We start from the raw sequence: 288,358 nt of genomic DNA, 5'->3' as shown, positions 1-288,358 counted from the left end.
TGAAAGGTATTACTAACGCAAAAAACTTGACATTTGTGCTACCAAAACTCGGGGAGATATTCCAGTTTAAAGTTTTAAGGGACCATACAAAAGATTAGATTGGTATTTATATTTTTCATTGCTATTCAAAAATAAATGCAAATGTTATGCCGTGATGCGCAAAAACACACGACAAAACCTCGAAAAATTTGAAAATCCACACTTTATGCACACGTATAATTTTAAACACATGTTAACTGCTATATTTTCCCCCAAAAGGCGTTCTTGACGGCGAGTGAAAAATGGTGTAAGTCACAAAACGCTGAGTTTCATATTTTGGTGAATATTGGTCATACTAATTTCAAACTTTCAATATCTTAACTCTGCATCTGATTTTGAACATTTTTGCAATTGGACGTATACATCTAGGACTAACGGTAGCGAAGATAAAGCTCTTGCAGGTTAAAACGGAACACCCTGTATATATATATATATATATATATATATATATATATATATATATATATATATATCTTTTTGCATTAATATAAAAAATGGTTTACAGAATTTAAATCAAATATTTGAGAAAAGTATGAGGAAAGAATCAATAAATCACTGCTCACTGAACTAAACTAACTGTTAATTAATTTTGAAGAGTCGAAATTGTTTTTCAAAAAATGTAATTAAAGAGATTATACAGTTGAACCCGCTTAATAGAATAGCCCTTTTTCCTCTAAAAAATGTTCTAATAGGCGGGGTATTCAATTAACCAGGATCAATATAGCACATTACATTGCTTTTGTACATTGAAAATGTATTATATTAAGCAGAATCTTCTTTTAACTGATTCAAAATGATGATCATTATGATTAATCGACATTGGCTGATTTTCTTTTGCCTATTAACCGGTAATCGACAAATTTGATTATTGATGCATAACTAGTTCTGAGAGAAGATAATTTTCGCTTTTATGCCACTTCACGGAAAAGTCAACCCTTTGTCCCGCGTTTGACGGTTCATATATTTCATGAAAAAGAAATGAATTTAAAAGTTAATGATTAATTTAAAGGTTTTTGCTTAAGAAATCATACATAAGTTTGATTTGTTAAGCAGAAAAAAATTGTTCGTTAGTATTTTTAAGTATTGTTTTATATCAAATATGTGAGGCGTCACGTACGGGACAAAGTGACCGTTTTCCGTGGAATAGTCCTTTTCAGCGTAATCTCATTACACCCATCTAAATACTTTGATTAATATGTCATATTTTAGATATTATGTTAAATTGGCCTACTGCTATTTAAGCTTAATATTAGGAGGTGTGTGGAAAAGGAATTACTAAAAAGTTGGATATTTTGTCGAATGTAATTTTTTGTCCTTTCAAGATACTATTAAAAATGTCGTTTTCATTTTGCATGCAGTTATTTAGGTTAATTTTGGATTGTCATTTAGTGTAATTTTATGCGACTTTTTTTTTAAGCGTACTTTACTTTCAAAAGTTCAAAAATCTACTGGCCCTATTACTTAATCTTACATTACCCCTCTCCTCTTTTAGATTAAAATGCTGGAAATTGAAAATATTTCAGCAGCTAACTTCATTATTCAATACTTCTGGAGCTACTACTTGAAAGCCATTTTTAAAATCTTCTTGCGTACAATATTGTAAATTATGGAAATTATATAATGTTGAGAAATTCAAATATGGAGTTTTTAAACATTCGGAAAATTGAATTTTTTTGCTTTGAAGTAGCATTACTTTTAGTAAAAAAAAAAAGAAAGAAAAACAAATGTTTTGCATCGCAACTCTGGCGTGACCCTAGATGACAGAATCGTATAAAACTAATCTTAAACGGATGTAAGAATTATTTTTATTAATTTGTGATTAGTATAAGAAAGTTAGGTGTTTTCTTTTCCTTTTATTCCTAACTAGTGGTACCTGCACGGTTTTGCACGTAATAGAAAATTAAAAGGTCTTTTGGTTCGCCTATATATTTAAAAATAATGTGTGGTGGATTTTCTCGCCAATTGGTTTGTGCCCATGTTACGGTTCCACGCAATGATGATTTCGTAATTTACTTGTCCATCTTATGATAATTTTGCTTTGGAAAATGCTTAAAAACTGGATTAAAAAAATAACCACATCGAGTTTTTGAAAAATCGCTTCGAGGTGCACATCACCAGGCTACAAACTAACTTTGTGACAAATATCATGAAAATCGACCGAACGGTCTAGGCGCTATGCGCATCACAGAGATCCTGACAGACAGACAGAAATCCTGACAGACAGAGAGATCCGGACAGAGAGATATCCAGAGAGACTTTCAACTTTATTATTAGTAAATAAAATACAGTAAAACTATTAAAATATTAGCAGGACAGTTTAAATTAGAAAAATTGGAGCTCAAAGAGTTACCTTAAATGACTAGTTCTGTTTTTAACATTCAACACGTGTTTTCGTTTTGAATAAGATGACAAGAGGGAAATTCTGGTTTTATACGTATCGTCATGAAATCGTTCTAAATAAAAATAAAATCACTAAATATTTCTGCTGCGCTCTTTACATGAAGGTGGGTAATTAACACATTCATCAGAAATCATCATTGCATGAGCTTTTGACCCTTCGTAAACATTAACATACAATGTGAAGTTTTATTTTCACGCTATGTTCAAGTGGTACAGTATTTAATGTTTCATTTATCATTGAAAGTTTAAGCAAAAATAAACGCAAGGATTGTTGCCAAGAATCCAATTTATAAGAAATACGTTTTCGTTTAAACCAAACATTTGATCATTTTGGTACAAGAATATTTTATTTTGCTTTATTACAACTTTGTTAAATGTATCGTTAAAGGGAAAGATCATTCGATACATTGAGTTGTTGACTTAAAAGTTGCGGACAAACTGAAAATAGTTTATGTTCCCTAAGAAGCTTTACTATCATCAAACCGATTTTTTTAAAATAAATTTATAACACAATGGTTTTTTCGATGTGGTGTTTTGCATAATTTTGCCATGTGTTTATGGTGTTCGATTTTTTTTTGTGACCTTAATTTCAATTTCTAGTAAAAAATGCTCTGAACTTTTCTTTCTTTCTTTTTTTTTTTTTTGGTGAATATTTTAAGGAGCTGCACGAAGCATGTTGTTTACAAATTATATTTTTCGCTTCAAGGGTACTTAGTACAAATGTACTTCTCAACAGCATTAGCTTATCTACATGCAAAGTTCTTACTAAAAGTTTTATTTCAAACTTTTTACTTACTGGAAAGAGTTATTTTTAAATACACGTGTGTCATATTTGACATTATTAAAAAAAAAGTTTAAAAAAAAATGAATTTTGACTTCTTGAATTCAAATTATGTTTTTCGCAATCACAAGTGTGTGTGTGTATGTAAGCGTGTGTGTTTATGTGTGGTGGGGGAGGGTATGTGTGTTTGTGTGTAGGGGAGCTTGTGTATGCGTGTAGGCACATGTGTTTGTGTCTGTGTGCAGGCATGAGTGTACGGGTAGTTGTGTGTAGGTGTGTGTTTGTGTAAGTGTCTGTACGTATGCGTGTGTGCGTATGTGTTTGAGTGTGTATGTGTTTGTGCATGTGTATGTGTGTGTATGTGTGTGTACGTGCGTGTATGTATGCGTGTAAGTGTAGGATATTGACGCAACCTGGAGCCGGTTTTCGCTAGAGGAGCAGCGTCGTGAGGCGGCCGGTCGACGGTGATGCTGCAGAGAGTGCTGGCGGGAAAATAAAATGATAGGACCTCAAAAACAGTCAAGTGAGAACAACAACAATAAAAAAAAAAAAAAAAAAAAAAAAAAAAATAATTTGAATTCTCAAAATTTTGAATTCAAATTATGTTTTTCGCAATCACGAACTGAGACAGGACCCTACTCATTGGAGTCATTGTTTCTAGAAACAGCTCCTGTCCCCCTCCCCCAAGCCTGCCTCTCCTCCTGAGCGGTTGCGTGTGCATAGTTGTGTGTGTAAGTGTGTAGGCTTGTGTGTGTGCGACCTGTGTGTATGCACGTAGGCGTGTGTATGTGTGTGAGCGTGTGTGTGTATTGGACATGGACGCCTCCGACCATGAGAAGCGGATAGCTCAGGACCGAAGCAGCCGCGCCGCGCCGCCTGCAGAGGCCGGTGGGCGGTGGCGCTGCAGAGGCTTCTGGTCCAAGCTGAAAAAGGAACCAGACGCCAAGGACGGTCAAATGAAAGCAATAAGCAATCGTGATTGCTCAAAAAAAAATAATTTGAATTTTGACATCTTGAATTCAAATTATATTTTTCGCAATCACGAGTGTGCGTGTGTATGTAGGCGGGTGTGTTTGTGTGTGGGGAGTATGTGTGTTTGTGTGTAGGGGTATGTGTATGTGTGTGTAGGCATGTGTGTTTGTGTCTGTGTGCAGGCATGAGTGTGGGTAGTTGTGTATATGAGTGTTTGTGTGCGTGGGGGCGGGGTATGTGTATGCATATGTGTTTGTGTCTGTGTGAATGCATGAATATGTGGGTAGTTGTGTGTATGCGTCTGTATGTATGCGTGTGTGTATGTGTTTGTGTGTGTATGTGTTTGTGTGTGTATCTTTGCGCGTGTGTGTAGGATATGAACGCAATCTGGAGACGGTTTTCGCTATAGGAGCAGCATCGTGAGATGCTGGTGCGGTGATGGTGCGGAGGGTGCTGGTGGGAAAATAAAATGATAGGACGTCAAAAACAGTCAAGTGAGAACAATAAGCAATCGTGATTGCTCAAAAAAAAAAATAAATAAATAAATAAATAAATAAATAAATAAAATAATTTGAATTTTTGGCATTTTGAATTCAAATTATGTTTTTCGCAATCACGAGCATGTGTGTGTATGAATGCGCGTGTGTGTTTGTGTAGGCGCATGTGTATGGGTGCATGTGTGTGCGTGTTGTGTATGCAGTGCTGTGTGTGTACGCGCGTGTGTGTTTAGGCGTTCGTGTGTGTGTATGTAGGCATATGTTTTTGTATCTGTGTGCAGGCATGAGTGTGTGTATGTGTGTGTAGGCGTGTGTGTGTAGGATATGGACGCAACCTGGAGACAGTTTTCGCAAAAGGAGCAGCATCGTGAGGCCGGTCGACGCGACGGTGGTGCTGGCAGAGTTGCTGGTGGGAAAATAAAATGATATTAATTCAAAACTGTCAAGTGAGAACAATAAGCAATCGGGATTGCTCAAAAAAAAGAAAAGAAAATCAGCCCCTCTTGGAGCGATTGGCGCCAAAATTGAACCAACGCCTTTTTACATATAGGTTCACATTTATTCCAAATTTCATCCAGAACGTAGCATTACCTCTGGAGATATAGCACTAGCAGTGAAAAAGAAAGAACCGCTCGATTGTACCCCCACCCCTCTTTTCAGATATTAACGTCAAAATAAAAACAGCTTTTGTACCTTTTAAGGGCTATCTGCCGATAAATTTTTGTTTGATTCCGTTCATTATTTATTGAGATATAGCAGTCACAAAAAACGTTCTATTGATCAGCACCTGTACATGTTAAGGGCAACATATCGACCAAATTTTCTTTCCTTCCGCCTGTTACTTCTTGGTGAATAGCAGGTACGCATAACTCAAAAAACATTCCATTGATCCACCCCCTTGAAGGAATTCGTGCCAAAAACTAATGGGCTCGTTCACATAGGGGCACATTTGTGTACCAAATTTCGTTCGATTTCGTACGTAGTACACAAAAAACAGGTCACACATATACGGACACGCGGACACACACACTCACGGTTACACACACACACAGACAGACAGACATTTTCCAAAAAATGATCGAAATGGACTCGGCACACCTCAAAACGTTCGAATCCGTCAAAATTCGAAAATCCAAAATTCTGCACGAATCTAATACTTTTTTTCTATATATTAGATATAGAAGAAAGTAAAATGGTATTATACTCGTAGGACATAAAAAGCGAAAAAGTAAATCTCCAAATTTCAATCCTTTTAAACAGAGTATGTTTACATAGATTGTAAGCTTAGCTCCTTCCCTGTTAACAGAACCTGTATCAGTTTTTGAGTTAATAGTCTCATTCGAACTTTCTTTTTTTTTTCCAAAAAATCTCAGCAAGATCACCCCCATTTCTTTGTTTGACTTTTTGATTTGAACATTTTTTTCAGTAAACTTTGAACAGTTCAAAAATTTTTAACATTTGCACCTAAGGGGCTAATTTAAAGGAGCAAATATAGATCTTGAACTTCGTTGTATTTTTTTCAAACAAAGTTTGTGGGAAAAGCTTTTGATGAAGAACATGCTCAAAAACGAGCGTATAAAATGAACGGTTCAAACATTAACATTAACGGATTATATACTATGTGTGTTCCTTCAGTAGTTCTGAGAAGCTTTAAACGCTTTTCAATTTCGTATGAGGTACTAGGGCAGCCTGAACTTCGATTCTATGGGATGATGGTTTGGTCATAACAGTTATTAAAGCGGTTATTTATTCATATTCATACTATTATTACTACTATTGGAAATTAATAGCTAAAACCAAAGGTTCTGAAACGTTGACCCTCAAAATCTCTTTGATGCATCCCGAGGAGTTCCGTGTTTGGGTGACCCGCTTACCGGAAAAACTGCTCTTGCACCTCAGAGCCCTTTGTCAGGAAAACTGAGATAGGCACAGCAGGCCTTGGCCCCCATTGGCTAGTGCGCCAGTTTGGTGGTGCGGTTTCTTTAGTGGGGATGAGGCGGGAGGGAGATTACAGTCAAAGTTTTAAAAAAATAATTAAGACTCAATCTTGAATTTTTTTTTCTTTGCACTATATTTTCTTTGTTAGTGCAAGATTTTAAAAACCATGTATTTTTTTTTTCGATAGCCTTTTTAGTTTTTAAAATTACATTTAGTTCAGATGTCAACTGAGACCCTGAATTTTTGAAGGTTAAAACAATTTTAAAATGGTGTATTTCATACATTGCTTCTTTTTCTGAAGCTTATTCTTATTCAGAAATTCGCAATATCAATTTTGTAAAAATGTTCTAAAAGTTTGGCTTTCAAATAATATTTGAACATCGATTTTGAAAACATTTGAATTATATGTTCAAATCTCTAGAGCGTGGCTTAAAGAGTGTGTTTCTATTGTCAAAACTTTAATTTCAGAAGTTAACATTTATTTATTAAATCAATCAAGATGATAAGCATTAATAATTTTAAAATGTTTTAAAATAAGATTCAGTTTATAGTTTTATCCATAATAAATGCATAGAAATTATTGGACCGATTCCAAATAAAAACTAAACATAGCTTGAGAAACTAACTATTATTTCTTACTCTTAAGTAAAAAATAATTCTTACAAAAGACGAGACTTTCGGGATCTTTTAATTTCTTAGAATTTATTTTGAGAGAAAATAAGTACATTATTGTTAATTTCTTTAAACTCATAATGTAACCCGCATTAAAGTTCATTGGAGTAAAACCAAATAAACAATTAGAATAATAGCATCGAGCTATTTGTCCATTTTCAAATGTAATTTATAAAAGTGTTAGGAGATAGGTTCAATTCTAGTTAAAGAATTTTGCACGGAAATGTAAATGCTATGATTGCGTGTTTCAAAGTTTAGAATACTGCCAATTAACGTATTCAGTGGAGCATCAATAGATCAGTACTAAATCAAGGATGCCCGCTCGCAGTTTACGGAACAGACAATACTAATAAAATATTAAGGGATTTAAGCTTTTGTGCCTTTTGAGTGTGTAGTTTGGGAGCCTTATTCTAAAAGGTGTTCTGTTGAATTTTAAGGGTACTCGTTTTTGAGGGAGTATAGAATCTCCTAATTATGTAGGGGAATGCCGGGAAAAGCGAAATAATTAAAATAACTAACTTTTCAAAATGAGCAAAAAATTTTTTTCTTCTGAATTTCAGTCAATGAAAAATGTATTTCACATTAAAACTCTTAACTAATTTTCGGCCAAAGGTGCGTATGCGCACCATTTCAGTAAAGAGTTTTTAATTAACGCTGTTTCGTATATTTTTTACAAATTTAACTTTTATGCTACTTTAAAAGGTTTTGAAGGCATCTATAAAATAATGGTAATTCATTTGGAGCAAGCACTTTCTTTAGAGAAATTTGAAAATATGCTTGTTTTTTTACCTTGAAACGTCGACTGTCAAATTCGACTTTTTGAAATTGTATAATTAATCCCCACTTGAGATTAATCACACATTCTTATAATGGGTTAAAGTTGTAAATTCTATAGATAAAATAAAAATAATGTCATAAAAAATCTTATAAATCGATATTCAAATTTAATGGTGCGTAAACGCACCATTGGCCGAATGCATGGACAATAAGCAAAAATTGAAAGCCTAGTTTTTATGCAAGGAATCGTACGGTTTTTTTTTTCAAATTGTTGTTATTTCATTTAAATTTGTCTAATAGATGTGTCCTAATAGATTTCTCCATTTTTTTCAAAAAAATATGCTAATGACAATAATAGTCACGATTTCCAATTTTCCGCAACCGACTCGAAAATATTTTTAGGCATACTAATTCTTTCTGGATACCATTCTCTTCCCCAAATAGATATGTACTGGTCTTTAGATGAGGATTAAATACTGTCAATAATTCGGAAAAGCACGAGTCGAATCAGATTTAAAAACATAAAACAAAATATCCTATTACCCGATAACTTTTGCCTTGATAAAACAGACAAGTTTACTAAATTACGCCCATTTTTCCTGCAATATATAAAGAAAAGTATCTACAATTTGGAATCTTTTCTCAAAATTTGTCAATTGACGAAGAGATGAAACCTTATTTTGAAATTCATTCATCAAAAATGTTCATAAAGGGAAAACCAGTAAGGTTTGGATTTAAACTTTGGTATTTGTGCTTATCAGACGGATCATTTGGTGAAAATACGGTACAAATAACACATCCAAACAAGGGTCGTCCATCATCCACAGCTCTACGGAAAGAAATACGGACTTATAAAATCGCATATACCATAAATGAACACGAAAAAAAAGCCCGCAGACGATGTAAAGTGCGCAAAAACCACACGATTTATTTGTGCCTCAAATGCACAGTCCATTTACATCCAAAATGCTTCGAAAATTTTCATTTAAAAATGTAAAAACTCGACTAAGAATAATATTGTTCCACTGAAGTATTTGTTCATTGATTTGGTCAATGGTGCGTTTACGCACAATTTTATTTTTTTAATTAAATATTTTTTATGCAAGAAACTTTTTTTTGTATCTTAATGGATGCATTTTAAATCCAATTTTAAGAAAATATTACCATATTTTATAAAAATTTCCATGCTCGGCCTGAAATGGGTTAAAGCTGTTTTACATTTTGACATAAATTTGTACCTTTCTATGAAAGTAGATAATTATTAGTTTGCTCTATATACTGGGAAAAATATGCGTAAAATATTCTTTTCTATTTTAGTTCTTATATACAGCTTCTGTTTGATGATTAAAAATACATTTCTCCACATGAATAAATAAAATGAAAAATAAATGAATGAATAAATATATAAATGAATTAATACATTCGTGAAAGCGCAGGAAAATAAGTAAATGAATGGATATATCAGTAAATGAATGAGTGAATGCAAATAAATTACACTGTTAAACAAAAATTTACCTACATTGTTTTTTTCTTAAGTGAAAAGCATTTATTTGGGTTAGATACACTTATTGGTACATGAAAATGATAAAAAAGTGTTTTCTTGGTTTTTCTTACCTTTTTTTCGAACTTAGAATATGCATTTATGGATAACTAGTAATACCCGCACTGCTTTGCCCGTAGTTGAACATTAAGAGGTCATTTGGTTCGCCTGTATATTTACAAATAATGGACGACAAATTGCTCGCCAATTTTCTATATTTATTTTCTCGCCAATGTTACGGTTTCACATTATGATAATTTCGTAATTTACCTCTTCCACTTTGTGATAATTTGTTTGGTAAGGTTTTCTTAGAATTAGAATTAAAAAAGAGCAAAATCGAATTTTCTAAAAATCGCTTTGAGGTGCACACCCCCATGCTACCAACTAACTTTGTGCCAAATTCCATAAAAATCGGCCGAACGGTCTAGGCGCTGTGCACATCACAGAAATACAGACAGACAGAGATAAAGACAGACTTTCAGCTTTATTAGTAGTAAAGATAAAGATTACAGTATCAGATCTAGTGATTATACAGTCACATCTTTAATTTACCTGCAGTGTACTGGGATGCATTTTACCTAACCGAACACATTATAAGTGTATTAAATCAAAGAACATTAGTAGGGGAATGTTGTGCAAAGTGAAATGGTGAAAGATTTAAATTGTTTTTAGCTTAACCTACCTGGTAATATTTTAAATATGTTGCAAACCCATGTAAGCTACTCCAATCGGGAAAAAATTATCACTAATGATCAAAACATATGATAGTGAAAAAGAATTTTTTAAAAACTGCTACTCATATTTTAATATTTTGTTCTATAAGTCAAAAATATTTTGTTTTAATAAAATTATTAAGTTTTTAATTTTAACATTTCTAGTATTAATTGACACCTACTATTACTTAGTAAAGCATTTATTTAATAAATATTAAGCTTATTTTATGCTAAAGGTTTCGTTCAATTAGTCAAGAGCATTCGGAACAAAGTGAAATAGTAATTTCGTTTACTTATTCAATTATAACATTAAAGCACTTATGTGTTCATCTACAAATTTATTCATTGGCATTCCTTCATTAAAAAAAATATTTATTAAAGCATTTATTCACCTATTTTTTTATTCATTCACTATTTTATTCATTCATTAATTAGTTATTTATGTTTTTATGTAGCTATCAGTTACGTTACTTTTTTATTTGTTTATTGTTTAATTATCTATTTCTATGCCTCATGAAAAAAAGAAGTGAAAAATTCTGACATTCTGACTTTTTTTTTTTTTTTTGAATGACAAATTGATTGGCAAAAAAAAAAGTCTCAATGCAGGTTTTATAATAAAACCCATTGCTCTTTCTTTATGTAAAGCAGTTTTTAAAACGAATTTCCAATTTGTTTATTTTGAAAAAGTTAAGTTATCCTAACTATTTCACTCTGCCCTCCCTTCTTTTACCTGTTTTTATTCATATATTTGTTCTTTCTTGATAAACCAATAATTGTCGTCAATCACTGCACCCCAGAAGAATAGAAATCACCTTTCATTTTCGTCAGCACAAGTTTTTCCTTTTTAGATCGATATTCTTCAGTGCAAGTAATAGCTATTTCAACGTATCTGACTTTCAGAAGTTAATTCTAATCCAGCGCGAATGCCGAAGGGCACCAATCGACCACATATAGCCTTAAACTGCACTTGGGGGACTTTGTTTCTCAATTTGAGACCTAAAACAATGTTTATAGACAAATTTAATTAACGACTTCATTTCTTCTGTGAGTGCGCACGAATTAGTCTTAAATGTACATTTTAAGCACATATTTTTTTGTTTTTTTCAGGTTATGAAAGCCTAGGCTAGGAAAGTAATTATTTGTTTTAAGTTCATGATGAAACGTACTTTGCAACGTGTGTCAGACAAGGACGGATCCAGAAATGTTTCAAGGAGGGGGCGGTTGGTTGTTTAGCTTGATTTTGACTAAGTATCTGATTACACTTGCCTGGGGGAGGGGGGGGGGTGCCAACAGCATTTTTACCTAAAACAACTAATATGTAGAGATTTAGCAAAGGAGGACCCCAAATCTATTCATTTCCTTTTCCGTGAGGGAAAAATGTATTCTAAATGTGCGTTTTAGAACTTAAATTTCGTAATAATTCTGGGGGAATGTTAAGAAATTCTCTCCCCCTAACATCATCGAATATCGTTTAAAATTGCGCTTTTTGAAACTTTTGTTTCGAAAAATTACGGGAGGAAACTCATTGAAAACACCCCCCCCCCCCCCAACACTCACTTTCTATGTCTACAATTGCGTCTGTATGACTTAAATTTTGCGAAACACCCGGGAGAAGGCCTCCAAACGCCTCCTCCTATCATCGTCAAAAATCATCTAAAATTGCCTCTTTGATACTTCGATTCCGAAAAAATTCTAGGAGGGAGATTCGAACCCCATTCCGTTCTTTAACGTCATCAAAAATGGTCTGCACTTGCGTTTTAGTTTCTTGTTTCCAACTGGTAGAACTACCACAATGGTGAATGGTGAAGGTGATCAACAACGTTTTGAGGCACAATATTAGGAGATTACTGCATACACCTGTTTCGATGTTTCTGGGTACCTCTTTTCAAAGTAAATAGTGAGCTTTTGGATGAAAAGACATCCAGTTAAGTTTGTCAGATACTAAGTTTGTTAAAAATTTCCTGTTTATCAGTGATATTAAATATTTGGCTAAATGAGTGAAAAACTATAAAAAATATTTCATCACTTCCTTTTGCTTTGCTGTTGTACTTTGGCTGAATAATCCAGCCCATACTTTTAAAAATATTGGTGCTTGACAATTTTACTAAAATGATTACTGCTCTGTATGTGCCAATAGGTCTAACAATGATTTTGGTTTAATGTATAGTATTACGATTTTTTAAAACTAAAACGTGTATTTTTGTAATTCTGCGCAACTTTCGCGATTAGAAATCGGGTATAGCTTTCATAGCCGTAGTTGGGTACAGCTTTCATAGCCATAGTTGGGTATAGCTTTAATTCAGTTTTACTTTTAATTTGGTCTTATTTTCTAAATCTATAACCTAAAATTTTGAAGGTACTTAGTTTCAAAACCCCTTTCGTTCACATTTTCCAGCATTTTTTTTTTTGAAACCTTTCAAAGCACATATAAAAAGAATAAAAGATTTGTTGACGAAATACTATTTTAATTCTCCATGCTCAAGATTTCAATTAACACCATAGCTCGCTTTTTTGTCATCGAAAAAAGACTGAAACTTAAACTTAAATAAAAGTTATGAGAAAATGTAGGAATCGTTTTCGAGGAGAGAAAACAAACTACATGAAAAGTAGAATAGCTTCGCTCAACTTCATTTTTTTCAGTAAACATTGGTCTCAGAAAACAGTTTTTGATTTATTTTTCTCTGTAAGATTTTTTCATGGAGCTTAAAAATAAATAGAAGAAATACATGAGTTACTTTCAAAATTTTTCATATAGTTTTACAATTAAATAAATATAGATATGAACTTAAAATAAACAAACTTAAGAAATACTTTAAAGGGGTAAACACGTGAAAAACTAATACGTATTGTCAAGCTCTGAGAAGTTGAGTTTGGACTCTGACAATGTTTACCTCTCCTTCGGTAAATAGGGAGGGGTAATAAGTTGAGTTGAGAAGCTTTCTTAGTAGTTTTTCTAAAATGTTCTAACTAAAATCCGAGCCAATAACGCGTCTATTTTTTACTCCCCTAAAACAGGTAAACAAAGTCAAGGTCACAACTCAACTAATCAGAGCGGCACTAAACGTGTCAAATATATTACGTGCCAAATATATTATAATGTGCACATTTTAAAAGGTTTTAATGAGTAAGACAAATACTTTATTTAAATCGTCTGGATTATCATTTTGCTTGCTGATTAGTTTAATGAGAATTGCTAACAAACGAAAATTTATTTTTCCATTAGATTGGTTATTTCACTTCTTTTGTCTAATAGCTGTTCCTCAGAGCCAGACTGACGCAAAATTAAAAAATTGCGATTCTATGCTTATTAGTGCCTTGTATATAAAATTCTAGTTCGCCTCGACCAATATGAACGTAATTCTAAAAAAAAGAACTTTGTTACTATTTACCAGCGTTAAAAGAGCGCACGTCCCATATTTTGCACGCGACAGGCAACCGTTTTTCTTCTCTCCTGTAAAGTCGCGTTTATGTGACTTCCGTTGTTCGTTGTTCTGACTCTGAGGTACAGATTATGTTAGAAAGTCTACAAATCCCTTAGAAAGAATTTCTTGTGCATTCATTCCCCTGAACACGTTTTTTATATTTACATGGTTTGATTGGAACTGTGTCTTAAAACAACTTTGTTACTCAAAGAAACATGAATAATAACCATGGTGATTTTTTAAAGGAATACTTAAAAGAAACATAATTGTAATTGTTGACTATATTTTAATTATTATTCATTCATTTTAAAAGTATAACTCGAAATATCCAATACTGTTAAACAGTTTTTATATTTTTCATTAAAAAAACTCCCGTAATTTTTAGCCATTAAAATTGCCAGTTTAAACTAAAATTTTAACTAAAATTATGGTGGTCTTTGTTTTTAGAAATACGGCGGGGCTTATTTTGACCCTCTGAGAAGAAATCTGCATAATTCTCCACAAAATGTTAAAAAAATATAGTTCAAAATGAAGATATTTAAAAAAAATACAGTTTTTTTTAAAGGATTCTGATATTTAAGGATATTTAATTAAGTAGTTTAAAAAATGGGTAAACTACAAGTAAAACAACCAGGTCTATTTCAACTGGATTTAAGAAACCAGCGGCTAATGCCTCTTTCCATGTTCAAAATTTATATAAATGCATAAAGTTCTTGCAATAATATGTTCTGAGAGGTCTTTTTGAGTTTCTGCTCTGTTTCAGCATCAACAAATGTTGTTTGCATTTCTTTTTTGCTGAGAAAAGTCAAAATAACACCTGCAGACATTTTAGGTATAATCCTTTAATTTGGGTTGAAAAAAAAGCATTTTTTTGGAATTTTAATATTATGGCACAGCACGATGATTTAGGAAAAGTCTAGAAAGGAATAAGCTTCCTTTGAAAATACCATGAAGTTGTTAGCAAAAAAAAAACCCCTCTGCTTTTGATCAAAATGATCCCTAATGTAATTCTACTATTAAAACAATAAAATTTTAAATTGAAATATCATTTCATTTTTGCAATTTCTTAAATTCATATCAAAATAAGGAGTTCGTTATAATTTCTTTAAACGAGCTGATGTGTGCATCACATGACTTCCTTTTTCTCTTATTTAATGTCATTTCTCCATTACTGGCAATTTTAATGCGATTCAATAGTTTACTCTCTAAATAACACCAACCGTGGCCAAATTGAAACAGATTAAAAAAAAATCAAAAACCGCCATATTTGTCGCCAAGTTGGAGACAAAACTTGACGAATAAAAGACTGGCGATATATCGCCAAGTGTCCACCAAATTATAACACTACTTGAGTTTACATCGAAATTAACAATGACTTCCCCCCAAAAAGGGACAAAAGAGTCCTTTAGATACACCAGAATGCAGCGAAAAGGAGCACAACTTGATCCCACTAGGAGTCTACGTACCACATTTCAACTTTCTAGGACTTACCGTTCTTGATTTATGCGACATACATACGCAGATACGCACATCCGCACATACATACGTACATACAGACGTGACGAAAAAATTCGTTGTAATTAATTCGGGAATCATCATTATGGATATTTCGCTTGTCTATACGTTCTTAGGCACTTATCCACGCGTGGTCGAGTCGAAAAAAACTCAATATTCATTCAGGGGTGAGTAAAATGGAAATTAAGGTCGATTTTGAGTGAAATTTTTTTCGCGAATACAATACTTCCTTTTTTGTAAAAGGAAGTAAAAAAAGAAATCAATTTCCATGCAAAAAGCCATGCTTTCTCTTTAATGTACATTTCAATAGTAATAATATAATACTGAATTGATTCTACTTTGCATCTCAAGTATGGGATACTAAATGACCCCTTTTACTTCAAAAAACAAAATCTCAGACTAGATAAATGAAGTTTAAACGTGCTCAGACGAGATAAGCGGAGCACTTTAATTGTGCATTAGATCATGTCTGAATAAAGACACCTCTGGAAGATTCGCTTCACAGGGTTTGGAGTCTGATATCAGGGAAACACTCCGTACGTGAAAAATGGGTGTAAAGGAGGTAACTTTTGTCCTTTGTCTGGAAGAGACTCTAGGTTATTGCTTATGAATGAGGAAGGAAAAAAAAATCAGCATTTGTTTTCCCTTAGCGGTATTTATGTAAGATTAAGAAATTTTGAGTCATAAGAGAAAATCTTTCAACGTGATTTTCTAGGTAGATGTTTGTAGGGTGAAAAATTACCACTAAGCGTTTTACTTTTTTTTTTTTTTTTGAGAATGTTTCATTACTGCAACTTTTAAATCTGAGAAACATTGATTATGCTTCTAGCATGAAAATCTAAGAATTAGCTAAATAATAGTATGAAAGGTCGTGAAACGAATGTGCTGAGTCCACACATTAGAATATGTTAGTACAGATAAGGACAATAACGCAAATGTTATCATTTAACTAAAAAATAAAAGTTAACTTTAATGAGATTTTTTTTGAATGACAGTAATTTAAAAAGCTGTTATTTTTGGTACGTAGGGGAAATAGTTCACATGTTAAAACCATTTTAATTAATTTATTTTTCAAAAAATATTATCCATTTCTCAGAGAAAACATTTCCCACAAATTGAATGAGTTTTTTTGTGGTTTGAATTATTCTGAAAAGTATGTAAAAAAAATATTTCTGTAGTTTATGGTATTAGAAAAAAATATCTTAAATTTTTCAAATGTGCCCTTAAGGGGAGGCACATGTGAACAAGGCTGAGACACACATGAGCACGATTAAAAAATACAGGACAAACCTCGTATTTCAACGGAAAACTCTTTAATATAAAACATATACATATGTTCCAATTATATTGAAGGGTTCGACACATATTTATATTGTGTGTGTTTAGTTTGTACAGATTGTGGCATTAGGAAATTATTTTTTTTTTTTTCAAAATATATAACCCTTGCTCACTGTCAAATTTTAAAGCTTCGTAACAAGTTCCGATCATTAGATTGATAAAGAAAAGAAAAAAAAAACCTTCTACAATATTTACTTCTCTACATATTTACAGTTAAAAACATATTAACGGGGAACCCTATACGATTTTTAACCATTTGAAAAAAAAAAAAAAATCTGTGACCCACGTCTTCCAATCAACTCTAATTTGAATTCTGAAACTTTGAATTCAAATTATGTGTTTCGCAATCACGAGCTGCGACAAGACACTACTCATTAAAGTTATTGTTTCTATAAACGGCTCTCCTCCCTCCCCCCAGCATATCCCTCCTCCTGAGTGGTTACGTGTGGCGAGCGCGAGTGTGTATGTGTATGAGCATGCGTGTGTAGGACATGGACGCCGCCGCTCAGCAGAAATGGATTCTGGGGGGGCAGTGCTCAGGACCAGAGGAGCCGCGCCGGTGGGCGGTGATGCTGCAGAGGCTCCTAGTCCAAGCTGAAAAAGGAATCACAACGACAAGGACGGTCAAGTGAGAACAATAAGCAATCGTGATTGCTCAAAAAAAAAAAAAAAAAAAAAACCTTATAAGACTACATAATACACAAAATATTTCATTATGTAAAGAATTTTCTTGTTGTATAGGGTAAGGTCACCAGTAACAGGCAAGGAACCAGTAACAGACAGTCGTAAGTTTTGATTTAGGCGGGTAAAACTGATGATGATGTGGCCAGGGCTGAACCGTCCCTATATGCAAGGTCGTGCGACTCACGATTCGCCAGAGCCAAAAAGGCTCTGGCGACCAAAAATGCTGTAAATGAAGGGAAGAAAAACTCAAACCAAAAAAGTAAAATTGAATTCTTCTTTATATCTATTGGCGGTGGTGAAGTTATACTGCTTGTGGAAACAATCCGTCTCACTGAGAATCTATGAGGAAAAATTGACATTTTTGTGTCTAAACATGCTATTCACAAGCGCAAACTTTTACACTAAAAACAAGCATGGGCGTCCATATGCAAAATTTTAAGGGGGAAGGGGCTCAGATATTTTCTCCTTGGTTTAGTAGGATATTTTCCTTCTAGAAACCGATTTCAGTACAGATTAGAGTTATTAAAATTCGACATTTTTAATAAATTATTCATTATTGGCTGGAGAAGAAATGTTTTTACATTTTTGCAAAGAAAAAAGTACTAAAAGGAAGGAAGTTCCAATTTCTAAGGAGGGCTTGAGCCCCCACTTGCCCACCTATATGGGCGTCCTTGAAAACAAGCGATTTTAATTGACGCATGCATTAGAATTTTCCTTCTTAATCTGGAGCCGTGAATTCTATTTCGTATGTCTATAGTACTCACGGTTAAGCATACAAGGCGCAAGAAATTTGCTATTCCCCATTTTGGTTCTTGCGGTGAATATCTTGTAATAGAATTTGTGCAATTACAGTCTTTTTGTGATTTTTAATTCGTATTAATTCTATTGCTTCGTTTTATCATACATAAAAATATACGATAAGCACATTTGCATATTATTTAGATGTGCGTAACATTTAGAAATCATAGACAATAATTTAGGTTAACTTTTTAGTTCCGAAAAGTAACGACTTGTCCATACCTGATACTCCTCCCAACCCTTTTTTATTTCTTTAACTATTTGTGTATTAAATTTTTTAGAAAAAACTTTGGAGAGCGTATTTTTATGCCTTTTGTAAAGGTTTTGTACTTTAGAATTTTTGATTTTACTGGAAATGATTTCAGCTTCAGATTTTAAGTTAGAATTTCCTGTACTTCAATTTAGAAATCTATTCAGTACTCTTTTGTCATGTTTTGACAGGTGTGAAACTTTAAATAATTATTTATCAATTACAGTTTAGAGAGATATTTAGAGCGGCGTTTTTTTTCCAAAAACGCATTATCATATCAAAGGCAGGGATTGTCAAATCCGGCCCAGCACGAAAAAAACCCGCTCAGTTTTTTTTCGGAAGTATTCATACTCGAAAAAAACCCCGCAATCTCGGTAAAGTGAATTTTTCACTCTTTTCTACATTGTGAAAGATTTTCTTTGGAAACAAACTAAATACTGATTAATACGAATTTCAGAAATATATACAGCTTGCTTCTGGACAAATATAAAAAATTATATGGATATCAAAAATTAGAAATTTACGCTGTATAATTGTCATTTCCCATTTTTTTAAGTTCGGGAACGTAGGGCAATGTGAAAAAGCGGGGCAAAGTGAAATGGTGAAATATTTACTCCGCTTTTCGCGCCACCTATCTGATAATATTTTAACTATGTCGTAACACATGTAGCACACTATTCCAGTCAAGAAAAAGTTACCTCTGAAATTCAATATGATAAGAAAAGCAATTTTAAGAAATGGAGATTCTACTCATATTTGTTGTAAGTCAAAAATTATTTTTGTTATTATTAAACGATGAATTCATTGTTTTTAACTTTTTAAATATTAATTCCGATCTACTAATGTTCGGTGCATTGTTTATTTGCTTAATATAAAGCTTATTTGTGCTTTAAACAATTTGTACACTTAGTCAAGTGCTTGCGGAGCAAAGTCAAATAGCTCATTTCGTTTTAAACGAAATGAATGTAAACGGATTACATATTCAATCCTTTATCAAATCACATGAGTATTTGTTTATTAATTATTTCACTTGCAATGCTTCATTTAATAATTCCCTACTTTATTCATTCATTCACTTATTTTCTTATTCATTCATAATTTATTTACTTATTTATTTTTTCTCTATATTAATTTGTTTAATTTATTTTTTCCTTTTCTTTTTAATTCATCATTCATTCTTACATTTACTCATTCATTTTATCAAAAATATCTTTAATAATTAAATAAAAAATATTTCATTCGAAAAAAAAAATCTTTTTTCTGCCATATGAAAAAAAAAGCGAAAAATTTTCATCTTATTTGGGAGGTATAAAGTTACTGCCAAAAGTAAAAAATGTTTCAGTGAATGTTTTATTATGAAATATATTGTTCTTTCTTTATAAACCGTAAGTTTTAAACAAAATTTCAATATTTCAAATTGAAAAACATAAGTGATCTTAACCATTTTACTTTGCCCCACATTCCCCTAATTATTTGACTAAAATAAGCAATAATTATTTTCATCAAATTCCAAGATTTTTTTTTCTAATGTTGGGGTAAAATGCTTTGATTCACTGAAACTGGCTATCTCTTTTTTAACAGCAGCTCAATGCAAGGTTTCCAAGCGAAAAAGTTAGATTTCAAAAGTCAATTTCAATCGTCCCTCCCTTACATCTGCCCTTACTAGAAATAACTCCACGATATGAAGTAAAACCGTACACTGTTCCAAAAATTTAAAATTTACAGTTTGTTTTTCTTTTGATAAATTAAATGTCAAACGTATTTTTTTCCATTGATAGAATAAGAAAAAAAAACACATCGATCCAGAAAATACTTTTATTTTCCAAAGAGTTATTTTTTAATTAATTTTTTAAAGTGTCCGATTTTTCAAACAAGGCATGGTCTTGATGACGTCACAAATGGTGCACTTTGCCGCATCTTTCTACCGCGATTCCACGTTATGATAATCAAGAAGCGAATTAAATTTGCACTCTACGCTTGCTATCAACCATATCGTTGCCAATACACCTGAGTAAAGATGCGAATTAAATATTTTGTTCTGTGAACGGCAACACAGAATGGCATTTCATCGTTTGTGATGTTATCGGACAGAAGCATAAACATTAAAAACACGCCGATTTAAGTTATTTTTTAAAAATATTAAACTTAAATTATTTAAAAAATGGTCAGATCCTATGTTTTTAAACATGCTCTTTCAGAAAAAAATACTTTTAAAATTTTGGAAACGACCCCATTCGTAGTTACAAGACAGAAGTAGAACTTTAGAGCAATCATACGAGGTTCGCTGCTGTTTCATGTTCATTTGAATTTAATGAGGCTTTAGTTCTAAAAAATAATAATAATAATAATAAACTATTGAGCATTTTGAAGCGAAAAGGGGAATTCTGTTCATTACTTATCCTTTCCTCATTCTATCTGTTGCTGGGTATCATCAGATATTTTGGTGTCTGCTACTGGGGGGTCGGATCTTTTTTCGAAATTGAGCAAATAAAAGTAAAATAAACTAATTCCGAGGATCCAGAAGCAGCCAAACGTTAAATGAGATGTTGTTGCAAGCGAGAAAAATAGTTCAAATAGTCTAAATACATTAAAAGGCAAAAAATTGAGCAAACCTGAGAGAGATGTCTTACGCATGTCCGTGACTGGTGCCGCTACCCTATTGCTTTCAAGCTTCATACAGACTATGATAACGTATTTTAAAATGGTTTGAAATTTCAGTTTTCAAATAAATGAAAATACTTTGTGTCTTTTTTATCTGTAAGTATTATGCATCATTAAATTGTTGATCAACTAATTAGTAACATTTTTTTATAAATAAGAATAAAAATAAATAAATAAATAATAATAATTATTGTTAGTGAAAATAATAAATGTATAAACTGATTGTAGAAAACTAATAATCATAAATATTTAAACATTCTTTTAAACACTTATGATACTCTACATTTATATTAATACTGCGGAGAGGATATGGAAATTGTTCACATGTGCCTCATTATCTACATTAGGAATAACTTGTAAAAACAAAGAATTATAAATTTAGTAAAATAATAGTAATAATAATAATAATGAACATTTTCGTAACATTAAATTCTCTTGAATGTTCATATAATCGTTTAGCTTATTAATTAGATAAAAATGTTTTCACATGAAAAAGACTGACAGAGTTACATGAAATAGCTGCTAAAGCAAAGATGTCCAAGTTTGGCCAAGAGGTAGAACTGGTACTGCCAGTGCTTGAGAAATGTTTCATATTTTTGGCTTGAATTTATCTTAGTAAAACAAATCACGTTAACATGTGCCCCGTGTTCATAAGTACCCCTACTACTAACTGCATACAGAGTAGTACATATTTAAAAAAAAAGAAGAAGTTTTCAATCAGTACACTACATTTTAGATTGGTTGTATTCAATAACTCTAACTTTAAAATTAATATATATTTAATAAAACTTATATCCAGCAAACATCTGCCTTATTATTTAGGATTAAGTGATTTTTGGATGTTTAGCCTAATCCTATGACCACTTTACCCCTTATTACTTGTTCTGGAATATTATGTAAAAGGAGTTCAGATTAGCTGTTTACGAAAAATGTTCTTACGACCTGTGGGAAGTGATAGTTCTAAAGTGATTCTAATTGAATTCATGAAAACTCTAATTAAAAATAAAATCACAGAGAACTTAAAAGATGTGATCAGATTTTAAAGTGTTTCATCAGCAAACTAAATGACTGATTTAACTAAAAAAATACTTCCTGACATAATATATTGAGTTTATAATATAACTCTTAATTATTAAAATCTAAAATAAAAATTTTATGCTCATTCCTATGTCAGTTTCACAGCGATAGTTTTTTGTTTTACATACGACCACTTAACTCCATTACCCCAACAGTTGATATAATTTAAAAAAAATTTAACTCATTTTCAGCGAGACAAATATTAATTAAAAAAAAAAACATTTCATCAAAAGTTAAATAAACAATAATTCAATCTTGACGGTAAATAGTATCTCAAAATTTTTTTAAAGAAAAAAACAAAGTAATGAAATCATATTTTAATCATATAGTGAGCAGTTGTGTTGCCTTTCACTTCTATCTTACACAAATGTGATTAAAGAACTTTTCTTGACACATATACACAAACAATAATAGCTTGTATTTCAAACCATGGTATTTTCATACAACTCAGAAATATTATACACGCATCAGGGCATCCTAATTAAAGCGGTAGATTTGGTGGTGTTGACTATAAACAACGCACTCAAAAATGAATGTCAAAACCAGCTTTTATTGTAATTACATTCGAGACAACTTATTTATCGTTGCTGGTTGATTCGAGAGCTCGGAAGCGTAAAAAATTCAACTCAAATCTGTATCGAAGTTTTACTTCAACATCAACGCAATGTGTACATGAATGCCTACCAAACATCTATTTTGAGCAATATAATTTTTCTTTTTTAAGAAAACATCAGTTTTTAATATTTACAAAAATAGACTGAAAGGCATAAATTTCAAAAATTTTACATTTTTGTATTCTTTGTTGCTATTATTGAGCAATATGGAGCTCCAACGCAACAAAACGTAAATAAAGAAAAAATTTAAAATGCTTCGTCGAATGTTAACAATAAGAAACGGCAAGAACGCGTCTTTGTTGAACAGACAACATCTTGACTTTGGCAACAAACTTTGACACCTACTATCAGTTCAAGAACTTGCGAACTGACAAGCAGGCTATGTGATTGGAATTTCTAAGTATAAAGTAAATGGCTGCTATGTAGCACGTAAATATTGACTTACTAACAATTTTAACTATATCAAGGGAAATAGTTTTTATTCAATGCTGCACTTTTAGTATTTTTTGTCCTCATGCTATTAAATAGAAAAATCTAAAGTTTTAACACTTTCATTGAAAAAAAAAGAAGGAAAGGAAAACTACTCATTTGCTTTTAACAGTAAATACATCAACAAAACGGTTCCCTTCTTGAAAAACAAATGTATTAAAAAAGGCAACTATGGGGAGATCGTGTACATTTTTTTCTTAGGTGGGATTATTTCAAAATTATTGAGAATGTAGAATGATGTTAAATAAATTGAACGTGGCAAATAAAAACAATTTGTTCGAATATATCGAAGGGTACTTATTCAAGATTAAATCCAACGTAAATAAGCATTCCCTCCTCACCCCCAAATGCATACAAAGTGTTAGCAGCTCAAAGAAATAGTTTCATTGTTTTTTGCTTTACAGTTAACATTTAAAAAATATAGTCGAGGCACAGAAAAATATTTAAAATTCATAAAACGTTATTTTTTTAGTCATCACACTAGAACGTGTTACATGAAATGAAAAAAAAAACGTGTGTGTGTCGGGGGAGCTAAAAAAAGACGGGAGAAAAATTAATATGAATAATAGAGACGTTTTTATAGAAACGAAATGTGTTTCTTTTTTAACGAATATTGAAAGGAAATTCAAACATTTCATTAGCTATTATTTTAAGCAAAAAAGATATTCATTAGTTTCAATTTCAAAAATGGGTATAAATACTTTTCTCTTTTGCATATTTTAAACTTTAAGTGGAATATTCTCATTTATTCCTCGCATGTGTGCAAAGATGACTTTTGTCGTAAAATTCCGTAGGTAAAAAAAAAATTACAAAACAAAAATGTTTACCTAGCTGTATGCCGTAAGTTAGCAAGCTTGGGTAATGCAGAACCAGAAGCATATACAGTAGGGGTATGTGGAGCAACGTAAAATAGTTAAGCTAGCTTCCTTTTTCTTTTTTAATGAACAAGCTGGGAATTTGTTCTGAAAATTATGTTACATAATGAAAGAATAATATATTTTATAATAAAGCTTGCATTGAAACTTATTTTCATTTTTGGAAAAAATGAAATGTTTAAGATTTTAACTCTTTTTTTTCATGGGGTAAAGTGAAAAGTAAAATATTTTTCTAATGAAATATTTTCTGTTCGATTATTAAAGACATTTTTGGTCAAATAAATGAGTAAATAAAAGAATGCATAAAGGAAAGTTATATGAAATCATAAACGATTAATATGTAAGTCAAAGAGAAAAAATAAATCAGTTAATAAAATAGTAAATGTATGATAAAATAAGTGAATGAAAGAATTAATAAGAGAATTATTATTATAAAGGAATGAAAATGAAGAAATTAATAAATGAATACATAAGTGATTTGATAGAAGATTGAATAAGTAAATGGAATGAACTATTTTACTTTGCCCTGCATGCTTTTGACTAACTGAACAAAGCATAAAAATACAAATATGCTTAATATTAAAGAAATAAATATTGCACTGAAATGAATGAACTGTATGGGTGTTTTTCACGCGTTTTCGAATAGCTCCAAATTCTACTGATCGGATAATATTTTCGGGTGTAGAGAGCCATTTAATGCCATTTGTGGGTCCTAAAATTAAAATTCGAACGGTTTGGTTCTTTTTTGGCGTTCGAAACCCCCCCCCCCCCCCCCTACGTTCCTTATCGGGTGCCCAAATACCTCCCTGCCAAATTTGGTCCAAATCCGACGTAAACTGTGGATTTGTATAGGGAGCATATTATATATATATATATGTTACGGCCAAAGCCCGAAATTGGCCAGTTCGCGAATTGGCCAGCCAATTCGCGAACTGGCCAGCATGGCTGAAAACTTACCGGCCAAAGCCCGAAATTTTCTTGATTTCGGGCTTTGGCCGGCCAATTCGCGAAGTGGCTAGGGACGATCGGCCAAAGTAGGAAGAAAGAAATGAAGAGCAGATTGTTTTCGTAAACTTTTAAAAATGAAGTATTTTGAAATGAGTTCTTCGGTGCACAATTTTTTCTTAAGTACACTTGGTCCAGAAACAAGTTCAAATATAAGTGATACCTTTGTGTGAAAAATAAGCTTGTAATGCATTAAAATATGTTCTCGTCTTATTCTATTCTCATATTTAAGCCATAATATATATTATTCAGTGAACGTATGATATGTGATATACAACGTGATTATTATAATTATGTGATACACAACGTGATTATAATAAAGGGCGTTAATATAATCCTCAGGCTATTATTATACCGTGAGGATTAGATTAACATTTCTATTATCAAAACATGAAGTACTCAAAAATGAGTAGATTTTACTGATTTTTAAGTATTCTGCTTTAATAGCTCATTTTACTAATTTCAAATGAGAAAAACAATTACGTAGTGTAATGCCTATCACTTATTACTACAAGTTGTGAACTTCCACATTATAAAAAATAATTGTGTAACCAACCTTACTCCTTAAATTTGGTGGAAGCATACCTGCATCTACTGCTCTGGAGTAACTTAACTGATATAACTGGTGCAAAGTTCCACATCGCTTGCACCATGGTAATATAACTATAGCGTAGCGTCTCACTCATTTCTACATAAGGTTAGACCATAATATTCTATATGCTTACAGATAAATTATTTGAAAGGTTACACATAGCAAAATTTAAGCTTTCATTTGACTTTCTTGAACTGGTTCTCATTTTCAATTGTAAGTGGACTTATACTTCAAGTTAACTATTTGATGGTTTAAATTAACCAGGTAGGTACATTAAATGATCAATTAATATTTTTTTCTACACGTTTTAAATTGAAAGTACAAAAGTAAATTAGTAGGTGAAAATACTTGAAATTTCGTTATAACAGTATTTTTAAAAAATCATGCTAGAAACCCCTTGTTTTTTGTCTTCTTTACAACTTTTGCTTTCAATCATTCGTTTATTCAATATTTATCAAGTTCATTTTTTTCCACAATCAATATACACCAATTACAAACAAGACGTTTTTATTGCACTGTTACAGGAATACCCAGGACACCTTGTGGGGTCTGAACTCACAACGGGAGTCTTACAGACATGTCGCAAAGCAAGAGAACTGCTCGGCCACAAAGATCCGTTTTCATTTCGCTCATAAGATTTTACCAGCTCTGTGCAGATATTGATCTTTACACATACACTTTGAATTCTACTGACTGCAGGTGGAACTTACACGAAACATAGTGCAAGGTTCCTCCAACAATTTGAGTTTTTTAAACAGAGATACTACACACTCCAGAATTCGTGTAACGTTACACCCATTTATAATGGCAATCTTACACAATTTTTTTTCCAGTGCATGACACTTCGAATTGCATAAACATTTATCAATCCTCAAGGACGGATACAAGGGAGGGGTGATCGCCCGTTCTTTGAGCGAGATACAGGACCTTCTTCAGGTATATATTTTCAATATTTAAGTTCTAAAAACAGCAAAATTACATAATCTTCATTGGTGTTGGGAGTTTTCATGCTTTAAAATAAATATTAGTCACTCCACATCTCCCACCTAAACCCAGAAGGTCTTGCAACCATTCGGGGGAGAAGTAGAGGAGTCTCTGTCTCTCTCACTTGCAGCGCTGTCATACCGGAAGTGACACATGTGCCGTCTACCAGTCAATCTACGATCTGCCATTATCATTTCGGGCTTTGGCCAAGGATTCCCGGCCAGTTCGCGAAATGGCCAGCCAAAGTAGAAAATACAATAGTAATTGCAAGTATTTCGGGCTTTGGCCAAACCTCTTGGCCAATACGCGAAATGGCTGGCCAATTCGCGAACTGGCCGAACTTCGGGCTTTGGCCGTAACATATATATATATATATATATATATATATATATATATATATATATATATATATATATATATATATATATAGATAGATAGATAGATAGATAGATAGAGATATAGATAGATAGATAATTTTTTATAATTTCTTTATCGGACACTAGCCTCAAAAAGTTAAGGTACAACCGGTTTTTTGCGTCTAATTTGAATGAATAAATGTAGAAACAAACAATTTGGAGGATGTGGGTATTAAATAGTTTTTTATTGAAGACGTCATAGACATTTGTAAAAGTGTATTGCAAAAACGATTTACAACAAAAAAAGCAATCTTTGCGGAAAAGTCCATTATTGAAGAAAAAAGAACATCACAGTGTTATGTAGTAAAATGGCATAGAAACAACACAAAAATGGGTTCGAATAAGGAAATGTGTCCCCCCTAACTTAAATGCTTTGGCGGCACTGATTTTCCATGCCATTTATTTAGTTTTCGGACGCTAGAATAGGAAGCGAAGACCAGACACAGAGTAAGCGTTGTTCCAGCTCATGTAATCACCTTGGAGGAGGATTTAAAGCAGCAACCTGTTTGCCAAGATAGTCCCGAAGATGTTCTATCGAATTCAGGTTCTGAGATCGATCTGGCCATTCCATTCGCCCCAAATCGTGATTGGCCCAGTATATCCTACTCAGGCTCTTGCGCCAATAAACTCAATAGAACCAACCAAACCGTGATCCTCAAGATACTCCTGAACAATCCGAGCTCGGTTGAGGTCGTGCATTATAATCCATCAGAATTAAGTCATTGCCAATAGCACCAGCATATGGGCGGACAAATGGATTAAGGATCTCATCTCGATATCTCAGACCAGTCAGAGTTCCTGCAAGGAACACATGCAGGTCATGTGAACACGGAGCGAGATACCTGCCCAAACCATGATTTTACCACCTCTATAACTGTGGTCTTTCAACAGGGTTGAATTGATGGTATCTAGTGCGCTGTTCCCTCCAGATCAGCAGATGCCCTGAATCATTCTCCAATGTAAATATGGACTCGTCTGTGAATAGCACAGAAGCTCTTGCTGCTGGGTCCAGGAAACATGTTCTCTTGCCCAGCATAAGCGGAGACCTGCATTGTGAAGACGATTTCGCACCGTAGGAGCAGAGATTCTTCTTCTCGATGTTACAAAGTGGTCTGCAACGAGCTGCGGCCCAGTCGTAGTGGTTCTTCTCCTTCGGATCGAATAAACTAGAAAACGGTCTTCTACAGGTGTTGCAGCTCGTGGTGGACCTCGAGCAGTTCTTTTGGACACAGAATCTTTGGATTGGTATTGATCCCAAAGTCGCTGAAAAACATTACGAGACACATTGAGACGTCTAGCAGCATCAGCCTGCGACAATCCCATTTACATCCATCCAACTGCCCGCCATCTTAACGAATCGGGTAAGCGACGTCTCTGAGTCATTTTCTAAACTCTATTTACTGTCGTTACCGAAACTGCCAACAGTTGAAAATCAACACAACGTACACACAAAAGTACGAATGTTTGATATTTGCATATTTTTGTCTCACTCAAAAAGATATGAGGCAGTGAGAAGCAAAGGAATGTCAGTAGAAATTTTAAGTTTTGAGTAAAACGACTCAAGATAACGTCCTAGGTAGGCTTTCATTGATTTTTTTTCTAAATCATGCTGTACAGCAGCGTCTACCAGCGCTACTAGTATTATCTCCTGCCCCAAGACAGAGGAGAGGTTCACCTACCATTTTCATAGGTTATCTCCAAATTTTTAATTGTCACTTACATCGCTTTTTTCTCACCGCCTCATATGTTCTTTTCTATACACTAAAAGTGGTAGCTATCGTTTTTTCGTAAATGAGTTTAAAGTTTGTTATTATCATTCACGTGCAAACTATGCATTTTATTGTTACTGCCATTTTTTTTAATGGCGAAAATCATGACCGAAGCAACAGTTCTTCCCCGCCTACTTGACGAGGGTGCCTTCTCAAAGCGCGAGGCAATATATGGAACCTGATTGGTCAAGAGTTGGTAATTTTGTGGTCAGTGAATCTTTTTCGAGGGTAGCCGGGATGCTTTGTGTGAAAACCTAGCCTCGCTGTTTTTTTTGCAGTCTGTACTTCACTTGAGTCTTAGGAGCTGCAGGGTTTGGACGGATAATCCGGCCCAAGTAAGTTTCTGATGGCAGTGGAGCGGATATTACCCTAATAGCTAAGATATTCTTTCTTTTAATTTCTAATTTAATTTTCTCGGAGCAATTGTTTTCTCATGTGGTATAACCTTTTTTTTTCGTTTATCCTTTTTGGGTGGATCACTTAGGGATAACTAATGGATTCGCATCTTTCTGTGATATTCAAGCGAGTTGCTAAACGTATACTGTTTTTCTGATCTAACATGTGATATCTCTTGTGATTTGTAGTACTAGGTTAATAGCCTATTAATTGTTAAATCTTTGCTGAACTGTTTTAATTTTGATTTGTGTACAATAAGATATTAGTCAAGTTTTAAACATCTGTTGTTTTCCTTTCCGTCTTTGTGGTCCAATGCTCTTTTCAGTACGATCTTTTCGGCTAGCTTCCTTTTTGGTCATCTGCAGAAGTGTTTTCGGTTGTTATTTTTCTTGTGTTCTAATGTACGCCTATTTATAGTATTAAAACTATGTTTGCGCACCTCGAAACCTCGCGACCGCATTTAAGTGGATTTCGGGATCCCGGAGCAAGTGTGATTTATGCATCTCCCCTTTCATCTTCAACCGATGAGGTAACCTTGGCCGTAAGGTAAGTGACCTTGTCTGTACCTGTCGAGTTTTGCGACTCATGTCATACATATTGTAGTTTCACCCCTTTTTTCTAAATTCTGCCGCCGCACAGTGGGGCGAAAACGCCAAAAAGCGCTTAAAAGTGTTTTTAAACCTCTCTCGCTTGTTTGTTTACTCAGGCATGTTATAATGGATTTTTCTCGATTTGTTTGGGCTCTAAGTCCAAAGTTCGCAGGTTTACGCAGCTAATTCCTTTTCAGGGTATTTCTACAGACCATTGGTGACTAATTGATATTAATTTCTAAGAGGACATAAGAGGACATTTTTTTGTACAGCGTTTTGAAAAAAATAACTTTGAATTCCCCAGTTTTCGGTACTGATCAAAACCAATTAACTGTTTGAATATTCGATTATTCTTTCTTTTTGTTCTTTTACTATCGTCGGACACGAGAGAAATTAAATATACCCGCCATTAATAAGAAAAAAAATACATAGATTGCTTCAAAGCAATTTGTTTAAATCCCCTTCGTTCATGGTTCTTCACCTTCTAAAGGCTATCTTTAGCTTTGTAGTGGACGAAGGGCTCTAAAATTCCAGTTCTGATTGCCTAAGATATAGGCCTGTGCAAATATATTTATCCGCAATTGGTTGAGTATAGAAAAAAAATTACCCTTTTAAGCGGTTTTTGTCGTTTTCGTCCCACTGTGCGCCGGCTTGAAACGGGTGTGCTCGTTCCACGGTTTGATTCCACCGTTAACGAAGTTTCTCTTTAACATGAAATGATTTGTTTTGATAAATGTTATTGGCTACAAATGTATTGATTTGTGTCGCACGGCTCAGGCCACTGTTTACCTTGTCTGTGTTTTCTACCGCAGGCCTGGATCATCTCGCGCGATTGGCAATTCCCCCCCCCCTTTTTTTTACTTTTAGGGGTGTAGCATGGACCTTTGGCACAACTGCTTTGTACTAATTCAAACACTAGATCGCCGCCACACACTCGGTGTTGTCATTTTGACTACGACATAGCCCACTACACCACACCGTGGATGATTGAGAGTTTACTGTACTTTCATTGAGGCATAATGGACTCTTGTAAGTTGAACTATCTCCTTAAAAATATTCACATCTTTTGGGATGAGTTCAATGAAAGAAAGGATGCGTTATTGGCGCTGATTTGAATTGGAATACTTTGCAAAAGAATGATACGAAAGTAACCTAATTCGATTCAGCGCCAATTACTTTTCACAAGTTTCCTAAAAAAAGTAAATATTTTCAAAGTAATAGCTCAATTTATCAGAGCCACATTACATGTAACAAACGGCCATCCTTTTTTTCTCATAAAGCAGTCAAACATCCTGAGGCATCCAGAACCTTAATGCTCAGGAGACCTAAATGTTAATTCACCGAACAAGACTCCAAATTTCACAGAATGAGACAAAAGAAAAAATGCATGCACGGACACTTAAATCTAATGAAAAGTTACAATTGGCATCATTAAAAAAAATAAATAAATACTGCATCATTGCAATACTATTCTCATAGGTTTCGAATCGTCATTTAAAGTTGCTGATTTTTTTTTTTTTTTAAATTGGAAGATCACTTTCACCAACGGTGACCTTCCATTGGGACGCCTCTGCTCACATCCGGAGAAGAAATTCTGCTCTCAGCAAATAATTTCATTATTAGATGCATGAATTAAAACATTATGAGGAAGATAAGACTTCTCATACGGAGTTTTCATCTAACTCCTTGCAAGCTTTGAAAAAAATGACAAGACAATAACTATCTTCACTAGTCCTATTTTTACTAGTGCTATCTGTTGCTCCAAGACAAATGAGAGGTTCACCTACCATTTGTACTAGCTAGCTACAAATTTTTTATTTTACAACTTACATCCTTTTGCTTCTCACTGCCTCAAATGTGGCGGTGAGAAGCAAAAGGATATTAGTGGACTTTTCGCGTTTTCAGTTTCGACTGAAACGCGTTTAAAGTTCAGATTCTGGGTAGGTTTTCATTATTATTATTTTTTTTTTAGGAGAGGTCTCCTATGCCGGGAGGTCTCCTATGCAGTCCTCGGCTGGAATTGATTGAGCTGGCGGTGTATTTCATGGATTATCTCTATTATTTAAATTTTGAAACTTGCATCTTTTTGCTTCTCACTGTCTCAAGCATAAATGGATATTTGTCTTTTAAATGTTCTATATTTTGTACTTTTAATCACAGGACCATTCCATTTGGTGAAACGAGACAGTTTTTATGTATAATTTGTTTTATATGTACAAATAGAACATCTAGAGATTTTATTTTTGATAGCAACAGTATGGATTTGTCATAAGAATTCCGTAGAACTTTAAACTTATCTTTTTCAAATAAAATATCGAGGAATACGCAATAGAATGCCCATGACGGAATGGGACTCGTTTGGGACCCGTTCCGTCATGGGCATTTTATTGCATGTCGTTCAATTATTTTCTTCAAACAGACTAACTTTTGGTATTCTACATTGTTCTTATGACAAATCTTTACTGTTGCTATCAAAAATAAAATTTCCAACTTGTATTACTTTTATTTATGAAACAAAATCTTGTGATAAAACTACTTAAATGTCCTGTTCCGTCACTTGGAAAAGCCCCACATTATGTCATTATGTTTCCTAAATAGTAACGTGTTTGATGGTAATATGTGGAAATAAAGTAAATGAGAAAAAGTAAACGATTTCTAATTTTAATATTTCTTTGATTCTGCTAATTTGATGAGAAAAACGGATGAAATCTGTTTTTTCTACTTCTGCATTCATGAATGTTACGATATGCTAAAAGAAATAAATTGCTGAGTTCAATTTAAAATCAACAACAACGAAAAATAATGACACATGTTAACTTTGACGCATTCTGCATTTTTTGAATGTCTAGGAAAAATTGTGAGATGCTGTTATTATGCATGGAAAAATTCTGTCTGATCTGAAACTTGTAGCTGAAAATGATCTTTTTTTGTGTGTGTGAGAGAGCGATAAAGTTCTGTTTCGCTTTTCGATGCTTCGGTATTCATGATGGCGTGCATACTGAGTGACTTTTGAATATTATTAGCATCCTTTTTTTAAAATCAAGTATTATACCTGTTCTTACTACAATTTTAATAGAAGAAAACCAATATTTGAATAAATACAGTGGGGGTAGCTAAGTTTGCCATGAAAATGGAATGCGCGAGTTTAGGAAATTTGCACAAGAATGGATCTTCGATAGAAAATACTTTTGGTTTGCGGAATTTCTTGTACTTCCAAAAAGGATTCTTTGTATCAGCAAAACGCATAGAAGAAATCTGCGTTTAACTTAAATTTATTTAAATGTGCAGTTTTTTTGCAGTGCAGACTTTTGAATTTTGAATGTGTCATCTCCTCTAACGTCCGGTTATTCTTGAAAATATTGTACGAGAAAAAATTTAATACTTACTTTCACGTTAACGCGGAGTTTAGCTTTTGCAGGCACTATACATTTAAAAAACCAAACCCTGAGGCACGACAGTCCGTCAGGGTTAAAGCCTACTATGTCCAACTTAGTTTTCCTGATTAGGGGCTATGGGGTGCAAGGCAGATGTTCCGGTTCGGTGGTCAGCCGAACGCGGAACCCCCAGTGTTTGATTTTCAAGTACGCTTGGTACTCATTTTATTGACCCATTGAAGGGATGAACGTCTAAGTCAACCATGCCCAATCCGGGGATAGAACCCGGGGCGTAGCGTGGAAGCTCGAAGCGCTACCACTGCACCACTGGGCTTCACGCTTTATCAACGAGGAAAAAAAAATCAGTTGAGTAGAAAATGAATTAGGTAATAGGGCTCGACCGATGGCATTTTTTGGCCGATGGGCCGATGTCGATTGTTGGCCGATTGTTCAAAGATGACCGATGGCCGATGGCCGATAGTTTTCCTCCAAATGGCCGATTGCCGATGGCCGATGGCCGATGCCGTTGGCCGATGGCAAAAAAACAAATAAAAAGATTAATATGAATTCTGATACTTTTAATTCAAATTATGTTTTTCGCAATCACGAGTTGCGACAGGACACTACTTATTGGAGTTATTGTTTCCAGAAACTGCTCCTGACCCCCTAAACCTGCCCTCCTCCTGGGCGGTTACGTGTGTATAGTTGTGTGTGTGTGTGTGTGTGTGTGTGTGTGTGTGTGTAGGCGTGCATGCATATGTAGGCTTGTGTGTGCGTAGACCTGTGCACACACGTAGGCGTGTATGTCTCTCTGTGTGTAGGTGCTTGTGCATGTGCAGGCTCGTGTGCGCATAGACTTGTGTATGCACATAGGCGTGTGTGTGTGTGTGTGTGTGAGCTGTGTAGGACATGGACGCCACTGACCAGGAGAAGCGGATTTCGGGGGGCATTGCTCAAGACCGGAGGAGCCGCGCCTGCAGAGGACGGTGGGCGGGAGTGCGGCAGAGGGAAGCGGGGGGGGGGGGGAATAAAATCAGCCTAACGTCAAGGACAGTCAAATGAGAACAATAAGCAATCGTGATTGCTCAAAAAAATCTAACAGAAATAAATTGTTAAGATTGTCAGGGATTTGAAGGATCATTGAAGCAAGTATAAGAAATACGCAAAATGACATTTCTTAGCCAAAATAAATAAATCGCTAAATATTTAAGAAATGCTTGAAACGACGAGGGTGGGTTTGGGGGGACACCCTCCGATTTTGGAGTAACTCACAATATTAAACTTCGACCCCAACTGCAGTCTCATTTTTTTAGTACAGAACCGCTACCACCAACGCCTCGGAAGAGTTTCTGAATCTACTTCAGCACTTCTGAAGAAAAAATTCAAAAGTGCCTTTGATTTCCGAATTTATGTCACCATTCAAAACGTCTTTAATCAATTTCTTACATTAACCCCTTCAGACTTTTAAACAGCTGCTAATCATTTAATAATTGATTTAATTAGTTGATTTTTTTTGTAGTTGACACTTTGCATTCTACTTATTATAATTTGAAGTAATTTTTCGTTTTGGGGTTGACAACACTGACATATAAGGATTGAGAGATAGAGAGTGGCTAATTTTTCCAACAATGGATTTTCATTTGAAAAGCGAGGTTTTTTCCTGATTTTTTTAAAAATATACAATCTTTAATTAATAGTTTCAAACACTTATATTATGTTTTATAATTGTTTGTAGAACATTTTATAATGAAGTTTGTTCGGTATTTTATCGTTTTTGTACATGAAATATTGATTTCAAAAATATAAGTCAGGAATATTGGACGTGCCATAACTCTCTTAATTTTTCTCCTACAAACTCAAAATTTTGTCAATAAGATACCCTTTACCATAGTACACTGTGTACCAAATATCAAAATTTTTGGTCCAATATTTCATAATTCCGACTGAAAAAAAAAATCTCTAATTTTAAGAATGGTGTTTGTTTTAAACAACTAAGAAGTACAGCCTAGAGTTTAATTTCAGAAATTGAGGGAGTGGGAGGAGGGGCACGCAAGTGTTCTTGGAAATACAAAAAATAGTCATAAAAATACAGTTCAAAACAATCATAAACATTAAGCAGAAAAACCCTTTTAAAACTTGCACCCGAGTTTGTTTTGACGTGCAGTGGCGGATTTAAAAAATAGCAAATGTTGCAATTGCGCGAGAGGCCCATAACCATAGGGGCACCGTAGGAGTTACAAAAATGCTTATGATAAATGTTTTACAACTTCTGTGATAGAGAAATAGGGCCCCAAAATGTATTTCGACGGGCCCCAAACTTGTAGCTCCGCCGAAGCGATACAGAAAAGACTATTACTGTGATTCATATTAAAAATATCGAAAAATTAAAAATTACCGTCGGTTTAACGGGCGTCTAACAAAATGAAACTAAACCGGTTTCGCCATCTCATATTTTTTCCATAACTTCCAATTCGGCAATACATCACCAAATGATCGTCAGTCTGAGACGCTATATTAATTTTCCATTGAAATAAGTAATAAATAGCCACAAAAAATGAGTAAATAGGCTTTTTAGAACACCCGATCAAAAACAAAAAGGGAAGTGCACAGCTGGAACGTACGCACATCCCATATGCGAAAATTTAGCCTTCTGCAGCTTACCATTTTTGAGTTATGACTTATGAGAGATACATACGTACATCCAGCCTCAAGAAACAACGCAATAACTAACTTGTTTGGTACCTGAATGCAGTATTAAAAACTCTTTCAGGGGTGATTAAAATAGAAATTCATACTGAAATTTAAGTAAACAATTTTATATGAAAACAATAACTCCCTTTACTTTGTATTAAAAAGTAAAACAACAAAGGTCCTTTTTTTTTCAAAAACATCGGCCAATTCCATCGGCTTTTCAATGTTTTTTAAGGCCGATGGGCCGATGTTTCCTGCAAGTTAGCATCGGCCGCCGATGCCGATGGCTAAAATGTTGAACCATCGGCGCCGATGCATCGGCCAGGCCGATTCATCGGTCGAGTCCTATTAGGTAACTTGTTCAATTGTAACGAATTCCATCGACTCGAATACAATTAATTGTGTCCACCAAAAGCGCAGTCAGAAATTTGTTTTTCTCCATTCAGTTGGAAATTTCTCGCAACGCTACTAGTAGATAGTCTCTGAAGTCTCATTTGTCGGGGTTAACGAAGACTTTGGTAATCCCCGACTAAAATTGCATAGGAACAATGTAAGAATTTGTGAGATCGGTATAAAGGAATTTCGTTACAGCGAAATAATTTCGCTGGTTTAATGGTGGACTTAAATCGGGACTTGTCAGTGAATTTTTCCCAGAATTTTCCCAGAATCTCTGTGTTAGTTTAAAATAGAATTCGTCCAAAAAAAAAAAAAAAACACACAATATCATTGGTAGTTAAAAGATACTATCAAAACTTTGACATAATTTACTCAATACCATTTACTTAAAAAAAGGGTTTCATTGCTGAAAAAAGAACCGCCCCCTTAAAACGCCAAAACAGTTACTATTACGCTAAATATCATTAGTTACTACCACTCAGTGCTGTTTTTTATGCCAATTTCCTTCACAGACAATTAAAGCATTAATAGGTTTAGCGATAGAATGAGTTTCCGCAAATCCACTAATGATGATAATTAAAGATTGCATATTCATATTTTACTTAATTTCATTTACGATTTCAATACAAAGGATTTACTGAAAATAAATTGCGCAAAAAACTATTTCGTTAATGAGATTTGTTTCAAAAAACATTTGAAATCAAAGCGCTTCTAATGATCAGCTCATTTTTTCATTGAAATCCTCTTTATATGTTTAACTGGTTTAACGATCCTTAATGTCTTGAAATTAATCAAGTGATATAGCACTGTAAAAGAAGAACAGCGGAAAAAATATAAATTATGTTAATACAAATTATAAAACATCAAAATAAATTTAAGATTTAAAAAAATTAAAAAGTACTTTGTTTTAACTCAATTATATGTATCTGGAAATCAGACACTTAGCCATTTCAATGTGATACCTATTGAAGTTGTGAGAATTGATTAGAATAAATCAATAAATAAATAAATAAATAAGGCAGTCAGAAAAAAATTCAAGTATTTTAGTTTTAATTGATTTTTATGCCCCCTAAATTGAATTACTAATTTAAACGTGATACAAGTGCAGAAAAAATTGTGTTTTTTCCCTCCATATTTATTAAGATAAAAGTAATGTCAAACATCTGAAATTGCTTGAAAAGGAAAGTAAAAAATAACCTAAACGTATTCAAAATGTAATTACTGAAAATAATATTGCTTCGTTAAAACAATTAAGAGATTCACCAGCTTTTAACATTTAAATGCATAGCGTTGAAAATACGTTGTTCAACATATGCTGTGAGTGTTCAATTTTGGAAAAATAAAGGCTCTTAAAAATTGACCTTAAAAATCAAGGCAAAAATAAGATTGTGTATAGATTCATAATGAACATTTTAAGAAACGTCTTTTCAGAATTTCACAAATCGGATCTGATGCATCTCTAAAATGAAAAACTCTCTGTGTGTATGTCTGTAACCCTATCTCCTGCGGAATGTCAGGTACCGTTGGTATTAATACTAATATCCTTGGATGTAGAACATCTAGTGGAAGTCATTCCTTTCTGTCACACCCCTTTACACCTTAATGGGCCGAACATTCATTCCTGAGGTTAAACTCACTCCTTGGATATTTTGAGGATATCCTGGGTAAAAGTATTAAATTGTCAATTCTCACCCTCCGCAGGAAGCATTGACCTAACCTAGGTGGTAAACGGGAGTTGGAGAGCAATACAAGCAGTTTGTGGAACCCCTAGTTTTTATAATTATTATTTTAACACTCCAATATAAAAAAATGAAACTTACCAACAAGTTTCGAAAGTTTAATAGCTGTGCAGTATACTAGACCCCAACTCAACTACTGCACATAATCCACATTAGAGTTACTGGTTTATACAAAAACAGATATGATAATGTAGAAAGTTCATCCGAAAACAAATGGCGCGAAATATAATGTGCATGTTGGTATGTATTAAGATTGACACTCATCTGCTATGGCACCATGTCCATTAAATAAGAAATGTAAACATGCCATTCAACTTATCAGAAGAAAAAATAAGCTGCTGTTAGTCTTCCTTATTCAAGGAGTTCCCAATCTGAGGGTAGTGACTTCATAAGAGTTCACGAAGCTCATTCAAATAATGAAACCATAGACGGTATTCAGTCTCTACTGTACTGAAGTTTCCAATTTAAGGGCGAGAGCATGTCTTTGTCTCTTCTAGAGTCCAAACATCAGCTTATCGAAATTAACTAGAAAGTTTTTCAAAGCTACAGTGCGTCGTATTTCAGTTTTGATCTGTTCTTGATTAAACTTGTTTTAGTAACAAAGGCTGTTTTTTGTAATTAAAGTTTTATATTTGTCTTACATTGGTGTATTTCGACTCTTTCAAGAATGAATGAACTGAAATTCAACACAGTATTTTATTTTAGGGGATATTTTAGTTTGAAACTGTTTGACAACATGTTTTTTTTAATACATTTTTTGTCTGTCGTTGTGTTGGCAAAGGATTATTGAATTTCATATTCGTTATTTACAATTTAATTATATTACTTAGTTAAATGATAATATTGTCGGAATTGTTTGTTCTATTTTAAACTTGAGCTATAAACTTGAAACTATAATGATTCCCAACTAATTCAGAAAAAAGGCAGTCACAGCTTAATGCACATAGCACCAAATGGTATATATTTATCTTATAGTTATTGTTACTTTGTGTAATGTGTCTCCAATTGTGAGTTTGGTATTTCTTGCATTTATCTGTCTGCTGTGTATAGGTAACTTTACATGTGCATATTTCAAAGATTTTTATATTTATTTCGTCATTATGCTTGTTTACGTAGTAAAAACAAAATATAATTCGTGTCAAAACTCAACAAGAATAAAGTTTACACACAACATATAAAAGTGCGATAGAATAAATAAATCTTATCTTCTCAAACTTTCAGAATAAATGAATAAAATTAAAACTATTTTCCATTTGAATAGTTTAGGTTTAAAGAAATGAGGTTGATCCATTTTTTTAGAGTGGCAGGGTTTGACAAAGTAGATTGTTAATGCAAAGAATACGAATAAACTTTTTTTTTTTTTTTTTGAAAAGCCTTGAACCTAAAGCTTATAAGCCAACTTCTATTTGCATATTTAATAACATTTCAAGCTTTATAAAAAGGTTACGATGAAATACAATAAAATTAATTGAAAAACCTATGAAAGTACAAAATTCTTTTACAGATAGTTTATTTTACGAATCCTTTGAGAAAAACCAGGTAACATTTTCAAACCATCATTTTCTTTTCAGCTTTTACTCATACATACAAGTCTAAAACACAATGAAGCATTCATCAACATTTAATGCTTTTAATTTTGAATAAATTATAAGTGTGATTGAAGATCTCTTACTTAGCAAGCTTTTTTTCTGTTTAAAACTTTACAACAAATATGTTGAAAAAGAACTAATAGTACAGCAACGTCTATAATAGGTTTATAACTTTTGTTCATTATAAAATAAACGACTTTTGCTCAAAATTTTAATTACATACTCTTTAACTCGTTTCAACATTCCATTGCGAATACAAAGTTATTTCACCAATTTAATTCAAAATTTTTAAAAACAAAATCCCTTTTTACAGTCAAAGATAAAGAATCGAATATAAATGACGCATTATTCTAACATTTGCTTTCTGAAACAAATTTCTAGAAAGAAGGAAAATACAACTAGTCATTAAAAATTTACGATTCATCTTTTAGGAGCGAAAAGGTACGCAACTGTTTTAACTACTTCGCCAGATATTTAATGATATTTTTTACTTGTTCAATGTTTCCGAAAAACTGCATTATTTATTAGATTGTGTATACAATGTTTATTTGGTTTTCGTAATTCGTTCAGAATATTTTTCCCGTTAATATTTAACTATTTAACTGCAAGTTCAGACTCAGATGCACTAAATGCATTAATTATTTACCTGAAATTCAAAAAATTAAAAGAAAAATCTCAGAATTTTAATTATTTATTTGTCAATCAAAACAATAACTACACATCTTGGAAAGAAACTTTGAAAAAGTCGCGGTTCTACGTAATACTTAAGAAAAGAATCCCTCAATTTCTTAACTTTATTTTCAAATGCTACAATACAAGCAGAAAATTTATGATGTTATGTCTACTGGTTGGAATTTTAGACAAAATTAATAGTGCATAGTTGTTAAAATTGGAAAAAATTTCTGCTACAATGTGAAATTTTTAGGATTTGCCACTATTGATAAACAAACTTTGCGGCAGAATTTTGAAGTTTATTTGCTTTATGGGGAGTGAACTACTAAAGCTTGGCCACAGAGAGATGGCGGATGACCTTGAAGCGGATACATCATTTGTAATACTAGGTGGGGTAAACCAGAAAGTGCCGAGTAGTAAGAGGCGCGTTCTCGCCGATCCTATCTATTGCAAAATAATAACAACCTATTACAAATAAGGCAGTGAGAAGCAAAGGGATTGTGAGTGACAAACATAAAAATTTGGAGATAACCAGTACAAACAGTTGGTGAACCTCTCCTCTGTCTTGAAGCAAAATAAAGTACTAGTAGCTCTGATAGCTGCTGCTATACAGCATGATTTAGAAAAACTTTTCAATGAAAGCTGGGACCACAACTGTGAGAAGGTCCGGGACACAAAAATTGTTGCAATATTTTTTAATCATTTCTAAAATTTCTCGGTTTTTCATGCTTAAAAGGATGTTAGAATCTTGTTTCTATCTTAATCAGAACGAAATATATCATTATTTTTGTATGCATTTAACTATATGCATTTAACTAATATTATATTTAACTTTAAAACTTAAAACGCGTTTTTCTCCATGAGGTAATTTTTCCCGATTTTTTGCGTTCAAACTCTTTTATTTTAAGAACTGATGAAGATAAAGAAATTAAATTTGGAGCATATCTTTTTCAAACAGTTGACTTTAACTTTTATTCGGCAATTTAAAAAAAAAGTTTACATAAAAAATATGATTTTTTTAAAAAAAGTATCTTTGAATTTTTCGAAATTTTTCTTCATATATTTTCTATTTTTATTAAATTAATATTTTTTAAATCTCCGAATAAAATTAAAACTTTGATATTCGTGCATAAGTTTTAAAAAAAAATATATAGAAAATTGAACGAGAATATTTTGAGTTTTAGCGATTTAAAGCAACACCATTTAAAAAAAGAAATTAACTAAATTTACATATGTTACTTTCAATATTTATGCTATGATTTTGCTTATTAAATAGATGGTGAATCAGTGAAAAAAATGTCAAAACTCTAAACTGTTAAATAATTTTTTTTTCGAAATGTGTTCCGGATCCCCTTATACGAGTATACTCAAAACTCAAAAATGTCCAAATACCCACCACTTTGTTTCTCACTGTCTCAAATAATGTTTCTGCTTCAAGGTCATTCCTCTTCGTGGTCAAGCTTTAGCTATACTGCGTTTGACTAAGTTTAGCTTGGGGGATGTCCGTTAGTGATGCCACACATTTTTTCTAATATTTTTGACTCTCTCGTCCCTTTCTCACAGAGTAACACAATTAACCATTCCCCCCACCCCCTCCCTTGATATGTATCCCTCTATTTTTCAATAACCTCCTCATTTATGCTCAATTAATAAGAAGGTCATTGAGCAATTAAAAAAAATGCTTAATGCTACACTATTGTAAATTCTCTCATTACCTCCCGGTAGCGAAATTTTTCCCAGTAGTCGGCGACGCAGATTGAAAACCCAAAAAATAGTCTGTTAGGTAAACCAGCATTAGATTAGTCGCAACAGTAATTATAAAACATCACCAAAGAATGCTTGAACATAAAATGCTAAATTTATAAGTTACTAGCAAAACGTAAGTTATAGAAAGCTTCAAAATAAATAGAGAACTGAAGTACAGATAATTGCCGGAGCAAGTGTGCTTTGGGGGATCCACCAGGGGCTCCAACATAGATTTAGGTGCTTTATTTTGTTTTCACTTTTGTTTTTATGTTTCAATATGAACTGTGTTTTTTCACTTTAAATTCGACAGATTTGTGTAAAAAGGGGACTTTGTGTAAAAGCTTAACAATTCAGAAATAGTCTGCAAACTTGTTCAAAAATCTGCGATGGTGGCAATGTCGAGCTGTTTCTGCTACAGGGCCCTAGTCCTTGCAACAAACTCACAATTTTAGAACCTCCTGGTGTGAGTGTATGTTCCTCATGCAAACCCACAGATTAAATCGGATCATTGCCAAATTTGGCACAGAGGACCTCTAATGTTCAGAAATTTACGTAGAAGGGGAAGCTGGGGGAGGACGGAAAATCTGTGAAACGGAATGTTTACGCCTCTTAGTAACAATGACTACGTTTTTGGAATTTTAAAAAAATCAAAGAGGTCTAGATTCAAATTTTGTGTTATAAACCTAATCTTTTCTTCACGTTGACGGGGGATTTTGTGCTATTTTTTTTTTCATTAATTTAAGCCTGGTTGTTAACCATGCGTCACTTGACACAAATTGTTTTGAGAAAACCGTGCATTGTCGGGCAGCTTACCTAGTTTTAAATTTAAATAATAAACATCAACACCAATTTTAAAAACGTATTTTGCGAACCCAGAAACTACTGAAAAGTGAAGCCGTCCTTTTCTTACATCGAGTTCTCTAAGTCTTCGTTTTTGCAATAACTGTACATTTTTCGATGTTTAAGATTAATCTGTCACTTTTGTAACAGTTTAACTAATTTTCTGATAAATTTAAATGCCTATTTTTTCCCAGAGTTTTTCGGAAGTTTTTGCTCCCAATTTTTGTAATCGGTCTTTTTGGATAATTTCAATATATTTGGGCACAACCTGCAGAGCTGGAACTGTGTTTTTTTCTGGAGCGGAATAAATCTTGAAACTACCACCCCTACCCATTTTTTTCAAGCTTTTATGTCACTGTTCATTAAGGAAAATGCAGAATTATGATGAATTTACCTCCCTTCCCCTCAGTAGCTGCTGCCCGGGGCAAGGACCCGAGCTTGCCCTCCCTTCCTTAGGTCCGGCAATGACAACCTGTTTTTTTTATTTCGCACAGCTCATTTTTCGTGCATCTTGTCTGTCTCGTTTGTCAAATAATTTTTGATACGTACAGAATGTGCACTGCCATTCGCACAAGGCTTACTTTTAAAAACTCATAAAACAATTTACACTATTTGAATTAAAAGCTTAAAGCATGTAGTACTAAAAAAAAAAAAGAAATCAATTACGCTACAAGTGTTTTTATGTGATTCATCATTCTGAATGTTCAACATACAGTCGAGCTCGCTTCATGGAAGAACTAATCTGCCACGAAAATTTATTCTAATAAGAGGAATATTCCATTATCCGGATAAATAATTTTAACGTTTGGTGCATTGAACCTTCATTAGATTAAGCGGGATATTCCTTTAACCGATATTCTAATGAGCGGGCTCAACTGTATTTCAACCAGCTCTAAGCTGGTATCAAGAAATCTAATAACTTATTCATTACATTATTAACTGAGATAATAACTGAAAATAGTAACTGCATTTTCATCAATGAACTTTAAACGCATCGTTTGAGAGAGCATTTGTCCACAACATTGCGAGAATCTACTCTTGAACAAGTTTCAATTATTTCGTAATTACTTTCTGAAATGGCTATTTGATATGATCCTAAGAGCGAAGTTTTTTACCGATGACTTCAAATACGGCATCTTTTGAACATTTAATAAGACGTACTGCTGTGTACATTAGAATCTGATAAATCTGAGATCTGCAAGGTTTCAGACAAACGCCCACTAATAACTGGCTGCGAAAACTTCGTCAATTTAACACCGTCAAGTTTGAGTTTCGTGTTTGACTTCGAAATAAAGTCCGGCAAACCCAACTTTACTTCAAAAAGTTTCCATTAAGCGGCAACCTCATCTCATCTGAACTGTTTTGACTAACATCTAATTCATTAAAATGCGAATTTTCTTCTTCGTCTTCGCTTGTTTCAAAACCATGGTTAAACAATCCCAGTAATTTTGCTGAAAATGTTTCGCACAGAAAATTAATCAGATTTGATTGTTGAATTAAAAAATAAAATTATTACTACTTTTTTGTCTCTATACTTGTTTGCCCTTAGAAGTTACTCTTATGTTTAAGTGTTGTTTTCGCAGACATTTTTTGTGGGTTAAAGAGTTAAAATTCACTTACCGGTTTGTTCTTGAAGCTTGAACTGAATCATGAAACGTTCTCGTTGAACATTTGCGAAACGTTTATGGTTAATGTAAATCACAAGCTGTACATGATAAACTATAATCCAAGTCATGACAATATCTTTACTTTAACTATTACCGAAACAAATGAAATTGCGTACGTCTACCTTGCTTCGTTTGTTTGTAAGTTTGTATGATGGTTTTGGAAATTTAAGCTTGATCTTGCAAGGTATCGTATATCCCGGCAGTAAGAGAGCAACAGGTTTTTCAAACCTTTGCAAGCGTTCTCGGGCAAGCAAGATTAAAGCAAAAAAAAAAAAAAACTCACATTTTTTTTGCATTACAACTGCGACATCCATCGGGAGAACGACTTGTGTAGACATGTCTAATTTCAGAACGTAGTTTAAATGTTTTCATATTGCTGTCGTTTGATGTACTTTTTAACACAAAATTTGGGGCCGTGGTAGCCTGATCGGTAGGGCATTGGACTCGGGGCCGGAGGGGCTCGGGTTCGATCCCCGCTGGTCGAAGACCCACCGTCGTCATTAAAGGGGACTGGGCGACATTAAATATGCTCGTGGTCTCAATGTCCTCCAAGTGAAACGATACCTCTGGGGGTGCTAGTACCAGGTAGCTATTAGCTCTTGGACTAGTTCTAAATTCTCATTAACTGTTCGATCCGGTGATGGTGCTGCCATCTATCGGTATATAAAATAATGGAGGCAAGGCACTAGTATGCAGACCTCGACATAAATACAGTTGAAGTCAGTTGTGACTCTTGAATAGAATAGAATAGAACACAAAATTTATTTATCGAATTTAACGCTTGATTATGGAGAGAAGTGGAATGATACTATCGTGATGTTCCTTTCTGATCATTCATTTTTGCTGTTACATTAAATTAAAACCTATCTATAATTATTCCGAATAGCTTCTAAGAAGGCCTCCAAGGCCGAGCGGTAGAAAGTGCTCTCACCGACAGCTGCCTGTGCGTAGTAAATGATTTAGTGGATTCAATTCGCACGGATTTTCCTGAAGTTTATTTCATTCTTTTTAAGATTTTAATCCCGCGAAAGAGTTGCGTAGTTGTTAGACGCTGGTCTCTTAATCCCAAAGGCGCAAGTTCAATCCTGGCTCCAGTCGGTGGATTTTCAAGGAGCAGAAAGCAGATAGCGTCCATGACCGACGATTATGCGTCCTTTAAAATATTCCTCGAGCACTCATTTGGCTTAGAATGCTCTTGGCAAAATAAAATTCCCAATGCAGTTTTGTATCGAATATAGTCCAGGTGCCTCCATCCGGTGGGGAAACTGGGGGGTCAAAATATTTGTGGTAATGGCATCCGTTGTTAGTGGTGTGTTTGTGTTCTTTATTGATATAGTTTTTGTACAGACACAATCTTTTTCTCATATTTTTTCAATATTTTTGATAAAATAGAAATAGTTACATTTCAGCTTTACTTCCTTTTTTTTTTCATTTTTAAATACCAGCCGGGTTTTAGTGTTTTTTGACAAGAAAAAAATACTTTCATACGACTGTCAGTCAAAAAGTTAGTTGCATTGCTCTAAAATAAAAACAGGATAGAAATTTTACAATAACTTTATTGGTATTTTAAAGTTCCATTCAAAATCTACTTTTCAACGTGACCACCTCCAATATTTAAGATAACTATTGTTAGGTTGCAGCTTTCACTTCGTCATTCGAAGGCTGTCGTCGCTTTGAAAGTTCTTGTTTCATGGAACCAAAAACATGAAAGTCAGGTGTTGAAAGGACTTGGCTATAAGGAGGGTGATCAAATACTTTCTACCTAAATTTGGTCTTTTCTCGCATTTAGCGTCGTCAATACCTGCAAGTCTATTCTCAAACATGTTGCATCGTTTCGCGATAGCTTGACGTGACATAGCATTTTCACCATTTACTTCATGTATAACTGTGCCCCATTAGTTTCTCTGTCTCTCTCTCTCAGTGCAGTTGCATCTTTTTGTCGACAAAAAAAGAATCACTTCACGCATTTCCGATTTGGACGCTACTTGCAGGTGTCGAACATGTTTGCGATCGTAGAGTCAAGAATGTTTGCGAATGATTATCTGAAAAAGTAAACTAGGAGAGCCGCTAACGTCTCTCAATAAAGGTACATGTCTGAAGTGTTGCCACACAGTGTTATCAAAATAGTCTTATATGGAGCATATTTACGAAGCAGTGCAACTAACTTTCTGACTGACCTAGTACGTAGTTTTTAAAAAAATTTCGAAATTATTGTTGCCGAACTTTTTGTTATTCGCAACTCCAGCGCTCGAATACGCTACCTTGCGGTGATTTACAAAACTGCCGGAAAAACTAAAACATTGCCACATTGCGTTCCACGTATGTCTGTTGACTTAAACATAGGCAGTTTGTTCTGAGTATTTATTAACGCAATCGATGTGTCTTGGATTGCTTTCAGCAACAGAAAGTGTTCGAGCGCCTCAAAATAATGTTAGTTTTCATTATTTCCCTCTAAAAAGTGATTTGATGGAGAAATGGTGAAAGCACGTTAACACCGGAAAACTCTGGATTAACAAACTTGGATAACGTTATACCAGGTAAAAATTTTATTGTTTTGTGTGAATTTGTAAGAATATGGGTTTTTTTTTTTAAATCTTAAATTAATTTAACAAACCATATTTTACAGCAGCATTTAGTTGAAATAGACAGTATGCAAAATTTGTCGAAACGAAGAACGAAATGAAAAATGTTTAACCGAGAAAGAATTTATTTTGTTGCTTTTATTCTCAGCTGAAAGGTTTCGCCAAATTTGTTTAGGGTTATAGTTTTAGTATTGTGCGAGCTAAGTATCCTTGGCGAGATTTCGCGTTTTTAGTTAAACCATTTTTAATTTTTATCATGAGTGGAATAAAATGATAGTAAGATTACAGAATTCGATAAGTAAAAAGAAATAATGGTCAATCAACTGAAAAGAAAACTACCACCATATATCCGTGAGAATTTTGTTGATGATTCGCATAACATGACACAATTAAATCGTAGCTCAGAAATTAGAAAAATCGAAACAGAAAATTTTTAAATTAACCGATTCGGGAATTCGAGAGAAATAACTCAGCTACAAATTCAAAACAATAAGCGCTAGCCAAGCAAGGCAAAAAAGTATCATCTTCCTTCGATAATAATTTGTAATGTCATATTGAATTTTCTAGCATTAATTGTTATTCATGTCAGGCCACAATTATTATTTCGTTTTATCAAGAATTGATAAATATCGAATTCAACATAGTGGAAATAGCTGCTTAGAACTACGAACTACGTAGTTTGCATTAATCTTTGACGTTTAGTAATGCTTCTTGAATTCTCATTTCTTTCTACGTGGGCCAGAATATCCACAAGACTTTGAAAATTAATTTAAAAAGAATAAAGCGAAAAAATCATACATACGAACAAAATTTACTAGACTTATTACCATTTTCTTCGTTACCACATGCGTTTGTTTTAGTTTTTTCGTTCGCCATTAGTCAGTGACTGCAATGCCCCCTATAGTTCGTTGGAGTTGCGAATTAACATACATAACAAAATTTACCACTGGTAAATTGAGAAGTTTATTCAACTGATTGACATTACCTAGAGCTGCTATATAAATAGGCTGACGAAACAGTTTAAGTTTAGCAATTTTGGATCGGATTTTCCATTTTCGCGCAGTAAGTTTACTGCAGCAAAGTTACGGGTTTTGCCGAATTGGCGGAAAATAACATTTTATTAAAACAATTCACGTTCTGCAAATACTTACTTGCAGTGATAAATCACCAATCGCGATAATTTGCCAAAAAAGACGCGCTTGAATTTTGCGCTCCGAAAATGGCTGATCTTAGCTAATGCGCCGGCTCTTATATAGGGGCCTTAAAATTACTTATTTTTAATTGTGTCATGAACAGCTTTGTTATGAAAGACAAACTTATATTAGGGGACCAGTCATTAATTATGTAAGGGGGTTTGAAAAATCTCTACATTCCCTTACTTGGGGGGGGGGGAGGTGGTCGTCAATCCTTTTCTTACATAACATTTTCCAAGTCAATATTTTATATTAGCAATCGCGCGGTCAAGTGGTTTGGCAGAAATCATATTTCATTTGCGTCTGGAAGGTAAACGAGCTGATGTGTGCCTCACATGACTTCCTTTTACTCCATTTTAATGTCATTTTCCCATTATTGGCAATTTTAATGTGATTCAATAGTTTAATCTCTAAATATTAAAAACGATGGCCAAATTAAAACCAGATAAAAAAAATCGCCAAATTTTCCGCCAAGTTGGCGACAAAACTTGGCGACCAAAAGACTGGCGATATATCGCCAAGTGTCCGCCAAATTGTAACACCACTTAAGTTTGCATTGATATTAACAATGATTTCCCCCCAAAAAGGTGCAAAAGACCCCCTTAGGAACATCCGAAAGCAACCAAAAGGGGAGGTGCACAACTAGACCCCACTACGAGTCTATGTACCAAATTTCAACTTTCTAGGACATACCATTTTTGAGTTATGCGAGATACATACGCACATACGCACATACGCACATACACACATACGCACATACATACAGACGTCACGAGAAAAGTCGTTGTAATTACCTCGGTGATGGTCAAAATGGATATTTCGCGTGTCTATACATTCTTAGGCACTTTTCCGCATGTGGTCGAATCGAAAAAAAAACTCAACATTCATTTGGGGGTGAGCAAAATGGAAATTAAGGGCGATTTTTGAGTGAAAATTTTTTCGCGAATACAATACTTCCTTTTTTGTAAAAGGAAGTAAAAACGTATTCGAATGAGCCGTTTTTAACCTGTTTTACAAAGAATGAATGGTGCAGAGCATAATAAAAGATTTGCACTATGTATGGTATATTTTATTTTTAATAAGTATAGTACCCTATAATATGTTTGAAATATAAATTTCTTTGATTTACGTCAAACTGGGAGTTTTATTGTAACTAATCCTTTCTTAACAACATTTTATTACTTTGAAAAACAATATGGGATCGTATATAAGAATAGGAGTGGGAGGAGGGGTTTGAAAAATCTTACATACTCTGATATGGGGTAGGGGGGGGGGTCAAAAATTGCCAAAATCATCCTTAGGTAAATAACGAATGGTCCCTAAATACTTTTTTAAGGTATTTTAGCGCTTTGTTATTTAAAGACATAATCATATTTTTATACGTTTTAAATTACAGATATTAAAATCTTGAAAGTGAACTTCTATACTTCTGTGGTAAAGTAAAGGGCAATAATTGCAATTTTTTCTTTTTTTCATTTTTGTCATCTGTTGTACGTTAGCTTTATTGTACAAGCTTGTTGATTTGGTTTCTCTGGAAAAAAAAAAAAAAAAAAACGTTTAACTCGAACTTTTCCCCTTTTTTAGTAGGGGAGACCGGGGCAAGATGACTATGTTAACAATTTTCGTTGTTTATTAGTTTATTTTTAAGAATAGTAAAATTAATTTTGCATGAGCTGTTACAATAGTCCTTTGTAGCATTAAATTATATACACCATTTATTTTTTAAGATAAAAATAATGAGGGATATTTTTAGTTTTTCATAACCTTAACAAATCGTCATCTTGCCCCAGTACTGGGGCAAGATGACTTTGACGTTGGGGCAAGATGACAACATTGAAAAAGGTTGGACATAGTTTATGATTTGAATATGTTATTTAGTTTAACAAATGATACCTGTGTTTTTACATCTTACCAAGTATCAAATTAAGCATAATACATTGCAGCGTAATGTTGAAGTATTAAGTTGTGCAACTAACAATAAGCACAAATAAAAATGCCATTTTCATAATTAGAACATTCCTCATGCCACCACTCTTTTCTTTTACAGCACTGGATCCATTTATCTGTTGGATGGTCCCAATATTCCTCTGGACAACCAGGGCATATTATAACACCATCCTTTGAAGTTGATGCAACTGGATTGCTTGGCACGAATTGTATAGACTTGGATCTACAGGAACTTAGTTCGAGTTGTTTTTACTTATTTCTTAGCTTCACGGGATTATCTTCCCATATTTTTTTTTAAATAATCTATTTTTTCCTTCCATTTTGCTCCTTGTTCTGACATTTCTCTGATGGGTGTTCTTGTAAGGATGTTTGAGCTCAGTTTTCTGCCCTTTCTTTTTTTTCTCTTATTGAAATGTTTTAGGCAATGCATTGAAATCAGAAACACTAACAGGCTTCTTTGGTGAATCGGAATCAGCAATTGCCGTAAGTTCTGCTTGGTCTGGAGGGTTTATATGTTGGTTTTCTACTATCAAAGACTGAGTATTAGCATTATTATTCTCAGTTTCATCACCAACGAGCTCGTCATCTTGCCCCGCGTTTCGGCCCGTCATCGTGCCCCGGACTGCCTGTTTGAACGGATTCGTCTCTATTGCCATAAAGGATGGCGATTTATTGACTTTTATTCATGGTAATATGTAGTATTTAAACTGAGTTATTCATAAATACTAAAGAAACACGAGAAATCTTATCTGTATCTATAGCAGAGCTTATTTACATATGCGCAAAAGTTATATCGTAGCAACTATAAACAATCAGAGCTTCAGAACTAACACAAATATGGCGATTTCAGCGTCTATATACTATTTCTGAGCGAACAGCGGATAGGAGAGCCAGTGTTATCCAGTTGATGCTGTTACCTTCTGGAAAACGGAAAAATTAAGGTATTCGTCATCTTGCCCGGCTCGTCATCTTGCCCCGGTCTCCCCTACTGATTCCAAAACACGTTTCTTCAAATATCTCGAAAATTCTTTTCTGCAGGTACTACCATTTACCTTCTCATCTCAGTTTAAATCCCTCAAATATTTGCTCTTCATGTTTATTACTTCCTTTGAAAGAAAAACATATCAATCAATAAAAATTAAAATTTGAAAAATCAAAGAAAAAAAAATAAATAATTGGGGTCTCATGAGGAAGACTTCCCTCTCCTCTTGAATAGGGATAACCAAATGAGGTTTTCGTGAATGCTGCTGGCTGTCAACCTAGAAATGCAATGTTCATCCCCGACATCACATATATGCACAAAGGCATAAATCATGTAAAATAACACAAACACGAGCAAAGTAAAAAAAAAAAAAAACATAAATAATTGAAATGGCGTTCTTATCAGCAAAATGTGATTTCTTATGCGTGGGCGCAGGTGCGATTAATTCGTTAGGCATGTTTAGCTTGTTCTCTCTCAAGTATTTTGTTTGTTTTTTGTTAAAATGGAAAAACTTGACTATCATGCTGTTGTAAAATTCTTTATTTTGAATGAATTAACCCCTAAGGAAATATATCCAAAGTTGATAGCCGTTTATGGGAGTTCTACTCCTTCCATGTCAACCGTTAAAAAATGGGCAGCTGAATTTTAGCGTGGTCGCTCGTCTCTCGGAGATGACTCTCTGAAAGGAGGGCCAAAAAGCACTACAGCACCGGAAATCATGACTGGAGCAGCCCTATCCTTTCAATCACTTGGGGGACAGCCAGAAAGATCAAGGGTCACTCTCTGAGAGTAAGGTGCCTATTTAAGTACACAAGTCTGGTTTTTCCCGAAACGGGTCAAAATTAAGAACGAGAAATGGGTTGAGAAATCGTCACCGAAAGCCGACTGCCCATTTGGAATGGTTTTTTCCTGGCTAACACCTAGCATTTGTAAAAATTTGAGGCAGTAGCACAGCTTAAATCGCCCGTCATTTTTCTTGAAACTTAAAAATATAACGGGAGCTCTACATAATAGCTCAGTCAAACTATGCTTGCCGGCTACTGAAGCTATTGCCAGACGAGAAAAAAATATTCATACAAAAGTTCATTGACAGCTTATGCAAGCGCGCTTGATTCATATCCATTAGGTTGAAAAACAAAAGGTTTCTGAGAAACAAAAAAGAAGAATGTTAGAACTCCATCATGAACGTACAAAAGTGTTGGGGAAGCGAATGAACGATATCAATAGAGCAAGAGCCAGTGAGCGCCAGACCTACATCATAGTATACAGGCTCAAAATTCTTCAGCGTAAGCACGTCACAGCAGGTAGGAAAGGATTGATATTATTTAAGCTGAGTCGCACTGACTTTGGCAGGAAATAGGTATAAAAAGTTGCGCTTCAAAAGCTGAGTCCTTCCAAGTCGAGTGACCTCGTCGTCTCCACCCGACGATCTCCGATTGGAACGAAATTTTATAGAGGTGCAGACATGCCTTGGAAGTTCACCTATACTAATTTTCAGCTTCCAAGACCCAAATCCTGATTATCTACGATCGATAGAAAAAAAAAGCTCCAAAATGACGGATCAGCTTTGTGAAAACAAATTCCAATGTTTAACATGGTTCTCCCACTGGAGGCCATCTTATAGCCCACTTTTTTTTTTCCTTTTTTAGGTACCCTATACCCTCAAAATTTATGACCTGGAAGCTGCAAACTTGCATAGGTTAGTTTCAAAGGCACCTCTCTAGAACGTCCTCCAAATCGGAGATAGTTGGATGAGAACCACCAGGTCACGAGACATGGAATGAATTTATGATGTTCAACTTTTACAGCAATTATGCTCACCTTTGCTACTGGTTCCCTGCCAAAGTCAAGATCGGCTCAGCTTAAATAATAGCGAACTTTTTTTACCTGCTGTAATGTCCTTACGCAGAAGGAGGCCTTTATATTATGGCGTAGATCTGGCACTAATGGACTCCAGAACTACAAGAATTGAGCAATCATATTTTTTTTAGTGAAAAACACAGCAAGGACTCGAAATGCCGACCAAGCGTTTCGTTGAACAGATGCGAACGGCGATGGTTTGCCGTTTTTGAAGAAGAACATTTCTCTGATTATCTTTCCCCGGTACCAAGAGCAAATAGCTCAGTGTCTCAGAGTACAAATTCACATGCGGTAAATTCCTGATAGCCGTTGAATATATGCTATGCAGGCAGGTACGAATGAAGTCATAGGCGATTACTTGCATTGCTCCGTCTCACCTGATCCGTTTCAACTTTCTTATTTTGTGTGTCTTTGAATGTAATGCAACCATCCGTTTCAATGTATTTTTTTTTTTTTTTGGCATTTGGATAGGTACTATAAAATATTACCTGTATATACTGTATAGTATATAAGTAGGGGAATGTGGGGCAAGGTGAAATAGCGGGGCAAAGTAAAATAGTGGGCCAAAGTGAAATGATGAAATATTTACTCCGCTTTTAGAGCCACTTACCTAATAATATTTAAACTATGTAAAAACACATATAGTCTACTCCAGTCAAGAAAATATTACCTCTGAAAATCAAAGCATAGGGTAATACAAGCAGTTTTCAAAAATGGATACTCAAATCGTAATATTTTATTGTAGGTCAAAAATTATTTTGGTATTATCAAATGATCAAGTTCCTGTTATTCGCATTTTAAGTATTAATTAGGGCCTTCAAACATTCGGTGCAGTATTTATTAAGTTAAAATTTAGCTTATTTGTATTTTTAATACTTTTTGCAATTAGTCAAGTGCATGCGGGGCAAAATGAAATAGTTCATTTCGTTTGCTCATCCAATCGTTTACTAAATCACTTACGTATTCATTTCTTAAGTAATTTATTTACGTTCCTTCATATAATAATTCACTTATTAATTCATTCTTTCACTAATTTTCTTCTTCATTCACTATTTTATTCACTCATTTATTTTTCTCCTTATCAATTAATAAATTAATTACTTTATTAGTTTATTGTTTCAGTATCTTTTCCATTTTTAGTTGCTCATTATTTTGTTCAAAAATATTTTCTACGATCGAGTAGAAAATATTTCATTCGAAAATTATTTCATTTTTCACTTTGCCACATAAAGGAAAAAAAATGACAATTTTCCACTTTTTTTTGAAAGCATTTTACTGCCAAAAATAAAAATAACGTTTTAATGCAAGTTTTATTATAAAATAGAATTTTATTTCTTTGTATACTGTAATTTTCAAAACGTATGTTCAACCACAAATTTTTTTATAAGCTACCAATGAAGGGTGAGGTGGCTGAAGTTTACTTTGTGTAATTGAAAAAAAAATGTTTCTACAGAACTTTAGCTTCCTTTTTTAATTTTCTTATGAATTAAATATTCATATTACTGAAACTCTCTAAATTGAACTAATAATTTTTAATTTATTACTTATTCAGTGCACTATACAACTAAGGTTTATCATTAACATGGCTGTAAATATTTTAACTCCGACTTTTTTTAAGACTGTTAAGTCAATAATATTATCAACTAAAACATTTCATAGCATAGGCTTAAAAAGAAGAGTTTTGTAAACTACAGTAGACCCTCGTTTTACGCAGGGGTTACGTTCGGCAGAAGTGCCGCGTAAATCGAAACCGCGTTAATTGAGACCTAATACTAGTGTTAAAAAAGGGGTTTGGTTCCGTAGATAACAAAATATTTCATTTTAGTGATGACTTATTGTATAATAAGTTTAATGTGTACTTATATCGACTTTTATGCACAACATGCATAAAAACAAAAAAACAAATTCATTTCGTGTTCTGTTTATGAAGAGGAGCTGGCTGTGATAGTCTTTTGACAGTCATTAAGAATTTCTCTCTGTAATTCTTTGCAGAGCATTAACGCATTCATGCTCACTTGCGTCATTTTCATGATAGAATCTCCCTTCACAGACAAATCAGAAAGATCATTTCTATTGTCTAGGAATGGCTCACAATTTTTAATGTGAACGTTTTTGGTTGTGCGTCACCGCCGTCGGTATCCTCGTTGGTTTTGTCCTCCTTTGTCACTCCTAAAAGCTATTCTTCGAGTGAGTTCTGAACTGTGTGAGTTTAGTGACTTTACTTCTGAAAAGAGCTCTGGAACAAATTGCTTGAAATGTCTCCAGTGACCGAAGCTCGATTATTAGCACACCAAAATGCAGTTTATTATGTCATTACGTGTAATCTGCAATCTTTAGGAGTTTGGATTTTGAAAGAGGGGGGGGGGAATCTTATCTGATTGCATTGCCGCATCCGCGTAAAACCGAAACTCATCCGCGTAAAATAAAATAAAGGTGTCAAATCTTAAACCGCGTATAACCGAAACCGCGTAAAATAAACCCGCGTAAAACGAGGGTCTACTGTAATTTTTTATAAAAACTTAAAAAGAACATTTTGCTAATGTGTTTTCTACATCACTGATCTTTCCAAATCCATTTATAATTGATGAATACTTTTCTAGCGCAGAAGAATTTTAATCCTTCGATTTAGTTTCCCATTTTTTTCTTCTATTTTCTAACAAATATGAAGTTCGTACACATAAGGAAAGGTTTTGATTGGTTGGTTTAAAATGTAATCCCGAAATAAATTACTCTTTGGGGTATTGTTAGAGACTCTTTAAATTTTAAAAGTGACACGCAAAAAATAGTTTGAAAAATATATGTGTATTTTAATTTTATACTTTAATTTTATACTTTAATTTTATACTATTAATTGCTTTTTAAGGGACAATTTTGAAACTCTGAATGTGCCGAAGTTTCGAGATCCTGCTGAAAATCGCCTCTAGATAAAATAAGAAGGAAGGAATTAATAACTTTTTCAGCGCTACTGAATAAAATGCCAAGTATAATAGCACATTTTTACCATGTTGTATATATTCTTTTGGATAAGATGCTGAACTGCTGTATAAAAATTGCTATAATTATTCACATAACTAAATGTGTACACACACAAAAAAAAAGACTAAAAAAAAATAAACATATTTCCTTATTTCAAGGTGTTTCAAATTGAAACGACCACAAGAACTGTATTTTAAGATTGAATACGATTTTAATCCCGAATTTGAAAAAACTCCAAGTTAACATGGCTAAACAAAGGGGTAGGTAGCAAAACTATTTTTTCCAATTTCAATGCTGGGTAGTGCGGAAACATTGCCACTCCAATAGATGCGCATAAAAGTTTTGGAAATTTTTTGGAGAATTTCTCAATCTGTTGCAATTACGTTGAAATTTCGAGCAAATGCTGTTTTTTAAGGATTTTAGAAAAATTAGTAAAAAGAAAGTATTTTTCTATTTTCGATTATGGATAGCGGGAAAAAAGTGACATTGTAGGCAGTAAATTCCTATAAAAAATTTGATTTGTATGGTATAGTTCTTTCTTTAGCCGCAAATGCGTAGACGATTTGGCAATTTTCTGTTTTCGAACATTTTAAATAAATTTTGTCGAATAGTAAAGACATTTTTTTCGCCATATCGTCGCCTCAAAGCAACAGTAAGATATCTTAGTGTTATTTCTGGAATTATACGTCTTACTATTGCTCTGAAGCGACGATATTCATCTAAAGTTATTATATAGTTTATGACTTGTGAATAATTCTCATATGTTTGGTGTATTACAAATTAACTACTTAATTGCTTATAAACTTGAAATATGCAATCAGAAAACTTTGCGCAGCTGCGTTCAAAATCAAGTGTAAACAGCACAAAACTCAACAAAGAACTAAAGAAGGGGTGGAAGTACAGAAAATTTCTGTTTTCCACTCTCAACAGAGTTTTATCTACACTGTTTTAGGCAATAAACGTTTTTTTCGAGTTGAATTTCTACATTTCAGCGATTTCGCTTCTATTCCAATTTTGCTACAATGAAAGTATCCCTTTCTTCATGGTTAATTGCTGCTTCCGTAAATTGTTGTGTTTATAGTACATGCGGACAGCTGTGTTGATGCGAAATGTGAGTCTAAACGAACAAAGGAACTTCTATACTGTGTCAACAGTTAAACTGAAAAACATTTGACAAGAAAAAAAAATCATTATTCATTAATTTATTTGTAAAATAATGGAAAGTTTATCAAATTTTTCATAAAAAGGCACTGTTCCATTTGTAAGGAGTAGTGTAAAGATCTTCTTGAAACAAGTTCTCTGAAAAATAAATATAGGAATAATAAGCAAACTTCACATAAAATTTAAAAAAGAATATGTAAAACATAATAATCATTCGAATGTAAAATTTTAATGATCTTCTTTTGTACTAATTTTCGCAAAGTCTGACTAAAATTAAATGTCTTTTTCCCTAAAAAAACGATTTTTTTCTGAATACTTACACAAATGCCTGTCGGTTTTTAATCAAACAGAATACTTATGTTAATTAGTGGTATTTTCGTTACTACCAATTTGATCTGTCAAACATCGCATGTATCTTTTATCCGAGTTGCATGAGCACCATCGTTTTATTACATAATTTTCTTTATTAACTAAGCCTTCAGTATTTTAGTGTGCTGCTAATGAAGCACGTTAATTAAAATTTTTAAGATTAATTAGGATTTTATTTTAAAATTATTGACCTTTTTAATTTAGGTTTTGAAGTCGGAAAGTTTTTTTCATGTTTATGATGATTTCTCATATTATCGTCTTCAGTTGTCGGTTTGCAATAACTTTTAACTTAACTGTTTCAACTCAAAATTACTTTTTTGTAATTAATTGCACTTAAAGAAAATGCTTTTTCATTGTTTGTACTGAAATTTAAGAAAAACTGTCTCGAATTTCTAAAGATGTATAGAAAAAAAATAAATCTTTTCGATTTTTTCCTTTTATAAATTAATGAGCACTTAACTTTTACTTGTGAATTCTATGATAAATGACACAAAAGTGACCTGTAATTAGCACAGGTTGAAACTCGTTCTGTGCAAAAGCAAAAGCAATTAAAATTCTTTCATTTCCAGACTTTCTTCCCGTTGAAAACATTCTTAAAACGTTTCTTTCTTTTTATTAAATTTTTGCTTTGCATGCAGAGCAAGGTAAAAAATGAATTATGCAGATACTCGTAGCTGAAACCGAGTTAAGTTTCCAATTTCTGAATTTGCTTTCATGTCATTAAATCTCAATAAATAGAAACTTAATACAAGAACAAATTTCCTTTTCAAGTTTTTATGCGTTAAATAATTTGTGTTATTTTTAAACGTGACGTAATTTATTTCAAAAGGTTAACAAGAAATAATTTGCCTCTTTTGCTTCGCTTTTCACGGAAGAATAAAGCTACAAACTTTGTTCCAATTTTCCACTATTTTATAAAACATGATGGGTCGCACTATCAATGCTGTAGTTAAACAGCGCGAATTTATAACCAACATTCTCAATAATTTACAGAAATTTTGCAAAATTTAGTATCCGCATTATCTTACTTCATGTTTAAATAGTCCACTAAAAGCGATGCCCGTATTTGAATGTTGCAGCTATTTGTTTTTGCTTAGATATGTCAAAAAGCATTCAGTATCGTAAAAGTTCAGCACAAACGCATTCATTGAATTTATAAGAGAATGAAATAAAATAAGTTTAAAAATCGTAAGAATGTTAACAGTTTTATGTTGCAATCAATCAACAGTGACTGTTTTTTTTAATTCTTTGTTTTATAAAATTTGGTTTATGAAAACGTTTGGCTCTATATATAGGAATATTTCATTACGGGTAAATTATTAGTCTTACATCGTTTAAATAGCTGCTGAACTGTCGGAAAGACTTGAGGTAGGCGAACACACTAATTTTCGAAAAAATAAATTTTTTTTGACATTTTGAAAAATTTAGAGAGCCGTAGTGTTCTTCTTTCTAAATCCGCAATTGTTTTTCAAATCAACGAGTTATTGAGAAATCTAGAAGAAATTTACTAAACTAAATGCACTGCTTATAACTGAAATTTTCTTTTTCTTTCTTGATTGCCTCTTAACTACGTTTTCAAGTTTTTATTTACGCCAACAGCTGTAACGAAAAAAAAAAAAAACTTTTAAGATTTGAAGCTTTACAAACATGATAATTGAACAACTTATTATGATATAAAACTCGAAAAGTAAATGTACATGCAATATATGGTTTTGGAATAATGATCATCTAAACTTAGGGGGCAGAAAGCACGTTTTTCGGGGGCCATTTTCAAAATTTTACCCATAAAACCTGTTTTTAGTTAATTATTTTTAAATAGGAGGGTCATATCACTTTCTAGCATGTCACAAAGAGATAGACTTAAAAAGTTTTTAAAATTATGAAAAAAAGAAGGCCTTGGAAGGGTTAAGGAAATGGTTGCTTTTTGCAAAAAATACGGCCTTTAAAAAAAAAAAAAGAACCTATCGAATTTTTTTCAACAAATAAACATTCAAAATGTGTTATTTATGCCATGTCCAATAATCGTATAAAGTTTCAGAAAGGTGCAATGAATATTGAAGAGGAAAAAAATTAGGGTGTTCGCCTGCCTTAAAAAAGGGATTTGAAAGCCTATTTTTTCGCCTTATAGGTCGTATGATTGATCTTTGAAAACTTCTGATTGTGAAACCATCTATGTTGCAGGGCACGCATCATCCACGCATCACTTTAGACATTTCGTTAAACAATCAAAAATGAGCTAAGCAATCGATTTGATTCTCTGTTCAAGAAAACACACGCTTATTAAAAAAAAATAAAAAATTTCAAAAATAAGAGAACACACAAAATAAAGTGAGAAAAGTACTTAAAGGTACGTAAATCAACAAAAAATAAAAAATCACTAAAAAAAATAAAAACCGCGACATTACTACTTTTTTGGATGAAAACTTTTTTTTTGTTTTTAAAAGGAGAATTTGAGAGAAATAAAGCAGCATAAAAAAGTTGCATTTTTTCCTCTGTAAAATGTGACAACTCTCATTCTTCAGATGCAAAAAAGAGAATTTGAGCGCTTTAAAGACATATTGAAAGAAATTTCTCATAAAATCCACCAGAGATTTAAGATCACATGCTATCAATCACATTTGACTCCCTTGAAGAAATCTTCATAAAGTTTCTGTAAGAAATCAGCAAACTTGTCAGTTCTTTTATTCTAACCGACATGGAAAAAAAGAAGCAGAGTTTTTAGCAGAAATTGAACTCGAAAGCATCCATATCTGCCTCTCTTTCTTTGCTTTCCGCCCATAGGCACGTTGGACTGGTGCTTCAAAGAAAATGAAGATGTAAGGAAGTGCAGATAAAGACGCTAGAAATTTTAAGTCGGTAATTCCAATCCGTGAGGATTGAAACCAAATGGAATTCTTTTCTAGTGGCAGTCGTTCTAACTATAACTGTACCAGTGAGAAGATTATATTTTAACAGTAGTACAGAAAACTAGCAGGAAAGCGGAGCTTTAAATAAAAATTACTTGACATAAGGAATATGAAAATCAATAGTTTTACAAACTGAAAAAGGAGTTTCATTTACAAAAAAAAAAAAAAAGATAGAATTAAAAAAAAAAAGGAGAGAATATTAAGCGTTTTTTGTTTTAAAGCAGGGTTTTTCAATAGATAACGCTTGATGCAATAATATTTTCTGTTTTTCATCCTAATATTATTATAATATTTTATACAAATTTTAATAGAATAAGGCATGTTTTTACCGGAACTGCTTGGCTTTTTGGATTTCCTTATGATTCCATAGCTTTGGCTTATTTTAAAAAATTTTATGTGTTATGAAAGAGCTTCAACATGCCTTTAGTGTAAAAAAATGATACTGTAAATGATACTTTTAACTTGAGAAGCAGATTCATTTACGCAATGATTCTTTTGATTTGCCTTTTTGACATACCAACACCACAAACGTTTCTCTTGTCGACGTAACTCGACAGCATCTATGTAGTATATAATATATTGGAACAAGGTGTTTGGAAAATTTTCAAACTGAGAATATAGGTTTTTATTAAAATTGATTAACACAGTAAGAAAAGACTAAGAACGTTTCCGTTATAAAAAAAATAGAGTCAAAATAAATAATTTTCACACTAATTCTTTTTTTTAAAAAAACATTTTTTTAAGGCAATCAAATGCCAAAGCTTCTAAATTCTGGGTAGTTAAACAGAAAAAGGAAGTTTTTTTTTGCACTGATTGGTTTTTCAGAAACAGCATTAAAAAAAAAAATAGACGCTAATTTAGTTCTCAAAAAAAGGGTAAAAATTTCAAAAAAATAAATAAAGGTTATAAATGATTGAAAAAGTACAAAATTTTAATTAAAGATTCAACTATCCCTTCAGATTTCGTCACGGAACCGTGCTAAACCAGCATTCGAACACTGTAGTATCATTTCACTATTGTGAATTTTTTAGATCTAAATCGAGTGACTCAAAATAAAGCTTCAGATGTAGCTGACATGCCGTAGCTGGATAATAAGCTATTAGTGGTTCAGCGACGTATTTTCCATTTAGCAGTGTCAAGGAAATAAAAAAAACATGTGATAAGCTTATAAAGATTTTTTAAATAGTCATGTAAAAGAGGAAACGAAATATTTATATCAGAAAAAAGCATTAGTAGATTAACACACTTCGATAAATACTACTTAAAAATATGCTCAAAAGTATGTATTGTATGTTTGCATAAAATCAGCATATAAAAGAACTAAAAGAGCTGTTTTTTAAAGTAATTTTTCTGGAATTTCGTCACCAACAATAGGGGTGGAATCTTTAGGAAAATATTTCTTGTGGTGGATGAGGATAAAATCTTTTGTAGGAAAAATTTCAAGGAGTACTTACGGTGTTTATCAAAGACAGGTGTTGTCGTCCCCATAGCGAGTCTTCTTTGAAGTCACTGGAGAAATAATATTCGTCAAAATAAAAATATTATACAAAACTATGAAAAAACATAAAATATAACTATCAAAATCTAGTGTTGACTTAAAGATTACCTCCCTTTAAGTAGCTTGAACGCAGCACACAAAACAGAGTTCATAAATGACATGGAAAAAAAGCAAAAATGTAAAATACTGTAAGTACAGGAAAGGCGCCAAAACTGACATAAGTACGGTAAACCGACAAACCAGTGTTTTTAAATGTGAATTTTGAAATATAAAAGTAAGTATTGATGAACCATTTTGTGGAATTATGAACTTATAAAGGAGTGGTTTCTGAGTCTGGGTGAATATTTAGAAACTTTTGTTGGCATGTTGGTTTTGGGGTTATAACTCTTACAGCGTAAATTTAAAAATATCTAAACAAATTGAACTTTTCCAAATGTTTTCAACACTTCTCACAAAATAAACATATATTTGAGCAGAAAGTAGATTCTGCATTATATTTTTGCTCAAATTTATTGATTTTGGACTTCTAGTATAGGTTTAGAGCCCAAAACGAAAGTGGTATTTCGGTTTTGGTACTCTTCCTCTACTTAATATTTAAAAATAATGTATTGTCAACAGTTATGACAGAAACTACTGAAAATAAAAAATAACTGAACGAGAAACTTCATACCAAATATTTTTTGGGAAGGAAACAAATCTGTGGTAGTTTCCTTGCAAGCTTATCATGTGCATTATTCTTTCTTTCTTTTTATTTAATAAAAAATCCTTTTTTATTTATTTTTGTTTATTATTATTTTCCTTATAAAAATTACGTTTGAAATGAACGTTTTCTTCAAGTATTTTACGTATGTTATAAATTTTACTCCATTTAGCACGTAATTGAAACAAAAATGCATGCTTTCTTAGCTAAGTAATTCTGGGTTCTAATAAACGTGAAATATATTTAAATAGCTTAAATTTCGAATATTCCCCATTTTGCCACAGAATATAAAATGAAAAAAAAAAGATGAATACATTTTAGAGTATATGATATTTGTAAGCTTAACGATTTCTTTTCACTTGAGTTTTTATTGCGAAAATACACATTGCATTAAGAGAAAAAAAAACGCCAGACAATTTTTTTTAAAACATTTGAGTAAAAAAATTTTACGTCCTGAATAATTTTCGAAAATCGCAACAAACAAGCCCAGTTAAAGTTGATTGAATTAGATGTTCATCAGAATTATATTACAAAAAAAATCAAATAGGAAGATTAAAATTTACAATGAATTTTTCAAAACTGCAATGTATTGACTTTTTTTCGTCTTTTCGCAAATAGCTTAAAATGCTTCAACTCCTGACTGAACAAGATATCCCTGGTGTTACTGATGCTTAAAAGATATTTGAAAATTGGGGGTGTGCTATCACAAATCGATAATTTTCAATGAAAGGAAATTAGGTCAGTTACAGTTAACACCATATTTTAACCTCAAAAAAGCAACCTGAAAAGCTTGAAAGTCAACTACGAGCAATTCCAGTCTCATCTACAAATCCTCCATCATGAACTGAGCACAAAGCTAAGTAAGTCCATAACTTTCTAATAATAAATACAAAAAGTTAGCTGGATATTACTGTTTATGTTTATGCAGATCCTTCAAAAAGGTACTGGATCTGGGAGATATATTTTTAATTAAATTTTGTCAAAAAAATTTAGCTTAAATGAAGGAATCATACGTGATACCAGCAGTACATGATCAATAATATTTTTTTAAAGATTTCTAAATTTCCAAAGAGAAATAAAAATGCGAAAGATGCGGAAAAACACGGATATCTATACATTCAAAAGCTCACTATTTTAAATTGAAAAAGGGGATCTTGAAAACCCAAAAACTCGTGTCTGCAGCAATAAGTAATTTTGTGCTACAAAAAGTTGGTTATTTCATTTTACTTCACAGCGCAAAGGTATTTATTTATTTCTTATGAATTCAGTGCACTCTTTTGCGCTTTTAAAGGGTAAAAGTATTGGTAAAAATGAGATCATTAAAAAAAATGTTTGAGGAAAAGAAATTCTTGGTTTTAAAACTACGTTACATCGTGACTTACAAGATTACACCGCATTTTAAATTTATGCTTAAATGTTCTAACATCATAACCTGCGTTAGGCTAGCGAAAAAGTTTTTTTTTTTTAATAGGGTTATCTTGTCAAATTAGTAATAAGTCGACGGTGTGAGAAAAAAACATCTCGAATTTAGTTCACGGATATCAATGTACGTTTTGCATGACGAGAAGACCATTTCCTAAATTTCTCTAAAAAATGAACTCTGGGAAATATATACGTTAAAACTATGTTCTTTTGGCATGCGAAAAGTAGCGCATCTTTTTTGAATTAATCTATGACAAACATAAACCTGAAGACAAAAAGTATTGCGAGAAAAAAAAGTGGTGAATTCTTTAAAGTAAAAGAATAAATAAGATAATAAAAAAATGAAGAAAGACTTTTTTGAAAACACTTCGAAAACCGTTCATTGTGCCGGAGAAACGCAATTTTATTTGATTACAACACGATTTTTAAAAATCAAATATCAGTTTTTGCGAAAGAAATTATATTTTCAAAAGTTCCTAGCCTATCAATCAAATGAAAAAAAAACTTGTTGCCAAACTAAGATAAATAGTGTGAACAGAAAAAAAAGGAAAGGCACTAGAATGAATTCGCGTGCTCTATTAAGTAGTAATAAGCGCAACAATAAAAAAAGTTAAAAAAAAAAAAAGTTAAAAAAAAAAAAAAAAAAAACAGAAACGTACCTAGTTAGAAGTTAAAATTTATCTAACACCTATTCATAAAAAAGTTAGATATTTTCCTTTTTATTAATTATTCACGTGCATGTTTTACTACGATTTTTGAAACTCAAGCGACTATTACACAGGGTTAGCACAAAAGAATATCCCAGTTTAAAAATTTATATCCTATAAACTGTTATACTTACCACTATAAATAATACACAAAAATAAAGATATACTGTGAAAGTTTTTTTTTGAACTTACGCAACAACTTAAACGTGCACGTTCCGCACTAGTGTAGCCGGAAATTTCTTCCGGAGGAAGTTTTTTAGTCACAAGAGTCCTTACACGTACATTAACTACTCTATTAGGATAGGAAACGAGGTTTCAAACAAGATTCAGTTTGTGCATTGTTGTAGGCAGTGGTGGTGTTTACCCACTGTCTTTGACGAAAACTGAGTAAAGAAAAAAAATAACGTGGGGTTAAGTTTGGGGATCTGGGTGGCCAAAACATAAAATCATCATAACCTGCACGGCCAATCCAGCGTTACGGAACGACAGTGGCGCAGCGAAGTGGGAAGGAAGGAGGGGGGGGGGGAACATCCCCCTCAGAGTTCTTGCTTTTAACATTGTTGCCAATCCTAATACGCGTGTAAGGACTGTTGTGACCAAAATATCCCCCCAGAAGGAATTTCTGGCTGCGCTATTGCAGAACGTGTTCGTTTCAGTTGTTACGTACGTTCAAAAAAACTTTCACTGATTATATTTATTTTTATGTATCACTTACAGTTGTAAGTGTAATAGTTTATGAGATATAAATTTTTAAAACCGGGATATTCTTTTACGCTAACCCTGTATTATTAAAATAGATGTTTCTTTTGCGAAATCGCAATCCAGAAGTTTTGATCACTGCTAAATATGAAAATCAATTTTTAAAAGCAATCCCTGATTCTTGTAGTATTACCATACTGTATATGAAGCCTTCATTCAAAGCTTTTTTTACCTACCATAAGGTAAAAGTTTTTATTAAACATAAAAACAAGCAAAATCATAAAAAAAGAGCCAATATCTCGTTAAGATATAGAAAAAAAAATTAACAAAAAATAAAAGAAATGATTTACCGGAGCAACAATATTTATGGTTATCTCGCATGAGCATTCGATTTTTTTTCCATTTTTCTATTTTTGGTACTGCAGAAGTTTGGACACTTGTTTGCTTTCCAAATTTGCTAAAACAGAGATACATCGTTTACGTCTAGTCATGTTTACTGCTCATGCTCCATTCTTTTAATGAAACTTTTGTTGGTCATTAATGACATAATATATTTACCAGATAGATATTTTGCATTTTAGTAGATAATTAATGCTGTTTTGTTTAGATGGTGCATTATTTTAATGGAACTTTTCGTGTTATTTAATGGCTTGATTATTTATCTTGTAGATCGGTTTTATTTCTCAACTTAAATTTCTTTGGTTGATTATGTTTTTAATTTTAATAGAACTTTCAGTATTTTCTTACATTAAGTTCAGTTAAAAAGAACTTTGCAGGACAAAATAGTGTACAGTATTGCCATAGAACTAGTTTTTTACGCAGCTTGAAGCTGCAACAAACGTGGCGGCAGTAAAATAAAAAATAATTGCCAAGATTTAAATTGCATCAAGTGCGTTATCTACAGAGAAAAAGTAAGTTTTTCAAATACGAAATAAGTATAAAATAAATACGCGTAGAAAATACTTTTAAAATAAAATACTTACGTTTTTGTATGTAATACACACTGCACTGCTATAAAACCGTGTGCATATACGTAATACCAAATGAATCTTTCGATGTTGTGCTAAGATGCGGAGAATGTTGAACGGTTTCACTCAGTTCTTCAGTTAGAAAAACTGGAAAAAATATAAATACATCAAAGGATCAATACATTTGTATTTATTTTTTAAAACAATTACTATTTTTAATATTATAATTTAAAAAAAACCTGTTAACGTTTTTTCATACATCGTCGCCCAAGAGCAACAGTTAGATATTTAATCCCAGAAATAATACTAAGATTTCTTACTGTTGCTGTGAAGCGATGATATCTTTTTAACAGCCACCAGATTAATTTTCATGTTCAAGTGAGCTTAAGAAAGATCAATGCGTTTGGTTCCTTTTTAATACTAACGTACATTTTCAAGTAAGTACAGGCTGGACTTGACAATTGTTTTCTATTTCAAAAATCTTCCCTGCATTTAAATTAAGTAAATTGAATTAAAGAGTTGCTACAATAGCACAAATTTTACGTATGTGTCTCATAATTGTGTGTGTGGAATGGCAGCAAAGTAACTCTATATCTTTCATTTGATAAAAACTGCCACGAAAGAGGATTAATAGGGATAAAATTCCGGTGAAAGATTTTAATTAGATAGTGAAAAGTTTAGGAGATATTTAAATCAGCATAATGTGTCATTAGGACATGCATTTATTTCAAAATGTGATACAACAGTACTTTTCAACAATGTATTGGTTGGCAAGAGATGAACGGAATAAAGTCCCTTAGAATGGTTTAAGTTTCGAAATTTTGAAGTAATGATGTTAAAATTCTCGTTTAACTGATGAATATTGCATGCTTTGTATTTTTTGCGAATAAGCCGATATTGTTTTCAGCTTGGGGGGGGGGGGATACTTCAAATTGAATGTGTTTTCGTTTTCATACATAACTTCAATAAAGTAAGGGAATGTGGAGCAAAGTGAAGTAGTGGAGAAAAGTGAAATGGTTGAATATTTACAATGTTTTTAGTGCCACACTTATCCAGAAATATTTTAACCATGTACTACATGTTGTAATACATAATAATCAGGAAAAATTAACTTCTGAATATTAAAGCGTATTGTAAAATAAGCCATTTTCAGAAATCGATACTCATTTTGCAATATTTTGCAGTAAGTAAAAAATTATTTTTATCACTATAAAGTTATAAAGTTCTCGTAATTAACATTTTTACTTCTTCAAATATTCATTAAATCACTTACGTATTCATTTATTTACATATTTATTTATACATTCCTTTATTTAATAAATTTTTTATTTTCTCATTCATTCACTATTATTTTCACTCAATCATTTTTTTTCCATATCATAAATATTTCTTTCCTTTACTCGTTCCACTGTCTATTAATTTCTCCATTTATTATTTTATTAACTCATCCATTTGACCAAAACATATTTTTTATGATAAATGGAAAAAAAATTTAGAATTTTTTTTTTCACTTTGCCGCATGAAAAAAAGTGGAAAATTTCTTTGAAGGTACAAATTTAGTGTCACCGTAGTATCTAGTGCGTACCGTAATTTTCAAAGAAAATTTCCAATGTGTTCATTTTTTTTTTTTTTTTCATTTTAAAAGTAAGTTTTCTCCACTATTTCACTCCGCCTCACATTCCCCTACGTTTTGTTAGGTTTTTACTATATACAAAACTCTTAATGTATTTTACACTTGGAGAATTTCTTTCTGTAAGCAGCATTGGTTGACTCGATTTTTTAAAATTAGTAAATGCTACTGTTCTGATTTTTTTAGTGAATTTTCTAAGTTGAAAGTGTCTAAGTAATTTGAATTTTTTTCTAAATAGAGATTCTCTGTATAAAAAAGAACAAATGTCTATCCACATTTGGGGATCAACAACATTTCTTCTCGTTTAAAACTATATTGAAAAATTTGAGGATAAAAGGAGAAAATGGCAGCATAAGAGAACTTTGGTATTACTGTTCTTGTTTGATTGAAACACAAGGATGTAATATGAAAAACAAAAAATAGTATGTAAAACCTGCATTCTCCAAGATTCAATAAAATAATATCGTATAACAGTTAATATTTTTTCTTATGATGCCTGTTGCCTAACTGATTTTTCCTATGACGTTTGACCTTAATTTCACGAAAGTTACATTAATAGAAAACTCGTACTCTCAGATTCAGCTGCTGTAGGAATGATATCAGGTCCTTTCTCGCTAGTATCTTGACTTTCTTCTACTTCTTTCTTTTCAGTTTCACACCTTTTAAAAAGAAAAAACAGTTGAGAATTTCGTTCTAAAACTCAATTATGTAAGAGAGAAAATACTATTTTGCATTTTAGCTAAAATCTCAGTTTAAAGCAAAATTAAAAACACATCATTGCCTAAAAAGTTTGTCGTGGTCTTCGTTTCATAAATTTGTTAGAATTTGTAATAGTGAAATTAACATTTTGAAAACGATCAAAATTTATTGCTTTCTTTTTGTAAAAAAATAATTGCCATAAAATATACTCATTATCTCATTGTTTAATCGTGTTATCTACAAGAAAAATTAATATATTTACGCAAGTTTTCTATTCCAAAAGTATACAAAGTGAAAAAGTGGCCGTTTTCAATAATTTATCTTTTTCTGTAATATTTCAAAAGTTTCAGTTCACCTTTTTTTATTAAAATATAAAGTGGAAGACAGGGGCAAAAGTCCATTAAATGGCAAGACGTATCACAGAAAAAGAACTCTTTTCTGAAACGTTACAATCCTGCTCAAAGCAATGCTTATAGCTTATTAGGGATGCGTTTTCAAATAAGTAGAAAGACTTAGAAGTACCTTAGAATTTAAAAAAAAAAATCAGTTCTCCAATAAAGGCCAAAGATAACTTTTATTTATTTTGTAGAAGGCGTATGAAAATTTTAAAAATACAAACCACTAAAAATATACTAATTCTTTCTGAAATATAAAACTACTACAGCGTTAAAAAAATCCTTTTCGATCAGAAAATGCATATATGCTTTCTTCTACTTCTCCACTCCATTTATAGGATCGGGTATAGCATGTATGAGTAAACTGAAATGTCTTTTTCAAAGAAAAACACTTTTAAGATAAAGATTTTTCCTCTATTACTGCTTTCAAAAAAAAAAAAAAAAAAAAAATGACCTCAAAGTAAATTGTATACCTTGAAAACAATTTCATCTTTAAAAGTTTTTGATGTACTTCAAGTTTGCAAATATTACTTGGCTGGAAAGTTTTAGTACATAAGTTTTAGTGCACAAACTTTAATTTTCTTTCAAAATTTATTGCAATACATCTTTAGCATTTTCTAATTTATGATTCTTCTATTCTATTGTATGTTCCAAAAATTTCTCTAAATGTTGATCTTGACTTGATTTTCCCCCAATATGTAACTTACTTCAAACTCCCCAAAACTGGTTTGTCACTCGACGCTCATTGAAAAATAAAGATCAATACAGCAAGTCTGAATCATTCAAATATTTATAAAAATAAGTATATGTATATTGTGCATTAAGAGATAACTTTTAAAACCTTTGGCAAGGATCTATGGCTAAATAAAAGTGTAGTTGCATTTGCTGCGAGCGTTACTCAGTCAATTGAATTTCAATTTCGTTGTTTTATAAACTAAACTAATATGTTAACAACATTTGCTAACAAGAGGCCTTTCATTCTTAGCTATAGGCGACGGATGATCATTTTTGAATTTATAACATTAAAATTTGGCTTAGAAAATGAACGTCATTTTGAAGCTCAAGAGATTTAGATTTCACAAATATTGCTTAGATAAAATCATTTTTAAATGTTGTACCTATCGAAGCTTGTATATAAAATTGATGTTTATTGTCTGCTTTAAGTTAAAACAAATTTGATTGTTTGCTAAAAACATTTTTGATTGTTGAGTGTTGAGCTGTTTTTCAAGCTCACTCGTAATTATGAAATAGTTTCGCATGTTTTTTTTTTTGGTATACCGAAGATTTCTATGGGGAAGAATATCGAAAAAGCAACTTTTCAAGTTTGTAGGTAAAAAGTCAAAAAAATTTTGAAACGCCCGGTATACCGGATATATATTTTGAATTAAATTTTTCAGCTGAAAATACTATGGAACATCACAAAAAATTCGTTGAAAACGTTCACCTAACGATAATAAAACTTAATGTACGATACTTTAAATATTATTAAAAATAAGTCTGGAAATAGAAATTATCTTTGAGATGAAAATTCATGAGTGGGAAAACGTGCCAATCCCGATATGTCTACTCTTAGTTGGGAACATTGCCAATCTTAAAACGAGAAATTCTCGCATCGATATTAAAAAACTCAAAAGTAAAGAGTCAATTACAAAAAAAAAAAAAAACTACCGTTTTAATAAAACAAATTGTAATTAAATGATAAGGAGCTGTTAAAAGTCCATGTTAGAGTGGAGCATATACTTATGCTATACTTACACACAAAAAATAAAGCTTCTCTGCAGTCCCTCCCGAAAATGCTGATTAATAGCTTTGCACAACAATGAGTTTTTTTTTTACTTCCTTTTACAAAAAAGGAAGTATTGTATTCGCGAAAAAATTTTCACTCAAAAATCGCCCTTAATTTCCATTTTGCTCACCCCCAAATGAATGTTGAGTTTTTTTTTCGATTCGACCACATGCGGAAAAGTGCCTAAGAATGTATAGACACGCGAAATATCCATTTTGACCATCACCGAGGTAATTACAACGACTTTTCTCGTGACGTCTGTATGTATGTGCGTATGTGTGTATGTGCGTATGTGCGTATGTGCGTATGTGCGTATGTATCTCGCATAACTCAAAAATGGTATGTCCTAGAAAGTTGAAATTTCGTACATAGACTCGTAGTGGGGTCTAGTTGTGCACCTCCCCTTTTGGTTGCTTTCGGATGTTCCTAAGGGGGTCTTTTGCACCTTTTTGGGGGGAAATCATTGTTAATATCAATGCAAACTTAAGTGGTGTTATAATTTGGTAAACACTTGGTGACGTATCGCCAAGCTTTTGGTCGCCAAGTTTTTTTCGCCAACTTGGCGACGATTTTTTTTTTAAATCTGGTTTTAATTTGGCTATTGTTGGTGATATTAGACAGTAAACTATTGAATTACATTAAAATTGCCAATAATGGGAAAATGACATTAAATTGGAGTAAAAGGAAGTCATGTGAGGCACACATCAGCTCGTTTTTTTTCATAATTACAAAAGGGTATAAACATTGCTCAGTAAGTTACCGCCCTATTGCCAGGGCTAAGGCAGAAATACATGAAGTACACCACCAGTTCAGTCGATTCCAGCCGAGGACTAATGTTAATTAGCACGAAACTGTAGTCTTCGGCTGGAATTGACTGAGCTGACTGTGTATTTCATACACAGCCAGCATTAAGTGTAACATTTTTTTTGTTTTTTTGCACAATAATAAGAAATAGACACAGAATAAGTATGTCCTAGAAAGTTGAAATTTGGTACATAGACTCGTAGTGGGGTCTAGTTGTGCACCTCCCCTTTTGGTTGCTTTCGGATGTTCCTAAGGGGGTCTTTTGCACCTTTTTGGGGGGAAATCATTGTTAATATCAATGCAAACTTAAGTGGTGTTACAATTTGGCGGACACTTGGCGATATATCGCCAGTCTTTTGGTCGCCAAGTTTTGTCGCCAACTTGGCGGAAAATTTGGCGATTTTTTTTTATCTGGTTTTAATTTGGCCATCGTTTTTAATATTTAGAGATTAAACTATTGAATCACATTAAAATTGCCAATAATGGGAAAATGACATTAAAATGGAGTAAAAGGAAGTCATGTGAGGCACACATCAGCTCGTTGATTTTCAAAGTAACTGATTAAAATTTAAAAAACAAAAGCAGTGTAAGTTTTATGGAACTCTTGTGCGATCTTCTTGGAACCCTGGGATTCTGCGGATCACATTTTAAGAAACGCTCCTTTAGAAACATAAATGTCTGAAAATGAGTCTTTTAAAGATGTCGAAGATCGTCATAAAATGTAGAAGAATGTGGAAGACTAAAATGTTCCTTTTTTATTTTTTCCAAATAATTTTAGGAATCAGCATTTGAATCCAATAATACATTGCCAACCAAAAACATTGGCAAGAAAGTATTTGTCTTGCTAGTGTTTTTACGGCAGAACGGGAAAACTACAAAACTAGTTGCACCAAAAAAATGAGGATTCATTTTCAATTTAAAAACCAAAAAAAGAAAATTTCCGATATCTGAGCAAATTAACGATGCAACACTTAAGCGCTCCAGCATCATGTGTTAAAAGTGAAAGATTATTTCACGAAGTAAGGAAAATAGATGAACTAGCAAGAGAAACAGGTTACGTGGAGGAATACAGTTTTGAACTACTAAAATTTTTGCATCGTAATTTAAAAACGTTGGGGTTTAACTATTCATTAACTAATCGTATAATGCCAGCCGTGAGGATTTAAAAAAAAATAATTTGATTCAGATTTTCACTGTTATTATCTGTTTCGTTTGCAGTCAGCATGCGAGTACATGATGTATTTACGGTGCTCAATAAATTGCTTATTTATTGTTCATAATTTTATCCAACTTAGTTGCTTGCTCAGAGTAGTTATTATGCTCTACAAGGCACATAAATATATATTTTTAAAAATATCTTTTCCAACGATTTGTGGGCAATTTTCGGCTAATTTTGAATAATCGGCAAAGTGATCAATTATGTGCAATTACGATTACTACGAATTTATCAGTGCATCCCTACAATCCACCCAAAATATGATTTTGTTTTTTAAAGATTCGACTTCACTGAAATTAGATTTTTCTTTAGAAAACACAACCATTTATGATCAGGAGATTCAAATTGCTATCGACGACGCTTACATAATCTACTGATGATAAAATTAAATGTGCATAAATTCCTTTTTTGTCACTGAAATATATCAGTATTTTACGAATTCTATTATTGTACATTAATTCCTCACCGTCTTTTTAAAAGTGAAGTAACACAAAAGCAACTTTGAAGTGACTTTAATATAGTTCGAAAAGCAAGGGACAGTAAAACGTCGTTTAAAACGCACAAATAGCGATATGGCATTTTATTGCTATTTGTACCTATTAAACGCTTATTTAATGTCTAATGGTGAACATTTTAACTATCTCGGAAATGTATTGAACCCACCAAGATCTGCGCTTTATGCCTTAGACAGTAATATCGAGTTAGGAATTGTTTTTAAATTGTTTTCTATTATTAAGTCTTTGTGTTCCTAAGTTGTATATTTAAGACCATTTTTGAACAATAATAAACATAGTCTCATTTATAAGAAACTTAAAACTTAATTTAGAACATAAAACTGTATTTAATGTAATTTTTAGTTCATTTTTTTAAACGATTAATAACTTATTTTTTAGAACTTTTCAAACCGTAATTAATTTTTTGAAGCATTATCTGAGCTTGTTTGTTTTTACTTTCATTTTCTTTTTTCAAAAGATTAATTTTCAGACGTAAAGACGAATTTTCTCACTCTCTGGAATATTATTGCAATCAAAGGAAAAAAAAGGTTTAGAAAAGTTTGAAAGAGGATTTGTATATACATGCACACTATAAGAGCCCGGAATGAATGTATTTTAAAAGCATCCATGCATGCCAACATCCACTAAAAATTCCTAAAATGTACATTAATTTTTTTTTATTTACGCAAATTTTACTTTTCACTTCTGCATAAAAACACGAATGTACTTTCTCTTCTTGTATTTTAAATATTTTCAATGACAATAAGCTCGCAGTTTTGTAAAAATTTATTTTAAGGAAAAAAAAATCTGAAAGTGAGTGAAAAGCGCAGTAATATGCAGGTCGCCCATCGTCCTCCCGAAAAATGTATTTTTTTTATGCAATTTCAGACATTAACGTCAAAAGAAGCGAAAAATATGCAATTGCATATGCACATATGCATTTTCATAAAATCCCTGCTCTACATATTATGTAATTCATATTTTAAAAACTTTTACTCACTCAGCTTCAGGATTCCGAGCTGCGTGTAATAAAAATAACAATAATAATAATAATAATAATAATAATAATAAAGTAATAATAAAATAACAATAGCACTAATAATAATAATAACAATAAAACAACAAAAGTACTAATAATTAGGGATGCATCGATTAACCGGCAGTACCAATTTATCGGCCACTTATTTTTCAAAGTATTTGTTTTTAAGCATACCTTCAAAAAGAAATTATGAGTACTTTTATGAACAATTTCTGAGAGAAATCGTCTCTCAGAAATCAACTGTTAACTATTTCTAAAGTTAGAAAAAAAAAAGAAGAAGGATTTGGTAGTATTAAAAATGATCATTATGATCATTAATCGGCCTATTATCAACAGCCGATTAATCTGTTATCGGCCAATTTGCTTATCGGTGCATCCTTCCTACTACTTCCACTACTACTATTAATAATAAAAATAGCGCTAATTATAACAAGAAGAAAAGTAATAATTATACTTTTTATGATAATAAAAAAACCGTTTTATGCAAAATGGGGACAACTATTCAATGATACCAATCATATATGTATAATCTATCATAAACAATGAATTATGTTTTTCATTAGATGGAGACAACTGCTTAAATACAACCATAATAATATAAATACACCGACGCCCGTATACTGAGTGTATAAATCATTATTCAATCGTTTTTTTTTTTTGTTTTTTTTTCATACATGTGGAGTTTTCTTTAGCTGTTTGCAACATTATGACATAGCTTTAAGTAAAAAAAAATCAAAATCCTATTTCCGGCAGTCAGCAATTAAATTTATGTAGATATTTTTCTATCTTATAAATTAATGAAATAAAATGTTTCAGATTTCATTAAATAACTGAATTATATTTATAAGTGTTAAAATAAAAAAACGGAGTTTCATGTTTGTTTATAATGTTTTATTATATTCTTTTAATGCACATATCGCAACTAAGAGGATAAAGGTGAAGAAAATAACAGCGCAAAGAAAGTTCCTGCTGCTGTACTAGTTGTACTAGGTGTACTGCTGTGCTAGCTGTACCCTGCTCTAGCTGAGCAGGGATTCTCAACCTTTCAGGCTCTGCGCCCTCCTTTGAACACTGATGAAAGGTCAGGCTTCCTCCCCAACCACACTGAGCAATCGCAACTTGGAACCGATGTTGGTTAGGACGACGCCCCCTAACACTAAACGCTTGCGCTGTCTCGCTTTTAGCGTAGAGAAAAAACGAAATCGAGACAGTTCAGAGGTTCCTGCTATCTATCAGAGATATTAAAAATTACTAGAGGAGATATCAACAATTTCTAAATTTAAATTAAGAAATTCACCAATTAACAATTTAGTTTGAATTATTATCATAGCAACGCTTTCAATGGATGGCAGCAGGCTAGCGCAGTTTTCCAAATTATTATCATAAACGGACAATTCACATTTTGAAGCAAATGTATTAGGCATTTAGTATTAAGAGGCGTTGAGCTGAAACTAGTTATTAAATAAAAATATAAATGGTAGTTTTGTATACAAAAAACAGTATTACATCACAAAACTATATTTTGAACATATTTCTATTGGAACACATGAAATCAAATAATCAAGGAGCTAAAAACAAAATAATATCAGTCCCTACTTGAGGTTGGCATGTAGTACCAATAAATTTCAGAACATTGTCCTTGACAAATTTTCGAATATTAGGTTGTGACTACGACAAAACGAACCTCAAGTCATTTTCAGTGTTCAGTTTTGTTCGACTTTATGTGTGTTATATTTTGACTTTATGTGTGCTAGGGCAGAAAATCCGGATTCACAAAGGAAAGTGAATAAAGCCTACACTAAAAAAAAAAAAAATGATAGAGTAGACCAGGGCACGCTTACGGGGATTTTTTTAATTTTTATGTTTGAATCTAGGAAATTTTTAGAGAGTGGTTTTATAAAGCAGTTAATGAAGTCAAAATTTGTATATTCAGTTGTTGCTCAGCTTGTGTTTTTAACCGTAAAAAAATGTTTTTTAGTCCAAGTCGCGTAAACGTCTTCCAAACAAGGAGCAAGTTTACGCATCGAGTGGGGCACGTTTATCTTTACTGTTAATAAAGCTCATAGTCTCTCTGTCTGGAGGATGTCTGAAGGATGCCTCTGTGACGCGCATAGTGCTTAGACCGTTCGGCTCATTTTCATGAAACTTGGCACAAAGTTAGTTTGTAGCATAGGGGTGTGCACCTCGAAGCGATTTTTCCAAAACTCTATTTTATTCTTTTTCTATTTCAATTTTAAGAACATTTTCCGGATCAAAATTATCATAAGATGGGCGAGTAAATTACGAAATTATCATGACGTGGAATGGGAGAGCGAATGAACATAGTAAATTGGCGGGAAATTCGTCTTTCATTATTTGTATATATACAGATGTACCGAATGACCTTTTAATTTTTAACTACGGGAATACCGTGCGGGTACCGCTAGTGCATAGTAAAAATGATGCCAAATAGTAAGTGAAATAGATATTTAACCAAATTTAATTATTTTATTTATCTTAAAACACTTTAAAAATTAGAAAATCACAAATCATTAATTGAAGATCATTGTAGAGGCTAAACTGTAATCATAGGACTTATTGATAGTTAAAAACAGAAACTATTTAGTCATTTTCTTCATCACTGTTAGATTTTACTAACAAAAATAAAGTATTTCTTTTCGTATACTTGTCATGCGGCTGTGTTTTGACATCTAAGACGTTGAACAGTGTCTTGTCCTTTTTTCGATTGGTTGTGTGCTTTCAAACAATAGATGCAAGCACAATTTTTTACTCTGTAAACAGAATCATTCATTAATTTTCTTTTCACAGAGTGTACTAACTTTTTCCCTGACGCAGGTTTTGGTTTCATACTTTTTTCTTTGATGTCTTCTATTTCTTCTTCAATAAAAACTTGTAAATTTTAAAGTAATTTTTCCTTTTTTTGTTCTGCCCATTTTGTTTTTTTCTTTCTAACTTTTAACTGCCATTGTTTGAGGGCTTCTTTTATCGGACTATCAATTAAGGGAAAAAAAAGAGGATGCTCAGTATCCTTTCCTGGTTCCTAAGCTTTGGTCCTATTTTTTCAAATGGTCTCAGTTGGAGTAGTCCATATATGACGATGTGGAGGGCCTAATGGGAGAAATACTTGGACTACCCATTGGCTTTTTCACTATTTTGACATCTAACGTGGTTCTGTTAGTGTTTGAACGTAATGTCTTACCATCTTCAAAAGAAAGAAAAATGTGTTACAGGATGAATAGTGTATAAAGTTGAAGCTGAACAGGCATGAAGACAACACTATATGAATATACGCTATGAGATACGAATCTGTTACTTAATTAAAAATGAATGATTTTCAAAACATAATAACCTGAAAAAATTAAAAGTTTGAGACAGTACAGAGCGAAAAAAGCTCCCGGGGCCCGTTTAGAAGTAAGACAGAGTAGTAAGAAACAGTAAGAACATGTGTAAATGTGCCCGTATGAAAATGCGTAAACATGCCCCGTCGTCAAGTTTGGATTTATTTTTAAAGTGCAACAAACTTGAATAACCTTTCTGTCCATGTAAATATAATTCTCAAAAAAAAAGGATAAAATTCTGCCACTATTTATCTATTTATCAGCTTTTAACGAAAAAATATTTATTCACAATAAACTTCAAAAAGTTCAACACAACATTTACTCGACTCGGTAGAAAACAGAGTTTTCTATCCACATGTGAAACCGAAGAACGACTGATGCTCAAAAACTTGTGAAAATATTTGCTAGGGAGTATCATCAATCTGGTATGACTGTTGTCTCTCCATTTATAACTCGTTTTGAAAAAAGAGCATTGAGTAAACGTGCCCCGGTCTACCCTAATAAATAAAATTAAAAAAAAAAATGTGATACTGTCGAAAATATTTACACGTGACCACAAAATTGAGGAGGGTAAAACCGAGTTATGTTTTTTAATTTTTTTTACACACATACACGCCTCCTTGGACTTATTTTACGCCTCCCCAGAAGGGATTCCCTTTAGGTTGAAAACTTCTGTAGCAGATCATTAAAAATAAACTTTCATGCACAGCCATCGGGTTTAGTATATACTTTGTTAAAGCATAAAATCTAATTTATGAGAAAAAAAAAATAATAAAACTTTGCTTCTTCTGAAGAATGCTTAATGATTGAAAAACTAAAATAAAAACCGATTATTTTAATTAATACTGTATGTTACTAAAAAATAAATAAATAAATAAAAAAATGGCTACACAACTGTTAAAACTCACAACCATGATGGTTGCTATCTCAATAAGGAACACACTTCGTGGAATAACGAATAAATACCTTTGTGCTGAAAAATAAAATAATCACTTAACCCACGTTTTGAAGCACAAAAATTGCAAATTGCTGCAGACACGTGTTTTGGTGTTACAATGAACACCTTTTTTTCAATGCAAATAAGTGTGAGCTTCTGGATCAAAAGTCATCCGAGAAACAGGAGATAGTAAAAATACCAAAAAAAAAAAAAAAAAAAAATTAACAAAATAAAAAAAGACGAAATGACACCTGGAGCCGAAATTTATTATGATATTCCATCAGGAAAAAACCGTTAAGTAATAAATTTCCAAGGAAATCCATAAACAATGAAACTTTTCCAAAACTGAAACCACTCTCAATAAATTAGCAATAAATATACCGCCGAGAAAATCTATCTGTGGAAGCAATGTAACAAATTGAGAAATGCAGAAGAAAACAGAGTGAAGGATAAACAAATTGGAATTATATGATCACAAAACGAATTAAGAAAGCAAAACATGAAAAATTAAAAGTAAGAATGTGCAGAGAATTCTATAAAAATAATAGAAAAAGTAGACCAATTTTAAAAATGGAGTCTACACAGAAGAAAAATACGAAATTGCAGTAAAATCGTTAACTAAATTAGACTGGTTCCTCAGGATATGGGAAGATTCCCAAAAATCAAGATCCAATGAATTGGGGCATTTTTGGATAATTTGATAAGAGGGTGAATAGAATCTTCAGCAGAAGAGAACGAAAGTTTTTTAATGGAACAAAATACCACTTGGAATTGGAATCGCTCAGAATCTTACAACCTGAAAACTAATGCAAGGGAAGAAAGGCAGAACAACCAAATTCTTAGTGTTAAAAGTTCTATTAAGAATGATATTTTGAGATTTTTTGCAAAGTTTTTTATAAATAGAATCAACTAAGGTGGACAGATAGTCTCTATCAACAGCTCTTAAATAGTTAAGTTCCTCATTAAGAAGCTCAGGTGAAGATCAAATATTCATTGCACGATAAATAAATGTGTTGAAAGCTGAATATTTTTCATTAGGAGGGCGAGAGTTCATTTCGTGTGCCTTACTATGTCGATTAACTTCAAAACTGCTTCAATAACTTACAATTCCATAACCACAACAAATTGACAAATGCAGTTTAATAAACGTAACTGGTTTAGAGTAAAACATCAAACATGCAAGTTAAAGAAACATTCCATGCATATACAAGCTATAAAAACTAAGCTGTGTAACAAATAATTTTGTAGCAGCAAATAACAATTTATGAAATTGAAAGGCAAAATGCTAAGTTAATTTAATGTTAATGCCTATTCTTTTAATAAAACACTAATAGAGTACATTCATTATAATTCGTATACTACCTACTTTTACAATGATGATCATGATGATTAAACCTCAGAATCAGTACGGCTGTACTTCCAAAAATAAGAAGAAAAGCGAAGACAGTTACAGCTACTACAAGAAGAGAAAACAGAGCGGCAGGCACTTGATCTAAAAATATAAATATTGTGTGCCTATCATTAGAGAATTCACTCGACATATTTTAACCTGATAAATAATTCTGTTACAGTTCAAGTTAGTAGTTATGTTGAAAAAATAAATAAATAAAGAGAAACCTTTGTGCAAGAGATAAAACAAAATATGACAACGTTAAATCACACAAACTTACAAAGAACTGCATACACGTTCTTCGGATTACAAGGAACCCATTCTTTTTCAATTCAAAAAAGGTGAGCTAATGGGTGAAAATATATCCAACAGCATCAAAAGGCCACCCACAGCAGTAGAAGTACACTCCTTTCTCTTGGTTTTTAACTAGGTTATAATTTTGTTATTGGTTGATTAGTTAATCTGTTTTTTTTTTTTTACTTTTAAACTTATTTGTCACTCTGAGTCGTTGCTTCTGTCAGATATCTTTTCACCTATTTTCTCGCCTCTTTTACGTCAAAAAAGAAGTTGTTTGTAACGCTAAAACACGCGTCAGCAGTTCTCAGCAAATTAGTGAAATTTAATATTGTTATATTTTCTTTTTCATTTTCCTTAAGCAAATAATTTATTTGCACTTGAGACAGTGCTATGTTTTCTGGGCAACAATTATTGATTCTGAAGAAAAGTTTCAGTTGAACGATTAAATATGGTTTCACTTCTTGAACAAACAGAAAGTAGTGAACGTACAAAGAAATAAACGTAACATCGTATTTCTGTCGACATTTTGTATCACAGTCAATCTGCAACACTTATGAAATAATAATTTAATTATGTATTGAATAAAAAATAATATTGCTCATAATTTTTTTTAATATCAAAATTCTACTTATTAAAATTACACTGCAGTTAATGCAGAATGAATATGAAACTGTAATTAGTGAACTTTAAGATTTACATTTTAATGTAATGTTTTTAGAGTGGAGTGAAAAAAACGAAATTGAGAATTATTTAAAGCCTATATGCGGAAAAGTTGCCTCTCACCAAGCCTATTTATCATACAAAATTTCAGCTAAATCAAATAATATAGCTGCCCATTTGACTTTGAATTTTAAGTAATTAGCCTGATTTTTCACCAAACTGGCAAAAACGGAAATGATACAATATGGTACAATAACATAACGATACAATACCTCTCATTTGAAACTTTGAATGTTTGAAATGAAACTCTTGATAAATAAATACTTAATATACAGTTAGTTAAATAACCTAGGCGATTGCGAAATTGCATTCAAACGGGCATTAAGCGCGCAAATCGCACATGCTCTGTCAGCTCCTTTCTTTGCGTAGTGCTATGAATTGCGTTCTTTGTTCCAATTGGATGTCTTTGTTTTTAAGTATTCTATTTAGTTCGAATGATTTCAAACTATTGAGTTGTAACTTCAAATGTAAATAGATGGCTGTTTTTGCATATAAAAAACGTTAAAGGAAAAAAAGAAAAAAACACATTTAGAAGTCAAGGTGTTTCTTTAGCTTCGTAAATGAGATAAGCGTCAGTTTTTATAAGCGCAACTGAATTCCAGTCAATTAAAGCAAATAATTGTCTGCATTGAAATTTATTGTATGAAACTGAATTCTTAAAAATAGTTATCGAGTTTACTAATTTTTCCCCTTTAAAGTTGCTGAGGGCCCAGCTCTCTCGCACGTTTACTATTGTTGGTCAGCATTGACAATAGAATGTATTTTTGGAATGACTATATTTTTTTTATTATACTGTAAGTTGTAAAAGTATTCACTTCCAATCCGAAGCGATAATTTAGAATTAATATTTGAGTACGCGTTAACAACATTTCCTGTTGAAACTTTCACGTTCTCTGATGAGCATTTTCCCAAAATATATAACCGAAAAGTTCTATCTGTAGTCATTAACCTTCTACAATGACTGTATTCTTTCTCAACAAGCAGAATGAAACATTTTTATTTGAACTTCCATTTCACATTTTGTAGACGTACCATTGCTCCTACTACATCAGGGGCAACCTCTGCCAATGATACATCTTCCTTTTAAAAGTTTACTACAGCCATATTTTCACAAGACATTAGTTTTTTCCTAGTTTCTAAACAATATCCTTTTCCCCTAGCTGTTGTTTCCATTCAAATGTTAGAGTAGATAGCGTGATTGTAATTAATTTGTATGAAATTCATGAATTACAACACTCATTACAGAGAACGTCCAATAGAAATCTCAATTTTCCTTATGACTCCACACTTTTAAAACCTGTATTAGTCGCTTTTTGCACTTAACCTACAGCATGTTACTTAGCAATATCAACATTTTTCTTTCAATAAGTCAATATGCTTTGTTTAATGTTTTAAGAGCTGCCAGACATAGGAGTGGCAACGATATCATACTTTAAGTTAAGAGAGTAAAACAACTTGATCTTCTGTTGTGTTTCTAGTTTTGTTTTTTCATTCCTTAATTTGAATCAAAATACTGCCCCTTCGACCGTCGAAGTATAGCATATTCTTATGAAAGGTGTCATTCCTTATTTTTCTTTTCAAGTCAATAGGTATTTTACTTCTTTTTCTTCTGATTTTGCAACGATCGACTTCTTTGGAGGAATCTTCTTTATCAATTATTCAAATACAAATACAAATGTGACGGCCAGCAACAGGCTCTGGACTCAGCTAGGCTGGTCGTAGGTCAGTTTATGAGTCCACAATGAAGACCTCAATCGCCCTCTTAAAGCTATCTACCCCCTTACACGTTACATTCACTTCCGGTAACTGTTCTATGTGCCTACAATTCTGCTAAAGTAATAATTTTTCCTAATTTCCCTAATTCAAACTTTACATTTCTTTCGGTTAAAATTATGTTGTCTTGACATTAATTTCACCCATTTTCCTTCAAATCCTTATTCTCTTATACCCTTTGGAAATAGTTTCGATTATGTCTGCTCAGTCAGAAAAAACGAGGTGCATCATGGCCGGATAATTGGACAGTTCGGACAATAAGAGTTCGGATAACTGGAATCCTAATTTGATGTAACCCTAATTAAATTTAGAAACCAGTAATTATGTAATGAGAAGGGAAAATTCACGTCAGATAATTCACAAATTAAAAATATCGATTTTTTTTTAAAATAACAACTTTTTGTGAAGTTATTTCGGTAATTAGACGTTTAATGGAGCTTTAAACGGTAAAAAATATAATTTAGGGGAGACGCCAGGGGGACTTTGGGGGAGGGGGGGTTCGCATGCCTCCCCTTCCTAAAATATTTGTATATACAATGTCTACACACATGCCAAGTTTCAAAATTTAACCACAAAATGCAGTTTCTTTCCTTGTAGCCCCCTGACTATTAGACATATTCACTATAAGTTACATTAGCTTTTATAAATTTAACAATTGCACAATTGTGCATCTAGAAAATTGTGATCGTATGCACGTTACCAAGGGGCTACCCTCAGAAAAAAAAAACATGTTAGCTCATGTTGTAAGATTATTTTTGGTGCTCCATAAAATAATAATAATAAAAAAAAAATAAAAATAAAAAAGTAAAAAAAATTAAAAAAAATCCTATTACAATTTTTGCCATCACACCGCAAGAACAAAAAACTTTTTATTCCACTTTTTTTTTTTTTTTTTGAAATTTTTTGCATTTTTTTTTAATTTGAACATTGTACTCGTACTAATATTCTAGAAGTAAAATTATCTTGCTGATTTTTTTGGCTACATTTTAAAAGTAATTTAAACACTCGGGTCATCTTTAGAACACTATGTTCTAGAGGTGATCTAGACTTACAAAAAAAAAAAAAAAAACATTTGACATGTGTTGCAAATAAGTTTAAAATTCAACATACAAAATCACAAAATCAGCCAAATACAATTTACTTGAAAATTATGAAAAAATCATCAAATCTCAAATATGGACACTTTTGGTTCACTTACCTTTTGTAACTTTATTTCATTTTTCGTTCTTCCAAACTGCGTGTGTCTTTATTTTGATTGTATTACTTTTTTTTTAGCAAGAAGTTACATATTTACTTGAGATCGTTTATTTACTACGTCACTGGTATTCAATATGATATAAAATATTTCATAGTCCTGGATATAAACAAACTGAGAGACATATTGATATACGTTTATTCGATATTTTACTGAGCGTTTTACTAGGATCAATATTGAGAAAAATTTCATTGGATGACAAAACGTATCCATTCAAAAATCAATACGAGGGCAAAGTGTAACAATATTAAACTGCTTTCATTTCTGTCACTTCAAACGCACAATTTAACAAAATGTGTTTTTCGCGCAAAATATGTTTCAAAATTTTGCATAATATTGCATTGCCGTTTAGTAATATTTTGACAATGCAAATTTTTGATAGATTTCTTAAAAGACATGAGTTAAGAAAAGCAAGAACATATTTATATCAAAATATCAATAGTAAAGTAATCAAGGCTTACACCATATCAATCAGTTGCATGATTTGAATTTCTAAATTATTGAAATTTTGGTTATATACACTTCAAATCGTCAGGAACACGTTTTGAACACAGACACGCGTCCTATTTATTTGAACACTTTTAGAAAAGTTTTAAACTTATTTAGTTCTTTCTGAAGTAAGCGTTGTCAATATGCAGTAAATTCTGGAAAGAAAGAAAGAAAAAAAAACAACCTACTTTACCGAGATAGTGGGTTTTTTCAAGTGATCCCAACCGAAAAAAAAAAAAAAAATCCAGACGGAACCCTTATGCGGTCTCGGCTTTAAAATACGTTCTCAAGTTTATGTGTAACAAAAATTCCAAATGGGAAACATTCGGAACGAATTTCTAGCACATTTCATTACATTTTATTTTTAACTGATCCGGAGCACATTTTTGTGCACATTAAGGCAACTGGTACAGTTTTCTGATTTGAAGTGTTCCTAACACGTTTCTTTTGTGCACTGAGAATTTGCAGTGTATGCATCACCAGTTTTGCATAACCGAGCTCAGAGAAATTGTTTTAAATGTGTGATATTGCTTTTATTCACAAAAAAAAATGTAGCGAGGGTGGCCCAAAGCAAACAGGCCTTCGAATGCTCCCGCATGGTTAGTAAGCGGCGATGCATATGTTTACATGTGTCGTGTTTACCGGAACAGTCCCTAGTTTTAATCAGTCCCAGCGAAGCAACAGTGAAACGGCATGGCGCAATCAGGCTTAAAATTTAAAAGAAAAATGAAGTTTTGTGACTTGTGATTAGTCGAAAACCACCTTATTTTTTTAACTGTCAATAATATTACGTTATTCTGACACCATCCACCTTTAAACTACGATGGTCATTCCGTGTTTTTTTTTAATTATTAATTTAAGGTTATAATTATTGAAACAAAAAACCTGCTTTTGATCAAAGCGGGTCTGCCCGCTTTCTTTATTTTTTTTTTTTTTTTTGGCAGTTGGACTCACTTAGATTTTCTATTTAAATATAATAAACTATTTAAATATAAGTACAACTTAAAAAAGTTATTTTTATGATGGAAATTAGCTAGTCTATTGATTTAATCAATTATTACTTTGTTTTATAATCGGGTGTGCTGATTTAGATTTTCAATTTAAATTAGATGAGTATGACTTTTTCCTTTTTTTTCTAATGGTATTTAGCTAATCAATTGATTTAATCATTTATTACTTCATATTTTACTGATAAATGCAACAAATCACAATGTACAGTTGATTTTTTGCAATCAAATAATGAAAAGGAAAGTATAACTTAAATTGGTCACCTTGTGACATGAGTTACTATAGTGGATTCACGAAAAATATAAACTTTCGTTCCCAAAAAACTTTTAATACGTGTAACGAAATCAAGAGGGCGCCATCGACTTGACTGAGTAGTGGAGGGATGATGAAACCCTGAACCCCTGTCGGGGGCGAGATGAAAAGAGGGAGTCGAAAAAAATTCCTTGGGAGAGAATGGAGAGAACGAGCGAAGTGAGGCTGGAATGCACAGCGAAAGAGATTGCTTTGATGGGGAGAGAGGAGTCTCCCTGCGATCGTTGAGTGCCATGTTTCTCGGGACCCTTGAAAGCCTGCGATAGATTCCCCTCCTCTACCGGATAATGCAACACAAAAAATAATATGCCCTCGACAGAGCTCACGACGTTTCTTCTAATCATTTGGCCAAACATTCACGGGGGCCCGCCATTACGAACAGTGGCGGATCACCGCATAGGCGCATGAGGCGCTAGCTGGGGCCTCCAGAAAAGCAGGGGGCCTCGGAGCTGCGAACTGGCCTATCCTCAAAACCAACATTTTTTGTTTTCAGAATTTGTCGTGGAAAGCCATAATTTTGTGTGGAAAATGTTCAAAACTCATGAAAATTGATATTTAATCATGAAGTTTAGGCGCGGGCTGATTGCTTCAAATAGGGCACCCTGAGTCTTAGGGGGCCCTGGCTTCAGGTGCCTTTGTTTGGATTTTCCAAGGAGTTTGGATTTTCCTTTTTCTTCCCACAATTTCTGCATAAAATTGTGTTCAATCGACAAAACTATTCTGATAAAATGCGCAGTTAGTATAGCCAGCAGGCTCGGATCCGCAAACTACGCAGTGCAGGGGGGGTGGGGGACACGACCTGAAAGGGCCCAACGTCCCAAGAAATTGAAAAAAAAAATGAAATAAAAAAAATAACACTAAGTTCTTATTAACGGTACGAATGTACACACTGCTGGCCTCTGGGGAGTGGCCCTATACAGAGTTTTTGCAGGGGGCCCCAAAATTTATACATTCGGGCCTACTTGCCAGAAAACTTTTCCCGTTCCAAGGAGTTCTTTGACCACTTACAAGTCGCCTTCGTCTGAGTAAGGAGTATGCATCTTGTTTGAAAAAAGTACTATTGATATACACATGAAGATATTTGCTTTAAATAGCCATATAGCTAGGAAGTGTCGAAAGGGGTAGAGAGAGGTGATACCCCCCTCTTCCCAAACAAATGATAACCAGTCGTCATTTTTGTGTCAGTATTATATCAGTCCTCAAAATATACCAATCGTCATTTGTGCGATTATGCCCGAATCGGTGTTTTTCTAAATAAGGGGAGCAGGCAGCAGGATTTACAACATGGGTTGTAAAACTCGACCTCTTGGAATGGTCACTCTTCTTGACTAACAATTATATTGCCTTTCCTTATCTAGAATGCTGAAGGGAGAAGAGACAGATCTGTGGGGGGTCCAGATCGAAGTTGTTTTCACACGCCGGGCACAGCGCACAGCTGTGTTTTCCTGTGTTTTCTTTCTTTACTTTTTGCTAAATTTCCCACTTTCCCACCAGTGACCTGACCAACCCGTAACAAGATAGTTTTATGACGTATTTAACTAAATAAGCAGTTTGGAAAAGGCGGGAGTTTTTTCTTTTTCTTTTTTTTGGAGGAAGAACGAAGAAGTTATGTCATTCGCTGTTCGGATTCACTCGTGCTCGTGCTTTTGCTCTGGGTCTTCAATCAACGACAAGACCATTCCTTTCGAGATAAGTTAAATATGTTTTAATAACTATTTAATTTTTAGAATTATGCTGCAATCTTGGTGTTAAATGATAAATTTTGAAATATAATAGACTACAATTAAAGAGGTACAAAGTGCTTTTTAAAAAAATATATACTGCTAATTCTTCTTCAAATTATATTTCCATTACAGAGAAAAGAACCATTTGTCAATTCATTGTAAAAACGCTTTATAAAATTACTATAAAATTTTAAATACCTCTGCTGCGAAAGTAGTTGATTTTGAGTGTTCTCTTTCTTTCACTGGTGCCATTTGTTTGCAATATATTTTACAATTTCAACTTCATTAAGATTGATTTACTTATTAAAGACAAACGTTTTATATAAAAACTGTAGTTGCGGCAAACCTTACCTAACAGCGTCGTAATGCTATAATTAAGATCTGCGTAGCTTTCTTAATGCTGTCAGGTTAGTTTCTCCCCAACTATTGAAGCGTTTCAGTTTTATTTTCAGGAGTTTATATCAACATTTGCCATGTACTAAAAAGTATGTTTTACTGCTTCAAAAAAAAAAAAAAAAATGATGGTAATGATTATAAAAAAACAAAAAAACATAGGCTTTAAGATTTGCTTGAAAACTTCTGAAGAATCACGATTTTCAAACATGAAAGGAAATTAAATTACGAATTTTGAATTTCAGAAGTATATAAATAATTTCAGGAAAAGTAAAAATATGAGAGTAAGAATTTCACTTGGATTCGTCATAGATGCGCGCGCGCGAACTTATTATACTTTTCTCTTCATCACTCCACTTCTTAGCGTACGCCTTAGGATTACCACCCAGGACTCCGAAAACCGATGAACTCTTTGAATCTCAGAAAATACTCAAGCAAAGGTCCCCGAACAGGCTCTCTTTAATATCATAAAAAAATTAAGTTTTTTAAACTACAGTTAGAAAAAATTTAAATGGTATAGCCCCTGAATATAAAATGTTGCTGAAGTTTTTAGGTCCATAATTTTGAAAAAAAATTTCATGGAAGAGCACCAGCACCTCTTTCCCGTAAAATTGTTTATCATGTAAATTTTGTCTGCAATATTGTTTTTGAAAGTTCAATTTCGAAATTGGGAAGGGAAGAGAGGCAGAGAATTGATTTCGATCTATTAAAAAAAATATATTGGGGGCACTACCTGGGCTCTATCCCTTACCCTAACTTTACCCTAACGTTAATAAACTAGCCTATAATCGCGTTTTTAAGGCTTCAATTTCTACCACTTTCCGCTGAGACAACTGCACCTTTTTGTCCATAAACATCAGCAAAGAAAGTCTTAAATGGCGTTTTTAAACCTTCAAGTTTCAAAATTTTTCAGGGGGAGAACCCCCGGACCCCCCTCCCCTTTCCTTATCAGATCACAAGTTTTCTCTCTCTTCTTTTGGCTAAGTGCTTCGCCCTCCTTGGACTTTTTTCTGATTGCACTACTGAATTATACTTCCATTGGTAAACTGAGGAAAGCTGGGATTTTGCTAAATGTCCAGGGTTAGGAATTGTCCTAAAATTCCTAAAATTTCTATAATGTTCACATTATATTCCATACTTGTGCAGAAAAATGAAACTTTTCATGCTGATATGCCTGTATTTAAAGGCAAGATAAACTTCGTAGACCTTAAGATTTTTTTTTTTTAAAGGAAGAGAAAAACCTATGCTGCTGCTACTTTTCTTCTAGAGAAGAGAGGGGGATGCAGTTAACAAAAGCAAATGCTCAATATAACTGTTTTATCTATACTTTCTAAATCTTGCAGTCATTCCTCTTCTACAAAAAGCTATACAACAAAATAAGAACCCAAATGTAAGCACTTGGTTCAAAAAGCATATTTAGAACAAAGGTTAAATGGTTTGTCCCCAGGTGGGAAGTAATATTTATTTTTATAATACTTATCTTGCGTTGTTGTCTGAGCATTACTTGCTCTTCCAATACAAAGACTCAATTTGCTTTTATTTGTGCTTCTGTTCAGGGAAGTTGGATTATTTCTTGCACAAATAATTTTTAAATTTAGTCACTAACTTTTTGTTTTAAAAATGTGAATAATAGTTTGTTTTATTTAAATGCCATGGGAAACGAAATTCTCTTCCTTGTATTTGAAAAAGTAGAGAGAAATAGATGCAAAATTAGCACATGGTGCCATCAGGGATGAATTTAAAGCATTTTATTTTCACAGGTATTGTCTCATGCTGATGCGGCGAGACAACGAGGTTGACAAGTATCTTGAAAAATCAAGCTGTATTTTAAATTCCATGTTCTTTATCTTCTACTGGAAACATATTGGTTATAAGGAAGCAATCCAAAGCTTTTGTTTCAAATTCACTCCAAGATAAAATTTCGTAAGCGGAGGTTTTCTTATAGTTTTAGTTGTGCCATAAAAAACAATTATTTATTTGCATCTTTAAATGATTTATCTGGAATTTACAGGGATATTTTTGATGATTCTGAGATACCAAAAAGTATCAGATTATCTGATAAAAAGAAAAATGCAATAAATTTTGGACTTGCACCTTGCACTCTGCTTTTAATCCCTCCTTCTTAAGGACATTTTTTCAACAACAACAAAGCAAGTTGACAGACGCAATTGGAAATATGTACATTTATTTTTACTTCATACTGATCACTGTGTTAAAGAATAAAAGATTGAATGCCTTGTATTGTAATTTTCAAGATTGAATTTCAAACGTTTTGCCATCCATGCGAAAATCAAACTTATACATTACGTTTAAGTTCAAAAAAAAGAACTTGTTATCTGTTGTCCTAAAATTTTTGAAATCATCACTCCGACCCCTGTAAATGCCAGAAAGCGGGGCTCGGAGGATCTCTCCCCCTGTACTGACTAAATTACGAACAAATATAGGAGGCAAAATTTTTCACTGTAATGTTTTTTTTTTTTGGTCAGAAATGTCGCTTTTTCCTTTTTAAATAATAATGTAACTGTCCTGCCCCCCCCCCCCCCAATGCTTGTTCGTTTATTCAAAAAAATTAAAAAGTTATGATTTCCAGCATTGTTAATATTAGTAAGACTCTATCGTTTTTGTTGTGAGGGCCTTAGGATCAGGCTGCGCCTGGGGCCTCATAATCACATGATCCGCCACTGATTACGAAGGATGCAGCGAACGAACAGTAAGTGTTTGTCATATGTTACTGGTGACCAATTTGTTCCTATCATGATAAGGTTATGATATAATTGAATTTTGTCAATGTGTAAGGTTTCATGTGTAACTTCAATAGATTTATGTTAATTAAACTTTTCCTTGTAATCTACGAAAGTGTAATGTTTTACTATGTCACGTGGATTTTATTCTTTAGGAAAAATAGTGATGTATTTGAGTAGCATGTGTTACGATAATTAAGAATAAATTTGGATTTTAGCTCAATTCGGATTTTTACTGTACGATGCAATCAGATTGCGGATCATAACCACGTGATGCCATTTGGCTCTGTCTGGTAAATTGGCTTGTTTATGATTAAGGAAATACTTATGAACTGGTTTGTCGGACTGGGGAACACGAAAGCTATACGATCATAAAATTTAATTAAGGAATTAAGTGTTATTTTGTTTTTTTAGTTTATAATAGAAGCAAACAGTCCGTACAACAATAAGTTAAGCTTACCCGCTTTACCCGAACGGCTTACCCGCTTTGGGCCCCCATGTAGGGCAAAGTGGGTTTTTCAAGTGTCTGTAATTCTTAATAATAAATAAATATTGGATTTGAAATAATGCACTAATCACTTTTTATTTTGAAGTTCAAGAACCCTGCTAGGAAATAAAACCGAAATTGTTTCGATAAAAAGCCAAAACCTATAACTTACGATCGTTCTTCGTTAACCTTCCCTCTTTTGACCATCCTCTCCTATTAATAAATTATTTATGGTTGCTGCCGGAGATACTGGAAAGACCGAAAGATATATTTACCGTTTACTTCCTCAAAAAATCGCCGTTTACTTCCTCATATAATTTAAGTATCAATGAAGTGTTAGTGCTATCAACTATGGGCCAGAAGAATTTACAGACTTTATGCTAAAATGCAATATTTATTTATAAATTACAGTGCGAAAAAGTCAAGAAAATTTTACTTTAAAAATTACTTTCAATTGGAATGTTAAAGTACAGAAAAGTTTTGCAGTAAATTTTACCGGAAAAAGTTGCAGGATAAAAATTAATTGTAGTAACGAGATAAATATATCTTGTAGTAATAAGTATTAAAAATAGGCAACTGCATAGTGAAAAAAAAAATGTAGTAATAAAATTTTAAATGATCTTGCAATTTTAAAATAAAAGAAATTAATTATAGAATAAAAAAAGTTTGTGGTAACGAGGGAAAAAATAATTCGTAAATCAAATGTGCTTTATTTTCATTAACAATTGCGATTAAAAAGTACTTAAAATGAAGGTATTTTTTGGAAGTAACATGCGGCATTGAATTAGCCAAACCTTACAATCATGGGTAAATTACTTTCCATATTCCTTAACACGAGACTTTTTAACTTTTCACAGACATACCTCCAGTTTTCGAAGGCACCAATGTCGTGGTCACTACCGCTACTGATTCGCTGCGACCTTTGTAGTTGGAAGCATAGATGACGAGAACGTAAGAAGTGTCTGGCGACAGACTGCCAACTCTGAAACTCGGTCGATCAGCTGCCGTCAAATTCTGCACAAGCTGTTCGATGACTGAATCGTAGATTTCCAAATGGAAAACAGTACTCAGACTTCCATGCCAGCCCGGGGAGCATTCGACGGATAAAAAGGTCATCGATTGGTTTGATACGATACAGTCATGTGGGGGATCAGGAGGGCCTGAAAAAGCAGAAACACAACTGCAAATTCTTTAGATATTACACTGTTGGAAAAAATTCTGAAATTTGACGGTGAAAGTTACTGGCATCCATGTTGCCAGTATCTTTTATCGTAAAATTCCATTTTACTGTAAAATTTTACGGTAGACTAAAGAGTTAAAAAACGTAAAATGTTAGTTGTAAAAAACGTTAAAAAACGTAAATGCGTACTCCAGACCTCGCAATGGCAGGCAGCTTTGCTGACCACCATACAAGTTGATCCACATGGAGTGAGGGGACATACAGTGTTATCTGCTTTGCACTGTAAGTCACGCGAAGCATCAATTGGCGCTGCGATCGTTTATTTTTTTTTTCAGTACAATTTACTGTATTTTTTTCTGTACTGTAAAACACAGTAATATTTATCATAAAAATTCTGATTTTTAATAGTGTACACTTTGGTGTTTTAGAAAAGATCTCTCTACTTTGAAATGACACAGCAGCAGAACAGTAAGCTATAGAAAGGTGAAGCAAGTATGGAAAGAACACGGGAATAACAGGGGGGAACACAGCGATATACTTCTATTGTCGCGATTGAAGTAACTGTGAGGTAGCGGCAGCCATATTGGATGTATTAAAAAAGGAGAAAAGACTCGTATACAAGTGAAAATTTCGCAAGTTTTGCTTTTCTCGCTTAAATCGACAATGAGTAAAGTAGCATTACGAAACGTAGCAGTTTATTGTAACAGAGTACAAAAACCCAATGTAAAAATGCAATTACCCAAGAATGTAAAAACCCAAGGTTTAAATTTCGAATGTTAATTTAAAACGCAACTTTTTAAAAATGTAATACACGTAAAATATTTATATCTAATTATTTTCCTTTCAAAAAAGGCATTTTATTCTACAGCTTTTTGTTTAAGTATCGTCTGCTAATAAAATTATCTTCACGCTTATTCGCAACTCCAACGAACTATAGGGGGCACTGAAGTCACTGTCTAATGGCGGAATTGAAAACTACAACAAACGCACATGGTAACGAAGAAAATGCTAAAAGTGTTGTGATTTTTGTTCGTACGTATGATTTTTTCGCTTTATTCTTTTTAAATTAATTTTCAAAGTCTTGTGGATATTCTGGCCCACGTAGAAAGAAATGAGAATTCAAGAAGCATTACTAAACGTCAAAGATTCATGCAAACTACGTAGTTCGTAGTTCTAAGCAGCTATTTCCACGATGTTGAATTCGATATTTATCAATTCTTGATAAAACTAAATAATAATTGTGGCCTGACAAGAATAACAATTAATGCTAGAAAATTCAATGTGACATTACAAATTGTTATCGAAAGAAGATGATACTTTTTTGCCTTGCTTGGCTAGCGCTTATTTTTTTTTTCCATTTGTAGTTGAGTTATTTCTCTCGAATTCCCGAATCGGTTCATTTAAAAATTTTCTGTTTCGATTTTTTTAATTTCTGAGTTACGATTTAATTGTGTCATGTTATGCAAATCATCAACAAAATTCTCACGGATATATGGTGGTAGTTTTCTTTTCAGTTGATTGACCATTATTTCCTTTCACTTATCGAATTCTGTAATCTTACTACCATTTTATTCCACTCATGATAAAAATTAAAAATGGTTTAACTAAAAACGCGAAATCTCGCCAAGGCTACTTTGCTTGCACAATACTAAAAATTAATAACCCTAAACAAATTTGGCGAAACCTTTCAGCTGAGAATAAAAGGAATAAAGTAAATTCTTTCTCGGTTATTCATTTTGTTCTACGATAATATATTCAAGAAAATATTTTGCATACTGTCCATTCCAACTAAATGCTGCTGTAAAATATGGTAAGTTTAATTAATTTAAGATTAAAAAAAACCCCATATTCTTACAAATTCATACAAAACAATAAAAAATTTTACCTGGTATAACGTTATCCAATTTTGTTAATCCAGAGTTTTCTTGTTTACGCTTCCACCATTTAATACTTTTTTGAAAGAAATAAGGAAAACTAACATTATTTTGAGAAGCTCGAGAATACTACTAAGGGACGAATTAATTTCTGTTGTTGAAGGCGTTCTTAGACATGTTGAATGCGTTACTCAGAACAAACTGACCGCGTTTACGTCAACAGACACACGTGATGCGCAACGTGGCAATGTTTTAGGTGCAGACGCAGTTTTATAAATCACCGCAAGGTAGCGTATTCGAGCGCTGGAGTTCCGAATCGGCAAATGAATTTAGAAAAAAAAAAAAATTGTCGAACATAAATGAATACAAAAGAATTCAAATTCTTATATTTACTGTACATTTCTTAAAGTATTAATGTTTACAAAATAATTATGTTTGATTACTTTTAGCAAAAAGGAAAAAAAATTGTTTGCTTTCTTTTCCTAGCTGTAGTTTTTTTTTTCTTCAATTAAGTATCGTCTGTTGTGAAAACTAACTTTAAGCTCAGTTATTGATCAACAAAAAATATTATAGTTTACACAGTTCTAAATGTCTGAAATAAATGTTTAAAAAAAAGTTAAAAGTTATTTGTGGGGAGGCAGATTTTTTTGCATTCGTATGAACAAAGTAAAGCAACTTAAAAAGAATATATTTGCTTAACTTGTTTAAAATGTAACTATTAAAAAATAAAAAAAAAAGAGAAAAAAAATTCTAACGAAACCCATAAGGAAAAACAACATTTGAGTAGAAGCCTTGAAAAAAAAGTCCATGATTAAAAATGTTCAAAAAATAAAAATAATTAAAAAATGAATGCAAATGAGATACTTATTTAAGCAAGCAATATTTTTTTTGAAAAATGTATTAATTCTTTTCATTAACTTTTTTTTTTTTGTATTGCATAAGTTACAATAATACTTTTAGTTAAACATTACTTGTAAACACTGTAAAATAAGAACACAGTTGTATTGCTTACTAATTCTTTTTTGTTCATAAGAGATAAGCCAAAACTGATAGTGGAAGTAAACAATGCAATGTGACACTTAGCGATAGTGTGGAGAAAACAGCACCAACCAAATAAGCAAAATGTTTATGAGAAGAATCGTCAATGCAATGAGAAATTCTTGAAAGTGGCAAATGCTAAGCCCAGACAGCAACCCTCTTTGTTTACTTTCGCTATCAATTCTTCCTAAATGCACTATAGTTGTGAATATTTCAGTGAGGAAATGTGGTTCATCGAAGCAATACTCTCACTGAGTTTGATTTCTAACTGAGCTTTTACAAACCATTTTAACAAACTTTTTTCTTCGTGTGATACATTTTTTTTCACAGTATAATACTACTTTAGTTCAGGGAGCAGTCCAATGTTATCAATAATAACATTCAATTGAACTCACCTGAATAGTTAAATAATAAACTGTTCATTTGTAAATCAGACAAGTTTTTGATTTATACAGATTCTCTCATTCCTTTTACAAAAAAGGAAGTATTGTATTCGCGAAAAAATGTTCACCCGAAAATCGGCCTTAATTTCCATTTTGCTCACCCCGAAATGAATGCTGAGTTTTTTTTTTCAACCCGATCACACGTGGATATGTGCCTAAGAACGTACAGACAGCCGAAATATCCATTTTGACCATCCCCGAGTTAATTACAATGAGTTTTCTCATGACAATTGTATATACGTATGTATGTGCGTATGTGTGTATGTATGTCGCATAACTCAAGAACGGAATGTCCTAGAAAGTTGAAATTTGGTACGACTTTTAGACTCCAAGGTAGACTACTAGTGGGATCTAATTGTACGCCTTCTTTTCTGGTTGCATTCGTATGCTCCAAAAGGGGTATTTTGCCTTTTTTTTTGGGGGGGGGGGAATCATTGTTAATTTCGATGTAAACTCAAGTGGTGTTATAATTTGGCGGACACTTGGCGATAGATCGCCAGTCTTTTGGTCGTCAAGTTTTGTCGCCAACTTGGCGACAAGTTTGGCGATTTAAAAAAAAATAAATTAATCTGGTTTCAATTTGGCCATTGCTGGTGATACTTAGAGAGTAAACAATTGAATCATATTAAAACTGCCAATAATGAGAAAATGACATCAGCTCGTTTCTTTCGGAATAAGGATTTTTATACCTGCTGGAACAACCTTGAAGACACAAGGATCCATTTGTATACCAACGCTGTTCCTTCCCCAGCAAGACAGCATTCCATAGCCATCATCTGTTCTGGGAGAATAGATAAGAACATTTTCTTTGCTAATGTTGTGCCAATCTTGCAGAATCGATGTCTCAATGGAATTGATGAGGGACCATCTGAATATGACGTCATCATCAGGGTCGGCATCGACTTCGCATGTGACATTGACAGTCTCACTTTTGGCAACGCCGTAAGTCTTCGGAATAGAAGATCGACAAGTAGGAGAAACTATGAAAAAAAAAATAAAAAAAAATAATGAAAAATATAAGGATCTATATACTATTATAACACTGCAGCAGTTTTAGCAAGACAAATACTGAAAAACTTTTAAGGTTTTTTTTTTCTCTATTTTTCAAGTATATTTTACTATGAATTTGGAGAAAAGTCTATTTCCGTGTGTGTGTTTGTGTGAAACTACCAACGTGACTTTTTGATTTTCTGAATAAAAACTACTGTTGGTTTAATACAGATTTTTTTTCCCACTGTATCCACTTATAACCTGCACTTTTTAGTTTTTTTTTCATCCTTTCAAGAAGACTATTATGTTCATTCTGTAAAGATCTCAATCTGAATTTGCAACAGATTAAATAATTTCACTCTTATGTTTTTGTTGGGTGCAGTGTTATCTTGAATCCTACAATACCGTACAACTTCAGGAAGAATGGAGTAAAGAAACTGCTCTGTGTAATATTAGCAAAGAACATCATAACTGCATAATTTATGATTTTCGTCGTTTTAAAGCTATGGTATTTTTAACTGTACTTACGTCTTTTACGAAAGGCAGGATGACGAAATACTTTTTGGCTCCAGATAGTTATGTCATGTAAGTATGTTCTTAATATATGCCTTAAGAAAACTCTTTTATTCTTATTGATTAGCCTGATTACCAACACTCCTTAAACTCATATGCAGTTTTGTAGTACAAAATAGTTTTTACTGATTATCATATTCCAGTTATAATAATTTTAATATAAAATTTGAAAAATGATTTTGCTACATTAAGTACAGGCGTCCCTCGTATAACACGGAACTTCTACAACACGTTTTCGATATTACACGGTACCAAATCTGTGATTATTATAACACGGTTTCGATATTACACGGTACCAAATCTGTGATTATTATAACACGGTTTCGATATTACACGGTACGAAGCTTGAATTTAATACCCCATGGTTTTGATGTAACTCGAATGTTACATTTTAAAAACACGGAATTTCATTTTTGTTTAATACATTCTGTTAAAGGTTGACAACTTTAATAAGTTTTTATTTTGTTTTTATGAAACTTGGTTTCGATATAACACGGTGCGCATCCCTTGATTTACAATATTTCCAAGTCTCGTATAACACGTTTTCGATATAACACGGTTTCGATGTAACACTATACATCTTAACCTGATTTTTCTCATGCACACACATAATTAGTATTAAAAATAAGTAAAAATATTTTTAAAAAATCTCGTATAACACGGTTTCGATACTACGCGGAACGAATTAACCGTGTTATATGAGGGACACCTGCACATACTTATGATCTCATAAGGGTCAAGATAATATGGATATCGAGTTCGCTCTGCTAAACCACACATTCACAAGTTTTATCGTGTTTTATTGCAGATGCTAGAGAAAAACCATCATTGAATTACTATTACATTTAAAGAATTTCAGTTCATTTTCACTCCAAATAAATAATCACAAACGAAAGAAACTCTTAAATTCAAAAACAATACTGATATCAATAAGCATGGACATCATTAAATGCTTTCAAATGTAGTGGAAAAAACGTAGATAAAATAAAGAAAGAATATTCGCAATAAGAACAGCTGCTACTGAATTTCCGTTTGATACAAATTAAATATACTGCACCAGAATCAGTAAAGATACTTTTTGAATTCCTCATCACGAATTTATTAACAGTAATTGGGGAGTTGGGGGAGTGCCAAGGAGGCGGCATTAAACCGGTCGGGATGGAATGCCACGCTAGCGGCCTCATGCGCCACTAGGCGTTAAGAGAATCAAGTCAAATCAATGTACTAAAATTATATATTTGCTAAAATGAAGGATTATATTAAATGTTCAATTTGACTCTGTATCCAACGTTACTCATATAAATGTCTGTATATGATAATGGAGATTAGTTCTGACTCTTGTGTTACTTCAGTATAAGTGGAATGAAAAATTATTGCTGATTATTAGATATTAGAGGTCATTTAAAGGATGGGCGGTGATATTTCCGCATTCTGAGGAAACGAGAAAATGCTTTATGCTGCAAAAAATCATATTGTTATAAATCCTCATAATATAATAGCGAATGCTCGAGTAACGCTCCTGACGTCATCAGCAATGAAACTCGCGCCATGTCATGATAATATTTTTTGGCAATGTTTGACGTGCAGTAAAAACTTGATTTTGACAGGGCTGAACTGGATCCGGTAACTTAACCATTTTACACTATCTACTGGAGTTTAGGGTTAATCTACTAGAATTAGGATTAAAACTTCAACACCAAACTATTACCAAACAGACAATTGCTCCGTTCAAATGCTGAAGCAATTTTTACCCGTCATACCTTGACGGTAGATTTTCTAGTTTTGATAAATGGTTATTAATTTTAAGTTTTTATGTGCTAAATTTTCCGTTCTCTTGCTTTCATTGCATTATTTTCCTTACAAAATCACATTATTTTTAATACGTCACCTAAATGTTGGTATTACCTGCTATGCACCATTTAACATTGCGCGTATGAGTGTGGTGTAAAATTTAAGAAGTACAGCCAAGTTGGCATTATTAGCATCATTTTTGCCCACCATTTTTGGTCAATTTCGGTGCCATTTCGCCATTTTTGGCGTCAAATTCGGCTACATTTCTATCCTAATGCGTAGCGTAGCTATAGTAGTTTGAGCCTAACAGATAAATCAGAGCTAAAAGACCCAATTAACTACAAGAATTTAGTTGAATATTTCTGAACAAAAAATGTTAGAAAGTTTAAGGTATTATACTAAGACTAGAAAATTTCCCGTCATGATATGACGGGTGAAAATATCTTCTATATTTGAACGAAGCAATTGCCTGTTTGGTGATATTTTGATAGTTGAAATTGTAACCCTAATTCCTTTGGATGAACCCTAAACTCCAGTAGATAGCGTTCATTGTTGACCACTTTTTCGTTTCTTCAATCCACTGAAATGAGTCTTACCAGTAACACAGTTAAGTTACCGGATCCAGTTCAGCCTTGCCACAATAAAGCCTTTTCCTGCATGTTAAACATTACCAATACATACTATCAAATTTTCATGCTGTGGTGCGAGTTTCATTAATGCTGACATCTGGAGCGTTACTCACTCATTGGCTATTATATATATATATATATGAGTATAACATACACAGCTACTCCAAAGCCAGTGCTGTGAGTGCGTTCAACTCTGTAGCATAAGTGTAGTTTCAGCTATGATTATCTCGATGTTTTATCGTATGTGGATGTAAATACGTGTTTGGGGTGCTTTTTGTGATTTACTTCCATTTTTGTGAATATTTTAGCAATTATTAATGTTTTTCTTGTACATGTTTCTAAATAAAATCCATTTGTTTTTATAAGAACTGAGTCGTTATTTAAAGACGACTTGAAGAAAGATGGTTTAAAAAAAATATTTTGTGTCTTACATATATGTGAATAATGGCTCCTTAGATGTAACTGGAACTGTACCGAAAAAGTCGCCGCAAGCGAAGGAAGATAAACAAAAGGGTTAGAACGAAGTAACACAAGAGTTGAGAAAGTTGTGAACTGTAATGACGTGCTCTATACACCGAACTGTGCCAGTGTTTTTTCGTATTTGTGTAGAGTGTGTTTAAGTTTGTTTGTTTGTATATTAGTTGTGAATATTAAATATGTTTCGCATACTATTTTACAATTTTATTGAGCATAATTCCTACATATATATAACTGATATCAATAACCAAGTACAAATAGCTGCTGTCTGATTTGGTTAACAAAGAATTGTTTTTCGTATTTGCGATAGTTTATCTTCGTTTATATACTGGTGTGAATATTAAATGTGCTTCGTCTACTATATTTTACGTTTCAATTGAGCAGAATTCCTACATATATAGGGTGTTCCGTTTTAATATGCAAGACCTTTATTTTTGCAACCGTTTGTCCTAGATGTATGCTTCCAATTGCAAAAATGTTCAAAATCAGATGCAGGGTTAAGGTATTGAAAATTTGAAGCAAAAATAAAAATGTGACAAAAAATACGAAAATTTAACGTTTTATATGGGCCCCAGGTCCTCTAAGTTATATTTAGGGAAATATTTTCCACTGAAAAATAATTCCTACACAAAATGTTTGAAATTAGTACGACCAATATTCACCGAGATATGAAACGAAGCGTTTTGTGGCTTACATCACTTTTCACTCACCGTCAAAAACACCTTTTGGGGGAAAATATAGCTCTTTATAATTATAATATAAAGAGGGGGTTTATAAGGGTTTAAAATTATATGTGTGTACAGAGTGTGATTTTTCCAATTATTCGAGGTTTTGTAGTGTGTTTTTGCGTATTACGAATCACGGCATAACATTTGTATTTATTTTTGATAGCAATGAAAACTATAAATACCTTGTTTTTCATACTTTGACGACCTGTCATTCTTCTGAAAGAGCGATATTCCAATTTCATATTCGGTATGGTTCCTTACAACTTTAAACATTATATCTCCTTGATTTTTGGTCGCTCAAATGTCAAGTTTTTTGTGTTAGTAATAGTTTTCAATGGAGATTATTTCTCTAAATTTTAGTTGGGCAACCTAGGGCCCGCATAAAAAGTTAAATTTCGTATTTTTTGACTCATTTTTATTTTTGCTTCAAACTTTCAATATCTTAACTCTGCATCTAATTCTGAGCATTTCTGCAATTGGAAGTATACATCTAGGACTAACGGTTGCAAAAAGAAAGGTCTTGCAGGTTAAAACGGAACACCCTGTATAACTAACATAACCAAGTACAATAAGCTGCTTTTACTGTCTGCTTCGGTTAACAAAGAATCGTTTTTCGTATTTGTGGTATTTGCATAAGTTTATATTTGTTTATGTATAGTTTATGAGCATTAAATGTGTTTCGCTTACGATTTTACGTTTTAATTCAGTATAGTTACTACTAATGTGGTAGTGAGAATCAAAGGGATGTAAGTGGATATTTTCAAGTTTTGAGTAAAACGCGTTTAAAGATAAGTTCCTAGGTAGGCTTTCATTGATTTTTTTTTCTAAATCAAGCTGTATACTGGAACCTACCAGGACTACTAGTACTATCTCTTGCCCCAAGACAGAGGAGAGGTTCCCCTACTATTTGTACTGGTTATCTCCAAATTTTTAATTTTGCCACGCCTCTTATATGCACCGGATATCGATAACCAAGTACAACTAGTTGCTTTTACTGATTGCTTCGGTTTATGAAAAATGAAACGTACCCCATTTAATGTTTATTTTCACTATTTAATAATTGTATGCCTTGTCCTAGGCGCAGAAACAAACTCCCAAATTCTTAGCTGCATTGAGAATTCATGCTGTGAAAGGAATACATAGCCTTCATTAGACAAATGGCACCCTCAAATAAAGAAAAGGTAAAATATTCGCATTTTCTAACTGTCTAAAAGTTTCTTGATGAATGGTTTAAATGTACTGAATGAGAAAACTCCTAGGTATTAAGCGCAAATGATTTATATAGGCAGTGACACAAAAGCTCCCCCCATTTCACTCGCTGCTTGAGAATAGTGGCAAGAAATGGGGGACCTGAAACAGTTTCCATGTATTCAATGCAACCATATTTTATCCTTTATTTGATCTGCTGATTACTGCCTTGCCCCAACAAACTTTGGTTTCACGTATACAATTCTATTCTGAATATATTTCTAAGACGCATTTTTTTTTTTTTTAAATCGACATTTGGTTAAACTTTTCAATCGCAAAAGAAGTTTTATTATTAGAAATGACACGAAATTTCTCTCGTAGTCAATATTTTCACAGTCCCAGGAAATGAATATTTTCTTATAGTAAGTTTATATTCTTTAGTTTTAATGGATATACCATGAACAAAATGCATTTACAAAATTTTAAAAATTTACATACAATACCGCCATTTATTTAGTGCACTTACAAGCTTTTAAAAATTCACATACGATACCGTCATACAATACCGTTATTTACTTTAAAATTTTGGAAGATACCGCATTAAACTATTATTACTTGCAATATATTTCCGTTCTGTATGTTTTATCAAGTTTTTTGACAGCTTATTATTATAAACATTCCATTCATGTGAATTATTACCTCTAAAAATATAATCTAGTTTACAAAAATGTGATTCGAATAAAACTTTTATTTCGTAGTACGAATATTCTCTTTTAAATGTTTTATTCTTTAAGAAATTATTATTTATAAGCTGAGCTCTTTTTGCACAGAAAAATCGGTTTTTTGAAATTCCGAAGCAAATGTTTGAAATTTTGAATTGCGTTTTTGTGCTTTTAACGTTTTGCTTTCCATTTTTAAATCCTTTATTTCATGTTTCATGTTTTCGTTCTTGATTTGAAAAAACTACCAAAATGCCCATTATGTGTAAAATTAAAAAGTAGCGACTATTCATACATTGAAATTTTAAGAAATAGCAAATATTGCTTTTTCATTACTTTCAAAGACCATCTACCATCAAGTAAAAACATAGTTAATGCATCTTTTATATTCTACGTTTGTTCATGTTCTAATTTCGAAAAAAAAATATTATGTTGTGTGCTATATATTTTTAAAGTTAATAAGATTTAGTAAATTAATTTATCCCTAAAAACATTAAGTAATTACATTCTAAAATATAACCAATTTTAATTAATTAAACAGTAATAAGCAAATGCAAGCGTAATGAAAACTGTCAAAAGCTGACAATTTGCTTGTATTTTTATCTCAGTATTAAAACAAGTTTTTAAAATACGCTTGATATTACTAACAATTATTATGAAAAAGGGTTATTTTCTTCAGTCAAAAGTACTACTTTTCGTCACTGAAATTGATAGAATAAACAAAAACAAAAAAAAAAAAAAGAAAAAGAAAAAAAAAACATGGAGCGAGAAAAAACTTTTATTTTCCAACCGTTTAATTTTAATTAATTTTTTTAAATAATCGATTTTTAATATAAGGCGTGATCTTTATGACGTCACAAATGATGGACTTTGGCACATCTCCACGGGCGCACTGAATGCTTACACTTGCTGTCTACCACGTTTCCAGGTAATGATAATTCAGTAGCAAATTAAATATTGCGCTCTACGCTTGTTAACAACCATATCGTTCTCAGTACACGTGAGTAAAGATGCGAATTAAATACTGCGATCTGTGCTAATGGCAGCAGTGAATGGCATTTCATCATTTGTGATATCATATGTAGAAGCAAAACAATGAAATTGCACAGTTTAAAATAATAGTTTAAAATATTGGTCAATTTTGTTAAAAAAATGGTTAAATCATGTGTTTTTAGGCATGTTCTTTCAGAAAAAAAAAATACTTTTACAATTTTGGAAACGACCCTATTCTAGATACCGACGGAAAACTGCGTGATGTTTTTCCTTCGAAGAGCAAGAAAATTTTAATATTAAAAACATATTTAAGAATTTTGTTTTCTTTTTGAGAAGCAACAACTTATAAGAAAATTGGTTGCTGTTCTTCTGATCTCAATGTTTAGAAAGTACTTACATTGTATTAACAAGTTCAAAAAATCGCTCTCTCCTTGTCCAATGGAATTCGAGGCTAAACACCGGTACCTGCCTCGATGTTTCTTCTGCACGTTCTGAAGCATGAGAGTCTGGTTTTTCAAAACAAAACCGGATGCTCTGTTTTCCGAGATCGTCTCGTTCTCGAACTGCCAAACCACTTCGAAAATCCAGGGACTGGCTCGGATGTGACATTCTAGATAGACGTCGCTTCCTTCGTGAATCGGCAGACGATTAGCACCAGTAGAAAGAGTGATGTTAAGTATAGGGGCATCTGAAAACAAATATTTACTCATTAAAACAGGGTGCTTCAAAACTTTTTTTCTAATGGAGACTGCGTTCTTACGCTATTTAGCCTTTAACAATCCTTGTGCGATCCCCCGATATGGCATCCAGTCTTTCATGTGCCACCATTAAGGCGTAGGATGTCAATGGCAGGGATAATTTGGAAGCCCAGTTTTCCACCAGATGGAGGCACCTGACCTCTCTTTTGATGCAAAACTACACTAGGAATTTCATTTAGCCAAATGATATTCTAAGCCAAACGAATATCCAAGGGATCTTTTACATGCCGTATAATCATACAGCATGGGCGCTGATGATTTTCTGCATCTCGAAAATCAACCGACTGGCCATCCCAGGTCAGAACCTGGGTCCACAGGCGCTGAAGGCCAGCGCCTAACCGTCACGCCCACCAACCGGGTTGCTGCAAAACGTTTAGCAAGTATCTTTGAAGGTAATCTAAAAAAGATCTTGTGGAATAAAAAGCAGCATTGATACCGTTGTTCATCTCCAACTTTTTCAAGTTATAATGTAAAACGAAAAAAATGTCTTAATATCTAAGACTTCAAGAGTGGGGGAGGGGGGGACCTGTAGGAATATTTCGGGAGAGGGTCATTCCATAGTGACTAACGTAACATTCGCAGCTGAGTTTCAACACTCTTTCTACTTACACCGGGAGTAAAAATGAATGTATTTTGGTTTAATATGCAGATTTAAAATGTACAAGGTGACTATTTTTCATTTCCACCAAGAATTTGAAGCAAAATAAGCGCTGGCAGGTGTTTTTTCACCAAAAAAGGCATTGTGACTAACGTAACATTTTTGCAACCCTGAGAAATAATGCTTATGTTACGAGGCAAATTTTTCTGAAACTTACGCAGGCATTTAAAATTGGCCGATAGATTTGTAAGAGGTAAACAATCTATTTTTTAAAATGTACTACAGATTTGTTACAGATGAATCTTTTTTGGCCCTTAATGGTACTTTTACGAAAAACTGTGTGTGACTAACGTAACGTGACTAACGTAACCATCGAATAACAAACAATGAATGCATATAAAAAAATTTTATAATTGATTTCTTGCTCTTATATTACTTTTACACTTTTTAGGAACCCTCTTTGTGTTGCATTATGTTTCTTTCTTTACTTTTTTTTTATAATAGTGTAAGAAATTGAATGGAAACATTCAGTTCAATTTACTCAATTTGAATGTGCGAAAAAAAAAACAAATAAAAAGAATTACTTTTACAAACTGAATAACATCATTCTTGGGCTAATTAAATCCTAAATATCTCTCTTTTAAAAAATTAACTTTATGCAAATTGACAGTTTCACCGAATTCTAGTATTCTGCCGATATACTAGTTATCGTCATAAGAAACTCCGCAGTACTTTTCAATGGCATATTATTTTTTAAGGTTTACTGATTCATCGAACGAATAGTGTTGTGCATGCTTTTGAATTAAAATGTAATGTTTAAAAAAAATATTCGAACGTTTTTGCAGAATGTATTTTAATTCCAGATATCACCGCAAATGTTTGAATTTCTAAATGATCATTCTTGCATTTTCTGAAATATATGGCAGCAGCGCTTATTGTCACTGTATCATGTAACATCTTCAAATGTTTTCCAACGAGCAGCCATTACTTCATTTTAATAATAGGTGGATATGTATTTTCTAAAAAATAGAGACGTTCTTCTTTGTTAAGACTGTATTTCTATTAACTTAATTCTTAAGCTTGGATTCTTGTGTTGAAGGCACATTCAGCAGAGTACTCAATTTGCTTTACTCACTTTTTTTCTTTTTTAATAATTCTTTAAATTGGAAGTATCTTTATAAAGACCTTTAAAAAAGTATTTCTTTTAAGTAAACAGAAGCTCTATACAATGTAATTTTACTGGTATTTTTCACCCTTTATATTTTTAATCAATATAGAATGCATGTATATTCAAAATTGTACATGAAAATGTACATTAAATTAAATAAGTTTAAATATTAGCAGTCATTTTTAAAATGTTACGTTAGTCACATGCAAACTGTTACGTTAGTCACAGCTCAAATGTTACGTTAGTCACACTAATTATTTTATATCTACTGATACTGAAATAAATATTTTGCACTTTTTAAGAAGATATGATAGAGATGTAAGAAAATAAAAAGTGCTGTTTGGTTCAATCATCTGGTTTAGTTTTTAAGCAGAAAATAGTACACTTTCGTGACTAACGTAAGGTAAATATTTTCAGTGAAATAACCAAACTAATTAAAGTACTTATCATATAATGTATGCAAAAATAACAGTCAATTTTATTGGGTCAACATCTAATCATTTAGAATAAACATAGTTCTTTTAAAAATTTTCAAAAAATTTTACATTACACAAGAAAACGTAGACGTATGTTTTTTGCACATGCTAAGCCTTTTCTACAACCTCGCACGTTTAAAGCCAGATGAAAAATACCGAATGAAATTTTTGCAAACTGTTACTGGATTTATATACTAGAAAGTATGCTGAATGAAATGATAGGTCACAATTAAGGCTTTGGGGGGAAAAAAAATTCTGAGGTTGAGGTTGACATTTCTATGGAATGACCCGAGAACGGTGTAGTGCTCCTGGGAATGTCTTGGTTTAAAACTGCGCGTGCATCCCTTACCCATTTTTTTCAACATTATGATCAGTTTTCACTTTAAAAACAAAATCAGAAGTAGAGTAAATTCACAAAACCTGTGTCAAGTTTAACACGCAAAAAATTTTCATTGTGCAACTTATTGCTTACAGCATAAGATAGATTCCGAAAGTTACAAAGATCAAAAGTTAAATTTTAGACCCTCCATGGAAGGTCAGACGAAGGGCAGAAGTGATTGGATAGCGGATCGAGAGACTCCCCCTCTCTAGAAGTCTAGAACCTGAAAATTTTTCTAAACTGACGCCGAAAATCGCTTACCTTATAGAAATAAGGACATCGGTTCTTTCAAATATTTTTCAAAAATGAAGCCAATACGAAATTATCTCTTATGACGTTAAATTTTTGACTACATTTCAAAGAAATTTTCCAGAATTAAACTTTTAAGAACACAGTTTTAGGATATCCTATGTGTCTTTAAGGACATTTTGAAAGTTCAGAGGTATTCTCGAGATATATTTTGACATTTAGCTCTGAAAAATACGATTGTAAGCTGTATTTGATGATGTTAGGCAGGGAAAGAAGGAGGGTTCAGGAATCTCATTTGAAAATTGATTAGAATATGTCTTTAAGACGTGATTTTACACTATCTTAGGTGATTTTCGGGATCCTGCTGCTCGCCTCCAGTGATTGTTTGAAGTTGAAGTTTTAGAAAGGTGATATTAGGCCTTGATTGGTTAAGAGAAAGCGTGCCCGGGGGGGGGGGGGTATTAAATATTCGCTTCCAAAATTTTATTATTGATTCACTTTGGTTCTGAGCACTTCACGTAGACACTTGATCTTTGTGCGTATCTTTTCTTTAAATAGAAAACCTATCAATGAATAAAATGTGGCTATGCAAAAGAATTTAAAATATGCTCAAAATCAACAAGAAGAAAAAAACCATTAAAGGCATTTTAAAAAAAAAGACGGCAATAAAAGCCTGACTTATCTTCAGTAGCCACATGCGAGGGTTAACTCAGTTCAGCCTTATTAAAATAAACCATCCGGCTTCTTAAAACGTCAAGAGTCAGCAAGTTTTCATATGAAAATATTAAAATTAATAACTTAAAATAAAAAATCTGAGTTTTTGTGGTAAAGAGAATTAAGCGAAAGAAGGAAAGCTAACAGTTTAAAATGCATAGACTATTAACTTAACAAAAGATAATTTTACAAAAAAAAATATTTGAATAGTTTAAAGCAAATTTTTGGAAGAACATGTTTTTCAGTAGAGATTGCTGAAATAAGAATTTGAATGAACCTTAGAAATTGATTTTGAAAAGAATTTTATCTTTCTCTCTATTAACATGGAAAATTTTAATTGTTGAATTATTTGTGAAAAGTTTTTTTACGGAGTTCTTGGTAAAACCATAAACTTTGTTTTATTTCTTAACTTTTTGAATTGTTTATTCATTGAAACTTTTTTCACAATATTTTTAACGGTTTAATGCAGATTTTTTTTTATTTGTTGAAAGTTCAAAACAGCTGAAGTTTGTTTTCAAAAGCAGACAATTTAAATTGTTATGAAAATAGCATTTCCAAAATTTCAACTGCTTTCACTGAGAAATTAAAAATTAAAAAACAAGATTATATATATTTATGTATACATACACTCACTGCCAAAAGTAAAGCACGGAGAGGAAAAATGCGAAAAACATTGATAAGTACAGCTTTAATTGACACGAAATGCGACTGGGAATTAGCAAATATGCTTATGCAATAAGCAAAACAAAAAGTTACACACAGAGAGGAAAATAATAGTACATTTCCATAAATTAAAAGATAACTTCATAATTAAATCAGTTACAAAATATTGTTTAAATTCAAACATACAACAAAAACTGACTTTCATGGAAAATGTGAGCATCGCTTATCTGCATACAATGTTTACAGCGTGTAACCATGTATTTTTTAAGGTGATCAACCACCACAAAATATAGTAATCGCAATTCCTCATGTAGAGCAAATTCCAGTTCTGTGAAACTTACTACGAGTAGGAAATGCGTACACACAGCAAGGATAAGGACATCCCAAATATTTTTAATATAATAAAGGTTGGGCGAATACGTCGGCCAGTCCATACGTGCAACACCCTCACTCTCTATAGTATATTCCAATCTAAGTTAGCACTGAAGGGAAAGTAGTTCTAGTAAATTTGGAAGTTTAAACGGGTGTAAATTCATAAATGATGTCAAAAAATTAGAGAATGTATGTGGTTGAGACATATAGTTAAGTTTTTATGTGTTAAATATGCTTAATTTGTAAGAATTTGATTACAAAAGGAAAATCAAAGCGCCGTAACTCGACTTCTGTCTTGGCGAAGACTTGAGTTTTCAAGATTAACCTTGGCGGGTTTCCTGTGGACCGGCGAACCCCCCAGAACTCGTTTCTCCCCACTTCGCATCGCCCAAGGAAAAACATCTGATTGTCATTATGACTCTTGAAAGAACTCTCCACATTGTGGTCAAAGCATTTCCGCCTGGTCTGTTTTCTCACTTATGCTTTCCATCGTTATTTCCAAGCAATTGAATACATTTTTAAAAACAGTTTTCGTGAGTAAGAAATAAAAAATGAAATGAAAATATTAATTTTCAATTATTTACTTGCTGCAATTACAAATACACCGGGACTTTTTTTCTTTGAATTCGAGATTTATTTTACTTGGTAGTTTTAAATAGCTTTCGTTTCTTACATAATAAGCCCAAACTTCAAGAAAATTATTGTGAAAAAATGAAAGAAACCCGAATTTTGTTTGACTGTAACGAATACTTGTTGTGTACAAATCCATGCTACGGCAAAAGTCTTTTTTTTTTTCTTTTGGATCGTTTGAAAAGTTTATGGAGGAAAAAAATAATAATAATGCTATCACGTATGTACAGATACACTATTACAAATTTACACCGATGAACTGCTGGATGAAGAAGTTTTACTTTTTCATTTTAAATTTTTAAACATACACATCTCCCTCGAAATACGAAATTAATTCGCTCCACCCCCTCCAGGTTTAGAACCCCTGCCTTGAATTAATTTTTTATAGGAAGTAAATTTACTCACTCCCAAAATATACCTATAAAGTAGGCTACACTAACTACGCTAAGGTAAGTAAAATAATTTTTAATAAATTGAGTTTCATGGTTAATCAGATACTTTTACAGTCACTTTTACACAAGTTGAGAGTCATAACTTTTCTATTTGCGTAAACCTCGATGCATTTTCGTTTATTATTTTTAACTTTTTTCATAAATAAGTTGAGCTTAAAACCGACATTTTTTTGAAAAATTCAAAATTAATATCTTCTCTAAGCTCCGGAATGCAGTAATAGCTAATTGTTTCCATGAAGTTTCTAAGTTTTTTTTATATGAATAGAGTTTTTTTAAAAAGGGCAATCTTTTTTTTTTTCTTTCCAAAACTGGTTATTTAATCTTTGATCTTTACCGTTATTACTAGAGTGTATAAAATAAAAACGCCTATGCAGGGTTGAAGTATAGTATTTTAGGTAATAAAACAACGTTGAGTTACACAAATTTGCCGAGAATTCCAGACACGTGTTTCGGGGTTTCAAGAACACCCAGTTTTAATGCAGAAAAGTGAGCACAATTTTTTTTCCGATGGAAAAGGGGCTCCTTGAAACCTCAAAACAGGTGTCTGTAGTTCTCTTTTGAACGATTTAACATTGTTACATTTTCTTTTACTTTTCTGCACAAAGGTACTTTTTTGATTTATATATATATGTATAAAAAGACACAATGGCACCTTTTCCAAATTCCGAAGAAATGGTTGGCATTGGCACAGTTGGATTTTTAAATCAATGGGGATTAAGGAAAATAATCTATAAATATTAAGTGTTCCTTTTTTGTTGCAAAGATTTAAACGAACTTAGGACGCATTTCTCAACTCCAGAGAGCAAATCGAGTGCATGTGAAAAATTAAAGAGAAGTTATTCAAAACAGAAATAAAGGATGTGGGGGGGTAACAAAGGTTGCAGATTATTTCAAATATGCAATCAATTTTGTCCCGAAAGCTAAGTTTTATTTTTTAAATGTCAATTTCAGTTTAATTTAGTCATTTTTTCTGAAAGCACAAGTTGTAAAGAAGCTGTAGATTTATGTATACAAAAGATATGGATAAGAGGAGGCACATATGGAATACCATTTCCATGTCAGAGGCAGAGTAAAAGATCCACTTCTTAACAAACCAATAAAATTGCAAGCAAGGATAGAAGATTTACATTTCTTTTTTCGCTAAAGGCTTGTTGATGAACTTTAATCTGCAGTAGAAAAACCAAGATGCGCTTTGGAGAACATGCCTGATAGTTTTTCATTTGTTATACTTCTGAAAAGAACGCGGTTCTTTTCGATGCCTTTGGTACCCATTATTACCGTGAGTAAATGTTGACAGCTGTGTGTTAACGTTCTCCTTACATATATAAACTTCGGTCGTCTTATCTTTTTTTTTTTGAAATAAATATAAATATATATATATATATATATATATATATATATATATTGGATGGCCAATATTTTGACGAGAAGGAACATGCTTTTTATCAGTGAACGAAGAAATCACCAGAGACAAAGTATGCGTCTTTCAGAGCATATTCTCTTCTTTTAATTATTACTTTTTGTTTTGTTTTGTTTTCCTGCTAATTTTTTAATCATTCGGAATTATTTGTTAATTACTTTGTGACCGATAGCTCTCCGCCGCTGTAAAATGAAATCCCATTCGCAGCCTTGCATTTTGTGATAAAAATATGATGAAATATATTTGAGACAAATCTAATTTCTTTGAAAACTTCAAGGATAGTTGTTTCGTTTTTGGTATTTTAAATTATTTTTTTCCTCGCCAAATTCGGCAAGTCGCGCCGCTGACTGGCACGCGCCCTACGTACATTAACCTCGTTACCTTGACAACGGCTGCAATTCGGCTCGCCTAGCTTTCCCTTCAGTGCCAACTTAACGTGAAACAAAGTTTGAAAGTACCTCCATCATCATTGACTTCTCCCCCCTCGACCACCTCACCATCTCCTCCATCTACATCCCCCCCAGAGCCCCCTTCAACCCCCTTGAACTTGAAGACCTCATAAACTTTTCCCGTTTCTCCATTCTTTTTGGCGATTTTAACGCCCGCCACTCCTCTTGGAACATTGGCACACGCAACCCAAGATGCGAGCAAATCCACTACCTTTGCAATAATCCCAACTACAAACTAATAGCCCCTGACTCCCCTACCCACTATGGCCTTGGTAGCCCCTCCACCTTAGACTTTGCAATATGCAATACTGAAAATTGGCCCACCCTCATTTCTTCCCTACCCGAACTGAATTCCGACCACAATCCTGTTCTCCTCATTATTTTCCCCCGCAACCAACTCCCCAAAAAATCCACCTCCTTTAAAACCATCAATTGGTATAAGTTCCAATCCACCCTTGCTGCAACTGTCCTTGGAAATCCCCCCATCAACTCTACTGAAGAACTTGACGCTACCACTGAATCCTTCACCTCCCTCATCAATAGTGCCATCCTCTCCTCTACCACCTCCATTGAAATTAATAATAACCCCCTCCTCCTGCCCCCTTTCATCCGCCATCTAATCAAGCATAAAAATCGTCTTAGGAAAAACTATCAGCAACTCTCTTTCCCCAACTCAAAACCCAAATTAATTTCCTGCAATCCCATATTAAAAAGCTCATATACCAACATAACAACCATAGATGGGAAGAGCACATTAAATCCCTTTCCCCCCAAAACTCTACCCTTTACAAACTTGCCCGTTCCCTCCAATCCCCCTTCAAACCCCTTCCCCTCATTCACGGACCTAGTGGTATCGCACACTCCAACTCGGAGAAAGCCGAGAGCTTAAAGGACCATTTCGAATTAAATTTTCAGCATAGCGCCTACAGTTATAATGATGATCTTATTGATAACGTCATAAGGACCAATAATAATTTTTTCCACACCCACCCTTCCGACCCTAACGTCCCCCTCACCTCTCCAGGAGAAATCCTCCAAATCATTAAGAATCTTAACTCCAAAAAATCCCCGGGAGAGGACAACATCCCCAATAAGGCTATAAAACGCTTCCCAATTAATGTCCTCACCCACTTAACTAAAATTATTAATAAATCCCTCATCTTCCACCATTTCCCCTCTTCATGGAAAAACGCAATCATTATCCCGATCCACAAGCCTGGTAAAGACCCCCTTTTCACCCAAAGTTACAGGCCCATCAGCTTACTGCCTGCCTGCTCAAAAATCCTGGAAAGAGTGATCCTCAATCGCATCATTGCGCATTCTACCTCCCATAACATTATCCCCAATTTCCAATTTGGTTTCCAGCCTAAGCTCTCGTGCGAACTCCAGTTGCTCCGAGTGTGCAACCACATTATCGAAGGATTCAACAAAAAGCACCACATCATTGGCATCTTTTTAGATATCCAAAAAGCCTTTGACAAAGTCTGGCACAAAGGCCTCATTCATAAACTCCTCATCTACAACTTCCCCCCCCTATATCATCCACATCATCCGTTCCTTCCTCGATAACCGCACCTTTCAAGTCAGAGTTAATGATGCCACCTCAGATTAATACCACGCCCGGGCCGGCTTGCCCCAAGGTTCCGTCCTCAGCCCCTACCTCTTCAACATTTATACAGCTGACTTCCCTACCCACCCCCACTGCCTCACCTCCATGTTTGCGGATGACACTGCTATCATCGCCTCCAACCCCAGCAGAGCTTATTGCGCCTTCTATGCACAAAAATATATCAAAACCATCCAAAAATGGTACAATGACTGGCGCATTGATATAAACCCCTCCAAAACCGAAATTGTCTACTTCCGTAAAAGCATTAGAAAAAAGCGCCCCCCCCCCCAAAATTTCTATCCACAACCGCCAAATTAATTACACCAATAACGTGAAATACCTAGGAGTCCTACTTGACTACGGCCTTCGCTTCGGACCCCATGTCCGCGAAGTTTGAACAAAGCTAACCACAAGCTCATCGCCCTCTCCCCCCTCCTTAATAGACATAGCAAATTGTCACTAAAAAATAAACTGCTCCTTTACAACCAAGTCATCCGCCCCACCCTCCTTTATGCTTCCAGCATTTGGGGACATACGGCCAAGTACTCACTACAAAAGCTTCAAGTTCTCCAATCCCGCACCCTCCGCAACATGGTTGGCACCAGATGGTACGAAAGAAACATAGACATTCATAACGACCTCCAGACTACCTCCATTTCCCACTACGTAATCCGCATTGCCCGTAAATTTTACAATTCCCTCCACTCTCATTCAAATCCCGCTGCTCAATCGCAAACCAACTTCCATATCACCAATACCAAGTACAAATTCCCCTATCGTACCTCTCTCATCAACTACGACACCCTCTCCACTGACCGTCACCCCCTCCCCAACCCCCAGCATATCTATCCTACTCCTTAACCTTCCCCCCTCCCCTTCTGCCTGTTGGCTACTCCATCGCCCTTGCACGAACCTCGCCCTTTTGTCGTTTGGCTCTCTATTTCTGCTTTTATTGCTGTTTATATTGCGAAAAACAAAATAAAAAATGAAAAATCAGAAAACTCAAAAAAAATTGCAAAATCACAAAATTCTAATAAAAATTGCAAAATTGTCAAATCCTGGAAAAAAAAAATAAATAAAAAAATAAAAAGGGAATTACTTCCCCAAAAAAATGAATAAAAGAAAATAAAATCCCTCCTTGGAAAAATCTACCGAGCTGGTGTACATCGAATGAAGTCCCTGCATCTCTCTTCCGCCTCACCGCGGCAACCACCCCTTCCGTCACCCCCCGAGCAAAAGCGCTCATTTCTCCTCTCCGGACCACCCCCGGAGCACCAACGATCACTCCACCCTCCCCACCCCATGCCCCTGACTCTCCAAAGAAACAGGTAAAAGGGAGCACGCCTCCCTCCCCTGCTGCATATCAGATCAGATCAGATCAGGTAGTCGTCAGCGATGGCAGTTCTATGGGGACACTCATTATTGCCAATTCAAACGAAAGCAGGAACCACTGCTGCAACGTACAATCTCACAGTGGGGTCTAGGACTTCATACCAATACCGTATAGCCGTCACAGAACCCTGTCTGCAGTTACGCAGGTCATTTACGACCGAAAACCGAACGAAATCCGTGCCCAGACGATTACTTCTAACTCGGAATGCGTGAAATTCGGTGATATTTTGGAGCCGATAACATGTGCCTTGCTCTCTTTAGACCCTTACACGTCTGTCATCAGGTTGCAGAGCAAATTTTGACTTATCTGTGAACGTTACAATGCTCCAATCACGGTCCAACTGACATGTTGGCGGCACCACTATAAACGTGCCCCACGGGATTGGACGGAACACCAATTCATGAGGAGAGAGGAACACAAATTCATGGTACGCGGGCATACAGACTAATTATGTGTAGCCTTCGGCACACAGTAGTGGCAAATAGCGTCTTACCAATGGCCACTGCAACCATAGATGTCACACGTGTGGAGGTCGCTCTTCGGTTCCGCTTGGCTTCAATTCAACAGCAATATTTCGATCCTCTGCGGGGTTCGTAACCCTTGGGTGATTTGTCAGAGGTCTTCGGATAATTGTTTGGCGCGTTAGAAATTGTTTCTGTAATCGTGAAACGACGGAGTAATGAATGCAAAAGAAAAAAAAGCAACATTTTGATTGATTGTCCTGCTTCAATGCGTCCAATAGCATAGCATCGCTCAGAATCTTCCATCTGTCTTCTAATGTGACCCTTCACGATGTTACCTTCTTACACGATTACCCTTTTTGCATATTTCTCGGCACGAAACAGTGATTGGCTGTTCTCTAACTTATTTGCATACTCCTATCTACCTCTGCAGCGAGTTGCAACCTCTCCAATTTGGAATGGCTTCCGGAAATTTACATTTTCTGCTCCGTGCTTAACTTTTGGCAGTGAGTGTATATATATATATGTATATATATATATATATATATATATATATATATATATATATATATATATATGTATATATATATATATATATATATATATGTGTATATGTATATATATATATATGTATATATATATATATATATATATATATATATATATATATATATATATATATATATATATATATATATATATATTTCAAATATCTAAAACGTGCCCTTTTTTTTAACATTGAAATTTCACGGAATACCAATTAAACTCAGTTCAATCTGTAACACTGTTAACAAAATAAACTTTTAATAATAAATCACAGCACTATTTAAAGTTAATCTCCCATTTTTTCAGCATAAAACTAAAGTAAGCATTTTATGAAATTATTTTCAGGTTTTAAATTTTTATTTTTAGGAATTTAAGACATTGACACCTAAAATATTTAACTAAAAATTAAAATTTTAAAGTTTTAAAACTTGGTGAAAGAAACGATAAAATAATGTTTATGAAAGCACCGACTTGAGGAAAAAAGTAGTTGGAGGCCTGCCCTTCCAATAACGAACGAGCTAGTTCACTCCCATCAGTCAGAGATTCGAAATATAGTTTTGCGCGAAAATTCTTTTTGCACTTTGTAACATGGCTTTAAAGCTCTCTACAGACTCTTAATGTTTCCCCTTAAGCTCTTTTCTCATGCGTGGACACACGAAAAATCTCAGGGAGCCAGGTCGGAACTTTAGGGGGCTCAGGAGCTACACTGGTTTTGCTCTGGACCACAATTTTGGTTTTGGAAAAATTGAATTTTTTACTTTTAAATTGTTCTGTGGGGATACATATACTGATTTAGCATTTTATATATTTTTTAATATTTAGCGGTTATTGTTACTATGAAGAAAAGTTATATTAATAAAACATATAAGCAATTTTTTTTTATCTCAGCTTAAATAAGAACGTAAGCGACAACTTTCCCTCATTTAGCAAAGAAGTACTAACAATTTACTCGAATTATCATATAATCCTGAATCGTTGAGTTTTCTAGCCTTGGATTCGATGACCTGCAGATAAGCTTCTTCCCGTTGTCTTCAGCTGTCGGTTTGAAACGAACCACACTGAAGGAAAAATTCCAACTTTCCTTGTCCGAGTCGGAGGAGATGGCATCAAGTGTCTGACCGTTTAGCGACCAAGTAGTAACCGCCTGAGGCCTTGAACCGGTGGTCTCGCAGGTCACGTTTTGGTCCTCTCCAGAAAACATTGGCGCTCTTGCACCGAGAATTTTCACCTCTAGTGGGCGCACTAAAAAAGAAAAAGAAAACACATTGAAATAGCTGTAAAGTCTGAATAAATTAAATACTTTTCATATCATTTTTGACAGGCACTATTGTAATCTAACTTACGAAACAACAGAACGATGATCGTAAAATAAAGACAATCTACTAAAAAGCAATGAAATTTTCTGAAATTAAGACACTTGTATACATTATGATAATGAATCGAATTTATTTCAGGGAAATGGTATTTGGTTTTTCAACCACTAGGAAAGCTTTTGGAAACTTTCTGAAGGAAAATGGAAACAATTCCTCAGGAATTTCTCGTAAAAAAGATTTTACATTTACTTATTAACTACCCAAAGGTACTTATGTCCGAAGTTACTTAATGTACAAATACAAATATTGGTTGACATCTTGAGCAGAGATAATGTTGTGAAGTTATATTAGTTTTTACCTAAATTTGATGCTTATTTAAATCCTCTGAACGAATTTGATTCCCTGTATATGATTAACTAAGACACAGTCATGAAATAAGAACGTATTTAACTATTCTTTCAAAAAAATTTTTCAATGCGAATTAGTATTTGATGGCACTTTGAAGACTTTTCAATACATCTGTCTCTTATCAGAAGAAACCCACAAAATTGGTTAAGAGCATTTTTTTTACTTCGTAGGAAATCCCTGAACTTTTAGTAAAAATAGCTGCATGACTTCACAAAAATCTCTTATCAATATATATATATATATATATATATATATATATATATATATATATATATATTATATATATATATATATATATATTATATATATATATATATTATATATATATATATTATATATATATATATATATATATATATATATATATATATATATATATATATATATATATATATATATATATATATATATATACAAAACTGATTAAGAACATTTCTTACTTCGTAGGATTTAGTAAAAATAATTGTATAGCTTCGCAAAAGTAAAACCTTCTAAAACGCGCAAGCTGAGTGAAACTGCTATCTAATCTCTTGTGCTTTGTACGAATTCTTAGCTGTTTTAGGTTACGAAAAATGATTTAAATAGCTCCGCGTTCTTATCTGCAAAGAAATGTTGTGTATGGGGTTTAAAAACTTTCGAACTGTTTTACTGCTGACTATTTTCTTTTCCGATAAATATTATAAATATTGACTTCATCATCATTGTTCTTAGACTAATTTTAGTTAAACCCCAGTAGATTTCTGAATGAGGGATACTCACGGTGTGCACTGCTGATTTTTTTGAAGGAATACTTGAGAAACTTGGTTGGGTGCGTTTTAAAAATAGTTTACATCACAGCTTTTTTTTTTAAAAAAAGTACCCCCTATTAACAATTAATAATATGCCAAAAATGGAGACTTTTTTAGGGGGTCCCCATGTTCCATTTCAAGTTCAGGTTCATTTAAATGGTAACAATGTGTAGAAAAATACTTCTATCATGACAGAAAGGGGTCAAGAATCCAAAACTGCAACGATTTAGACGAACATTTCATTGAAGAGACATCACATACACATGAAATCAATGAAAAAACCAATTCATCGTAGCAGCACGAACTTTCATGCGCTACTGCAGCGCCACTTAGTTACGTTTCAACAGTCCAAGACTCGAAGAAAAGGACCATTGCCCCTACTTAAAAACTTTTTTACTACTTTTGCATTTTAAAGTCAAATATTACTTTTTTTTTCATTAAAAAGTTATTTAAAACGTTTTTGCTGGGATTTACCTTTTATTAGTTTTCGCAGAAAACAATGAATTCACCGAACAGCAGAACAACGTTTATCCCATTATCGTTAAATTAATACTTGAGCTTCGAAAATTGTCTCTTATTTTTTAGTAATAGTTAGCGTTTTCAGATGCGTTTTAAGAGAAAGGTCGGACTTGTCTTTATCTTTATCTTTACTAATAATAAAGCTGAAAGTCCCTCTGTCTGTCAGGATCTCTGTGACGAGCATAACTCCTAGACCATTCGGCCGATTTTCATGAAATTTGGCACAAAGTTAGTTTGTAGCACGGGAGTGTGTACCTCGAAGCGATTTTTCGAAAATTCGATGTGGTTCTTTTTCTATTTCAATTTTAAGAACAAAATTCTCATAAGATGGACGAGTAAATTACGAAATTATCATTACGTGGAGCCATAACATGGACACAAGCCAATTGGCGAGAAAATTCACCATACATTATTTGTAAATATACAAGCGAACCAAAAGACCTTTTAATTTTTCTACTACGGGCAAAGCCGTGATAGTACAATTAGTTTGAAATATAATGCATAATTTGTCCAAATTGTTACTATTGCTATTACAAACATTTTTTTCTCACTTGTTAATGCATTTCAGTTGTAGAGGAGTTATAAAATATAATTATTGATTTTCAGAAGTTTAGTGTAAAATAAGTAAGCAAAACATTTCAATCCTTAAAATGCGCGTGTTTTTTTTTTTTTAAAGACACTTCTATGCATAACCTCAATGAATCAAATTTCTTCCGCAAGCGTGCTTTTGGTTGTTCTCCTACAAGAAGAGCTTTTGGAAATGTTTAGAATGAAAATGGAAACAATTCCACAGGAATCTCGACTTTAAAAGATAATTATTTTTTAACATCTGCTCCGAGAAATAACCGCTTTTAATAGCACTGACAACTATTGTTGACAGAGCGATTAATGTCTTTTGCTAAAATGTTATTTCACACAATGGCTGCTTGACAAATTGTTCTTATTCTAATTTTGTTCACATCCTATCTGCTGAAACAGAAGTTATTGCTGTTCTTTTCGCTGCAAAATGACTTTCACCATCAAATAACTTTGAGAAAATGGTACATCTAAACAAAAAGCTTAGTTTTAATGTTTATCAAAGCTGTGAAATAATGAGCGCAAAATATTTGAATCCTTCTTGCCTTTTTTTAAAAGTTTCCTCAAATGATAATGTTAACCATTTGTGTTACATTTTGGCATATCACAAAGCAGCATGTTTTCAAGAAAACAAGGCAAGTTACTGTAACAAATATTGAATGTTTGTCATAGTTTAAAATTTGAAGGCAGAACACTTCAATCTATTTTCAGTAATTGCATACTGTAAAAGCACTTATTTTCGTAAGGCGTTAATTTTCGAGAGCCCGTCGCAATCGCGAAATTTAAGTTTCGAAAAATATTTCAACTTCAAGCAATAAATAAATACCTTTGTCCCGAGGAATAACAGGAAATATTCAACGTTGTTTAGCACAAATAAACAGATTAGAGAATACACGTGTTTCAGGGTTTCAAGGAACTCCTTTTTCAGTTAAAAGGTGTGATGTTCTAGATGTAAAGACACCCAGTTTACAGGTGTCTAGTACACTGTTATAACCAGGGGTTCCAAACGAGTGAATATATTCCCTCTAAGGTGAAAGCATGGTGCCTTAAGGTGCAATACTGGCCAGGAAATAGAGCAGAAGAGCCAAAACAACATGCAATCACAGAAAGACTCGCTGCGCATGCGCTTTCGCCTTAGACATGCATTCAACTACTTCAATATGTCGGACAAATGATGGTTGCATCTATGTGTCTTTCACATTGAATGAAGTACACTATTGGATTAAAGCACAACTTTTCTAGGATTTATCCAAAATAACAAGTAAGTACAGCTTTTGATCACTTTGTAGCTTTTAGGGCTTTCAAACATAGTTAAAAGTATTTAAAAGTGCATTTACTGCTTTTCAGTTACCGTTACTGTCGTTTAGTTTCCGTTTACTGTTACTGTCGTGAAATCTACAGTAGGAGGATCTACAGTAAGGGTGCCATTTCTCTCTCCGAAGGTTAATTTTTTTCACCCCGGCTGCCTATTTTTTAAAAGTTGCCTGTTTTTCATCCTATTTAGAGGTGCCAATTCGGCTCCGTATTCGGTGCCGCTGGTTAACAAGCTTTTCTCCCCTGAAAGGTGCCGAATGCATCCTGTAGTTTTAACCGTGTAGAGCTCACACCTTTGAACTGAAAAAGTTGTTCCTTGAAATCCTGAAACACATGTATTCTGTAATCTGTTTATTTGTGCTTAACAACGTTGGATATTTCCTGTTGTTTTGACTTTATTAAATAACTAGGAAATCACCCGTCTAGGTATGACGGCTGAAAATTACTTCTACATTTGATCGAAGCTATTGCTTGTTTGGGGATAGTTTGATTGTTGAAATTTTAACCCAAACTCCAGTGGATTTACTCTAAACTCTAGTAGATAGCGTTCATATTATTGACCACTTTTTCATTTCTTCCTTCTCCTCAAATGACAATCTTACCAGTAAAACAGTTAAGTTACCGGATCCAGTGCAGCCTTGTAAAAATAAAGCATTTCCCCGCATGTCAATGGGGTCGTTTCCAAAATTTGAAAAGTATTTTTTTCTGAAAGAGCATGCTTAAAAATATAGGATCTGACCATTTTTTTAAATAATTTGTTTAAGTTTAATATTTAAAAAAAAATACTTAAATCGGCGCAATTTCAATGTTTGTGATTCTGTTCGATGACATCACAAATGATGAAATGCCATTCTGTGTTGCTATTCACAGAACAAAATATTTAATTCGCATCTTTGCTCACGTGTACTGGCAACGATATGGTGATAGCAAGCGTAGAGCGCAGATTTAATTCGCTTCTTGATTATCATAACGTGGAATCGCGGTAGAAAGGTGCGGCAAATTGCATCATTTGTGACGTCATGAAGATCACGCCTTGTTTCAAAAATCGGACATTAAAAAAATAATTAAAAAATAACTGTTGGGAAAATGAAAGTATTTTCTGGGTCCTTTTTTTTTTTTTTTTGGCTTATTCTATCAATTTCAGTGTCAAAAAGTACTACTTTTGACGGAAGGAAGCATCCCCATTGCCGAAATATATTATCAAGTTATAATGCTATGGTGCGAGTTTCATTGTTGATGACAACAGAGCGGTACTCTATCAGTGAATTCGCTGTTATATACTTTAAGAGGATTATCCTCTGTTTTTGTTAATGTAAAATTCACGAATTTTTCAGCTAGCAAAATTAATGAGATGTTCATTTTCACGAAAATTATGGCTCGCGAAAATAAGTGCTTTTACAGTATTCAAAAAGCCTTACACATCGACCTGCTATTTCTAAACCTTTACATATGCGATTCATATATTGTTACATTTTTTTTTTTTTTTTGATAAATTTTAGCGCACGTAACAGTTATCAGCGAAAGATTCTTATTTTTGTATTCTTCGCGCACATTTTATATTCTATTAACAATTCTGTATTATTTTTTAACGGTTCTCAGCGGTTTAGTAGAATGTTGTAACTTGCTTAACACCCATTATTTTAAAATTTTCTGTGTCTCACTAGTATCGCTCATTTAATTATAATTTGCCAAAAAAAAAAAAAGAGAGAGAAACTTACTACACTGCGAATTCTTCCTTGTTAAAAAGTTCAATTTGTAATTTCTAATTTGATTTTTAACAGAAATGTTTTTTTTTTAGTTAATAAATGAACATTTTATCGAGGTAAATATGTGCACCTTAAATAGTCACTAAATGTATTAACAACCAAATATTTCTGGTTGTTTCGACCGTTGACATTATATTTGACTGCTTGTTGAATACTGGAATGTGAATTATTTTGGCCTCTTTCCCACTAATAGCAACTTACTAGGCGGGAATCATGGCTGAGTCTCAAGTTTCCTTTTGATGAAAGTTTACTTCGACTTTTATTGTATAAAGCATTTAACAGTAGCAAATGTGTAGCAATTTTACTCGAAACATTGAAAACACAACTCTTTTCATTTTTAACTACATTAACTCGCTAAGCCGGTACAAATGAACAAGAAATATTACGGAGAAATAATTAAAGTAACTGAACAGCTGGCATGTTAATGAATGAAATGGTTTAATACTCATGAGTTTTGTGTTTCCAATTATTAAATCAATGACTCCCATGTGTATCTGATGATTTTAATGAACACAGTTAACTAATGTTTAGCTTTTATTTATAAATATAACGAGTAAAAATACTATTGTGAAGAGTTTTTCTGTCATGCATTTTTAAAGCCTTTGAAAAGTTGGAAGTGCTGAATTTTTTAGTTGAAGAATAATTTTTAAGAAAAGTAAATTAAAGAAATTTTGAAACTAGAATTTTCTATACATATAAGAACTAACGTTTTTGCTGCTATTTTTTAGGGTTTAACTAGCTGCTGTGTCATTTTTTGTGCTGCTATAATGATCAACGTTAGAAAGTTTTAAGTATACTTTACATTTTTGTCGTTTTAGGGGTTTTTTTTTTTCAAAGGAGGAAAAAATTCAACAGTTGAAAAAATGAAAAGAAAACTCCATATTATAAAATACATAATTTTTTTTGCTTGCTTTTATTGTTAGAGAAATGCAATGTCAAGAGTAAATTGACATGAAATCAAACCATTTTTAAATTTTACATAAAATACAATTTGAAAAATTAACATAAAATATCCAATTTTAAAATATTACGTAAGACTGAGCTTTATCCCCCCTCCCAAGGCAAGGGTATGTAGAGATTCTTCTAATCCCCCTCCCCTGGGGACCCTTAATTAATCAATGTCCCATAAAACAAGAATACATAAATAAAAAGTACTTAATGGAAATGTAGGAAACACATCAAACAGTATTGTTTTTGCTTTATAACAAATATGTCACTGTAAAATTTCAGCTTGAAATTGATAAAATACGGGACACTTTAACATTCACTCATCAGTCACAAAGTTATCAGCAAAATAATCCAATCAAAAGTAGCTGTGTCCTTTTCTTTGCCTTGTAGTTTGCTGTTTGATATTCAAATAACGAATCCGCTTCCAATTCTGAAGCAGAATAAGTTAATTTGTTTGACGACACATCGAGTATCTAAACTGAACAGTGCATGTTACGTCAAAGGAGCATCAAAAATTCTCATCTTGTCCGGGTATTTCGTCGCAGCTTTGGGTGAACAAGAAAGCGTGAAACCAGCAGAAAGGCACAACTTTCATTTCGGAACATCGGTCGATTCTTTTGAGCTTGTGAGTTCGGTGTCATTCTGCTTTCATGTTAAAACATAAAATAATGCGCCCTCCTTCTCAAATTATTCGTTACTTTTGTACCAAAAGTTATGTTACAAAGTAGTTGTTACATTTGAATACTTTCGAACTAGGTATTGAAACTGATTTTATTTAAATATCTTCAACTATTTCAGTGTGCTATGCACGATTATAAGTAAAAAGTTGATAAGTATTTGCTGTGGGATCATCATTAATTTTCCAAGCATTCTCTCTTTCCCGTTTAAAATAAAAACCAAATCAGAATAAAAATCCAGGGTTTGCACACTCTTAAGCCACACCTCAATTTATAAAGAATTCTTCCTATCCGTTTAGAATAAACGGCATTCTTTCCTTCCCGTTTAAAATAAAAACCATTTTAGAATCAAAAGCCAGGGTTTGCACTCTTTTTAGACACACTGCAATTTGTAAGGACAATTAGTGAGAACTACTTGAAAAAAATCTTCTGGATACTAAATCGTGAATTCATTAGAAAGCAATCTGAGAATAAAGTCCTTACAAAATGTGACGTGGCTTAAGAGAATGCTAAATCTGGATTTTTGAAACTAGTTGAGCGCTGCATGAAATACACCGCCAGCTCAGTCAATTAAAGCCGAGGACTGCAGTTTCGTGCTTATTAGCACTCATCAGCCCGGCATAGGAGTGACTGAGCTGAAGGTGGAAAACCTCTTAAGGAAGCCTAGAGTGCCAAACAAACTGGTAGCTAACACAGAATTAGCACTAACCAGACGAGTGACCGAAACAATGGTTCGGTTCAACTCGAATATTGAAGGCAAGGCAGGTATATTCAGCAAGTTACTTAGTTCAGCAAGTTACTTAGTAGTGCTGATTTAAGGATGAAAAGAGATAATGCCTTTTATGTGAGTATTCATAACAGTTAAAACATTAACAAGGAAACAAACAAATTTTCCACAATATCACTATAGTATCAGTATTCATTATCCATACAAAAGTATTCAATTACAGCGACTAATTTCGGATGGAAGGAGTGATAAGTAAACAAATCATCAGGCAATCAAAAAGTGTTTAAAGTTGCAGTTTGACTTCGGACTGTACGGAATTGGCAAACGTCTAGTTAAGACGAGTCTATATCTGAATAAAGGGAAGAAGTAAAATTTAAATGCGCATGTTCCGTTCATTTCAATGCGACTCTGCTTAATTTAGAGGCTAACATACATTTCTAAAAGCTAGCCTTCCTGTAAACGAAGAGATGCGTCCATTTCCACCTCTAAATCGGAAGTTTGCTTTTCTATCTAATCGGTGGTCACACAGTAACATGATATTTTTAAAATAAGTTTATGGGTATCTTTCACAAAAATAACTAAGTTAGCCTCAACTTACAGTTTAGATCAACATATACTGTTGCTTCCTTAGATTTGGTCAAATTTGTGTTCGAAGTTTTGCATGTGTAGTCCTTCATTAAATCTGCTCTTTGAAGTCTGGGTAGCACCAATGTATTGCGGACAAAACCTTGGGTCGTGACATTAAAATCATCATCAACAAGTTGTTTTCCTTCCCACCAAGTAACTGAAGGAGATGGGTAACCTTGTCAAATCAAAAGGAAAGAAAAACAGACGAAAGTATTATATTCTCTTTAAAAGCAGTAAAATAAAAGTGAAGTAGGGAAAAACGGCACCAGTAACAGACATGCTTAAGACATCACTCTCAGGTTAACTCCATTTTCTGAACTTTTTAATGCATTTAGACTTTTCAAGCAACAACATCTCATCCAACGTTTGGCTGCTTCTGGATCCTCTGGATTAGTTAATTCTATTTTTATTTGCTGAATTTCGAAAAAAGGTCCGACCCCCCTGTAACAGACGCCGATAATTCTGATGATACCCAGTAACAGATAGGATGAGGAAAAGATGAGTCATGGACAGAATTCTCTTTTCTCTTCAAAATGTGCAAAAATTCTTTATTTTTAGATCTAAAACCTTGATTCCAAACTTACGACAGTCTGTTACTAGTGCCGTTACCCTACTGCTTAAAAATTGAAAAAGTCCATAAATATTGCAAACACTCTTTAGCCACACATGAGTTCCAAAACAAAAATCAGCATCGGGCGGGGCACGTTTTCGATTTGACTTTAACTCGTTAGTGAGCCGGTAGAGCGAAGCACCGACCAGACTATTTGAAAGGCAGCGCCAATAGACGACAACTACGAGAGTTTCAGTTGGATGGCTGTTCACATCGCTGCGTAACGTCAGTTTCACTTGTTTTTATACAGGTAAGTAAATTTTGATGACCTCATTTAAACGAAAAACAAACATATACGTCTTAAGTTAAGTTTTTGTCTGTTGTAATATTTCGAAAGAGCACATTTAGGAGCTACCAGTGATGTGATAGTTTGTCCATAAAATTCTTTCTTTGACCGTCTGAGTGAAGTTAAAGGAAAAACATGGCGAAGGGACACGTTTTTGAACACCAAGCGGGGCATATTTTCGCATCGAAAACGTGCCCCGTCTCATCGAAAATATGCCCCGGCCCTTTCGATCACTCTTATTTATCGATGTTTATTATATTATTTACTCTTAAATGAAGCATAAATAGTTTAATACACATGAAAAGGTAAGCTTCTTATTTGACAACTTATATTTTTAAACAAAAAACAGACAAAAGATAAATCACAATCTCAATCATTCATGAGAGATACATGTTAAAACAAAATAGGCCGAAGTGCTTATAAAAATAGCATTAAACTGATATGTTCACAGAATGACTTGATTATTATGACTTGATATTGATCTGTGTGTTGGGTTTTCAGATTTGTCATGATACGACACAACAAAAAGATGTCCGAAAGAGGCAAGTACACGATAGAGACTATGGTAGAAGCGGTCAACAAAGTAAAAGAAGGAAGAAGTATGAAAAGTGTAGCGGCAGAGTTTGGATTGTGCGACAGGACTTTGGCAAATTATTGTAGAAAGTTAACCTCTGAAAAGGTAACTGAAACTCCCAGACAGTTCTGTGCTCCTGCCTTGTTAAGTACGACTCTTGACTCATCAAGCCTATAACAGGGCAGCACGAAGAGGCTGATACTCAAGTTCTAACAGCCAAACGTAGGTTGTCCCACCCCAGAAGAAGTGAGACCTCTGGTAAAAGTGAGTCCGAGAAAACAGACCGACAAAGGAAGAAAGAAGAGAAAGTCGGCCGTTTTGACCGACACTCCGGTCAAAGAGCAGCTTAGACTAGAGCAGCAACAAACTAAGCAGAGAAAACAAACGAAAAGAAAGATAAGAAAAATGTAAAAAAAGAATTAATTTAAGAGACAAGTTGGAAAACCTAAGAAACCCGAAGAAAATGAAGAATCAAGTGATGAAGAGGAAGTAGACTGTGCTTGCATTTACTGCTTATAATTGTACAGTAAATCTAAGGCTAAAGAGATATGGGTAAAGTGCACTCGCTGCAAAAGATGGGCCCACGAGTCTTGCATCAAAGGAAACCCTATGTTCTTTATATGCATTAATTGTGACAGTGACGATGACGTTTAGTGTTTTTAACAGTCTTGCATGTATTAAAATTAAGTAGCCAAGTTGGTGATGAGTTTTTTTAAATGTATATTTACTGAAAATCAATAAATAACCTACCTTGAAAATATTTTGTTTGATTTCTTGATTATATTGATATAAGTGCATGCGAACACTTGACCCTGTCTATTAATAAGGTATGCGAAAATTTGCCCCGGTCACGGGGCACATTTTCGCACGTGACATAAAGACACTTAAAACCATTTTTCTGTAAAACAAAGCTTAATTAATTGATGTAAGTAATTCCACGTTGTAGCCCAGGTTTCTCTGAATGGTGTAGTACAGTTTTTTCAAACTTAGGTAAATAAATAAAAAATAAGAAAAATAATTTAAAAAAAGCGTGAAAACCTGCCCCGGTCTCCCCTACCTTTCAGCTTCTGGCATTCAATTGAATTTTGACTTCTTTCATTCAAATTATGTTTTTGTGCCGTCACGAATTGGGATAGCAACCTATTCGTTAGATTTCTTGTTTTTACAAATGGCTCCTATCACAATCATAACTGCGAAGAACATAATTTGAATTTAAGACATCAAAATTCAGCTGGATGCCTGGGGTTGGATACTGAATGTTGTGCGCTGTTGTTGTATGTGGATTGTGTAAAGTCGAGAGGGTCGGGTATAACAAAAGTTTATTCGAAGAGACATGGACGCCACCGCCCACGAGGATTGATGTGAACCAGAGAAGTTTGAATTATCATTGTTACCGTCTCGTAACACATTTTTCCATTTTAATTTGAACCAATTTTCTGCATAGTAATATACAAGTTGATGTCGCTCACGAAAGAAAATGCTTGAATTAAAAAACACATTTATTTCAGACTATTTACATCATTTGCATCTATCTTGTTCAACTTCTACCAATACATAATGGCCAAATTTTTATCATGTCACTTTTATCTTAATAAACAAAATCTTATTCTATTTTTTACAATGTTGCCCCAAGTCAGTAGTAAATTTTTGTTGCCTCGAGGTGGAAAGGATAATCATTACATTTATTCAAGGTTTATCTCCATAAATAAGCATAGAAAGATAAAATCAAAGGAACATCAAGTACGGTCAAGTACAAACAGTAAGCAATCGGGATTATTAAAGAAAAAAAAAAAGAAAAAATGAGGTAGTAATTATTTAATAAGAAAGCAATACGCAAGCTACATTGTTTAAAAAATGCATTTACAAAATTAATGGAACAAAATATTTAAATCTAGATGCTTTTTTTATGAGAAAATACATTCTTCTAAGTTGATAATTTTAGATCATAATTTACTTTCCATTTAAGAAATGGCTGGTAAAAATTGATTTTTCAACCCTAAGATACAAAAATTTCTAATAGGTATTTAATTTTAAACAACCTACTCGATATTTAACATAGGAAAAATCTAGGAAGGATACTGCAAGACGAGTGAGAGAAAAATATAAAAGCAAAAAGGTGTGTTTAAATATTTATCTGCGTTTTAAAATATTTCCAAGCAGTATGAAATAAAAGTTTCCCAGACAATTATTTTAACGAAACCTTTGCTTTCTTGTTTGCTTGGTTTTGAATCTTTTTACCTCCACATTATAAAAATTAGAAACTTTTGCTCTGTATAGCTTTGCTTTTTCACTACGTAATTATTAAATATCTTTGTGAGTTCTGCACTTTTCATACAAAAATTTTAATCACAGTTATGTTTTCCAGTCTTAGTCTTTAATTTAAAAACTTGTTATTGGCAGTTAAAAAAAATGAGCAAATAAGGAAGACAAATTTGGAAAAGGTATTGTTTTTTTCAAAATAAAGAGCAATATTTAAAGGGTAACAAAATATATTCCATAGATATTCTGGTGAAAACATTTAAGACTTCCACGAAACAATCTTTTTCTCCGCATGTAAAAATGCAAAATACCAACTAATTTAATTCATTTAAAATGTTCACATTTACTAATAAAACAAGAAACTACGTTCTAATTTTTCAATAGCAGAAAGTAAATTAAATAAACGCTAAGTCAAGCAGAAAAAAAGCAGAATCATTAAAATTCTCAAGACATTTTTGTAGTTGACACAAACAAACCAGAGAACTGTTTGAAGTACACTTTTTTTAATATTATTTTCTAGTTTTAAAATGCATCATTTATAAATTTAACAAATTTAATTATTTTTCATTTTCCTTTAACGAGAAACACGGCAAGTCTTCGTTGCAAAGAATAATATTACATTTTCTTGGAAACTTCCTAGTATTCATAAATATGCATAAGAAAATGTATAAAAAAATAATAATTTTTAATCCTTTTAAATCTGTGGAAAAACTTATTAAAATTTATATCTCAAATAGAACTCAGAATAAGTTAAAGCTTAACAATTGCATATACTTATAGAAAAAAAAACGTAGCTAAGATTCAAACCGTTGTCATTACTTTAATCGAATTAACTTTGCTTTACAATTCTTTATAGAATTCACATTGACTGTTCAAAATGCAAATCATTGTAAAAAAAAATCAGATGCTTGTCCTTACCACCATCGACATCACAGATCAATGTGAGAATAGATCCTTCATCATAAGGACCTATTACCCCCTTCAGCCGCTGCCCGTGTTCGTCCATAATGATGGGCTCTCGAGGAGGAACTGCAAATAGAAAAGTAAAACTACAGATTATAGGAAAAAAATGAGAGCCATTATATTTGGTTAGAAGATTTTATACGTGTTTAGTACGAAATATGAAACCCTTTAATGTAGAAAGTTGAAGCATTAAACTGTTTTGTAAGTAACTAATGAAGTCAAAGTCAATTTTGTCTTAGTCAAAGTCAATAACGTAATATTCATTGTGACGAGAAAAGTTTAAACAGATACATTATGGTCGCAGAAGAACTACGTACAATATTAATTTATTTAAACAAAAAGGCAAACGGTTTCTGTAAATAAGGTAAAACAGTTTTAGCTAATGTTAATATTGAATAGAAAAAGTTATAAAAATAAGAAGTTTATTTTTCATGTTGCCTTTTTAGCGAATGAATCCAAAGCAGTTTTATCATTGTAGACTAATCATTTTTTTTTTTTTTTTTGTAACAATGAAGAATTTCTCCGATGTACGTAAATATATTGCAATGAAATTTTAATGCCAGAGATCTTGATAGCAGAGTTTTCAAAATTGAAAAAAGCTCCAAAATTACAGAACTTAAATTTCCAAAACTATACATTGCAAATAAATATATTTTTTACGGGAGATAATTTCTGCTTTTGGAACAATTTGAAGCCCATAATAAACTGTTTGAGAAGTTGTATTTTCAAGAGCAACACTAGTGTCACTTCAAGGTTGAACGTAAGAATATATTCTAAGAAGTTTCTTTTGTCTTTTTAAACTTCACTACAGGCTGCAAAAAGCCAAGGCCGTCTCCCCACGTCTCTTTCAATGTACCCGATTCAATGCTACTATCCACCAATGATTAACTTAATTATGTCCTGAGATGAGATCTACTTCTACCCAAACTACCGCACCTTGTCTTCTTCTATTCCGGATACCCTTATATTTTTTTAAAAACTGGGTTCGAGTCATTGCATCTAAAATATGTCGAAGTCATATGATAGTAAAATTACTGATGAAACGTAAAACCATTCCGAGGGTTTACGTATAGGGTATTTCATTAGCGCTGGACTTGGGGGGGAGGGGGGGGGGGGCAAGCCGGTGCTCTTGCCTCCTGCCGCAATTTCTGAGAGGCAGCAATTAACTCTATTTCTGTGTTTTTTTTTTCTCACTGATGAAATTTGAAAACTTAAAGAAAGATGGTTAAGGGCGGTTTTAAGTTTTTGCCCGGTTCAGATAAGTTTAGAAGTAGAAAATTCAAAGCAGTGGTCTGACGTCCAATAATGCTGAGGAATCTCATTACGTTTGAGTTCTTAAAGGCCAAAGTGATTTTCTTGCTTTTCAAACGGAGCGTGAGGGCATGTTTAGTTTGCTCTTTGTAAGAGAGACTCATTTTCAAGAAAGGCTATGGCAGTTAATAGGATGCTTCGAGTTTGAAAACTCCTATCTGATTTATAGAAAAAAATGTACTACCAAAACGAAATATTTTCAATAATGAACAACTTGATGATTAACTTTTGGACAAAAAGGCAAAACATTAGTGACAGGTTTAGAAATAGAAACATTACTTGAGTAAAAGTCATCTTTTACTTTGGGAAAATTTACCCGCTCACTAATTCTTACATAACTTGTTCTTAAAAACGTAGAAAACAAGGTCATTATAATTTTTTTCACTAACAATTTTCATTTGATTTTTCATCCTGATGTGTATCAACCTTATTTCACTAGATTTCAATTAGAAATTTACTTCAGACCTTTTGAACCAAACATTCATTTTGGACAGTTGTGTTCCTTTATTGTTGATCGCGAAGACTTAAAAATATAAGCTATAGGAAGCAGCATTGAAATATGCCACGCTATTGGTAGAAAATAAAAATAGTTAAATATAAGTTTAAATTAAGAGTTTTTGGATAAAAATCACGTTAGAGAAGTTAAATCAAAAGGGAGATAACACAAAACCAAGAAAGTTTACTAAACAAACATAATAAACTAAAAAACACTATTATAACGATAAACTACTAAAACAAAATGCGGAATTTGAAAACAAGCTAGGAAGAAAAGAGGCGAAACATGAAATATTCATTACAATACAGTAGATCAAAACAACTGCATTATATTAGAAAACTACAGGATCACCCTCTGTAATCTCTCTACGAAGTTAATAAACAAGTAAACGTGTTACAGCCTTTTTCGAATGTTCCTTTTTATTTACAAGAGATTTTAAATGTTCTTTCCAGAAACATACCACATCGATTTAAAGTTAAATAAATACCTTTGTGCTTAAAAAGTAAAATAAGAAATAACAATGTATAATAGCACAAAATGAAGATTACTGCTGATACGTGTTTCGGGGTTGCTAGGAACACCTCTTTCAATGCAAAATAAGTGAGCTAATGGATGAAAAGACATCCAGCAAAAGCAAATAGTCAGATAAGCAAGCAGCTTACAAAGTTAAGCTAGCGAAGTAACCGAACACCAAATGAAAAAAGGGGTTCCTTGTAACCCCAAAATACACGTGTTTGCAGTGATCTTCAATTTGTGCTATTATGCGTTGTTGTTTCGAGTTTTACTTATTTCACACTGATTTATTTAAAAAATATTTTAATGTAAATTAATAGTATGATTTTACTATGGTACCGATGACGTTTAGGATGCTGTGCAGGATGAGGGTCCTTGTCCTTCTGAGGTCGACCCGACACCTGTACTCGGCTGCGTGTGCAGGCTCCACTGGCGTCAGGACGAGCGTCGGGGGGTGGACGTCAACGTCGAAGTGCACTTTGACGCTCGTGTCCATCGATGGGAAGTGGCGAGCGCTCTTGATTGGACCGTTCCTCGCATCCAGGGTGTAGATCGGGTTCGATATGTTTGACCGGTACCACAAGATGAGGGAGGCCTCGTCGTCCGAGAGAGGAGTTGAGAGATTGCAAGGGATTCGAGCGGTGTCACCAACCACGGCATACACTATTGAAATATCTGCGAGAAAACATTGATCAATGTTAACGATCAACAATCATACATGAATGCTGGTAAGAGATTAATACTTTAATTGAAAAAGTATGTAAGAACTTTTTGAGCAATGATGATCGTTTATTGACTTTGCTTTGCTTGTGCTTCACAGTTTTATTGTTTTTGTGATTGATAGATGGTGAGTCGTGTGAGTTATTGCAGTGTGATCAATGTAATTCGCTAAGACTAAAATATTTATTTATAACAGTCGAGTCTCAACGTGTGCGAGGGATGCGTTCCAAGAGTCCTCACGTAAGTCGAAATTTCACATTGTGGGAAATGATATGTACAAATTTTTTTTAACATATCCAATTATTTTAGACATTTGTAAAGACACTTCAAACTGCTTTTACCCATTTCTTAACTGTATATTACCGTTCTTACATATAAAGAACTGAATTTTACTGCATTTCAAAAAATAAAAAAGCTGTGTTATTCAACATAAATTACTGAAACGATGAAAAATATCAATGGGACAGAAAGGCATAAAATAAAAGAGTAAAGGTACGTAAAGCAAGTTATTGTAATAAAATACAGCGCAACAGTAATTCTGTACAGTAGATACAGTAATTAAATTCAATGCACTTTTTAGTTGTTCAAGAACATCGAAAATCTTTACCCTTTCTCTAAGTGTCAGAAACATTGTCTTTTTTCTTTCTCTTTTCAAACTTTAGATAAACAGCTTGCTTGGATGAAATTATATTTCATCGATTACAAATTTAGAGTGAAAAACATAAATGAAAGTGGTTATTTGTTAACAGTAACAAAGCGATGCTTAGACTTGTACGGTGCGGGGAACCTCCGCTTAGTGATGCTAAAGGAAAAATCCATGCACGAAACTAATGCTTAGTAGCCAATAACAAAATCCCGCGATTCCTTCCAAAAAATTTTGTGTTAAGGGCGAGCAATTCGCGATAGTTGTGAAATTCGTAACTCGCAAAAAACTCGCGTTATGGCCATTTTCCGTAAGTCGCTTAGCTCTTTAGCGCGAGTCGACTGTATAGTTTTTTTTTTTAACAGAAGATACTAGACCCTATTTTTAAAAAAAATTCTGTGATTTGTCAAAAGTTTATTATTTATGTAAAACAAAACCGTAATTACTTACGTTTACGTTTAAATATTTTGTACAGGAAAATCATAATAACTATCAATCAATAACATATGAAAATTTTCTTCAATTCTTAGTAAAGTTTTTTTCTCAAAAAGAAAAAAAAAACTATTCGCAACTCCAATAAACTACAGGGGGCACCGCAGCCAGTCTAATGGCGGATGAAAAAGGTAAAACAAACAAATGCCGTAATTAATATCTTGCTTTGACGCTGAGTGAATGACAGTAATTTTTCAGCGTGTATGTGGAAAGCTTTTTTTCTCTATTCTTCTGAAATTACATTACATTATAAACTGCCTGAAGCCTGTAATTTATCCCGAAGAAAACACGTGGAATGGAATGTTTTACCTTTTTCTTTAGTACTGTTAATTCCCTCAAGGTAGCGTATTCGAGCTCTGGAGTTGCGAATTACTGATCACAAAAATCGTTTGAAGTGCTTTCAGGTCCAAAGACAGAAAAAAAAGGGGGGGAAACATTGTTCTAAAGTAATTTTTACGTCCGACACACTTAACAAAAATTAAAACTTTAAACTAATAATGCCGGTGCAAACACTGACGATATAACCGATGGTCGAATATTTTCAAATTTCCCATAAACTACAACGTCTCTAATGCAAACAACGAGACGATAAATCAAACACACCAATAGCAAAAGTGGAACAGTTACTTGAAATATGCATTAGGGAATTTTGAATTGCGTTTTGTTTTCCCTTTTACACTAAGGTGAAACAACTTGAAATTATGCTGTACATTTAGCTGTATAAGCATGAACAACAGTGCTGGCCAAATTATAAGACTAAGATTGTTTTAAAAGCAAATTCTTTATTGGTTACATAACTATAGACACATTAACGAACAATGAAATTATTATCTAATATTTAGTATGCATTCCTTTGTTCTTGATGAGCATTTTAAGTCTTTTTGTCATACTTTTCACAAGGTTTACACCATTTCTTAACTTTTTAAAAAAGGAGGTAAAAAATTGTTCATACTCACTATTATATATACTCACATACACATACTCACTATTTACCTAAAACTAACTTTAAATATAACAGAACGCACTAATAAAAAGAACTAGTGAACTTTTTGAGCTGATTGAGGTTATGTTCCTGGTAGGTACACTGTTAAAAATTCAGGAAGATTTTCTGGTAATTGTTACTGTAAAATGGCGGACTTAACGCATCGCTGATTTCTACGGTAATTTCTACCGGAGAAATAAGCGATCCCAGCGCCAATTGGTTGCTGTGGGCTACCGAGGAAACCGTAAAGTTTTACAGTAACATTTGATTTTTACGGTAATAGTTACAGGCAACATGGATGCCAATAACAATTACCGTAAATTTTCCGGAAAATTTTTAACAGTGTAGATAAACAAAGAACATAAACAAAGCAGACAGTGCTGCCACCTGCAAACATTAAATTGTGCTAAATAACGTAATAATCAATGTACAGTATGTACTGTACTTTAACAGTAAAGTAAATAGTATTTTAGTACAAATAGTGTACAAAGAAAAAACAAAAATAAAAAAAACTCTTCAGTCTAATAATTTGGTTGCACTGTATGACATTATAAAACACTAAAGTTCTTCAAGAAAAATACTACTGCAACACACAACAGTCATTAGTTTCATTGCACATACAGTACATTTGTTATTAGTTTAAAAGTACCTACAAATTCACCAATCCCGAGAAAGTTAAAGTTTTAAAGTTAAAGTAAAAACACGTATTTAAATATCCATCCCTACAAAGATGTAAATTAAATATTAAGAGCTTAATGCACATTTTTGTAAAATTTGCAAATAAAGTAATATTTTTTCTTTACATTACTTTATCTGAAAAACTAAGAAGCGGACATTATTATTCATACGCCCTTCAGCAATACTTTTATGTATTTTACGCTTCGAAACATTACGCTTCTTTAAAAGTAAATAACCTTTACGCATTATATGATATAATAAAAGTGATGAAAAATATTTTCCTTTATCATTAAAGTGCAATATTTTTTATGATAATCATCATACATTATGTAATATGTATTGAAAATATCTATTGAAAATGCTTCTGAAGAAAAACTTCTTAATAAAAATAGCAATGGTGTTTACAATTTTTTATAAGTATATATTGAAATAATTCATTTGCTTTTTTTCCCGTTTAATAGGAACTAGCTCTTGCCCTTTGGGAAGTTTTTTTTTTGTAACCAAGCACAATGGGAAAAAAAAAAACACTTTTGTCGACAAATTCACGTTAAAAATAGTTCTCTTTTTAAATTAGAACTGTGAGTAATAATTCTTCTTACTTCAAAGCTTGATATTAAGAAGTTGGAGTTAGAGGGAAGAATCTCATGTTAACATTCCCTGAGGAGCCATGGAGTCAATTTGCTGTTTATTTCTTTTTAATGGTAAAAATACATTAATGTAGCTTATGTTTTTGCAACTACAACGAAACTAAGTCAATTATGGAAAAAGGAATAGTTCGAATGTAATTGAAAATTTTTTGATGAATTCTTGTTCAATAGTCTCAGCCTGCTTTTGTTTACTAAAAATATCGCCAAAGGATGTCAAAAACAACTCCTTTGATTTAAGAGATATTAAAACTTTAAAAACCAGCCTATGATATTGAGTAAATGGGTATCGATAAGTCAGAGTGTCAATCCTTTTACGAGGTAACTTTTGCTGGAGCTATCTGATTCGGAAAAAACTTGTTTTATTCAGAATATTTTCAATTAGAGTGAAAAAAAAGGGGTGTTTTTCAGTGAGCTATGAGAAATTGAACCGATCAGTCAGATAAGTAAGAAATGTTGAATATGTGTCCCGCAATATAAGTTTCTGATCGTTAAGATTGTAAAACATAATTCTTTATTTGACTAATATAATTAGATCACAAAATTTTAAGAAAAACTAAAAAATAAATCATAAGATAAATAAAATAAAATGAAGCAAAATAATTAAAAAAAGTAAATAAAATAAAATTTAGAAAACAGTGTGCAAGAAAATAAATAAATAAAAAACTTTGCAATATATTTATTCCTCTCTTTGGTTTACAACTGTTCCTCTTATAAACAAATAGAACACGTATCATGGTTTCAGAGGATAAAACAGAAAATAATTTAAAACGGCATGTATACTGCCTACTGCCAAATGTCGATAAGCTTTTTATGGAAACAAAATGTAACATTTTGTGCCATTTCAAAAAGCAATTTCGCATTGAACAAGGAAAAATACCCGAAGAACATTAGTCTGCAAAACATTCACAATTTTATTGCTTGAACTGACGCCATAAGAAATAAAAAGTGTATTACTTAAAGCGTATTTATTTATTTTCCTGAAGAATTTATTTTGAATGGCAACAAACATACAACAGGTGTTCGAGAAACAACTTATAAGGGATCGAAAACCATTAAAATTCAACTGGATGACTAAAAAACGAAATTTATTTTCTAAAATTAATATTTTTTCACATAAAAATATGCATCACGCTTTTAATAAATAGCTTGTTTATTACACGACTTTAAAATCTATTTTAATATGTTTTTTTTTAACTGTGAAATCCAACCCTATTCAGGCTCATTATTCCTGAAATCAGTTCGATAACAAGTAAGTTTGAATGGAACCCCAAGAGATAAAAACAGAAAAGAAAAATTGCTTATCTGACATTAATGTTGCTTGTAACTAGTTTTTCGCCAAGAAAATACGTTCGAAGATTTCTCGAAGTAACTTAATTTGCGTGTTTGTAATAAACGAATAAGAAGGCTACCTTATTTTCAGATTACGTAAGCTGAAAATATTTCTTAGAAGTGTGAACAAATATGACGATCCAAATTTTGGAGAAAAAAGAAAAGTTATTTACATGTTTACTTCCACTTTTACTCTATTTTCTGCAATAGTAATAAAAATAAATAAATTAATAATCTCCTGAGAGATCCATCTCTTTGGTAGGTCTCTATTATGAAGGAGAAATTTGTGAGAAATAAAGGTCCCCTCTGAACGGAGTTTTAAGTACATACCCCCCCCCCGCCAGAAGTATGACCCGTAGTAATGTAGTACGAGTTACACTTCAAAACTAGTAACTAATAACTAGTTTAGTAAGTAATAAATTGTTATAATAGTAACTAGTTGTACTGAAAAACTAGTTATGTACTAGTAACACCAGTGACTAGTTATAGTCATACCTAGTTATATACTAGTAACATCAGTAACTGGTCATAGTAATAACTAGTTATATACTAGTAACACCATTAACTAGTTATAGTAATAACTAGTTATATACTAGTAACACCATTAACTAGTTATATTAATCACTCGTTATGTACTAGAAACTAGATTTACTATAGTATCTAGTTATATGCTTGTAACTATTCAAACTACTATATACTAGTAACTACTTTAACGTAAATGGAATTTATATTACGCTGAAAGCAACTGCATCTATAGGACAGGATATGCACCTGTGGTTTGACGATCGAAAGAAATCGAGTGTTACACAAATGCAGATGGTTTTCGAGAAAAATATGAGAGAAAAGTCTGATATCGCACCCGGTGTAAGAATAAAAAACAAGAGCCATCAGCCGTTACAGGTTATGCGTTTATGCCTATATATGATAAACGGATATTTTTAACATCTTATGTATGCAAATACCAACGTTCATGTGTCTGTTTTTTTTTTATTTGCTCGTTATTGGATGCAACGTCATACTTTTCTCTCGCATTTTTTAGAAGACAGTGGATTGGAGTGATTCAGTTCCTAAGGGCTTTTCACATACTTCAAGCGAAGAATGTAGCGGTGCAGAGTTTATCCGAAAACTTGTAGTCGTATGTTTTTGTTTAAAATATGTTGTTTTTCGAGAAAAAAGAATCCTTTGTCTTTCAACATTAACGTTCGGTATTCATTTAACGCAAAGAAATATAATCCTGTAAAAAAATTCTTATGTCTTTCTTCTTTCACCTTTTTTATTTAATTACCGTCTTTCGGAGTGAATTTGCCCACTTTCTAAATGCAGGTTTTTTTTTTTTTTCATGTTTGAAGCTTAACAACCTTCAATTTACGTTTAAGTGTGAAAAGAACTGTGTTGAATCAAAGGTGTTTCCTTCACGTTTGTTTTCAAGTTTCAGAAGTACAAACTAGCATTTGAAAAGCGGCCAAATGTAGCCTCGATATGGCAAAGTCCCTCTGTTTACAGTACCAATTCCAGATCATTAACGGAAAAAATCAGAATAAAACAAATCAAAAATGCTGATACGTAACGCAATATCCTGAGCTGCTCCCAGAAAATCTGCTAAGTGGAAAGTAAATGAGAATAAAGTAACGGAAAAAATGAAATTCATGTGGCAAAGTACAGTTTTGATTCACTATTAAGAAACATGTTTTTGAAGGAACTTTGGTACGGTAAATACATTTTAATTGTGCCTTTTTTGTTTGAATTTCATAGAGATAATGATCTTAATCCTAATGCAGTTCGTGCTTTTCCAAAGGAAATGTTTAAATATAAAAGACCGTAGAACCTCGCTTATCCGGACTAACTGAGATCAATGGCAAACCTTATAAACGAAAATCCGGTAAATATGAGTAATAGGCAAAATAAAATCTTAAATAAGCAGTCATAAAGCAAAAAGCAATACGTTGTAGCGAAAGTACTTAGGATTGTTTCACTCAAAAGCTCTTTATCGTTTAAGGTTAAGTTGAATTAGTGTCGTACTGACGCTTCAAGTGCACCCTAATATTTGCTATATAACTATAATATATTGCAGGATCTATGCGGTAGTTGTGCATTAGCACAAAATAAAAAGCGAACGGTTAGCATACGTATAGTTCGCCTATAATAAGTTGAAATTAATATTTGATATAATGTGAATATATATATATATACATATATATGCACACACACACACACACATATATATATATATATAATATTTTTAAAAAACTGTATACACAGATGGCTAACTAACATAGATGGATATTCTATCACGCTGAAAGCAACTGCATATATAGGGTAGAACATGCAGCCGTGGTTTGTAGAGCGAAAGAAGTTGCACATACATACATCTCATGGAACTCACAGATAAACTTAACGATATTATAATTACAGTTTCGTTATATCATTCAGGCATGTTTTGAACAACTACCCTGATATTTCTGAGGCATGATTTGGGGCATAATGAACGAGGGAAGATAATCCGCCTTTTTAAAGAATGAAATGAAAAAAAAAAAAAATGAAAATTACACCAGAGGAATGTAGGGCAAAGATAAATGGTAAGTTAGTTTGAAAAAACGAAAGTTTGTTTTAAAACTTACTGTACATAAAGGTTCAGCACGAAAGAAAGAACAACGCAGATTATAATAATAAGTACTTGAGGTAATCTACTTTTATTTTTGTATATAAGTAAAGTTTTACCTTCAAAAAAAAAAAAAAGTTAAGAAAATAATATGTGTTTCTAATAAACTGTTTTCTATTTGAATGTTAAAAATATTTTCCATCAAATGATAAAACAAAGAAATAAATAAATGAATGATTGAATAAATAATGAAAACATAAATGAATTTAAAAACTAAAAGAACTAATTAATTATACTGTTATAAAAAATGAGAAAATAATATGGTGAAGGAGTAAAAAGACAAATAAAGGAAAACATGAAGGAATGTTAATGAATTAATGCATATAAATTGATACGTAAGTGGTTCAAAGAAAGAATGCCAAGTAAGCGAAATTTGGTAGTTCAATCTGCCCCATTCATTTTGCTCCGTTTGCTCTTGACAATCTGAATTCAATAAACAATATGCATATTAATATTCGTAAAACCAGTAGATTTCGATCAGTATTTGAAATGTTTATTACAAAAACGCATGCGAAAAAATACTTTGAATGAGCCAAAAAAAAAAAAAAAATATATATATATATATATATATATATATATATACGTTATGTGTATCGAATTTTGAAAATGAAGTATTGTTATATTCCTTAGGCCTTCTTCACACGAGGCCACTTGTTTGAATCAATTTTCGAACGGGCGGTCATCAGGATGCCCGTTAAACAGGTAGAAAAGTGAAGGAATTTCCCAGCATCCTTCACACGACAGTAAACTCGTCAGGTACGCGAGGCACAAGTTCTGCAACCACTCTAGTCCCAGATAGTTGAATCAACTGAAGAGTTGATTCAACTCATCGAGACGTTGGCAAGCGTTCACTCCTATACACGAAAAATCTAGTTAAGTCAATTTGGTTTAGTTTTAACATGGTTGTGGATCAGCTGTTGGAATAAATTCGGTTTAGTAGAAGAAAATTTGTTTCAACTAAATTGACTCGTGTGTAGAAGGCCTAAGTCTTGAGAGGTATTCATTTTTGGGCCGGAATCAACTCTTATTTTAGAAACACAGTTGATTTATTGCTAGATATTCAAAGACAAACTGATAATATTTTACCATTTCACTTTGTCTCTTTACTTCACTTTACCATACATTTAGCTAAATTGATTTAAAGGGTGTTTTTTTTTTTTTTTGACTAACGTGGATAAAAGTAAGTTTTAACTTAGTTTCCTACGAAAATTACAACTCAAAAGGTGAACAAAAGTATTAAAAAACATAAGCATATATATAAAATGCGATAATAAACTAAACTTTCAGCACAAGCATGAAAAATCACAAATCAGGTTATAATTTTGAATATATAAAAATAAATAAATGCATTTGAGGTGGAAAAACATGCGTGGTTGGTATGCATAACTGCACGTAGACACTTATAAACATTAAAAGGCTTTAACTTCAACTGTTTTTGAATTCTTAAAAAATGCTCTCAAAGAATCGAAAGTTGCCTCATACTTCGTTTTCCGATTTGAAAGAATTTTGAAAATAAAAGGAGATATTTAAAGAGAAATAAAATCTTTCGTAACTCAATCTGAAACTGCCGGATTAGTTAGGGAAAACTTCTTGAGGGAGAACTTTAACGTTATCGAAAATGCGTTTATCAGTTTATTTCTTGCATAATTTAAAGTATGTTTTACGTTAATGCTTAAAGTTTGAACATCTAGTCGCTTGATTCAATAAGTAAATAAATAAATAAATAAATAAATAAATAAATAAAATAAAAAAGAAAGAAGAAAGGGAAAAAATATGTAAAACATTTTTTACCGAAAATTTGAACTAAAAAATCTCTGTCCATCTCAGATCTCTGTCCATACTTTTTCAATTCTTTCATAACACACAGAAAAATATTAATGAGAACTTTACGCATCAGCGAACTTAATGTATCTTGGCTAAAATATTTAAACCACTTGTGAAAAAGATTTCACTTGTAATGCAAGTGTTAACTGAAATGCAGATATTTTATTGTGCCTCTAAAACCCTTTATTGACAATGGGGCATATGTTTCCCCTAAGTTTAAAAAATAATACATAATTTTTTTCTTACGAACAATTTCTACATTACATTGCTTCTATGTCATTGAGACATCAGTTTCAACATTAGCCAAAAAATTACTATTTTTATTTTAAACTTTTTTTATTTTGAAAACACCGAAAATGAAATACATTGACTGAAGCTTCGTATGCTCTCTCATGCTTCTAATTTTATTCAAGATACTTTTTAATTGAACATTAAATGTAAGCAGTATCATTGGGTTTCCAAACATTGTTTGCTGTTCATTTAGCATTACCTATCTGGTAATATTTTAAAAATGTAGTTGAACATGTAGTCTATTCCAGTGGGGAAAAAATACCACCAAACATTAAAGCATAAGACAATACAGGAATTATAAAAAAAATATTATCAAAAAATAATAATCTAATTGTAATATTTGCTGTCAGTGAAAAATTATTTTTGATATTATGAAATTATCAATTTCTTGTTATTAACATTTAAAATATTAATAGTGACCTTATAATGTGCGGTGCAATATTTATTTAGTTAACATTAAAATTATTTGTATTTCAAATATTTTGCAAAAGTAGTCGAGAACATGCGGGGTAAAGTGGATGGATCTTAGTGAACTTGTACTGAAATTGACGATGAACTTAGTAAGCAATTAATACTTGAAGCTTTCGTTTTATCACAATCTGCGAATGGGCGCAAAAAACAAGAAAAAAGTTCACATAGCAGAACAGTTAAAGACATCTTATTAAGAATGAACTTTTTTCAAAGACATCTTCATTTATGTAAAAAAAAATGTATTATTTTAACTACACATTTGAGAGCTACTAATGATTAAAACACTGAATGTTTCTACTTTGAATTAATGAACTATCTATTTCCGATTATCAAATTGGAAATCATGCAGAACTGTGGCGTGCAAGACAAAGGGTTTATTCTACTTTTTGTCGACAGTTAAAATTTCCTCACCCCTAAAATATATCAAAAGATAAAGTTGAAACTAAAAGTCAGGGTGAAGGGGAATTTCGTGTCGGCGAAAAGTAGGGGACAAAGGAGAAAGTGCCATTTTCCATGGAGTGGCCCATAACTTCCCTTGTGAAATGGGCATTTACACATTAAATGGTATATTTAGAGAAAAAAGCAAACATTTTCTTAAAGTAATTAATGCAATATTTGAAGCGCTATTTAGTAAGTTAAGTAAGAAATACTTTTGATTAATTAAAAAAGTTACCTCTCATTTTTAAAAATGTTTCTCAACTTATTAAGCAAAATCTTCTATGAATCAGCAATGTAAGATATTTTTGAAAAGAGCTTATTAGTTTTGGGTAAGCTTAATCATACTGTCATAAATCGCTCAATAAGGGAGCGCCCGGCTGGCGAAACGGCTAGAGCGCTGGACTGGGAATCCGAAAATTGCGAGTTCGAGCCTCAGGTGAGACTTTCTCGTTCATTCCTCTTTTACTTTCTATAAGTTGTAGAAATTTGTAAATTAGAATTATGTAAATATATTTTAATTGTCCTAGAATGTTCCTCACTTCTGTATAAAAACCCTCTTTCGAGCTGAGAGTTTGCAGTTGCGACTTTGTAGCCTGATAGTTCGCTTGGTCAGAATAAACTTGCTTTCATCTGTACATTATAGTGTGTACTTCATCTACGTGACAATATATATGAAGATAGACAGAAAGCATAGGCTTAATTTTTCAAACCCTTTCTTCGTAAATCTTATAAATCAATCAAGTATGGGGAAAAAATAAAGTAAACAAGAACAAAGAAATAAAACTTTCTGAGCTTTTTAAAACATTGTAAATTGCTTTACAGTGCTGCACCGAATTAGGTTAGTACTTAGGAAAAGTTTTCTTCCATCAAAGTCAACGATGCGCAAAAGTTTTGGAAAGAAATCAACTGATAAGATAAATAAGCATAATGTATCTAAGAAGTGAAAGTAAAAGTCCTTTAAAAGCACTCACTGTTAGAATTTTGAATAGGAGAAAAATTTAATCGAAATGTTGAGTAACAAAGAAGACGTGCGTTGAATGAATCTATACCTTAAATATTCAAAATAGAGAAGCTGTTTTCCTCAACATAACGAAAATTAATTGTTTATATTGTATTTTAAAGAGGTGATTAAATGATCAGAAATAAAAATAAATAGGTCTGGTTGCTTTTATAAAGACTATTGACTGTCATTGGAAAAAAATATCGATTGATTTCTCTTTCTGCTAATGGCACGGAAAGAAAAGGTAAATGATATCGAGTGAAGTTTCCGACACTGCGATAAATGGAACTCAGCATTGGGATATATCTGTTAAACTGGAATTATTTGCTATTTTTATTCAACACACACCCTGAATGTTCCAAAGAATGCCAAAAATGCATACTGACGTGGTGAAGTAAATGGCAGCATCTGCAGAAATGAGTTTTCGAGATACTTGAAGAAATGCGTTTTGGATTCAAAATTAACAATAAAAAAATATTGGAATAAGACGTTTTTTGAGGGGTTTTTTCAGCGGAAACAACCTAAGCAAGCTTGTACAGGCAAGCTTGGATAGTAAAACTAACTCACAATAGATGACAAAAAGGCAAAAAAACTAAAACTGAAAAATTTGCATTTACTGCCCAAGGCAGTAATCAGTCCAAGGCAGTCTGTATCTACCCAAGGCAGCATATACATATCCAAAAGGGGGAAAAGCATGCGTAGTATTAAAGAACTGTACTACAGTAGAACTTCTCTATAAGGGTTACTAAGGGAAATGGATATTTTGTTCTTTAAATGGACTTGTACTTTCTTCGGAGGCATATGAATAGATGTCTGCAGTCAGGGCTCGATTAACCTATGAAATTATGGGAATCTGGACCTCATTTTGGGCCCCTCCCCACTTTTTGTTCGGGGAACTTTTCTAAACATTTTATGCACATTGATACAACACTGACTAATGCTAAGTGGCCCAGCAGAATTCAGACTTAAGTTTGTTACACTTCACCGACTGACAGAAATTTTGCTTATTACATATGTTGCATTTGAATTCTCAGTAAGTTCGGGTAGTAACATTTTGAATCATATTTGACACTAGTGGTATTCGCACGACTTTGCCCGTAATTGAAAAATTAAAATGTCATTCGGTTCACCCGTTTATTTACAAATATGGATGACGAATTTCTCGCCAATTGGCTATGTTCATTCGTTCTCCCATTCCACGTCATGATAATATCGTATTTACACGTCCATCTTATGATCATTTTGCTATGGAAAATGTTCTTAAAATGGAGATAGAAAAAGAACAAAATCGAATTTTCGAAAAACCACTCCGGGGTGCACAAATGCTTCTATGCTACAAACTAACTTTGTGACAAATTTCATGAAAATCGGCCGAACGGTCTAAGCGCTATGTGCGTCACAGAGATCCAGACATCTTTACAGACAGAGAGACTTAGAGCTTTATTATTAGTAAAGATTTCACAAAGGTAATTAAGTGTCATAAAGTACAGTGTAACAGAGTTAAATCAAACCCCACATATCAAAATCTAGCTTGTAGCTTTATTTTATCAAATGTGTCCTCTCTTTCAATAATTTTATTCTTTCAAACATTTTTGTTAAGCCAGTTACAATGTTTGTAATCTCTTTAGAAAACGCAGTAAAAAGCAGAAACTGATAAGCATTTTTACAGTGATATTTGGACACCCTAAAAATTCTAAGGGGAAGCTCACGCTTCCCGAGACTTTTGGGTAATTAGGCTCTGTCTGCAGTGTATTAACACATTGTAACTTTACTCTGTAAAAATATTCAGAGATTTTTAATGGAAGATAATGAGCAGCTAATAAGCCTTGATCTTTCAGTAATATATCTGGCAAAAAAAACAGGAAAGTGTCTTAGTAAAAGTTAGGAACCTTCCTGATATTAACCTCGAATTTCCCTGATAAATTCAGAAACCTTCCCAATAAGAGCCAGGCACATTTCTGTACCTCAGAGCCAGAGTGACGTACAGTGCTGGCCAAATTATTAGACTAAAGAGTTTTTTGTACACTATTTGTACTAAAATACAATTTATTTTACTGCTAAAGTACAGTACATACTGTACACTGATTATTACGTTATTTTCGAATAATTTAATGTTTGCAGGTGGCAGCACTGTCTGCTTTGTTTATGTTCTTTGTTTATTTACCTGCCAGGAACATAACCTCAATCAGCTTAAACAGTTCACTAGTTTTTTTATTAGTGTGTTCTGTTATATTTAAAGTTAGTTTTAGGTAGTTAGTGAGTATGGGTGTGTGAGTATATATAATAGCGAGTATATACAATTTTTTACCTTATTTTTTAAAAAGTTAAGAATTGGTGTAAACCTTGTGAAAAGTATGGCAAAAAGACTTAAAATACTCATCAGGAACAAGGAAATGCATACTAAATATTAAATAATTATTTCACTGTTCGTTAATGTGTCTATAGTTATGTAATCAATAAAGAATTTGCTTTTAAAACAGTCTTAGTCTAATAATTTGGCCAGTACTGTAAGTCCAAAAATTGCAATCTTCCGTTTATTAGTGCATGCGCCAGAAAAAAAAGTTGTTTCTCTCTCCTGTAAAATGACCATAATGTGACTTACGTCCTTCTGGCTCTGAGGTACAGATTTTTGGAATAAACCAAGAACCTTCTTACAAAGTTAATAGCTTGGCACAATCCTGATTTACCAGGAAAGCCATTAAAGCGTTTCAGCAAATATGGCCATGCTAACTCAGAAATGCAAACAAATATCTAACACCTTATTTGCTTGCAATTTTTGCGAGTTACATTATTCAGAGATTGCATTGCGTCCTCCTTTCGGGCTTAATCAATAGGGATGAGTCGTAATTGATCTGAAGGTGTGACACTTAAGGAAAACGTTGCGTACAGTATTTTGGCACTAATAACTAAAAATAATTTTCACAACCCTGATAAGATAACTTTTCGAAAAGATACTGGATTATCACTAACCCGTTAAATCCCTGAGCGTTGCCCAAAAATGGTCGGTGAAGTTTCGGATTTTTTTTATAGTGTACTAGCAAAAATATCCGGCGTTGCCCGGGTCATCAATAGTTATGAGAAACAATCGTTACTTGCCCTTGTTTTCTGTTTTAAGCGAAAGAATTCAAAACAAACCTTTTCGATGTGATTAAAAGTCGATATAGCAATAAGTAAAGAACAAAACAGTATTCATTTAGAAACGAAAGCACGACATTTAAGCGTATACAAATTTGAAGAATTTCCGAAATATGAAATTAAACTTTACATGTTTAAAAAGATTTATCTGTTAGTACTTTTTTTACATCTAAAACCTTCTCTGTATGGCTATTGATGTACGAACTGTTTTAAAAAATGTAGCGCCCGTGTTCCCCTTACACTTGCTTTAGTTTTTTTGGGAAATTTCAATTATTGTGGGCACTTAGTGCGGTTTAAGGGGGTCCGGGACACAAAAATCCTCAAATTTTGCAATTTTTTTTTATAATTTGAAAAATTGCTCCGTTTTTTTCTGCTTAAGAGGACGTTTGAATCTTGTTTCTACCTTAAATAAAACGAAAGTTATAGTTATTTTTGTTGCATGCATCTAACGAATGTGTACATAACTTTAAAACTTTAAACGCGTTTTTCTCCATGATGCAATTTTTCCCGATTTCTTGCATTCAAATTCTTATAAGTCAGGAACCGATAGAGATAAAGTAATGAAACTTGGAGCATATCTTTTTCAAGCAATTTACTTTAATTTTTATTCGGCGAATTTGAAGAAAACATTTACTGCAAAAATTATGATTTTTTTAAAAAAAGTATTTTCGAATTTTTCGAAATTTTTCTTCAAATATTTTTTATTTTTTATTGAATCAATATTTTAAAAATCGCCGAATAAAAATTAAAGCTTAGATATTTGTGCATACTTTTTTGAAAAAAATTGAAAATTGACCAACAATATTTTGAGTTATAGCAATTTAAAGCAACCCTATTTTTTTGAAAAAAACTAATTAAATTTAAATAAAAAAATATTTTTTTTTCATATTTATGTTATGATTTTGCTTATTAAATAAATGCTGAATCAGTTCAAAAAATTTCAAAACTCTAAAGTACATAATAAAAATTTTTTCAAAATGTGTCCCGGACCCCCTTAAAATGTTACCGAATTTGCGAGAATCATTTTGGGACACCTTCGATAATACTCCCCCCTCTTACTAATTTTTATTAATAGAAATATTGTCGCCAGATGCAAAGATACTTTTGGTCAAAATAAAATGGCGCTAAACGGTTTCATCCGAAATAATTCCAAAATAAGTAGTAAAATTTGGCAATTGTTCGAAATTGTGCAAAAATAAAAATGTATGGAAGTTTTTTTGCTCTTTATGGATTTGCCTTATTTAGTTGCTGGATTATTTTACACAGTAAAAAAAGTTTTTTAAAAAGATTCGTTGATTGGCGTTATTTTGTTTACATGGTGTAAGCTGAGAAACATTATTACGTAGCCTTTGGCTTCAAAAACAGCGACAGTTGAAAAAACTACCAAATGCATCAGCTACTGAATCTTTCTGCAAAAATTTTGGCGATATTTCTGCTGATTGATTGGATAGTGCGTAAGTGTCCAATCCGCATAAAAAATATTAAAAAACCGTTAATTACATTTAAGTTCCGTTTAAATATGATAATGATCAGCCAAATCCATTTATTTTTAGCCAATCTTGTGGGAAAACTTTACTTTAAGATTTGACTTGAGAAAAGCCTCGAAAAGTCAGACGAAACACAACAATACAACAATTCTAGCTATCGACTGGGAGTTGAGATGATACACTAAATAATGAATTGGATTGATGAAAGCCTTTGAACAGGGAACAAAAAAGCTCATAACTCGTTTTTCATACAACTTAGAAACTTCGTACAGATGCCATCTTCAGTAGAAAAATTAGCGCTATCGATGCACACATAATGTTAATATGTGCACGTTTTTTTTCTACCCCCATATTGGGGCATTTGTGCGAAAATTGGGACTAAAATTGGAATAAAAAAGGAACTATCAATCGGATTTTTTTCGAACTGGTCTATAAACCTTCCCAGTACCAAACTGAACAAACGGTGAAAGTTTCAGCCAAATCTGTCGGGTAGTTTCTGAGATCTTAGGGAACAAATTTACCAAACTCCATTTTTATATACATAGATAACACATTTAAACTATTGATATTTAAGGTCAAATACTGATTTTTTTTCACTTATAGTACTAAATAAATCGATAAATTATTCATACGAGGCATGTTTTTAAAGTAAGTACCGTTTTGATATAAAAAAAGAACGAGTACAGATAGAGCAAAGAAATTAATTGCACAAAAATCTACCATCCTTACGCTATTTTTCGACATTGCTCCCGTGATTTTCCAAGCATTTGTCATAGCGTGGTGCAGGTTTTTGTATACCTATTCGTAAAAAGTTACCGCCCGTTTAGTCAACCATGAGGACTCTTACAGGGCTTTGGCTGGGGCGTTTTTGAACATCCTCTGGTCTGCCCTCACCTCGCTCGCAACATCTTTCATTTGTTTCGGCATCTAAAGTCTTTCGTAGGTGGTCTGTGGCACAACAGCAATAATGAGCTCAGAGAACATGTTATCCCAAGGATGACTACACAGGCGGCAACTTTGTACGAATATGTATACAAAAACCTGTACCACGCTATGACAAATGCTCGGAAAATCACGGGAGCAATGTCAAAAAATAGCGTAAGGATGGTAGATTTTTGTGCAATTAATTTCTTTGCTCTATCTGTACTCGTTCTTTTTTTATATCAAAATGGTACTTACTTAAAAACATGCCTCGTATTTTAAATTGACTCTTTAAGAAATAAAATTGAACAAAAAAAAAAAAAAAATGTGTATAATAGTTTTTTCTTCTTAATTTCAGAAATTGTTTTGATGTAATTAGTTGGATAGTTTTATTTCATGTTCGTTATCAATGCAATATGTCGTAAATTTCAGTTGTTGTTCATGTTTTAAGTTTTCCATACATAACTTGTCATAGTCGTGAACTACCCGTACCCATCGGCCCCGAGCTCACATGAATAAATTGATGAGGGGGAAAATGGTAGGTTTCCGGAAGGATATTAGTAGATAATACCCTTCTTCTTTGTGCATGTGAATGTCAAACAGTTGCCAGCTAAATTTTAGCCAAAAGTGAGCTTTGAAGCAAATTTAATACTTTTTATTCATTTTTTATAATTTTTTTTTTCTGCAATCTTTCTTATTCCGAATGTCCATTTGTCAAAGGCACATTCATGGAGGGCCCTATCAGAGGCACTGAGACCGGAAAAAAAAGTCACTTAAATAGAGGTTTCTTCACTTCAGAGGTACTACTGCATTTTGAAGTTTCTTTGAAATTATGTAAAGACAGGCAAGCGTTTATGCATTCAATTTTAAATTCGAACTTTTTTGTAAAGCCAAATTACTTTCGTATACAATGTAAAATTGCCGACTTTCTACATTAAACTGACGAAATACAAAACTTTGATTTTCAGATATTGCCATTCTAAATTTTGGAATTGTTATAAAAGAGGTTAAAGGTTTTCGTACAAATCCACGACTCCTATATACACACGAGTATACTATACACACACTATACACACACACTATACACACACACTACTATACACACAGTACAGTACTATACACACTCAATTCATACAAACATGCATACATATATGGATTTGTATACGTCATAAGAAAACTCGTTGTGTTGCGAATGGTTAAAATGAATATTTTGGTGGCCTTTTGGTCTATATATTTTTACTTACAGTTTACATACAATGAGGCCGAAATTTGAGTAAAAAATTTCACGAATATAATAAATCCTATACTTTATGTAAGAAAAAATAGTCAATAAACTTAGTTTTTGAATGTATGATATTCATTGATTATTAAAATTCCTACATAGAATTATTTAACATATCTAGTGATATTTCAATGCATTGTTTTACAACAGCTATGGTGACATTTTTGATTTTTTTTTTGGCTTTTTTGAATAAATATTATAGAAACTATTATAACGCGTTAAGTATCATTGTGGTAATTTTGAATTTTTTTCTTATATTTTTTTTCTTTTTCTTTTTTTTTTTTTTTATTATTACTTTTTTGAATGCATGTTTTGAAAAATGGTGTAAGGTGGCTTTGTTTGAAAATTTATAAGGATTAATTTAATCTAATTTATTATGCAGAGTAACAATGTAATATATACTGGCGCTACGCCACAGAAAAGATGCCGAATATTGTGGTTGAGTTTTATATGAGTTTTTATATGCCACTTTAAATTATCTTAACTGTTACCAACTGAATGAAAGCCTCTGAATAATTCAGTCATTTAGTGGAATCTTATTGAAGGCAGCTTGGTCTTCTGCCAAAGTTACTGCAGAATCACAAAACTCAATGGGCTTGAAATTTTTCTTGATCCCATATTTGTCCCATTCAACAAAAACTATTTGTGTAGCAAAGAAAAATTGAAAGGAATGAATATCAGTTACGTTTTGCATCAGCTGAAAAGAGTTGTGTTTTTCTTTGCTCGGACAAAGTCGATGATTCCAAAATGTATTAGAGAGCTAAGAGTTTCACTGAAGTTAGAGTTGTGAAAAGAATATTTCATAGAAGAAACTCTACTTCGTGCATTACGCTAAGTAGTAGGGCTGTATGAAAACATTCAACAGAAATAATAAGTTTACTGACATAGTCAAATTATTTTAAAATATTAAATGGAAGTTTGTTTCGAAAACTACAGTGTAGGTTAAAAGTATCTAAACTTTAAGATTTATTAAATATAGTTAATTGACCAATTGACGAAAAAAAAGAGTAATAAATGCGAGTGAAAGGTAAGAAAAAAAGATAAAAAAGTGGGTAAACCTATTTTGGTCTGACTTATAATGGATATATATTGCATTTCGTAATTTTCAAAGTAGAAAAAAGATAAAGACTTGTTTTATGTTTAAATTTATTTTTTACTTCTAAATATTCAAATCGAAAAAAATATTTTTTTCATTACTTTGTTACGTAATCGTAATATATTACATTTGGTATAAAAATACATTTTCTATTTCTTGTATAACATCGATTTTTTTTTCTTTTATGCGTATTTCATACAAAAATTTATGTTTTCTTTGCCTCTTGCTTTCTTGCATTTTGCTAAAGATTTGTGATATGCATTGCAAAGCATCCGACATAACTGAGAATGCATAGCAAGGAAATATTTTTGTCGTGAGAACTTTTCACCGGATGAAATTTCATTCCACCTGATAAGAAACGAGTCAATATTATTTCTTGCTTTGTGCCATAAACGTCAAAAGTCCATTTCACTTAAGATCAACTTTCCTTCCGTTTACATTTAACAAAATATTGAATAACTTCCTACGTAAAATTCCCCATTTATTTTTATGCGTTGATCAGTTAAAAACTAGTCAACATAACATTTACAATGCATTAAACGTGACATTTGTTTTTATATTTCTAGAAAACACTTTCAAAATCTCACTTTTCCCTTGTATCTTACATACATCATTTGGATTGTTCGCGGCTTTTAATATAAATTGTAAGTCGAGTTTTCCCATCAAATATGAAATGAATATCTTTTAGTAGTTAGACGTAATTTCGATGAAAGAAAAATTTAGTTACTGTTATCAGATATAAATAAGTGATTATTTTTTTGAAGAAAATAGCAATGTTATAAATTTTAAAACACACACACACACAATTTCGTAAATTTTCTCCTACTGACAAAGAATGTTTACAATATCCAAACCCTACTTTCGATTTAAAAGCCATTTTTACAAAATCTCAGCAGATTTTTGTTATTGGGTAATGAAGAAAACTCAGGCGGGGTTACCAATTAGTACGTAATTTCCAACCAGCAGATTAAACGTGTAAAAACCGTTTAGGGAAGGTTATATGCTTAGAAAGCTAGTCGACAATATTCTCTCAGGGCAAATACTCTCTTTTGAAATCGAAAGAAAAATTGAGGGTGATTTTCTTCCTTAAACGCAAAAGAAAAAAATATTTGGCCAAACTTATTTTCCAAATTAAAATATATGAAAGTACAAAATGTGTACTCTGCAATCTGGAAAAGGACGTGGACTCACCCCATTTTTGTCTGATCCGTGATTGTTTCATCTACTGTTGTACGGACTTTACAAGAATGTTATGGCCTACTATAAACTAAATATATCATTATGTAACTTCTTCTGTTTCTCGTTGTTGTTTCAATGCTAATTATGGTCTTATTACGTCTTAAAATGTAGCTTAGAATTCGAAACAAAAGAAATGAGAAAGGAAAACTTTAAAAATGTAGAAGCCTGTAAATTACCGTTAAACGCTGCATAAGGAACTGAGTTTCTAATTCAGATTTGCTTGTTACAAAAGCTGACAAGGGTGGGCAAATTTTGTTCTTGACAAATTATCTTTTGTAGATAAAAGTGATAATTTGAATTTTTTCTGGGCTATATTCGGAAAGTGTTAAAGATCCTACCCTGAAACAATTCTGAACCGTTACTGGTAGTTCCCATGGAACGTTTCCTTGTTTCACAGGTTTTTACCAATATCCAGTGAAAATTCAGTATCTTTGTCAAAAAAAGTTTTCTGAAATATCTCAAATTGCACAAATGCAGTTTTCTCACTGCCGGGAAAAATATTTTTAGCTTTAGTTCTAACGAATTTATTTAGTGCTGTAGACTTGACTTCGATTACGTCCCATCCAGACTGGCTCGGCTCTCAGTGGAACCAAATACGTCTCTGGATTCCATAGTTTTGCTACCAAGTGAGATGCTGGTACTTGCAATTCTGTCTTAGCGTTGGCTTTAGTTGCGATAATACTCTTGGAACTTTTTTGGCAACTCAAGGAGTCGCCAAACTACTGCTTAAAACCTACTTAAGTTTTCTCTGTAGGTTCTAGAAACATGACTTGCTTTAGCCGGTGATATTTCTCTATTATTTAGAAAGATTTAAGGTGATTTCGAGAACATTATTGGCTTTTAGAGGGAAAACATTTACGTTTTTTGCAAGATAAGTTACTGGCAAACACTGGGCACATTATTTTCTAGCGTTTCTGATTCGTTTTTACTTATTTTTACATAGTATAGGAAGTATTGTATTCGCGCAAAAAATGTCACTCAAAAATCGACAGTAATTTCCATTTTGCTCTCCCTCGAATAAATATAGTTTTTTTTCAGCCCGACCACACGTGGATGTATGCCTAAGAACGTATAGACACACGAAATATTCATTTCGACTGTCCCTGAGTTAATTACAACGAGGTTTCTCATGTCGTCCGTATGAACGTATGTATATGCGTGTATGTCCTAGAAAGTTGAAATTTGCTACGTAGCCTCTTAGTGAGGTCTAGTTATGCATCTCCTCTTTTAGTTGCATTTGGATGTTCCAAAGGGGGGGGAGGGGGTTAGACCTTTTTGTGGAAAAATCATTGTTAATTTCAATGCAAACTCAAGTGAAGTTATAATTTGGTAATTACTTGGCTATATATCGCCAAGTTTTTGGTCGCCAAGTTTTGTCGCCGACTTGGGCGACTAATTTGGCATTTTGTTTTTCTAAATTTGGTTTTAATTAGGCCACTATTGGCGAAATTTAGAGAGTTCACCATTGAATGACATAATTGCCAATATTGGGAAAATTAATCTGTATAAAACGGTATTTTTTACCTCGGTTCGCAACAAACTTGGGGTGAAAATATTAAAAGTTCCTTTGCTTACTAAAAGGCACTATTATCATTAAATTGGAGTAAAAGGAAGTCATGTGATGCACACATCAGCTCGTTACAATGTAGTGATAGTGACTAAGAAGCTACTTCAATGGGCTGTCAAGTCAGTTCAGTCTATTTCGTTAAAAATTAAGTGCTCGATTGTTCCTTCCATTGCTGATTGTGTTAGATTTAATGCTTTAATTAAGGCACATAAAGCTCGCATACCTTAATCATTCTGTAACCATATACCATATACATATCTTAAACATTTGAATAAAATAACAGTCAGAAAATTTTACATTGACGTATTAATTTAACACTTACCCAGGAAAAAATTCACTGTAAATTGAACTAAATTGCGCAAAAAAAAAAAAAAAGTCAATTTATATTGTAATGGGAAAAATATTTTATTGAATTCCAGAATTATATTGCAATTTTTTAAATGAAAAAAAAAACACAATTTATTTCTCAGAAAAGTTTCTGAAAAGTATATTATCAGTTTTTGATTAAAAAAAAAGCGAAGTTAGAGAATTTTTAAGTTCCTGTTCTCGTAATGTGTCACACGAACTAATTCCTCAAGTAAACGTTCTAACTTTATTCAATAGTTTTTTTCCCACTTGAAACACTTATGCAAAGTTTAGGCTCTGAAGCAGACAAAATGTTATACCTCTTTTTTTTTTACGTTGGATTTATTCGTCAGGTCGTGATTCTGCTTAGTCATGAGTCAGGAATTTCCGTCATTCCTAACAGCAACGGAGCATCACCTCAAATCCTACGCCCCCCCCCCAATAATAAGACCACCCAGAAAATAGAAAGACAACCTAAAAGCCCCCTCCAAGGTTTCAACACAGCAATCTGCGCCACAAACCCCTCCTTGTGTGTACTCCAGCATAAGTCGGAAATACTGAATCAACAAAAATTCTGGCCGACATTTTTTAAGAAATGATTACATGTACGTTTTCTAAGCTTCATAAAACTTGAGGTATGTAACGAGACATGATCTTTAATAATTTCTGTTTCAGATTTATCCCTAAACTTGTACTAATCAATTGCACAACTAATTTTAGTTGAAACAAAAAAAAAACAAAAAATCTACATGATAGGAAGATTTTTATCTCCTCTAATTACTCCATTTCTGCAGAAAAAACTATTGAAGCGATATTTTAATCACGGTAAGTAAAAACGTATGTTAATGTATGCTATTACTTTTCTTTGTTTATAATAATTAACTAGGTTCTCCTTAAATAATTCAGCAAATTATGTCAGAAAAATCAAGTATTTCATTAAACAAGTTCTATGATTTTTTCGGAAAAATGTCTGAGAATACTGCAACGCGCAATTCTTTTTTCAGCAACTCAAATTCAAATTTTCTAACTTTCGTAAAAAATTTTATATATTTTTTGTTTAAAAATCACTTTTAAATTTATTTTTACTTATTAATAGCAAGATTTTTTTTTCCCTTGCAAAGTAGGTTTATGAAGTTACTAGCACCCCGCACAGCGATGCCTGTGCTAAAAATTTAATAAAAGTCTGTTGAATAAAAAAAAATTGACGCCCCCCTCCCTTTCTAATGTGAAATGATCATTTTTTTTTTGTAAAAAATGCGTACAGACCTTTTCAAAAGAAAAAAACTATTTAAGTTTCTTTGGAATTTAAAACTTTTCGTCAAATCATTAAATTAGATTTACAGTTGCTTTAAAACTCTATTTAGCGAGTGAAGCGGTTTTTACTGCAGTTTTAAAATATTTCGCCAAATAAACAAACACCAAATAATATCTTTCATATGTAAAAATTCCGCAACTCTATTGTTTATCGCAAAATTTGCCCAGCAACCACGCTATCATAATCGATCATTCTAACGAAAAAAAAACATCCCGTGGAACATTCAAAAATCGTTGTCAGAAAAAAAAAATAAAGTAATTAATTTGAATTCTGAAACTTTGAATTCAAATTATGCTTTTCGCAATCACGATAGGACTCTACTCATTGGAGTTATTGTTTCTAGAAACGGCTTCTGTCCCCCCAAGTCTGCCTCTCCTCCTGGGCGGTTACGTGCGTATAGTTGTATGTGCAGGCGCCCCTGCGTGCACGTATAGGCTTGTGTGTGTGTGCGTAAACCTGTGTGTCTGCATTTAGGCGTGTGTGTGTGTATGTGTGTAACGGCGTGTGTGTGGGAGTGTATATGTGCGTAACGATGCATGTATGTGTGTGTGTGTAGGACATGGACGCCACCGATCAGGAGAAACGGCTAAACGGGCACAGTGCTCAGGACCGGAAGCCGATGGGCGGTGGTGCTGCCGGTCCAAGCTGAAAAAGGAACCACAACGCCAAGGACCTTCAAATGAAAACAATAGGCAATCGTGATTGCTCAAAAAAAAAAAAAAAAAAAAGAAAACGTCATACATTTCACTCGGATAAAAACAAATCAAAAGTTTCCATTCTTTTAAAACAAATCACCAAAACAATGACTTACATTAACGGTTGCCTTAAAACAATAATCCTAGACTAAACTGCTCAGCGCCAAGCGACCACGCTTCCGGAAACCAGCCATTTTGCGAGTGAAGTTGATGTTTCTTCTTTCGCAATAATAAATGTTTCGCCAAACAAACCAAAAGGTATAAAATCATATCAACAGTAGCTTTCAAATCTTTATATATTAAGAGCTGCGTTGCCCGGCTTTGCCCGGTCTACCTTGAGAATAAAATTTGTGTCAAGGGACATATATTCAATTATCAGGCTTAAATAAAAGAAAAAAAAAACCATGCAAAATTTCCCTTCCAAACAATGACAACAGATATTAAAGTACTTTTAAAAAATTAAAATGCGAAAGATGGATTTTGAAAGCGTAACCATGGTAACATGAAATAAAATAAGTTTGCGAAATGAAATGCAAACTAAGGAAATAAACAATGGATTCAAAAAGCGTAATCGTGGAAACGCGAAAATAAAATGGTTGACAATTTGAATCAAAATGACATATTTCGAAATTGATTTAAAAACGTTTGTAACTTTTTTTCCTTTGAAGATAGAAGCTAATTTTTTCGACCACAGGTCGAGAAAAATCTGGAGTAAAAAATGTCACTTTTTCCAATGGTGTCAAAAATAAAACTGTGGGACAATTCCTTCACCTTTTATTGATAGATTTAATGAAGAAAGTAGTGCCTAAATTTCAGCTAAGCCTAAAAAAGTTCGAGCTAAAAACTCAAATTACTCCCGCCGTAATTAAGTTAGAGAATTGAAACAAATTGTTTAGAACGCGGAAAATTTTACCCTTTTCAACGATGCATAATATTAATACGTGCAAGTAATTTTTCACCCCTTTAATAGCCAATAATAGGCAACTTACGTAAAATTTGGGCCTAAATTGGAATAAAAAAAGAACTATTAATCGGATTTCTTTCGAATTGTAGCCTATGTTACTCAGTAAGAAAGCTCCTTTCATATAGTGAAGGAATTTTCCAAATACGTGCAGTGGTTCCGGAGATTACCTCGAACATATAAACACACAAAAATCCCCCCTCTCTCTTTATAATATTAGTATAGATAGGAGGGATCGTGATCTTTAACAGTCATAATATAGATTTGCTTTTTTTTGTATATCCTCTTATGAATAAAGGCCGATGATCGAGTAACGCAAGTGCTTCAACAATGAAACTCGCGCCACGACATGATAATTTTATAATATGTTTTGGTAATGTTTAACATGCAGGGAAAGACTTTATTGTGACAAGGCTGAACTTCATCCGGCATATGAAGTTTTACTGGCAAGACTGTCATTTTAGGGGAATGAAGAAAAAAAATGGTAACAATGAACGCTACCTGCTGGAGTTGAGGGTTCATCCACTGGAGTTAGGGTTACAATTCCTTCCTTCAAAATATCACCAAACAGGTAATTGCTTCGTTCAATTGTAGAAGCAATTTTCACCCGTCATACCTTGACGGGCGATTTTCAGGTCTTGACTAATAATAAAGGTGAATATCTGGATATCTGTTCAGATATCTGTTGGGATGTCTGGATGTCTGTGACGCGCATAGCGCCTAGACCTTTCGGCTAATTTTCATGAAATTTGGCACAGAATTAGTTTATAGCATGGAGGTGTGCACCTCGAACCGATTTTTTGAGAATTGGATTTTGTTCTTTTTCTATTCCAATTTTAAGAAAATTTTATCGAGCAAATTATCATAACGTGGACGAGCGCAAATAACCATAACGTGAATGAGCAAATTATCATTACATGGAGCATGCGTGAGCAAATGACCACAGCAACTTAGCAGGAAATTCATCATTAATTATTTGTAAATATACAAGTTAAATGACCTCTTAGTTTTTCACTACGGACAATGCCGTGCATTAACCGCTAGTCATCATTTAAGATTCTTGATTACTCAATTGTATAATTTTTGATATCAGACTGTGACAGGATGCGCATTATAATAATATGAAATTTATTAAATATAATAATAATTTAATAATTTTAGCATATAAAAAATAAGGAATATTTTTAGACATCATTGCATATTAGACATTTATTAGAAACACTAGAAAGCAAAAAGACCAAAGAACCAATGGATTGGTGTATGAAAATACACTGCCGGAACGTTATACGGGAAAATTTAAAATTTCCTCCCTCGCGGTATCCATACGGTGTACGGGCAAATCCAAAATTTCCCCTTTTGTAGCCCCCGCACGGTGTACGGGGGAATCAAAAATTTATATTCTAGCGACACTCACACGGTGTACAAGTAACCTAAAAAATTTTGCTTGCATGGTGTTCGGGCAGAACAGTTAAGTGTTTGATTAAAGAAATTCCCCGAAAAATTCAAAGAAATGAAATTAGCAAAAAGCTTTAATGGTTAAAAGTGGTTTTTAAATTGAGACAGTCACCGAAGTGATACTGAAAGCACGCCACTTTATCGTAATGTAAAAGCACTTCTTGAATTCAATTATGACTTTTATTGAGTCAGCGAAAGTGTCTGTCGAAACTGAATTCTATCAGATTGGGGAAATTCATTTTGTCATTAAGAAATTTAATTAGGGAATTGAATAGGATAAGGTACTGAAAAAGATCTTAATGCATGGGGCGGAAGTCGAGTTGAAGCTGCGGAAGCGTCTAGTTTATTAGTACTTTTTTTTAAATGCATTTTAAATAAAAAGGGGGAGTTTAAAATAAAATCAATATAAAAAAAGGAAGTCGTTCAAATCACCTTTTCATTAACGTACTTCTCCAAACTGGTCATGATTTAAATTCTGCAACAAAAATTATAAAGGGATCGTCCACAAATGATATCACTCTTTAATGAGAGGAATGCTTGTGAAATTGCGACAGTTTGTGACACGTGGGAGGATGTGTCTTACAAGAAATGTGACTTCAAACATTTTGGCGGAAATAAAATATTTGCTTTAACAATATTTTTTTTAAATATAACATGTAACAGATGAAGGAACGAGTCTAATGCAAAGTTAAGCGTAATGCGTTGTGAGAAAGGGAAAGGGGGAGGTTGAAAAAAGTGACATGATTGGGAGCAGCCTCTCAGGTGTAATTTTAAGTAGGTAAACATAAATTTCTTAGTTTCTTTACTGAGATGACATATTTTTCTGTGTCCACGAATGTTTATGTTTTGTAATGGTATATAAATACGTAAAAGCACTTTCGCTCAAAAAAAAAAGTCTTTAGTTAACTTCGTGGTTGTATGGACACAATAAAAGGTAGTTTAAGTACCACCTTTTTTCTTTAGTGTGAGCATCGTTTTCTTTCCTTTTTTTTTAAATGAAAGTGCTAAATCTAAATTTCAAGTTAGGTTTTTTTACCTTTGTGCTATAATTACGCTCTCGGAATTAGGGAGGAACAGTGGTTTCAAACTACATTGCTTAAAAGTGAAATCGCAGCACAAAAAAACAAGAAAAAACGGTCGTAGTGCCATGAAAACTGCAAGAGTGGTAGACGTAAGATGGATATGCAAATGATTAAAAATCAGACAAAATTGATTGAAAATTAACTAATTTATACAGAAGGTAATGCTTCCACCTAGGGCAACTATATAGCCTTCAATGAGGCGAGGCATGCTATCAACGAGTTCATTGACGGTTTCTTGAGGTAACAGATTGCTGTGAGCAGATAATCATTGTTTTGTACCAGTGGTCATCGGTTCATGTCACATCCACTGAGATCCTAATATTGCTCGATGAGGTTCAGGTCTAGAGAGGCTGCCTACCAGGAAAATGATGTTAAATTCGGTCAAGCTGTTTCGAGTTCTCCGTGCTACATGCGGTCTGGCATTTTCTTGCTGTAACACCGTGTTGGAGGCTGCCTAAAACAAGGGCAGAACAACAGGCCTTTTAACTTGTGAGACGTAGCGGTCCGCTGTCAAATTTGTACCATGGTCGTCCTTTGATCAAACATTATGTCACTCCAAACTACAATACCCGGTGCAGTTACGTGTACGGGTACTAGACACAGGGATGCCATTGGCTGCTCAACATAAGGCTTGACGCATCTCGTGGAGTAAGCGTCATCGTACCTGGACCATCGATTCGTATCCAGTAATGTTCAGGGATGAACAGTGTTTCTGTTGGTGGAAAAATGACGTCCGTCACACCAGTCCTGTCCCAGGCATCATAATTTGGGATGGCATAGTGTTTGATCACAAGTCGACTCTTATGTACACTGACGGCAGTTTGACATTGGATTGTTTCTTAACACAAGTTGGAGAGCCTGTTGTTCTACCCTTGCTTCATTCAGCCCCCAACGCAGTATTACAGCAAGACAATGCCAGACCACATGCTGCACAGAGAGAACTTTTAACAGCCTGACCGGACTTAACATGTTTCCCTGGTCAGCAGCATATCCAAATCAGAATCCCAACCGAACACTTGTGGGAGCTCACTTTATGTGACATAAACTGAAGGCCACTGGCACAAACCATTGATGTTGATGTCTTGTCCAGTGGAATAGTGCGGTAGAAATTAAATTGGTCCAGAAGTATCCAAAACAGCCCGTGCTACATCAATAACCTCCGAGGAATACATGAGTTGATGTAAGAGGACATAAACAAACCACTGATGATCTGCGCATAGCAGTGGATGTGGCTTGGTAAAGGGACCTTAAGAAACCATCAATGAACGCATTGATAGCATTCCTAGCCAGATTGATGCACACAAAGCTTTCCGTCGTACGCGCACTAAAGTGTTTATTTTTTTTAATCTTTTTTGTGTGTTTTATAATCATTTTCATATCTATCACACCACTATCGCTCTAGTTATTTTCATTCATCATTATTTCGTTATGTTGCAATTTTACTTTTGAGGAGCGTGCTGACTTGCAATACACTTTTAATCCTAGATGTACCTAACTACTAAAGGTGTAGAATTGGAAGTGTTAGTAACTGAAAATTCATCATATGGAAAACGGAATTATTGAACATACTAAATTTTTTTGCTATTTGGGAATAAAACTGAGATGCTTACATGCCAAATATGTAACAGACATTGAAACGTCTCATATTGTGCATCAGAGTTCCTAAAACTAGAAAAGTAATAACCTATTTGCTGAAAAGAGTACCGGGTAATCGAAAATGCACTGGCAACAGGCTAACGGGGGGGGGGGTGGCGGTTGAGCAGTTTTTCTTCGTTCTGAGAAAATGATGCAGAAGAGTTTTCTAGATTTGACCAGGTTGTTGAGCAGTGAGTTCTTGTAACTCTATGATACTAATGTTTTGATTATCCTCCTTACGATAGAATAACATTACTTTTTCTTACTATACAGTTTAAAGAATAATAGCACATTTAAACATTTTTCAAATTTACATTGACTAATATAAATGATAAATAACGTATTATGCGCTACTTTTTTGAATTAAAATATTTGTACATAAAAAGTCGCCGCTACGTTTTTTTATTCTACTGAGGATTAAAAGCCTTTTCAGTATTTATAGTTGCTATTGACGAACCTTCGGGTATTAGTGGTTTAAACTAAAAAGAAGTGCACTAGCCGTTTATTCATCAGAACTTTAACTCAAGCATACATAATCTCAAGATCCGTCTAGTCTGTAAAAATTCATGGATATCGAAAAGAAGTAAAGGGGCCGAGCTCCCAGGAAATTAAGTCCGCGATACGACACTGATACGGAATATTATCACCTTTATCCAACTCACAAGGCTTCTCTTTAGCACACTTATCGGAGATAGTTCTCCCTATGGCTTGTTGTGTAATTAAAGTCAGTTTTCCCCTTCCCTTCCCTTCCTCTCCTGACGTCATTAATGGTCTAAGTTAATGTCGGAATGGCTGGGAACTTTTATTTGTACGTCGCTAAATATTCTATAATAAATTTGCTATTAGTTGCTAGTAAAAGAATAGTACACTGCATTAATATTTTTGTTCTTCCTCTGGTGACTTAATCGAGTAAGTTGCTTTTTTTCTTTTTTTCTATGCTCCCACCCCCCTTTTATTTTTGTCTTGTGCAGTCACTAGCAAGCCGTGAAGCAGAACTACACTGTTCGACGCAAGGGAGTATGAAAAGAAATGAAATAGACAACTTGTTGTGTATTTAGAAAAATGCCCAAATAATTAGGATGTAAATCGTTTGAAAATTATGTCTGAGTATAATGTCGATCTGGTGACTATTAATAGCTAATTTTAATGAATAATATCTTGGGACAATTCAATACCATATTACTCTCTATTCTAACTTCTTCCTTTCTAAATATTGATAATAAGATAGGTCATTTAATACAACTTAACTAAAAATATAGCGGCTAAAATCTCCCTTTTGAGGTGCAATAATCCAGTAACAAAAGGCTCTCGTTTATCTGCGATTAAAATTGTGAGAAAAAGTTAAATCAATCATTGAAATGATGCATTTTTTTTTTAAGTTCAATAAAATATTAAGGAATATATAGAACACAAAAAAAAAACCCTTCAAAAATAATATAAATGAATGTATGATAATAGTCACGAAATAGCCCATTGTAGATCAGGTATTATTCAATCATATGAGTTGATTTTTTCTTCATTTGTGGATATTTTTCACCGCCGTCAGAGAAAATTGAACAAGCAATTCAAATGTCGGTTATTTTTTAAAAAATACTCTTAAAAACCGGATTTTTTATAGCTTTTTACAAAGCTTTAGAAGCAACGATTTTCAAATTGTAGGTCACCAGCTTCATGTGTGTTGTTAAATTATTTTTTTAATGCCTAAAGAAGATAAGACTTTATAGTGTTTAGTCATTATATTTACGAGTGATGTTTTCGAGGTATGTTTTCGAGTACCTCAACAATGCTTGTGGGCAAGGCTGGATCCTGCGAGGGGCCTTTTCTCCTGACGCCAACTGCTGATGTCGTGAGAATTTCAAGCGTTGGCCCAACGCTTGGATTTAAAGAGTAGCATGCCCAGTTAAAAAATATACATGAGAACCTAAAATTACGTTTTTTGACTTTTAATTTCGTAAAAGTTTCAACGTCTCTTTGCTAATATCGCCAAAAACAGCTAGAGATTTTATTTTTAAGCTGCGAATTTGGAAATATGTCCAAAGGACGTAATCACTCTATCATCCCTTCTTTAGCCAAATATAGCTTATAAATCTGTTTTTAGCACTTTAATTTGAAACAGTTCCGGATAAGGCAACTCTCCTTAACCCCCTTCAATGAGAAAAAAGAAGTTTTCAAAAATGCTTTTAAATTTTCTTTAAACCTTTTGTTTCAAATATGAGTACCCATGTTTTCAAAAAGTGTGCTCAATTATTTCATACTCAAAAATGAGTACATTACTCAGTTTTAAAATTGTTACACATTCAAAAATGAGCCAAAATACCTCAAAAATGAGCACATATGTTTATTTGAGTATTTGATGAGTATTTCAATGTTTCAAATTTGAATAACACGTAGTCGGAGCCATTTTGGCTCGCAATATGTTCGAATTTGAGTACTTTCTCGTCTTTTTTGAAATTGTTGTTTTTAGAGTGTTGTCAAACATCACCAAAAATAGTTTTCAAACTGTTTCTAAGATGAAGCAGGAAGCAAAACTCCCGAATATGCCACCTCTTCCCAAACATCATCTGAGAGCTTCAAATTGCGTTTGAACTTCAAAGTTCTGACATTTCTGGGGAAGCCACCATCAAATATAGCACAGAAGTGCATTTTTAGGCCTTTAATTTCGACAACTTTCCGAGGAAGAGCACCCACTCTTTACCTCATTGCTTCAAAATGTAGCCAAAAATTGTGTTTTTAAATCTTCGATATTAAATCATTTCTGAGAATTGCAGCTGAATACCGGAACGGCGTTCCGGTATTGCTTTTCTGGCAATCTCATCATTTTACCCTTGATATTTACGGGGAAATCTTGTTGCAACGAACATTTCTGCTTCAGCGAAATAAATATTAAAGCTTGATTCGATCTTCATTACACTCCTTGAATTCCATTGCAACGACAATCCTGCTAAAACAAACAAAATTTCCCTTGAAGTTTTTCTGGATATATGTAAACTAAGTACACTCAGTAACTTCTAAAATGCCCCATTCTTTAATTTGGGAATAATTCAGAGCAGTGCATTTGATTTCTTTCAGTTAATTCTTTGAACCGAAGATAATTACCAATCTCATGCATGAAAAAACAATTACATTACAGTAAAAAATACATTTTCAAAACAAAATGGATAATTATATGATCATTTATTTTCAAAGAGAAAGCACCTTTATCAGCATTTAGCAGCGAAAACACACTAATAATTACTTTTAATCAGTTTCTTATATGATTTTCCCCATTTTCTGTTGTTTTAAGTAGATGTTTACGTCTTTCAAGAAGAGTAATATTTCGTGAGTAAGAATTCGATTTTCTATAAAAGTATCTCAAGTACAAAATCGTTCTGAACAATTTATAAAATAATATAAATATATTTTTTATAAGATATTAAACAATGATTCTTTTTTTTTTTTTTTTTTGTTCTTTGAAAAAATTTATAGTAAGCCACAAAAAATAATTGCAGTGACACCAAAAAAAAAAAAAAGAGACAAAAATACAAATAAAAAATTCAAAATAACAAGCAAAACAAACAAAAATATTCTTTTTTTTTGGGGGGGGGGGAATTGAGGTACAGCTATTAATTCTCTGATTGAAATATGTTTTGTGTCTTTTTGGGGAATTCACTGATTGACGCTTAACATTGAGACAATATGTATCTCAAGCCTCTTCCCTCCCTCTTACAAAAAAGAATAAAACATTTGTATGCCCGGAAATCTTTGGGTTTCGTTTGTTTTTAGTGATTTATTTACTACTTTTACATCTGCTAAAATCCTATTTTGCAGTTTTTGGCATTATTTCGATTAAACCAAAAAGGAAAGAATACAAATTAAAAGAACTAATGTAGGCTAACACATTAATTTTCGAAAATATTTGATTTTGAGACTTTGATTAATTTTGAGAGCTCTAGAGTTTGTTTTTTCCTAAATCCCCTAACTACGTTTGCAAAATTTTTATTTACACCGACAGCTCTAGCGAAAAAAGTATTAACAATAAAGATTTGATGCTTTGCAAAAATGGTAATTTAACATATTATTGTGATATATACACCTCGAAAAGTTAATCTCATGCAATATGTGGTTTGGAAATAATGATCAATTAAAGTTAAGGGGCAAAAAGCATGTTTTTTGGGGGAATTTTTCAAACATTTACCATAAAGCTTATTTTTAGTTATTTATAAAGTGGAGGGTTATATCAGTCTTTGGTATCTAACAAAGAGATAGACACAAAAAGTTTCAGAAAATATGAGAAAGTGAACACACAATGAATGTTAAGGAAATGGTAGTTTTTTGCTCAAAATATGCCTTATTTAATATATATATATATATATATATATATATATATATATATATATATATATATATATATATATATATATATATATATATATATATATATATATATATATATATATATATATATATATATATATATATATATATATATATATATTGCCACAAAGTCAATTCTTCTCCCAGCCGGTGTGGCGTGATCGGGTAGGCTTCGGACTACCACCTCGACGACCTCGGTTCGAAACCGACCGCGGGTCGGTGATTTGAAAAGAGAATTAATCGTACGTTCTTCTAATTACCTTTATTTGTTTTATTTCCTGTTCTAGTAGTTTCTAGAATGTTTCAAAACATGTAAATTTAAAATATGCAAATCTTGCATTCTGGAATCTTCGATCACTGTATATAAGTGACTTGTTTCTCTGTCTGAGGTAGTTCTCAGCCGAGTGTAGCTGTGGTGCTCTGTTAATAAACTACGTCTCTTGCTTTACCTAGAGTGTTCACTTGGTCTCCTTACACTATCTACGTGACATTTCTGGTGGAAGCGCCGGGTAATCCTTCTGCATCCTGGAATCGACTGGACTCCGAAGGAGTAATCGCTTACGAGAAATTAAGCCTGAGTACGGAATATTCACACCGCCTGGCCGAGTAAAGAAAACCAAGAACATGTCCACGGATACTAATACGTCTGAGACCAAGCCAGTGCTAGCCACTCCACTTGTGCAGCAGATCAGAAATTCTTCCGTCTTTCGCGGAGAACCTGGACAAGACCCAAACAAGTGGCTTAAGGAGTATGAAAGGGTTGCGCATCATAATAAATGGGATGACCTTTTTTGCCTGTCGAACGTTTACTTCTTCATGGACAGTACTGCTCGGCAATGGTTCGAGAATAATGAAGACAAACTGACTTCCTGGGAGCTGTTTAAGGCCGAATTAGGAAAAATCTTCGGCGACAGCAAACATGCAAAGCAAAAAGCTGAAGAAGAACTGAAGAAAAGAGCCCAAAGGCCTGGAGAAAGCACGACATCTTATATCCAAAGTGTTCTGGGACTTTGTCAAGAAATAAACCCAGACATGTCAGTAGACGACAAGGTTTCTCACTTAATGAAGGGGGTAGCAGAAGACATATATCAGGCACTGCTAACCAAAGAACTGAAAACCACCGGGGACTTTATTAAGTGGTGTCAGTACATCGAGGACATGAAACAAAAGCGGGTTGCTCGAGTGAAATTCGATCGCCTGCCGAACGTCGTCCCGATGGCTTCAATGGACGAAGAGACGGACTTAGCTGCACTTATTCGCCAGATAGTGCGAGAACCAAGTACAGAAGTTGCTCCGCTGCTGCAATTAATCGAGGCAATAGTCAGAGGGGAGTTGCAGGACGCCCTTGCACCTATCTCAACTTTATGCGACCCGTGGACGGTGGTGCAGAAACCACCACAACGACCCCAACTGCCCATCAGAAGACGACCAATACCCGTTGCCGAGCTTCGACCCAGGAAGACTGACACGTGGAGAACTACCGACAACAGACCTGTTTGCTTCCACTGTGGTCGCCCCGGACATGTCGTTCGGTACTGCCGCGAGCGACGAGCTGTTTTCGATGCTTACCGGACCAGCCGAGGAAACACCATGGACAGCCGAACCGAGACGAGGGATCACGTCGACTATAGTCAAGCAGCCGCCAGAACAGTTTCGCCGAGGTCCACTAGAGGACGATCACCGACACGCCGCTACAGAACGCCGTCCCCTTACCGCCGTCCTAGTGTCTCTCCTAGCCGCCGCAACGAGGAAAACTAAGACCTGCGACTTCCCTAGGAGGTGGGGTCGCCGCCGAAGAAAATCCTCCGACTGCTTCGAAGATGTCCGGAAATCATCTTCAGGTTATGGTCGACAATCATCCAGTACGTGCTTTTGTCGATTCCGGAGCATCTTCTTCCGTTATTTCCGACCAGTTTCGGCATCATCTCCGTAAAACTATGTTCCCGACCAAGGATAAAGTCTTTCTGAAAGTCGCTGATGGAACTCATGCCCAGCCGCTCGGGAAATGTGTGCTGCGCTTACAGATCAACGGACGTATCCAGCCTTTTGAATTTACGGTATTGCCGAGTTGTAGTCATAGCGTCATTCTTGGATGGGACTTCCTGGAAGCAACACAAGCCGTAATAGACTGTGGAAAATATGAGCTGACACTCGACGACACACTACTGGAAGTTCCAGAGCGTCAGACGTGGACTCTACATGCCATAGACAATACCTGGACGTTCTATGGCTAAAATACTCGTCAACAGTGATAGTGGACATCACAATACTGACATGATCGTTGATGGAAATAGAGTCCTGCTGTTAGAAAAAGAACTTGCACTTCCTGCTACAGTCGTCACATTGCGTGACGGCCGAGGCGAACTGTGGATAGCCAATGGACAAGCTGCAGCTCAAATCATACCAAAGGGTATGGCTTTGGGCCATGCGGAAGCCATAAACAAGGACTATATCAGCACAATAAGCGCCACAGAAGCACCTAGCAGGGTTCAAACGAAAAATAGATACACTTATGTCGACGACTTTAGTATGTTGGCACCGAATCTTACTGATCAGCAAAGAAAGAAGCTTTTAGACGTGCTTAAGAACTTCTCCGAAGTTTTCGATCAAGAGAGAGAATCGCGATCCCTGAGAGGGACGGTTAAACATCGGATTGACACTGGCGATCATGGACCTGTGAGACAAAGGGCATACCGAGTGTCTCCCATAGAACGTCGCATAATCCAAGAAGAAGTTGATAAGATGTTAGACAGAGGAATAATCCAACCGTCTGAGAGCCCTTGGTCGTCACCAGTTGTCTTAGTAAGGAAGAAAGACGGAAGTTGGCGCTTTTGCGTAGATTACCGCCGTCTAAATAAAGTCACTAAGAAGGACGTTTATCCTCTACCCCGTATAGACGACACTCTCGACTGCTTGAAGGGCGCCAAATTTTTCTCATCCATGGACATCCGATCCGGATATTGGCAAATCGAAGTAGATGAAGCCGACCGTGAGAAGACGGCATTCATCACTCCGGAAGGCCTATATGAATTCAAAGTTATGCCGTTCGGCTTATGCAACGCACCTGCCACTTTCGAGAGAATGATGGACAACTTACTACGTCACCTAAAGTGGACGATGTGCCTCTGCTACTCGTAGTGTTTTCTAAAACTTTTGACGAACACCTCACGAGATTAAGTACCATTCTTGATTGCATCCGGGGAGCTGGCCTTGTTCTAAATGCCAAAAAGTGTACCTTCGCCGCCCAAGAAATTAAAATTTTAGGCCATCTTGTGTCCGAGGACAGTGTTCGTCCTGATCCAGATAAATTGCAAGCTGTCAGCTGTTTTCCTGTACCAAAGAATGTCCACGATGTTAGGAGTTTTCTAGGATTATGTTCTTACTACCGCCGTTTTATCAAAGATTTCTGTCACCAAGCTCAACCACTTCAAATGCTGCTGAAAGGCGACACAAAATTCTGCTGGGCTAGCGAACAGGCTAAAGCATTCCAGAAGTTAAAGGAGGCCCTCACCACGGATCCTGTCTTGGGGCTCTACGACGAGAACGCTCCTACAGCACTACATACAGATGCCAGCGGCTATGGAATTGGCGCAGTTCTCGTTCAAGTCCAAGGTGGACAAGAGAAAGTCATTGCCTACGCCTCACGGACGCTGACGAAGGCAGAGAAGAATTATTCCACCACTGAGAGAGAATGCCTCGCTGCTGTATGGGCAGTGCACAAGTTTCGTCCATACCTTTTTGGAAAGCCGTTCACCATTGTTACTGACCATCATTCCTTATGCTGGTTGATTGGACTCAAGGATCCGTCAGGTAGACTTGCTAGATGGGCATTACGACTGCAAGAATATGACGTCTCTATAGTTTATAGAAGTGGAAAGAAGCATAAGGACGCCGATAGCCTTTCCCGCTTTCCGGTAGACGGAGTGGTTTGCAGTCCGGAAGAAGTGAATGCTCTTAGCTCATTCACCGATATACAGACGCAGCAGATGAAGGATCCCGAGCTTGCCAAAATAATAAGAAGCAAAGAGAGATCCGAGCCGATTAAAAGTCATTACGAGTTAGTCGATGGAGTCCTTTGTAAGAAGAACTTCAATCCTGACGAGAAAATGTGGCTACCAGTCATTCCGAAGCACCTGCGCAAAGACGTGCTCCAGTACTTTCATGACACTCCTACCGCCGGACATCTAGGATTCTCTAGGACCTATGACAGGATAAGGAGACGATTTTATTGGCCAGGACTGTATCGTGCAGTTCGCCGATATGTTATGCACTGTTGGGAATGTCAACGAAGAAAAGCCGTTCCGCAACAGCCACCAGGTCATCTTGTACCTATACCTCTTGCTCCAGCACCCTTTCATAGAATTGGAATGGATTTGCTAGGTCGGTTTCCAAAATCATCTCTTGGCAATAAATGGATTATCGTCTGCACCGACTACTTGACCCGTTATGCAGTCACAAAAGCGCTACCAACTGCTGAAGCTCCAGAAGTAGCCAAGTTCCTACTTGAGGAAATTATTTTGAAACATGGAGCGCCAAGGGTAATTATCACAGATCGAGGACAAGTATTTCAATCTAAACTACTTTCAGAACTCATCCACCTGTGTGACTTAACCCATCGAATGACGACGGCTTACCATCCCCAGACTAACGGGTTGACGGAACGTTTCAACAAGACCTTAGCCGACATGTTATCGATGTACGTCGACGTCGAGCATAGGAACTGGGATGAAATATTACCTTTTGTCACATTTGCATATAACACCGCTAAGCAGGACACTACAAGATTTACACCGTTTTACTTGCTACATGGACGAGAGGCTGAAACGACCCTCGACACGATGTTCCCTTTTTGCTCCGAGGAAACAGAAGGCGACTACGCGACTCGACTCGTAGTAAGGGCGGAGGAGTCGAGGCAGCTTGCGAGATTACGGACCAGGCAAGCTCAGGAAAAGGACAGAAGGCGTTACGATGCCAGACACAGGATGGTATACTATCAGCCTGGAGATCTCGTCTGGATTTTTACACCCGTAAGGAAAATAGGTCTGTCGGAGAAGCTCCTGAAAAGATACTTCGGGCCCTATCAAATCCTACGACAACTGTCTGACGTCACCTATGAGGTACAAGACTTTGATCCCAGCTCCAGACGACGTAAGCAGAAAGATGTGGTACATGTTCTTCGCATGAAGCCTTATTATGACCCAAAAGACCAAATAATGGTCGATCATGTTCTTTCTGACGAATCCGCAGAGGAAGACGCTACACCTATTCCAGAGGACACCCATCAGCAATTGTCCCAACATACTCGTTCAGGACCCATAACACGCTCAAGGACTAGAGCTTTATCCCAGGAATCCTGAAACAGCGAGACGCTGTTGTTCTGAGGAGGGAGCAATGCCACAAAGTCAATTCTTCTCCCAGCCGGTGTGGCGTGATCGGGTAGGCTTCGGACTACCACCTCGACGACCTCGGTTCGAAACCGACCGCGGGTCGGTGATTTGAAAAGAGAATTAATCGTACGTTCTTCTAATTACCTTTATTTGTTTTATTTCCTGTTCTAGTAGTTTCTAGAATGTTCCAAAACATGTAAATTTAAAATATGCAAATCTTGCATTCTGGAATCTTCGATCACTGTATATAAGTGACTTGTTTCTCTGTCTGAGGTAGTTCTCAGCCGAGTGTAGCTGTGGTGCTCTGTTAATAAACTACGTCTCTTGCTTTACCTAGAGTGTTCACTTGGTCTCCTTACACTATCTACGTGACTATATATATATATATATATATATATATATATATATATATATATATATATATATATATATATATAGAATTTTTTTCTTCAACAAATAAGTAGTCAAAATGTCTTACTTTTATGCCATATCTAATCTATATGTATAAGAGCGATGGTGTTTCTTTCTTTGTTCGTTTGTACCCGATGGCTAGAAGCCTCCCATAGCACCTAAAGCTCTGAAAGTTGGCACAAAAATCGAACGTACCTCGGGACGAGCACCTCGAACCCGAAGTTCGTATTTTTCAATTACTTTTTTCTTCATTAAATGTTTTATGTAATTTTTAGCCCTTTATTGTGTTTAATTCGTCACAGACCCCCAACCAATCAACCCAGGAAAACATTTTTTATACCATAGTGTAGGAAATTTAATTTGAGATTTGACGACCGAAAACATTTTTAAAATTGACCGATATTTGAATTTTTTGTGTTTTTTTTTAAACCTTCATTTTATGTTTTTTTTCCGGGTTTAACTTTTTTCTAAACCCATCCCCCAAAAAGTATTAAATATTTCTTTCTGAAAATTTAGTATGTAGTAGTCAAAATCTCCCTCTTCAGAATTCTTTTTTCAAAAATACACAATAGCTTTAAAAAAAATGAAATTTTGAAAAAAACCCTTTATTTTTCGCTTTTTTCTTGGTTTAATTCCTTTTTTTTCAACCCATCACACAAAAAGGATGAGATATTTCTTTCTGAAAATTTATGTAGTGGGAAAAACATTTCACCTCTTCAGATTTTTTTTAAAATATGCAATAGTTTTTTTTTTACATTATTTTAAATTTAAAGCGACACATTTTATCTGCTACCGTCCTTCGGACCAGGTGAAGAAACAGTTCTTCTTCCTTATCAAAATGTGATATCATGATAGGGCGTTCCGAACTGTTGTGACGTCGTGCCTGGATTTCAATTTGCTTTTTTTTTTTGGCTATTGCTAACGGTAGCAAAGGCTTTTTTCGAAACTTTTTTTTATTTAAGAATTCTTTCTTTTTTAATCAGATTAGGAAATGAGCGGGGAGGATAAAATAAATAGAGAAAAAATTAGAGATAGATCGTATAGGTAGATAGCCGCCGAAGGCGGCAATTTCGGCGTAAAAAGATGAATGTCAGAAAACGCATCTTGAAACAGGCATAGAAAATACGGAAAAAGATACAGTTAAATTAATACCGCTGCCAAACTTGTTTAAATAGCCGCCGTAGGCTGAGAACTTGGCATAAAAACAGGGGGCTACTTTTTGTACATTACAGGGAACAAAGGGAGAGCTTTTTTTGAGCTATTTAATTTAAAAAGTAATGCTAATTAAAAGAATAATGCGTACAGTTTTTTTTTCGAAAACTACAAATATAGATTGTTTAATACCGTCGCAAAATGTATTTAAGCAGCTGCCGAAAGCGGCAATCTTGGCGTAAAAAGGCGAATGATAATATTGATATAGAGAGATATAGATTTATTTACTCCATCCCCACATTTTCTCAAGCAGCCGCCGAAGGCGGCAACCTTGGCGTACAAAGGCGAAATTCATGCAGCCGTCGAAGGCGGCAATCTTGGCGGACAAAGGTGAACTAGCTGGTCGCTGCAGGCGGCTAGTAATCATATACATTTTTAGAAAGATGCAGTAAATATTGAAGAAAATAATATTTAGGGTGTTCACCAACCTTAAACACAAATATACGAAGTTAAAGACGCAAATCAGTTAAATGTTTCCTCAAAAAATATACTTCATTTAAAATGATAACGATGACTATATTTGAAATGCTATGAAAACAACAAACACATATCAATAATGCGGGAATAAGCACTCAATTAAGACATTTCTTTTATTGGACTTACGAGAGAAATTAAATCTAAAAGTAAACAGTTTTCCGATCGAAAATATGAATCGGCTCAATCTGTTTATCGTTTCAAAAGATTACCGGCAAAAAGTCCAAGTTACGTAAAATATTTCTGAGGAAAATGTTTTCCTGAAGTTAACAGCAATGTTTTAACTAGAATATTTTATAAAACATGTTTCCTTTTAATAGCATTAACTCTATAAAATAATTCGGAGGCTTACCGAAGCAAACATGTGCTTTTCTTCATGCTTATGCTACTGAATTGGTAGGTACGCGGGGGACCCCATTATTCTCAGAAATAAGTTGTTAATATTTCTACTTAAAGCAAAAAGTTCAATTGAAAATGTGTGATACCAAATTAACAATTAATGCATTAAAAAAGGGAGTTTATTAAAGAAACAAGATAAGAATTCACAAATATTGTCGCCAACGTTTTCATCTTGAATTCAAGTTTTTAAATTCTGTTATTGAATCTAAAACCCCTTTCTTTGTTCTCTTCTCATAAAATCTATAGACGGATGAACAATCAAGAGAGAGTATAAATTTTCCGAAATCATTTTAAAACATGATGCATTAACACTTGGAGATATTTCCTAGAAATTCAATTTGTATTACTACAATATAATGCATTAAGCCTTGGAGATATTTCCTAGAAATTAAGTTTTCTTTATATAAAACTTAAGTTAAAAGAATACGTAGTAAAGTCGTACAGTGTTATAATCTATTAAAAATAACTACTATTGATAAGAGTTGCTCTTCCCAAAAGTCTTAAAAAAAAAAAAAAAAAGGACTATATTTGAAGTGCGCAACTTAGCATTTTCAAATTTCATTCACAGGGTTTTTTTTTACATTATCTTATTTAAATCGTAAAAATACTACTAAAAAGAAAAAGTTATACAAAATTATGTTTGATTTTGATGTTCCACTTCACAATTGCAGAACTGATTTAAACTTTTTAAAAACGTGTAAAATTGTAAAATTCATAAATGTAAAAATCCTTTTTATTTTAAAAACCATTGTTTTTAAGTAAAATTTAACATTTTGTAGCAGTTTTAAAGAATCTGTAAGTATATAAAGAAAATATTTTAATTAAAACCTATAAAAATTTTTGCATTGGAATACATACTGCATTTGTTACACAAGTAACTACATTAATATTAGTGTTTAAAAACAAATATTTGCGCAGTTTTTTATTTAAGCAAAATTAAAATTGTGGCGCTGTTTAGCGTTGCGTTGGGGTAACATATTAATTATATTAATTTCAAAATGAGCAAGTATATATATATATATATATATATATATATATATATATATATATATATATATATATATATATATATATATATATATATATATATATATATATATATATATATATATATATATATATATTGGCATTTGACTGAGTAGGTATTGCACTTGACAAAAATACGCTTTACCCCTCAAGATTTATTTTGTAAGAACTACTTCTGTAAATATCAAAGTATCTAATAAATATTAATTAGAACCTCAATTATATGCAAAACGTATATGTGCATATATTTGTTCCTTTTGATATTAGGAGATAAGGGTACTAATGAATGAATAAAAAATGACACATTAAAATAAACGCGGATTGCTACGTTTTTATCTTGCTTTTAGGTATTTCTACTTAAAAGAGAGATCCGAAACAAATCTCTTGTTCTTCACAAAGAACGAAATATCGTTAGACCCATGGAAAGACATCTCGCTGTAATGTATGCTGACATTTCCGGTAGTCAATAAGAAAGGAAAAGGAATTTCCGGGAATGGAGTGAACGAGGACCCTAAATTAGAGTATTAATCTCGGACACGTTTTGTCGGAGTAAAGCTACAGATATTTTAGGGTTACAAAAAACTATAATACTGTTTTCCAGAATTGTTATTGGAATTTTTACTCCTAAATATACCTAAAAGATTAAACTACGCTAGTTCGATCAAAAACTTATTATCAATCTTGGATAAAGAATTTGTTTTATGCAAGTGTAAATTTTTGTGCACAAGGAAAAAAAGTCGAACAAGAATTTAACGCTCCTATAAGAAAATAAAATGTCTATCCAAAATCTAAACAAATTTGAGAATTTTTCTTTAGATGAGCAAAAAATTCTCAGTGCAATTTTTTTTCACTTTTAACGTATATTTTAGGCATTTTAAAGCATACTTTAATGATAATTTCAATTATTAATTAGTAAATCCGTGTTATTAGTATATCCGTGTTATAATTATCATAAAATAGGTTTTAACAATATTTTTTACTTTTATGTTTTACTTTTAAATAAATAGAACTATATAATTGCAAAAATAAAGGAAAACAAGGCATATAATTTAACTCTCTTCGAATGCATATCATTTTATTTTTAAAAAATCAATTCCTTTCCTACAATATGCCCTTTATTATTGTATTTCCATTCTTCATTGAACAATGTCACATTTTCAATCATATCCTATATTTTCAAAAACCATTTTTCATCTGTTCAACGAAACAAAATTTGATGAAGATTCATTTAATTTTTAAGAATCGATGATGGTCGCTGCGTGTTAAGAGATTTTGTTACGTTGATAGAAAACATTTCACTTTCATCCAGCACCATTTTCCGAACCATTTGGCCTTTATAGCTTTTAGTCTTTAGCCCTGGTGCTCAGATCTTACGTAATTAGGAGAAAGCGTTTCTGGAAAGCACCAACCGTGATTTTACATTAAATCTTCTTCAATAGGTTTCGCCTTTCGCCTTTAATCTTTGCTTTTAAGCTCCTTTCACGTACTTTCGATAACAAATAAACATCTCGGGTTATGTTTGTGGAGTTTTGTTGCACAGGAAGTCAGCTAATTATTTTTGTCTGAGATTTATTGTTCATCAAAACTCAATATAGTTTTTTCTCAGTTGAAAAGATAACAATAATTGATTTAGGCAATACCTTATGAATTTTGAAAATGCTTTGCTAAAAGTTTAAATATTTGAAAAACTTTTATAATGCCACTCAATGGGGTTGTTTTATTCAGTCAAAAGTAGTACTTTTAGTCACTGAAATTGACAGAATAAGCAAAAATAATAACATGGGCAAAGAAAATACTTTCATTTTCCCAACAGTTATTTTTTAATTAATTTTGTAAAGTGTCCGATTTTTCAAACAAGGCGTGGTCTTGATGACGTCAGAAATGATGCTCTTTGGTGCATATTTGTACCGCGTTTCCACGTTATGATAATCAAGAAGAAATTTAAAATGCGCTCTACGCTTGCTATCAACCATATCGTTGCCAATACACTTGAGTAAAGATGCAAATTAAATATTTTGCTCTGTGAACGGCAACACTGAATGATCTTTCATCATTTGTGATGTCACACATGTAAACAATGAAAGCGCACCGAATTAAGTAATTTTTTAGAATATTAAACTTAAACAAATTATTTAAAAAATGATTAGATCCTATGTTTTTAAGCATGTTCTTTCAGAAAAAAATACTTTTAAATTTTTTGGAAAAGACTCCATTCAAAGAAAACAACTATAAATAGTACCGTGGGCAGGTAAAGGACAGTATCTGCAAAAATAAGTTTTCGAGATATTTGAGGAACTGTGTGTTGGATTTAATACTAACAACGGCGAAATCCTGGAACTAGACGTTTTTTGTTGCCCTTTTTTCAGCAGAAAGCAAATAAGCAAGCTTGTACAATAAAGCTAACGTACAAAAAATGACAAAAATACAAAAAAAGATTTTTTTTTTTTTTTGCAGTTACTGCCCTTTACTTGCTCACGGCAGAATACTTCATAAATAGTCCTTTTTTTTGCCCTTTTTTCAGCAGAAAGCAAAAGGCAAGCTTGTGCAATAAAGCTAACGTACAACAGATGACAAAAATGCAAAAAAAAAAAAAAAGCAGTTATACTACCTATTACCTGCCCCAGGGGCGGCAAATAGGGGGGGCAAGAGGGGGCGGTTGCACCCCCAAACATTTTTCGCAGAAGGATACGAAATAGGTAGACAACAAATATATTTGCAGTATTTTAAAACTGTATTTCCTTTTCTTTCATCCTCTTTCTTTTCCAAGGAGTCGGTGACAAGGAAAGCAAGCTAAATCCCCCCTCCTTCCCCATTTTGTTTTCTTCTCTAAAATTACGTCTACCATTATATGCTTTGTGTGCTATCTCCTTCGTCAGTTGTCGTATATCGGCTGACGCCTTTTTAAGATGACACCAACAGGACCAAAGAGATCACTGCTTGACAGGGTGATACCTTCCCCTTCAAAAGTAGTCTTAGTAAACTATGCATAGAATTTTCTTTGTTCTTTACTCAGGGTTGCTAAGGGGTTTTCCCCTTAAATAAATAGGGGGAAAGTTTTAGAATGGGATTTTTTTAGGGGGATAAAAGTTTTAGGGGTAAGTTTAGGGGTTTAAATTTTAGGGTTTTATCAGATAAAAATGTTTTTCTTTAATCTTTAGAAATGCTAATGTTCGATTATTTCATTTATTTTTTTACTTTTTTGAACCATAAATAATAACCTTTGGTTTTGATCACAAATGACAGAAAAATGATAAAAATGCCTTTTCTCACTCAGCACCGAAAAATAACAATGGTCACATGCAGTGGCAGATACAAGAAGGGGGTCATAGGGGTCCTGACCCCCCCCCCCCAAACCCGTGTAAATATTTGAACGTTTGCTAAAAAAATTAAAAATTGTTGAAACCATAAGAAAAAATAAATATTTGAATTCAACTTCTTTATGGCATTACATGAAAGGATGGGTAAAGAGAGGGGGGGGGGACCATGGGAGTCGTGACTCCCCTTCAATCAGCGACAATACTTTGTAATCTGTTATTATAAGGTCCATTGCATTTGAGTAATGAAAATGACTGCTTGAAAAGGAAAGAAAATAAAACCTGGACGAAACCACAAGAAAGAGTAATAAAAAAATTTTGATTTCTTTTTTTTTTGGTATTACATGGCACTTTTCGATACGACAGTGAAATGAGAGTCTCTTCACGGCGCTGCCTTTAGGCGCCAGTGAAATAAAAATAAAGAAGTGTCTGCCGTCCCGTCCGATTCTTTTCTGTTGTGATTTTTAGATAGCTTCGTTTTTGTCCGTACCGAGTTTATTTTTGTATAAGCTGTTAATAATTAGTTTAAACCAGTGTTTTGGCATTAGGATCGGGCAAAAAATGTAAAATTTCAGTATCGTGTTTGCTCAAAACCTGGTTATACAAGGGTTCCCGTCCCATCGTTTTAGATGAAAACTGAGCTGAAAAAAGCCGGGGTTTTTTTTAAGAAAAAGGACCACCTCTAACAAAAACAATGAAGTATTTGGGTGACAAAACATTGTTGTCTTTTTTGATAAGTTGAAATAAAACTGAAGAACCCAAAACCGACGGAAACATATGCGTTCTTGTATCAGACTGCAACGTCTTCATTCGCCTCTGATTTTTCTACAATTGAAAAGAATCGGGTGAGCAATGAGCATTCATCAGTTTTCGAGTTATATTCGGAAAATATTTAATTTTAAAGAAGATTTTCACCGAATTTTTTACTATTATATCAAGTGAGTTTTAATAATATTTTTCTGCATACTGTGTCGTGTATCATGGAAATTTATAATCATTATATATTATCATTAAATATAATTATTTAGATGTGTGTCCTGTGTCGAATTTTATGTTAATATTTAATTTTGACCAATATCTTAATTCATCATATGCATAAAACATTTAATTTTTATCAGATTTTCGTAGTATTTATTTATTGTGTTGGCTGGTGCGAATACTGGTCTAAAATAGGTTGTAATACAACTTAACCAGGTCATTTTAATGTATTAAATTATTATTAGTTAAGTTTAATTGATCATAATATAAGTATTTAATTTATAATAGTTAAAATTAGTTTAGTCTTCAACCAACTAATGGCCGATTTTGTGATTTTTGTTGGCATCTAAAGACACCAGACTTCAAGAAAATTGTCGTACGTAAGACTACATTCTTGAGCATGCCCCCCCCCCCAAAATGAAATCCTGTATCCACCATAGGTCACGTGACCTTTTTATTCCATGTGTGACGTCACAGTTAAAGGATTATGTGACTTTCTGACGTGTATGAATTTATCCCATCGCATTTTGGGGGTTTATGAGTTAAGTTTAGGGGGGGAGGGGAATAACTTTTGGAGTTGGCAACCCTGTCTTTACTGTTCGTAATAGTGTAGCAATATCTCCATTCGATACAAGAGTAGAATTTGAAGTTTTTTGCTCTGATTGCTGTGGGTTTCTATTGGAGTTGAAGAAGAAGCGTTTTTATTTTGCGACAGTTATGAGCACGAAAAAGCGACGTTGGAACGGAAACATTACGAATTTCTTCGTAAAATATCCAAAATCAGGCAGAACTGTACCTCCCAATGAAAATTCTGTTGAAAAAAATGCTCAAAGCGAAACAAAAGTGAAAGACACTGAAGAATGTGAAATGCCGATAAAAAGTTCGACTGAAAGAGATCAAATTGATGTAGAAACTACTACATCAAATCTGCTGCACGAGAGAGATCCCGCTAATGGCCCTCAAAATGCAAAAGAAAATATCACTTTGGGACCTTACCAGCCGGAACTTTCTTCCTTTCCAACTGATCCAAAGGGCCGTAAGTTCAGAAAAGAATGGTACAGCTTATATTCATGGCTCGAATACAGCCCTTCTGCCAACAAATCGTTTCGTTTTCCTTGCAGAGCCTTTTCTAATGTTAAAAAAGGATATGTTGAGCCAACCTTCATTCTTCATGGCTTTTGTAAATGGTCAAAAGCAACCGAAAAATTTAAAATTCACGATGCAAGCTCATCTCATAAAACGGCAGTATGCTATGCATTGAATTTTATTGATACTCTGTCTTCAGGTTCTGTTTCTGCCAAACTTGACAAACAGTATTCCAGAGAAGTTGGAGAAAATCGCCACTATTTGAAAAAAGTGTGTGAATCCGTAATTTTTTGTGCTCGTCAAGGAATTAGTTTGAGGGGACACGACGAAAAAATATCCTCAAATAATAGGGGAAATTTTTTAGAGTTGATGGAACTCCGAGCTAAGGATTGTCCTCAGATCGAAAGACTATTTCAAAACAAAGAAAAATCATTCACTTACGTGCATAAAGAACATCAGAACACTATCCTCAATTTATGTAAAACACAATTTACTGATAAGATGTAAAAGGAGATCAAAAAAGCTCGCTATTTCTCTATAATAGTTGATGAAACTCAGGACATTTCTAGACATGAACAAGTGGCGATAGTTTTTCGATACGTTGATGATAACTTTGAAATTCATGAATCATTTGCCAGCCTTTACAGAACAGAAAAAACTGATGGAGAAGCATTGTTTGTTTTAATTAAAGAAATAATTTCTTCATATGGGCTAACAATTTCAGATTTGCGTGCTCAGTGTTATGATGGAGCATCTAATATGAGAGGTCCGTACAGTGGTGTAGCTACCCGAATTTTACAAGAAAATTCCTCGGCCTTTTATATCCATTGCTATGCTAATATCTTAAATTTGTGTCTAGTTAGAGCTTGTTCATCGATTCCTTCTGCTAGAAACGCATTTGAACAACTCAATTCATTATATTCTTTTATAGAATCTTCTTATAAAAGACATGCCATTTTTGAAAAAATTCGCACTTCAACAAATAGTTTTTCTGGAGGCTCGACAGTTTTGCAATCTCCCAGTGACACAAGAGCTGGCCTGGTCGAAGACCAGTGACATCTTCGAGAGTTAAAGCCATCAAAGCTCTCCTTGATAATTTTGAAGCAGTAATTTCAACCCTAGAAGAATTATCAGAAAACGACTCTTCAAATGGTGGAAAAGCTGATGTCCTTTTGACATGTTTGACTTCTTTTGAGTTTTTCTTCACTTAGTTTGTATTGCGAAACGTCTTTGAACAATGCAATACTCTATCGAAACTTCTTCAGTCTTCTAATCTTAATTTTCAGGTTGTGCAAGCTTTAGCTAAATCGACAATTGAAACTGTTAATAGTTTTCGCAGTGATGCATATTTTAACCAAATATTTAGCTTTGTGACAGAACTCTGCGAAAAAAATTCTTATTCTGGGCCAATTTTAAAAAGGCGCAAAAAAATTCCGAATGAACTTGGAGGAGGTGAACAAAATCCACATAATGATGTAAAATCATATCATCGAATCAATATTTTGTATAGAATTATAGATTCGGTTTCGAATGAAATCGAAACAAGATTTGATAAAAATAGTTTATCTGTGCTGTTGGCCTTAAGTTCTGTACTCTCTGGAACAGATATTGAGAAAGAAAAAGGAAATGTTTCAGTTATAAGTAAAGTTTATAACATGAAAGAAGAAGAATTGTTTTGTGAATTGCGTTTGTATTATTTCATGATGAAAAATGAAGACTAGCTGGATTTTAAAAGTAGACTTGATTATTTTAAAGAGAAAAGGCTGAAAAATGTGTTCTCAAACATAGCTTTATTGCTGCAATTGTTTTTAACCATTCCAATCAGCTCAGCAAGCTGTGAAAGATCTTTTTCTTGTCTCAGGAGGTTGAAGAGTTATCTTCGAAGCACAATGGGATAAGAAAGGCTTTCATCTCTAGCTGTACTTGCAATAGAACAAGATACATCTGGACATTGATGAAATAGTAACTAAATTTTCTCTATTGCCTGACTCCAAAAATCGCAGACTAAAACTTTAGTAACGGGCAAAACATGTAGCAATATTTTTATAATAACCTATAAAATATATTTGAACTTCTGTCACAAAATGTAATTCGTTTTAATCACATTGTTTTTTAAATATTAAATCCATTTTATGATCGCTTCGTTTTCCTTTTATGCATGTCATTTTATACAAAGGTAATTCATGTTTAAAAAAACTCGCCCCCCCCAAATGAAATGTTGAAATGCCGCCCCTGACCTGCCCACGGCAGAACACTTCGTAAATATTGTACTTTTTTTTGTCGTGTGTATGAAAGATTAGACTTAGTCTTATTAGTTGTAGCCGTGAGTCTTGATGACAGCCTGTGCTACTTCATTAATGTTTTTGACATAAAATTCTACTGATCAAGGCAAAACTCCGATTTTCCTAAGATCTGTATTTATAGCTGGACAGTCAAAAACGTAGCTCTGTGTCAGTATTTTGTAATCGTTTCCCTGTTTGTTACTATCTGGGCAATTCTCTAGAAAAGAATTATTTTGGATTTAAAAAAAAAAAAATAATTTTACCAATTTTCCCAAGAGGTGCGATTTGGCATTCATAAAAATGCATATTTTTTCAATTAAACAGCAAAGTTCATAAATCATTTTTATTTTAGATATATTAAGGGTTAAATTCGTTAATTTGTCAAAAAGCGTCACTACGCAATTTTTTTTTTTTTCATAATTTTCTTTCTTATTCGTTAATAAATTGATTAATGATTAGTTAATTAAAATTATCATCGAAAATCGAAATAAACATACTCAAATTGCAACATTATTGACTTTTTTTAAGAATAATCATCAACAATTTTTTCTAATGAGCTTTAGTTTGACTTATCATATAAAACATCCATATTAAAATCGCTACATTATTGACCTTTTTTGAAAATAATCATTAACTGATTTTTCTAATGAGCTTTAGTTTGACTTACTTTAAAAACATTCATAGTTTAAAAAATAACTTAAAAAAATTAAGCATCCACTAGAAATAATGCACTTAGTAACAGTTTATCCTCTGTCTATCAATACTAATCACATGCTTACAATGCACTGGATGGTAATGACATCGATGGTAAGAACATCGATGGTAAGAACATTTTAATCGTATTTCACCTTAAAAATGTAAACTACGGTTTCTTCATTGAAGTTTTACACACTTTGAATTAACGCTCACTTAGTGTGAGCATTAAAAGAATGGAATTGCACAATAATGTTATAAATAACTCATTATGAATAAGGATGTTAATGACAGCCGTATTTTTTTCTATTTTTCTTAAATTTTAAATACATTTAACCAGGAAGCACACATTAAAATCATATTATTCTAACAAAGTTATGATGACTTCTACTAAAACTGAAGTTATTAAAGCTGCCAGTTGCACTTATTGGTCATCAAAGCTTCTCAAAAGAGTTGGATGGTAATGACGTAAAATGCTGGGGACACGTGTTAACTACGCAGGAAACAAAAAATATATGCAATCAAGAAAAAAAGTAACTTGATTTAAAATTAGAACGGTAATAGCAGTTTAGTACTAAGACTCTACATAAATACGTAGTATTTGGAAATAATGCATGGTATTTTGTTCGAAGGTGAAAAATAAGTAACATTAAAAAAGGAAATATAAAACATTATCTTAAGATGCTATGAACCTGGGACAATTATCTTTACTAATAATAAAGCTGAAAGTCTCTCTGTCCGGATCTCTGTCTGTCCGGATCTCTATCTTTCTGTCAGGATCTCAGTAAAGTGCATAGCGCCAAAAACCATTCGGCCGATTTTCATGAAATTTGGCACAGAATCAGTTTGTAGCATGAGGGTGTGAACCTCGTAGCGATTTTTTGAAAATTCGATGTGGTTCTTTTTCTATTCCAATTTTAAGAACAAAATTATCATAAGATGGACGAGTAAATTATGAAATTATCATAACGTTGAACCGTAACATGGGCACATACCAATTGGCGAGATACGAAATTATCATATCGTGGAACCGTAACATGGGTGCAAGCCAATTGGCGAGAAAATTCACCATACATTATTTGTAAATATACAGGCAAACCAAAAGACCTTTTAATTTTCCAATTACGGGCAAAGCCGTGCGGGTACCACTAGTAAAGTAAAACACAATTTTGTGATTTAAAATCTTAAGTACAAAATCATTTATGTCTAGCACAAATGCTTTGTATTTTATACAAATACAAGTTATTTCAGAAGTGCTTGAAGAAGAACATGACTTCACACGAATTTAAAACTTGTAGAGATCGTTTTAAACATTTGTATGCAATACTTACCACAGCAGGAATTTAAATTAACGCTTAACCTTCTCCAACCCAACATTTCCCTTTAGTTTTAGATTTGACGAAAAAAAATGAAAGTGAAATAATTTCCCTTTCAGAAATTTAGTAAATAAATATTTTAAAAGATTCAAAATAAATACTTAAATATTATGTAAGTAACTTTCATTATTATTTCAAGCTAAGTGTTTCAATAATATGAAATTTTAATTATTTATTCAAAATGTTATGCATCTTTGAAAGTAAAGCGTACAAATTATTTCATTTAGCTTTCATAATCACGCGTGTTACATAGCTCTTAAGTGTTGTAAAAACAGAAAAAATAGATGAGTTAGTGGCAAAAGCTTCATTTCATTGCAATCAAATGCTACAATAAATACATTCATTCATCTCACTTAGATATCCTGGGGTGTTCTGACGCGTTATGAATGCTTTACAATGCGACAGATTAAATTGAGGTGCATGGATAAATAGTGCATGTGTCTGTATATCTCGCTGCATATTGTTCCAGGTTTGCATCAATTCTTGAAACTTCGGGTATGCTAACATATTTAAGGGAATGTCAAACATCATAGCGACTGTTATGAATGCATGGCATTAAAGCTGACGACCATATCCAGTGGGAATAGTGCAATGATTTGCATTCAATATAACCATTTATTGAACACATAGGCGTTGCACAGACGCAAAGAGCTACTCAACATAGTGAATGACAGCTAATGTTTCACAAAATAAAACACATAATTAAAACTAAAGCAGTAAAGTATGATCCAGTAAGAGAAAAATACGAACTATACGGTAAAAAAGATGTATTAAATAAAATTTAAATAAAATAATAAAGTCTTATAAAAGTGGGGTCCCAAGATAAAATGGCGGAAAAAAAATTTGTGAAATCGAATACGCATACTGAAGAAAAAGCTTGAATTCAAAAACACATTTATTTTAGACTATTTACACATTATTTACATCTATCTAATTAAACTTCTTTCAATAAAAATGGCCAAATTAATCTTATGTCGCCTTCATCTTAATAGATAAATCTTATTCTATTTTTATGCTGTTGCCACACGTCAAAAGATAATTTCTTGTTTCCTCGAGGCGGAAAGGATGATCACTACTGGATTTTCAAGGCTTATCTCTATCATCCTCCCCACCTTGAGTTCTGAACAAACTCTAAATCTCATCAATAATATAATTTTGTCCTTAACTAATAAATCCCCAAAATAAAACAAAACATCATAAAATAATTCAAAATACTTAAACATAAGAAACAAGAAAAGTCTAATGTCAAACTGGAAAGTTCTGTAGGAGACACAGTTCACCAAGTAGTCACCCCTTTGTGTCTCCACAGCTCTATGACGGTGCAGTGACGGGTGCATCACCAGAGTCACTGTCCCTCACAGCCTCAGCAGAGATTGGAATATTTTTTGGCTCTTTTTGGATGAACACAGGAAGGTCTGAGCTGTCATTCTCTCTAAGTTCAAGAGGATACAGTCTCTGTATTGGCCTCATCACAAAGCCCTTTGCAGTCTTCAGTTGTACTAATCGTACGACATTATCTTTTCCTGGGAAAAGCTGAACTACTTTTCCCAGGGGCCAGTCCAGACGCTTCTTATCTTCGCTACCGATCAGGACAATGTCTCCCACTGCTATCAAATCATGAATTTTCGTGGATTTCGAGCGAAGAAAACCAAGATACTCAACTCTAAATCTTTTTCTAAGATGATCGCGAACAGTTTGTAAATAATTTAATCTTTTATTTAGGGATGTTCTTTCTATGCTGTCCAAGTCAGGTGTATCTGTCATAGGTAGATCGCGTAGAAACATTGCTGGGGTTAATGTTTTAAGTTCTGGGTCCTCTGAGACATATGTTATAGGTCTATTGTTCATTACTGCTTCGCATTTGCAAACTAATGTTAGAAGTTCTTCATAATTTAAGGAAGAACGTCCTAAATTCTTTCGGAGAAGGTTCTTGAGAATTTTTATTAGACTTTCCCAAAACCCTTCCCACCATGGGGCTGATGGAGGGTTAAACTTCCATTTGATTTGAGAAACTTCAAATTCTTTCTGTATCTTGTCCCAGTCTAATTTCTTTAGAGATTTATCTAATCCAACAAAGTTCGTCCCATTATCGGAATAAACTACAGAAATTCTTCCACGTCTTGCAATAAATCTTCTCATAGCGTAGATGAACGCTGTAGTACTAATTGATTCCACCAACTCCAAATGAACACATCTGTAAACCGCACAAGTAAATATCACAATCCAAATTTTGCTTCCTGACTTCGTAAAAAGGGGACCTGCCAGATCCACCCCTGTAACTTGAAATGTAGCAGACAATTCTGTTCTATGGGAAGGAAGAGGTAGCAGAGGAGCCTCCAGGTGTTTAATTCTTTGCCTCTTGCAAATAACACAATCTCTTACAACCGAATGAACAGTCTTTCGTCCTTTTACAATCCAAAATCTTTCTCTCAGAATTGTTAATAATATCAGTGGTCCTGCATGCTTGTTCAAGATATGTTGTTCTTCAATAATTCTTTTAACCAATGGATGCTTTGAAGGTAGAATAATGGGAAATGAAAATTGTTCTGTCTCAGTTTCATTAAATATTCGGGACTTCATTCTCAAAATTCCGTCATTATCTTCATAGACTTGTAAACCTTGAAGTGTTTTCTTGGCATTCTCATTGATAAAGCATTCCCTTTGAATGCAGCGAAAAAGAGTCTTCTCAGAATTAGTAATTTCGTCCCCGGTAATTTTTTCCAGCTTTTGAGAGTTCTTAGCTTTTGGACGAAAGCGTAGTATCCATGCTAGAATTCTTACTATCTTCGAAAATTTTGAGTGTCTTTCAGCAAAATAAACTGCTATGGAAAATGCTTCGCTGTTATTTGCAGAGACTGCCACTCTGAGTTTCTCCTTTTCAATTTCTTCTTCATTCATATTAACCGAAGATTTAGGCCAGTCATCTTCAGTTTGTTTTAACCATGAAGGGCCTAACCACCAGGATGATTTCAGTAACTGTTTCACTCCACATCCTCTTGACAGTAAGTCCGCAATATTTTCACGGCCAATTATGTGGAACCAATTGTCTGCTTCTGTTAGTTTCCTAATCTCATTGACTCTGTTTCTCACAAAAACCGACCATTGATCTGGTCTCTTTATCCAAGCTAAAACGGTAGATGAATCAGTCCAGAAGAATGATCTCACCTGCTCTAAGCTCAGAGATTCCTTTAAAGATACATAAAGTCTTGCTCCTATGGTTGCGGCCATGAGCTCAAGTCGAGGAATAGTGATAGGCTTCAAGGGAGTTATTCTAGCCTTTGCTTGCAGAAGCTGAACACTGACTCCTCTTCCTGAATATTCACATCTAATGAAGACACAAGCGGCATAAGCAACTTGACTTGCATCTACAAATGTGTGGAAGCTAATATTTATATCTGGTGTAATGCCTAACCATCTTGGGATTTTAATATTTTGCAAAAGAGGTATGTCTTTTTTCCATTTCAAGAATCTTTTCTTTTTATCTTCACTTGCTTCAATATCCCATGATAACTTCGTTTTCCACATTTCTTGAAGCAGAAGCTTAAGTTGAATCAAAACTGGAGCTAGAAAACCAATAGGATCAAAAAATTTTCCCACAAGAGAAAGGAGATTCCTTTTTGTAAGTGCTTTTTCTTCAAATTCAAGACATGTAGGATCAATCTCTAAAGAATCGCAATTTTTATCCCAGACGAGTCCCAGAACGTTAGATTTAGCGTCTTGTAAAGAAAATGGATCAAGAGCGGTAGTTTCCCACCCCCCTCAGCTCAAATCTTCCTTCTTTCATTATTCTTGTACTCTCTTCTATGAAAGTATGAGCCTCAAATTTATCATGCACACTTGTTACACAGTTATCTACATAAAAACTATTTCTTAATTTTTCTGAAATCACTCTTGTTTCCTTCTCACTTAATGATGTTCTGTATAAATGGTGGTCTAGAACCGCTGACAAGAGAAAAGCGCTACTGGTAACGCCGAAAACTACTCTCGTATGACGAAAAATGGTTAATTCATTGTTCTTATTATACCATAAAAAGCGTAAAAAGTCTCTGTCTTCTTTATTCACTGATATCTGCAAAAAGGCCCTTTTAATGTCAGCAACAACCCCTATTTTTCCTACTCTAAACCTTGCTAAAATCGAAGGAATAGTTTCGATTAAATTTATTCCTGTTTCTAAACAGTCATTTAATGAGGGATGGTTGGGACCTTTTGAAGACGCATCAAACACTGGTCTAATCTTGGTCGTACCTTTTTCTTTAATAACCGGGCGATGAGGTAGGTAATGCGCTGGCATGTCTATCTCAGAATTTGATAGTTCTTCGATTATCCCTTCTTGAATCCATTCGTCAAAAACCTCATCATATTTATCTCGAAGTCCTCTTTTGTCTAAATTTCTACAAGTAGATTCAAGTCTTTTCAACGATAGATTATAATTATCGTGTAGAATGGCATTATCCATCTTCCACGGTAAATTTACTTCGTATCTGCCGTCTTCGTTTTGTTTCACAGTTTTTTGGAAATAATTCATAACTGCCTTATATGGATCTTCTTTAGAATTTTGTTGAATTGGATCTCTTATTACGATAATTTCTAAATCCCACAACTTGGATACTGACATTTCATTTTGGGACAGCATAGTTGTAGCACTCATAGTAAAATTTCTTTTACAATTATTTTGTGGAACTTTCCCTAGCAAAGTCCATCCCAGTTTAGTATGTAGAGCAACTAAACCGGAAGCTAATTCTTCACGTTTCCCCGTGAAAAGTTTTCCGGCAACGTCTGCACCTAAAAGAACTTCAACCGATCCAAAGTTTCTTTGAACGTCTGTTAGATGAATGCCTTTCATTTTCAGCTCCTTTAACCAAGGTCCCTTTCTTATACTTGGAATGTCATTGCAAATAATGTTTTGATCTAAAACATCTAGACTGCAAGTATAACTGCCTTTCAGATCTGCCAAAAGAATTTTATAAGAACGATGCTTCTCAATTTTTGTTTTTGCGCCACCAAATAATGAATGACTAAGTTCTTCTTCTCCTTGCACTTTAAATCCCATTTCTATAACGGTAGGTTTCAAGATGTATGAAAACTGTGAACCTGTATCAATAACCGCACGGACATTTCGTTCTTCATTTTTACCAATTAACTTTACAACTAAAGTTTGCAAGAGAACCTCTTTGGAAGTCATAGAATGTAACGCATCAACACTTTTCTCTAGTTCACTGTCATTATCTTCAGAATTTTCCCTAATTCCACTTCTCTTAATATCGGGACACATCATCTCATAATGACGTCTTGAACAGATGCGGCATTTTATGACACTTCTACATTTATTGGCTAAATGTCCTTTATTAAAACAAATAAAACAGCAACCTAGTTTCATCAGAAAATCTCTTTTTTGACTCATTTGTTTCATCTTAAATTCTTTGCAATCTCGTAATAAATGTTTATCATCTTCACAGAAAAAACATTTACCTCCCTTAATTTTTGTTTCGCTCAACAATTCGGACGCAGTTGAAGGGCGATTTTTGCTAGTTTTGTGAGACAGTTCTTGAGAATCACGTTTACTATGTACAGGGGGGAAGTTCTCAGTGTTCTGCGTACTTGAACTTGAAATTAAAGTTGCGGCTTTTTCCCGACTTATTACTTCGGCTTCTAAAATTTTCATTATTTCCGAAACCTTCCATTCATCATCTATGGTGTACTTCTTAGTTATCTCTAATACTATGTCGTTTGGCAGTAATCTGATCAGAATCGGACAAAGTAGGGTTCCATAGCTATCTTCTGATACTCCCAGCGATTCCAAATTTCTTATTTCAGTTTGACAAGTGCCAAATAATTTACGCAAGGAAACAACATCATTTGATCTTTTTACGGCATTAAGGCTAAGTAACTTATTCAAATGAGAGTTAATAACTATGGTTTTCTTGCCAAAACGGTCTTTTAAGGTGTCGATAGCTGATTGATAATTATTATTGGTCAAGCTAAATCCTTTAATTGCATTCGAAGCTGCCCCTTTCAAGTATGAACGTAAATAGTTGAATTTGTCTACATTAGAAATATCGGTATTCTTATGGATTGCAGACTCATATTGGTCCCAGAATCTTTGCCAATCTGATGGATCGCCATCAAATTTATCGATAATCAGTCGCGGTAGATTAATGTGAGCAGTTTCATTTTCCCGAATCACAATTCTTTGTTCTGTTTCTGAACCATTTAACGTCGCAGTCGGCGCAATGAAATGGGAAGGAACTTCAAATTTTGTTTTGGCACGTTTTACTTTTGATCGCCAAATTACTATGTTAGAGTTGTATTCATCGCATTTTAAAATTTCGTCTTCTAAATCTTTCAGATCAATCGTTTTTTGAATTTCAGTGTCGAGACAATTAAGTTCTTTTTCTTTCAAATCTAATTCTGCCAAAAATTGGTCTAAATCCTCTGCATATATGTTACTTTCTATAAATTTGGCATCAATTTTGTTGATTAGTTTTGTTGTTTGAGTTCTAAAAACAGTGCGCTTTGCTTTATTAACCGCATCCATTATCTACGTATTGCAGTTATCTTAAATTAAAACTTCAGCAAATAAGCACAATATCTTTTATAAACTCAATCAAATCGTATTTTCTGTATACAGTTTCTGCTTAAAGTATAGTAAGCAATGGTAACTTACTTCTTTTAATCTTGCAGAGGATAACCAAAAGTTCGTCAGTCATTCCATGGCGATCACGTCATAATAATTCCATCTGTATTACTGAATAGACAAAGCCCACCCGGGGGCGCCAAATGTTACCGTCTCGTAACACATTTTTCTACTTTGTGAGCCAAATTGTCTATGCAGTAATAAAAAAGTTCATGACGTTCTTCAAAGAAAAAGCTTGAATTCAAAAACACATTTATTTTAGACTATTTACACATTATTTACATCTATCTAATTAAACTTCTTTCAATAAAAATGGCCAAATTAATCTTATGTCGCCTTCATCTTAATAGATAAATCTTATTCTATTTTTATGCTGTTGCCACACGTCAAAAGATAATTTCTTGTTTCCTCGAGGCGGAAAGGATGATCACTACTGGATTTTCAAGGCTTATCTCTATCATCATCGTATTTTTTATTACTGCATAGACAATTTGGCTCACAAAGTAGAAAAATGTGTTACGAGACGGTAACACATACTCTCCAAATTTTTTCCATTTCACCTCAAAAACATGAGAAAAAAGTTTCATTGCAATAAAATAATGGGAACCTGTGCAGACTTGAAGTCAGAGTTGGACCTGAAATCCTACGGCGACAACAGTGGAAAGATTACTAAATGCATAATTCCTTACCACATGCGACATCAATTTATTTGAAGCAGATATTTACAACAATATTAGACTAAAAGAAACATTAATGCACATATTTTTAATTCAATGTTTGCTTTTTGCAGTCAAGATAGAGCTCCCGCTGCTCTTGATTGCAACGTATTACAGATTGTTTTTGTTCCTCATTAGCTTTTAGCAAACCATAAAAGTCCTGCATCATTTTTACCGCTCTTTCAGCTGCATCGTTTACTGCTCTAAGCATTGAGACAGTCTTTTTCACATCAAGGAATAAAATATTATTGACCATACCATAAAAGCTGGATGAATTTTCGTAGAGCAGCTTTTGAGATAATTGAGTCCACATTTTCGTACACTTTTATCAAAAAGCACAAATCGTTGTTGGGTGCTTTGACTGCCAAAATGCATTGAAGCCATGGTTTCACGTATGTTGTCAGTACAAACAAGCATACACCAAACAATCTTTCATTTTCCTTCGTATCTAATTTTAGTTGTGAACTAAATAGTAATAGTTTTAGGGAGTAAATCGCATCGAGCTTTGTGCATGGCTCCCGGTGGGCTTATTTTAAATTCATTTTCTGTATCTCCACCTAAAAATGTGATAGGCAGTTCTATAAACTCTTGATAGTCATCCCTGACCGTAATATTATTAAGTTCAGCACCTTAAAAGTCAAGTTAATTTTCCAAGTTAGGGTACAGTTCGGAACAACTCCGCAGCTCCTCCATAGCACTGTATTTTAGTGGGATGAATCAGTTCGTATATATGATGGCGGCAAGTAAAGAAAAGCATTTCTCTATCAAATTTTTGCTCAAGAATAGCGCAAGAACTACAAAAGGACCTGTTCTGGAAGCTGTAGTATCACAACAGAGAGTTTTAACTTTGTCTTCGAGATTCCAATCTAAAACTGCCTTTCAAACAGCTTTGTTTGTTCTTTTCTTGTAGAATTATCCAGTTTAGACTCAATTAGTTGTTCCGTCACATTCATATAAAATAACTATAGGTAAGCGATCTTCTTTTGATTTTTGAGTACCCAAAGCAGGCAACAGTTTCATATCCCAAGGTAAATTCACTACAGATGGTACCTCGTACCGAAAACCAATTTTTATTCTTTCCTTGTGCTCCTTCCGCTTTTCGGTTCAAATTCTTTGAATTCAAGATTTACCTATGGGAATTTCATCAATGTTACACTTAAATGTGTCAAAACTAACTTCAAGAATAAACATAAAATCTCGTTTACTTGGACATCAGTCCAATGCAGCAACTGACTTTGGAGTAGTAAAATCGCTCCTCATTACATATTTACTTGTTCCAGGTTCTGATAATACTTGTTCCAGGTTCTAGAATACTTGTTCCAGGTTCTAGAATACTTGTTCCAGGTTCTAGAATACTTGTTCCAGGTTCTAGAATACTTGTTTCAGGTTCTCATATACTTGTTCCAGGCTCTGATAAACTTGTTCCAGGTAATGATTTATATGTTTCAGGGAAATTTTCTGAATTAATATTTTCACTAGAGCTCGAAGAGGAATATTCTTGTACAGGTTCATACAATTTCGAGGATGTTGAAGTGGAATCGTATTTAATGCGCCTGTTTTCTTCTTTGACAGCTCAAAGTCGAGCCCTTTCCTCTTTGTAGACCAAATTTTTCATCTACTCCACCTAAAGTGACCACGTCGGCCGGGCTCTATTGGAGTTGAAAGAAAATCCCATCTTCCGAAGTGCATCAGCATGTGCAATATTGAATAAATTGTTTAAATTACTCTAAAATTCTTGTTGGCTCTGCCTGAATACTGGCGCTGCAGTTTCTTAGCATTTTTTTTTGCACTGTAAAATTGCTTCATTTAATTTACTTATTCTTTTCCGTAAATTTACTGTACAATTTCCCCTTATAAATGGAAAAGTTCCGTTCTGGATTGAAAACGGAACTTTTCATGGAATTACTGGAAATTTTCTTTTACTTTAGCGCACTAACAGAACATCTCCGTATGTGATCGTTAGAGGGAGCCTTTATCCGTGAAAAAAACGCAATATCTCCAGCGTAGAAGATTTTTTTTAGTATTGACTAATGACAGCAAATGAGTAATGGCGGCGAAGCACGTTGTTTATTTCGTGCATGGAAATAGCTGTATACTGAACATTTTTCGAACTTTTTCCTCTTCTCCATCAACATCTAATTGTTTTGTACAAAAGTAGTGATTACCGATTTTAACTGAAACGCTTAGAGCGTTGGTTCGTAGGCTACGATTTTTTTTATCTTGCAGCAATGGCGGATGCCGTAGCGGTCAGAAATTATTATCGCCGAAGACGAAGTTTTTGGTATCTTCTCATCCGGGACTGATTGCTGGTGAGTGTTTACATTTTTACTACAAATAATTACTTTTTGAATTCTGTAACGATGATTGCTGCTTAAAATTAAGTTTTTATCTAGTTTGAACATTTAATTTCCCACAGACCTTTGTTTAAACTTTAAAACATCTTGACAAGTTTTTAAAATTAAAAAACTTCTAATAATATTAAAAACTTTTGTTTGCTAAGGGGATATTTTACAAAATTGTCTCGAATAACTAAGTAATTGTTAGATGGGACACCATTGAGTCTTGATTGTTTTATTGTTAATGAAGAATATTTTCTGCCTATATGTAAGGTTATTGTAAAGATATTGCTTATTACTTAAAATACTACTGTTTTTTATATTTTTTTAATTAATTTATTTTAATTTCTATGAATAACAACTATGTCTGTATAAACTTGCTTCTTGCAATTTATTAGATTTCAATTAACAAGTTGAAACATCTAGTTTTAGTTTACTACTTGGGTTTTCAAGAAAACAATTTTAAATATTGATTCCCTCCCCCCTCTCTTTCAAACTTTTAAATGCTTGTTATCTACATTAATGAATATAATACGTAATTTTTTAGGGAAATGAATGTAAAAAATATGTATCAATCATTAAAAAAAGCATTATTTTGAGAAATTTGAATCATATTATTCTAAGCACTTTATTTAACATTCCAGATGCTGTCCACTTTGAAACCTCTCAGCACTGGAACCTTCCAAAGTGAGCCGGAGAATTTATTGATGGAATGCGGATTCAACTGTGCAACTGAGTGAACAGAACTCTTTGAACAGAAAAGGGAAGTTCACCGCGAATACGCAAATTGTAAGTATAAAACATGTTGTTTTACATATGCATTAGGGCTGGGCGTTGGATTGATACATCGCCAAAACCCAGTGTAAATCCTGCATTGTTAAATCAGTTTCTAATTTTTCTCTTAACCAATGCATTGGTTCCGCACTGACTGCAAATCGAAGTGCCAATGTACGGACACCGGTCTACAATCATTGCCGTTGTAATATCTTAATTGTTTCAAAGCGCCACTGGAAGCGGCACTCTGACGGGAGGTCACTGTGAACTACCAACAGTGTTCTACGTCGACAATTTTTTCTGATGATTCTGTAAATTTGTACACTTAACTGCAAAACTGTTTGAAAATTTTAAATAGTGATGTTTAATGTCTCTTCTCATTAGATGCACGTTTGTGCTCATGCTTGTATTTTATCATTCGGTAAAATTCAGAATATTTTTCGGCAAATTAAAAAATCATCTCTTCCCGAACATTTAAAAGCGGGGTTTTCTGCAAAGAAGTATCATAAGCGAACGAACAACTTTCACTTTTCCCAAAACTTGTAGTAAATGCAATTGTTTTTAAAAACCTTTTTGCGAAAAATATATTGATGAACAAAGTTGATCAGAGAATCACTCTACAATTGGCGAGATACGATATTATCATAACGTGGAACCGTAACGTGGGTACAAGCCAATTGGCAAGAAAATTAATTATACATTATTTGTAAATGTAACAGGCGAACCAAAAGACCTTTTAATTTTTCTATTACGGGGAAAGCCGTGCGAGTACCACTAGTAATTGAATAAAATATTTCATTTTTCACTTTGCTCCATGAAAAAAAAAAGTTTAAAATTTCCACTTTTTTTTGAAACTGCAAATTTACTGCCAAAATTAAAAAATACAGTTTCAATGTTAGTTTTATTTTAAATAGAATGTTCTTTCTTTACTTACTATAATTTTCAAAATAAATTTCTAATTTTTTTCATTTTGAAAAAGCTCAGTTATCTTAACTATTTCACTTTACCCCATATTGCCCTACTCAGCACAAATGGCTGGCTGTTTATCAGTTACTAGATTACTATGAATTATGACGACAAAATTTACACACATGAATATTTTCTGCTTTAAGTCTAACAAAAGTAAATTTTAATTATTGCAGTGTAATCTAATTTTAACGACATAGCTGCTTTAGCAAATAAAACTAATAAAGCAGACAGCCTATCCTAACCCAACACACTTCACAATTTGTTCTAAAATGCAGAATGTCTGTAAACCGAATTTAATGATAATTTAAAGAGTAACTGATGTTAAACAGAAGTCTTTCCACTTGCGGAAGGATATACTTTAAGTTTAAAAACCCAATTGGCCCTGAGAAATAAAGCCTAACAATATTTTACTATTTTAAAAATAAATTTTTTATGAAAAAAAAAAGTTTCCATGAAAAGTTTTTCAGGTGTATATTAAGTCAGAATCGGAATAATATAATTTTTACAGTTTTATGTGGGGAGGGGTTAAGGCGATCAAACTAAGAAGGACTAACCTTAGCTCTTGTTGACCTGAGTTCAACTATAACATATACATTGAAAAAATTGTCTTCTCGTAGTTAAAATTATTTCCGCACCAGATGCAATTTTATACGATTTTGTGGAATTGTGCATTATTGCATCCTTCCACATAAATGCAAAAGGAGATTGAAAGCACAGTACAAGGACAAATTATAAACATAAAAAAAAAAATGATTTTTTTGTGTGTGTGGGGAGGGGGGTAGAATATGGTAGAAAAACATCCAGGTATAACTCCGTGATATTTATTGTGATTCAGAAATTCATGATTCCTTTCATGACAATTGTTTTGAAGTTATTGAATAATATGCTCGAAATAATTCTTATAACCTGCTAAAATATTATTTTTTCATGGGTAAGTTTTGTTTTGTTTCTGGAGAGTCAAGTAATGAGGTTTGGAGCAAAAATTGAGTTAGCAAATAAAATGTTACACTTAGTATAGTTAGGGCAAACCTAACCTGGAAGCATTGTGAAAGCTAAGCATACCCGAAGCTCAGCATTACTTGGCTGCCAGGTTAGGTTCACCCCAAACTATAGCTAGCCGAGAATTATAAGAGATCGAGAATTGTTTTGGAGCTATTGGCTGGCACGTTCAATTCTAACATATCTACTACTCCACACTGCCTTTAAAATTGAAAATATTAATTTAAATATTGTTGCAAAAAAGGTATGCATGGGTTTTTACAAATTAACTGTTTCTGAAGTAAGATGCCTAATTTCTCTCCAAATTTCGACAGTGCTGTTGATTACTTTTTTGCTTGCCATCAGCGTATTACCTAGTTGTCAAGAAAAATTGTAGTCAAATATCTTACCGTAGGTAATTGATGTTTTCATCTGCATGTTTATGTCATGACACTTGGTAATTTATTCAATAAAAAGTCCATGTGTTAAATATTTTTGATATAATGCACTGATATTTTTATTCTTGTAATTTAGGTTTGTGACATTGTGAAAAATTGGAATCGTCGAAAGATGGCCCAGTTGTACCTATGAATCTTATTTGATGTCTATATATGAGTGCAGAAAAAAAATGGTACTGATGATGACAGCAAAGCAAACTATTAATTCAACAATGGCACAAGTAAATAATTTTAAAAATTGTGTAGCACAAGATCTGCAATAAATGATTTTGTACTTGTAATAAATGTTTTGTTTTATTGAAAACAATGTTAACTATGCACAAATGATAAGTTTCAATAATTTTGATAAAGTTAAATTTTATGGCAGTTATTGTTAAATAAAACATCGCACAGTTAATTACAGGAACTTTTTTTTGCCGGGGGGGGGGGAAGGAGGGTATTTTTGTGAAGACTGATTTAAAAAAGAAAAAAAAACAGTTGGTATGATTTGCGTTTATTTCATATGTTTTGCAATTGTTTGTTGATAAAAGATTTCAATACAATAAAATGCAAAGCAAATACATTCCCAGATAGCTGTTATATCTTCCCTCTATACCTTCAAAAGAGAAAGATAGTTTCTGCATAGTAAAAATGTGTTTCCTCACTTTTAGGAAGTTTCACAAATTTTTGGAAGTTAATGAAGAAATTCGTGCAAATGCTCTAATAAAACTACTTTTCTTTTTCTTTTCTTTTCTTTTTTTTTTTTGCTGTTTTTCAAAAAGAAAGAAAAAATATATGGGCTTTTAAAATCTGCAAATGTTAATTCATTATGCTTTAATTGCTCAGCTATATTTTCAAAATAATAGTTTTTTAAACTGAAAATATTCGTGCATAAAACAGAAAACATTTATATTATAAACTGAAAACATCAGTTCATAAAACGGAAAATATTTATATTATAAACTGAAAATTTCAGTTCATGAAACGGAAAATATCTATAATATAAACTGAAAACATCAGTTCATAAAACGGAAAATATCTATAATATAAACTGAAAACATCAGTTCATAAAACGGAAAATATTCCGATTGAGAACGGAAAATAGCAGTTTTAAAACGGAAAATAGCAGTTTTAAAACGGAAAGTGTTCGTGATAAAAACGGAAAGTGTCAGTATGGAAAAACGGAAAGCATCCGTGATAAAAACGGAAAACACCACTTCTGTTAAAAAAACGGAAAATTGTCGGCAACTCTGCTGCCAGTACATTTTCCGTTTTTTGAGGGAATTTTAAAATACAGTGTGTAAGTATCTCCAAATTTGATACAGGTTTTTAAATAATGGTCACACCATTTGACAACGATTTGGTGGGAATGCGTGCCTTTTCCCAAAAGATGATGCATTCCCGAATAGCGAAATTTGCACTTTCACTGATGGTTAAATTTACTTCTAGAATGTTATAAAACAAAACAGACAGAACTTGTCCGTTAGAGGGAAGTTTCAAGCTCGTAGTTTGGTGTTTTACAACTCCTATTAAAAAATCTCTTTTTTCAAACTTTGCAATTCCATTGCCATGTTTCGCTCCCTATGGAAGGACTATACTGCGCTCGCTGACCGGAATGTATTCGTACTGACATGTTTGACGGTTTACAAATTGTTAAGGTTAAGTGCCCCCCTCCCCCCAACATATGTTTTTCTGTTTTATTTGTTTTCTGTGCACTATTTACAGCTGTTTTGAGCTTCGCAAAGTATCGCGTCGCCAGCGTTCGCTTCTAATGAATACACGTGCTATTTACACGTTTAGGCCTTTAGGCGCAAGTCGGCACGGGTTACCGTGCTTCAAATTGCATGAAGCTTGTTTTACTACGGTTTTGATATAAAAGGAAAAAAAATAAGAGGGTATGCGTTTAAAAAAAACGACTTTCATTTTTTTGGGACACCCTAATATAAATATATCGAGTGAAATCTCGTCAAAAATGACTTTAAGAGACAGAAAAGTTAGTTCTCTCTATAACCGAAATCTCAATGTATTGGAAATCGCTATAACGGAATTTTACTGCACATATAAACTGACTATATTCCTAAAGGGTCATTCCACAGAAATGTCAACCTCAGCCTCAGAATTTTTTTTCCACAAAACCTTAATTGTGACCTATCATTTCATTCAGCATACTTTCTAATACATAAATCCAGTAACAAGTTGCAAAAATTTCATTTGGTGTTTTTCTTCTAGCTCCAAACGTGCGAGGTTGTAGAAAAGGCTTAGCATACGCAAAAAAACATGCGTTTATGTTTTCTTGTGCAACGTAAACATTTTTAAAAATTTTTTAAAAGAACTTAGTTTATTCTTAAAGATTAGACGTTAGCCGAACAAAATTGACAGTTCTTTCTTTACATTATAAGATAAGTGTTTTAATGGGGTCGTTTACAAAATTTTAAAAGTATTTTTTTCTGAAAGAGTATGCTTAAAAACAGAAGATCTGACCCTTTTTTTTAAATAATTTGTTCAAGTTTAATATTAAAATAATACTTTAATTGATGCGCTTTCATTGTTTACGCTTCTGCCGATGACATAACAAATTATGAAATGCCATTCAGTGTTGCCATTCACAGAGCAAAATATTTAATTCGCATCTTTACTCACGTGTATTGACAACGATATGGTTGGGAACGCGGCAGAATGAAGCGCCAATTTGCATAATTTGTGACGTAATAAAGACCATGCTTTGTTTGAAAAATCGGAAATTAAAAAAATTAATTAAAAGTTAACTGTTGGGAAAATGAAAGTATTTTTTGGGTCCATGTTTTTTTTTTTTTGCTCTTTCTGTCAATTTCAGTGACTAAAAGTACTTGACTGACTTTTGACTGAAGGAACCCATTAGTTTGCTTATTTCACTGAAAATATTTGCGTTACGTTAGTCACGAAAATGTACTATTTTCTATTTAAAAACTAAACCAGATGATTGAACGAAACAACAATTTTTATTTTCTTACATCTGTATCATATCTAATTAAAAAGTGCAAAATATTTATTTTAGATGCAGTAGATATAAAATAATTAGTGTGACTAATGTAACATTTGATTTGTGACTAACGTAACAGTTTAGATGTGACTAACGTAACATTTCAAAAATTACTGCTAATATTTAAAACGTATTTAATTTAATGTATATTTTCATAAACAATTTTAAATAAGTAGGCATTCTACATTAGTAAAAAATATTCAGGGTGAAAAATACCAGTAATGTTGCAATGTCTACCTTCTGTCTACTTAAAAAAGGCTTTTTTAAGCATTTTTATTATACTTGGCATGATTGTCACGGAGAAATCTGAGGCACGCTTTTGCTTATATTTCAGCAACTAGACCAATTAGATACTTGGGGATTTCACTAAATGATTTGCTTAATCTTAAGGTACAACTTAACGCTGAAAAATTTATATTCTAAAATAAAATTTTTATTTCAGTTAGGATGGAAAACAGCAAATTTCATGTAATTTTCCCATTAAATGTATAAGTATAAAACCCATTGTTACACATTTTGTTGCCTTGCAACAGTAATGTTAAAAGCAATCATAATGAAAATTTTGAATCAAGGCTTCTCTGAAGCAAGCATGAAATTAGAAAGCATAAATCTTAGAGAGGAACAAGGATTAATTTTTAGTGCCAACTACTCAAAGTTTTAGATAGATATATAGGTTTTTTTTTTCGTTTTAGTACCGAGCATTTATATGAAAAAATAAGGTGAAGTTTCGTGATGGTAAAAGTATTCTGTTTCTGAAATACATTTACACTAAAAGGAATAAAATAACAGAATTTAAAAAAAAAAAAACTAAGCACTTTTCATAATACACTCAAAAGGACAAAATAACTTTTGTGGGTCAGAAAGGACAATTTACGAATTCCTGCAGTTTTCGAATAGTCCAAGAAAATGACACCACAAACGAAGAAAAGTGCAGTTCCAGTCATTTTAAACCAAACTTTCCCAATAGGAAAAATATGCATGTTTCAAAACTCAAAGTTAAGATTGAAAGCTAGATAATAATAAGAAAGGCATATTTTATTCCTAGAAATCAGCTTAAAATATTAAAAAATATGTTTGAAACAATTTGCGATTTCAGCTATTTTTGAGAATATTGATCAGATACTAGAAAGTAGATATGGGTATACGGGAAAGTAGGCTCGTTTAGTTCTAGACCGACCTTCTTGTTTATTTGTTCACAAAACGTTTTCATAAATAGTACGATTTTTGTACAACATTATGAAATGGAGCAAAAAAACAATATGTTTTCAAGCATTTTTTCTTTTTAATTCACATACCGGTATTAATACCGGTATTCCGGTATCATATTTTAAAAAATACCGAATACTGGTATGGAATTTTCGGTCCGGTATTGCAATCCCTATATGCATGTTTCAACACTCATATTTATGATTCAGCGCTAGATAATTATACGAAATTCTGTACTTGACTTGAACCGCACTTTTCTTCGTTTGTGGTGTCACTTTCTTGGAATTTTCGAAAACTACAGGAATTCTTAAATTGTCCTTTCTGACCCAGAAAAGTTATTTTGCCCTTTTGAGTGCATTATGAAAACTGCTTTGTATTTTTAAAAAAAATGTGCTATTAAAGGATCTTCTTTAAAAAGAAATACTTCCAATCTAAAGAAGAATTATTATTTTTTTTTAAAAAGGGTGAGTAAAACAAAATGAGTACTCTGCTAAATATGCATTCAACAAAAGAATCCAAGCTAAAGAATTAAGAAAATAGAAGGACAATCTTAGCAAAGGAGAACGTTTCTATGTTTTAGAAAACATCTTCACTTATTATTAAAATGAAGTAATGGCAGCTCGTTGGAAAACATTTGAAAATGATACATGATACAGTGACAATAAACGCTGCAGCAGCATATTACAGAAAATGCATGATTGATCATTTATAAATTTAAACATTTGCGCTGATAATCTGGAATTAAAATGCATTCTGAAAAAATATTTGAACATATTTTTTTCAATATTACATTTTAATTCAGGATGTACAACACTATTCGTTTGGCGAATCAGTAAACGTTGAAGAATAATATGTCGTTGAAAAGTACCACGGAGTTCCTTATGACTATAATTCGTATATTTGAAAAAGACTAGAATTTGGCGAAACTATCATTTTGTATTAGGTTAACGTTTTAAATGAGAGATATTTACGATTTATTAGCCCAAAGCTGATATTCCAGTTAGTAAAAATAGTTTTTTTTCGCACATTTAAATTAAGTTAATTGAACTGAAAGACTCCACTCAATTTCTTAAAGTAATGTAAGAAAAAACCATAATGCAAGATAAAAAAGGTTCATAGAAGTTTATAAGTATTGTAAAAGCAAATGATTAATTACAAAAAGTTTTTTATATGTATGCGTTGCTGGTTATTCGATTAGTTACGTTAGTCACACACAGTTTTTCGTAAAAATACGGTTAAGGGCCAAAAAATATTCAGCTGTAATAAATCTGTATCATATTTTTTAAAACAGACTCTTTACTTTCTACAAATATATCAGTCAATTTTAAATGTCTGCGTAACTTTCAGAAAAAAAAAAAAAAATGCCTCGTAACATACGCATTGTTTCTCAGGGTTTCCAAAGCGTTACGTTAGTCACAATTCCTTTTTTGGTGAAGAAATACCTATCGGCCATTATTTTGCTTCAAATTCTTGCTAGAAATGAAAAATAGTCACCCTGTACCTTCCAAATCAGCATATTAAACCAAAAAATTTTTCATTTTACTCCTAGTTTTAAGTAAAAAGAGTTAGAAAATCAGCTGCGAATGTTACGTTAATCATCGTGGAATGACCCTTACCACCAAAATGCGAGGAAGATATCATTCACTACACTTAGTTATATCGTTCAAAGGAAAACATTAGGCATATGCGTATTGTAGGAAAAACTCAAGAGTTTTCACGTGTAATCTATAAAACGTCCTACTGCAATTACGAAGCTAACTTAAGCAAATAGTCTAAACATGTTCTTTTTTTTTCAAAAATATAGCATAATTACACATTTATAACTACAGATTAGCATGTCTGAAACTACTAACGCTTTATAAGTTAGTGACCCAGTTTGACATTAGGTTAAATTTTTATCACATAATGTGACAAATTTCTTTTAACCAACATTAACTAATTTTTCGGCAGTAAAATCCATGCATGCAAACAAAATCTTTTTTTTTTTTTTGCAAAACACGTGACAGAAGTGCTCAAGAAACAAATATGGTTATTCGTCAGGTGAAGAAAAATACCCCGAAAAATGAACAGTTCGTTTGTTATTTTAAATTAAGTTTTCAAAAGATTTTTCTTAGATTATTTAGTAACTGAAACTTGCATCTTTATAAATCCGAAAGTAAAGCGACTGGAAAATCGTGTCTGTCAGCTGCTTTAACGTGTTCGGTTGCTGTAAAGTTTTTAGTTTAAATCCAAAATATTAAAAATCAGCATCATATATTATTCCCCAGTTTTAGTTATCTCCTTTAGTTTAGTTATCTCCCAGTTTTTTTTTAATAACTTATTACACATATTGCTAAAAACATTTATTGCAATGAACCAAAGACTACAAGCAACTGTTTTAAGTTTCTGAAATCAAAATTGTTCTTAGGTGTTCATTTACAATTCAGAGTATCCTATATATTTGGATCGTTACTGAACTAAACTGCAGTTATATTTAGTGTCTAAATATATTGATAGTTCTGGCACTTGAGCTTTTTTCCTTTTATTAACTCCTTAAGGAGCTAAGATTAGTGGTCGAAAACTACAAATGGGGAGAAGTGGACCATTAATTAGCCCAGAGTCTGGAAGTGCACCGTAATGAACTCTTGCTGCAGAAAGGAGCCGACGATAATGAAGCTAAAGAACTGAACAAACAAAGCAAAGAAAAACAGTGTAGTCTAGAAAAAGCTACCGCAGATCAAAACAGCAAATTACGATTTGGGAGAAAAACAGATAACAGTTCCTCCAAACGGGGAGTTATTTATAATTAACAAAACGAAAACAAATTGGATAAGCATTGCTAAAACGCATAAAGAAAATTACGTGTCGTGATATTTTCTTCTGAGTACCATAATGCGTGGAATAGAAGAATTGGGGATATTTTATTAGAGGTTTTAGGAGTAGTTCTTAGGTGTACGTTTTTAGTTGCTGAAAGAAAACAATTCTGAGACGCGCAGGAATATATTAGAAAGCGCATCGAATATGAGAAAATGGTTAATTTACTTTAATGTAAAAGCGTCAGCCGTTTGGGAAATTTATTGAAGGTTATTTCTGAATTGCTATTTCCAGCAAACAATGCGGCAACAAAAGCATGGCAAAACTTGAAGTTATATTTTTCTGGTAATATTTCACTTAATTTTGAAGAAAAAGTAGCATTTGTGTACGCAGGAAAAACGATTCAGAAACGCTCCTGGTAAATAATGGGCAACTGATGTGCCCAATTTCTGCCATTAATAAATCTTGGAAAAATCAGGAATGGTTTCCACTACATTTTATTAACCTTCCAGAAATTATCCTGGAAGCCTCCTGAAAAATTCAGAAACATTCCCGTTTAAAGCCAGTCGTGCCTCTGGAACTTAAGAGCAAACTTAGATAAGCATAATATAATAGCTTGGCACCTTCCTGATTTACCAAGAAAGTTACAAAAGTAGTATTGCAAACATGGCCAAAGCTAAGACGGGATTGCAAGCAAGTATCAATTTTACTCGCCTGCAATTCTTGCAAAGCTACGCAGTCCATTTGACTTATTTGCTCCCTTTCGGAGTTCAATCAGTCTGGACGGTCCGTAATTGGACTGAAACCGATACTCTTTATAAATACGCTCAGTTAATCATTAAACTGGGAGATAAAAATATTTTTCACGACAGTGAGAAGTCTGCATTCGTGAGACTTGTAGCAATTCAGGAAACTTTTTGACAATGATACTTTATTTTTCATTCAAGTGTATAAAAACCATTAAAATCCCGAAACATTACAGAGGAATACTCTGTAACGTTTCGGAATTTTTTTACTGTGTATAAAATGAATAACGTTATTTTTGATGCTAGGAAATATTACAGCAGCTAGTCTTTAAAATTCAGTGTTCTGCTAAGATCCCATGTCTTTCACCTTTTCATTCATCTTATGGAAAAATAATTTTAAAACTTTTTGGCGAAGCATACAACACATAATCATACTTAAAAAATAATTATTTAAGTATTTGAAGAATAATTCTGCGTATCTAACGATTTCACAGCTTTGAGCTTAAAACTACTATATAATTTAAATAGAGTTACTTTGGATAAGTAGCATATCCAACACATTTTGATTCTCAACATCACTCATTAAAATGATGTTACATAAATCACACATATCTTTTCTATTATTTATTTCTATATCGCCAAACTATTTTAGATTTTTGGACACACTCTTTTTTCATTTCTTTTCGCAAGAAATGCCAGGTCTATACAACTCTTCTTACTATCCTCCTTTTGTTTTAAAAGGTTTGCTTTTTCTTCCTTCTTTCTGTACTCTTTATTCGTTATAAATTGTTGCTATTCGACTGAAGAAATGGCACTTAATGTTCTCTCTCTCTCTCTCTCTCTCTCGCGCGCGCGCATGTTTTGTTTATTTTTTGGTCCTTTTTTGGTTGACGATCGGCTTTGAATAAAAATGGCAAAATCTAACGGTATGTAATTTGCTTCCACAAATAAAGGTGCTTTGTTGTAAGCAAATTAGAGTAAAATGAATAACTTTTTTAAACATTCATGTAGATGAATTAAGCTCTGAAAAACCTTTTCATAGATTCCTCAGCAGGAACATTAGCAAACAATGAATCAATTTAAACAGATTCTCTAATTTAGTCTACAAAAACGCAAACATACAATCATGTCATTATGAGACCAATACAGCATGTTTTTTGTACCGAAAATAATTTCTGATAACTAAGAAAAGAAAACACAGGAGATTAAATAATTCGCTACATCGTTAGAGGCAGCAACAATAATTGAGATAATTTGTTTAAATAGAATACTGGTTTTTTAAACCTTTGTAAAGCATAAAATTTAGCGCAATGAGCAATGGAAGGAAGGATAAAAAGTTTGATTCTATGAAACAATTTAGAGTAATGTAATTACTTCAACTTGTACTGAATAATAGCTCTTAATGACTTTTACCGCTGGGATATTTCTAAAAATGCCCTTTTAAAATAAAATGATTCTTTTGTCAATGTAAGAAACTTTGTTAAGAACAAGAATTAAAACACCACTGTAAGTTTTGGTAACCAGGTCAGCACTCCATTTTAAAATCTGGCATATAACGGCTGCCTGTATTTCAAAAAACTTATATATAAAAGTCTGGATCCACATCAACAGCCTTTTTCATATTCTATTTTTTTCCATTTTTTTACTTCCTTTTACAAAAAAGGAAGTATTGTATTCGCAAAAATATTTTCGCTCAAAAATCGACCTTAATTTCCATTTTGCTCATCCCCGAATGAATGTTGAGTTTTGTTTTTTTTTTTCGACTCGACCACACGTGGATAAGTGCCTAAGAACATATAGACAAGCGAAATATCCATTTTGACGATTCTCGAGTTAGTTACAACGAGTTTTCTTGTGACGTCTGTATGTGCGTATGTATGTCGCATAACTCAAGAACGGTAAGTCCTAGAAAGTTGAAATTTGGTACGTAGGCTCCTAGTGGGATCTAGTTGTGCACCTCCTCTTTTGGTTGCATTTGGGCGCTTCTAAAGGGGTCTTTTGCCTCTTTTGGGTGGAAATCATTGTTAATTTCGATGTAAACTCAAGTGGCGTTATACTTTGGCAGACACTTGGTGATATATCGCCAGTCTTTTGGTTGCAAAGTTTGGTCGCCATCTTGGCGATTTTTTTTATTTATTTATTTTTTTTAAATCTGGTTTCAATTTAGCCACTGTTGGTGATATTTAGAGAGTAAACTATTTAATCACATTACAACTGCCAATAATGGGGAAATGACATACAATTGGAGTAAAAGGAAGTCATGTGATGCACACATCAGCTCATTTTAATTCAATTTTCATCGTATGGAACAAGAAGTATATCGTCACTTTTGACTAAAAGTATATTATTTCGAAAGTTAATCTTGATTACGAACATAAAAGTCCCTGAAATTCTTTTCCCCCCTCAAAAATTAAAAATATGGTGTAGGTTAAGTGCCATCATTGAACAGAATGCATTAACATCATGGTTAATATTACAATTGTATGTCCTCCATCACAAAATTTTCACCAGTTCAAAGTAGTTTAACTTTTTTATTCACGTGCTGTTGTGTGCGCTTTCAAATTATCTTTAACATTAAAGCGCTATAAAACTCAAATATAGTAAAAGCACATATAAACTCCCGTTTGTAAAAATTACATTACCAAGAAGGACTTACACGAGTGAGCTGAAAATTTCAGGAAATGAGGCATGATATGCAAATGATTAGAATAGGGAAGTATTCGATTTTCTAATTTTATTTTTATATGATAGAGTAACATACATGAACATCATCTGCGAAAAAATTTTTACGATACGACTAATACTTTTTTTTAAATAATTTATTTTTAAGTTCACGCGCGAGTGACGTCATTTGCTTGTAAGTCCTTTGACTGACGTCACTGCCGCGCTGCGAGGCGGCGGGGTTGGCTAGGACAAAGAAGTGCTTGGCGATCTTTGGGGGAAGGCGCGGGAAAACAAGAGCCTTCTAACAGCAGCGCGCATAAAAGGCTAGTGAAAATCCTTTGCTGTCTGTAGGGTTTAATGCATTCTGCGATTGTTTTTAAATTGATTTTCTTTGTCATGGCTAGTAAAATCAATTACATGTATTGCTTCGTTCCTGGATGCGTATCTACATCTAAAAAAACTCCTCACAAGCGATTTGTTATTGTTCCGTCCCAGCACGATCTTCGAAAGAAGTGTTTTCAAGTGTGTTTATTAATTAAAATTTGAAAATGAAAATTTGCACTTCATTTTAATTAAAAACTATGTCAAGTGAGAAATACAGTTTGAAATATATGTTCACAACTGTTCATAAATAAATGTTTAATAAGCATATGAGATATTTTTTTAAAAAAATGCAAGTAAACAAAGGAATTTAAACCCTGCACAATAAACTTAAATATAAAGTGATAGATGCATTATTATTTCCATTTTAATAACAATGCAAAAACTATTAATACTTTCTTTTTAACATTCAAACTATCGTCAAATTTTAACTATTACAAATTGATAATTTAAAAATACATTTTCAGTTTATCACCAGAAGCGTTTCTATATATACAAGACCTTTCTCACATGCAAAAAGGTACTTATTTTATGAAATGAACACCATTTTCAAATTTATTATTTTTATCAAAAGAGCAAAAAAATATATTTTTCCTTTTTTTGCTAAGTTGCACAAAAACTCAAGGATAATTAACATGTACTGATGGATTTAAAACAATTTTCCACAAAAAAAAGCAGATCAACTTTTATTGCCAACAAAGCGAAAAATTTTCATGCAAAAACTGCTCTAAAACTTAGTACTGGAATCACTTGCAGTAGGGTTGTTACAAAATGCGCGCCTCATTAAAAGCTGCCAAGTAAGAACTGGAATAGCGCTCTTACATAGTAATTTATATATTCAGATAAAAAAACCATCGACACACACATGGAAATGATCAATCTTGATAAGGGAAACTAATGCGAATAATATGAACTGCAAACATAGACGGATATGTACGTACAATTTTAAAGAATAACAATGGTGAAACTTTGTTGTTTCACTCCCCGTACTTCTAGGACATTAAATCTCTCGTCCTTTCGAAAAAAGTCAAACACCATGAATGACTTTACTTGAGGAAGGTTATTGAATTCGTGAATCCTAGCTCCATGATGGAAAAAATGCTGGTTAAAGGCTTTAAAAAGGCTGAAAAAGACAGTGCTATTCACCTCCTGGTAGGCGCAACACGGCATGGAAATGGAGCTCTGATCGGAACAGGGAAATGACGTCAGCTGCTGACGTTTTAGGCCACACCTCTTTTTTGCGCATCGCTCTTTAAAAAATTCATAAAAAATCAATCGTTGGTTTTAAAAATCCGGCCATGGTGAATTTTTGTGTTTTGTAAGCCTGTCAACATTGTGCAATAGTTAAAATTGGAATATTTGATAGGTTGATACTTCCCTAATAGGGGGCGTGTATGATGTTTTTTTTCATCATCATACACGCCTCGCTACAGCCGTCTATTTATATTCGGTTCGATCTGCCATTCAGAGGTCCGCCGTTCAGAGGGCGCTGCTCAGCATACGAGGGCGTTACTGGTCTGCAATAGGGAAGTATCAATCTATCAAATATTCAAATTTTAACTATTGCACAACGTTGACAGGCTTACAATATGATCCGTATGCGTGTATGATTATGGGTGGTTATATGCTAGAGTAAACATTAAATGAATCTTTACTATGCCTCTTCGACGAAAGAAAGCGAAATTTAAGCAAATTTCGGAGTTTGAATCGGAAGCAATTCATAAAAAAAAGCCCATTCCTTTTTATGCGCACTTAATGCACTTCGTCAGCTTGGATAAATTAGTAAAGTGTTTTTCTTCGCAATGGAAAATACAATTTGAGTTGCATACTTTAAACACGTTTGATAAAGATGCTACCTTTCCGTTTAGCAGGATGTTACTGGCACTTTGATGCCCTACTACTAAATGATCGCATTGCTATTGACAGTTTTTTTTCTAATTTTTTATCAGATTATAATTTTTCGTTTGTCCCTTCATTCTTTCTTTTTTTTTGGGGGGGGGAGGGAGTTTTGAAATAGCTAAACGATTTCATTACATAACCCTTTTTAACAGTTTCAGTATCAAGTTTTTTTTTTTTTGCACGATATTAGATGTTTTATCCCTTGTATAGAAAAAATAGCTATGTTATATGAGAATGAAACAGAGTGAATTGTGTAATATATAAAAAAAAAACAGCTCATACTACGTAAAGTTTATTTCCATTTAATTTGGTCGAAAAACCGCAAATTAAAAGCACCCTTTTGTAGTTAAAACAGTAAAAAATGCTTCCTTTGTGGTTCACAGCTGGGATTTCTTAAATGATTGATGAAAATAATGCTTTTTGAAAAAGGGAACATCAAAGAAAGCAAAAAGTTATTAGTCATGTCATTAGAGTGTTCACGTCGTTTTCTTGTCAAAACTACTGATTAAGCTAACTTCTTTCCTTTATATTTGAAGCAACAGAGCTCATTGTCAAGAAATTAATCTTACGTTAGTAACCCTCGCTGAGCTTTTGTTTTCGGCTAGCATTAATGTCTTGAAATTCAAATGTTTTCTATTAATAGTATTTCGTTACTTAGACGAATGATCTGCATTAAATAATCTCCATTAAGAGCATTTTATTTGTAGTATCATTAGCGGCAATTTGTTCTCTTGTGCTACTGAATCAATTGATACAAAAACTTCAACGATTATCACATTTAAGAGGATTATTCTCATTCGAAAGCATTAAAGTTACCAAACGTATTGTTTAGGGTTTAAAGATTAAAATCTAATGCTATTATTTTCCAATTAAGAGCTTCTTAATTTCAGTCGCAGTGAATATATTCGTTGAGTATTAAAACTTCTGGGGCATAGCTAACACGATTCTTATAATCCCAGACTCGAGGACTGACAAATGATGTAGCAGCTGCGTTAGGGCTAAACGAAATTTAAAAGGCTACCACTCGAACCTATCATTTTCATCATTCACTGAGCAAGATATTTTCCTGAGTAATTTTGACGTGAAAATGGAGCGTCTATCCTCACGACACGAAGTCTGTGATTAAAATATTAAGAGGGTTACCAGAATAAATTCCGGTTGCTGTTGAAATATTGTTTGAGACGCCTTTGAACTTAATGCATTTCAGGTTCATTCATTAGTTTTGAACGGAAACGATGCAGTTAATTTATACAATGTATTTTATTCCAAATAACAGATTATTTTTTATATATTTAAAGCGAAGCGGCGTGCTAGCTGTAATGATGAGAAGAAGGTTGTAATATCGTGGTTATATATTAGTTGGTATTTCCAGCTACATTGTCAAGTAATGTTTAAAAATAACATTACATATATCATCATATGTCTAATAGCCAGAATCACTGATCGAGTAACGCTGACATCAGCAACAATGATACTCGTGTTATAGCATGCGTGACGGCATTATTGCATTGTTGAAGCACCCAAATTTCCGTAAGTTATTTTTAATTTGATAATATTTTTGGCAATGTTTGCAGGAAAATGCATTACTATGACAAGGTTAAGCTGGATCCGGTGACTTAACTGTTTTAATGGCAATACGATCAATTTAGGAGAATGAAGAAACGAAAAAGTGGTCAACAATGGACGCTAGCTACTGGATTTTAGGGTTAATCCACTTGAGTTAGGGTTAAATTTTGAACTATCAAAACATCCCCAAACAGGCAATTGCTTCGTTAAAATGTAGAAGCAACTTTCACCCGTCATACCCTGACAGGCGATTTTCTAGTGTATACAGGTGTTTCTGACCTCTTCGGCGAAACTTTAAGGGGGGATAGTACACATTTGGACAAACAATATATTGGCAAAAATGAGGAGTTTAGGGTTCAAAATTTCAAATTAGCATAAGAAACGGAAAAATTGGTCGATTCGTTTACAGTTTTCGCTAAAATTATTCTTCTTATCAGTAATTTCATGAAGATAAATTTTGAAGATGTAGTTTTAAAAATGTCTATATAGGGCACTTTTAACTTCGCAGTAACGAACAACTGTTTTTTACTGCTACTTTTGAATCTCAGTAAATGTTTTCTAATGCTTGGACTTAAACTTAAATTTTGAGCTCAAAATCTGAATTGTTGAGTGATTAAGTAGCAAAAACAAAACTGTCTTCAAAGGTTGAAATACACTTTGTCACAAAAAAAAGTATCCATCAAGAATAAATTGAGCTGCAACCAACAAACTCGGCAGGAATGTAGTTTGGTAAAAGATGATTTGAATTTCGTCGCCAGTGACGAAAGGGTAAAATCGCTATGCGCATACAAGATCCGCAGATTGGTACGATTGAAAGTGTGATAGCTTGTGTCAAAGGGCACTTCAAGCAAAACTGTCGAGTTGTAAGGACGCTATTTAGACTAGGACGACATTTTAGAGGTATATGAACAATTGTTGGACATTTTAAAGGGACCTGCAGTATGTCTCAGAGAAGCAGGTAGGTTGTACGCGCGTATCTGCCGCCCCTTCGGTCGGAGCGATATAATAGTAGCATAGTGAAGGTAAAAATAAATGAATCACTCCATTGCGGTCGGTTAATGCATTCTAGAAGCAGAAATGAGCGTGAAGATGTCGAGCGAAAATCGAGCTGCACATCACAAAAGCGGCGACTACCGTATCAACAAGGTCGCTAACAATAGTTCCATGCCATTTAACACCTTTCAAGAAACTGATGATACCAAGAAAAACAATCCTGAGTAGACTGAAAGACGCTGATATTTCGGCGGCGCGGAGCGTCCATTGCGATGGATTGGAATTTCGTCGATTGGATTTTCGCTGCACTTGATTAGCTGGGTTGTGAGAGACAGAAGTCAACTAGGTCTTCAAGTAGGAATCCCGATTTAGTCCCAGTGGTCAAAGATAACCTATTTCACTCCAAACCACGCCATGTTTTGTCTTGTACAGCTGCTAGGAGGTTATACAACTTACGGTTTTGTGACTTTTATTGTATCATAACTTCTTAATAAAACAATCTTTTGTTCTGAATTTGTAATCATTCACTTATCTCGTGATAGGCCACATCCATTTTAAGTTTCGTGAAGATCACTCGTTTCCTTTTGGGTTAAAGTTTTTTTTTTAATTTTTTTTTATGATGGAGTATATTTTAACCTCTAACCACAGTTCAGTTTTCGCGACTTAATTACGCCCAATGATTCTGATTTTGAGTTGAAAATTTAAATTTAATTCCAAGCATTGGAAAAAGTCCAATGATATTCAAAAATAGCGTTGAAAAATAGTTTTTCGTTACTCCAAAGTCTAAATCGGCATTTTAAAAAAAATACATCTTCAAAATTTATTTTCAAGAAGATACTGATAAAAAAAAAATAATTTTAGCGAAAACCGCAAACGAATCGGCCAATTTTTCCGTTTTTTATGATCATTTGAAATTTAAACCCTAAACTTTAATAGCGCCTATCGCCTTCGGAAGACGTTTGGGACTCTTTTTTTTTTTGCCGTTATATTGTTTGTCCAGATGTGTACTATCCCCCCTTAAAGTTTTGCCCAAGAGTTCAGAAACACCCTGTATACAGGGTGGTTACAAAATAATGTAAGGTGTTCAGAGCCCTTTAGCAAGTGAAGTATTGGACGAAACATTGCCAAATTTCATGGGCGTACATAGCAGACCATGGGATTTCGATTTCTGCAATAAAAACGAGCTGATGTGTGCATCACATGACTTCCTTTTACTCCAATTTAATGTCATTTTCTCATTACTGGCAGTTTTAATATGATTCAATTGTTTACTCTCTAAATATCACCAACAGTGGCCAAATTTGAACCAGATTTAAAAGAAAAAAAAATCGCCAAATTTTTTCGCCAAGTTGGTGAAAAAACTTGGCGACCAAAAGACTGGCGATATATCGCCAAGTTTCCGCCAAATTATAACATCACTTGAGTTTACATCGAAATTAACAATGATTTCCCCCCTAAAAGGAGCAAAAGACTCCCTTTGGAGCATACAAATGCAACCAAAAAAGAAGGTGCACAACTAGAACCCAATAAGAGTCTACGTACCAACTTTGAACTTTCTAGGACATTCCGTTCTTGAGTTATGCGACAACATACACACATACACACATACGCACATACATACGTACATACAAACGTCACGAGAAAACTCGTTGTAATTAACTCGGGGATCGTCAAAATGGATATTTCGGGTGTCTGTATGTTCTTAGGCACATATCCACGTGTGGTCGGGTTGAAAAAAAAAACTCAACATTCATTTGGGAATGAGCAAAACGGAAATTAAGGCCGATTTTTGGGCGAATTTTTTTTTCGCGAATACGTCCTTTTTCGTAAAAGGAAGTAAAAATAATACCAAAATTCACCACCAGGTGGGATTTTGGCGCTGAAAAAGTGTATTACTGGCAAATACTGAAGAATTAAATGCTTAAAAATTTAGCACATATCAAGTTTTTAACTACAAATGTTTGTTGCTTTCAAATAAGGTTTAATACAACCAACTAGAAATTTTAATTCGTAAAAAGAGAAGAATACCACTAAAAGGCGTCACGAAGAAATTTTGGCTCAGAAACAAGGATTTCTTCTTGAAAATTATTCCTTTAAGATGATGCACCATCCCACGTTGAGCTTTAGGTACTGAGTGTATGGCGACAACATTTTTTTGCTAGTAGACTTATTAGTCATGCATTTCTTACGGTACGGCCACCGTGGCCGCCCTATCTTTCACCTTGTGACGTTCCGCCATGGGGATTTCTTAACGGTGTTATGTTTCTACAACATGTTTCCGATGTCTCAACTTTGAAAACTCGAATAACATTACAGGTAGGGGAAATTAATTCCTTCCCCCCCCCCCGGATGCGTGGAAAATATTGTGCATTGTACGCAGTACATGAAAGTACCTCGATGTTGGTCATATTGAACCTAATTTGTTAGTAAAAACATATTTTGGGAATAAAATTGATGCATATTTTGGTAGTTAGCATTTAATCCTTAAACATTCACAATAATGCACCTTTTCAACCCCAAAATTTCCCTGGTGACAATATTTTGTTCTATTTTTTTTTTTTTTTTTTTTCAGAAATCGAAATCTCACTGTCTACTGTGTACTCCCATGAAATTTGGCAATGTTTCGTTCAATACATCACTCGCTAGAGAGTTCTAAACAGCTCACGTTATTTTATTACTACCCTGTATATATACGTATTTCTTCATAATTTCGAAATTTGTGCTCATTTGCATTTCCACTCTTGAGGCACGTTTAATAATATTCCTTAACCCGATAATACTCGTTTTCATTTTGACCTGCTGTTGACCAATTACTTCTTGAATTAACCAGCTTTCCACCTCATAAAGAGGAGATCGAATCCCTGCAATGATCTGCTTTTTTCCTTAATGATGGAGAAATTTCTTATCGTGGCTTTAAAACAGCCTCCTATAAGCCGAATTTTGGATCAAAGTACATATTATTATCTGACAGGGCATGAGAGGCAAGATTACAAGCTAAAAATACAAAAAAGAAAAAATAAATCTGAGACACATAAATTCAATTTATAGAGGCGATTTAAAAAAAAGAGACTTTTTTGTAAAGTAAAATTTTAAAATAGTTTTGTGAGTAAAATTAGGGAAAATTTAGGCTAAAAACTTTGTAATTAAGTATCCTGTTGATTATGAAAATTTTTATCAATTTTAAAGTCATCCAATGGATGTGCTCATCTTTTGCTCCCAAAAGTACCTCAAATGCTTCTATTTGCACACTGATCCAAAATGACTACGTTTTTCCTATATGAAACTTGTTTTATTAAATTGTTTGTTGTTGGTAAAAATAAAATATTTACTGGCAATCAGTTGTTAAAGCACGTACTTGCATTAGAATGAAATATGAAGGACAGACGTTAGTTCTTTTGCTAAGCATTATAATTTTATTTTTAAAAATGAACTTTTTGGATAATTAATCTCTTTAAATTCATTCAAACACAAAATGTCACTTTTTTTGGTTTTAAATATGTTTCTCGTACTTTTAAAATGTTGACATTATACAAGACATAGCTGACTCGGACATCCCTGCTAGTGACATTTCAGACGCTGTTTTACAGTGCTTTTAATTGAAAAGTGAGTACATTTCTAGTTCAAATAAAGGACAATAAAAGAAAGCTTAAAACATTTAGGAAAGTCGGCCAAGATATTTTGAATGTTTAAGAACGAAAATTATACCCTGGTTTGAGATTCACCCATATGTGTATGCAAATCAGTTGAGTAGTATAGCAAACAATAAATAGATAAAATAACTGCAGAGAAGTGTTAATTATTTTTATAGGAATTTAAAAGTATCATTTAATGATTAGGGATGGATGTTAAAAATTAAAATGTAGACTAACGTTAAATGAAAAATAATCATATAAGCTTTGTGCTACAATATGATTAAAGTGAAAAAGTGTTATTATTTTTTTTTTCACTTTAATCGTAGACAAACGTATATTTAAAAAAAAAATTAATTAAATAAATAAATGAATAAATAAAATCATTACGACTTGCAAGTAGTTTGGATAATGAATATGCCATAGGTAGATGAGCGATAGATATTTCCATAAATTCATTAAATATTTCATAGGTTCATAAGAATGCGTAAAATATAAGTTTATGATCGGTATAGTTATACACAGTAAATTTTAAGTTGCTTAGTTAGCCTCCCCTACCCCCTTCTTTTTCTGTATTTGCAAATTAATGCAACTGAACCTATTTATTTCACCCACGATTGAACCCTTAAAAAAAGTTACAATGACCTTGTTTAATACAATAAAATAGTTTTTCATTGTTTTTTCTTTTCTTCCAATAGATTACTTATTCATTTTTTTACAACAAAGAACACAGCACTTTCACTTCACTAGAAATGAATCATCTTGGAGAAATTAACCCAATAATAAAAATAAAATCAATTTAAAAAAGTATAGAAACTTTCTTAAAATTACTACTTCTGACGTGCCTTGGACTTCATTTATTTTTCACCATCGAGCTTTCTTCTCATCAAGTACAAGGCCCATTATTATTGAATAACAATCCACTCTTGAGAGAAATCGATAAACTTAATCTTTTGTTGCCATTGTGAAAACTGAATTGGGGAAACTAGTAATTTGTAAGCAAGAATTCGGTAAATATTTTATCCATTCTTTGATATTGACATATCTATTTCATGTTAACAGAAATTAAAATCCGAATTTCTTTTCTGAATTTTCCGTGTGGAAAGTGATCATAAGCCAATAAAAGTAATTTCGTTTTAAGATTGCGAAATTTTTAAAGTGACGTTTTAGTTATTTCAAGATGTTCAAGTTAATTCTGGCCGATTTTTGTTCCTTTTTAATTTTACTTTTTATCAAAGCATGCTTTCAGATTAAATAATAGAAACAAATGAATTGGGAGAATGTTTCGAAAATTCAGTATGTAATTCATTTAAATGCATCGATTCTGAAGCGCATTCAAATGACTAAGGTAACACTGTCTTATAATTGGCTGTATTGTTTTCAGCAACTGAAATGCAAGAAAAATTATAATTAAGCAATTTTCTTGAAGTGTTATGGTTGTTTAAGGTAATTTAAAAATATTCCTACATCATGAATACTTTTATAGAACGGTATTTGGAATTTCAAAAGCTAAATATCGTAAAAATGAAGTAAGCTCAATAAGAAACGTAGTAATTTTTAAAAAGTAGGAATATCGTTTTATTTTAGTTACTTTTTTACTAAAATCATTGTTTGCTGAAGCAAACCAGAAAGAAGGGGGGACCTGCAAAGGGTGGAGTACTGCAGGCTTTTGAAAATGTGTGACTTGGTATTATCTATTTTTTTTAGAATAGGTAAACCTATTTCAGAAAGAGGCAAAACGCAACAAAAGGTTACGCTGATCAGAAACCTTCCTGGTGGCAAAATATGCCACGACAGACTTCCCGGGCCGCCACTGCTAGTCAAAATGGTATAACTGTAAACAAAGTGACGGAATTGTGACATCACACAAGAGTCACGCTGTGACATGTTAGTACATAGCAGCAACAGATGAATGAATGCTATTGGCGGTCGCCTGTGACTTGCTGAGGACGGTTGCTCCTACGTCACCTTGTTACGATACCGTGACAACCGAGAGTAGCAGCAACAAGTTGTTGAATTTCGTGACCCCCAAGGGGGGACTCTTATGCGACCCTTACACGACTTTCCTCGTATTTTAATCACTGTATTATACAGAGTATGTGCAGGCAACATTACATTTATTTACTTTAGAGTTGCGTGGTCTGATGGTAGGATAAATCCCCCAACCAAAAGAGATTTCTCAGTAATATACGCTTAGAAGACAAAAAAAAGTACTTTTTTTTTACCCGTTAGAAATAAAATTCTAAAAGATAAAATAAAAATTAAAAACGTAAATCTTAATATTGATGATAAATTGCACTGCATCTGTTTTCTTAAACTGTTGAACAATCGACAGCATCTTAGATTATTTCTAGCTAAAATGAACAGCAGTTAAAGATAATTTACATAATTTTTAAATAAATTTTTGTTGTCTCAAACTCGTTTAAAGTTGGATTTTAACTGTAAAAGTTGTGTTAAATGCTGTTCTCACTGCATTTAATGAGACTTTTTAGGGAACGAGCTCAGGTTTTTGCAATGATTAATGTTAACATTTTAAATTTGTTTTACTTTATCATAAGTTTTCCTTGGCTAGAAGAATTTGGGATTTTTTGTGGTTTTCTCCGTTTTTTTTGCAGTTATAGCTCAAGACAACATGTCGTTAGAATGAAATTCAATAATTAATTAGTAAAGCCAGTAGAACGTAATGAGAACCCTGGAGCGCAATGTTTATCGCCATTTGAGACTCAACGTCTTGATTATGTGCGCTGTAGTCATAGATGCAACACGTAGAAGACAAGTTTTAGAGCTGCTTTTCCAACCTCCAGCATGAAGCATATTTTACTTTAACTGCTACGTGGAATTCGAACATACTGAGGAATGGAGTAGAGTTAGAATGCCATTTACCACCTACTTATAGAGAAATATATGTCTTGCACAACCAGGACCGTAGAGAGCGAAGGCGGGCCCCTTGTCAGTTATGTCACCGAGCCCCTTCCTCCCCCCCCCAAAAAAAAAAAAGAAAAAGGGGAGTAGAAAAGAGGGAAATAAAAAAGGGGGAAATAAGAAAAAGGGGGAAGGGGTATGGAAAAAAAATCAAAACTGCTTACTACAAAACAATTAACTCTATTTTAACTCCCCCAAATGTAAATACCAAAAGAGTAAATTTGACTAAATCTTTACATTTACTCTTATGTGAAGTTTTTCACCCCTTTTTCTTCCTTTCTTTTCTTTCTTTCTTTTTTCTTTCCTTTCTTTTTTTGTGCCAGTATCGCCGCCCTCTTCAAGTCCCGGGGCCCTAGATTCCAACTAGGCTGATATGGCTACTCGTCGGGCCTGTACAGAACTCAAGTTGACCTAATAAAATGATAACCACATAGGTTTGTCAATGAATTACCGCACCAAGGGGAATACAAATGTCTCTCACATGGCATTCGAGATATTGACCGGTCTTCATGGAGCATTTATCGAGATCCAAAAAAGAAATTCTACTCTCGCTCTCTTTAATTGATCTTTAGAGAAATCTGGAGCAAATGACTGGATGGTAAAACCGCATCACTCTTTTTGAAGTCATCAAGGCAAAAACTCGAACTTTTAATCGCGCGCAATGATAAAAAGAATATTTTAAAATGTTTTTTGGAGGTCCTATTTTTTTTATCGAAAATTCACGGTCATTATTTAGTTTTAAAAGCTATGATGAATTTCTTCAGCAGTGATGTTAGCGATGTTTTCTGATACGAATTAAACCATTTGAGCAGTAAAACTGAATAAATACATTTGTGCTTGAAAGCAAAAACATAAAATAACAATATTTAATAACACAAAAACAGCAGATTTACCCCATACAAGAGTTTCGTGGTTACAAGGAACCTCTTTTTAAATGCAAAATAAGTGAGCTCCATTAAATTGATTCAATAAAAGCACCCCAAATGTGACATTTTTTCTGCATAAAAATTTGCATGATAATAAGTTCGCAAAACAAAAATATAATAAACGTTTACCATTTAATTTGCAGCAAAAAAGAAAGAAAAAGGGGGGGGGGGAGTTGGGGAGGTTCTAGCCTCAAAATCATTTTTATAAATCATATTTCCAAAGTAATTTTTATTGAAGAAACTACCTAAGGTTCTTACTTACTATTATTCTTCTGACTATGATTCCTGTTATTATGCAACAAAAACATTTAATTAGATAAAAATAAAGAAAATATATTTATTATTATCTAAAGAACTTTCCTTTGCGTCTAAGTTTTAATATATTCTTAAAATGCCTCTCGGAATTTGCATTTGAATATTAAAGGACAATTCCTTTTTTTCCAAAAAAAAAAGTGTTTTATCACTGAAAAAAACAAGTAAAAAAGGGGGGAGGAAGTTGCTATTCCAAACAAAAAAACAATCATTAAGAATATACAGAAGAAAAGGAAATAAATTTGAATTGCAAAAATTTTAATTATCATATTGTAGTTGAAAACAATGTATTTCTACAATCCCCACAAATTAAAATCCCTATCTTTTTCTTCTTATTAACCCCTTTGAGGGGCAGTACTTGAAAAAAAATTAAAATCTACAAAAAAACTCACTTTTCATAATGTTTTAGCATCATTGAACTGATTTTCATTGGAAAAAAAAATTAGAATTTTTTTTTAATATTGGAACCATACGTTCTCAAGACGAGGACGCTGCCCGTCTGGAACAGAGAAAGCACAAAACGCTGTGCATAGGAAAAGCGCTCTTACAGGCACTAATTCAACTATGATATTTACATTTTTACTGATTTATTGACTTTTAATCTTATGATAAACACATATTCTAATGCAATACGATGGAAATAACTGATATATACATAAATACAAACGCAAAAATAATTTAGCATTTTCGAAAACAATTGTATTCTTATAATTTGGTTCCATTTTAAGTAGTATAAATGTATAAATAAATATATACATATAAATATATTTATATATAAATATAAATGTACTATATATATATATATATATATATATATATATATATATATATATATATACATACATATATATATATATATATATATATATATATATATATATATATATATATATATATATATATATATATATATATATATATAATATTATAAACAGATACTTGAATATAATACGGTTGTAATAGATCGCATATATAAATAAAATTGCACGCAATCAGTGAAGATAAAGTTAAAAGCAGAATAATATGCATGTATCTATATGCAATATTTATAATTATAAAGCTAAAGAGAAATCTAAGGGAACTAGTGCTGCCATCTATTGACTGATGAGAAATGACATACTGAACCGGGGCAAAGTCTTCACAGTGAGGACGTATAAAATAAATGTATATTTCTCAATGTTTTTGCACTATTAAAATTTGGTAAAGACATTTATGAAGTCTTAGGAGCCTATAAAAATAAAATTTGTGACTAATATTTTTTAACTCTGGGTCTTACTACTGAAAAAAAAAAATCCTCTGACCCTAAAAATTCGCACATTTCAAACCTCTCTCAGAGAAGGAAAAAAGACTTCAATGGTGCTGACATCTACTGAGTGAAAAAGCAACTATAAGGGTTCTTTAACAAATCGATAGTTTTTTTGCAGAGAGCTATATATATTTGGAAAAAAATTGTCAAATATGCGTTCTCAAGGCGGGGACGCTGCCCTTGAAAGGGTTAAATCAGAAAATTTTAACTTGCTGTAGAAAGAAAGAAAGGAAAAAAAAAAAAAACAAGTTACTATAATTAAGATGTATACACAAACCATTAAAATATCGAAATAAACGATTGACTGATTTTAGAAGATAAATTTTTTATTTAATTCATTCCTCAAGGAAAATATTATAATTCTGTTCAGTTGAACAATTTTCATTTTTTTTTTTTTTTCGTAAAGGGGAACTAGAGACAGAATTGGGTACGAAATGGAAAATATGTTCCAAAAGTAAAAAAAAAGGCAGATTAAGAAAGCTGTAAATCTTTTTAAGCACACGTTGAAATTTAGTACGGTTTTAGGTATAAGTGTTAATAATTACAAAATTATTTAAATTACGAATTTTGAAATTTGGCAAATTGTTTTTCTCCTAAAATAATTAAAAGTCCCAGGAAGATTTTCTTCACCAATCGAAACTTTTCGCGTGGTGATAAATTAAACCCTGTTTTTTGGTCGAAACATCGTGGTTCTAGTGTTAAGAAAGCTGTAAATCTTTTTATGTATACGTTACAATTCAGAGGTCACAAAAATGCACTGAGATCGTAAGAAAAATAGAGAGCAATATTGTTGCTTGCAAAAACAGAGCGTTATGCCATTTGCCTCGGATGCAGACGAGAAAAAAAAATTGATGATTGCAGGTAGAGCTTTGACCTTCTCCCTCTCTGGACAATGCAGGACAGTTCAGAAAAGGCATTTGTCAACTTCATGTTACAACGTAGACGGATGCAATCGAAAATCTCTTCTCCCGGCATTAAGCTGGTCAATTGGGTTTTCTGTATACACGTGCAAAGAGTGTGCAGTTGAGAGGATATATTAACCCTTCCCTCCAACATTTCTTAATTTCAAATTATAAAAGAAAACATGCTTCGGCACTCATCTGTGTTAACTAACGAAAGTTCAAAACCAAGACAATGCATACATTGCGCCAAAATTACTAACCCCTATGTACTCAATGATATCAACATATGTCCATAAGGTGAGGATTTTTTTTAAACAACTGAAATACCGACGTTTCAAACTTTAAGTGACGCATAGATACACGATTATTTAAAATGGTCTGCAATAGAGTATAATTCTATTAGATTAGGTGAAGCACCTGGAAGCAAAGGGGTGTAAATGACAAAATTAAAAAGTACGTGTAGTACAACCCAGTACGTACCAAGTTTTAGGTACTTCCTAAGACATTTTAAGGTATTCCTTTGCTTCTCATGCTTAATATAAGAAAAGTTGATGCCTCTTTTTCCCTTTTGAGATTTGTATTGAAATGTATTTCATCCTATAATAGCTGAGGTATTAAAACATCTATAACTGATGAACACATGTATAATTGAACTACAACTGTTAACGCAGCCTGCAAACGTACACGCGTTCTATTATACGTTTAGAACTTCATGGAGCGTAAGAGATTCACATTTCAATGGCCCTTAATTTACAGCTAATGATATACTAACACAGTTCAATTATTGAGCATTGTTAAGAGCCAATTTAGGTTATTGATTCAGGTTATGAAAGCTTAGAAGATACGCTGAAGATGAGGGAAATCATAAATCAAGTGCTTCTCAGTCACATTCAGAGATTCAAAATAAACATGTTGTCAAAAACAATGAAAAAAAAAAGGATTTTTTTTTTCTTTTAATCTGAATACTTCACAATCAAAGACTGTAGTCAGTTTATGAAACTTCATGTTCTAATTTTTTGGTGCGTTATTTTTCCTCTTTTCCAAATTTCTATGCTCTGTAGTCGGCTACGCAATGTGTCTGAAACATATACTAGTTTAATTACTGTATTTCAGACCATTGAAATTTCTATGCTCTATAATCGGCTGCTCAATGTGTGTGTTTTTAAATACATTTCAGACTATCTTTTAAGATATTAAAAAATAACAACAATAAATTAAAACATCACTTTAAAAGTTATAATGCATAAAGCAATCGGTAAATTATATTTAAATTATATTGAAACATTAAGAAATGTACAAATATGTAATATTAAATACACTATTGTTAATAAACTTGCAATTTTTTTTTAAAAAGAGTTTTAATCAGAAAAAAAAGGAAATGAAAAAAAAAAAAAAACACTAGTTATGAGTTTGAAGAAATATTTTTGATGTTATCCTATAGTACCGGAATCGACTTAATATGTTTGCTTAAAACATTTGTTGCAAATCGTGGATGATACATAGACGAAAATGCAACATAGAAAATAAAACTCACAATTAATAACCATCTGCGAACAAGAAATAGCAGCTAATAAAAGGCAAGAAATTTCATTACGCTTTAGCAACAAAGCCTCAGATTACGCAATAAAAGCAGTTAAACTTCAGTTCTAATGAACTTAGAAGCTGTAAACAAACACCCTTTTTCACAGAAAAATCTGCTATTTCGATAGATCCAAATTTGTGCGAGAATGTTGATCGTCGCTTTAATTTGTGTTTCTGTCATTAACGGTCAACCGTAGGAAAATGCGTCCTAGAAAAATGGATTCATTGGAAAAATTTGAAATTTAATGATGCCTGACATTGGCTTTTGTCGACTATTTTTTCACCCATAAGGTAAATTCTGTGCGTTGAAAAATGCGTTCCTTGGAACGCCGAGAAACGTCTTTTAAAAATCTTATCAATTAATCTTTATTATTTCTTTCTCCCCTTTTCAAGCACCAAGTAATTTATTCAACTCACATATTCACAGCATTTGCCGAACATTCAATAACAATACAAAGCTTGTTAAAATAGTCTCTGAGCTTTACTTCACACAAAATTTAACTATCATTCATAAAATTAACGTTTCGTTTGAACTTTTAAAGCATTTCCAAGAGTTAAATTAGATTCAACACTATACTAGGGATCGTATTTTTTAGCGTATGAGAATGAGAAAATTGATTAAATTTTAACGGCATTTATTATTGCAAAGCAGTATTTTTAAATATTTCCGTAAATCATTAAATTTGCATGTTTAACTGCTTAAAATTTAAGATAAAAGTATTTTCCTTCGGTGTTTTATTCGTAAACCTTGAATTGTTGTAGCTCAATATAACAAGTAAAGATTGAAGGTGGCAGTGAGAAGCAAAGAGATGTAAGTGGCAAAATTAAAAATTTGAAGATAATCAGAACAATTGGTAGGTGAACCTCTCCAATGTCTTGGAGCAAGAGATGGTACTAGTCGCCCTGGTAGGTACTATTATACAGCATTCTTTAGAAAGACCTTACCATGAAAGCCTACCTAGAGTAGGAACTTTAAACGCGTTTTACTCAAAAATTGAAAATGTCCACTTACATCAATTTGCTTCAAACTACTTCAAATATAAAAGTATGACCATAAATTTACGAATAATAGTATAATCAGAGGCATTTTCCATTAAATTTGAATCACAAATAGGATGAATTTAGCGGATAATTTTAATATTATTTCACTAATGTAATAAATAGTCTAGTAAACTTGATTAATATGAAAGATAACTTTTTTTCACTCAACATACTTTGCAAAATTCAATTAATGATTGAAAGACATTTCTTAACAACAAACTAGATATTTATGATCACGAGTGTAATACGTCTTTTAAGAAAATTATGTTATTTCTTTATTTAGTCTCAAACTGTGCAGAAAAGCAAAAATATTTTCTTTTTTTTTACTAGCCTGACTTTACCACAAAAATTTAAGAAGGTAATTTGAAAGAAAAACTACTTTCATTGTTCGTAAATTTATTTGTGATAAGAAGAAATGTTGAATAAAAATGAATTTTCAGTACAGGTTTGCTTTTGCACGATAACGCAAAAGAATAGTAAAAGCTTCTAATCTTAGTTAGGAATCCGACTAGTATTCTAAAAACAGATTATTCGATCGGAGTCAAAAGTTTCGGGATTTAAATCCCGATACTGCAGTTGCTGCTGTTTGTTTAACTCAGATTTCAAAGCATCGGGAAAAATTATTATTTTTAAAATAAATTAAAGTTCAAGATGATACAGCAAATCACTTCGAAGACGGACATCTTAACTTACTGATAGCTTTTCAGAGACGCAAAACTGATTTAAAGAAATTGTTTTTCCAACACAGCTTTAGGTTCTAGTTTTGATAAAAGTCATCAAAAATGCTTAGACAACACACTTTGTTTTTGTATTTGTTAAGTGTAAAAATGTACAAAATTGTTTTTGTACTTCACAGGTGTAAAAGACAGGCACGGTATAAAAAGATAATAATAATAATCACGTGATAAATATGCTAACTTATCATGACAAGCAAGTTTTCTGAGCAAGAAAAACGTAAGAGAAAGGGGCGCATGTGAACACGGGACACACGTAAACATGGTATGTTTTATTTAGATGAAACTTTCTGTAGTAATAGGAGTACCAGTGCTACCCTTGGCCGAACATTTAGAGCAATGAGCCAGTTTATGTTTTTGTGGTGGAAATTTTTTTGTTTCAGCAGGAGATGTATGTAATTTTATCACTCTCTTTTAATCGTTAAAACACATTTTAAACTGACTATCCAACTAAATTTAAAATTGAAAACCATCATATGAACATTCAGCTAAATTTATGATAATGTTTTTTTTTAAAATTAAATTAAGAGCTCTATTGTTGTTGTTGTTAGTTATGGCACTCGTGAGCCCGAGCTACTCGATTTTATGGCAGAGGGCTTTACGGCTTCTGTTTTAATCGAGAGCCTATTTCTAGGTGGAAGTCCGATTTGGCTCAGACAACACGATAGATGGCCGTGGTGGCCGGATTGGTAAGGCATCGGACTTGTGACCGGAGGGTTCGGGTTCGATCCTCGCTGGTCGAAGATTCAATTATATGTTGATTATTGTTATTAATATTAAATATTCATTTATTTCTATTGTTTTTTAAAACTTTTTAAAACTGTTTTGTTAATAAATAGTGGATCACAAGAGCTTAGTGGAAAATAATACTTACATTTAATAAAAATACAAAATATATTCACTGAACCAAACACTACAGTTTAAAATCATTTAAAAATACTTTATCAAACTCTGCTTAAAGCTTAAAAGCAAAATATAATTAAAATAATTTTTAAATACTAAAAAAGTCTTTGCACTGTGAAGTCTTACAAGTTTTTTCAGGCTTCGAGAATACAAAATTTGACAGTGAAAAGTTATATATATTTAGAACAAATACCTTTTCAATCACACAATTCTGTATAATTTAAACTGACGCGAACATAAGCTACAAACCTTCCAAGTAATTGGTTATGTTTCATATTAAATAATTGTACTTTAAGGTTTGATAATAATCCTGCATTTTCTAATCGTGTTCACATTTGCCTGCTCACATATGTTCTCCTATAGGGGAACATGTGAGCAAGATTCAATGTGAGCAATTGATGGTATTTCTTAAAAAATACAAACGGAAATATTGTATTAAAAAAAATCTTAAACAAATTTCCTGATCCACAGAAAAGACTATTTAATCATAAGGACGTTTTTTCACTGCGAAATTGACAATATGTTTTTGAAATATAAATAAATTTTCAAAAAAATGTTCACAAGGTTTTTTTTGTTCGAAAGATCTTGGTGAAAACACCTCATTCCCTTATTTCACTTTTTGATTAGAACAATTTTCCGTTCAATTTTGAACAGTTCAACAAAATTTAACATGAAACCCTGCAGCGAAATTTAAGATTAATATAAATCTCGCACTCTGAGGCAGATTTGCTTCGAACAAACTTTGTTGGAAATAGCTCTTGATGACTAACTTCCAACTCCGGCTCCTAGAATTTTAGATTCGTCGACTCCAACTCCTGAACTGCAAAATTTGTCGAACTCGCACTCTGACTCCGTAGCTTTGGCAAAATTTTATTTACGGAGAGAAATGACTAACTTCCGACTCCCGCTCCTAGAATTTTAGATTCCTCGACTCCGACTACTGCAATGCAAAATTTGTCGGACTCCCACTCTGACTTTATAGTTTTATAAAAAGTTTTTTTACGGAGAGAAAATGACTAACTTCCGACTCCCGCTCCTAGAATTTTAGATTCCTCGACTCCGACTACTGCATTGCAAAATTTGTCGGAGTGCAACTCTGACTCCGTAGCTTTGGCAAAATTTTATTTACGGAGAGAAAATAACTAACTTTCCGCCCCGACTCCGCAATTATTGGCTGAGTTACGGACTTGAGGGAAGATGACCGATCTTTACTCTGAGTCTTTGAATTTGAAACCTTCGACTCCCGACTCTGACTTCTTTACCTCAAAATCAGATTGATTCCGCATCCCTGTCCGTTTATTATTTTTTACGTATCTATTTCTTCAGATGAACGAAGCATATTTTGTTTTAAGAAATCCGCTTATAATGTAAAAAGGGTATGTTTGACACAATTTGCTGTCTCATGCAATTTAGAGAAAATTGATTATAAACCAGAAAGTCAATGTTTGTATACGGAAAAGTTGGCTCGTTTCGTTCTGGACGGGACTTATTGAGCAATCACGATTGCTTATTGCTTTCATTTGCCTGTTTTGATGTCCTATGATTTTATTTTCCCGCCAGCACCCTCTGCAGCATCACCGTCGACCGGTCGCCTCACGATGCTGCTCCTCTCGCGAAAATCGTCTCGAGGTTGCGTCCATATCCTACGCTTACACGCATACATACACGCACGTACACACACAAACACATACACACACATACATACACCTATATACATACACACACTCAAACACATACACAGACACGCATACATAAAGACACCTACACATACACACACTTATGCCTGCACACAGACACAAACACATGTGCCTACACACATACACATTCCTCCCCCCACACACGAACACTCATACACACAATTCCCTACACACTTATACCTGCACACAAACACAAGCACACATGCCTACACACACATCTACATTCCCCTACAGACAAACACACATTCCCCCCCCCCCACACACATAAACACACACACACTCGTAATTGCGAAAAACATAATTTGAATTCAAGAGGTCAAATTTCAAATTAATTTTTCTTTCTTTTTTTTTTTTTTTTTGTTCTTTCTCCAAAATTCTTGTCCAACTCCAACATTGTTAGTCTAGTAAATACTCCTTAAACTGCAAGGAAATGTTTTTGAAAAAGTAATCACCAGGTATGACAGTTTTTCTCAGCACAATAGAAACGCTCAAATACTAGGGGAGACTGGGGCCAGATGACAAGCCGGGCCAGATGACAAATGCCTTATTTTTTTCCGTTTTCTCCTAGTTAACAGCATCTACTGCATACTACTGGCTCTCCTATGTGCTGTTCGTTCAGCAGCAGTATAGATAAGTTGAAATCGCCATATTTGTGTTAGTTCTGAAGCTCTGGTTGTTTGCCGTTGCCACGATCTAACTTTTATGCATTTTTAAATAAGCTCTGCTACAGATACAGAAAACTTATATCGTGTCTCTTTAGTATTTATGAGTAACTTAATTAAAATACTACCTATTACCATGAATAAATGTCAATGAATCGCCTTCTTTCATGGCAATGGAGAAGAATCCGTTCAAACCGGCAGTCCGGGGCAAGATGACGGACCGAAACGCGGGGTAAGATGACGAGCTCGTCATCTTGCCCCGTGTTTCTGAATTTGTTAAACTATGTTGCTCATTTTATTAAATCCTGTAAACGCTTATTTGTCTGTGTGTTTGTTCTCGCGATCTTACGCTTCTATCTCCTTTAGGGTAAAATGACGCATTGAATTAAGAGATGTGTCGTTCGAAAGCCGGTGACCAGAGGCTATTTATAAACTAGTTGACCAAATGACTAGTTGACTGAACTAAAACCAAGCGAAGAATCTCCTGTGCTGTTGATTATTGACAATTTATTTTTCGGCCTATATATAAAAACCTATTTTGGCCAAGCATGTGACAACTTTATGGTCATTTATCTAGGACAAACTATCACAATGCACAAAATATTGGTGAGCTTTTGAGCACAGCTTACTTTAAAGGAGCTACAGTTGGAAATGCCGATGAAGAGTTTAAAGAATGAGGGATCGATAGTCATAATTTTCTTCTTTTTAGCGGACAATGATGTTGTTGGCGATTAAACTGAAAATAATAGTTCTAATTCTCAGACCTTGGGAGTAGAAAACCAAAATATAAACCCTCCAGACGAAGCAGAAGTTATGGAAAATGCAGATTCCGATGCACCAAAAAAGCCTGTTAGTGTTCCTGATTTCAATGCATTGCCTAAGGCACCACAATGTGAGAAAACAAAAAAGAAGTGCAGAAAACTGAGCTCAAACATTCTTACAAGCACACCCATCAAAGAAATGTCAGAACAAAGAGCAAAGCAGATGGAAAAAAAGGGATTATTTAAAAAAAAAAAACAGGTAAATAAGTTTGTGAATCTAAAAAGCAAATTAAAAAAAAAAAACTAAGTCCCTTTAGGTCCAAGTCATTAGGTTAGGTACAATTCATGCCAAGCGATTCAGTTGCATCAACTTCAAAGAATGGTCTTATAAGATCCCAGCTTGTAAAGAGGAATATTGTGATTCTCCAACAGAAGAACAGAACCAGTGCTGTGAAAGTCACGAGTAGTGGCATGAGGTATGTTCCAATTATGAATGCCCTTTTTATTTGTGTCTATGCACAACTTAATACTTCAACATTACGCTCCAATGCGTTACGCTTCATTTGATACTTTGTAAGATGTAAAAACACAGTTATCATTTTTAAAACTAGTTAACATATTCAAAATATAAAATGTGTTTAACATTTTTTCAACGCTGTCATCTTGCCCCAAGGTCAAAGTCATCTTACCCCAGTACTGAGGCAAGAGGACGATTTGTTAAGGTTATGAAAAAATAAAAATATCCTGCTTTGTTTTTATTTGAAAAAATTAGATGGTAACATATTTAATACCACAAAAGTCTACTCTAATAGCTCATGTGAAATTAGTTTTACTATCCCTAAAAATAAATTAATAAACAACAAAAAATGTTGCCCCTGTCTCCCATACGTCAAGAGTTTGTCACGAAGATTTTTTTTTTTTTTTTTGAAAAGGAAACTATAAATTTATTCATTTGCAGCTAAGAACACTTTGTTAATTGTTTAATCATCATATCCAGTTAATGTGTCAATGAATCACGAAGGAACAAAGCATTTCATGAATAAGTCCCCCCCCCCCCTCCGCTGGCACATAAAATTATTACGCTTTTGGATAGTCTCAAAAAAAAAATAAATCTTTTAATTTACTGAAGTGCATTTATAAATTAATGCATGGTTTTATTCAGTTTGTTTGAACTCATTAAATGAAGTAGTTTAAAGAAGCAAAATGAGAACAAATTGATTAAGAAAGTTTAAAAAAAAGAGAATAACATAAAAGTTCTGTGACTTAAAGTTGAAATTGTACAGTTTCTTTTGTCATTAATTGCACATTTGGGATAAAATATTTGCTTTTATATTTCCGCCATAAAGGTTTATTTTCTAATTAGAGTTATTTATTCAGTTAGGAAAGTGTAGAACAGTAGGTTTAAAGGCTAGGACAAAGGAATTCTTAAGTATATATATATATATGTATATAAATTATTAGTGAGGAAATAGTTAAACTAATTGAAGACAAATCTTAAGTAAATTAAGCTCATTGTTTAAGAATGTCAAAGAGGGTAAATTATTTGGTTATATTGCGGTGTATATTTCATTTCTTTTCTTTTTATATGAATGAAATATTTTTTCCTTAAAGTGTAAGCCCTAATCAGAGCTAAAAAGAAACAAAACACTTAAAAATAAGAAAATGACTTCGAGGAAAAAATTTTTTACAATTTTTTGAAAAATTTCCCTTATTTTCTGCTTAGATATTTGGTCTTTTATTATGCTTTATCTTCGGATACTAAAATTTAAATGTGAGTTATTCATTCTCTAATATTTAAATCCGTACTTGAACGAGAAAAAAATCAAATAACGAAGCAATACATTCAATTAAATGAAATATAAGAGGAGGGGGTAAAAAACACAAGTATAATAATTCCTTGCCGACGCTCGCAAATTTCATAAAAATCAAGCTGAAAGTTATGACAATTCAGCGCATAAAATTTCAATAAAAATTGCTGCTCCCTAATTCAAAACTAAAAAGACATTTACAAGCAATGAAATGAAGGCGGGGGGGGGAGGAGGGTTAGGCCATTACTAATCCACTACAGTTGAATCATCATTGTAAGATTTTCAAAGGAAAGAAATTTTAATTTTTTTCTGAAAAGAAAGATTTTAGAATCTGGGATTGCATTCAAGTATTTCAGGTTATTTGTCATATTTTTTAACATTCTCTTTCTCTATATACAGATTTCTAAATTATATAGTTTATTTCTCAAGCAAAGATTTACCTTTTATCCAAGCTTTCAGGCTATCTCTTAAAAAATAAAAAAAAAACCTACGTGCAGAAAAATCAAAGGAAATATTTCAAAGTTAAATTTGACAAATTTGCAGAGAACTGCATGCTTGTCACACACACACACATCACAAGGAGCCCTTTTCAATGCAAAACAAGTGAACATATAGTTGAAAATACGTCCAAGAAACGAAATGGGGCAGAACAGAAACAGTTTCTGGGTCATTATACAAAAAACGTACACTGTTAAAAAAAACCTGAAAGTTCAGGTAGTTTTCTGACTGATTTTAACAGAATATTTCCGTAATGCTTCAAAACGTATTTTTTCCTTCCAAAAACAGAAATATCACGAAAGGAAGTAACGAAAACAGAATTTTTCCATTTCTAGGGTTGCCGCTGTGCTGTATTTTGTTAGTATCCTGATTAGCCTTCAAGTTATGATAAACATCGCTTTTTGATAGTGCTTATTAAATCGCACTGTTACATTTTTTAATTAAAAGCTTATTTAGAATAACAACTCAGATGTCGAAGACAAAATAGATAGCTTGCTATTTCATGTCTGGAAAGTAATATACTCGTATGTCGAAATTGTTTTTACGCCTTTGGACTTTGTAAGTTTGGAAAAATGTTTGCGCCATTTTCAGACAGGCAGCTGTGTTTTGATCGCCCTGGTGATTTGATGTGAGTTTTACTGAGTCAGTATTAGAATATTATTGCGGTGTATTATTTTGCTCAATACTTCGAACAATTCTGTTCGTTAGTCATATTGTGTGTTCTAGCGGTGAGAATAGTTTTAGAATCTCGTGTTATCCATTTAAAATAAAGGCTATTGGATTACTTGTGTACAGACGCAATGGAGACACTTAAACTTAGCACCGCTGGTCACATGTAAGTATTGTAGAATATCTTTGTACATGTTAATATACAAATGTATTTTTCTTGTTAATATGCATTTGATAGAATTCCGATGGTAGCTGATTTAGAATTTATAGAACTATTATAAAGTTACTGTTTTTGCTCTAACGCGTTGTATTCTTGAAAGTCATTAAAACGTTAAATGCCAACATTTCGTATCAACCGGAGATTATCGTGGTGTGCGAGCAAGACAGAAAAAAGTCACTCAGTTTTTTTTTTTTTTTTTTTTTGACAGATTGAAAGTAAACATTTTGAATCTCTAAATAAAAGTATGTCTTGCTGTTATATTTTTTGCGAAAAGGCATAGCAGATTGTTAATCTTTGAAAATACAATTACAATTTTGACAAGAATAAGTTTTCTTGACTACTTAGAAATCTGGAAACATTCATTACTCCTTTCGGGATTTCATTTATAATAAAAAAATATAAATTATTTAATTTATTTCCTTAGGATCTCATCCAACAACTTATTTGAGATTATTGCAAGTTTCTTGTTAAAACATTTCGGGCAAAACGAACTGATTGATATGTTTAGCCTAAGTATAATGCTTATGCACTAAAAATCTATGTTGCTATTCCAATGAGTGAAAAATGCGGAAATCACCGGGGGGGGGGGGGTATACATCATCTGAGCAAAAAATTCTTCACGTGTATGTCAATGATTCTGTTTTTAAACACAGTAAATTGGTATGCGGTACCCTCCATCAAGTATATTATTCCAAGATAAAGTCAACCGGTTTTTAATGGTATTTTATTTGACTCATTCTGCAAAAAAAATATTCTATTTTTCATGTATGCTTTTCCATGCCATGCCAGAATATGTACGAGGAGATGTGGAAGGAAATATCGAGCAGTATCAGCATCAAAAATTGGTGTTATATTCAAATCCACTAATTTCCTTGCTGGTACTTTTCGATTATTTTTATTCATCTGAAGGTGCAAATTTCAAGATAGATGATTGAAAGGTAAGTTATCAAGCAAAAATTTCACTTAAAATATATTTAAGTAATAAATACAAATTAAAAAAAATAATAGTTTTTGAATGGTTAACTATTTTTATAATATATATTATTTTAAACATAGGATAGAAAAACGAGAATGAAATTTCAGTAAAATATGTAAAAATGAGAAACGAAAAAATAGCGCAACGAAAAATCAAGAACCGAAAGTTCTGTAAAGATACAGAAAATTTAAAAACGGAAAAATAGATGAACGAAAAATTTAAAAACGGAAAAATAGATCAACGGAAAGAAGAGAAATGGAATTTTCGTTAAATCACGGAAAATTTATAAATGGAAGAACAGAACTAAACGGAGAAATGAGAAATGGAACTTCTGTTAAGTCACGGAAAATAATTTAACGGAAACGTAATATTTACGGCAACTTTGCTGCCGGTACTTTATCCGTTATTTTCAGGAAATTTTTTTAACAGTGTGGTTTTGAAGTTGAATTATGAAAAAAATCTTCAATTTTTTAAAAGTTACTTTATATTGTTCCTTTTAGGCATCTTTTTACTCTCACATAGTTAGTCACATATCTTTATTGGTTATTTTTTGTAGCTTTGTTTTGTAGTTAAAATTTTGGATGTGAATGGAGGGAACGGATAGTAAATATATAGTTTAAATGTTATTTTTAAACCTTTCATTTAAATAAACATTGCATCTTGTATGAGGAACACGATATGAACTGATCAAAATGTACACATCTTTCTTAAAATGGATTTTTAAAGGAAGTTGTATGCTCCATTTCTGATTGTATATCCTCCACTACAGCTATACTGTAACGGAGGATACAAATACTTATGTTTTGCTATGATCATTGTGTTGGTTTAGGGTTAACGAAACATGTTATTTAGAATTTACTTTAAAAAAAGTGATTCAATTTTAACTTTTTTTTTTTTTTTTGTACACAAACAATTCTTTCCTTTTTAACTCAAGAACGGAGGATATACGAAGTTAAGGATCTATTTGACTTCAAAGAGAATAATGCTGAAATTATTTCACACTAAGTTCTTTAGCTTCTGTATGAAGACCCAGAGTTGAAAAGGGCTAACTTGCGATTCTAAACCTCTGTAATGAGCCAGTACTGCCGTCTATAGGAAATTCCATTACCTTAATTAAATCCTGAATGGAGGATAAAAGAAATATTGTGACAGTGAATCAAAAAATTATGAATGTTGTACATTTTTTTTACAACATAATTCTTTTAACCTATTTAAAAACATCAAATGATTTAAATTTCACTATTAAATCTGTTATATTGTTTTGTATTGATTTAATAAATGAAAAAGTACATGGAAAGAAATGTGTTGAGACATGTAACGGAGGCATACAAGTTTCCCTCCGTTCAGTGAAAAAAACATTTAAAATTTTTTATAACATCATCATTTTCAAAATTTGTTATACTTTTCTAAATCTCATAAAAAAGTGCTTAAAATTGAATATTTTTGAAACTAACCACCCTGGACCTATAAAGGCGCCTTTTATGTAGAATGATATTTCTACGAAAATAACATTAATTAGTTGTAACGCTTTTAGTGTTATATTATAACACATAATGCCATCATCAGAAAAGAAATTCGCATTGTACGAGGAATAAATATGCACAATTGTAATGTTAAAAATACATACAATTGAAAAACATTAATAATAAAAATATTTTCGGACTGAGAAAAATGGTAATAAAATTGATATTCAAAATAATTCTCGGAATCATCTTTGATGAAAAGAATTAAGGTTAAATATGATTTAAAGAATAACCTTATTCGTAATTACCAAACCGCGTTAAAATTTAAATAATATTCCAAAATTGTACGGCATTAATAACAAGTAGAAAGACTGTCCAATCGGATAGGATACTGCCCAAAAAAGTTTTTATCTATTAAACGTTCAATTGATAATTCATAGTGAGAATGCTGAGAGATAAAATTAAAATCATTGAGACGGTTTAAAGCTGCGATAAGAAAGCTAATGTGTATTAAAAGTCTTTGAGTCAATCTCAGATTTCGTGCTAAAATTAGTTATAACTACAGTTCCGATTGAACAAATGTTATCTTCCCCAGAAAGTTCCATTCTTTCGATTTGTATAAAAATGTTAAAAATGAAAGTATGCTTTCACCACCAACATTACGCAAGAGTATTAGCAGCGCTTTTATTTAATATATCTAAAAAATTTAAGTTCTATGAACATGAGACAAGGCTAAATAGCATTCGTTTGGAAATTTTTGAATTTTTCGATACTTGACATAACTTTGAATTAAACTCTTGGCCATTCTCGAGGACGTAGCGGGACAAAGAATAAAACCTGCATACATTCGCAAAAAAGATGGTTTCAAGAAATAAGCGTTAGTTGCGGCGCCGAAAAAAAAAATCCTTTTTTTGTTTTGTTTAAGAAAGAAAAAGGAGAAGAAAGAATAGGAAACACAAGGTGGCTGAGATACATCGTTTATGAGTTAATAGATGTTATAAGACATTTAGAGTCCAAAGAACACAATTAGAACGCAAGAGAAACCAATTAGAACACATATTAGCCGTAAACAAATATAGTTTGGAACAGTTAAATTACAAGTAACTGAACTGAATGAGCTCTTTATGCTACCTGCTTTTGTACTAAAAATAAGAGTTGTGAATTGCTCGTTACTGTCATTTAAGAACGTTTTTTCGTCCTGATTTAAAAAACATCTTTCATTTTATGTTCAAGGTCTTGCTTTCCAATCTCAACTAGCTAAGAGTTAACTATTTTAACCTTTTTGACAGTTCATAAACGCATGTATAAAATCTTGTTTCTTTGAAAAGACACGTAAACGTAGCTTTCTCGTTATGTAAATCCTTTTTAAAATAATTTGAAAAAAAAAGAAAAAAACATTAAATTTTCCATTTCTGGCAGTAGTGAATAAAATATTCAATAAAGAAACAAAGTGCTTTCAGGTAATGATTTTCGAACGTGATTAGCCATTAATAGCCATTAAAGGAATAAAGAATGAGTATGAATTCAGAAATAGAAAAAAAAGAAGTATTGACCTTGCGTGGCAGGGTCATTCAAAATAAAAATATCGTTAAAGATGCATCAATCCAATCATTATGAAAAAACATTGTTTGTCTTTAATATGCATAGAAGTAAAGGTAAATAACTGAGTACTTAGCATTCAGTTTAAATACATGACTATAATAGGGTAGAGTTTTTGCTTTCGTAAACATTAATATTCTTATAAAAATATACTGAAGCAATTAGTTTATGAAATTAGTACTTCATATAGAAGTTCGAAAGAAAAAAGAGTCTAAACAAATGAAAACACTTGATACAATAACAAAAGCAGAAGCACGAAAGCTGTTTTTAAAGAAAGCACTGTTTTGAAATAAAAAAAAGAACAAGTACAGCTAGAGCAAAGAAATTTGTTTCATGAATCTACCTCTCTTACGCTCTTCTTCGATATTGCTTCCGTGATTTTCCAAGCATTTGTCATAGCGTGGTACAAGTTTTTGTATACCTATTCGTAGAAAGTTGCCGCCTGTGTAGTCAACCACGAGGACTCTTAAAGGGGGCATTTTTGAATATTCTCCGGACTGCCCCGATCTCACTCGCAGCAACTTTCATTTGTTTTTTCATCTAAAGTCTTTCCTTCGCAGTCGATTGCACAACATCAATGATGAGCTCAGAGAACATGCTATCCTATTGTTGACTATAGTGGTTAAAGTGGCTGGCAACTTTCTACGAATAGGTATACAAAAACCTGTACCATGCTATGACAAATGCTTGGAAATTTTCGGGAGCAATGTCAAAAAAATAACATAAGGCTGGTAGATTGGTTTTTGTGCAATAAATTTCTTTGCTCTGTGCATACTTGATGTTTTTATAAATTTCAAAACGGTATTTATTTTAAAAACAGTTCTTGCACAAGATCTCTGAATATTTAATTATTCATTACATAACATAATTCATAATTTACATTCTATTTCGTACGTTAATAGTTCTGATATTGTTAACTAATGACCTTTCCTTTTTTTTCAGAAAGAAAAAAAAGGACAATAACGGAACTGGCAGACAGAAACTATGTTTTTATTGAATAACATAAGCTAATATGGTTTAAGATATATTGGAAGAAATTTTCGAATTAAAATTTAGTTAACACAGTTAAATTTATCAATTCCGCATTATTAACTTTAACACTATGAGCTTATGTTACTCAATGAAAACACTGCTTATGTTAGCTTGGTCGCCTGAAGCTAAGGTTTTAACAACTAGAATATAAGTTTATAATAATTAAGCAAATAACCGAATTAAGTTTTAGTTAAAGATTTAAATTTATCAATTCAGCATTATTAATTTCAACACAATGATCTTAAGTCATTCAATAAAGCATAGTTTCTATTGGCCAGTCCCGCGACTACTTTTTTTTTCTTCTAACATATCACTCTGTACGGGTGGGTTTAAACCACCAACCTTTCAGTTAACAGCCGAACGCGCTAGCCTTCTGCGCCATGGAGGCTGCGCTCTGGATGTTACATATACGTCGCCATTTAATAGTTTGATGTGCAAACTATTTTCATCCTCTACCACAAAGTTTATGATCTTTAAACTGCTAATACTCGTTTTTGTCATGGCATTTACTATTTCATGGTGAGGAAAAGAATAATGCTCCCAGTTGATTTAAAATTGTGCTTCGAAAGCTGATAACTTGCTTAAAGAGCAGTGGGAGCATTTTACTATATTTAGTAAATTTGGCGGAAAAAAAAGCGTTTGAAGTCACTGGGACGTCGATAATTTCGCAGGTTTAAAATAAGCCTAAGCTTTAAATATTAATTATGAAGACACAGAACTTTATCTAATTTGCAATGATTTTTAAAGTTAACGTTTTCGAAAAATATTTATAAAATTTGCTCAAAACACTTTTCCTGCCTAGAAAAGAAGTAAATTTTATCATTTACGATATGAAAATAGTTTTGAAACTATGCTTCTTAGAGCACGTTGGTGCCGGAAGTGGAATGGAGGAAAAAAACATTTAAAAGCGTTATAAATTTAAAGTTTTCTCGTTTAAATATTTATCTAGATCTAAACCTTTGTGCACATTCGTCCTCCGTGTTCGCCTTTTAAAAGGTTGGTGTTTTAAGCAAACTTGAAAAAATAACATGGTGTTTAGTTTTCTCATTGCTTGAAGTTTCAAATACCTCTAGAAGTCATATTTACAGTGGCTGCAGCCATATAAATCACTTTTGTTCTCCATATTTTGGTTCCATAAAGCGTTTGATTCAATTAAGCAGCAAACTCAATTGTGGAAAATTATTTGATTTGGAATGGCAACAACCATTCAACGCTTCCTAGCATGAACTCGAATCAAGCGTTCAGTCGCCACTGAATTACCGTCGATGAATGTAGAATTTCGATATTTCGATGTGACGAAAGTCACCCCCTTTGTTGGGACTTATGCTCCCAATCTTCGATTTATATAATTCATCTGCACTGTATATACGTTTCAACTAACATTCTTAATTAATTTGTTTTTCTAACCTCAATAAGCGTTTGTTGATTTTTGAATTTGATGTGGCAAGGTTTACCCACTGAACCATTTTACACAATAAAGCTGGATTTTGTTCTGTTTCTGACGATTTGATTCAATAAAGTGGTTGATTCAATTAACCACTTTTCTCCGCACACACCCCACCACTTAGCTGGTAGGCTTAGGTTCCACCGTCCGGGGGGTCCGCGTAGCGGGCCCTCCGCACGGCTGAGTGCGACGGTCGACAGTCATCCAAGCCACGGACGGTCTTGGTGCTTATTGCGCCGGGGAAGGTCCCCGTGCTGGGCGTCAGTTCAGCTGGGAGTTTACCCCTTAATGTGTGAGTCCTGCTCGCCATGAGATACGGGATACTCCCCGTACTTCTTTGGCGTGCCATGGCTCCCTGTAAGGGAAGGGGGTCAAACACAAAAATGCATAAATACACCTATGCACTACTACATTCCATGCACCACGGCTGATTCAATAACCGGAGTTCGCTGCACTGGAAAATTTGTATATATATTGCAATCAAACGTATGCTTTAAACATGCACAAAACTCTGTCTGAAAATCTGGATCTCTCTGGTGCGCTCAGCGCCAAAACCGTTCGGTCGATTTTCATAAAATTTGAAACAAAAATAGTTTGTAGCATGGGGTGTGCACCTCGAAGCGATTTTGTTCTTCTTATATTCCAATTTTAAGAACATTTTACCCAGCAAATTATCATAACATGGAAGAGAAAATTACAAAATTATCATAACTTGGAACCGTAACATGGGCGAGTCATTTAACGTAGCAAATTAGGTAGAAATTCATCAGCCATTATTTGTAAATATACAGGCAAACCAAATGACTTTTTAATTTTCTACTACCTGCAAAACCGTACGGGTATCACTAGTTTCGAATAAAAACAATATCAGTATGAAGGTAGATTAATATTTATCATTTTATATCTAAATGTTTTAAAATAAAATTTCAAAATTGTTTCTAACAATCTTTATACATAACAGGCATCCCTCTTATAACAAAAGCTTAATTCGTACCGTGTAGTATTGAAATCGTGTTGCACGAGACTTTAAAAATATTTTTAAAAACATTTTTTAAACTAATTAACCATGTACATAATATAAATATAAATCGTATTGTACCTAAATTATATTTTGTGTTACATTGTAATCGTGTTATACGAGACTTTGAAATAATATGATTCAAGGCAATGTGTACCACGTTGTACTAAAACCAAGTTTTAAGGTACATATTTTAAAATCGCTGAAATTTCGGTTTATCAAAGCATACAAACGAAAACTGGGAGTCCAAACAACAACGGCTCGACTAATTAAAAAATTAGATTTGTTACAAATGACAAAACTTAGTTCTTTTACATACCTCAAACTAAAACTGTTATGTTCTATAAGAAAAAATTTTTTATCAACTTTCTTTAGTCATAGGCGGATTTAGGACAGAGTTCCTGGGGGGGGGGGGGGCAGGATTTTTTTTTTTTCTGAGCAACATTTTTATTGCCCCCCCACTCCCATGTCTTTGTCTTTTTCCTGTGATGCATAAATCCATGCTTTACTTTTTTGTGTGTCGTTTTCATTAATGTGTGTTTTCATGCTGTCCTTTTTGAATTGACCTTAAGAGAAAGAGAGGGAGTTGGTGTCGAGAGTGACGCAGGGCTCCCTTTTAAGTGGGAAATAGAATATCTCCAATTTTAGGGGGCCGGGGGTTTCTCCCCCGAAGGAAATTTTGTAAAATGGACATAAAATTCTGCATTTTGAAGCCTTATAAAGGTTAATTGGATAGACATAGAAATTAATAACTAGATTATACAGTTGTACAGTATTGTTCAAACTTTGTAAGAAACAGCCATTTTAAGTTCGAAAGAAAAAGTAAACTATAGATTTCTCATTACAACAAACTTTTTTTAATTATAAGTAGTGCAGAAAACGGAAAGGAATAAAGGTAGTGTATCATTTTTTTTCCTGGCCAAACAGATTAACAATATGGTGTAGAAGTAAGTGGAGCCCACTTTGCTTAGGATTTTCAAAGACTTATCTAATTATTTTTAATTACTCTAGAATAAATAAAATTATTTAACGCACTTCATTTGTACTTTCTAGTCTGATATATTCGTACTTGATTGTAAATTTTTACAGTCCTGTTCTAACATTGTAAGAAATAGCTATTTTAAATTTAAAAGAAAAAAGAAACCATACCTTTCTCATGACAACAACATTTCTTCAGTTGCAAGTGGGGCAGAAAACGAAAAGAAATAGAAGTGGTGTGTATTTTTTTCCGTGCTCAACAGATAGACAATATGCAGAAGAAGTAAGATAAAAGCAATCAATACAAAAAAAATTTCCAAAATACTGCATTCGGGATTGAATAAATAGTAAAATATGAAACATGTGAGTCACAAAAATTTATTTCAAATAATATGTTACAAACGTGAGAACCGTGATTTTTACATTTTTAATACAGGATGTGGCAAGGAGCTGAATTTAACATATTTTGGCATTCCTCCCCCTCTTTTAAAATTTAAGGTTTGTAGCGACACATTTCCAAATATTCAAGGTTTTCAAGCACTTAAAAATGAAATTAGTTTTTTCAAGCAATTTCCAGTTTTTAAGGAACGAATCATGAATTTTTTTTGGGAGTTAGGGATCCACTTCAAAGAAAGGGCAATAGTTTGTTTATCTTATAGGCAAATTTGGCCCTGTTTGTAATTCACTCTTACCTGCAGATTTTTGCTTGATTTTTGGTAATTTTTACGAAAATTCGTCAGTTTTTACGGTTAAAGGATTTTTACAATTTTACAAATCTTTGTTAGGTTTTTATAGACTTTTATAAAATTTCAGCAAATTTTTCCAAAACTTTTGATGACTCAATTATTTAGTTTTCAATAATGACATGGACTGACTCACTTTGACGATTATGACTAACCTTACTTTTTAAACAGTATTTATAATGTAAGTAAAATTGTACTCTCTCTCTCTCTAAGTAAAAAGATTCATTTAATCAGAATACTCAGATAACTGAAATTTATTCAGTATGTGATAGTATTTATTTTCTCTCTCTCTTTAAAGAGAGAGAGAGAGAGAAGAAAAAAAACTATGTTTTTTAGAATTTCTCAAAAAGCCAATTAATCTACTAAGAACATAAATATTATGCACAAATAATACTTTAAATGTGGACACAAATCATAACGAGTAGATCGTTCTATTAGCGTGAATGGGGGGGGGGGGGGGAGTTTTTTCCCCTTTGCTTTAAGTTCTAATTTGTTAAAATAATCGTCAATTATTATAAGTGTTGCAGCTTAATGTATAGCTCGTTTAGCCTATATTTTAATTCATATACTTGCCCAAATGGTTTTAAGTTCAAAATAGTGAATTTAGACACATTTTCAGCACCCTAGTGACAGCTGTATTATTTGTATTTAATGTTCGTCCCCCCCCCTCCCCATTTCTTTTCTCCCATCAGAAAACGACATTCGCTTTTCTCTTCATTTTCATTGAACTATTCAAAAAAGAAAAAGTCATGATTTTTTTATTTTAAGATTTTGGAAGATGTGTTGTTACTACATAAAGTCGTTCCAAAACTGGGGGAGCACTGCTCCTATGCCCCCCCCCTATAAATCCACCCATGCCCTTCTGAACTATTGAAAAAAGAAAAAATAATAACTTTTTTTTTAATTTTTGGAAGATGTGTTGTTATTACATAGTCTTCCCAAAACTGGGTTTGCATTGCCCCCCTCTGTCCCCCCATAAATCCGCCCATGTCTTTAGTAAGAACAAAATGCATATTATCAGAAAGAAAATCTGAGCTTTCCAGTAGCAATAAACTTCGTCTGAGCAGCAACAACGAAATAAAATATAAAATATAATAAATAGAATTATTCTATTTATTATCGTTTGCCAAATTTAACTTATGTTCAACCATAATGTTATCTTCTTACACGTATTGGAAACAAAATAATTTTCATCCTTTTGTTTTCAAAACACTGATGATAAAAATAAGTGTTTGAAAGTAAAAAGTTAGCGCTATACGAGCAAAACCAAACATTCGGGCAGGAGACAGCCACAATTTTCCTCATCAGTTTCATAAAAAAAGTAAAAATTTTTTTAGGGTTAACATCACTCATTTTTAAAACATTGTATTGAGCAAAAATGAAAAGACTTTCCAAATTGTTTGAGGAAACAGTGATTAAACTGTGATGGAAATAAAACTTTTGTCGCTAAATTGCTTCCGCAGAAAAAGTTCTTCATTTTTATGCACTTGTTATGCTATTTCTATAGCCTAAGCATATAGGTTATGCGTTATTAACCTTTTCCAGTCGTAACATAAAAAAGGACATCTGGCGAAGCGACAGTTAAATGGAGACGCAAAAGTTCAAAAACTTAGTTGGAGATATAAATGGCAATGACTTAACGCACGACTTATCTCATGAATTTCAAATACACTTAGGTCTTCTTTCCGTCATTTAAATGCCATTAAATGCATCTCTCATTATGTAATTTGAAGAAAGAGAATCTTGGAGTAATTTGGAGCAACTTTGAAGAACATTTTCTTACGAAACAGGCATATCGAACACCTATTCTAATAACTATATTTTTGACCATTTCCAAACGCTCATTTTTAATTCAACAATTTTTAAGAAGCAAATCAAATATTCATTATATGTTTCTATCAATGTATCTAGTGATGGAATGTATGCTGAAATATTATAAAGCTAGTGGTACCAGCCCGGCTTTGCCCGTAGAAGAAAATTAAAAGGTCATTTGATTCGCCTGTATACTTACAAATAATGGATGATGAATTTCTCGCCAGTATGTCACGTTAATTTGCACGCCCTTGTTATGATAATTTGCTCGTCCATGTTACGGTAATTCACTCGGTAAAATTGGCTTAAAATTAGAATGGAAAACAACAAAATCGATCTTTCGAAAAATTGCTTCGTGATGTTCATCCCTATGCTACGTACTAATTTTGTGCCAAATTTTATGAAAATCGTTCCGAACGGTCTAGATGCTATGCGCGTAACAGACAGAGATACAGACTTTCATCTTTATCATTAGTAAAGATATTATTTTGAACATTCCTAAACATAAATGACAAAGCTAATGACGAATGTTCGATAATTAGAGAAATGAGTTTTACTATGCGCAAAAAATGGGACAGTTAAAGGGTTACTATTAGTGATTTAATTGTTCTTGAAAAGCTAAATATTCAAAAGTATTGCATGGAAAAATAAGAGAAATATATGGAAAAAGCCACAAACACATTAAAGTTTGGAAATAGATGGTAAAGAATTTCAACACTGAAACAATAGCAAAATCTTGGATGACATCGAAAATTTTGTTTTATTCACACTTAAATATCATCCTTGATCATAGAGTAACTAAATTTAAGTAGAGATGACACGTCTTTGGCAAAAAGGACATAAAATTGAAGCCGGAATGATGGGATAAATCGGTGCAAAGACGGGTGTGGTTGTGATAACATGGTTGCTTCCGACCATAGATGTAGTATTAATCGATAAACTGCTAGAAACTGGTTCCATGGGTAAACTAAACGAACTATTGGACGGGGAATTGTCCGAAAAGCACACTTTTGCCGTTAGCCGGTAGGATGCAAACAGTGTGCTTCCTCGTAAGCAATGCTTTTGCCCGTTTAATTCGAAATTCTCGAATTCAATGGCTGCCTTCCGCTACGAAGTTGTGCATCCAGTTATATACTACATCTTTGCTTCCGACCGAATAAAGTAGTTGGCGGACTGGTTTGTATTTTAATTCAGCTTTATATGCAATTTCAAAAAATATGCATTATAAACTTGAAACAATATCGAAGTTTAAATTAACTACCAATTGAAATTCCGTAATGCAATGTTTTGTATCAAAATGTATCCCAAGATCTTCAGCGAGAAGCTAACGATCTGGAGATACATAGGTGAGACTTCCGGTTTCAATTTCGTAAGCGTGTCCTCTCTATCTTATTCTATGTCCTTGGTGGAAATACGCCTGCAACCAAAAGCTATGACACTAAAAACTGGTTTGAAACACTCAAGCGTTTCAAGGCTTAACTATAACAAAGAACATAGAAAATCAAAGTCAGAATCAAAATCAAAGTCAGGTAGAAAATCATCCTCAGTACTGCAAAAAGCAGCTCATCCACTTTCTTTTGACTTCACAACGCAAAAACTGAAAGCCTCAATAAAATAACACTTCTACAAAGTACCAGGAAAGGACTGAACATTGCACCAATGTTCCAACATGTATGTCTAGGAACTGAATAACAATTCCTAAAGTTACTCAACACGTGATGGCAAAGTTCCTAAATAATGAAAAACGACAATAATCATACCCATTCTCAAGCCCATTAAGGATTCAAAACTTTGCTCGATCTACCGTACAACTGCTTCAACCAGTGTCATGTGCAAGCTGACAGAGCGTATTATTTGCTCAAGACTCCAGCACAGAAAATAATGAAAAAATAGTTATTTTCAGACCGCCTGTGATGTAAGACCAGATTACAACGACGGATCAGGTCTTTCATCTATGTTAGTCTATCACTGATTTTTATCAAGATAAACCTTCAAAGAAGACAGCAGCAGTGTTCTTTTATGAGACATCCACTTTTGATCGAGCATGGAGACACAATTTGATGGGTATAGCTCATGACACAGTAATAAAAGGTGATGTTCTTATTTGAATCTCAGAATTTCTAAAAGGCAGACAAATGAAGTAAAATTTATTGGCGTCATCTTAAACGAGCTTGGGTGGGAGTCCCACAGAGCTCAGGACTGAGTCCAACTTTGCCTTTTATATGTAACTAACATTTACTCCCAAATTTCTGAGGATGTAAAGATTGCATGTTACTCTGACGTAATCGTCATCTGGCACAACAGTGTAAATATTCAGTACTCAGAAAAAGTGATAAATGAAAAAAATAAAGGACAAAGGGCCGCCAAGGTACCCTTGTTTCAATGAAATGCACTTTTAATTACAACATATTCTTCTGATCTAATAGAGCATTACAAAGGGAGATCCAAAGGCGAAACTGAACGAAATTAGAAACAAAATAATTGATTCACTACATCATAAGACCCTATCTCTGCCTATAAAAACGGATTTTTTGACTTGTTTCTTAGTAAGGGAGGCGCTTGCGCTCTCCTCTAGATGCCTGACGGACACAGAATTGAAATTGAAGAGACAACAAGTAAAGTATCCTTAAACTTCACAGGAAAAATCGTAGCCATTCTCAGAGCGCTTGATGTGTACCTAAATCATCCTCCTGTGAAACAACGTAATGGATTTCCTTACTTTAGTGACTCAAGATCATCACTGCAGGTCATCTATTACAGTAACGCGCGCCTTATCTCAAACATGATTTGTCTTCTGCACCAAGTCAAAGGTCTAAACAAAAAATGTATCCTCCAATGAATTCCTTTTTATTGTTACCTGGAGATCAATGACATCAGTTAGCTAATTCAGGAATGTGACAACTCCAGAAAGACAGTTTAGAGATGCTAAGGTAAACACACCAGTAGAGGCCAGTGCTTCAGTAGTGGCCACTTCAAGGTTTATATTTGAAAAAAAGAGGATTCCAGTTGTCCCAAAGGATTCAAAAGTGCAGGAGTTACTGCCTCCTGCACGTTTGAATTTATTGGGAAACCCGGAACCTTTTTTTTCAAAAATAAACTTTGAACTGACTATTACTGAAGCACTAGCCACTACCAGTGTGTTGACTTTTATGCTTTCGTCATACTTATACTTGAAATTCGTTCAAAAATTTTTACTTAATTTCAAATCTCACAATTGGATATTGACAGAAAAACTGCAACCACGCTCGCAAGGTGTAGGATGAAACGTCACAAAAATAAAAAAAATTTCGCTGGATGAAGCCAAAATACGACCAGGTAAAATATCATCATGAGGGACACTGTTACGGAAACCAGTCACACGTCAGGAAACACTTACAGCAAAAATGGGGAAAAATAACTTTTTTTTTCCCCTCAGAAGCTCTGAATATTCTTTATATCCCAACGCTACGTGATGTCTATAAATCTCCGCTCAATGATATGTCCGTGATTTATGCTGTCGCTGTTTAAATAGAAAAGTATAAAAAGTTACTGTTTTATGGATTTCTTTTATGATGTATTGCATAGTTACTGAAGCTGAGATTTATTAATATTTTTAAGGAAATAGATGTTATTAACTTCATACATTAAATGCATAAGTACATACATGTAGAATTGAGAGCAAATATATTTTTACATTTTTGAATCAGATTAAGCTGAGTAGCTATAATTATTATCTTTGAGGACCTGTATTGAAATTTATGAGTCAAAAAAAAAAAAAAAAAACCAGCTATTTTGATTTTATATTCAATACAAAATACATTAAAGAAAGCATTTAATGAACTTTCCAGTTTACAAGCAAATGCGCAAAACTATTTACATTTCAAACGTATATAATTTCACTATGTGACTATTGAAAGCTGACGCAAAAATCCAAACAAAATTAAATATATTTCCAAAATGAAAATATCTGTATAAATGCTCAGATATACATAAACCATGAATTAAGTTCACTATCAAAAGGCATATGATATTCATAGCAAACACAATTTTTAAATCTGAAAAATGCTGAAAATTATTTTCTAAATACTTGTCTTTAGTCAACGATTTACAAATGCATAACTAAATGCGAAATTTTAAAAGCATGGTAATTTCCCTTGAATACAGTTTTAACTCAGCAAAGATATTTAAGCTGTAAAAACTGTTTCCGCTACTTGTTTACTTAACTTTTGTTTATCTTAAACATAAAAGTCCAGGATTGTGTACTGAATTTACTATAGAAAGCTACGTATTAGAAAATTATATTAAAATACAAATAAATTTGAAAACTGTTCGTGCAGTCAAGCTGCAGAGTCAGACGGAGACCATAAACTCCAGAAGTTGGGAGTTGGTAATTAATTTCCAACCAACTCCACAGCCCTGGTAAAAACTTATGCGTTTTAAATTTATCTTATTTTGATTCGGTCATATTTATCTCTCACTCGCGTCAATGTTAAATCTACGGAATACTGTTTTTCTTTTTTCATTGGTAGCTTTTTTTCTAATGCATAAATTAAAAAAATGAGAACATATTTAGAATCTACACATAATTTTCAGTTCTTTGACGGCAAAAAAATATTTTTTCGCACTGTCGTAAATGTAAAATGTTTTATAATTGTTCAAAAAATACTCTTTACATAGTTAAATTAAAAAATCTGCTCTTTACATGTTTCTAGCCAAGAGTTTCTTCCGTCATAGTTTGTTCGAAGCAAATGCATCTTCAAGTTTGGGATTTTATATTTGCCTTAAATTTCCATACAGGCGTTAATGTTAAGTTTTTTTTTTGAAAACTTTAAAATTGAACAATGAATTGTTTAAATCAAAAGCTTAAAGACATTAATGAGTTGTAATCTCGGAGACATTTCGGAAAAAAAAGTTTGTTCAAATCGGACAATAAATATTTACTTGAATGTTATCAGGGAAGAGAGGGGAGGGGAAGACAGACCGACAAACACTTATTTTACCCATCCCTAGTAATGAAAACATTCGGAAGAAAACCAGGAAAATTTCGAAAAAAAAAACGTTTTTTTTCCGAAGGGGTTTATTTCCACTCTGGTCCGAAAAAATTGAAAAATTGATTTTTTCTAACATTTCAAAAAGTTTTAATTGAAATTTTCTGCAAAAAGTGATAAAATTAGAATATTTTCGTACTTAAAATATGATGCTACTTTCTTCTTCCTCACTCCTTCCTTAAATGTTAAACCTTTTTAAGTAAAAAAAAAAAAATAATTTTCTTCTCAAAATTATCTCAATAATATCAACTATGGGAATCATTAGATGTGTGAGTATATATATATATATATATATATATATATATTAGGGCTGGGCGATGTAGGAATTTCTACATCGTGATGCATCGCCAACCTTACAACACGATTTAAGTATTATATTTTTTAATTTATTTTAAAGCTTTACTTATAACTGCTTGTTTAAATTTTAAATAATATTTTCAAGATGAAAAAATATAAATGACGCCCGATACTGCAAACAGATTCAACCAGATAGAAATTGTCAAACAAAAAAACAGCATTGAAAATGGAAAGATAACAGAAAATATTACAGACGAGTGTTTTGAGATTACAATGAACCTATTTTTTCAATGCAAAAAGATGTGAGCTTATGGAAACAGTCTCATATACTTACATTAATAAGGGGTTCCTCGAAGCCCCAAAATACGTGTGTTTTGGTGAATGAATATAAGATAAGCTTTGTTCATCAATGAATTTTCCTTTAAGACTTAAAAAAAATTGCTTTTCCTGCAAGTTTTCAGAAAAATAGAGGTCTTGGTTTACTAATGTTACTTCACCACATTGAACCTTATTTAGAAAAACCAATATCTGTAGTGAGGCATTTATTTTACTTCTTCGTGAAACAAACAGGCATAACTTTAATCACAGAACTAGGTTTCTGCTGATTGTGCGAACCACATGTATGACTGTCGTGCTAAACATAAAGTAGAATCTACAGTTGATATCAAACTGAGATATTGCGTTTTGCAGTTTGGCTCATTCATGTGTTTGATTCGAATGTCTTTTTTTTTTCAGAATTAAAAAAAAAAAAATAGTCTAATAGTCTAAACAAATGACCCTAAAATATTTTATCCATTAAGTAAAATACGAAACAGAGAACAACTTGGTTACAATAACTCATTTTTGTTCAAAAATGCAGGTATGACTATTTTTACTACTGTGCTTAGCGGATCGTATAGTTAACTGAATCTGCAGTTCAAATTTTGGTTCAGCTTTAAAAACCATCTGGCAGTTTTGGTTTGGGGTTTCTGTTGGAGATATAAAGGAAAACCAATTTAGTTCTGATTTAGACTTAGACATAGATCGGATTGGAAAAAATCAAAAATTAATAGCTCTCATTTTCAAACAGTAAAGATTGACAGACGTTGCAAGGAAGAGAAATTATACTTAATGTTTTTAATAAAATATCAATCACGTTTAAAAGTCAATAATTACTCTTATAATATCAAGTTTCAAATGCGATCTGAAATAGAAAATTTAATTGTTATGATTAGGCACACCTTACCCAATATTTGCTAATGATACTTCCACACACCTGAATGCAATAAACAATGATTTGACTTATTTTTGATGCTTGACCAAGAAAGTTGCCAGTTTTAAAGCAAAAAAGCAATTTTTTTTCAAAGTTAAACTTACTTGTATGTGTATATCTGTCAAGCAGAAAAAGAAGACGTGTGGACTGCATATATTTTTTAATGCTTTATATGTTTCAAGTTTCCTTTATATGTTCCAAGAAACACAATACTATTAAAAAACCCTGTTTTTATTCATAAAAAAAGTCAGCTTTTCCATTTTTTCCAGAAAAAATCCGATTTCATTCCACCACTTAAAAATTTCCAGAAATTTTACATCTCTACCCATCCCTAAAACCCTACTTTCTCATTTTTAACTTTTTGATATTTATTTAATTATTTTATTAATTTTGTCGTTTTCTTGTTTCTTGGGTGTATTTTTAAGATGCATTAAGCCTTTTTTCATGCTTTTTTTCTTAACTTCTTTACTTTTACGAGAAAGTAGGCTAAAATAGAAAGAAAAACAAGCTGATGTGCATCACATGACCTTTGGCGACCAAAAGACTGGCGATATATCGCCAAGTGTCCTCCAAATTATAACCACACTTCAGTTTACATCGAAATTAACAATGATTCCCCCCCCCCAAAAAAGGGGCAAAAGACACCTATGGTGCGTCCGAATTCAACCAAAAAGGGAAGTGCACAACTAGACCCCACTAGGAGTCTACGTATTAAATTTCAACTTTCTAGGACATTCCGTTCTTGAGTTATGCGACATACATACGCACGTACGCACATACATACGTAAATACAGACGTCACGAGAAAACTAGTTGTTTATTTTCTCGGGAATCGTTAAAATGGTTACCTCGCGTGTCTATACGTTCTTAGGCACTTATCCACGTGTGGTCGAGTCGAAAAAAAAAACCTCAACATTCATTCGGGGATGAACAAAATATATTTAAGGTCGATCTTTGAGTGAAATATTTTTAATGAATGCAGTACTTCCTTTTTTGTAAAAGGAAGTAAAAAAGTCTCTTAACCTATATAAAGTTTTCCCTTTATATCACCTTATCGGCTGTAACTAATATGCATTGTACTCGCAAACACAATTTCTCTATTTCGTGTCATTTACAGCAAGACTTGCGCCAATGATGGCATGAACGTCTCTCCTTTCTCTGACAGCTCTGATCGGACATGCTTTGGGTGTCACGGAAATGACATACCTACAAGCCAATTTAAAATCAGGGGATCCATTGGCAAAATAGCGTGTTCTTCCTGAACGAAGTAACACATACATGCTGTTCAATATTTCATGACAGAATTCCCGCTTCTTTTTTGACCCATTTTTCAGGACGAAAGAAAGACGAAAAATGTTTGCGGCGAAAATCAATTCGTCGAAGTGCGTGCTTTAATGAAATAGTGTTCTTGAAACTATGCCACACTTGATCATTGAAGTAAAAACTTCTTCTGGTGCTATTTTAACAACTGTAATGGAAAAACATTCATTTCATGAAGACATACCGCTCTGAAAATTTTTATTTTTACATTACTTTAGCCATACATCTCATTATTATCATATTTTGATATCTATCAACCCATCAATGGATTTTCGGTTGACATGCAGTAGAATCTCCTGTATTCAGATCTCCAGAATGAAGTTGAAGATTTATTCCCTCTTCTTCTTATGATTATTATTTTTCTTCTGAGCAATCAAGGATTGCTTATTATCTGCACCAGGCCGAAGTTGATTTTGCTCTTATTTTTCCGATTGTCATGACGACGATTGTTTTTATTTTTTTTAGAGGAAAATTTATGTTGTCTCAGTTACGAATCATCTGCGGTTTGATTTCAACTAATTTTTGTAGGGCAAGCAGAATTTGCATTAAAAAAAAGTTTATTTTGTTGTTGTTGTCAAATTACGTTTTTTAAGGAAAAAACACATATAGATGAACTTAAACACTAAAACTTCATCTAAAGAAAAATTTTTAAATTACTAATTTCCGTTATCTAAAATTGATAAGAAATAATAATGCATCATCATACGCTGTACATTTTTCTGATAAGCGCACAAGTGAATATCGGCTATAAAATCTTTATCTTTATTACCGCACCTTAATAACCATTTCTTTTTTATGGATCTGACTCAAATTAACTATTTTTGAAAATCACCAGTCAGAATAAGACGGGTGCAAGTTTATTGGCTTCTTGCATTCCATTTCATTCGTAAAAACATGAAACCCAACGAGCGGGGTCCTATCGCAATTTCTGATTGCGAAAAACAGAATTTGAATTCAAGATTTCAAAATTCAAATAAATCCCGGATGTCTTTTTTAATTGTATATTTACGCATAGAGACAGTGAGAATCAAGGGTATGTAAGTGGACATTTTCAAGTTTTGAGTAAATTGCGTTTAAAGATAAAGTCATTGGTAGGCTTTTATTAAAACGTTTTTCTAAATCATTCTGTATAGCAGCGCCTGCCAGGACTACTAGGGCTAAATCTTTCCTCAAGACAGAGGAGAGGTTTACCTTCTATTTGTACTGGTTATCTCCAAATTTTTATTTTGCCATTTATATCCCTTTGCTTCTCACTGCATCGTATAATAATGTTAAATAATGAAAGCAAGAACGCAATTCCAAATACACCAAACATTCGCTTCTATCTATATAGTAAGTAACAAACGTAATATAAACGTACATAACGTATATATAAAACGCAAAGTCCTTCATAAACGAAGAAAAAGGAAAAAATAACATTTTTGCTGTTTAAAAAAGCATAAAAATTGAGCTTTTGTATTGCCCACCTTGCAAGGGTATTCTAGAATATACTATTTTCAAAAGTGTGTGTGTGTGTGTGTGTTTTGTGAGAGTGTTTATAACCTTTTCAATACGACATAAAGCTTCACAAACAAGGTATGATTTTGAAGGTATTTTCCCCTGTAATATACCCCTAGAGTTCATATTTTACATATTTATAAAAAATATAAAATTAAAGAAATCGGATTGAGTCGTTCGCTTAACTTTCAAATTCCCGCTTGTATAGTCACAAGAGAGAGCCGGATAGCCCATAACTACATGTTTAAAAATATGTAGTTTAACTTCAGTCGATGAAGAAAATTATTTTATTATTGACTGAAATTTTGAACAAGATATATAAATATGTATAGGGAGTGTGAACTGATAGTAGGGAATTGAAAAATGGAGGTTTATTTGTGTATGAACCTTACACAAATCCGCAGTTTAAGTCGGATTTATACAAAACTTGATGCTGAAAAATTTCCAGAGGGTGGTTTCCGTCCCTCCAAAGGGAAGATAAACCGCAGAAAAGGTTTTTTCATCATAAAAATCCCCAGTTTTCATCGAAGTTTTTTCAAATTTGGCACAGATGTTCATTGACGCTGAAGAGTATTGAAAGGAAGATTTCGCCTTCCAATGGAAGGCAGAACTCCACCGAGTTTTCCTTGTGCAAATCCAGTTTTTGCCGGATCTATGCCAAATTTAGCACACCGGTTTTTTGACGCTCAGGAATTCACATAGGGTTCTTACGTTCCTCTAATGGGGAGAGAGGGAGAACCCTTAGGAGGCTTCACCAGAAGTACGTGAAACGGATTGCTTACCCGTAATAGTAACAATAACTTAATTTTTTAAATTTCTTAAGAAATCCAAAGAGGTCTAAATTTTTACTTTGAAACATGACATAGTTCTTTTCTACAAGTTGACGGAACTTTTACATTTTTTTTTCTTCTGTAAAACTTTTATTGTTGAACACGCGTCCATTGACACAACTCTTATTTTTTGAGGTAGATGATGCAACGCCGAGCAATGCAGCTAGTTAGTGGTAAGCTATTTGCTAGACTGTGCTTCATTTACGTGTCACTAGTCTTTGAAAAAGAGAACAGTGGACCAGTACTTTGTTCAAAACTGATGTGAACTTCTAAATAAGTATATTATATTGTCCTGTAACCAGTTCTACTAATTTGTGTCGTAAAACTTGTTTTTGTTTATAAATTTATTGCAGTAACTAGAAAGCGTGTCAAATTTAGAATTTGTTTTAATTTACATTACCTATATTACTCAGAATCTGGATTTTCGATTCTCAGGATTACCTTTGGTCCCAGTTAGTCTGGATAAAAGGATTTATAGTTCAAATAATAATAATCATTATTTATTATATATATATATATATATATATATATATATATATATATATATATATATATATATATATATATATATATATATATATATATATATATATATATATATATATATATATATATATATTTTTTTTTTTTTTATATATTAGGGTGCGTCTTACAATGCAGTTTTTGAAGAATTTTTGAATTTCTTATGAGGCACCCCTTTAATTGCTTCCTTTTGATGAAAAAACACCCACTTAAAAGTTTCATAAAATTTGAACAAAATTTAAAGGTTGCTACCAGCGATTAAAATTTTGTTCATTGTGAAAAAAATAGAGTAAAAATATATTCCCAATTTTTTTGCAATATTTGACATCAACATGAATTTGGGTTGGTTACGGTAGAAACATAATAAAAATACTTATTTCCTATACATACAAAAAAAAAATAATAAGCATTTCATGGTTGCTATGCTGTGCAGTAATGTCAAACAAAAATCATGCAAAAGTTCCACTACGACATTCATATCATTGGTTTACAATTTCAGTCTTTTACATTCACCAATATTGTAATTTTTTCCCTTTTGTTTCTAGTAATGTGAAATATGCAAGCTTTTTTCTGATTGCTGCTGATCCTCCAAACTACATGATAATACATATATCTTCAAAAAAAACTTGATGAAAAGACCTTTATGGTGATAAATCTTAATGTTAGTAATGAAATCCTTTTTTTTTTCCTTTGGTTTTAGTTCTACAACATCTGCTGTACAGTGCTTCATTGGAGGAGTTGTTCTTTTAGGTTTCTTTAAGAAAGAGACCAATTTGGAGTTTGTCTCTTCAGAAATGACACGTAGATGTCAAATAAAAGAAACTTGAAGCAACAGTTTCCTTCTTGTAAGTGAAAATGGTTTCAACAACAAAAGACCAAATCTTGATAAACTTATTGCAATTTTTTGTTCTTCAGAATCAGTCAAAGTACATTCAGTTGCAACAAAGGTTAAAAAAAAAAAAGAATACTTTCACTACAGTTGGTTCGGATTCTTCATGATTTTCTTTCTTTCAAAACTTTATCTTTTCACGCAAGTTCTGTTGTCTTTTTAAATAGAGATTTATTTGTTACCAATTTCACCTTGTCCTCCTAGTTTTCTTTCAGTTAGAAATAATTTCTCACCTGGAAGTGAAATCGTGCGTAAAGGATCATCAGCAAGAGCAAGGTCACGCAAATCTAGTGATGGATTCTAATAATCTTGTTTTTGATTATTGAAATAGAACACTTTTAATTTTCTTTTTGAGTTCTTAACTGACAACTTGTGTTTCTTTGAGTTGCTAATCAACAGTTAGTTAAGAGGTTGAGAGTTGATTGTAGCTACAGTTTATTAACATGATATAATAAAATATGAAATAATTTCGAAGTCAGTAACATTCTAATTTATTACTAATTAAAATTAATGACAGAAAGATAACATAAATAAATATTATAATAATCGCTGCAAAAAAAGTTAGATTTCAAATTTTGCAGCAATGGTAGCAACCTCTAAATTTTATTCAATTTTTATTTTTAAGATATGTGAATTTTTTTTTCATCTAGAGGAACAAAATGAGAGTTTGCCTCATGAAAAAATAACATCTTCAAAAATAAGATGCACCCTAATATATATATATATATATATATATATATATATATATATATATATATATATATATATATATATATATATATATATATATATATATATATATATATATATATATATATATAGCGCATTTTTGTTTTCATGGATGTCGTATTCCTGCAGCTATTTGTAGTGTATGAAAATGTTAGGTTAGTGACTTAAAATCGAGGAAGACGTTATACCCTCAGTGATGTACATCGGTAAGTTTTTGTTAACGCCGCAAACTCATACTAAGATATTTCATAAAATAAGTAAGGAGATAGCTATTAAGATCAAGATAGTGGATTAAATAAATGTGAATGATTGGGGAAAGAAAACATAATAACACGGTGAAATACATTTCGTATAATTTGCTTTAGAAATGTATAAGTCATTTTTTGAACATTTTCCTAGGTTTTCGTATGTTATTTTCAAGTTCATTTATATTCTATTAGTGTTGTAAAAAATTACCAGAAGCTTTTGGTGTGTAAAGATAAACTCTGCAAAACTGTTTAAAATGTTTAGTTAATTTCGCATAGATTTACTGAAGTTTGCCCCATACAAGAACCATTCTGTAAATCAGAGACATGTGCATCGATTCTTTATTGAACATGTGTGGCAAACAATCTTGAACTTACCAATGTAAGTCAACAGCAATTTAGAAAAATTTCGCATATAATTTTGCAAAGCCCCCCCCCCCCAAAAAAAAGTAATTGGTTCTGACTGATTATTGGTATCTAAATCAAGGATAATGTTAAAAAAATGGTTTTTCTTTGTCAAAAATATTTCGCTTGAAACGACAAAAGAAATGTGTAAGTAGTTGTATATTAAGTATGAGAGAAACGTATGTTCTGTAGCCGTTATTGCAATAAAAAAAAAAACTTTTGCAATAACCATGGCAATTTTTTCATCACGTAATTTTTTTATTACACCTCCTTTCATTTTAAGACAAGTCATTTTGCCATCTTCTGACCAAATGGAATCTCGCACACACCATCCATTGCTTATCGTTCAAAGTTTAATTCCTGTAAATTTTCTTTTAGCTGCGTGTGCAAAGATCACGCTTTGTCACGAAATAGATTGCGGATCTGATTCTTCTTTGTTTTTGGATAATAGTGAGAGAAAAAAAATAATTCTACAAAATTTTAAAATATCTAATGAAGGGATACGGCAGAATATGAAACCACTGGATTAAAAGAATGAATTACGAAAAAACACTTTCTTTTGCATAATTTGATGTTTCGTGAGCCCGTCGTAATCGCGAAAATTTAACCCATGCGAAATATTTTTTTAAGCACGTAATTCTGTTCATATTTAATTTGCGAAATTTTCAGCTAGCAAAATCCCTGTTATCTTCATCTTCACAAAAATTACGGCTCGAGAAAATAAGTGTTTTTACAGTAAATAAATAAAAAAAGCCATCCCTGATTGCTTAAAAAAAGTAATGCGCTAAATAAATTTTTATCATCAGGACACGTGAGGATGCGTCTTTATTATCTAATAAAAGAAAGGCAGAAAGAGGCCCCTTCTCACCTGGTAATAGAAGCATTAAAGTTATCAGCAAAAAGTTAATCGAAAATCAATAGAAAAATATACTTTGACTATTCTGGTTTTAAGTTACAAAACACTGTTTCATTTGCCGGCCAGATAATTTTCGAAAACGCTACAAAATTTGGGTCACAGAAAATTAAGAGAAACCTTTTATTTATGAAGATTTAAAAAAATCCTCAAGATAATTAATTTTTTTTGTCAAAAACTCATAAAAAATTTGGCAAAGCACTGAAATTAAAATTATTTTGTCAATATGGTAGGTCATTGCCTATATCACCAGACATGTTTGGACTTAATGGTGTAAATTAAGCTACTGTTGCATTTTCTTACTATCGGTTTTAAACTTAATGTTGAAGGCATTATTTATCTCTAACATTTTCTAGCGAACAATTTAGCATTTTTCCATAATCTGAAGTCTTACCTTAAAATGGAATGTTCTAATTTTTGCTTTTTTGATAACATTTTTGTTTGATTTGAGATAAGTAGCATTCATTCTTTTTTTATGCTTAATTTTTTCGTTGAGTTGTTTATTAATGTCATCCTCATAAATATGAAAATCAGAATATCTGATGAAACAATATTCTTTATGTACAATAAATTTCCTATAGTTCCATTAGCACATTTACCTTTTAACACCATTTTGTACAGTTTGACAGAAAAGTAAGAAGCTTTACAGTAAATGTATTTCATTTCAAAATTAAAAAACGGATTTTAGCTGAAATACTGTGTTTTCGAACTACAAAACAAAATAAAAATAAATGCAAGAATCTGACAGAAAAAAAAAAGTTATTACACTTAACATTTTTATCTTACAGTTGTTAGTCTTTCAATAACGATTCACAATGGATTCTGTAATAGCTCATATGCTAAAATTTCATCTAGTTTCTTAAAACTCCAAAGCATTACATCATCAATTACTGTATGATCAAAATTTAAGATTTTAGCAAATTTTACAGATGTGTAAACAATATAAATTCAAAGGCAATGAAAATACAAAACTAATAATATGAATTTACATACGAGATCATCACCCTCTGTCTATCTTTCATTTCCCACCTTGAAATATTTCTTGATGAGAAAAAAAAAATGAACTCGGTAGCTTTACCGCTGAAGACATTGTATTTCGTTTTTTTTTTCTTTTTTTAATATTTACAAGTAATCATCATCCTATTTAAAAGCACATAGTTCACGATAAAAATTATATCATGCTATAACTATAATTCAATATAGCAATATATAAGCAATATTATTAAACATGAACAAGATATTCCACTTACCACTTCCATTATGCAGAGAATTCACAGAGGGGAACCGTACAAACACGAAGAGTAATCCAATGCTGAAAAACATTGTTCAATATTGTAAATATCTCTGGAAACCAATAACTTTAAGCTTTAGATAAATTCATCTGAACTACATTTTAATGTTGACAATCATTTAATTCACCAAATCACAATTTCATCCAGCATGATGAAACGGCAAATTATCTGTCAATTCATTCCATATTCAAGCGGTTCTCAACACCTTTCCGATTCAAAGTGATGCAGGCGATTCTTTGAAGTTGCCGCAAGTGATGGGAGCGCCACGGCCACAAGCAGAACGAAGAATGATCTAGCGAGCTCAGAGCAGCCGATTCATATCCCATCCCATGACGAAACCACGGAATGTGGCAGCACGGCTGCGCACGAGAAGTTCCGGAGAAAGTTGGTAGGGGACAGATAATATGGAGCAGAACTATAGATCTGATACTAAATTCACCGAAGCTATTTAGTTAACTAAAAGAAAATTCCCAATGCCCAAGCACTACTAACACAAATGGATTTGAAATATTTAACAAAATGAAATGCGTTTAAAAGCTAAAATGAAGAGTTTAGATTTTGTATATTTTATTAAAGCAAATCACTCAAAATGGACTACAATTTTGATATGCAATATTTATGTTTTTTTACTTTCAAACTTTTTAATAAGCTTACAGGTAGTGTTTATTTTAAAAAGTCCTAAATGCTTAAGTTGTAGTTCAAACTACATATGAGGCAGTGACAAGCAAAGGGATGTAAGTGGACATTTTCAAGTTTTGAGTAAAACGATTTTATAGATAATGTCCTTGGTAGACTTTCATTTGATTTTCTATCAAGCTGTACAGCAGCACCTACCAGGGCTACTAGTACTATTGCTTGCCCCAAGACAAAGGAGAGGTTCCCCTACAATTTGAACTGGTTATCTCCAGATTTTTAATTTTGCCACTTACATCCCTTTGCTTCTCACTGCCTCATTATTTGTCATAAATAACAAATTACTTAGTTATACATTCATACTGATAATTTTTTCAAGAATATTCTTACACGACAGTTTTATAGAAAATTCTTGCAGTCATTAATTAATCCACCCGGGCAATGAAAACACATGAGGTGAGTTTATTTCTCAACTATTTATACGAACTGTGGGGCGACACATAGAAATGGGGTGGTTTCCTTCAGTCAAAAGTACTACTTTTAGTCATTGAAACGGATAGAATGAGCAAAGAAAAAAAAAAATACATAGACCCAGAAAATACTTTCACTTTCCCAACATTTATTTTTTAATTAATTTTTTTAAATGTCCTGTTTTGAAAACAAGCCGTGGTCTTTATGACGTCACAAATGATGCAATTTGGCGCATCTTTCTATTACGTTTCCACGTTATGATAATCAAGCAGCGAAATAAAATTGCGCTCTACGCTTGCTATCAACCATATCGTTGCCAATACACGTGAGTAAAGATGCGAATTAAATATTTTGTTCTGTGAATGGCAACATTGAATGGCATTTCATCTTTTGTGATGTCACACGACAGAAGCGTTAACAATGAAAACGCTACGATTTAAGTAATAATTTTTTAAAAATATTAAACTTAAATAAATTATTTAAAAAAAGGTCAGATCCTATGTTTTTAAGCATGCTTTTTCAGAAAAAAATACTTTTAAAATTTTGGAAACGACCCCATTTATGATTGTAGAACAAAATGTTTTCCGCGATGATGCCATAATGATAACACATCTCAATGGTTTATTTGTGCATTAAACCATTTTATATTAGTTAGCCTCCGTCACTCTACATGTACATCTTTAAATCATATGTTTTATATATTTTATCAATAATTGATACACATGCGAAATTAATTTCAGCAATGTAAGAAGCAAAAAAGTATGTGTGTGTTTAGGAAAATAATTTAAGAACTATATAAATTTATTTTTTGATATAAATCACAAATAAAACATTTTCCACACATTCTGAAAGTCCTTTATATTTGATTTAATAATATTTTAAACTTTGATTGTTTAATGTTGACAGCTTTCGATGAATTTTTCTTTAGAAAATTGAGATCTTGTTTTAATTGAATTCTCACATTTACAGTATTGAGATCTATAACAGCTAACTTTTTTATCTTTGAAGATAACGTTTAAAACTTGCGTTAACGAGTAGGAATATGATTAACCGAAGATGGGATCATGAATTTAAGTTTCATCGGAACTTTTAAGAAGTCTCTCAAAATAAACCTTTAAGTTTAAGTACACTACGTAGCCCAACAAATTTCATTATTTCAAAACATTTGGAATTTTGGATAAAAGAAAAGGAAAAGGGGAACGTTTTTAGAAAGCAAATATTTGTCAGTTTTAGAAATTTTCATGAAAACAGAGAACGCGTTAAAGTAACGAGAAATACATTTTCAAGCATCTATTTATTTCTTTCCTTACGGATATTTTGAATAATAAATAAATTAGTTTCTAGAAAAATATGCTTCTCCATTTAGGAGGATATAATACTTACCTAAGATAATGAAATACTGTATCAAAAATTAATCGTCATGGGAAGTTTTTAAGTTGTTCGAAATTGCTTCTTGGAGCCAGTAAGTGATATTTAACACGGTAATTTATTATCCGGAATAATTATACGAGATATATAATTATGCATTCAGAGGGGTTTAAAAATTCATGGTAGAAACTTTTTGGGGAGATAGAAGGCAGAAAAAAAATAGCATGATATATTCTATGCCTGGAAACACTAATTGCGTCAAATTAAAAGTTTTGAAGATTTGACTACATAAGGTCGGAATGAAACATTTTGAAAATGCTGAGAGAAGCAGTTGAAGCATTTATCAACCAAGCACATTGAAGGAATCTCCATCACCTAGAACAGCGTTTCCTAACCTTTTTCGACCCATAGACTGGTAAAAGCTTTTGAAAAAAAAACGCATATTGAATTTGTATATTTTTTATTATTTTTCATTATAAAAAAAAAAGTCGACGATCGTTAAGAACTTGTGAAACAATTTTTGCGGACCAGTATTTTTTTTTTTTTAACTTTTTTGCAAAGTAACAGTAATAAGAAGTAAAACATTTAATAAATAACGTTTACATAGCTAATAAAGGATTGTCACGAAAATATTCAAATGTAAAGATATGTGAATATTGTAATCGTAAGTAGAGAACCGGTTTGTAAGAAATCGTAGACAATTCCGTCGATTAATTATAACGTAGAAAATATAATCGTCGTAGAAAATAAAAAAAAATCGTACAGGTATCAATATGTTTTCCTCTTTCTTTATTTCATTATTTAAATTTTATTTCATGCATTTATTTTGAAGGTTTTTTTTTAAAGTCTTGGACGAGCAAAAAATCTCTGAGGTAAAATTTTTCTGCCTACCGTTGCAGGTCCAACGGACCACCGGTTGAGGATCGCTAACCTAGAGTGAGTATTTTCCCTAGATATTACTTCACTGATTTCTGCAGAACTTATTAAGCACTATGATTAAGTTAGAGGTTTTCCCATATTATATGAACACAAATAAATATATTTTGCAGATAAAACATTTTTAGGGGCTATTGACTTTAATTTTACTCTCGTGTATCGTCGAGAGACGATTCTACTTACTACCAATTAGGGCATTCCTATTAGAGAATGAGCACATCCCCAGCTAATGAACAGTTCTTTTAGAAATGAGGCTCCAGGAGTTTCTTCTTAAATGAGGCGGCGATAGTAACTCTATTTTGTACAATTCAAAATAGGATAAAGATAGAATTTATGAAATAAAACATGTGTTTCAAAAATGATGAAACAAAAGTAAACTATACATCAAGATATTCCTAAATACAATAAGAAAACATAAAAAATACAGTATATGAAAAAGCTTCGATGAAACTCGGTTGAAAATAACAATCCCAATTGTTCATTGAGTGGAAAGTTTTGTGTTTGTGAGCTGACTAGACAGATTTTTTTTTTTTTTTTTGGGCTGATACAACATTTTTATTTAAACCGCCGAAGACCCTGGAAAAAGATGGTCAGTGATTCTCCCATTTTTGGTTTTGAGCAATCACGAATTGCTTATTGTTTTCACTTGACCGTTTTAGGCGCCCTTCCGCCCACCCGTCTTTCCTTTAATTTTATTTTTGCCCTCGCCTCCCGATGTTGGGCCACGGTCTACTGACCCGTTTCCGATATTGCTGCTTCAGCGAGCACCATATGAAGATTACGCTGTAACCTACACACACACATGCCTGCACACACACATATACTCGTGATTGCGAAAAGTATAATATGAATTGAAGATGTCAAAAATTCATTTTTTTTTTTTAAGTAAGAAGGATCAGCTGGGGTTAAAAGAAAAATAGGGTTAATAGAGGCAAACTCCAACACCACAGTTAGGGCAATTTTTGTGACTAAACTGTTGATGAGTTAATATTAGATAACATAGAGACTAGATCCAGAACGTTTCGCGAGTTTCCAGACAATTGTGTAGCATCATCAATGTTTAAGGGTGACTCTTGTGAAAAAAGTTGCTTTTAAAAGTTCAATAATCTTATATTTTCTTTTCCAGCAAGTCTTCAAACGCGAAGTAATTAATTTCAACTAGTTTTATTCGCAATGTAGAAGGTCACCTAAAACACAAATTTTTGAAATTCACCTTTCCTACCATATTTGATGTGAAATTTAGGTGTTTCTATTTATCTCGTAAATATTATGCTATGAGGTAAATAGAAAAGAGTTTTTCGCTCATTTTATTTTTTTGAAAGACTAAAATTTTTATGTAAATTACACATTCGTGTGTATTTTACATAAATTCCTCGCAGAAAAATAATTTGAGATTATATTTTTATGATTTTCAAGATCGCATGCGACATACCGGACACAATTAAGCATTGTTGTTGTAGAATTTCTTAAACTTCTATGCTGATTAGGAATAGCGGTATTATCAATCTACAGCAACTACATGGGGAAATAAATTGTGTTTTGCATTCACCTTGCAGTCTCTGGAATAAAAAGAAAAACGCTTGAGTAAAATGAAGCACGATTTAACTCGCAAACAAAGTCATAAAATCTCAAATTTCATAATCAGTTACGCTCATGGACGCAATGTATATATCAATTCATCCAAAAGAAAGGAAAAGATTTTACGTTGAAACTTAGAAATTCGGTTTGCCTTTACCTTAACTGAACCTAATCAATAAAAAACGTTTTTACTCCCATATGTTACTATACGCTACAATCTATAATGAATAGTGAATTTCAGAAAAGGAAATATTTTCTGATCGGAGTACCTTATTGTTTGTACTTCATGACTGCGCGAATTAATCATTTTTCAAAGAACATCAATTATTTATTTGTAGAGAAAAAGAATTTTGAAGCTACGGAAAAAACTCGGGAATTTTCGGGGGAAATGAGAATTTTAGGAGTGAACAAGCTTATGTTCTTGCACGTATATCCTAAGTTAAAAACATGGTGACATAAGATTTTTTCAGATGACATCATTGCTAAAAAACCTTATATGCTCTCAGTATGAAACAAACTACTGAAAACTGAAATCGAATTAAAACAAAAAATATGCTAAAATATGTTTTTTTTATTGAAAGAAATTCATATTACTCATTGTTGTCTAAAAATAACTACGTAAGCAACCCTTGTTGAAATGATAAGAATCAAGGTTTTTTTTTTTTGTACAGAAGTTATCAGCTTCACATACATAGAGGGCTGCGTACAAAGCGCTTTGCCTCCGGACACACACAGGAAAGATTTATAACACAAGGGAAGGCAATAACACTCAGGGCACCGGCGGGAATCGAACCAGCGACCTCTGGTTTACAAGACGAAGCTTCTACCCCAGAGCCACGGAGCACAGTGGTGCCAGAGTGGAAAAAATTCGATTTTCGAAAGCACTTATTTCGATTATCTGGTGTATGATTCTCACACTATATAAGATACAGGATATAGGAAAGGCATGATTTTTTCCGCTGTATCGAGGGTATTCCCATTAATTTAGGCTCAAAGTCAGAATTATGTAAATTTTACCAAATTCCACTCTACTCAAGATGGGTGATAAAAAAGTGAAAAACAGTTAGAAAAAAATAATCAATTTTTTCCCCTGTTCTACGATGGTCAATTAAACCACTCATCAGTCAAACAGTGCAAAAGAATATTAGAGCGCTTTACAGCGTTATAAGTTACGAACTTTAAATTAGCATTGAGAACAGCTAAGATAACAAAAAAAGCTCCGGCTTCTTCCGAGATGGGGAATGTTATTTATCAAACTAGGGGTGCTTAAGTAATTATTAGAACACAAATCACCTGCCTTTATCTGCCTATCCGATCATAACACAAAAAAGAGAGGAAAAGGTTAGAGTACGTATTTGTTTGTTGCACTATTTAATTAATAGAATTGGCTCAGCCAAAACATTTCCCCACGTCAAAACCTATTTTATTTGAGTTCAGTCTAGTTGCTAACGTTGAGTGAGTTGGTTAAGTCATGAGCTCTATCAAAATTAAATACCGTGATTTGTGTGAGTGCTTGTGGAGTGGTACGAATTTCGACGTATTCCTTCGACAAAATCACCCTGAACTTGACGAAGGAAACATTTCTTTAATGCTGACAGCTCTTATCAAGAGTTTCTTGCCTCATTTTAATCTAAAAAAAAGATAAAGTAAATCGAGACCGGGAGAGGTTCAAAAAAATGTTCAGCGAGTGGATAGAAAATGAAAACGTTTTCAACATACCGGAGCAGGAATCTACAGGATGTGTTGGGAGACCAAGTAAAGACTTTGATGATTCTGGTGTACGAAGCAAAAAGAATAAAATACGTAAACTTCAAGCATCGTACCAACAAAGCTTGATTAATGCAGCTGCGACACATGAAAAGCACGATAAACCCAAAGTTTTGTCAGCCGATCAAGCATTAGCAATATTTCTCCAGGCCAATCTGACAAAATATCAGTACGAGGTGATTCGACAAACACTAAAAGACCTTGGATGCCATGTATTTCCAAGTTATAAAAAAATAATTATCTCAAAGAAGCAATGCTACCCTGATAATATGTTAATTAATGAAACACCTGCAGTTGTCCCTTTGCAGAATTTGCTTGACCATACAGCTAAACGAATTCTGGAAACAAAACCCCTAGAAGAACTAGAAAAATTAAATGAGCAAGAATTAATATTGACGACGAAATGGGGATTCGACGGTGCCTCAGGTCAAAGTGAATTTGCCCAAAAATATTCGATCAGCAATAACGATATAAGTGACTCGAATTTATTCATGACGTCCATAGTTTCTCTGAAGTTCACAATTCCAATTGATGTTGATCAAAATGGATCGATTTGGGAAAACGGTCGACCTTCTTCAACAAGACATTGCAGGCCCTTGAGATACAGCTTCCAGAAAGAGACACTTGATTTGGCACGAGACGAAAAAAAAGGGTTGAAGAAGAAATAGAGAAGTTGGAAATTACCCAAGAAACGTATTCAACAAGAGTTTCTTGAGAAAGTCGGCATCAAAGTGGACTTTGTTAAGCAGGGTTGCCGATCTTCAAATAATGGCAACACAGCCAAACGTTTTTTCAATGATTGCAAGGTCACAAGTGCAATAACGGGAGTCGACGAAATTCTAATCCACCGGATCGCTACCATTCTGGAAGTCATAAACAGCAATGCAATCATTGACCCGGAGAAATTCCGACTGTCCTCAAATGAAACAGCAGAGCTGGCCATTGAGAAGTATTCATGGTACCACATGCCATCCACAGAACATAAGATTTTGTTACACGGTGCTGAAATAGTGCAGAAGTCAATTCTCCTAGTCGGAATATTGTCGGAAGAGGCACAAGAAAGTAGGAATAAAGATTATAAGGCATTCAGGATCACCAACTCGCGGAAAATGTATCGTATATCCACCAACGAACACGTGTTCCACAAATATATGCTCAAAATACTTGTTGCAACTTGTTTTTATAAGTACAACCTGTTTCGGAAATTAAAAAAAATATATATTTCCAATAGTCTTTCATTTCCTAATTAGGTATTTAATTAACTTCAAAATGTTCAAAAAAATAGTTGAACTTGATGTATTTTTTTGTTCTTTTTTGAATGAGATCGGCCTCAGCTTTCTATGTTAATCCGTTCTCGAGATATTGAATTTTTTCCACTTTTTGGCCATTCGGCCCCATTGTGCGGAGGCCTGCCCCAAGAATTATGAATGATATTACTTATCTTTGAGATATCATTAAAGAGTGCAAATTATACAAAATCATTTAAATATTTAACCGTAGATTAGTAGTGTTAATAAGAATATTAAACATTCAAATCAATCAGTTAAATTTTTAATTACAAACCAATAAAAATATTCAGATAAGAATTGTTTTAATGTTCGTAACAGTTGATTTGAAACACTTATTTTCGAAAAAAGTTACATAATTTGCAGTTACAATAGTAAAAAGCAGTTAAAATGTAAAAAGTTGCAAGGAAAAGGTTAAAAAGTTAATAAAGTTTTCCATTCTTTAAATTACTTGAAAATTCTTGGGAATTTTCAAAGTTTCCTTCTTCCCGAGAAGTATTCCCGAGAATAAACCGGGTTCTTTTCTTTCTTTGCAACACTATTTGTATGTATGGTCCGCACATTTATTTTCTCATATTTAGCAATCATTATTGTTGTTAGAATTTCTATAGTCCCTAGAAGGGGTAGTGTTGTGATCGAAACAGAAAAAGTAGTAACTAAAGGGAGAAAACAACTAGATGGTGCTGATGTCCCTCCCAGCCGCACAGTGCGGCGCTCTTACGGTCGAAGTAGACAGAAGTCGTTCTTGACGGGATTTTGTAATATTTTTTATTATAGCATAGTTAAATTGAGTTTCCTCTATTTTTCTATTGATAAGTTCTTAACAAAGAGTAAATATAAATATTTTCAGAATTTTTTCAAAATTTTTTAAAAATAAAAGTGTGATTGAAAATGTTAGGTTTTATAGCTTAGGTGTATATTTATGGTGTATGATTGTTATTAAATCAAAAAATTTCCGAAACTAAGAATGTATTGGGTTGAAATCGAAAAATATTTATTTGAAGATTTTTTTTAAACGTTTTTTTTAAAGATATTAACAAAAAAATTTTATTGAAAGTATTTTCGCTTTCCTTTTCAAAAATCAGAACCCTAGGATAGGTATTAAACACTTTCGATGCACCTCTCGGTAGTCGAAGAGATGATCTTGATTTCTCTTGAGATCAACACACAATCGAAAAACAAAAAGTTCATGAACAAGCCATGTTTCAAAACATTTTCTGGAAACACGAGATCATTTTGTCTACTCATTAGTGTTTTGAAGAAGATTTCGTTTTATGATTAGATTTGATATTACGTGGTTTTTTTCGCAAACCTTTTTCTGCAGAAAAATGCTGAGAAAGCACTACATGCTTAGTAGTCTTTGCACGAGTAACTGTGGTACAGGCTTTTCTTTATCTTATTTAAAAGCAATTAAAAAAGGTCTAGAAAGTATATACTTTGAAATCTTTACCCTCTTGTATCGTTTTTGCTTATCGATATAGGATGTATCGTCAGCATTCGAGTTAGAAGTTTTCTTCCACTCTCATTAAGAAGCCAATAAAATTAAGATAATAAATGTTCTTGATTAACTAACGAACCAAAGATACAACTCTAGAAATGTGCTCCTCCGAGGAGCCATTCCAAACTTTAGTACTTCAAAAGATTCATTGATTGTGGTGCAGAGTGCGTTGTATAGCATCTTGATGCAATTTACGTTTCTCTTGAGATCAACATAAAATCGAAAAACAAAAAGCTCCTGCATTTCACATTTGTATTCAACTTTTTTTCCCGTAACTTAGAATGTACACAGCATTTCTAAATGTTTATTGAGATGAGAGAAAAAGCTGGCAATAATGATTTTCTGAGTATTTATTTTTTGAGTAAATCAAAGAGGCATTTCCAAAAGCAGCAAGTCTATACTTCAGAGTCTGACCGACGTAAGTCCAAAAACAGCGATTTTCCAATTATAAGTGCATTGTATGTAGAAGCCTATTCCGCATCGATTCATGTGAACATTAAAAAAAAAGAAAAAATCCTTTTCAATTTTTCTCAGCGTTAAAACAGCGCGTGTCCTATCCTTTTCATGCGCCACAAAAAATTTCCTCTCTCTGTACAATAGGGTCGTTTCCTTCAGTCAAAAGTAGTACCTTTTGTCACTGAAATTGATAGAATAAGTAAAAAAAAAAAACATGGACTCAGAGAATACTTTTATTTTCCCAACAGTTATTTTTCAATTAATTTTTTAAAATGTCCGATTCTTCAAACAAGGCGTGGTCTTTATGACGTCACAAATGATGCACTATGGCACATCTTTCTACCGCATTTCCACGTTATGATAATAAAGAAGTGAATTACAATTGCGCTCTACGTTTGCTATCAACCCTATTGTTGCCAATACACGTGAGTAAAGATTCGAATTAAAAGCTTTGGACCGTGAATGGCAACAATGAATGGCATTTCATCATTTGTGATGTCATCGGCAGAAGCGTTAAACGATGAAAGAGCACCGATTTAAGTAATATTTTTTAAATATTAAACTTAAAGAAATTATTTAAAAAATGGTCGGATTCTATGTTTTTAAACATGCTTTTTCAGAAAAAAAAATACTTTTAAAATTTTGGAAACGACCCCATTATCAAAATGTGACTTACATCCTTCTGGCTCTGCGGTACGAAAATTCAAATGTGCTAAGATTCAAAAGTAAACCATTTCAAAGGAAAATATTTCGTTTCACGTCTACTTTCAAATATCGCTACAAAATGTGGCGTAAACGACATTAAAATAATGTTCTAATATACAAGGAAGAATTTTAATTTTTGTCTTAAGTAGTTGTTCAAAAATATTTTCTTTATATTGTAAATATTTTAAAAAGTTAGCTAAATCATGTTATCCTGCAGAAGTAGCACACGATACGCGTTTTATCTGCAGCCTATTACTTCGAAGTTTATTTCTCTTTAACGTGTTCATTTTCATGAAAATGAATACAAATTCATTATCCAAAACTCTTTCAACCGGAACTTCGTTAATTTTTGGAACGCATCATGTAGTTCTAGTTTAAAAAATGCTATTAAATTTGAAAGCGATCGAGCAAAGTACTGATTTCTTCATTTTTTGAGCCGTTTTTTTTAATGATAACTGAAAAAGTTAAAATATAACGGTCAGTAGTTACTTTGTAAATACATACATGTTTCAGCTCAAAATTGAGTATTTTGCTGTCTCCAAACAGCCATTGTCAAGTACGCTCTTTTTACCGGAATTTTTGATTTTCCGAAGGTAGGCCGGTCCAGTCCAGTTCAGCACTTCGGTTAATCTAGGTTCTATTGCACCTTTTACATCTAGCTATAAATTTTTGTTTTGAAATATCACAACAGGTTTTAATTTATAACAAATGCTGTAGTTGTGGGTGAAGAAGAGGATACGTCCCCTCGAAATAATTGTTTTTTTTTTTTCTTTTTTTGGAAAATAATGCAAATGCTTTATAAATTGGTTTTAAAGCACCTTTTTTTTAGTGAGTCCCCTCAAACCTCAAGAGGAGTCATACCCTCCTCCCTCCAAGCATTTTCCCCAACTGTAGCACAATTTATAACCTAAGGTTTTTAATCCTATCCAAATTAATTTTTGGGAAATTTGACGAACTACAGTGTCACACTACTTTTCAATACAATTATAATCTTATTCATTCGCCTATAGTTTTTCTTAGACATGTTTTTGAACTTCAATTTCGTCTCAGAAATGCGCCAGGGTATCGAGTGATGATAAACAATAACTAAAAGTTATTTCCTTATTTGAAACATTAAAACCCATTCCAACAATATCTTTTCTTTAACTTTGCAACCAAATGGATTTGATAACTCCGCTCATTATCCTCTTCGGAAAAATTTTTAATCAACAAACTTTTAACAAGTTTGAAAGTTTTCAGTTGAAAGCACCGAACCTTAAATTGCGTAATTAGACTCGACAGAAAAAAACCCAACGCACTTGCCGAGAAAAAAGACTCATGTTCAATAATTAGCTTCTTTCCAAAAAATCCATAGTCTAACTCTAGAATCTGATATTAATTTTTCTGCAATTATCTTCCCTTTACTCTTAATTTAAAACGGCGCGTGAAGCAAACCCACTTGTTAGCTGAAGTAGAGTTCGAGTCGAAAAATATTAAAGTTTGGGGTTATCGTCATTAAAGATAATTGCATCGCATGCACGCGGATGATAAAATGGAGCTCCCTTACGTTACTGCGGAAAGCGCTAGTGAAGAAAAGAGTTCGCCTTCTATCTTTAACAATGTTGTTCAAAAGTTGTTGTTGAGAAATTGTTTTTTATTGATCGTTTTCTGTAAGGAAAAACTATTATGTAGCAAAGATTTGGTAATAAGTGGGAAATGAATGCGTGATTTGCGTCACCCCACAAAAATAATTTATTCATTGGTGAATATTATGCAGCCTAAACTTTCCAGTGGGATTTCTTGGTGATTAATAATCGGTTAATAGCTAAGTTAAACTATAAGAAACTTTCATATATTGAAAACTATTTATTACAACTTAATTTGATTGCTGTTGTTGATAGAATGATTCTTTAAAAATGAAAAGGAACTGCCAATTCTGCATTTTTAGTAACACTATAACGCTAAAATTTAGGTTATCGACATTAGAGATTATTGCATCGACTGTAGGAAGTGGGATATTTTGGATGTTAAAACATCTAATAAAAGATGACTACATCTTTAGCCTACTTTCTGCAACAAAAAAAGGTGTTCCTTTAAAAGGTGAAACAGGTGTCCTCAATCAATCTACAAAACTGTGCTCTATCTGAGCTGTTTACAACTGTTATTTTGTTACTAAAAAAAGAGTTTATTCATTCTATTATTAATTTTGTTGTTGTTAGTTGAAGTTAAAATATTCTATATTTTTAAGAAATGTCATCAAATTTTGAAATTTTAGACGTTTTATTTTATTTTTTAATATTGATGATGATTTCCCCCATCATTGAACACATTTTAGCCAGAAATCGTTCATCAGAAATTGATTTTCAGTTTTAAAGGCCGTTCATTGGAGAACCTTTTTTATTCGATTTGTGCGAACTATTTTATAACTACTCTGAGAGAGCGATTGCTCACAAAAAATAAGATGAATACGAAGAAACCAGGAACTTTTGAGATTTAACTGTTAAGAAGGAACTCTTATATCGCATTCGAAATGAAAGCTTGGAGTTATGTCACATAAAAAGTAAAATTAAATGCTCCTTTGAACTTCAATTCCATTCCTCTCGTTTCCATGGAAGAGATTTAGAAAAATGGCCGTCTTTTGAAGATGTCGGAATTTGAAAAGGATTTATTACTTTCCCTACATATATGTGCAAGTTTCAAAACGTATAGATGAAGCTTCATCTTGTTATAAAAACTTAACTTTACAGAAAAACTAAGGACATGTCTATGTGACATAATTTGAATTTTTCAGAAAAATAACGTTTCATGTTTTGTTAGAGACAGCTTCAGGTAAAAGGGGGCACGTCTTTAGCGTACTCATGATTCTTCAGTACATTCATTCAGAATATCTTTGAGCCAAGTCATTTTTTTTTTTTAATATGAGAAGGCATAATGTTATCCGGGCTGATTTTAAAAAATCTGTAGGATAGCAATGTATGCAGGAAAGTATACAGAAAAGAACTGAATTATTTAATACGATTTAACACTAGAATTACGGCGATCTTTTTATACCTAGAAATACGGTGGGGGTCTTTTTGACCTCTGAGAAGATATCTGCATAGTTTCCCACGTAACGTTAAATGTTTAAAAACAATAGTTTAAAATAAACATGTTTATAATAAATGCAGTTTATTTAAAGAATACAGAGATTTTCAGGGTACATAATAAAGTATTTAAATAAAGTTTAAAATGCTCTTCAAAAAACCAGCTCTGTTTCAGTTGTATTTCAGAAGCTAGCGGCTAATGGTTCCTTTTATGTACAAAAACATTATAAATGCTTCAGGTTCTTAAAATGATATGTTCTTAGAGACATTTTTGAGTTTCTGCTCTGTTTCAGCATCAGTAAATGTATTTGCAGTACTTTTTTTCTCAAAGGGGTCAAAATGACACCTACCTGCAATTTCAGTTGCAACCCTTTAGTTTGGATTTAAAATAATCATAATTTTCTTGAAAGCTTTTTATTATTACACAGCAAGATTATTTAGGAAAAATCAAGGAAGGAATAAGCTTTTTACGAAAATACAGAGAAGTAGTTAGCAAAAAAATTGGATTGGGGACAAAATGACCCCTCTCGTAACTCTAGTGTTAAAGAAGTTGAAAAATATATGCATTGTGAAGCTTAGTGAAACAGTAAATCGCTAATACTTGCTCCCCAATTCTCAGCAGTAGCACTCTAGAGGCGCGTGGAAGCACACCCTTGCCAGTTCGGTCGCCGGGCTCCTCTCTCCCATAAAACATATATTTTATGCAGTAAACTCCCGATAATCGGCGGAATTGGGTGACACAAATGTCACGGATAATAAGAATTGCGGATAAACCGCAAAAAGGCTAAAATGAGGGACAAATAAGTTAAAAAATGTTCTTCCTCAAAAACAGCTGTATTGATGCATAACGCTTTTTACAACAGTGAAAATACATAGAGTACAGTACAAATGTTTTGCATTTTGGCACAACAGAACTTAACATGAACATGAAACAAGTAACAAAGCACAATAAATAAATAAATAAACCAAAAACGACTGAGTTTAAATTTATAATTTTGGACAAAAAACAGCGCCATTTACTTTTTCTTGCTGAAACATATGTTCCTGATTGACGATTAACTCGCGGATAATCGAGAGTACTGCGATTCCATGCCAGATCCCCTCAAGCGCCGGAACCCTCGTTTCCGAAAATGCTGACATGGCCTCTCATTGTCCCTGGTATTTATTGCAGATATAAATTCTATCAAATGCGATATGGTTTTCAGACTTCTTAAATTCAAGATATTGGTAAGGTTTTTTTTTTTTTTTTTTTTGTTTAAGAGAAAAAATAATATTTTCCTACATGCAAAATATACCGACAGTCCGGTTATGACATCTAGAGACTGCAGTTTTGTTATTGTATTGGACTCATCAGTCTGGAATATTCAAAAACACAGTAGGAGGCAGTTGCCGCTCATTGAAGCTGATAGTGCCGAAAAATTGGTAGCTAATATAATGTCTAGCACACTAGTGAGACTTCGCAGCAAATGGTGCGGTTCCACCCGCCAACTGATGACAAAGCTGGGTATTAGACAATAAGTTAACTACTTAAGTTGTAAGTTACATGCTTTCCCAAAAAGTTGGGGATTGTCGGTAAAAAGGTAAAATAGTTAAAAAAAACCTTATACTTGCAAAAAGAAAAAAAATATATACATATTTTTTTTTTGAAAATAGCAATACGTAAAAAGTGAAAAATGTATTTTATGACAATAATTGCATTGAAATTGTGTTTTGCATTTTAAACTACAATTTTTTTATTATCGAATAAAAGTGGAATATTATCGTTTTGTCTCAGATAGGTGGCAAAACGATAACTAAAATATTTTTCTTGCTAAACATTTTTTATATTATCATTTAAAAAAAATTTCTTCCAATAAATAAACGAAAGAATAATATGATACAGAAAATAAAAACAACAAGTGAATGCAAAAATAAACTACTGAATTAACAAATGAAAGACTGAATGAATAAGAAAATAAAGAAATGAATGAAGAAATAAATTGATTGCTGAAGAATAAAATGTAAACGAGTAACTGAATGAATGAATAAATGATTTAATAAAACACTGCAAGAATATCATTTCACTTAGACTTGCAAACAGTTCAAAAATTGTACTGAGCATTGAAAAAAATCATAACTTGCCAATTATAAAACAAATCATGCACTGAACATCAGTTGGTCTCAAAAAGGGGTGCCAGTTTGTTTAAAAAATCTCATTTTGCACCCATACCGAGCGTTTTACTACGTTGTTTCAATAATTACAAGAAATACAAAGGGTGCGGTATCTATCCCGGGTGAGGTGATTTTCCCTTATCTACGCTTGATTAATAGTGTAGTTGGGCTATTCCGCAAAAAAGTAGTCACGTTGTTCTGCACGTGAGAGTTTATATATTTCATTAAAAAATATTTATTTTAAAAGGTAATGACGAAATGTTTTTACATAAGGAATTACATAAACGTTTGTACTTTTGTTAAGCAACAACATTTTGTTCATTACCATTTTAAAGTATTGTTTTTAATGAAATATATGAGGCGCCACGTGCGGGATAAAATGACCGTTTTCCGTGGAATGGCCAAGTTGCGTCACATAAATCAACTAAAAGAGCTTAAACACAAAATTTTATACATTGGCTCATTGAGAGGAGCATTTTTGGCCTTCATACACAAAAATAAAGGTTCCGAAATGAACAGAAATTTACTTTTAAAGTATTGAAAATAATGTAATATTTCAAAATATGTATCAAAAACGGTTTGAAGAGTGAAAATTGCAGATGATATAAATTAAATTCATATGAAGAGAGAAAATGCATAGGTGTATTACGTTTCAAAACGACGTCCTTTACAAACAAGTGAATTAACTAATTAGGCTCAGGCTAAGGCTCTCGTTAAGTATGACGCTAGTAATAAGCATCATTAAGAATAAGCAAAAACAGAAAAATGAATAAATAAATAAATCAAAATAAAAAATCTATGTATAGTCGGGAGACAGTGAGGGTATGGTAATTGTTGCCCTTAACAAAAATGGGGAGAAAAAAACTCCGAAGAGATTCAGGAAAAGAAGATAAAATGTGAAAACATCAACTCTTCAGAAAAGAAAGAGAAAAACAAATTGGGAAAAGTATACTAAAAAATTGTCAACAAATTAAAAAGTCAATTCAAAGATAGAAAAAAGATTAATTTTGGAAGCAGGAGAAATGAATCGTGATGAGGAAGTGGAAAAATTCTCCTCAGCGGAAAAGGATCTACACAATAGATGCACAGTTTTTGGGACAATTCCTTATTGTGTAAGAAGTCGAGTAAGGAAAAGATTTCATTGATGACAAATATAATTTCCAGAGCGTTTAAATCAGAATAGTAAACAAGCAATTGCAGAAAAAAAGGAATCCAAACCATGAAAGAAAGTCTTCTCTTAGGTAGAAATACTTTGTACATAGCATTAATTATTGGGCACTGGGATAAAACATCTTTAAGTTTATTTTGCATGTAGATCAATTTGTGTATAAATTTATTTCTCGGCAACGAAAAAAAAAATCTGTAAAAAAAAATGTTTTACCGTAATGGTCCTATTTCTTCCTTTATTGTATTATGAGCTGCATTGCTCATTCTACCTCGAAAACAAAAGCTGCGCCAAGTGACGTATGATTTTAGTAATCAGGATTAAATAAAAGAACAGTGAACAATTTTTTGTCAACGTGTAGAAAATATCGATTTTATGACTCAAATTAAAATTTAGATAGCCTTGGATTTTTTTATCCCAAAAATTGAGTCATTGTTCTTAATAGGAATAAACTTTCCACTTCACGGATTTTATTAGCGAAAATCCTCAAGGGAGAGATGGGGAGTAGTCCCTCATAGAGGCGAAAAACCCCAATGTGAATGCCAGAGCATGAAAATATCTCTCTGCTTAGTTTGAAAAAGATCCGACGTGAACTGTAAATTTGTATGAAAGAAACTCCCACGAAATCAGATAATCGATTAAACTCTGCTATAACTTTTGGTCTTTCACTAACCAAGCTTTGAAGCTTTTGGAAATTGTAAAAGTCGGTTTAAACTGACTATTCTAGTAGCATAAATCGTTTCCATCTACAATCGTTTACAAAAATATTAAAGAATTTCTATATTTTCTCCCATTTCCTATTTTCAACTCATGATTAAATCTGTATAATAAATTATTTTTTCCTGCCGTTTAGAAACTAAGCCACGGAAAGTCCGTCAAAATTCCCATCTACCAACAGTAATGCAGAACACTGTTAGCAGGATATAATGAATAATTTTCATTGCGTACGGAATGCAGTATTTTGGTGTAACTGTGTTTTTTCTAGAGAATTCACGCAACACCATCGGTGTCGACAGGCCAGATCAACCTCGGTCGACAAACCAAATCTCCGAGTGAAATTTAGCAGCAGACTGGCAATGTTTTGACCTAAAGACAAAAATTAATAGGTGGTAAACAGCGAAAAAAATAGCAAAACTGAATACTTTAAAAAATTTAATCACTCGTGAAAATATTTCAAAGTTTTGCTTTTGTGAAAGCAATACATTCAAAACCGAAAATATCTATAATTTCTATAAGTCATTTAACATGGGCAATTAGAACCATAGGGAATAAGCTATGACGCGTTTTGAGGAGAATTCTGTCATTCAAATTAGGATACAAGGCATGTACCTGCTATAATTCGCGATGGTGGAAGCAAGAGGAAAGAATTCTCTTATTAATATTCCTTGAAAACTTGTCAGAAGGAAAATTATAAGAATCATTAAATATGCATATGGCTGCTCTTTCGTGACGTTTCTCTGAACCTATCAAACTAAATTGAAAGGAAATATAAAAGTTTTGCCTTGCACTAGAAGATTCGTTTAAAATACAATTGAGCAAAATGCCATTCACATTCGCTGAATGCGCCATCAAACATTACTGACTGAATGCACGATTAATGATCAATTCGAAACTTCAAGAAGGACAAAGAAAACTCAAGAAATATCTTGAGTTAACTATTTTGTGCACTTATTTGGTGATCTCTGGGAGACCTTTCTTGCGCAGAAATATAACTAAGTATGAGAATTTTTTTTGTTCGTGACTCTTATTACGAAACTCAAATTTCTTAATAAGAGTCACGAACAAAATAAATAATTAAATAGATATTTCTCCAAATAAACAAACTCTGAGTTCAAAGTACAGCTTAAGTATATCCTCCATATGAGACTTATGCAGAAATTTCTATCAATTAGCAGTATTCTTTTCACATTTGAAGAATAATTTATTTTGTACCACATACCTGTACGAACTTGTTTAGCAAGAAATAAGAATACATCCTTGAAAGTTGAAGAAACCGGCAAGATGATTTTATGGTGGCGGTATGATAGCCTTTTTGAAATGTATCTTTGTCAGAAGGTGAACATTCTAAATGCTCGGCGAATAAAGAAGTAGAAGTCTACTCTTTATAGCAAGTTATTAAGAAATAAGAATACGCTAGTACAGATTAAAGAAACCGGAAGAATGATTTTTTGGAAATAGTGTGATAGTTTCTGCGCAATGGATCTTTATGATAGGATGTAGAGTCTACATCATGCTCGGTGGATTAAAAAGTTGAAGAATATTTCTTTAAAGTTGTTAAAAAATTGAAAGAATTTTTTTTATGGTAACGGTGCTATAGTCTCCGCGGAATGTATCTTTGTCGGAGGAAGAAGAATCTGTATCATGATCGATTAATAAAGAAGTCGAATTTTACTTCTTTAAAGCTAAGTTATTAGAGTTAAAAATAAGTCCTCATAATTTACAGAAACTGGAAAGATTTTTTTTTTACTGTGACCATGTCTTAGTGGAATGTATCTTTGTCAGAGGATGAAGAATCTACATTATGTTCACGAAATAAAGAAGTCCAATCATACTTCTTTAAAGCAAAGTTAGTAAGAAGTAATAACGTGCTCTTCTAAAATGAAGAAACCGGAAATACTTTTTGTGGTAACGATGTTATAGTTTCTGTGGAGTGTATCTATGTCACATGAAGAATATTTATCATGCTCGATGTTTAATTCTACTCATTTAAAGTTAAGTTATTAAGAAGTAAAAATACTCCCTTATATGCTGAAAAAACCGGAAAGATGTTTTTATGATGAAGGTGTGTAGTTTTTGCGGAATCTATCTTTGTTAGGAGATGAATAATCATTATCATCTTAAAGGTATCTTAAATTATCTTATTCTACATCTTTAAAGTAAAGTTACTGAGAAGTAATAAAAAGCACTTACAAGTTGAATTAACGAAAAGAGTTTTTTTTTTTTCATGGTGACTGTATTATAGTTTCTGTGGAATGTGTATTTGTCAGAAGATGAAGAATCTTTATCATACTCAAAGAATCAAGCTTACGTGCTGGTTCAAAATAACGGGAGCTAAACGCAATGTTTTTACTTGTTCTTACCTCTCAGGCAGGAATAAATCTTTTTCTTTTTTTAAACGATACCAGAAAGTCTGCTGTTTTCTTATTAACTCAAAATATCATTTAATTTCTAGTTTAGAACTATTTAAAATATTTTCACAGTGATTAAAATAACATCAAGTTTGCAAAAATATTTCACAAATATCATTCCCTAGATTCATAAAATAATAAAGAATAGGATAGATGTTAAGGAAAATGAACAGCAATTCAGGACGCAACATGAAATTTTAATTTGTGGTATTAAGTAAAACAAATATTTTCATCATCAAAAAGTCAGGAAATATTAATGAGTTTCAAAGATGCAAAAAGAAATTAATAGATGCAATTGCGATAAACTAGATTAAAATATTATCAATAAATTTCAAACATGCAGCAAATCCCAAAAGTGTTCGCACACCTACGACTTTCAATGAAATAGGACCCTATCCATTGGTAAGAATTAATATTTTGGAATAGGTATGTAATTATGAGATCTATGATCAATTTTTAACAAAACTACATGAAATATTTTTGAAAAATATTAAAACTTAATGTTTTAGAAATCAAAAACCAAAAAGTGCCGGAAATTTTATCTCACAAAAGTCTTCGTACACTTTAAAAAATGTCTATATATTATTGAATAATCTAACTTTTTATTTAGTTCTTACTTAGCAGAGTATCATGCAATATCAACAACGCCTTTCAAACATCTGTTAATATATTTTATTCTTTTTTTCTTTCTTTTTTTTGCGTAATTTCTGAGTAAGTGTTAAACCACACTTCGAGTCTTACTGTTTCTAGCTCTATTTTCGTTTCAAAGCCGTATTTTCGTAATCTAGCCTCCAGATATCTCTAAATATGTAGCATTAAGTTCAAATCTGGAGATTGAAGGGATATTTTCTAAACTTTAGGACAATTTTTGAGGCACTACATGCAAACGTTGAAAACCGCGTGCTTCTTTATCTTAATTTTTTAAAAAAAGTTGCTTCCGATAACCAAATTTTTGGCTAAGATTTTAAAATTGGATTTTAAAATATTTAAATGAACAGCATGATTAATTATTTTATCAAAAAATTCCAAACTATCAAGACCTGATGCTGATATGCACCCTCATACAAGAACACCTTCACCGTCCTGATTAACTGGTCCAACTTAGGAACTTAACCTTCTTAAGATTAAGTTCCTAATTTTTTCTTCTATTTACAATCATACAAGAATTTAACCAAAAATGTTGAACTCATTTTCATTTGTTTATTTGTTTTATTCGTAAGCTTTCCGTTTTTCGCACGGCCAGGAAAATTTCTGCGGGACGAGGTCCCATTTAATTCAGCTAATCAGAGAACTTTGCGAACAATTTTAGGTGAAAAATTAATGTACAAATGTTTATTAAACTCTGCAGAATCTTTTAAAGCACTCAAATGTGTATTTTTCATAAAATTTTTAACTGTATATCTCCGATCACGCTTTGTCAACTTTGCCGGTTGACCTTTTCTTACCTTGTTTTCGGTCCGATTCTTTTCTTTAAAGCATTTTATCAAGCACTTTACTATAGAATAGAATAAATAAACTAACTTAGAGACATTTCAAACCAACTTACCGCTATTATAAGGAAAAAAAATAAGTTTCGAACGGTGTTTGTCGTTTTTTTTACGAATACCAGTTATTTTGAAGTAATAAGCACAATATTAAAGAATAAATAGACAAAAAAAAGTGAAGCCAAATGACTTTTAAGGGTCAACACAGTGCAAAAATAATAAAAAAACGACATATGATAATTTTAATAATTAACTTATTTGGAGATATTTGAGTGTGCGATGACTTTTGTGGCATATTATTTCTCTGTGTCTTCGTTTTTTGACCTATTTCAAAAAGAAGATCCCGTCAGTATTTAAAAAAAAACTACAGGGTTTTTTTTAGAATGACATAGGAATGATGTGAAAAAATATTGAACTTCATATTCGAATTCAGTTTAGCGTTATTTTGGTTTTACTAAAAAAATTCAAAGTGTACGAAAACTTTTGAGATCCTCTGTATATATTTTTTATAAGTGGAAACTTAAAACAAAAATGAAAAATATTAACGTACTGAAATTAGATGTTACCAATTTTATCGTTTTAAACATTTGGTAATGGACAAAGTAAACGAATATCTGCTCCAGATGATTAAACGGGATACATACTTAAAGAATAAAAATAACAGTATGCAGAAACTATAGCGGGATACAGCTGTTAAGTATTGATAAAAATATTTTTTTTCTTATGATGGCAAAATGCTCTTTCGTGAAATAATAGTTTACCAGGCTTATAAAACTAATCCCCAGTCGATATTTTTAATCAAACTATATGATTATTTTTAAAGATTAACGAACAGTGGTGGTGGGGGGGGGGGAATTAGAGGAATGTTTCAGGAAGCAGAACCCTTCTAACTTCGACTTCGATAAAAGTTTTCATGAACACTTATTTGTAAAAAAAAAAAAAAAAAAAAACTCACTAAAAGTTGTAACAGCCACGAAAGTCAGCACAAGCATATTGTTTTCGTTGTTAAATAAATAATTTTGAATTCAGAACAAAAGCATTCCATTTATAAGTCACGTCACAAGAATTTCAACTATATTTAATTAAATGGTTAATTCCCTAAGCTATACATAGCAATACTAGAAAGATTATGTCAACAGACGAAGCAGCTGCTCTACTACTTTTGTAACATTCCGAGATTTCTGAAGATGCAGCCTCGACCTGTTCTAAGAAGTCTACATTAGAGCAAGATATTCTAACCTAGTGAGGCATAGAAGTTCTTAGCGACCTAGGCGTGCAATCCGTACGTAGGGCTAAGAGTTGTGTTTCTAATAAATGGCCCAAAAAACATGATAGGAAGATATCAGCTGCTAAATGCTTTCAATGTAGGGTAGACCGGGGCACGTTTACGCGGATTTTTTTTCAATGAATTTCCTAAATTTTATGTTTTAAGTTAGGAAATTTTAGACAATGCGGTTTTATAAATCAGTTAATGGAGTCAAAATTAGTATATTCAGTTTTTGCTCAGTTTGTGTTTTACCGTTAAAAAAAATTATTTTTGGGTCCAAGTCGGTTGCATAAACTTGAACTGGACACGGGGCACGTGTAGTATATTTATTTCGACACCTGACGTGGTTTTGTCAGTGTTTTGATCAGAATGCCTTACCAGCGTCAAAATAAATCAGCACCAGCTATAAGATACGAATTTGTAACTCAATTAAAAATTAAACGGTGATTTTCAAAGCTAAATAGCCTGAAAATACTAAAAAGTTTTGAGTAAGTTCGGAGCGAAAAATGCGTCAGGGCACGTTTGGAAGTAAGACACAGTAAGAATATGCACAAAGGTGCTCACACCGTCAACGCGTAAACTTCCCTCGTCGTGAAGCTTGGATTTATTTTTTTATTAGTTCCGTCCAAAACGAAACGAGCCTACTTAACCGTATACCAATATCGACTTTCTAATATCTGATCAAAATTCCCAAAATTAGCTAAACACGCCAAATTATTTATAATATATATTTTTTAATATTTTAGGCCGATTTCTAACAATAAAATACGCCTCGCTCATCTAAATAATTATATGCGTAAAAAAATTTAATAAACGAACACATAAAGTAGCAACACCTTTTAAACAAAACAGCAAATATACTTTATTTTATTTAAAAAAATCTTTAGCAGCTTTCAAAAAGAAAAAAAAATAAATAAAATAATTAAAATTAATAAGTTCAATAAAATTTATACATCATATCAAAAAAGAAAAAAAAATCGTTTGTTTTTCCCCTGTAACCAAAAAGTAAATTTAAAAATGAATTACTGTAATTTCAAAAATAAAAACAATAAGTTTCAACTAAAAAAGTATGTTTCATTGTCCAATTTTAAATTTTTAAATGTTTAATTATTTGTTTTATTTTTGACTTTTTCTTTTGTTTTTTTGCAATATTTTGAATATGCATTAAGCCTTCTGTCATGCGTTTTTCTTCTTTCTCTGACTTTTACTGGGAAAGTAGGCCAAAAAGGATAAAAGTATGCTAATTTTTATCTATTTGTTCTTTCTTAACTTGCCCTTTTTTCAAAACGAACTATAACTGGGGAGCCAACAGCCATAACAAATTGATGCTGCTGCCTAGCAAATATCCTCGCAAGTTTTTGAGCATCAGTCGAGCTTCGGTCCAGCATGCAGAGAGAATAATCTGTTTTCTACTAAGTCGAATAAATTTTGAGATGAATGTTTTAAAGCTTATTGTGAATAAATAATACTAAGTTAAGAATAAACAATATAAAAATTAGCAAAATTTTATCCTTTTTTGAGAATTGTATTTGTATGAACTAAAATGTTATTTTTTATTTTATTTATTTATTTATTTTATTTATTTATTTTTTTTTGCACGTTAAAAATAAATCCTTACTTGGTGACGGGGCAAGTTTACGCGTTGACGTCTGAGCACCTTTACGCACGCTCCTCCTGTGTTTTACTTTTAAAAGTGCACTGACGCTTCTTTCGCTCCAAATTGTCTCAAAGCGTTTTAGTATTTTCAAATTATTTAATTTTGAAAATCGCCATTTAATTTTTAGTTCATTTACAAATTTGTATCATACAGCTTATAATCATGCCCGTTCCGCTTTTAATTTATACGCTATTCAGTCTGTAATAAATTTGCCTTATTTTAACGATGGTAAGACATTATGTTCAAAACACCAACAGAACCACGTTAGGTGTCAAAATAAATATGCGTAAACGTGCCCCGTGTCCGGGACAAGTTTACGCAACCGACGTGGACTCAAAAATATTTTTTTAACGGTTAAAAACAAACTGAGCAACTTCTGAGTATACCAATTTTGACTCCAATAACTGCTTCATCAAACCACAATGTCGAAAATTTTCTAAGTTAAAACCTACAATTCAGAAAATTCATTGAAAAAAAATCCTCGTAAACGTGTTCCGGTCTACCCTATTATATATTCATAATAAGCTTCAAAACGTTCAACTCAAAATTTACTCGACTTGGAAGAGAACAGATTATTCTTTCTGCACGCTTGACCGAAGCTCGACTGATGCTCAAAACTTGCGAGGATATTTGCTAGGGAGCAATATCAATATGTTATGACTGTTGGCTCTCCAGTTATAATTTGTTTTGGAAAAAGGACCCGGTGTACCGTACCTTAAAAAAATTGGCAACCTGAACAAGATAGTCATCAAAGCAGATTCATTAACTTTAATGAATGGCTTCGATGCGGATTCCAATCGGGATTCATCCTAGCAAATCACCTTTCTTGTGTCAAACTCTTTTGCTTACCAACGCTTAAAGCATATCAAGACAACTCCGTCCATGTTGAAAAGTAGTAGAAACTTTGAATAGACGCTGAACTTAGAAACAGCAAATCGTCTGTTGATAGTGTCTCCTGTTAACACTGATTCCATTTCCAATATTCCATTTAAAACGGCGTGCAGTCTATATGATAGCGACACACGTGGCTACTCTTATGATATTTTGACCAACTCGTGATTTTGTAGCCTACATGAGTCCTGCTAGGTGAACTAAAGCAGTTGTCCGTGCAGCTACTACCAAGAGAAACCTAATCCATCGTTTCTTGTGGTATTGGCTGTGTCCTCTTTGATCTACTGCTACCAAGTTTTCGAAACTACCTTCGGCTATTATGCTGGTTGCTACGTCGTTTTTAACAACTACCTTTTAAGATACGCTGTCAGAGGAAGCGAGTTATCATACACCATCTTCTGAAATCAGAAAAGTGTTCACAGAGTCGCTAAAAGCATCATAAAGGCATCATTATTCTTGTGCATTGAAGTTGGTTGGAGTTCCAGTAACTAGTGCATTTAAGTACCGTGTTTTAAAAAATCCTGGATGCGCAATTGAAATGCGATGGATACTGAAATATTATTTCTTTCCGTTGCGCATCAAAATACACCAGCATTACATTTTTTGTAGGTCTAGATAAATTTTTGTATCTGCAAAGTTTTTTTTTTTTTTTTTAAATATATTACAGTTTGTTCGGTTTCTTTATACTGACTTCCTGACTTAACGTAATTGATTTTTTTCCCCTTTCTTAACTTTTTTTTTGTGCTGCCATCTTAGAATATCACTGAAGTTTATTACAGACTGAAATTTATTTTCAACATTATTAGCGATGCATTTCCAGTTATGCACGACAACTTGAATTTAACCTAAGGTCATTTTCCCATTATAAAAAAAATGTAAATGTTGAGGTCACCATTTAGCTCTAATATGACAACAAATAGGTAGACCGACTAGTAAATAATCACTGGAATGCACTTTAATTTTCAAAAAATCATAGCGACGTTAAAAACTGTAGCGATTAAAACATGGCAATAAAAACTTTTTAATTCATTAATGTAATTATATTTTTTAGCTGAACCATTATGGAGATGCGTCCGATCTTTTAAAGGATTGAAATGAAAAAAAGTGCACCAGCTCAGTAATTGAACGCCGCTAACCAAAGAACAGCCATAGCATTTTTTAGTTAGAAAGTTAGAATATTTCTTTTTGGAAATGTATAGAAGGCTGTCACTATTGCTTACTCAACTAAGAAGAATTTATATCGCTCTGCATCAGATCTTTTAGAGGATTGAAATGAAAAAATGGTGCACCAAATAGTAATTGAACGCCACTAGCCAGAGAGCAATCTCAGACTTTTCTAGTTAGAATATTTCTTTTTGGAAATTTATAGACGGCTGTAACTATCGCTAACTTAACTAAGAAGAACTTTTATCGCTCTGCATAAGATTTTTTTTTCTTTTTATAGAGGATTGAAATGAAAAA

General features: G+C 33.0%; 1 protein-coding gene across 1 annotated transcript; it reads right to left on the bottom strand.

The window, feature by feature from the left end:
• Positions 1 to 59,732: 59,732 nt before the first annotated feature.
• Positions 59,733 to 261,482, bottom strand: LOC129217525 (neural cell adhesion molecule 1-B-like). The gene is made up of 14 exons (XM_054851840.1): positions 261,353 to 261,482; positions 133,390 to 133,725; positions 130,686 to 130,796; positions 126,010 to 126,213; positions 117,318 to 117,617; positions 104,436 to 104,726; positions 96,640 to 96,930; positions 92,279 to 92,575; positions 80,193 to 80,318; positions 74,513 to 74,531; positions 68,689 to 68,777; positions 66,504 to 66,635; positions 61,949 to 62,003; positions 59,733 to 59,845 (listed from the first exon to the last, which is right to left on the bottom strand). Exons 1-12 carry the CDS (start codon positions 261,423 to 261,425, stop codon positions 66,532 to 66,534), a joined length of 2,241 nt encoding a protein of 746 aa, XP_054707815.1. The 5' UTR covers positions 261,426 to 261,482; the 3' UTR covers positions 59,733 to 59,845; positions 61,949 to 62,003; positions 66,504 to 66,531.
• Between the last annotated feature and the right edge of the window lie 26,876 nt (positions 261,483 to 288,358).

The sequence above is a fragment of the Uloborus diversus genome, chromosome 2, assembly GCF_026930045.1.
Source record: "Uloborus diversus isolate 005 chromosome 2, Udiv.v.3.1, whole genome shotgun sequence".
Lineage (NCBI taxonomy): Eukaryota > Metazoa > Arthropoda > Arachnida > Araneae > Uloboridae > Uloborus > Uloborus diversus.
This window is presented reverse-complemented; position numbering and strand designations above follow the sequence as displayed.

What these genes read in the sequence shown, in the direction of transcription:
- LOC129217525 (XM_054851840.1), bottom strand. Translation starts at nt 261,425, where the DNA reads ATGTTTTTCAGCATTGGATTACTCTTCGTGTTTGTACGGTTCCCCTCT. An exon ending in GATCTGTGATGTCGATGGTG is followed by an intron (nt 126,214 to 130,685) that starts GTAAGGACAAGC and finishes TGATTTGACAAG; the next exon opens with GTTACCCATCTCCTTCAGTT. An exon ending in TTTGAACTTGTTAATACAAT is followed by an intron (nt 96,931 to 104,435) that starts GTAAGTACTTTC and finishes TTTTTTTCATAG; the next exon opens with TTTCTCCTACTTGTCGATCT.